This window comes from Gorilla gorilla, chromosome 5, assembly GCF_029281585.2.
Source record: "Gorilla gorilla gorilla isolate KB3781 chromosome 5, NHGRI_mGorGor1-v2.1_pri, whole genome shotgun sequence".
Taxonomy (NCBI): Eukaryota; Metazoa; Chordata; class Mammalia; order Primates; family Hominidae; genus Gorilla; species Gorilla gorilla.
In genome coordinates, this window is record NC_073229.2 from 23694401 (window position 1) to 23938193 (window position 243793).

The 243793-nt window shown below is 41.1% G+C and overlaps 1 protein-coding gene across 2 annotated transcripts; it reads right to left on the reverse strand.

Annotated features, from left to right (window-relative positions):
• Nucleotides 1-66570: 66570 nt before the first annotated feature.
• On the reverse strand, nt 66571-243034 carry F13A1 (coagulation factor XIII A chain). 2 transcript variants are annotated; one of them, XM_004043234.5, is made up of 15 exons: nt 242924-243034; nt 240871-241018; nt 227745-227933; nt 189218-189469; nt 174131-174249; nt 171628-171735; nt 147333-147507; nt 144692-144830; nt 119645-119748; nt 118219-118307; nt 104469-104622; nt 97052-97339; nt 89912-90072; nt 74306-74442; nt 66571-68276 (listed from the first exon to the last, which is right to left on the reverse strand). In XM_004043234.5, the coding sequence occupies exons 2-15, from the start codon at nt 240998-241000 to the stop codon at nt 68123-68125; spliced, it is 2199 nt and encodes a 732-aa protein (XP_004043282.4). In that variant the 5' UTR covers nt 241001-241018; nt 242924-243034; the 3' UTR covers nt 66571-68122. The 2 variants fall into 2 exon arrangements, with proteins under 2 accessions (XP_004043282.4, XP_063563376.1); XM_063707306.1 differs by lacking the exons at nt 227745-227933; nt 240871-241018; nt 242924-243034 and adding an exon at nt 208237-208299.
• Between the last annotated feature and the right edge of the window lie 759 nt (nt 243035-243793).

Genomic DNA, 243793 nt, shown 5'->3' on the forward strand with positions numbered 1-243793 from the left:
CACCTCCCAGCCACCTGCCTTGGCCCCACAAAGTGCAGAGATTGCAGCCTCTGCCCGGCTGCCACCCTGTCTGGGAAGTGAGGAGCATCTCTGCCTGGCCGCCCATCATCTGGGATGTGAGGAGCCCCTCTGCCTGGCTGCCCAGTCTGGAAAGTGAGGAGCATCTCTGCTCGGCCGCCATCCCATCTAGGAAGTGAGGAGCGTCTCTGCCCGGCCACCCATCGTCTGAGATGTGGGGAGCGCCTCGGCCCCGCCGCCCCGTCTGGGATGTGAGGGGCAAAGATTTCTTGAGTAATACCCCAGAGGCACAGGCAGTGGAAGCAAAAACAGACAAATGAGATCACATCAAGTTAAAAATCTTCTGCACAGCAAAGGATGCAATCAACAAAGTCAGGAGACAACCCACAGAATGGGAGAAAATATTTTCAAACTACTCATTTGTCAAGGGATTAATAATCAGAATAAATAAGAAACTCAAACAACTCTATGGGAAAAGTTCAATAATCCAATTAAAAAGTGGGCAAAAGAGTTGAATAGATATTTCCCAAAAAAAGACATACAAATGGCTAAAAGACCTATGAAAAGGTGCTCAACATCATTGATCGATCAGCTAAATGGAAATCCAAACTACAATGAATCGTCATCTCACCCCAGTTAACATGGCTTATACACAAAAGACAGGCAATAACAAATGCTGGTGACGATGTAGAGAAAAGGAAATCCTCACACACTGTTAGTGGAAAGGTAAATTAGCACAATCACTATGGAGAACAGTTTAGAGTTTCCTCAAGAAACTAAAAATAGAGTTATCATACAGTCCAGCAATTTCACTCCTAGGTATATACTCAAAAGAAAGAAAATCAGTGTACTGAAGAGATATACTGCACACCCATGTTTGTTGTAGCACTGTTCACAATAGCCAAGATATTGAAGTAACCTAAGTGTCCATCAACAGACGAATGGATAGAGAAAATGTGGTACTTATACACAATGAAGTACTATTCAGCCATAAAAAGAATGAGATTCAGTCACTTGGAACAGCATGGATGGAACTGGAGATCATTATGTTAAATGAAATAAGCCAGGCACAAAAAGACAAACATGGCATGTTCTCTCTTATCTGTGGGATCTAAAAATCAAAACAATCGAACCCATGGCTATAGAGAGTAGAAGAATGATTTCCAGAAGCTAGGAAGGGTAATTGGGGGTTGGGGGAGGTGGGGATGGTTAATGAGTACATAATAGAATGAATGAATAAGCCCTAGTGTTTGATAGTGTAACAGGGTGACCGTAGTCAATAATAATTTAATTGTACATTTAAAAATAACTAAAATAATATAATTCAATTGTTTGTAACAGAAAGGATAAATGCTTAATGGGATGAATATCCCATTTTCCATGATGTGATTATTATGCATTGCATACCTGTATCAAAACATCTCATGTACTCCATAAATATATACACCTAATATGTACTCACAAAAATTAAAAATGAAAAAAAATTAAAAAAATAAAAATAAAATTAATAGAAAACAGTAAAGGGCCAAAACCAGTAGAAAATAAATTTGAAAAGCAGTAGCTGCAGTGATCAAAGTGAAAGCAGAAATAGTGTCAACTGAAGAAGAAGGGAGGTATAAGAGAAAAATACAGCTGTAATAATTAACATGTACAGTTATGGGAGGGCATAGCAGAGGAATAGACAAATAACGAGGCAGAATAAAGAATCTAGAAACTGGCTCACAAATATCTGGGAACTTCATAAATGATAAAGATGGTATTTCAAATCATTAGGGGAATGATAGATTATTTAATACAGCTATAATTGGTTACTTATGTGGAAAAAGATGCAATTAGATTCCTACCTCTTCCTACACACCAAAACAAATTCTTGGTGGGTTAAAGACTTATCCTGAGAAACAAACTGTAAGCCTTTTAGAAATAAACCCAAGATGTCTGTTATTTTTAGTTCTTTTCTATATGTTTAAAATATTTTATAGTTAAACTGTTATTTAAGAAAAAAGTAAATGAACCAGAAATTTGAGGGAACTATACTATTTATGGGGCAGTTCAGAAAACCTATGGGGCAAAATATTTATGATGATCATAAAATAAGTATTTTCCAATTCCCCATGGTTAAAATGGCACTGGAGGCCAAAACCTAAATATACTAGACTCTAAAGAGTATTAGCTAGCTTCACCAACTCACTATAAAAATGAAGAAAATAAAACCTACTTTGTATGGTTGTGTCTTTTATGGCTTTTATAATCTTAATTTATTTTTTATGGTAGGGTCTTTTATGGCAAGGGGAAAGGAGCCCAATTCAGATTTGCTTAAGCAAAGATAGGACGTGTGGCTCCTGTAACTAGGAAGTTCAGGGGCATTGACAATAAACGTGTATAGGGCCAGGCTGTAGTCTAAGCAATTTACATCCATCCACCCACTTAATCCTCACAATGACCCTAACAAGGTGGGTTCGGTTATTATTCTCATCTTGCTGATGAGCAAACTGACACAGAAAGGCAGACAGAGAGCCAGGAGGTAAGCAACGTGCCTGAGGTCACCTGGTTAGTAAGCGGCTGAAGTCAGGTTTAAACCCTTCCCAGGTGGCTCATGAAACCTAGCAGGAGGCAGAGAATCACTGAGGGGATACAGGCCTGGTAGACTGGGTACTGGGTGGAGAAAAGGTCGGATAGGGAAACACACACACACACACACACACACACACACACACACACACACACCTGATGGCTCCATGGCCAAGAAAAGACTTAGGAAGTAGAGTCATTGGGTATAAATTTCCCCTTTGCATAGGGATGTGTGATGTGAACTACTATTCCATATCTCCTGAGAAATCTTCAAGGTCTGAGTTGGTTACTAACACTTTGCAATGTTTGGGGAAACCCAAAAACGAGCTAAGTTCATGTAGTTTGATGTGGGATAAAAATAAAGACAGTGAGCGTAGAAGGAAGAACCCAAGGATAAAGGGCCGGTTGGCCTCTGGGTGATGCCAAAATGGAATTTACTCTGTGGGTTTAGGGAGCCCTACATAAGATTTTGAGCAGGAACTAATACAATGAAAAATGGTGGTATGAATATTTCAAGTGACATGCACTTAAAATGAAAGGTGAAAAACTCAAAGGGAGGGAGACCAGTTAGAATGCTGCTTGCTACATTAGTATAATGCTAAAGTTAGATTAAATTAGAAGAATAGGGTTGTGGCCAGGCAAACAAAAAAAGAAGACATGAATGAGGAAGGCATTATCACGGCAAAGCCAGCAGCATCTGCTACTTGAACGGATGTTTGGGGGAAAAAGAGTGGGGAAAGTTAAAGATAACTCTGAAGTTACAGTCTTGGTGACTGGGAAGATGATGTCATTGGAAAGAAAAGGAAAGTTACAATAAATAACAGGTTTTAGGGGAAAAACAGAATTCAATTTTAAGCAAGTTGAATTTGAGATGATGGATAAGAAATTGTATCAGTTAGGATTCTTAGTTGGAAGCAACCAACACCAACTCTGATTTAAGAGGCAAAGGAACATTTTAAAGAAGATTGAGTCATTTTCAGAGTCTTCAGGAAATGTACAAACCAGGCTTAGAACTTCTCACCTTGAAACAATGCTCCAAATTAGGAGTTATCCCCTGGGAGCTGCCTCTGAGCCTCTGAGCCCTGGACACTGTGGCCACTGTGGCCTGTGGCACCCATGGCCACTGCTGCAGTCACCTTTACTGCCAGGCTTCTAGGTCCCTGCTTCCTTGGATTACAAGCTTCTGATACAAGAAACAGGTGCACCAGAGAGGCACAGGCCATATGAGCATGCCTAGCTGCAGGGATGGCTGGGAAAGTGAGTATTTGGCTTTTTCAGCTTATTTATAGTGTGGCATAGCCTCTGTATCCCACCAAAGCTTCTTCAATCTTTTAAGTCTCCCAAAATAGTAAAAGGGGTCATATGCCAGGTAGCTAAAAGATCATTCAAGTACAAGTACCTATCAGGGGCTTAGAACATTTGGACTGGAGCTCAGGTGAGAGGCTGGCATTGGCGATACAGCTCTAGAAGAGGTTGTTCTCTAAGTAGAAGGTCTAGGGCATGATGGGGAGAGAAGACAGCAGAGAACGAAAATTTATACGAAATGGTATTTAGATGCCTGGGGGAGCAAAGAAGGGTATCAGACAAGTTAGTCAAGAGAAGAGAGAACTTCCATGGAGTGGAGTAGGGTGAATGAGTATGGGAGAGAGGGCCATAAACCCCGGGAAAATGTCAAACTTTTGGAATTAAGAAGTTAGTATTGGCCATTCCAGGCATTCAAAACAGTTACAGGGAGGTAGTGAGTGAGTGGTAAAGAAGCAGATGCAGGAGGTACAGTCAACCTATTTATGAGTATCATGGAGAATATACACTATACAGTTCGAGACAATTTTATTTGTGCTGTAAAATTATTCACATGTTCCATTTACTGGCCCCTTAAGGAGAGTTCAATGCTGGAGTGCTGTTTAGCAATTAGCTTTATGCATTTTCCTGAACACTTAATGTTTTTTTGGCCAGGGCGTGGACCATGAGGGGCAAGCTTTATCAATATTTGAAATCTCTGGTTAAGTATAGAAGGGCTGCATTAGTTTCTGTGGCTGTCTGCTAGATCACAGAATCACGGCACAATAGAGATGAATTCACAGGCAATACACCTGAAGTGAAGATGGGCAGATGAGCTTCCTTAGGGTCCACAGAACCAGGTTCTTCTAAATTCTGGTCAAGTCAGAAACTTTATTTGAACTCAATCAATATAAGACCATTAGCTGTGCTCTCTGGGATGGTACAGGAAAGAGGTGAGATCTTGGGAACAGATGAAATCCCCAGGTGTCTTAGTCTCATTGTACTGTTATAACAAATAACAGACTGGATAATTTACCAAGGACAGAAATTTCTTGCTCGTAGTTTTGGAGGCTGGGAAGTCCAAGATCAAGGGGCCAACAGGTTTCTTGTCTGGTGAGAGTCCAGTCTCTGCTTTCAAGATGGCACCACGAAGCCTGCAACTACCAGAGGTGAGAACCGCTATGTCCTCACATGGCAGAAAGTGGAAAGGCAGAAGGGACAAACTTCCTCTGTCAGGGCCTTTTGGTTGACATCTAGGCCTGTGGGATCTCAAAACTTGAGCCTGTTTGGTTTTAACGTCCTTATATACTACACACATAAATAACTAATGCTTATATGATGCTTCCCTGTTAATAAAGAGCTCCCTGATGTGATAAGATACATAATGGCTTTAATGGAAATGGATAAGATCCATATGAAACAAAGAGATGTTTAGAGTTTAGAATTGTTTAGAGCCTTTCATGAGGTCTCTACTCTCATGACCTAATCACCTCCTGAAGACCCCACCTCTTAATTCTTTTAGATTAGCCATTAAGTTTCAACACAAATTTTGGAAGGAACACAAACATTTAAACCTTAGCACCATGGTTTTTCTGTTCCACAGGAGTTTAGACCTGGTTGGGTCTGAGGTGTGGTCAGGACATGAAAGTCGGAATGTTATAGAGTGCCCATGGGCCCTGTGTGGCCAGCTCCCAGCTGGGAAGCATGATGTGGTTTCCTTACTTACATATTCCTTCATTCCTTGCACTAAAAACTCAGCCTGTAGCAGCATTAAGACATAGTTCAAAGAGGCTATGGCTCACCTCTCAGTACAGATTCTCTGAAGTGATGGTTTGGCAGCTGGTGTCTGTTTTAAGAGGGTCTCAAACAGGATCTTGGTAAATTCTAAATTTTGAGAAGCATTACAGGAGAGGTGAAGTGGTGGGATCAGGAATCTCAGAGAGATTGCGAGAGGCAGGGAGTGAGCGGGGAGTTCATGGAAAACCAATGACCTGTTTGAGTGGCTGTCATCCTGAAGGCTTAGTTACTGAGGTGTCATGAAGAAAGCCTTTTCTGATGAATTTGAACAGATTCTGAATTGCTATGAATATCTATTAATGGTGACCCAATGCCCCCAGATGAAAGTGATCTTTCTCTCTTTTAAAAATTCTAAACTCTAAACATCTCTTTGCTTCATATGGATCTTATCCATTTCCATTAAAGCCATTATGTATCTTATCACATCAGGGAGCACTTTATTAACAGGGAAGCACCATATAAGCATTAGTTATTTATGTGTGTAGTATATAAGGATGTTAAAACCGAACAGTCTCAAGTTTTGAGATCCCACAGGCCTAGATGTCAACCAAACACAAATTTAAAAGTGAGGCATGAGAACATCTGTTATAGACTGAACACTTGTGTCCCCCAAATTCACATGTGGAAACTCTACCTCCTAATGTGATGGTATTAGCAGGTGGGGTCTTTGGGAGGTAGTTAGGATTAGATGAGGCCCTGAGGGTAGAGTTTTCATGAATGGGATGAGTGTCTTTATACGAGTCCTAAGACAGCTTGCTTCCTTTCTCCTCAATTTGAGGACACAGCAAGAAGACAGCAGTGTATGAACCAGAAAGTAGGCTGTTACCAGACACTGAATCTGCTGCTACCATAAGCTTGGACTTTACAGCCTCTAGAACTATGAGCAATAAATATTTGTTGTTTAAGCCTCCCAGTCTGTGGTATTTTGTTATGGCAGCCTGAGCTAACTAATATAACACTTGTGCGGGTTTGGCCAAGGTGATTTCTGAAAACAAGTTTTGTCAGCATTCACCCATCATCTACTTTGCAGGCCATATAACTGAAAGCTAAGAAGTCAGGGAAGGAGGTTAAAATTCAACAAGAAGTTTCTTTCAAAGACAGAAGTTTGAGGGCTGTGGCAGGAATCAGGGGGAATTGACTTTAGTCTTCTAGGGTACGTAGGACCCAGAAGCTGATGTCTATTTCTATCTCTGGAAGGTTAAAGACTGTGCTGGATGCCACTTGCCAGGCTTTGGGATGAACAGAGGTGATTAGTGTGGATGTGAACATCATTCCAAAGAAGGTGGGCCCCAAAATGGTGCCAGTTTGGGGATAGTTCTGTGATTCCACACAAGAAAATGGCCTGTAGGAGTGAGATAGCCTCAAAAGGGGAGTATCCTAGCAGGTACTAGGGACTGGGTGAAAAACCACAAGTTGCCAGGCATAGTCCATATGAAGGGGTTGGAGACTGAGGATTCAGTGGGGGTACCCCTCACATCTATCCTGCTTCATTAGCTCTTTCATACTTTTACCTTCCCATCCCCTACCCACTGCTCTACCCTGGAGGAACCAGAGACAGCTTGGTGACTGGAGAAAGAGGGATAGAAGAACTTGGCTGGCAAAGAAGGTGACCATTTTCATCTTTCCTTTCTGACTTCCTGTTTGAAGGAAGACAGAGCTGGTGGGAAGGAGAGATTACGAGTATGGTCTTGGGTGATTTTGACACTCAACTAGATAAACTAAAATAGACCCAAACCTTCTTATTATCTTTGGGGTGGGGGTCTGGAAAAATAATCAGTTCTGCAGGAGCTGTCATTCAGAGAACAGGAACACCTTAGTCTGCAGTTGGGTTCGAGCTGTCTTTGAAGGGACAGTAGGAGGGAAGAATAGAGTTTTCTGATTGAACCTTGTAAGTGCCATTAGTACAAAGAAATGGTTACAAATTAATTCACAATTGCAAAGATATGGAGCCAATCTAAGTGCCCACTGACTAATGAATGGATAAAGAAAATGTGGTATATCTACACCTTGGAATACTACTCAGCCATAAAAAAGAACAAAATAAAGTCTTTCACAGCAACTGGGATGGAGCTGGAGGCCATTATTCTAAGTGAAGCAACTCGGGGATGGAAAACCAAATACCATATGTTCTTGCTTAAAAATAGGAGCTAAGCTATGAGTACACAAAGGAATACAGAGTGGTAAAATGGACACTGGAGACTCAGAAGGGAGAGAGTGAGAGGGGAATGTGGGATAAAAAATTGCATATTGGGTATGATGTACACTACTTGGGGGACAGGTGCATTAAAATCTCAGACTTCACCAATTCATTTATGTAACCAAAAAATACTTACACACCAAAAGCTATTGAAATAAAAAATATATTAAAAAATACAGTTGGTTGCAAAAGACTCCTTGAGGTCAGGGAATGTGTCAGATTCACCCTGCAGTGCTAAAAATGTGTTGTTCTTGAGTGGTAGATTTCCTATTGAAACCTGGGCTTTGCCTGAAGCAGAGGTTCTTGAACTTTAAGCCTGCATCAGAGTTACCAGCAGGGCTTAGTAAAATACAGATTGTTGAGCCTCACCCCTAATGTTTTGGTGAGGGGGACTTTTCCCTATGAAAAACTTTGCTGGTGATGCAGATGCTGCTGTTTGGGGGACCACACTTTGATAGTACTGGCCTAAAAGAAATAAAGGAGGGCAGGGCTATCATCAAGTAATCTATTTATTCATTTGTTCATTAACTAATTCAACAATTATTTACAAAGGACCTATCATGTGTTCTGTGCTGGGTGGGCCTGGGATTACTCAGCTGATCTAATTTGCCCAGTGAAGCTGCAGCATTTTCAACAGGAAGGAGGAATGAACGAGCTCCGAACCAACTTCTTTCTCTCCTACTCACTTCAACCTCACACAGTGGTTTCAGTTTCCTTGTTTGGCCTTGTCCTGGTTGGAATTGAAGCCCTGCTTCATATTTAATGGAGTCTTTTGTTCTCCCTTCACATAATATATTGATTCTTATAATAGGCCTTTTTGCTTTTTCCCAAACTACATTACCAACATTAACAGCTAGCTTAAAATGCCATTATGAAACCGTATGAGTCTTAGTGGAAGAGAAAAAAAGGAAATGAGCCTTTCTGAGCTCCGTCTCTTCCCGTAAGACGCTCCTCAGCTAGGGCAGTCTGGCAGTGTCTGCCTTTCCTCCCCTCCTCAGCTGCAATCCCCCAGGGCTTTCTGGCCAGTAGGCCAACTGCTTATTCAGCAATTCCCTGCAGATCGGAAGTATCAGGATGTGGTGGGCTGGGGATCCCCTACTTCCTTATTTTTTCACTGAGACCTCTGTCTTTTGAGCCTTTGCATATGCATTTGTGTACTGTCCTGGGCCTTGGCGTGCTCCATGGGGAAGTCAAGAGGGGATACTCAATCCTGCAGAAGTTCCCAGGTTAACAAACTAGACTTAGTTTTAGTGACTTTCTCTTTTGTATCCTTAAGTTTGCTTAGCCAAAGGCATATTTGGACATTCTGAGGCACCCAAGTTGTGATTTGAGATTTTCATTATGAAGAAGGAGATTTTGAAGGCAAGTAGTTACTTTGATTTGAGATTAAAAAATATTTATTTTCTACTACTTATAGGCAAATGCAGTCTGGAGAGAGGAGAAAGCCTCAAAGGCACGAAAAGTCCTGCAGAAGGACAGTACCTTGCAAATCTAGTGTGGGTGACAGAATGCTGGCTTTCCTTCACAGTCAGGGCCTCTGCATATGTTTTGATTGGACTCAATTCAGCCCATGTTTACTAAGGCCCTGCCATGAGTAAGCTATCATGGCACACTGTGAGCGGGGCAATGAGATGGGGGTACAGTGAGGAAAAAGTAATAGTCTTTGCCCTCTGGTGCTCAGAGGTTGTGATGGTTAATTTATGTGTCAACTTGGCTGGCTATGGTACCCAGATATTTATTTAAACTTTATGAATGTTTCTGTGAAAATATGTTTTTGGATGAGATTAACATTTAAATTAGTAGACTCAGTAAAGCACATTGCCTTCTATATTGCGGGTGGGCCTCATCCCATCAGTTGAAGTCCTGAATAGGACAAAAGATTGCCCTCCCAGGAAGAAGAGGGGATTCTGTCAGTAGATAGCTTTCATACTGGAATGGCAACCTTGGCTCTTCCCTGGGTCTTCAGCCCACCTGCCCACTCTGCAGATTTTAAACTTCCCAGCTTCCATAATCATGGGAACCAATTCCTTAAAATAAATCTCTTTCTCTATATATACACACATATACATCCCATTGGTTCTGTTTCTCTGGAGAATACTGACTAATACAGAGGTCAAGACGCAGACTTAAATACACCAATCAGATTGCATCCTCAGATGGATTAGTGTAGGAAGGTCCTGTGAGACTAGTCAAGAAGAGCCAGGAAATGTGGGTAAAATGCCTACTCATGATGTGAAGGAAGTGAACTCAACCTGGGCAAAATGCAGAATCTCTTCTCTTCAGGGAATAAGAGAGTCTAGTTGGGGTAGGAAGTGGGAGAGGAAAGTGCAAATGGAATTGGGTCATATCAGTATGCAAACAGACCAATGAATACTTTGAAAAATGGGGAGAAGTTGACTCATCAAGTGAAAGCACCTAAAATATATATCAGTTTTTCTTCTTTTCCATGAAACAATGCTTTTTTCTAGAGAAACAAACCTAACATCGTGGAGGATGTTAAAGACCTTAGATTTTATTCTGTGCGTAATAAGTGTGGAGAAAAGAAAGAGAGGGAGAAGGGTTTTCTGTTTATGAGGAACACTCTGGTAGTGAGCCTTTGGTGGAATTTGTACTAAATTTCAGAAGGGGACAGTTGAAGTGGAACTGAGACTGTGGGTAACAGACATAATCTAGTGACCTAAGAAAGCAGGAGAGTAGAAGGTAGGCAGACCGGGTCAAGGAGGACCGTCTTCATAAGGAAGAGGAGAGACCCAGGAATATTCAAAGCAGAGAGAAAAGTGTGACAGAAAGGGAGGCAAATAGGTGACAGGAAAGGTTTGCAAGAGGTGCAAGGGAGTTTGGTGTTTCAGGGTTCAGGGACCATTGCATCATTTGCACTTGTCAGCAAAGTCACTGTTAAGATGTCACAGTTTCTCTTGGAAAAGGAGTTCATCCTGGGTTGTTTTTCTGGAATAGAATGGATTTGCTCAGATCTAACTGCAGCAATGTCTATCCAGTGTTATAAAAAATATGCATTTATGTGTCTGTGTGTGTGTGCGTCTGTGTCCCCAGAAGAGTCATCAGGCAGCATGGGATAAAAATTTTGACCCTAAAATTCTTCCATAGCAGCTTCTCTCACAAACCATGGACAGAAAGAGCCAGAACGTTCTGGTGTATTTCCTGGCACACAACAGGTATTTACTAAATATCTAGTGAATAAGAGGATGTGAGTGAATGGATCTCAGAGTGAGTCAGAAGACTCAGAAGTTACACTGAGTATGTTTTCGAATGCTGAGAGCTAAATGCACACACCTTTGTATACACACACACACACACACACACACACAGAGCACCTACCATTTAAAATGCCTAGCATGGCACAACCACTAAGCCTTTGACACCAGGGAAATGGCTCTGATTCGAGAGAGAGAGAGAGGGGAAAAAAAAGAGAGCGAGAGAGAGACTGGGGAAGTGTTTCAACTGCATAGAAAGAATGAGGTTTATTCTTGCCCTACACTGAAGGGTCTCAGTCTTGGCTACAGATTGCAATCATCTGAGGAGCTTTAAAAAATTACTTATGCCTAAGTTCTGACTTCTTTGGAATGGTGTATGGGTTGAGAGTCAGGATTTTAAAAAGCTCCTCCCAAGAGGATTCCAATGTGCAGCCCAAGTTGAGAACCCTTGCTTTAAACCTCTGCTATCCATTTTGGTAGCTACTGGCCACATGTGGCTATTGAGTCCTTCAAATGTGACTGTCCTTGAAATTGGGATGTGCTGTAAGTGCAAAATACACACAGAATTTTGAAGAATTTGAAGTGAGAAGAACCAAAAATAATAAATAATATTTTATTAATAATTTTTATATTGACTGTAGAAGGCAGAATAAGACCCCTCTCCCTGTGATGTGCATGTCCTAATCCCCAGAACGTGTGACTATGTTTTATTATGTGGCAAAAGAGAATGCAGGTTGCAGATGGAATTAAGGTTGCTAATCAGTTGACCTCAAATAAGATCATCTTGGATTATCTGGGTGGGCCCGATGTCATCAAAAGTTCTTAAATGTGGAAGAGGGAGGCAGAGGAGTCAGCATCAAAGTGATGTGATCTAAGAAAGACTCCACCAGCTATTACTGGCTTTGAATACAAGCAAAGGAAAGTGGGCAGCCTCTGTAGGCTGGAAAAGGCAAGAAAACAGGTTCTCCTCTAGAGTCTCCAGAAAAGAACATGGCCCCATCAATGCCTTGATTTTAGCTCAATGAGACCCATTTTGGACTCCAGATAATACATTTATCTGGTTTTAATTCACTAAGTGTGTGGTCATTTAAGATATATTAAGAGCATGATTTTTATCAGTTTCTTTTTACTTGTTTTTAATGTGGCTACTAGAGTATTCCAAATCACATGTGGCTTGCATTACGTTTCTATTAGATAAGGCTGTTTTAGACCCTGCCGTCCTCTGGACAATTACTTTAGGGACATCCAGTGCATGCTTGTGACACTAGTCAAAGTGGGAAGAACAGCAACCTCTATAGGAATGTCTGGCCTAACTGAAAATAGTTTACATTCTCATCTCCTGCTAGCTTGCTGGTAATAAGGATAGAAATTGTATCTTATTCCTGATTGTCAAATGAATAAATGGCCAGGGATTTTTTTGAATGAAAGCTTTACAGATTTGTAGAAACTATAAAACTGGCCCAACCAAATAAATTGTTAGACTTTTTGAAAGAAGTGGACATGAATTAGTACGTCCATTCAACATTGAAACGTAAGTCTTGGAGTTCTCTCAACAACAGTTCAACCACAACAGTAAGGTAGTGTGGACCAAGACCACCATGTGCCTTTGGTGATAAGTTTCCTTTTTCTAACGAGTGCCTTTTTGGTTACAAGTAGTACATTTCATGTTTGAAGGGATAAGGTAGTTCCTTTTGCTTTTAGCGAATCTATAAGAGGAAAAATCAACCTAGAGTTGACGCTCTGGATGGGAGAGAATAGGAGTAAAATTGCGACCTAATTCCTTAGCACCCTTTCTTAGCAAGAGACAAGTATGGGGGTCTCTAGGGGATTTGATCATGGGTGTTTACAGTGTGCCTTTCATGGGGTACTTCTTTATCCTGGTCCAAGTGTTTGACCTGTGATCAGGTGTCCCTCTCACAAGAAACTTGGTTAGATTGGCAGATGTCCTTGTGCTCTTGTCTGAGCTGTGTTCAGTTTATTTCTACCAACATAGCCACACTCCAGGAGAGCCCTAACTGGGAAAGAAGTTAGATTGGGGTGTATTAGTCAGTTGAGACACAGAGGAGGCAGCTCAATAAAATACACGAAATACCAGGAGCAGTGTATTACTTACAGGTCCCAGAGAGAATAGAGCAGCATGCCTCACAGGGCCAAGGGAAAGGGGGAAGCCATCCTGGACGTACACACTCAGGTGGGGATCAAGAGATAGTAAGGGACTTGTGTGGCCAAAGTCTTTGATGGGCTCCAGGTTGCTACCCGGGCAGATTCCCTATGGGGAGTTCTAATTGGTGGGTTTACAACCAGCAGGCATGTGTTCTATGGAGTCACGCTGTGACTAAGAGGTGGTCACCACAGCATTTCTGCACAGTCTATGCGGGGTGTACGGGTGAGTGGGGGTGAGTCAAGTGAGCTGTATAGTGAGCTGACCCATAGGCAGGTGGTCACCAGGAGGTGGTTGTTTAGGGCAGATATTTGGATTGACCATCCTGAGGAACTGGAGGAGGTGGAGAACTGGAAACTGTTTCAATGGTAACTGAAGTCTTCTGGTATAAGAAAGTTAAACCTATATTCAAAATAGATACCAAGGCAAGAAAAAATCATAGGAACTCACCCCCACTAAAGGGGGGTGAATAGTCACTTTTCGAGGGGCCATGGCTGGATAGAAACTGCCGGTCCTTGCTGCATTAGGGTATTTAGGTCATTTCTTACCCTCAAACAGACCAATGAATACTTTGAAAAACGGAGAGAAGGTGACTCATCAAGTGAAAGCACCTAAAATATGTATCAGTTTTTCTTCTTTTGCCATGAAACAATGCTTTTTCCAAAGAAACAAACATAGAGTTCTGAAGAAATTGTAATCAATGCCTTTCAAAATCAATAGTAATGATTGTGGATTTGAAGTACTGGAAATATTTGGAGAGTCTGATGGCAACATTTGGAGCCATTTTGTGAGCCAAGGGGCTTTTGTTCTACACCTGGAAAATGCCCCAAACAATTACCAACAGTGTGTAATGTTCACAGTGCAAAATGACTGTCCCAGTGTGAGTGAGGAGCTCAGATGGTAGAAATCCACTTTGCCCAATTTAGCTCTTGGGACCACTGAAAATGACCCCTACATTGAATGGAATCCAGGAAAAGAGAAACCTCACTACTTTCAGTTTGAGTGTTCTCCCTCAACCCTGATTGTGCTGAGTGAAACAATGAATGTAGAGGAGAGTGTTTTCTGCATCTTCTTCACAGCCTCATGCCAGTATCTAACACACTTAATGCTACTTTATATTTCTGGCCAACCCCTATAATCCACTTACGATAGATTTTTGAACTGCTCTCGGTGCCCATGCCCTACCTCATGCACCAGCAGTGATGGACATGTCCTCCATAGCTAATAAAAGAGAGACAGTTATCGGAACTATTTTCTAGTTGCAGGAAATTCTCCTGTGTGAGTAAAGCTCTCTGTTTGAAAAATGAACTGCTTATGCTGTTCAGTAAGTTCACAAGCTGTTCAGTAAGTTCACAGTGGTGGAATTATGATGGTACCCTCTGTGCTTTGATTCCCCAAAATTCAAGATCCAACTATGAGGGATCCCTCCCAGTGGTAATGTTGAGGTTGAAAACCTTTCCAGCATTTTTATATGTTCCCTTCCTTGTAATTCTTGATCAAGGCTTCTTACAAAGCCTAGTCTTTCTAGGTCAGCTTCCTAACAAGATCAAGTCATAGGATTTTCTTTCGCCCTTGTACATCCGTCTAGGATTCTCTCTCCCACTTTATAAATCACCTTTCCTAACTCCCTTTGGTCCTTCTTGGGAAGTTTTTCTTTCCTTTTTAATTCACAGATCGATAGAAGGCCAGCAGGAGTACCACCAAGTCATAGATTCTTTCCTTCACCTCAAAATCAGTCACATCAAAGACAAAAATGCCATCAGTTTCGGTGAGCATGGAAAGCTTGGCTAAAAAGAGAGAGAAAAAAAGGTGAAGGAGAACACTTCTTAATATTTTCTCTCTTTACCCCTCAAAAATTTTTATGACTTGTTGCCAAAAAATGAGATAGATTTGTTGCAAGTTGCTTGGCTCCTTCTTTTCCGCTAACAGTATCTTAGCTTAGATGTATAAACTTAAGGACCAGAGGCTGGGGCAAATAAATATCTAGTCAAACTTCATTGCATTTAATGCGACCTTCACTGGCCTTCCTATGTCTGCCCTTGTCCTCCTTTGGTCATTGTCAACAGAGCAGCTGGAGTGATTCTGTTAAAATCAAAGTCAGGTCACATGACTCCTATACTCAAAAGCCTCTGGTAGTTTCCCACTTCAGAGTAAAAGCAAGGCACCTGGAATGGCTCTAAAGCCCTATGTGATAAAATCTGCACTTACCATTTTGACCTCAGCTTCCAGAACTTTGCACTTATTCACCTCTGCTCCAGCCACCTGGTTTCCTTGCTGTTCTTTGAATGTGACAGATACTTTTCTGCCTCCAAACGTTGCTCTTGCTATTCCTCAGTTTGGAAAACGTTTACCCAAGAGATGTACGTGGCTCACATCCTCTTTTTCTTCAGGTATTTTCTAAGTTGTCAACTCTTTTCTGAGGCTTTCCTTGCCTAGTTCATCTAAAATTACAATACCTACCACACTGTTACTTAACTAAATTGTTTATTACCTGTCTCCCTCAACCAGAATCGATGCACCATGAGGGCAGATATTTTGTCTGCTTTGATCACTGCCCTGTGGCTCGTGCTCTGGCACAGAGGAGGTAATGATGCAATGTGTTGAATGAGCAGATGCGTCCCATCACCCCACTGGGGGCCAGTCAAGCCATGAGATGGGAATAAATTAATTGCTCCCTCAACTGTGCTCTGTCTTAACAGATGTTTTGTGGCTGTGACTACAGTGTTTGTGAAAGTTGACCTTGATAGTTTGTGAAGAAAATTGATTTGTCACTAATAGAATTGCAAGTCACTGATGGAAAGTAAAATGATCCAGAGTGAGAAAGAGAATCAAAGCATCTTGATAACTGTCATTAACCAGGAGTAATGTCAAAGTAGCTCATCGAATCACAGAAAATGAAAGTATAGGAACGTCAGCATCAGCCTTCCTGTGCTAAAATTCACTGTCGTTGAGAGGTTGCTTTTCTGGGAATATTTTAAATATTCCCGTCTGGTACATGATCAGGGCCTGTTAAGAGATGAAGCTTGATTTTGATCCTGGATTCTTTCAGTCCATCACATTTGGATAAGGGGGAAATACTGGATTAGTACCAGACTTTGTCTATCCTTATGGAACATCTTGTTCATTTATTATTTTCATTCTCACCTTCTACCTTGAATAGAATATATGCAATACAAATTAGGGGGCCTATTTGTTTGTTTTTGGCATGTTAGTTCACAAAATGGCCAAACCAGCCATGCAACCTTGTCCTATTATTGATTATTCATCCAAGAATTGACTCGTGCTTGCCTGTGAGTAAACTACCTCATACTGGAGAAACTTCTGTCTGTGTAGCTCACACATCCATCAAGATATGGAATGTTACCCCAAGAACTATTGAAATAAATTTTTTAAATAGAGTATTTCCTTATCCAAGAAAATCCTTTTTCCCCTTCAAAGTCAATCCTTGCCTTTGCCCATACTCACAAGGAGGCAACAATTTTTCTGATTTATACCAACATAGACTAGTTTTGCCTATTCTTTAATTTCATTTAAATAGAATTGTATTGTGTCTGACTTTTTTTTGCTCAGCAAAATGATTTTGTGATTCATTCATGTTGTCGCATATACATGTATTAATAGTTTGCTCCTTTTTATTGCTGAGGGTTATTCCTTGTATGAATGTAACCACAATTTGCTTATTTATTCTTATCTTGAGAATATTTTCCCCAACCCACCCAGTTTTATTGCTCTTATGAAGAAAGCTGCTATTGAAATTCATGTACAATACTTTTTATGTACATTTATTTTTCATTTCTCTTGGATAAATACCTAGAAGTAGAATTGCTGGTTCATAGGAGATATATATATATATATATATACATATATATATGATATATATATACACGATATATATATATATACACGATATATATATATACATGATATATATATATACACGATACACGGATGCCTGTAGTCCCAGCTGCTCGGGAGGCTGAGGCAGGAGAACGGCGTGAACCCTGGAGGCAGAGCTTGCAGTGAGCCGACATCGTGCCACTGCACTCCAGTCTGGTCGACAGAGCGAGACTCTGTCTCAAAAACAAAAACAAAAACGAAAAACAAAACTCATATGGAGCAGAATAACTTATAGTGAAAGATTAAACTCTCCCCTATTATAATTGGAAACAAAGCAAGTATATCCTCTCTTGCTTGTATATATCCACATATATATATATCCACACAATATATATACTGAATGCTAAGAGAAATGTCCAAATATTCTCCTATATTTTTTTCTAAAAGCTTTATAGTTTTAAGTTTTATGTTTAGGTCTACGATTCATCCCAAATTAATTTTTGTAAATGTTATGAGTTATGAGTTAAGTTTCATTTTGTTCCATGCAAGGATATCTAGTGGTTCCAGCATCATTTATTAAAAAGAACTTCTTTCTCCATTAAATTGCTGTGGTCAAAATTTAATTTACCATATATATGTGGGTCTCTTTCTGGACTCTCTTATTTTATTCTGTTGATTTATAGGCCTATCTTTACACCAACATCTTGATTACTGTAGCTATATAGTAAGCCTTAAAATCAGATTATATAAATATATATTCTAACTTTGTTCTTTCTTTCAAGATTGTTTTGTGGATTTTAGGTCCTTTACATTGCCATATAAATTTTAGCATCAGCTTGTGAATTTCTATGTGATCCCATGAGGAATTTTTATTGAAATTGAATTCAATATATAGGTCAACTTGAGGAGAATTGATTTAAGAATATTAAGACTTCCAAACCATGAACATTGTATATCTTTCCATCATTTAGATCTTTAATTTTTCCTCAATACTGTCTTATAGTTTTTAGTGTAGAGATCTTTCTATATTTTGTGAAATTTATCTTTATCTTATGTCTTAAAAGTGACTGTAAATAGATTTTAGAAACATTTTATTTTAGAAATTTTCTTGCTAGTGTATAGAAATACATTTCATTTTTGTATAATGACCTTGTATCTTATGACTTTATTAAATTCACTTAACAGATTTAGTAGGTTTTTTATTTGCAAATTCTTTGGGATTTTGTAAGCGGAAGTCATGTCATCTATGAATAAAGGCATTTTTACTTTTTCTGTTTTAATTTATATGCCTTTTATTATTTTTTATTGTCCAAGTTAGGACCCCCATTTACAATGTTAAATAGATGCAGCAAGAGAGGATATACTTGCTTCGTTTCCAATTATAATAGGGGAGAGTTTAATCTTTCACTGTAAGTTATCCTGTTCCATATGAGTTTTGTTTTTTGTTTTTGCGATGGAGTCTCGCTCTGTCGACCAGACTGGAGTGCAGTGGCGCGATCTCGGCTCACTGCAAGCTTTGCCTCCAGGGTTCACGTCGTTCTCCTGCCTCAGCATCCCGAGTAGCTGGGACTACAGGTGTCCGCCACTACGCCGGGCTAATTTTTTGTATTTTTAGCAGAGACGGGTTTCACCGTGTTAGCCAGGATGGTCTTGATCTCCTGACCTAGTGATCCACCTGCCTCGGCCTCCCAAAGTGCTGGGATTACAGGTGTGAGCCACCGTACCCGGCCCCATGTGAGTTTTTATAAGGTTGAGGAAGTTTGTCCCATTCCCACTTTGCAAATTAAAAAAATATATACATATTACCAGGGGTTTAGTTTGGCCAAGTGCCTTTTCTGTCTTTAGCGAGATGATCATATGTTTCTGGTTTTGTTTTTTTTTTTTGTGACGTAGTTTTGCTCTTGTTGCCCAGGCTGGAGTGCAATGGCACGATCACAGTTCACTGCAAACTCCGCCTCCTAGGTTCAAGCGATTCTCCTGCGTCAGCCTCCCAAGTAGCTGGGATTACAGGCATCTGCCACCATGCCCGGCTAATTTTGTAGTTTTAGTAGAGACAGGGTTTCTCCATTTTGGTCGGGCTGGTCTCGAACTCCCGACCTCAGGTGATCTGCCCACTTTGGCCTCCCAACGTGCTGGGATTACAGGCGTGAGCCACTGCAACCGGCCATCATTTGTTTTTTCTCCTTAATTATATTAATGTGTAGATTTGCACATTGATTGATTCCCAAATGTTAAAGCAAATTTGCATTCCTTAAAAAAACTCTACTTAGTTGTGATATATTACCTTCTTTGTATATTTCTGGATTTGATTTACTAATATTTTGTTAAGGATTTTTGTGTTTATATTTATGAGGGATATTGGTCTACAATTTTATTTTTAAAAATTTCTTTGGTTTTCATATCACGCTATTGCTGGCCTCATAAAATATGTTGAGAAGTGTTCCATTTTACTATGTTTTCTAAAAAAGTTTGTGTAGAATTTGTGAATGTTTGATGAAATTTATTGGTAAAGTCAATGGTCTGGATTTATTTGTGTGTGTTTGAAAAGGCTTACTTACGAATTAAAGTTTTTGAGAAAATATAGGGTTATTTAGATTTTGTTTCTTCTCAAGTCAGTTTGGTAATTTGTGTTTTTCAGTGTATTTGTTCATTTCATATAAGTTGTTAAATTTTTTGTCATGAAGTTGTTTTCCCTGCTTCTTTATTTTCCTTTCAGTATCTGTAAGATCTATAGTTATGTCTCCATTTTCTTTTCTGTTATTAATAATTTGTGACTTCTCTCCCTTTTCTTTGACCAATCTAGTAAGGATTTATCAATTTTATTAGTATTCTCTGAGAATCATCATATGATATCATTGATTTTAAAACATTGTCTATTTGCTATTTAATTTTTTTTTTCTTTTCTTTAACTTTTATTTTAGATTCAGGGTTAGACATGCAGGTTTGTTATACAAGTAAACTCGTGTCATGGGCGTTTGTTGTACAGATTATTTCATCACCCATGTACTAAATCTAGTACCCAGTAGTTGTTTTTTTCTGTTCTTCTCCCTCCTCTCACCTTCCACCCTCAAGCAGGCCCCAGTAACTATTGTTTCTGTCTTTGTGTTCATGTGTTCTCATCATTTAGCTCCCACTTATAAGTGAGAACATGTGGTATTTGGGGTTTTTTTTTTTCATGCATTAGTTTGCTAAGAATGATGGCCTCGAGCTTCATCCATACTCCTGCAAAGGACATAAATTTATTCTTTTTTATGGCTGTGTAGTATTCCACAGTTTATATGTACCATATTTTCTTTATCTAGTCTACCATTGATTGGCATTTAGATTGAGTCCACATCTTTGCTATCGTGAATAGTGATGCAATGAACATATGCACGCATGTGTCTTTGTGGCAGAATGATTCATATTTCTTTGGGTACATACCCAGTTATAGGATTGCTGAGTTGAATGCTATTTCTGTTTTTAGCTCTTTGAGGAATTGCCACACTGCTTTCCACAATGGTTGAACTAATTTACACTCCCATCAACAGTCTATAAGCATTCCTTTTTTTTTTCCATAGCCTTTCCACCACTTTTTTTTTTTTTTTTTAATAATAGTCACTCTGACTGGTGTGAGATGACATTTCATTTTTTTTTTTTTTTTTTTACTTTTTAATAATAGTCATTCTGACTGGTGTGAGATGACATTTCATTTTTTTTTTTTTACTTTTTAATAATAGTCATTCTGACTGGTGTGAGATGACATTTCATTGTGGTTTTGATGTACATTTCTCTAATTATCAGTGATATTGAGCCTTTTTTCATATGCTTGTTGGCCATGTATATGTTTACTTTTGAAAAGTGCCCGTTCAAGTCCTTTGCCCACTTTTTAGTGAGGTTGCTTTTTTTCTTGTAAAAACATTTAAGTTCCTTATAGATGCTGGATATTAGACTTTTGTCAGATGCATAGTCTGCAAATATTTTCTCCCATTCTGTAGGTTGTCTGTTTACTCTGTTTATAGTTTCTTTTGCTATGCAGAAGCTCCTAATTTGAATTAGATCCCATTTATCAATTTTTGCTTTTGTTGCGATTGCTTTTGGTGTTTTTGTCCTGAAATCTTTCCTAGTTCCTATGTCCAAAATGGTATTGCCTAGGTTGTCTTCCAGGGATTTCATAATTTTTAATATTATCCTTAATCCGTCTTTAGTTGATGTTTGTATATGGTATAAGGAAGGGTTCTAGTTTCCATTGTCTGCGTATAGCTAGCCAGTTTTCCCAGCACCACTTACGAAATAGGAAGTCCTTTACTCACTGCTTGTTTTTGTCATCTTTGTGGAAGACCAGATGGTCGTAGGAGTGCAGCCTTATTTCTGGGCTCTCTATTCTGTTCCATTGGTCTATGTGTCTGTTTTTGTACCAGTACCACACTGATTTGGTTACTGTACCCTGTAATATAGTTTGAAGTCAGGTAATGTGATGCCGCCAGGTTTATTCCTCTTGTTTAGGATTGCCTTATTTATTAGAGCCCTTTTTTTGTTTCACATGAATATGAAAATAGTTTTTCTAGATCTGTGAAGAATGTCACTGGGGCCGGGCGCAGTGGCTCACGCTTGTAATCACAGCATTTTGGGAGGCCAAACTGGGCAGATCACCCAAGGTCAGGAGTTTGGACCAAGCTGGCCAGCATGGTGAAACCCCTTCTCTACTAAAAATACAAAAATTAGCCAGGCATGATGGCAGGTGCCTGTAATCCCAGCTACTTGGGAGGCTGAGGCAGGAGAATCGCTTGAACCAGGCTGGCAGAAGTAGCAGTGAACTGAGATCATGCCACTGCACTCCAGCATGGGTGACAGAACGAGACTCCACCTCAAAAAAAAAAGTATGTCATCAGTAGTTTGATAGGAATAGCAATTAATCTGTAAATTGCTTTAGGAAGTATGGCCATTTAAACAATTTTAACAATATTGATTCTTTCTATCCACGAGCATGGAATGCTTTTCCATTTGTGTCATCTCTGATTACTTTGAGCAAAGTTTTTTTTAATTATTATTATACTTTAAGTTTTAGGGTACATGTGCGCAACGTGCAGGTTTGTTACATATGTATACATATGCCATGTTGGTGTGCTGCACCCATTAACTCGTCATTTAGCATTAGGTATATCTCCTAATGCTATCCCTCCCCCCTCCCCCCACCCCACAACAGTCCCCGGTGTGTGATGTTCCCCTTCCTGTGTCCATGTGTTCTCATTGTTCAATTCCCACCTATGAGTGAGAACATGCGGTGTTTGGTTTTTCCTCCTTGCGATAGTTTGCTGAGAATGATGGTTTCCAGTTTCATCCATGTCCCTACAAAGGAAATGAACTCTTCATTTTTTATGGCTGCATAGTATTCCATGGTGTATATGTGCCACATTTTCTTAATCCAGTCTCTCATTGTTGGACATTTGGGTTGGTTCCAAGTCTTTGCTATTGTGAATAGTGCCGCAATAAACATACGTGTGCATGTGTCTTTATAGCAGCATTATTTATAATCCTTTGGGTATATACCCAGTAATGGGATGGCTGGGTCAAATGGTATTTCTAGTTCTAGATCCCTGAGGAATCACCACACTGAATTCCACAATGGTTGAACTAGTTTACAGTCCCACCAACAGTGTAAAAGTGTTCCTATTTCTCCACATCCTCTCCAGCACCTGTTGTTTCCTGACTTTTTAATGATTGCCATTCTAACTGGTGTGAGATGGTATCTCATTGTGGTTTTGATTTGCATTTCTCTGATGGCCAGTGATGATGAGCATTTTTTCACGTTTTTTGGCTGCATAAATGTCTTCTTTTGAGAAGTGTCTGTTCATATCCTTTGCCCACTTTTTGATGGGGTTGTTTGTTTTTTTCTTGTAAATTTGTTTGAGTTCGTTGTAGATTCTGGATATTAGCCCTTTGTCAGATGAGTAGATTGCAAAAATTTTCTCCCATTTTGTAGGTTGCCTGTTCACTCTGATGGTAGTTTCTTTTGCTGTGCAGAAGCTCTTGAGTTTAATTAGATCACATTTGTCAATTTTGGCTTTTGTTGCCATTGCTTTTGGTGTTTTAGACATGAAGTCCTTGCCCATGCCTATGCCCTGAATGGTATTGCCTAGGTTTTCTTCTAGGGTTTTTATGGTTTTAGGTCTAACATGTAAGTCTTTAATCCACCTTGAATTAATTTTTGTATAAGGTGTAAGGAAGGGATCCAGTTTCAGCTTTCTACATATGGCTAGCCAGTTTTCCCACTACCATTTATTAAATAGGGAATCCTTTCCCCATTGCTTGTTTTTGTCAGGTTTGTCAAAGATCAGATGGTTGTAGATATGTGGCGTTATTTCTGAGGGCTCTGTTCTGTTCCATTGGTCTATATCTCTGTTTTGGTACCAGTACCATGCTGTTTTGGTTACTGTAGCCTTGTAGTATAGTTTGAAGTCAGGTAGTGTGATGTCTCCGGCTTTGTTCTTTTGGCTTAGGATTGACTTGGTGATGCGGGCTCTTTTTTGGTTCCATATGAACTTTAAAGTAGTTTTTTCCAATTCTGTGAAGAAAGGAATTGGTAGCTTGATGGGGATGGCATTGAATCTATAAATTACCTTGGGCAGTATGACCATTTTCACGATATTGCTTCTTCCTACCCATGAGCATGGAATGTTCTTCCATTTGTTTGTATCCTCTTTTATTTCCTTGAGCAGTGGTTTGTAGTTCTCCTTGAAGTGGTCCTTCACATCCCTTGTATGTTGGATTCCTAGGTATTTTATTGTCTTTGAAGCAATTGTGAATGGGAGTTCACTCATGATTTGGCTCTCTGTTTGTCTGTTGCTGGTGTATAAGAATGCTTGTGATTTCTGTACATTGATTTTGTATCCTGAGACTTTGCTGAAGTTGCTTATCAGCTTAAGGAGCTTTTGGGCTGAGACAATGGGGTTTTCTAGATATACAATCATGTCATCTGCAAACAGGGACAATTTGACTTCCTCTTTTCCTAATTGAATACCCTTTATTTCCTTCTCCTGCCTAATTGCCCTGGCCAGAACTTCCAACACTGTGTTGAATAGGGGTGGTGAGAGAGGGCATCCCTGTCTTGTGCCAGTTTTCAAAGGGAATGCTTCTGGTTTTTGCCCATTCAGTATGATATTGGCTGTGGGTTTGTCATAGATAGCCCTTATTATTTTGAGATACGTCCCATCAATACTTAATATATTGAGAGCTTTTAGCATGAAGGGTTGTTGAAGTTTGTCAAAGGCCTTTTCTGCATCTGTTGAGATAATCATGTGGTTTTTGTCTTTGGTTCTGTTTATATGCTGGATTACATTTATTGATTTGTGTATGTTGAACCACCCTTGCATCCCAGGGATGAAGCCCACTTGATCATGGTGGATGTTTTATCATTCTCATTGTCAAGATCTTTCACCTCCTTGATTAGCTGTATTCCTAGGTACTTTATTCTTTTCATGGCAGTTGTGAATGGGACTGCATTCCTAATTTGGCTCTTGGGCTTGGCTGTTTTTGGTGTGTAGAAATGCTAGCAATTTGGGTATGTTGATTTTGTATCCTGAAACTTTGCTGAGGTTGTTCATTAGCTCAAGGAGCTTTTCAGCTGAGACTATGGGTTTTCTAGATATAAAATCATGTCATCTGCAAACAGAGATAGTTTGATTTCCTCTCTTCCTATTTGGGTGCCTTTATTTCTTTCTCTTGCCTGATTGCTCTGGCCAGGACTTCCAATACTATGTTGAATAGGAGAGGTGAGAGAAGGTATCCTTGTCTTGTGCCAGTTTTCAATGGAAATTATTCTAGCTTTTGCCCATTTAGTATAATGTTGGCTCTGCAATAGATAACTCTTATTATTTTGAGGTATGTTCCATCAATATCTAGTTTATTGAGAGTTTTTAACATGAAAGGATGTTGAATTTTATCAAAAGCATTTCTGCATCTATTGAGATCATTATGTGATTTTTGTCTTTAGTTCTGTTTATGTGATGAATCACACTTATTGATTTGCTCATGTTGAACCAACCATGCATCTAAGGGATAAAGCCTACTTGATCATGGCGGATTAGCTTGTTGAGGTGCTGCTGGATTTGGTTTGCAAATATTTTGGTGAAGATTTATGCATAAATGTTCATCAACGATATTGAACCAAAGTTTTATTTTTTTGTTGTGTTTCTGCCAAGTTTTGATATCAGAATGATGCTGGCCTCATAGAATAAGTTGGGGAGGAGTCCTTCCACCTCAATTTTTGGTAATAGTTTCAGCAGGAATGGTACCAACTCTTCTTTGTACGTCTGGAAGAATTCAGCTGTGAATCCATCTGGTCCTGGACTTTTTTTTTTTTTTTTGATTGGGAGGATATTTATTACTGATTCAATTTCAGGGTTCATTACTGGTATGTTCAGGAAATCAATTCTGCCTCGTTCAGTCTTGGAAGGGTGTATGTGCCCAGGAATTTATCCATCTCTCCCAGGTTTTCTAGTTTGTGTGCGTAGAGCTGTTCATAGAAGTCTCTGATGGTTATTTGTATTTCTGTGGGGTCAGTGAGAAAATCTCCTTAGTCATTTCTTCTTGCAGTTATTTGGATCTTCTCTCTTTTCTTCTTTGTTAATGTAGCTAGTGGCCTATCTATCTTATTAATGTTTTCAAAAAACAAACTGCTAAATTTGTTGATCTTTTCAGTGGTTTCTTCATGTCCCAATCTCCCTCAGTTCTGATTTTGGTTATTTCTTGTCTTCTGCAAGCTTTGGAGCTGGATTGCTCTTGCTTCTTTAATTTTTCTAGTTGTGATGTTAGGTTGTTAATTTGAAATCTTTCTAACTTTTTGATGTGGGCATTTAGTGCTACAAATTTTCCTCCTTACCACTGCTTTAGCTGTATCCCAGAGATTCTGGTATACTGTATCTTTGTTCTTATTAGTTGCAAAAAACTTTTTGATTTCTACCTTAATTTCATTATTTAACCAAAAGTCATTCAGAAGGAGGTTCTTTAATTTTCATGTAATTGCATGGTTTTGAGCAACTTTTTTTAGTCTTAATTTCTATTTTTATTGTGCTGTGGTCTGAGAGTGTGTTTTATATGATTTCAGTTATTTTGCGTTTGCTAAGGATTGTTCTATGTCCGATTATGTGGTTGATTTTAGAGTATGTGCCATGCAGCAATAAGAAGAATGTATACATTCTTTTGTATTTGAGTGGAGAATTCTGTGGAGGCCTATCAGATCCATTTGGTTCAATGTTGAGTTCAGGTGCTGAACAACTTTGTTAATTTTCCACCTCAGTGGTCTATCTAATACTGTCAATGGAATGTTGAAGTCTTCCACTATTATTGTGTGGGAGTCTAAGTCTTTTTGTAAGTATCTAAGAACTTGTTTTATGAATCTGGATGCTTCTGTGTTGGGTGTGTATATATTTAGGATAGTTAGCTCTTCTTGTTGCATTGAACCTTTTATCATTATGTAATGCCCTTTTTTGTCTTTTTTGATCTTTATTGATTTAAAGTTTGTTTTGTCTGAAATTAGGCAGCAACCCCTGCTTTTGTTTCTGATTTCCACTTGCTTGGTACCTCCATTCCCTTATCTTGAACCTATCAGTGTCATTGTGTGTGAGATTTGTCTCTTAAAGACAGCATACCATTGGGTCTTGCTTATTTATACAGCTGGCTACTCTGTGCCTTTTATTTATTTATTTTTTGAGACAGAGTCTTGGTCTGTCATGCAGGCTGGAGTGTAGTGGTGCGATCTCGGCTCACTGCAACCTCTGCTTCCCAGGATTAAGTGATTCTCCTGACTCAGCCTCCCGAGTAGCTGCGATTACAGGCGTGTACCAACACATCCAGCTAATTTTTATATTTTTAGTATAGAAGGGGTTTCATCATGTTGGCCAGGCTGGTCTCAAACTCCTGACCTCAAGTGATCCAGCCACCTCAGCCTCCCAAAGTGCTGGGATTACGGGCGTGAGCCACCGTGACTGGCCTACTCTGTGCCTTTTAAATGGGGCATTTAGCCCACTTACATTCAAGGTTAGTATTGATATGTGTGGATTTGTTCCTGTCATTGTGTTGTTAGCTGGTTACTATGCTGGCTTGTTTGTGTGGTTGCTTTACACTGATCTGTGTACTTAAGTGTGTTTTTGCATTGGCTTGTAAGTCTTTCTGCATTTAGTGCCCCTTTCGAGATCTCTTGTATGGCAGGTGTTGTTGTAATTAACTCTCTCAGCATTTGCTTATCTGAAAAATTTCTTATTTCTACTTCCCTGAAGAAGTTTAGTTTGGCTAGATATGAAATTCTTGGTTGAAGATTTTTTCTTTAAGATTGTTGAATATAGGCCCCCAATCTCTTCTGGCTTGTAGGGTTTCTGCTGAGAGGTCCAACATTAACCTGATGGGGTTTCCTTTTTTGGGAACCTGACCTTGCTCTCTAGCTGGCTTTAACATTCTTTCTTCCATTTCAGCTTTGGAAAATCTGAGTATTATGTGTCTTGACGGTGGCCTTCTTGTGTAGAATCTTGCAGGGGTTTCCTGAATTTGACTATTGGCCTCTCTACTGATGCTGGAGAAGTTTTCATGGATGATATCCTGAAATATGTTTTCCAAGTTGTTTACTTTCTCCCTGTCCCTTTCAGGGAAGGCAATGATTCATAGATTTGGCTTCTTCATATAATTTCATACTTCTTGGAAGTTTTGTTCATTCCTTTTAAATCTTCTTTTCTGTTTTTCTGACTATTTCAGAAAGCCAGTCTTCAAGTTCTGAGAATTTTTCCTAAGTTTAATCTACTCTCCTGTTCATACTTGCAATTGCATTGTAAAATCCTTGTAGTTTGTTTTTCAGCTCTATTAGATCAATTAGGTTATTTTGTATACTGGCCATTTTGTCTGTTAGCTCCCATATAATTTTATTGTGATTCTTGGTTTCCTTAGATTGGGTTTTCCCATTCTCCTAAATCTTGATAATCTTTGTCCCTGTCCATATTCTAAATTCTATTTCTATCATTTCAGCCAACTCAGCCTGGTTAAGAAATCTTGTTGTAGAACTAGTGCAATCATTTAGATACATAAGACACTGTGGCCATTTGAGTTGCTAGAGTTATGTTGATTCTTTCTCATCTCTGTTTACAAACAGAGATGTTCGTTTTGTTTACAAACAAAAGGAACAGTTAAATGTTCCTTTAACTGTTGGGCTGCCTCTGATTGAAGTGGTCAGTAGGGGGCAGGGTGGTTGTGCTGGAGTCCCAGGTTGGAGAAGTGAGGACTGGGACTGTTGCTCTGGGGTAGGGAGTCTCCCCTAGCTCTGTGTTACTCCCAGTTGGGCAATTGTTCTGCCTTGCTTTACTCCTTTCTCCATGGGTTAAGTTGTTTTCTTGATGAAGCCCAAATGCAATGCATGTACCTGAGTGTTTAATTTAAAGTTGCTGTATTTACTTGCCCCTTCTATTTCTCTCTGTGAAAGTGGCACACACTAGCTGCTTCTAGTCAGCCATCTTGGCCACTGCCTCTTAATTTAGTTTCTGATCTTTATTGTTTCCTTCTTCTTCTTACTTTAGATGTAGTCTTTTTTACAGCTTAGTAAGGTTGAAGTTTAGATAATTTAAGACTTTAAAATTTTTTTGTTTTAATTTTTGTGGGTACATACTAGGTGTATATAATTTTGTGGTACATGAGATGTTTTGTACAGGCAAGCAATGCATAATACTCACATCATGTAAAATGAGGTATCCATTTCCTCAGCATTTTTTGTTACAAAAAGTCCATTCATACTCTTTTAGTTATTTTACAACGTAAGATTAAATTATTATAGACTATAGTCACCCTGTTGCACTATTAAATACTAGGTCTTATTCATTCTTTCTATTTTTTTGGTATCCATTAACCATCCCCACTTTCTCCCCACTCTCCTACTATCCTTTCCACCTTCTGGTAACCATTATTCTACTCTCTATGTCCCTGAGTTCAATTGTTTTGATTTTTAGGACCCAGAAATAAGAGAAAACATGCAATGTTTGTCTTTCTGCGCCTGGCTTATTTCACTTAACATAATGACCTCCAGTTTCTTCCATGTTGTTGCATTTGACAGAATCTTATCCTTTTTTATGGCTGACTAGGACTCCATTGTGTATAAGTACCACATTTTCTTTAACCATTCATGTGTTGTGTACACTTAGAATGTTTCCAAACCTTATGTATTGTAAATAGTGCTGCAACAAACATAGAAGTGCAGATATATCTTTGATATACTGATTTCCTTTCTTTTGGATATGTACCCAGCAGTAGGATTGCTGGATCAGTAGCTCAGTTTTCAGTTTTTTGAGGAAACTCCAAACCGTGCTCCACGAGGGTTGTAGTAATTTATATTCCCACCAGTGTACAAGAGTTTTCTCTTCTCCACATCCTCACCAGCATTTGTTGTTTCCTATCTTTTGGATATAAGCTCTTTTAACTCAGGTGAGATGATATCTCATTGTAGTTTGGTTTGAATTTCCCTGATGATCAATGATAAGAGCACCTTTCCATATGCCTGTTTGTCATTTGTCTGTCTCCTTTTGAGCAATGTCTATTCAAATTTTTAGTTCATCTTTTGATTGGATTATTCAATTTGTCCTATAGAGTCATTTGAGCTCCTTATATATTCTGGTTATTATTCCATTGTCGTATGGGTAGTTTGCAAATATTTTCTCCCATTCTGTGAGTTGTCTCTTCACTTTGTTAATTGTATCTTTTGCTGTGCTGAAGCTTTTTAACTTGACGTAATCCCACTTGTCCATTTTTGCTTTGGTTGCTTTTTGCCTAGACCTATGTCCTGGAGAGCTTCCCGAAGGTTTTCTTGTAGTAGCTTCATTGTTTGAGGTCTGAGATTTAAGTCTTTAATCCATTTTGATTTGATTTTTGTATATGGCAAGATATAGGGGTCTAGTTTCATTCTTCTGCATATGGATATTCAGTTTTCCCAGCATCACTTATTGAAGAGTATTTTCCCCAGTGTATGTTCATGGCACCTTTGTAAAAAAGGCTTTGGATTTTTTTGTGGTTGAATCTTGGTAGGTTGCATATGTCCAGGAATTTATCCATTCTTCTAAATATTTCAACTTATTTGCATTATAGTTGCTCCTAGTAGCCACTAATGATCTACTGAATTTCTGTAGTGTCAGTTGTAATGTGTCCTTTTTCTTCTTTGATATTCTCTCTTTTTCTTTTAGTCTGGCTAAAGGTTTTTTGATTTTATTTAACTTTTCAAAAAACCAACTTTTTGTTTCATTGATGTTTTATATTTCTTTCTTCATTTCAATTTCATTTATTTTTGCTCTGATCTATATTATTTCTTCTCTTCTACTAATTTTGGGGTTGGTTTGCTCTTACTTTTCTAGTTCTTAAAGATGCATTGTTTGGTTGTATATTTGAAATTTTTATTCTCTTCTGATGTAGATGCTTATAGCTGCAAACTTTCTTATTACTGCTTTTGCTGTATCTCATAGGTTTTGATATTTTGTGACATCATTATCATTTGTTTTAAGAAAAATTTTAATTTTCTTAATTTCTTTGTTAACTCACTGGTCATTCAGGAGTATATTGTTTAATTTCCATGTATTTGTATAGCTTCCAAAATTGGTCTTATTATTGATTTCTAGTTTTACTACATTATCATCAGGGCAGATGCTTGATTTAATTTCAATTATTTTTAATGTTTTAAGACTTTTTGTGACCTAACATATGGTCTATCCTTGAGAATAATACAAGTGCTGAGAAAACAAACGTGTATTGTGCAGCCTTTGGATGAAATGTTCTGTAAATATCTATTAGTTCCCTTTGGTCTATAGTGCAGATTAAGTCCAATATTATGTGGTTTTCTGTCTGGAAGATCTGTCCAATTCTGAAAGTGTGGTGCTGAAGTCTTCAGCTATTATTGTACTGGGGTTTATCTCTCCCTTTAGCTCTAATAATATTTGCTTTATATATCTGGATGCCCCAGTGTTGGGTGAATGTATATTTAAAATCATTAAATGTACAATTTTATATTTGTATCAATATAAAATTTATATATTATATATATTTATATATTTTATATATATTTATATAGTTTATTATATATCTTATATATAGAATATATACATAATGTATAAATTTTTATATCCCCCTGCTGAATTGGCCCCTTTATTTTTATATAATGATGCTCTGTCTTCTTACAGTTTTTGTCTTGAAATATATTTTGTCTGATGTAAGTAGAGCTACTCACGCTCTTTTTTGGTTTCCATTGTCATGGAATATCTTTTTCTACCTTTTTATTTTCAGTCTGTGTGTGTATTTAAAAGTGAAGTGTGTTTCTTGTAGGCAACAGATCATTGGGTCTTGTTTTTCTATCCTTCCACTGCTCTCTGTCTTTTGATTGGAGTTTAGTTCATTTGCATTCAATATTATTATTGATAAGCAACAACTTATTCCCTCCATTTTGTTACTTGTTTTCTGGTTGTTTTGTGGTCTTCTATTCCTTCTTTCTTTCCTTCCTGTCTTCCTTTTAGTGTGGGTAATTTTCTCCAGTGATATGATTTAGTTTCTTGCTTTTTTAATTTTTGTGTATGTGTTGTGTGTTTTTTGGTTTGAGGTTACCATGAAACTTGCAAATACTATCATATAACCCATTATTTTAAGCTGATACAAACTTAACAATGTTGGCATAAACAAAGAAACAAACAAGCAAAAATCAAAAAGAAAATTAATATTCTACACCTGAATTTCATCTGCCTGCTTTTAAACTTTTTGTTGTTTCTATTTATATCTTATTGTACTGTCTGTGTCTTGAAGAGTTGTTGTAGTTATTTATCATTTAGTATTATTTAGTCTTTCTTCTTAAAAGCAGTTTATACACCACAGTTATGACATTACAATATTCTGTGCTTTTTTGTACTTACTATTACCAGTGAGTTTTGTGCCTTCATGTAATTTCTTATTGCTCATTAACATCCCTTCTTTTCTGATTGATGTACTTCTTTTAGCATTTCTTGTAGGACAGGTCTAGTGTTAATGAAATCCCTCAGCTTTTTTTTTGTCCGTTTTTTGATGTTTGAAGAATATTTTCATCAGATATACTATTCTAGGGTAAAAATCTTTTTCCTTCAGCACTTTAAATATGTCATGCCACTCTCTCCTTGTCGCTAAGGTTTTCATGGAAAAGTCTGCTTCCTAATGTATTGGGACTGCGTTGTATGTTATTTGTTTCTTTTCTCTTGCTGCTTTTAGGATCCTTTCTTTATGCTTGCTCTTTGGGAGTTTGATTATTGAATGCCTTGAGGTGGTTTTCTTGGGACTAATTCTGCTTGGTGTTCTATAGCCTCCTTGTACTTGGATATTGGTATTTTTCTCTGGGATTGGGAAGTTCTTTGTTATAACCCCTTTGAATAAACTTTCTATTCAATCTCTTTTTCTACATCCTTTTTTAAGGGCCATAATTTTAGATTTGCCCTTTAGAGACTATTTTCTAGATCTCTAGAAATGCTTCATTATTTTTTATTCTTTTTTCTTTTGTCTCCGCTAAGTGTTATTTTCAAATAGCTTGTCTTGAAGCTCACTAATTCCTTCTTCTGCTTGATCAGTTCTGATATCAAAAGACTCCGATGCATTCTTCAGTCTGCTAAATGCATTTTTCAGCTCTAGAATTTCTGGTTGATTCTTTATAGTTATTTCAATCTCTTTTCAAAAATTGTATGGCAGAGTTCTGAATTGCTTTTCTGTGTTGTCTTGAATTTCTTTGCGTTTCCTCAAAGCAGCTCTTTTAAATTCTTTATCTGAAAGGTCATATATCTTCATATCTCCAGGATTGGTTTCTGGTGACTTATTTAGTTCACTTGGTGAGGTCATGTTTTCCTGGATGTTTTTGATGCTTGTAGATGTTCTTCTGTGTCAGAGCATTGAAAAGTTAGGTGTTTATTGTAGTCTTTTTCACTCTGGGCTTGTTTGTACCCATCATTCTTGAGAAGGCTTTCCGGATATTCAAAAGGACTTGGATGTTGTGCAGTAAAGCACTGAGCTGTGTCTGCTTTAGGGGACACCACAAGCCCAGTAATGCTGTGGTTCCCGCAGATTTGTAGAGGTACTGCCTTGATGGCCTTGGACAAGATCTGGAAGAATTCTCTGGATTACAAGGCAGAGACTCTTGTTTTCTTTATTTACTTTCTCCCAAAGAAACAAATTCTCTCTCTCTGTGTTCTGAGCCACCTGGAGCTGAAAGTAGAGTGACACAAGCATGCCTGTGGCTACAACTACTAGGATCGTGCTGGGCCAGAACTGAAGCCGACACACCACTGTGTCTAACCCAAGGCCTGCTTTAACCACTCCCTGGCTACTGCCTATGTTCACTCAAGGCTCTGGGGGGTCTACAAGAAGCAGGTGGAAAAGCCAGCCAGGCCTGTGTCCTTCCTTTCAGGTGGTGAGTTACTCAGGCCCTAGGCAGGTCCAATAGTGCTGCCCAGGAGCCAGGGACTACAGTAAAAAACCTTGGCAGTTAGTCTGGTGTTCCAAATGCAGAAGAACCTCACCCCAAGGTTACCACCACCACAGACTCACAGGGAGTACTGCCAGGCTACCGCCAATGTTCTCTTAAGGTCCAAAGGCTCTTTAGTTAGCTTGTGGTGAATGCTGACTTGTCTGGGACTCACCCTTTAGAGCAGTGGCCCCCACTCTGGCCTAAGAAAGGCCCAGAAATGCCATCCAAGAGCCAAGTCCCGGAATCAGGGACCCCAATATCTCACTTTGTACTCTATCCCACTGTGGCTGAGCTGGTACCAAAGGTGCAAGACACAGCCCCCTTTACTTTTCCCTCTTTTCTCAAGCAGAAGGAGTCTCACTCCACAGCCATCAAGCCATCACAACTGGGAATGTGCTGCATCTCACTTGAAACCAGCAAGTCTCAGAGCCTCACCCAAGGTCTTCAATGTAATACCTAGGTATTACTGCTGGTTATTCAGGGCCCAAGGGCTCTTCAGTTAGCAAGTGATGAATCCTTGCCAGGACTGGGTTCTTCCTTCATAGCAGCAGGTTCCCTTCTGGTCCAGGGTGTGTCTAGATATGTCCAGGAGCTAGGGCCTGGAAAAGAGGTCTTGCACCTCTAACAAGTGCCCTAACATGCTGTGGCTGAGCTGGTATCCAAGATGCAAGAGAAAGTCCTCCACACTCTTCCTTCGCCTCTCCTCAAGCAGAGGAAACAGATCTCTTCTAGAGCCACAGGCTGTGCAACCTGGGGTTGGGGGAGGGGAGATGCCAGCATTTCCTGAGCTACTCCAGCTGATGTCTCAGTAGGTCCTGTGGCCCCCTAGTCCACAGTCTTTGGGCCTACTTCAGCACTATGACTTGCCTAGGAGTTGCAGTCCTTGTGGTCAAGACTCCCTTTCAAGTTTATCTATGGCTCCAGAGCACTTTAGCCCACGATAGTGAGGCATGCAGGAACTCAAGTTCAGACTGCTGGGATCCTCAACTCCCCTCTGGCTAGAGCTGGCTTAAATACTCCCTCCATGGGCAACTGTCAGCTGAGTTTGGTCTGGTTTTGTTTTCTGCTATAATAGGGCACCACTGAGCTGAGTTCAGTGCCTCACAATTGCTGCAGTCTCTCTCCCTCCCTGATGCACAGGAACACTCTCTACACCATGCCACTGCTGCCAGGGCATGGGGAAGGAGTGGTGTTGGCAATTCAAGACTGTTTTTTCTCCCTCTTCAATGCCTCTTTCAGTAATATGAAACTAAAACCAGTATTGTGAGTCCTCATCTGGTTTTTGACTTTCATGAAGGGGTGTGTGTGTGTGTGTGTGTGTGTGTGTGTGTGTGTGTGTGTGTAGATATTAAATTGATGTCCTTGCAGGGTAGGGGGAACCATTGGTGAAGCCTTCTATTCCGCTATCTTGTTCTACCCCTCCAACTTTTTATTTTATAATAAAGTGTTTAAAACTGTAAATACTAGGTTGATGCCATTAAAAGTAATGGCAGAATCCCCAACTGCTTTTGCACTAACCTAATATTTCTCTAAACACTTTTTTGGCTGCATCTCAGATGCTGTGATATGTGACCTTTTCATTAACATGCAGTTCAAAATGTTTTCCTTTTTGTTTGCTTCTTCTTTTACCTTGGGGTTATTTAGAAAAGCATTGTTTGATTTCCAAGTATTTGAGGCAACCACTGATAAGTTATATTATTGATTTCTAGTTTAATTCCCTTGGGGACAGAAAATATACTCTGTATCATGTCTATTATTTTAAACATATTGAGACTTTTTTTATGGCTTAGAATATAGTATATCTTAATTAATGATCCATGAATACTTGAAAATAATGTATATTCTACTTTTGTTGGTTGTAATAGTCTCTAAATGTCAATGAAGTCAAGTTGGTTAATAGTATTGTTCAAGTTTTCTTTATCTTCACTGATTATTTATCTACTTTTTCTATCAATTAATAAAAGAAGTGTGTTGAAATGTCCAAATATAATTGTGAATTTGTCTACTTCTTCCTTCAGTTCTATCCATTTCTGCATCATGCGTTTTGAGTGAATGTATTAAATGCATACGTATTTAATTAAGCATATTGTTTCCTTGATAAACTTACTCTTTCATCATTATGAATTATTCATCTCTTAATATCTGATAACAGATAACATTTTTCTTTCTATTTATCTTATATTAACATAGCCACTACAGCCTTCTTTTTTTATTTTTATTTTTATTTTTATTAAGATGGAGTTTCACTCTTGTTGCCCAGGCTGGAGCGCAGTGATGCGATCTAGGCTCACTGCAACCTCTGCTTCCTGGCTTCAAGCGATTCTCCTGCCTCAGCCTCCTGAGTAGCTGGGAATACAGGCATGCGCCACCAGGCCCAACTAATTTTTGTATTTTTAGTAGAGACAGGGTTTCACCACATTGCCCAGACTGGTCTCGAACTCCTAACCTCAGGTGATCTGCCCGCCTTGGCCTCCCAAAGTGCTGGGATTATAGGCATGAGCCACCACACCTGGCCTACAGCCTTCTTATGTTTAGCATTTGTTCTTTAAAATTTTTACTATTTCCTTGTCTTTATATAAATATGCAAGTTCTGTGAATAGCACATAATTGAGCCTTTCTTTTTATACATTCTGAAAACCTCTGTCTTTTAATTGGAGAGTTTAGTCCATTTATATTTTTGTATCACTGGATATAAGACTACTACCTTGCTCTTCGTTCTTTTTCTTCCCCGTCTCAAATTAGGGTTTTAACAAACTTGGGCTATTAATTTTAGCATTCAGGCTTAATTTATCAGTCTACTTTCAAATAATATTATACCACTTCACATATGATATGAGATTATTATAACATTGTACTTTTGTGTTCTTTCTTTTCAACCTTTACACTAGTGTTGCTATACATTTTTATTTTACATATGTTATAAACTCTATAATTCTGCACAGTTATTATTTTTTGCTTTAATCAATTATGTTTAAATAAATTAGGAAATGAGAAAATAGTCTATAATTGCTCACTTGTGATACTCTTAATTCTTTCATGTACATTCAAGTTTCTATTGGTATCATTTCTCTTCAGCTTAAAAAAACTTTTAATTTTTATTTATTTATTTCTCATAGTTTTTTTTTTTTTAATACTTTAAGTTCTGGGATACATGTGCAGAACGTGCAGGTTTGTTACATAGGTGTACACGGGCCATGGTGGTTTGCTGCATCCATCAACCCGTCACCTACATTAGGTATTTCTCCTAATGCTGTCCCTTCCCTAGCTCCCCAGTCCCTGACAAGCTCCAGTGTGTGAGGTTCCCCTCCCTGTGTCCATGTGTTCTCATTGTTCAACTCCCACTTATGAGTGAGAACATGTGGTGTTTGGTTTTCTCTTTCTGTGTTATTCTCTTGCTGAGAATTATGGTTTCCAGCTTCATCCATGTTCCTGCAAAGGACATGAGCTTATCCTTTTTTATGGCTGCATAGTATTCCATGGTGTATCTGTGCCAAATTTTCTTTATTTAGTCTATCATTGATGGCATTTGGTCTGGTTCCACGTCTTTGCTATTGTGAACAGTGCTGCAATAAGCATACGTTTGTGTGTGTCTTTATAGTAGAATAATTTATAATCCTTTGGGTATATACCCAATGGTGGGATTTCTGGGTCAAATGATATTTCTGGCTCTAGATCCTTGAGGAATTGCCACACTGTCTTACACAATGGTTGAACTAATTAACACTCCCACCAACAGTGTAAAAACGTTCCTATTTCTTCACATCCCCTCCAGCATCTGTTGTTTCCTGACTTTTTAATGATTGCCATTTTAACTGGCATGAGATGGTATCTCATTGTGGTTTTGATTTGCATTTCTCTAATGACTAGTGATGATTAGCTTTTCTTCATATATTTGTTGGCTGCATAAATGCCTTTTTATGAGAAGTGTCTGTTCATAATCTTCACCTATTTTTTCATGGGGTTGTTTTATTCTTATAACTTTGTTTAAGTTCCATGTAGATTCTTGATATTAGCCCTTTGTCAGATGGATAGATTGCAAAAATTATCGCCCATTTTGTAGGTTGCCTGTTCATTCTGATGCTAGTTTCTTTTGCTGTGCAGAAGCTCTTTAGTTTAAGTAGATCCCATTTGTCAATTGTGGCTTTTGGTGTTTTCATCATGAAGTCTTTGTGCATGCCTATGTCCTGAATGGTATTGCCTAGGTTTTCTTCTAGAGTTTTTATGGTTTTAGATCTTACATTTAAGTCTTTAATCCATCTTGAGTTAATTTTTGTATAAGGTGTAAGGAAGGGGTCCAGTTTCAGTTTTCTGCATATGGCTAGCCAGTTTTCCCAGCACCATTTATTAGTTAGGGCATCTTTTCTCCATTGCTTGTTTTTGTCAGGTTTGTCAAAGATCAGATGGTTGTAGATATGTGGTGTTATCTCTGAGGTCTCTGTTCTGTTCCATTTGTCTATATGTCTATTTTGATACCAATACCATGCTGTTTTGGTTATTGTAGCCTTGTAGCATAGTTTGAAGTCAGGTAGCATGATACCTCCAGCTTTATTCTTTTGGCTTGGGATTGTCTTGGCTCTACGGGCTCTTTTTTGGTTGCTTATTAAATTTAAAGTAGTTTTTTCTAATTCTGTGAAGAAAGTCAATGGTAGTTTGATGGGAATAGCATTGAATCTATAAATTACTTTGGGCAGTATTGCCGTTTTCACAATATTGATTCTTCCTATCTGTGAGCATGGAATGTTTTTCCATTTGTTTGTGTCCTCTCTTATTTCTTTGAGTAGTAGTTTGTAGTTCTCTTTGAAGAAGTCTTTCACATCCCTAGTAAGCTGTATTCCTAGGTATTTTATTCTTTTTGTAGCAATTGTGAATGGGAGTTCACTCATGATTTGGCTCTCTGCTTGTTTATTGTTGGTGTATAGAAAAGCTTGTGATTTTTGCACATTGATTTTGTATTCTGAGACTTTGCTGAAGTTTCTTATTGGCTTAAGCAGTTTTGGGGCTAAGACAATGGGGTTTTCTAAATACAGAATCATGTCATCTGCAAACAGAAACAATTTGACTTTCTCTCTTCCTATTTGAATATGCTTTATTTCTTTCTTTTGCCTGATTGCTCTGGCCAGAACTTCCAATACTATGGTGAATAGGAGTGGTGTGAGAGGGCATCTTTGTCTCTTGCCAGTTTTCAAAGGGAATGCTTCCAGCTTTTGCCCATTCAGTATGATATTGGCAATGGGTTTCTGCTAAATAGCTGTTATTCTTTTGAGATAAGTTCCATTAATGCCTAGTTTATTTATAGTTTTTACAATGAAGGTATGTTGAATTTTATCAAAGGCATTTTCTGCATCTGTTGAGATAATCATGTGGTTTTTGTCATTGTTTCTGTTTATGTGATGGATTACACTTATTGATTTGTGTATGCTAAACCAGCCTTGCAACCCAGGGATGAAGCCGAATTGTTCATGGTGGGTAAACTTTTTGATGTGCTGCTGGATTTGATTTGCCAGTATTTCATTGAGGATTTCCATATCAATGTTCATCAGGGATATTGGCCTGAAGTTTTCTTTTTTTGTTGTGTCTCTGCCAGGTTTTGGTATCAGGATGATGTTGGCTTCATAGAATGAGTTAGGGAAGAGTCCCTCCTTTTCAATTGTTTGGAATAGTTTCCGAAGGAATGGTACCAGCTCCTCTTTGTACCTCTGGTAGAATTCATCTGGTCCTGGGCTTTTTTTGGTTGGTAGGCTATTAATTACTGCCTCAATTTTGGAACTTGTTATTGGTCTATTGAGAGATTCAGCTTCTTCCTGCTTAATCTTGGGAGAGTGTTCTTAGGGACTTATACAGTGGTCTAGTGTCTAGTGTGTCGTAATTTATCAATTTCTTGTAGATTTTCTAGTTTATTTGCATAGAGGTATTTATAGTATTTTCTGATGGTAGTTTGTATTTCTGTGGGATCAGTGGTGATACCCCCGTTATCATTTTTAATTGTGTCTATTTGATTCTTCTCTTTTTCCTTCTTTATTAGTCTGGCTAGCAGTCTATTTTGCTAATTTTTTCACAAAATCAGCTCCTGGATTCATTAATTTTTTGAAGGGTTTTTTTTGTGTGTGTGTGTCTGTCTGTCTGTCTTCTTCAGTTCTGCTCTGATCTTAGTTATTTCTTGTCTTCTGCTAGCTTTTGAATTTGTTTGCTCTTGCTTCTCTAGTTTTTTAAATTATGATGTTAGGGTGTCAGTTTGAGATCTTTCCTGCTTTTTCTTGTGGGCATTTAGTACTATAAATTTCCCTCTTAACACTGCTTTACCTGTGTCCCAGAAATTCTGTTATGTTGTCTCTTTGTTCTCATTGGTTTCAAAGAACTTCTTGATTTCTGCCTCAATTTTCTTATTTACCTAGGAGTCATTCATAAGCAGGTTGTTCACTTTCCATGTAGTTGTGTGGTTTTGAGTGAGTTTCTTAATCCTGAGTTCTAATTTGATTGCACTGTGGTCTGAGAGACTGTTTGTTATGATTTTAGTTCTTTTGCATTTGCTGAGGAATGTTTTACTTCCAGTTATGTGGCCAATTTTAGAATAAGTGCCATGTGGCCCTGAAAAAAATGTATATTCTGTTGAACTGGGACGAAAAGTTTTGTAGATGTCTATTATGTCCATTTGATCCATAGCCGAGTTCAAGTTGTAAATATCTTTGTTAATTTTCTGTCTTGTTGATCTGTCTAATATTGACAATGGGGTGTTAAAGTCTCCCACTATTATTGTGTGGAAGTCTAAGTCTCTGTATAGGTCCCTAAGAACTTGTCTTAGGCATCTGCATGCTCCTGTATTGAGTGCATATATATATAGGATAGCTAACTCTTCTTGTTGCATTGATCCTTTTACCATTATTTAATGCCCTTCTTTGTCTTTTTTTGATTTTTGTTGGTTTAAAGTCTGTTTTATCAGATGCTAGGATTGCAACCCCTGCTCTTTTTTTGTCTTCCATTTGCTTGGTAAATATTTCTCCATCCATTTATTTTGAGTCTATGTGTGTCTTTGCACGTAAGATGGGTCTCCTGAACACAGCACACTGATAGGTCTTGACTGTATTCAGTTTGCCAATATGTGTTTTTTAATTTAAGGCATTTAGCCCATTTACATTTAAGGTTAATATTTTTATGTGTGAATTTGACCCTGTCATCATGATGCTAGCTGGTTATTTTGCACACTAGTTGAAGCTGTTTCTTCATAGTGCCATTGGTCTTTATATTTTGGTGTGTTTTTGCAGTGGCTGGTACTGGTTTGTCCTTTCCATATTTCATGCTTTCTTCAGGAGCTCTTGCTAAGCAGGCCTGGTGGTGATAAAATCCCTTAGCATTTGCTTGTCTGGGAAGGATTTTATATCTCCTTCACTTATGAAGCTTAATTTGGCTGAATATGAAATTCTGGGTTGCAAATTATTTTCTTTAAGAATGTTGAATGTTGGCTCCCACTGTCTTCTGGCTTATAGGGTTTCTGCTGAGAGTTCTGCTGTTAGTGTGGTGGGCTTCCCTTTGTAGGTGATCTGACCTTTCTGTCTGGCTGCCCTTAACATTTTTACCTTCATTTGACCTTGGAGAATCTGATGATTATGTGTCTTGGGGTTTTGTAGTAGGCTAATCAAGATTTCATAATAGTTTGAAAATTTAACTTTTATCATTAAAATATGTATCTGAGAGAGAACTTTTAATAATTCATTGACTGTGCTAATTGATTCTTTGTAAATATTTTTGGGGTCATAATTTTAAAAACCAAACTGTATTTTACTAAAGAAAGTTGAATAAAATTATTTCTTATATATGTCATAAGGAAAGATCACAGTACAAATAGAAATCAACAAATTCATCAAACAAAGCTACTCCTGACTTTTGTGCATGTTCTGTTGACTATAAAATTGTGTAAATTATTAATGATAACTTTCATATTTTTTCCTGATTTTTATTTATCTTAATTTTTAAAATTGTTGCTTCCTGGCTGGGAGTGTACCAGTTCTCATAATCTTCTTTATTTTTTTCTGTTGTCATTTCCATCATCCATTTTTTTTACTATCCTGTTTTGTTTGTTTTGTTTTGTTTTGAGATGGAGTCTCTTTCTGTGGCCAGGCTGGAGTGCAGTGGTGCCATCTTGGCTCACTGCAACCTCCGCCTCCTGGGTTTTAAGTGATTCTCCTGCCTCAGCCTCCGATTAGCTGGGACCCAGGCATATGCCACCATGCCCAGCTAATTTTTTGTATTTTTAGTAGAGATGGGGTTTCACCATGTTGGCCAGGATGGTCTCGATCTCTTGACCTCGTGATCTGCCCACCTCAGCCTCCCAAAGTGCTGGGATTACATGCATGAACCACTGTGCCTGGCCTTTAAAAAAAAAATTTCTGATATTGACTATTACAGGGTGTACTTTCCCTTGCAATAACATTAACGAGCTTTGACATTTGCCTTTTTATTTTGACATCATTTCAAACTTAAAGAAAAGTTGAAAGTACGCATACAAAAACCTTTCATGCTTAACCATTTCAATGTAAGTTGCTCACAGGATACCCCATCACTTTCTGAAAACTTTAGAGTATATTTTCATTGAACAGTGGCATTCATCTACATACCTATTACAGAATCATCAACATCAGAAAACTAATCCTCCATATTAATTTATTTATTAATGTCATTAACATCGAATCCTAAGGCCCTGTTCACATTTCAACAATGGTCCCAACAATGCTCTTTATGGCAAAATAATCATGTCTTCAGAGTCCTTCAACCTCAATTACTCAGTCTCTCCTTGGCTTTCATGACCTTGACAATTTTGAAGATTACAAAACAGCTATTTTGTAAAGTGTTTCTTTCCCTCCCCCCTTTTTTTTGTTTGTACAAATTTATAGCATACATGTGAAATTTTGTTACATGTATATAATGTGTAGTGATCAAGTCAGGGTATTTAAGGTGTTTATTATCTAAGTACAATACATTTTTTTTAACTATTGTCACCTTACTCAGCTATCAAACATTGAATGTATTCCTGCTGTTTAACTATATGTTTGTACCCTTTAACCAACTTCTTTTTAGCCTCCTTCCAGCTCCCCTCACCTTTACCAGTTTCTGTTATCTATCTTTTCACTCTCTATTTCCATGTGATCAAGTATTTTTAGCTCCCACATGTAAATGAGAACATGCAATATTTGTCTTTTTATGCCTAGCTTATTTTATATAAGGTAAATACCATCAGTTCCATCCATATTGCTGAAAATGACATAATTTTGTTTGCTTTTATTGTCAAATAGTATTTCATTCTGTATTTATGCCACATTTTCTTTATCCAAGCATCCACTGATGGACATCCATTGGTGGACTGGACTGGGTGATTCCCAGGATCCCGGATCGGGTCGTCAAATATTGGAGGAAGGGGACTGGGGCAGCAGACTTGTCCTCAGATTCCCTCATAGTGCATTCAGGTGCTAGCTGTGATAGTCAATGTCAGCTATCACCCATGCTGCCGGAATGCTCAACTGTGGGAAGAGATGGCTGTGCTGTGGGCCTGCCACTACAGAGTGCAGAGTCCGTCTTAACTGGAGCAACATAGGCAGGTAGCTGTGGGGAGTGCAGTTTGCTCACTCCTCACGTTGCCATGCCCCCAGACCCCACAAGCAGCCCATAACAGTGGCAATGGGATTTGTCTTCAAAGAATGTGAAAGAGCCTGGCTTCTCTCTCTCTCTTTAGACCAGCAGCAGCAGGAACAATATTGTCACTGGCTGCAGGGCAGGATGCAGACTTTTGGAAGCTAGGCCTTCAGAATCATGACAGATGAAGACTTACCACCAGGGAGAATAGAGTCCCTCTCAGCTGGAGCAGTGTAGGCAGATAGCTGTGACAAGTGCAGTTTGCTCATACCTTGGTCCCTGATATAGTTTTGATATTTGTTCCCTCCAAATTTTATGTTGAAATGTGATCCTCAAAGTTGGAAGTGCGGCCTAGTGGGAGGTATTTGGATCATGGGGTCAGATCCCCCATTAATGGTTTGGTGCTGTCCCAGTAGTAATGAATGAGTTCTTGCTCTATTAGTACTGTGAGATCTGGTTGTTAAAGTGTATGGTGACCCCCTCCACTCTCTCTGTCTCTCACCATGTGATTCATCTGCTCCCACTTCACTTTCTGCCATGAGTGAAAGTTTCCTTAGGCCTCATCAAAAGCTGAGCAGATGCTGGTGGCATGTTTGTACAGCCTGCAGAACTGTGAGCCAGATAAAAGATATTTTATTTCTTTTTTATTACTTCTTCAAGATAAAAAGATATTTATTTTCTTCAATAAATTAACCAGTCTGAAATATTTCTTTATAGCAATGTAAAATGAACTAATAGAGAAAATTGGAACTAAGAAGGAGGGGAGCATTGCTATAAAGATACCCAAATATGTAGAAGTAATGGCAGTGGCTGCCTGTCTGGGGTGGCTGCTGTGAAGATGCCAGCTGCAGTGGGGGAGGCACAGCTGGGGTTGTGCGCTCCATGGAGCTGGTGTGGGCCCCGCCCCCTACCAAGTTGGCAGAGTAGAAGCCCCATGCTCCTGGGTGCAGCTGCAGCCACCCAGCTGTGGCTCCGTACCTGGGCTTCCCTGTGGTCTTGGGGCCCAGGAAGACCCCCTGCCCTTGCAGGTTTGGTAGTGCTTGCTCCCACTTCCTTGCTTTTCCCTACTCCTGGCACTAGCTCTGGTGCAGAGCAAAGTTGCAGCCAAGCCCAGCTCTGGTGCAGACCAAAGTTGCAGCACTGTTGTGACCTGGCCAGATGTGTGTGTACTCAGGGTGGTGCTGATACACCAGCCCCTTGCTGCCTCAGCTCCCTCCAGACTTTGGGCACTGAGGAGCACAGAAGGGAGGCTGGGGGGGCACTGAGGTGACTTGGCACAGGACTGCAGGTGCCTCTCAGCACAAACAGCCTGGGTGTAGGGAATGGCATATTGATGGCAGCAGGAAGCAAACAGTTTCCTGGGCAGAAAGGGCGAGTCCCCAGTGAAGCCCCACCTTCAAGCCATGGATGGCCTATAGCCTGGGGGCCAGACTGCCGGTTCTGGGTGGAGTCTGCTGCCTGGAGTGAGAACTTATGGTGCTTTATCCTGGTCCTCCCATGGCCACACATGGACCAATTGGCATGTACTTTCTCCCTTCTGAGCCCATAAAAACCTGAGATTCAGCCAGACTCACACAAACATGAAGACTACCAGCTGTGGGAAGGAGCTACCCATTTCAGGTATCCTCCACTTGTGGGGACGACCTGCCTGTGCAAAGGAGCTACCCACTATGGGTCTCCTCTCTGCTGAGAGCTGGACACTCAGCCTGTGGAAATTAGCTACCCGCTATGGGTCTCCTCTTCACTGAGGGCTGTACTCATCAGGATGACCTGCCTACAGAAAGGAGCTATCCACTTTGGGTCCTGAGAGCTATTCTGTTGCTCAGTGAAGCTCCTCTTTGCCTTGCTCACCCTCCAGTTTTCTGCATACCTCATTCTTCCTGGACACAGGACAAGAACTCGGGACTCACCCAATGGCAGGTCTGAAAGAGCTATAACACAAACAGGGCTGAAACATGGCCCCCCACCCCTGCACTTGCCATGTTGAGGACAACAAAGAGAGGACAGCTGTGGCCCTTCAGGGAACCCAGACATAGGGTTTCCCCTAGCCATTGCTATGATACTCTCTTTGGGGCTTTGCAGTTCCTGAGGTCTCCAAGCTTTTGGGCACCACCACGTTCCCCTTGTCCAGACACTGGTGCCTGCAGCAGAAGCCACTTTTGGTATGTCTGGTATAGCCACAGCCTTGCATGAAGCCTGTGCTTGTGCTGGCACTTGGAGCTGCCCGCCCCACTGCAGCAGCCAGCATACCTGGCTGTGTGCAGTGGCTGGACACCATGCTTGCTTCCTCCCCCTCACCACTCTGCACCTGACTCTCCCTTGGCAGGTGGGGGATCTGGGCTGGTAGTGCAGTTCGAGTTCAGCCTGCTGGGCTGAGTGGACAGAACGAGCCCAGTGGGTGTGAGCAATTCTCAGGCAGAAGGCACCACCATCCACAGAAGTTTCTGGCTGGCACTGTGACACCCCAAGGATCATGTGACAAAAGCAGCTTTGGAACTGGGTAACAGGCAGAGATTGGAAGAGTTTGGAGGGCTCAGAAGAAGTCAGAAAGATGAGGAAAATTCTGGAACTTCTTAGAGACTGGTTAAAGGTTTGTGACTGAAAGACTGATAGAAACATAGACAGTGAAGGCCAGGCTTATGAGGTCTCCGATGGAAATGAGGTTCCTCATTTCATTATTGGGAAACAGAGTGAAGGTCACTTGCGTTATGCCTTAGCAAAAAGCTAGGATACATTATGTCAATTCCATAGGGATCTGTGGAAGGTTGAACCTAGAATGACTTAGGGTATCTGGCAGAAGAAATTTCAAAACAGCAAAGTATTCAAGAAGTGGCATGGCTGCTTCTAACCTACAATTAGATGTGGGAACAAAGGAATGATTTAAAGTTGGAACTTACGGTTAAAAGAAAGCAAAGTGTAAAAATTTGGAAAATCCTCAGTCTGGCCATGTGGTAGAGAAAGAGCATTTTCAGGAAAAGAATCCAAGAGGGCTCCAACCACTTGCTAGTGAGATTAGCATGACTAAAGAGGAGCCAAGTGCTAATAGCCAAGAAAATGGAAAAAAAAAAAAACCTCAAAAGAATTTCATAAATCTCTGGGGAAGTCCCCTCCCATCACAGGTGCAGAGGCCTAGGAGGAAAGAATGGCTTCAGGGGCCATGCCTGAGTCCTCAGTGTCCTGTGCAGCCTTGGGACACTAGCCATAAGCTTTGGTGACGTCCACATGGTGTTAAGTCTGCATGTATGCAGAATGCAAGAGTGAAGAAGACTTGGTGGCTTCCACCCAGATTTCAGAGGGTTTCCAGGCAGCAGACTGCTGTAGGGGTGGAGCCCCACAGACAGCCTCTACTTGGACAATGCCGATGGGGAATTGTAGGGCTGGAGCCCCAACACAGAGTTTCCACCAGGGCACTGCCTAGTGGAGCTGTGGGAATGGGGTCACTGTGCTTCAGACACCAGAGTGGTGTAGGCACTGGCAGCTTGCACTTTGAGACTGGAAAAGCCAAAGACATTGGACTCCAACCTGTGAGAGCAGCCATGGGGGCTGCACCCAACAAAGCTACAGGGGCAGATCTTCCCAAGGTTTTGGGAGCCCACCCAACATACCAGTGTGCCCATGATGCAGAACATGGAGTCAAGGGTGATTATTTTGGAGCTTTACAGTTTAATGTCTGTTCTGCTGGGTTTCAAACTTGCATGGAGCCTGTAACCCCTTTCTTTTGGCCAATTTCTCATCTTTGTAATGAGAATGTTTACCCAATGCCTGTACCACCATTGTATCTTGGAAGAAAATAACTTCTATTTGATTTCATGGCTCACAGCTATAAGAAACTTGCCTTGAGTCTCAGATGTCACTTTGGACTTTGAATTTTTGTTAATGATGGAACAAGTTATGACTTTTGGGGACTATTGGGAAGGGATAATTTCATATTGTTATGTGTGGAGGACATGAGATTTGGAGGGGGAACAGAGGCAGAATAATATGGATCGGATATTTGTCTCCTCCAAATATCATGTTGAAATGTCATCCCCAATGTTGGAGGTGGGGCCTAGTGAGAGATGTTTGGTTCATGGGGATGGATCCCTCATGAATGACTTGGTGCTGTCCCAGCACTAATGAGTGAGTTGTCACTCTATTAGTTACCATGAGATCTGGTTGTGAAAAATGTCTGAAACCTCATCCTCTATCTCTTGCATGCTCTCTCACCATGTGACTCACCTGCTCACCCTTCACCTTCTGTCATCAGTAAAAGCTCCTTGAGGCCTCACCAGAAGCCAAGCAGTAATGAGTGAGTTTTCACTCCGTCAGTTATCACAAGATCTGGTTGTGAAAAATAGTCTGAAACCCCTTCCTCTCTATCTCTTGCATCCTCTCTCACCATGTGACACACCTGCTTCCCTTTCACCTTCTGTCATGAGTAAAAGCTCTTTGAGGCCTCACCAGAAGCCAAGCAGATGTTGGTGCCATGCTTATATAGCCTGCAGAACTGTGAGCCAAATAAACCTCTTTTCTTTATGAATTATCCAGTGTCAAGTGTTCCTTTATAGCGATTCAAAATGGACAAATACAATCCCATAGTGGCCCATAGCAGCAGCGGTGGGATTTGTCATAGGGGTGCATGGTAGTGCCTGGCTTCCTCCCTCCCTTCTTGGCCTGGTGGAAGCAGCAGCAATGATGGCATTGGTCCCAGGGCAGGGCATATTCCTTTGGGAGCTTGGCTTCTAGAATGGCACCAAGCTGTAGCTACTTAGGTTTTGGATGCCTGTGGGACTCTGTGAGTCTCCTCTCTGGAGCAATGCCTCTGTGCAATCTCTAGAAAACTCCCTATTTTAGTCTTGAGCCCACATGGATTGAAGGATTCTCCTGTAGCTAAGATTTTAAAAGACCATGGCAGCATTGGGGAGCCCTGGAAGTCTCCCTCTTATCCTATACCATGTCTGGGAGCTTCCTTGGCTCCCTGCCAACCCTAGCCAAGCAGGAGGTCTTGCTTCCCTCTCCTTACTAGCTGTCGGTGCTTCCTTTCACTTCTGTGTTGAATCCCAGTGTCTCTCCTAGACAATCTATTTTAAGTGTGAATATCTACTTGCTATTTTGGTTCCTCTCTGTGGAGGAGTGTACTAGCTGCATCTAGTCAGCCATCTTGAATCTTCCCCCGCTTTTGTAAAGTGTTTCTTAATTTAGGTTTCCCTGATGTTTCTTTATGATTCTGTTCAGGTTATGCTTCTGTGGCAGGAATATCACAGGAGCATTGTTGTTCTCTTCTCATTGCATTAGATTAGATGACACATGATTTGGATTTGTCCTATTATCGGTGATGTTAACTTTGATCATTTGATCAAGGTGATATCTGCCAGGTTTCTGCACTGCTAAGTTACTGTTTTCTCTTTTGCAATTAATATATGTTTTGTGGGGAAATTTTTCAAGACTGTTTAAAATATCCCCGTTGTCATAAAACTTTCACACACTAGTTTTAGCATCCATTGGTGTTTCTTGACTAAGTTAATTATTACTGTGATGAATGCTAAATTGTTATTTTCTAATTCAATTTTTCTTCTATATTTATTACTTGATATAAGGCAAACACTTCTGTCTATCTGTGTATGTATGTATGTAGATATATATTTATAGTACCAAGGACTCCTAGCTTACTCAATGAGTTCCAATCTATTACTATCATTATTAGATGCCGAAACTGTGTCAGGTCTTTCATCATGTTCCTATTATTCTTTGAGCACTTCATCACTTTCTGCCTTAAAATAATCCAGGCTCATCTTGTATTTTCCCTACCCTGCCTTGGAATTAGTCTTTTCTCCAAGGAGTCTTGGTATTTTTCTCTGGGAAATGCATTTAGAATCCACAGTGCATTTAAGGTGTGCTCTTAGCTATTGGGTGTCAGTAACAGCCGACTTAGTGCAGGAATTAGGTACAGAGGTGCGTACGTAAATACATACATTTAGATTTATTTTCATATCTATCTATCTATATATAGAAAGTTGTGAGTTCACATCAATATTTCCAATTTCATTTCAATACTACAGAGATCATTCTTGTTTTTTCTCTTTTCCTATTTGTAACTATCTTCAATATATTTACTTATCAGTCACCAGTACTGGCTCCCACTTCCCTCACTGCAAAGACACTTTCCTCTCCTAGCTTGGGCTCTAATACCCAGTCCTGGGCCACCACCAGCATGTGATGGGGATGCCTTTCTTTCTTGTCTTGCTACTTTCACACCCACATCATGCCCCCCTCCCCACCTAGCATGGCTCCATTGGCCTGTGCCCAGGGTGCAGATTTCACCACCCTCCCATTATATGGACACCCTCTTCACTTTGCTCTGTCTCCAACAATCTGTGTTGGGCTGATGCTAGTCCCTTGTAAAAGCCCCTCCTCATATGGCTTGTGTGCTGATACTATTTTCCAGGGCTGCTTCCATCATACCATCCCATAGGAACCTCTTCCTCTGCTGTTGAGGTTCTGACAGCCCATGTTGTACCGTGACCATCCCTCATATGGGGTACCTGGTTCATCTTGCCTGGGCTTCAATGCCCATGCTAGGTTTCTGTTCAACCCAGTCCTCCACCCCACTTAGCACCACTTAATGATATTTTCCTTGAATCATTCCAGAAGAAAATACAATTTGAAGTAGAAGGTAAACAGCAAGGCAGAAAGAAATGCTTGAAGAACGCTTTCACATTTTGAAACTTCTGCATTTCCTTTCTTTTAGTTTACATTTTGGTTCCTACTAGGATTCTTACTTTCAGTCACATTTGAATTGTAGTAAAATGTAGAATTTTTGAATAAAACTCAAAATTTATCTGACATTAAGGCATAAGAAAGAGCAATTCAAATGCATTTTAAAATTACTGCTATGTTATACTTAGTTGTATAATTGCATAATAAAATTACTATTATATCATACATTTGACTTATTGATGAATATGTATAGGAGTTTGTCACTGGAACATTTGTTTTTTCAGCCTGTTTCACTGCATCAGTAGGAAGTTTCATAATATTTCACCTGGAACTACCAGACTTTATTTGGATTCGGTGCATCAAGCTGCTAAGATGTGATCTGATAACGTTGGGATGCATATGCAAGCTCACATGCTAATGTAATTGCTTGTGTGCTTAAATGCAAGATTTTTCATAATTGTATTTTATGTTATTCCCATAAAACAGTCACATGATGTGTTTAAAACTATATATGCCGTATTATTCAGTAGAGTTCTTTCATTTTGACTTGGTATTGACAAGAACTGAATCCTTAGTTTGCAAGCTTACACAGACTAGCTTCAAGCTCTCTACATTTTATACCTTGTTTCTTCTATATACATCCAGTGCTGGGCACCGTAGGTCACATTCACCTGTACCATAGTAGATCTTTGGCCCTACACGTTTGTAAATAAGAGATGGCAGTATTCCTGGAAGTCATCCTTAGGGTGAGGTAGCTAGCAGTAACCTCACTATACACCACAGAGGTGATGAACCACATAAGTATATTCAACTAAATATAAAGTGAATCTATCCCCAGTATATCCTTCCCTTATCTGGATCCCCAAAATGCCTGTGTATAGTCTAATGCCATCTAATACAAAGAGAAGTAGGCTGGGGGAAAACTGATAATTTAACTGATTATGGTGAAACTGTTTTCCTTTTGCAGAATTAAAAAATAGCTATGACCATGTCAAAGCAATGCCAGGGCTCCTTCAGAGCTTCAGAAGGGCACAGTGCAAGTGAGTGGCCCTGGAGCATGAGCTTGTTAGCATCATGGCTCATCTTCCTGAGCAACAGCTGAAGTGGGGTCTCTGTTACTGCACACATCTTTGGAGCCTTGGAGTGCGTTTGACCCTCGTCTTATATGTCTTGGGCCCTGTGATTTTGTGATACCCTGAAACTCAGACCTTAAACAGTTTTCATTCTCAATAAGTCCGTAGATTTTGGGGAGAAATGCAAAGAAATAGTAAAAACTAAAAAGGTATGCTTTTAGTTTGGTGTAAAGGAGCATTTAAGCAGTCTTTCCAACGTGGATTATGAATCTCTCCAATAAGTGAAAATGAAATTAAATTCAACTTACATGTACTTGAGAACTTACTACAAGTAAAGCATTATATAGATGATATGGAAAAACATAGAAGTTAGACAAATCATATGGATTAGCTAATCTTATCTAAATGGCCTTATAAAATGGTTCATTAAACCTGGCTTAGGTGATTAAATAAGAAAAACAATTTATTTTGTAAATCAGGAAGTATAACTTTGAATTTGTAACCCTTGGTATCTAATGGCAGTCTATCTTCTTGAGATGAATATTAACCAAAGAGCAGATAATAAATTGGCATTTTAAGACTAGAGTGATTCTGTGTTTCAACAACCAACATGCAGCGGAATAATCAGTGTGAGTTTATAAAGTAAACTGCTTACACAATCAAAAGATCATGAATCAGCAAAAAGCAGAGTTTTGTTATTCAACTTTACATAGCTTTTTACTCACCTTTTCTGTGTCTTTCCTTTCCCTCTAAATATAAGAAATAGATGTGAAAGTGATAGAATTAAAGCGAAATTATCATAAAAGTCAATGAAAATAGGTCTTGATAAAAATGACTGCATGTTGAGGGAGACAGAGAGAGAGAGGGAGGGGCTATTGTCTTTATCTTAAGGTCTCTGAAAATTTTTTATTTTTAATTTTTGTGGGTACATAGTAGGTGTATATATTTGCGGGTTACATGAGATATCTGATACAGGCATGCAAATCATAATAATCTTATTGGGATAAATAGAGTATCCATCACCTCAAGCATTTATTCTTTGTGTTTCAAACAATCCAACTATATTCTTTTAGCTATTTTAAAATGTACAATTAAATTCTGTTTTACTATAGTTGCCCTATTATACTATCAAATACTAGGTCTTATTCATTCTTTCTGTTTTTTTTTTTTTTTTTTTTTTGTACTCATTAGCCATCCTTTCTCCTGCCCCTTCTCCCTGACTACCCTTCCCAACCTCTGGTAACCATCCTTCTATTCTCTATCTCCATCAGTTCTAATGGTTTTAACTTTTAGCACCCACAGATAAGTAAGAACATGTGATGTTTGTCTTTCTGTGCCTGGTTTATTTCACTTAACATAATGACCTCCAGTTCCGTATATGTTGTTACAAGTGACTGAATCTCATTCCTTTTTACTCCATTGTGTATATGTTCTATATTTTCTTTATCTGTCAGTTGATGGACGCTTAGGTAGCTTCTGAATCTTGGTTATTGTAAGCAGTGCTGCAATGAACATGAGAGTGAGAGTGCAGATATCTCTTTGATATACTGATTTCCTTTCTTTGGGGTATATACCTAGGAGTGGAATTGCTGGATCATATGGTAGCTCTATTTTTAGTTTTTCTGAGGAACCTCTAAACTGTACTCCACAGTGGTTGTACTAATTTACATTCCCGCCTGTGTACAAGGGTTCCCTTTCCTCCACATCCTTGTTAGCTTTTGTTATTGCCTGTTTTGTGGAAATAAGCTATTTTAACTGGGGTGAGATAATAACTCATTGTAGCTTTGGTTTGCATTTCTTTGATGATCACGGATGTTGAGCATCTTTTCATGTATCTGCCATTTGTATATCATCTTTTGAGAAATGCCTATTCAGATCTTTTTGCCCATTTTTAAATCAGATTATTATATTTTTTTCTTACAGAGTCAACTGAGCTCCTTATATATTCTGGTTATTAGTCCCTTGTTAGATGGGTAGTTTGCAAATATTTTCTCCCATTCTGTGTGTTGTCTCTTCACTTTGTTGATTGTTTCTTTTGCTGTGCAGAAGCTTTTTAACTCGATGTGATCCCATTTGTCCATTTTTGCTTTGGTTGCCTGTGCCTGTGGAACTATTGCTTAAGAAGTCTTTGCCCATTCCAATGTCCTGGAGAGTATCTTAAGCCTCTTAACATCCAAATCTAGAACGCTTTTGGTGAGCTCTATATTTGATATTGCTTTTGTTCTCAGCACTGCCCAGAATTTTTTTTTTTTTTTTTTTTTTTTTTTTTTTTTTTGAGGTGGAATCTCTTTATGTTGCCTAGGCTTGTCTTGAACTCCTGGCTCAAGTGATCTTCCTGCCTCAGCCTCCCAAGTATCTGGGATGACATGTGCATGCCACCACATTTGGCTACCCAGATTTAATTTGGGTCCATTTATAGATCAGCCAGAGCCAGACTGCATCTGCTTTTATTGTCCTTTCCTGGAATTATAAAATCTAACATTCTTCACATGCACATGCAAATGAGCCAAAGTAAAGAGGAGATGTGCAGGGGAGGCAAAAATGCTGAGAACCCTCTCTGAGGGACAGTAGAAGGTGGGGAGGGAGCTACTGCAAATCTGAGAAGTCTGTGAAAAGAGACAGCATTGAGTAATGGTGTGCCAGGCCAGCTAGTCTGCAGAGAGCCACCTTACCAGTTCCCAGTCCCTTCAGCCCCTCACACTCCTTCTTAGGACTTAGTGCCAATGCATTTAATATAAGGAGATATGGGTGTTGGTACTAGTCTTCTGAAACATAAGAAATTAATTTTTTTAGTTGCATCATTTCTTTTAATTCAGATTTTGCAGAGACCGGAGTCTTATGCATGTAAAGTACTAAGTATTTGGAAATAATAAACATCCATCTTTCATTCTAATTAAGACATGTGTATATCTGGTTTCATTACAGTCTTTCTCTTTCCCAGAAAACTACTTCAGGGGAGGCAGAGACAGATACAAGAAGAAATCTGAACATGTACTCTTTCTGAGCAGTGCTGATATTTCCTGGGCTCTGCGAAGATGGAGGGCACAGAAAGTGGTAATTAGATCAGCAGCCTTTAATGCCTTATTCTTTGTGCCTAATGCATAATGTCAGAACAGACAATCCTAATTTTCTATGACCTTAAGTAGGATTATAGACTATGTGGGCTGAACCTTCCGCCCAAGAACCCAACTCAGCTCTGCACTAGAGAAGACTCTTTACCGCCTCCTGGTGGATAAAGTAAGAGAAACATGTTTCCCTAGGGCCAAGGCCAGAGAATCAGTTCATTGGTTAAGTGCTTTTTTTTTTTTTTTTTTCCCAGAGGGGAGAAAAAAGGTGTAGCAATATTAATTGGATGTGGAGCTGTAAAGCAGGCAACATTTTGGTACCTCCTTTAATCAAATGCACTGTCTCTCTACTACATAGTGTCATCCCCTGTTGGGCCTAGATACTTCATTGTGGTATTCATTCTGGCCCACTCTTCCTACTTAGGAGGTCTTAACACTTCCCATGATTCAAGAGGAGCTCCTGTCTCAGCTAACTTTGATGGAGGGGGAGCCTCCAACTGGTTGCACATTCTTTAGCTGTTTTGCTCCTGACAGCATTTCCTCCCAGCCTTGACTTCTCATTTCCAGCTATCTGAAATCTTGCTAAATTCTAGATAGTGGTTAGCTAGGAATGGGTCTATGCAATATTGAGCCATGTTTTTCCATACATTTATGCTTCCAATACATATGCAATGTTTCTTGAAAATTCAACCTCCTCCAGCCAGCTGATATAATTAACAGTCATTTCTGGAGCCTGGATTATTATTAATTGCTCAGTCCTCAACATCACTTTGCTTCTAGGCCTTTATTTGTCCTGCTTTTACTGACTTCCCATGGTTGTTAATTGAAAGGCAATTATTATTTAAAATTACGCATCAGGTGTTGTGGGAAAAAGTCTGGGAATCCAGCTAATAAGTTGAGAAGTCTTTCTTTTTGTTACATCTGCCGTATTTCATTATTGGTACTCCAAGAGCATATTGTCTTTATCTGATAAAAACAGTTGGCTACAAGGGCATACTGACGAGCCTCAAGTTGCAGGTTAAATTCTCACCTGGGTAAGGTAACAAAATGCTTGTTTGTGGACACACTGTGAACAAGACCCGCAATAGCCATCGTGATCACAGGAAAGACTGAATGACATAGTGCATGTTTCAGCTCAGATTGTTGATGGGAAAATGTTAGGTGTTATATCAAATAAAGACCCGTTTAATAATAGCTTCTTAGAGTTGGAAGTGACTTGAGTAACTCTCTTTTCCATTCTCTTGTCCAGTTTAGCAACCCTCATGAAACCATTTCCATCAGAGAAGGTGAGTCTTAGCTTCTGCTTGGGCACTGCCAGAGTTGGGGATTACCTCCTTGAGTTGCTGGAAACTGCATTTGTGGGAAGGTCAGCTCATGGTGCTTGGTTTTGAGATAGAAAATGAAAGTTCAACTTCTCTCTTTTTCTGTATATTTATCTCTAAATTTTTAAAACCTGGCCTCATCCCTGAACTCCAATCCCAGTAACAAAAAGAGCTCTGAGTGACAGAATCTTTCCTGCAGAGTTGTTTAAAGCTACTTTGGTGGTAGTATGGGAAAGAGAAAAGTACTGTTTCTGATATTCTGATTATTGTCTTCTGCACGGAAAAATGGGAGGTAGGCTGCTGGGAAACTTGGTTAGGATAATTCAGGTTAGGATGATTTATTTCCAGAGGGGAGCAGATAGACAATGGGATATGTTCAAATGAGTTATGCTCAATAGTGAAGTTCTGATTCTCATTTTATCTTGACAACTGTTGTCTTTGATATTATTTGGGCTTGTATGCTGAGGACCCAGTATAGTGAAAAAGGAAACAAAATGCCTGAAGAAAAAGGGCTTTGGCATTGGGAGCATAAAAATATTATTGAATGGGGGTAACCAAGGAAGAGCCTGAACTATGGAGTACCAGGGAGAGTAACAGTTTTTCTCTACTCCATTAAGTGACCATTAGGATAATTCATTCATTCAATACATGCTTATTCTGTACCAGGTAGCCATGTATACACCAGAACTGCAGAGCTCCTAAAAAAATTGGATGATTGCCTAGATAGGCTCTGTTTTAGTCATTTGGGACTGTTAGTCATTATTGGCAAAGGAAATCATCATAATGGGTCAGCCACATACTACAATTCCTTTCAACCTTTGGTAGAAATTGTCAGGGAAGCCATGCTAGGCCACAACAGAGGTAAAAGAGATAATCAACTTTAGGCATAGAGGGTATGATTTTCCATGTGTTAACATGTGGTCTGCCATACAATCTCTGTTTTATTTACTTATTTTTATGCACACTGAAGCAAATTCCAATTGATATGGGCAAATATTACTAATGAAGAGTGTTGGTTTTCCAAGTCCTTTTCCAAACTCTGTCTATAATGTGCTACTAAAGTGAGAACAGCAGTGCCTCCCTCTCTGGCATCCAGACATTGTTTTTTGAGCTAGGGAACTTAAGCCTTTGACTAGGAGGTCAAAGTAGCTCAGTTGAGTCTGGTCAGATGGTGTCCTGTCAGGAAGTAAATCTGGAAGCTTGATGTTAAAGAGGGAAAAGCCCCAAGAAAATGAAATAGGACTCAATACATATTCATGGACAGCTTCTTAAGCCAAGGAAGAAGAACAATATGAAACAAATTAAAAAAAAATTGTATAGCCAGACCCTGTGGCTTTATCTTGGCAATTCTAAGAATAATTTTCTTCTGTTACTGTTATTGAAGCATAACTAAGATGGTCCCCAATGATCCCTGCCTCCTAATATCCATGTCCTTGTATAGTTCCCAACCTTTAACTGTGGGCTGGACTCACTGACTCACTTTTAGTACATGGAATACAACAAAAATGATGGGCTGTCACTTCTGAGATTAGGCTACAAAAAGATTTTGGCTTCTCTCTTGCCTGCCCTATCTTGCTCTCTTGATTTCTTACCATGATGAAGCCAAATGTCAAGTTGTGAGTTGCCCTGGAGAGATACTCGCATGACAAAAAACTAAGAGTGACCTCCCACCAGCAGCTAGCAAAGAACCAAGGCCCTCAGTCTACCAGTCTGTGTGGAACCTGTGAACAAGCTTGAAAGCAGATCATGTCCCACTCAATCCTTCAGATAAGACTACATCTCTGGCTAGCTGATGGCAGCCTGGTAAGCAAACATGAGCCAGAGGACCCAGCTAAGTCATGCCTGGATTCCTGACCTACAAAATTGTGAGCTATAAATATTGTTTCAAGCAGCTAAGTTTTGGGGTAATATGTCACAAGAGCAATAAATAATGAATATAATAATAAATGTGTATTTCTTTTCCTTTTTTTTTTGAGATGGAGTCTCACTCTGTTGCCCAGGCTGGAGTGCAGTGGCACGATATCAGCTCACTGCAACCTCTGCCTTGTGGGTTCAGGCAATTCTCCTGCCTCAGTTTCTTGAGCAGCTGGGATTACAGGCACGTACTACCACGCCTGGCCAATTTTTGTATTTTTAGTAGCCTGTTGGCCAGGCTGGTCTAGAACTCCTGACCTCAAGTAATCCCCCCGACTTGGCCTCCCAACATGCTGAGATTATGGGCGTGAGCCACCGCACCCAGCCTAAATGTGTATTTCAATGAAGTTTTACAACACCCAGATCAAGAAATGGAATACTTCTGGTTTCCCAGAAGCTCTCTTGTGTCCCTTGAGTCCCTCTTCCAAGGGTAACCACCATCCTGACTTCTAACCTATAGATGAGTTTTGCCTATTTTTGAACTCTAAATAAATAGAATCATGTTATGACATGTACTTTTTAGTGTCTGGTTTCTTTATTTCAATGTTAGGCTACAGTTCTTTCATCTTGTAATATTTTATATAGTATTGTATTTTATGGAGCTATTTATCTTATTATATATTTTTAGTATTCTCATTGCTGTGTTACAATTAATTGTAAATATGCCACGGTGTATTTGTCCATTCTATTTTAGCATATTTCTGTTGGAAATATGCCTGGGAGTAAGATTACTGGGTCATAGCATTTGTTCAGATTTAGCAGATAATGCTAAATAGATTGCCAAAGGGGTTGCACCAATTTACACTTTACCAGCAGTGTCTGAGACCAACTTTTATTTCACTATGTCAGCAGGCTTCTTTGCTGCCTCTCAGTTTAGCACAAGACAAAGTATCCCATGGTATTTTAATAGTATACTTTATTGGTACTACTACTACTAATAATAAGAAGAATAACAGTGATCATAATCTTTTGGATATCTAATTGCCTGATATGTTAATTTTCAAAAAGCAAGATACAGTCAGTACTTCATTATATTTTATATTTTATCTGTATTTAGAATGCATGGATACCATGGTTATCTTTAAATTAGACTTTTAGGAGATACCCAGGATTAAAGTAAAGAAATGGTAGAAGTAGAATGCTTTTATATTTAGATGATTTAAACGAGCTTGGGCTTTTCTCTTTTTTTAAGCTTAACTTTCCCAGTTAATAGCCTTCATTTTCTGGTTAGTATTGCTAGTGAAGATATCACTGAAGCTTATTGTTTTTCATCAGAGAGACAGGTTTTATTGTATTATATCTATTTTTCAATTTTGCATCAGTAATAATATTTTGTTGATCTATATGAGTTTTTAGCATTGTGTACTCAATAAAGCTAATTGGAATATTACTGAAGATACCCAGCATTTCATTTTAATGATAAGCATAAAAGGCAGATTCCTTTATTCGAGCCATAATTTTTGAATTCGTGGTTATAGCCAAGACGACAGAATCATATGAGCTTAGCCTGTGTCTATAATAAAAGTAATGTACATAAAAGCAAATTTGGAAGTAGCAGGCCAATACATGGGTGCTTCAGCCTCGATAGGCTTGGTTTGGATAGGGAGATGCTTAGTGGTTGTGTTTACTTGTCACCTGAAAGTCCCTGGAAAATAGAGATGTTCAAATTTGAGGTGTGGGTAACATTAGCCATATGGGTCTACCACCTGAAACTGTAAAGAAACAGTGAATAATAAAATGTCATCAAAAGTAGGAGAATAAGAATGTCATTGTGGCAGGAAAACATTCAAAAACCACATTAAATGCTATGGTTCACAATAGAAGGTCATCCTCTATGAAGTTTAGGAATCTTTCTTCTGAGGAAAAAGAAATGGAATGGCAAATCAGATGCCCTTCCCCTTTCTGAGGGCTGCGTCATACCGATTGATGGGAAAGAACAACGAAGATTTGCCAGAGAGAAGCACTCCCAGTGTATTCTGTCAGGGACCTCAGGAGACCACCTAGATGTGGGCCTTCCGTGGGTCTTGGGCAGTGCTCTGATGAAAGGGTTTACACAAAAACATGGGGTCCCAGCTGTGGCATAAATTGTCCTTGTAGAAAGAGTCTGGGCAGGAGAATGGCTGGTCATTGTGACCTCCGGTGAGGGCTGAGGACAAATTGCTAGAAGGCAAGATGGATCTCGGGTCACTGCTGTCAGTCATGCCAAAGTGCAACTGACTTCCTACACCCATGGCTGGTTTCTGACTCGCCTTTATCAGAAACACTTGGTTCTAGGCCATTGTTATGTTTACTAATTCCAGGGGCTGCAGATTTTGGGTTTAGGTATAACCAATATAAAAGTAAATTACTTTATTCTATTTTGTTTCACATAGTTCGAGCTATATCAGTATAAATCTATGTGCACATCAAGACATTTTTAAATATCCAAGAAGAAAAAAATAGAATGGGAGCTTATGACCAGACTGGCCATTCCTGAGTACTTCAGTTCGCAGGTAGACTGGGTTCATGGGGCTGCTAGTGAATCTGGTATCTCTTAGAGGTTCTCCACAGGAAGGCCTCATTTCCTAGGTTTTTGTGAAAAAGAAATGTCATCTTTCATCACTGTGCTCTTTCTCTCATCTTCAAGTTATTCCTAATGGCATCTAACCAAATCTTGGTGGAGATAAGGATGGTGAAGGGCCCATAAAACCACAATTTAGCAGGAAGAGTTAAAGGAAATGGCAATGTTTAAACTATTATGCTTGGGAGTACACATTAGGTCTCCTGACATATGTGGAGGCTTCTGAGAGACAGCATGCTGCATATCTGTACATAGTCTTCAGAAAGAACAGATAAAGTTCAAAAACACTAAGCATTTCCTTGAAGCAAAACATAGCATTAACCAGTAAATTTCTCTCTCTCTCCTGAGATTGTTAAGCTTAGCGTTCTGGTAATGTTTTACTGCATTACCAATGACCTCAAACTTAGTGGCTTCAAATAACAGTTAACAACAACGGATTGCACATTTTAAAATAGCTTGAAGTGGGGACTTGAAATATTCCCATCACATGAAAATGATGAATGCTCATGGTGATGGATACCCTAAACTTCCTGACTTGATCATTATACATTCTATGCATGTAACCCCATAAATATGTATGTATATTATGTTTCAATAAAAAATTAAAAACCAACTATTTAATCCTATCTCATCATTTGGTGGAACAGGAATTTGGGCAAGGCTGGGCAGGGTGATTCTTAAGTGACATTGACTGAGGTCACTTGGTGGTGTTCAGCTGGTGGATGGGCTGATCTGGAGAGCCCAGGATGGCCTCATTATCAGGTCTGGTGCCTTGGCGGAGGTCGCTGGAAGGCTGAGCTCAGAGCAGGGTTGAAGTGTGTATACACGTGGGTTCTCCAGCATGGGAGTCTCAGAGTAGTTGAGGCTTTACGCAGAAGCTCAGGGCTTCTACGAAGAGGATTTCAAGAGAAAATAAGTGGAACCTGCCAGTTTTCCAAGGCTTGGAGCTGCGAACTGGCAGCATTGCTTTTATCACATTCTTTCAAAGCAGTCACGGCCCACCTAAAATCAAGGGCAGGAGAGGGAATGTGGTTCCCATTTCTCAATGGAAAGAGTGACAATCATTTTTTGGTCATTTAAAATCTGCCACCTTTATAACAAATCCTAAATCTGGTGGTAACATATTTTTCATACTGTACCTTCCCACTGTCTAAACTTGCTCAGATCAGAAAAGAGAGGAAAGAATCCTCTTCGTTTATAGGTACCTGCTGTTTACTAATAGGAAATCCTCATTAGGACCCCTTATGTTAGTTTTGGGACTGTTGAAACGTTACTTAGGTAATTATGTAAGTCCTAGAACAATGATTAGTGTGAAAATGAATGGGAGTTCATGAGTAGTATCAACAGCTAGTTTACCAAGTATCTTTTAAAAATGTTCATTGTCTTTAGAGCTAGAAAATGCTGTGTATAATTCCTGGCAATTGAGGTGAACACAGTTTCCCTGTCCCTTTTCCCGATGCAACTGAGGCGCTTTGTTTCTCATTTATTTGTTTGTTTCGACAAAGTAATTTCTTACAGACACACTAAAAGGCTTTTTGTTTGTTTCATTCTTATGTAGAAAGGAAGGTGCTTGGGAAGGCAAAATTGAGTCTGAATGAGTTGGGGTGGTGAGAACAGAAGGAAGAACTTGCCTTAAGGTGTGAAGGAATGTCTCTAGAAGCAGTTCATTTCCTTTAGATACTGGGTTGGAGAGAATTTTGCCTCAAAGACAGACATAAGCATGACCTGAGGGGCAAGATTCTGGGTCTTCAGCGCTACCTGCTCATGGTGATTTTACTTGGCTGCCCTAGAAGGAGCTTGTCTGTCTACACTTCTATAGTTTCTGACATAGACAGCTATCTGTCTCTACATGCTATCTCTCCCACTTTATCCACTTGAGCCTGGTATGTCTCATTTCCCTTCCTTGAATCCAACTGTGGCCACACCCCCATTCTGACACCTTCTTCACTGGCCTGAGTTAGGGCATTCCGCCCCATACTTTTTTGGCCCTGTCACTCCTTGACTCACGCATAACTTTTAGTTTTGTATCTAGTTTGTTCCTAGCAGCCTCTCTTAGTTCTACTCTACAATACAGACCAGAAGAAACAAATTCTCATTTCGGGAAGTGCTCCAACTCTGACCCATTCCTGAGTTTTCGGCTCCGCCTCTTCTCACTGGACACTTAACCGTCTCTCCATCTCAAGCCAGTTGGGGGCCATGTTCATGGTCTTCTCTCTACGTTGTTACACGAGCTCCTGTTTGTTAAATGGTCTCCAACTTACCTATTATTTTTTCAAGATTCAATCTGAACCTTTCCTCCTTGATTCCTGGGCACATTGAGGAAGGCTTCTTTAGACATCTTTTTGTCTTCATTCCTATGGCACCCTGGGCATAGCTCTATTATTTGGTTGTGGATTATCTGTTTAAATATCTTGCTACTCCTCTGCTTTATGAACTCTTTCTGGGCAGGAACCATGGAATTTTTATCTTTGCATCCCTGTTCACTAAAGTGATACCTGATGTATGCACGGGTGGATAGTTGGAAAAAAAGGATGGATAGATGGCTTGGAAGGCTAGATGTTTGTCTGGATGTCAGGGGATGGCTGGATTGTAGAAAAGGTGAATTAATTGATGGTTGGGTTCGCTGACTATTAACTTTGTAATAACATTGGACGAATGTTCATAAGCAGTGACTTTCCCCCTGGGATTTTGTGACTTTTGATTGCCAATGAGTCTAGCACAAACTCCATTTCCCATGACATTTCTAATACAAATTTATACATATTTTTATTTGTTGTTCTACTGCAGCTCTTCAAAGAATCCTGAAGTTGGTCTTAAGCCAGCATTCTTAAAACTCTAAGGAGGCAACAAAAGATTTAAACAGTGTACAGCAAATGGTGATTCTGAAACCAGAGTTGTTTCACTGCTCACTCCCACCCCCAGATTGATTTGCCATGATACATGGCTTCCCAGGCTCAATTAGGTTCTTAATTATGGAGATAGTTATATTTACTTCTGTCACAAGGCTGATGAGGTGAAATATTTGCAAAACTATCTATCTATCTATCTATCTATCTATCTATCTATCTATCTATCCATCTATATCTATCTATATCATCTATCTATCTATTATCTATCTATCTATCTATCTATCTATCTATCTATCTATCTATCTATCATCTATCTATCATCTTATATGTGTTGTTATTGAGGTTGTTTGAGATATCCCCCAGAAGAAACAAAAATATTTATGTTTCTTGTGTTTCCCCTCTTTTGTCTTTGAAGTCCCAAACACCAATAAGGATTTGTTTAAAAACACTGAGGACTAGCACAGGTAGAGACTCAGGGAGAGTTAGAACTCACAGTCCTGCTGCTACCTGAGACACATTGCTTGTTACCATTGCTAAATCATAACTCTTAGAGCCATAGCATTAATATGTATGAAATCCTAGCTATCAGAGGGAATGGGCTGGCTCTAAGGGTAAGCATGACAAACAGGTTCCATCTTGCGTGCCAGTTTCTTTTTTTTTCTTTCTTTTATTTTGCAAATTTTTATTTTTTAAAATTTTAGTTCTACAGATTTGCAAGAGCAGTGCAATAAGTACTCACATATCCTTCACTTACATTCACCAGTTGTTAATTTTTTTTTTCACTTTTTATTATTATTATTTATACTATAAGTTTTGGGGTACATGTGCACAATGTGCAGGTGAGTTACGTATGTACACATGTGCCATGCTGGTGCGCTGCACCCACTAACTCGTCATCTAGCATTAGATATATCTCCCAATGCTATCCCTCCCCCCTCCCCCCACCCCACAACAGTCCCCAGAGTGTGATGTTCCCCTTCCTGTGTCCATGTGTTCTTATTGTTCAATTCCCACCTATGAGTGAGAATATGTGGTGTTTGGTTTTTTGTTCTTGCGATAGTTTACTGAGAATGATGATTTCCAGTTTCATCCATGTCCCTACAAAGGACATGAACTCATCCTTTTTTATGGCTGCATAGTATTCCATGGTGTATATGTGCCACATTTTCTTAATCCAGTCTCTCATTGTTGGACATTTGGGTTGGTTCCAAGTCTTTCCTATTGTGAATAATGCCGCAATAAACATACGTGTGCATGTGTCTTTATAGCAGAATGATTTATAGTCCTTTGGGTATATACCCAGTAATGGAATGGCTGGGTCAAATGGTATTTCTAGATCTAGATCCTTGAGGAATCGCCACACTGACTTCCACAATGGTTGAACTAGTTTACAGTCCCACCAACAGTGTAAAAGTGTTCCTATTTCTCCACATCCTCTCTAGCACCTGTTGTTTCCTGACTTTTTAATGATTGCCATTCTAACTGGTGTGAAATGGTATCTCATTGTGGTTTTGATTTGCATTTCTCTGATGGCCAGTGATGATGAGCATTTTTTCATGTGTCTGTTGGCTGCATAGCTGTCTTCTTTTGAGAAGTGTCTGTTCATATCCTTTGCCCACTTCTTGATGGGATTGTTTTTTTCTTGTAAATTTGTTTGAGTTGTTTGTAGATTCTGGATATTAGCCCTTTATCAGATGAGTAGATTGCAAAAATTGTCTCCCATTCTGTAGGTTGCCTGTTCACTCTGATGGTAGTTTCTTTTGCTGTGCAGAAGCTCTTGAGTTTAATTAGATCCCATTTGTCAATTTTGGCTTTTGTTGCCATTGCTTTTGGTGTTTTAGACATGAAGTCCTTGCCCATGCCTATGTCCTGAATGGTATTGCCTAGGTTTTCTTCTAGGGTTTTTATGATTTTAGGTCTAACATTTAAGTCTTTAATCCATCTTGAATTAATTTTTGTATAAGGTGTAAGGAAGGGATCCAGTTTCAGCTTTCTACATATGGCTAGCCAGTTTTCCCAGCACCATTTATTAAATAGGGAATCCTTTCCCCATTGCTTGTTTTTCTCAGGTTTGTCAAAGATCAGATGGTTGTAGATATGCGGCATTATTTCTGAGGGCTCTGTTCTGTTCCATTGATCTATATCTCTGTTTTGGTACCAGTACCATGCTGTTTTGGTTACTGTAGCCTTGTAGTATAGTTTGAAGTCAGGTAGCGTGATGCCTCCAGCTTTGTTCTTTTGGCTTAGGATTGACTTGGTGATGCGGGCTCTTTTTTGGTTCCATATGAACTTTAAAGTAGTTTTTTCCAATTCTGTGAAGAAAGGAATTGGTAGCTTGATGGGGATGGCATTGAATCTATAAATTACCTTGGGCAGTATGGCCATTTTTCACGATATTGATTCTTCCTTCCCATGAGCATGGAATGTTCTTCCATTTGTTTGTATCCTCTTTTATTTCCTTGAGCAGTGGTTTGTAGTTCTCCTTGAAGAGGTCCTTCACATCCCTTGTAAGTTGGATTCCTAGGTATTTTATTGTCTTTGAAGCAATTGTGAATGGGAGTTCACTCATGATTTGTCTCTCTGTTTGTCTGTTGCTGGTGTATAAGAATGCTTGTGATTTTTGTACATTGATTTTGTATCCTGAGACTTTGCTGAAGTTGCTTATCAGCTTAAGGAGCTTTTGGGCTGAGACAGTGGGGTTTTCTAGATATACAATCATGTCATCTGCAAACAGGGACAATTTGACTTCCTCTTTTCCTAATTGAATACCCTTTATTTCCTTCTCCTGCCTAATTGCCCTGGCCAGAACTTCCAACACTATGTTGAATAGGAGTGGTGAGAGAGGGCATCCCTGTCTTGTGCCAGTTTTCAAAGGGAATGCTTCCAGTTTTTGCCCATTCAGTATGATATTGGCTGTGGGTTTGTCATAGATAGCTCTTATTATATTGAAATACATCCCATCAATATCTAATTTATTGACAGTTTTTAGCACGAAGGTTGTTGAATTTTGTCAAAGGCCTTTTCTGCATCTATTGAGATAATCATGTGGTTTTTGTCTTTGGTTCTGTTTATATGCTGGATTACATTTATTGATTTGCGTATGTTGAACCAGCCTTGCATCCCAGGGATGAAGCCCACTTGATCATGGTGGATAAGCTTTTTGATGTGCTGCTGGATTCAGTTTGCCAGTATTTTATTGAGGATTTTTGCATCAATGTTCATCAAGGATATTGGTCTAAAATTCTCTTTTTTGGTTGTGTCTCTGCCCAGCTTTGGTATCAGGATGATGCTGGCCTCATAAAAAGAGTTAGGGAGGATTCCCTCTTTTTCTATTGATTGGAATAGTTTCAGAAGGAATGGTACCAGTTCCTCCTTGTACCTCTGGTAGAATTCGGCTGTGAATCCATCTGGTCCTGGACTCTTTTTCATTGGTAAGCTATTGACTGCGTGCCAGTTTAAAATCAATTGCTAGTTGCTACCTGGAATTGAGAAAGATTCTGAGGTCTTATCTGAGCTATAATTGTTCAGTGATGTCTGCCATGAATATAGGATCTCCTATATATGATTGTCATAAGACCATAACAGGTGTTCATTATGCTAGGTCTCCATGCTGGCTATCCACTGATTCACCATAATGGTTCATAAGATTATTTATGAGAAAATATCTACAGAGATTTTATAGTTTCTGGAAGCTGGTTTTTGAACTAATATGCAACTTGATCCTTCAGTGAATATAGTTAATAAAATGTGGAAAGAGAGAGGTGAAGAAAACTGTGACATTAACACCTGTTAGAGTCATTTTCTTTAGAGGATAAATGTTTGTTGTTTTCCTATCCAGGGTGGGTTGTCTACTGCGGAGGAAGGATGGTTTCTCAAGAAGTTGTGATTAGTACTGTGTTATATTGAAAATTAAAAGCATTCACTTCTGCACAGATGCAAATATAATCAGTTTAACTTTATTTTAAGCTTCTATTACATTGTAATTAATAATAATATACTAAGTTAAGCCAGTTTAACTGTCTAGCAAAATGCATTTCATTTTAAAATTGGATATTGGGAGACTTGGCAAATGCTGTGAGATTACTTAGTAAAGTTAAGTATGATGTATGTATAGAGGGGACCAGCTCACCCTCATAGGTTAGTGCTGAAGGCTCAGGAACAGTCTCAAAGGCTTAGAAATGTGGTTATATAGACCAGAGCATTCCATTCTGATTTTGCCCCCAGTATACTTATCACTGTTCATTTTTTGCTAAGAATCACAGTCTACTGACCTAAATCACACCCTAGACATATCAGAGGGAAATTCTGACCATAAATCAGCCTTGCAAATACATAGCAGGCAGCCTTGTCTGTAGTAGCCTTGGAACATAATACAAATGATGTCAGCATCCTCTGTGGTTGGGTCAGAACTAGCACTGGCTATTTGCAAGGCTGAGTCCATATTACCCTTCAGCACCTGAGTGCCAAGCTGAGGTCTCAACGTGGGTGATATGAAGGACAAGAGAGAATCAGTGGCTGCAGTCCTTCTATATATCTGGTCACTAGATCCGCCAGCTTCTTCAACTTGTTGGGCTTATTATATCTCTGAAAGGGGACCTGAACGTGCATCATTCTGCAAAGGAGATGATTCCTGAGAGATGGGTGAAATATAATCACTAACTAAAGAGATAAATTCCTCACTTTACTTCCTAGTATTGCATCCCAGAAAGGGCTAAAGTAAGGGATATTGGCTCCTGCTGATCAGGCCACAGTGTGACACATTCTATAAAATGCATCACAAAACTACATTATTCAGTAGACTTGAGTGTTGCACCTGCTTTCTTATCTCCTTGTAGGTGATTAAGTTTCCTACAAATGCAATTTGTTAATATGGGGCCACCTCTTCTAACAAGGTAAATCTAAAATTTGGCAGGCATTTGCTTGGCCGCAGGTGCAAAATGAAAGATCTTTTTCTGGCTTTGCCAAAAATAAAAATTATGTTGTGCTCCAGTCCTGGGAAAAATATTCTGACATGGAGGGTAGAACCTGACCCCGAGAAAGGGGACTGGAATTCTAGAGCCCAAATCATGTGCTATTATTCCCAAAAGGCTGAGTGGGGAATCTGAAGTCTTGTTTTAAATGAGGCCAGGTATTGAGCAAATCTCCCTGGTAAGAGAGCCCACTGATATTTGGAGATGTGGCCATTTGTGATGATAAATGATGACTGTTACTCTTATGAGCTATGAGAGCTTAATTAGAGCTTAATTAAAGCTGATGCTTAGCACTCTTTGGAAGGTGGAGAGATTAAAAACTAACTTTCTTGCCGAATAGCCTGGGTTTTGAAAAGTATGTTTTTGAAATATGTGGGATCTCCACTCTGGGGCCCTCTGCAGTCCTGTCTGGGTCTTCACACCTAAGCCAAAGCAAGAGCTATTTTTGCGTTAGAATTTCCTTAGCCAAGACTACAAGAGGCCAAATGCCAGGGTTCATCTCAGCCTCCTGTGCATTCACATGGAAGGTCGTCTTTGAATCTGCACGTCCAGCTCGCCATACACATGTCTCAGGGAGTCACTGCTCATGCTGGCTATCAGCTTCCGATGCCCAGAGACCCAGGGCCGGCACACTTCTTCCCATTGCACGGTGGAGTTGGGCCGGATTTCACTGAAAGGATGGAAAAGAGAGGAGAGGTTGGAAGATCCAGCTTTCCACTTTGATCAGGAAGCAATGAAAACTCTTGCCTAAGTCACTTGCCTTCTTTCTCTTGGTGCTTAGGACACTGAAGACTCTCACTGGCTAGTTCAGCAAGTTACACCCCAAATGAGGCCCCCACATAAAGCTCTGCAGAACCTGTCATTGAGTCTTATCGGGTCATGGTTCCTTCCACTGGGATGCATCCGCCGGCCTCCCAGTGGCCATCAGGAGCTGGGCTGAGTCCCATCCAACCATTAATCAACTGAACTCTAGCTTGTCCCCAAGCTCTCCATAGTAGCCTTATCTATGTGACTGATCTTCTGAGCCTCAGCTCAGTTTTTGCCACTAGTTTCCTCCTGGAATTAGAGTCCTATGTGAATCCCCCAGCTGCCTTTGCTGAGGCCCTGACACTCGAATTAGCTTTTGCCAACTCCCTTGGGATAGACCTTGTTCCCAGGCTCAGCATCTGGAATATAGCCCTGCCTGCTGCCATTTGACTTTGAGAATCTTCATGTTCTATAATTCAAATTCCTATTTCAACCACGAAATTGGGCCCCTCCATCTATGCAACTTTCTGCTACCATTTGTTGCCAATGCCCTAATGTATGCGGCTAATGACATAGCCTTTCCTGGTTCTAGTGTTCTCCTCTTCCTCCCAGCCTTTGCCCTGAAGTCTTCCTGAGTGTCATGAACAAGCCCACGTCAGTGCAGACTGAGACTAATCAGGGTTGGTGAGATTTAGTGTTCTCTGGGGTGCTTCACATGTAGCCTCCCCTATAAACCTTGGGAGATTATATTCAGGTTTTATATGTATGACAGTTCTTTGAGGCAGATACTATTCAGTAGATTTTATGATCAAGAAAAATGGAAGGTAACCAGTGAAGTCCCTTTTTCAAGATCATATAATTGGTAAATGGGCAGAGATGAAATTTGAACCTGGGTTTTTCTGAGTCCCATATTCATACTCTTTCTGCTCCTCTTCATTGCACTTCATAAAAGTGTACACCATATGTTCTATAAGAAAAGGCTTTTTCTAAGGTATTTGCACACACATATTTATAGCAGCACAATGTGCAATTGCAAAAATATGGAACCAGCCCAAATGCCCATCAATCAGTGAATAAAGAAATTGTGGTATGCATATACCATGGAATACTACTCAGCCATAAAAAGGAATGAAACAATGGAATTCACAGTGACCTGGATGAAACTGGAGACCAGTATTCTAAGTGAAGTAACTCAGGAATGGAAAACCAAACATCCTATGTTCTCACTCATAAGCTGGAGCTAAGCTATGAGGATGCAAAGGCATAACAATGAACAATGATGCAATGGTCTTTGGGGACTCGGGAAAGGTGGGAGGGATAAAAGACTACAAATTGGGTACAGTATATACTGCTTAGGTGATGGGTGACCAAATGTCTCAGAAACCACCACCAAAGAACTTATTCATGTAACCAAACACCATCTGTTCCCCAAAAACCTATAGAAATAAAAAAAGAAAAGAAGAAAAGGCTTTTTCTGACCATTGTGCTTACTTTTTCATAGGTTTTATTTCTCAAGCAGGAAAGATACTTTTTGACTTAGTAATAAGAGTGTCCTGCAAGTGTTCATGGAGGATTCATTGAACTCTTTGCAAAATAATTTAGGAAAGTTTCTCCTGCCTGTATGCAGAGAGAAAATTCTCAGTCCTCAATTCACAGTGCTCAATTCAATACCAGTATAAGTTTGGGATATTTATTTCTCAACAGCTGTGCTATTGTTACCTGCATCCATTCATTCTCTCTCCTCTGGTTCCCCCAAGTGATCAATCAGAAGCACTTTGTGAAACAGTGGCCCTGGTTAAGGACCTGACCTGAGACCATGGACTGTAGATAACCTCCTCAAATAGAAGCTAAGTATTTAGCCCCCTCTTATCATTTTCTCTTACTCATAAAACCATCCGGCATAATGATGTATACATATGAAAAAACTCATACATGAAAATACTCATACATGAAGATACGTATGCGTGCTATTTTACATACAGATAAATTCGTAACAGAGAAAAAAGTATTTTGGTAAGTGGAGCAATGTTGGAGTAATCCTATTTTCTGGGGACGGATGTTGTGACAAATGATTCTCAGTAACGTGCTGAGCCATCAGGAGATACCGGCCATTTATCATCTTGAATGCATGCAGGCAAATGAGATTATTATTACAATAAACTGCAACTGCCCATGGTTTGTCCTCTGTGCGTCTAGCCCTTAGCTTCTGTCCTATCTGAGAAACTTAAAGTTTAAGCCCAAATCACAAAGTGGGGGAGTTTTTCTCTTGAAATAACATATTGAACTGGATCATTTTCTAAAGAGCAAAATAAATCTGGAAGATAAATTATTTGATGCTCTGGAAGCATCAAGTGCAGAAAGTTAAGAGTCTGTGGCGGTGGAACCTCTGCACATCTGAGACAGGCCGGAGGCAGTGGGGGAAGAGCAGGAAGATAAACCATTTCAGAGTAGAGTTGGCTCACAGCAAGTGAGGGGTGAGACACAGCACCGCCTTCTTTGTTCCTGGCTCCAATTCCCTGTTTACCAGCTCCTCACCTTCCAGGCCCTCTGCTTTGGGTTCAGTAACCCCTGCCTTCTAGACACCACATCTGGCAGGGTGTGGGTGAATGAGTGGGGGTGGTGATTCCCCAACTGTTTAAGAGCTGTATTCTAGAAAGAAATATGGTCTTCCAAAGGATTTTGGTTTTGTGGAATTGCACTTTCTAGGCATCCAAGTTGTTACATGGATCTGGTGCTCCTAGATCAGATCTTGGCAACATAGGGCACAGTGGAGTGTTTCTAATTATCTGACCATATGGAAGTGGGCATGGACTGGCTCAGGTCTTGGTTGTGAAGGTGTGTGCTGGAGTGAGGAGTAAACAGAGAAAGTGGCGCTTGCTCCAAGTTATAAGCCCATCTTAGATAACAAATGTTTTCTATGTCATGATTTTTAGCCCAAGTTTTGACTGTCTCTGAGAAATAAAGCTTCTCTTGTTTGGGAGATATTCCACCCTGAAGCTGGGTTTCTGTAACTATGCAGCCATAAAAAAGAATAAAATCCTGCCATTTGTAACAACATGAATTAGACTTGGAGGAAGGGCATCATGGTAAGTGAAATAAACCAGACATGGAAAGACAAATACTACATGATTTCACTCACATGTAGACACTAAAAAAAAAAATTATTATACCATAGAAGCAAAGAGTAGAACAGTGGTTACCAGAGACTGAGGAGGAGAACATGAAGGGGAAGATGGGAAGAGGTTGGCCAATGAGAACAAAGTGACAATTAAATAGGAGGAATAAGTTCTGGTGTTCTATTGCATGATAAGGTAACTACGATTAACAGTAGGTATTGTATATTACAAAAGAGCTAGAAGACAGGCTTTTGAATGTTCTCACCACAAAGAAATGATAAATGCATGGGGTGATGGATACACTAACTACTCCGATTTGATCATTATACAACATATATATGTATCGAAACGTCAAATTGCCCCACATAAATATGTACAATTACAATGTGTCAGTAAAAAAAACTTAAAAAGAGAGATTGAGGACTGTTATGGACTAAATGTTTGTGGTCCTCACACATTCATTTGTTGAAACCTAAACTCCAGTGTGATACCATTTAGCGATGGAGCTTTGGGGGGGTAACTAAATTAGAATAGGTCATGTGGGTGGGGCTCATGATGGGATTAGTGCCCTTCGAAGAAGAGGTGCCAGAGAACTTGCCCTCCCTCTCTCTGCCCCATGTGAGGACACAGTGAAAAGACAGCCATCTGCAAGCTGGGAAGAGAGCCCTCATCAGGAACCGAATTGGTCGGCACCTTGTCCTCAGACTTCCCAGACTCCAGAAGTGTGAGATATAAATGTTTGTGTATAAGCCACCCAGTCTATGGCATTTCTGTTACAGCAGCTCAAACTGACTAAGAGCAGCTAGCTCTCTGTCTATCTACTTGTCTGCCTAGACTTACGTGTTGCAGTAACTACTAATAGTACCTTAAGCCAGTGTGTGGGCAGGACATCTGTGTCCAAGAAGGGACTGGCCTTATCCATCCTTTCTCCCGATTCACTCCACTTTGCTCTACTCCAATGTCAGACATTAACAATAAACAAACCATCTGGAGATTTAACCTATTTTGAGCCTGAGGCCTCCCAAATAGTGGGTCATTGCACTGTGTAATAATTCACTGTGTAATAATTCATCTTTTGTCTAAGACACACAGTGTCTTTTTTCATGTGTTGGCCTTGACCAAGGTGGAATTCTAGGGGGATAGCCAAGGTGTAAAGATAGAGAAGGTTCCAGTACACTCAGATGAAGCTTGTGGGTTTACTGTCTGGGAAGGAAAAAATTGGATACAGCAGGGGGCTGTATGGAAGAGGAAACGTGTTTCACTTTGCCTGAACGATTCCTGCATCTGATTTGAGTGGGAAGGTGCGAGAATGGGTGAGTGAGACTGTCGTTTCTGATGAAAGCAGGGGTATGGCTGCTGACCTCTCTGTGTAGCTGGGGTTGATTACTAATTTACTTATTTTTTTTTTTCCTGTAACTTTCCTATTAGCACAGGAAGGTTGCTATGTTTTGTGCTTGCGTTGTTTCAAAAGCACTAAGATTATTTTCTCTGTTGTTTATTGCATCTGCAATAAGGCATCTCTTAAATGATGAGATGCAGAAGCTATGAGCATTGTAATTTGAAAGAAATGCGGAGAGCCCTTTATGGGCAATAAAGTTGCCCCAGAGGGTATAAGTGAGGCCTTGCATTTATCTCACAGATTCCAGAGTGGGGTCGCTTCCATAAAGGGTGTCGGGAAAATTCTTAACATATCTGGTCATGAGGCAGTTTCCAAAGTCCTCTACCTCCCTTTCTATGCCTTAGAAGGTCACTCCACAGGAAATGTGCTAGATTGATTGATGCTGACAAGGACTTATTTGTGGTAGAAATGAAAGTAATAAACCTCAAAGATTGGGATCCATTCTGGGTGTCACACTTTAAGAGGAGTAGTGACAAATTGGAATGTGTGGGAGAGAGAGACAGAGAGCTGAAACCACGTTAGAGGAGAGAGAAATAAAGTCAGGACAGATATTTGTCCCCAGGTAGAAAAGATTCAAGGAAGATGAGACAGCTGTTTGCAAACATTTGCAAACCGTCAGATGGAAGAGAGATGGGCCTTACTTTCTGTCAGTCTAGATGGCAGAATTAGGATCATTGGCAGGATCAAATGTTAGAAAAACATGTTTCCTTACTGTTAGAGCTACCTGACCATGGAATGGGTTATCTTGTTGGGTCACACTCTTTGTTAGTAGAAGTCACAGAAACTGAGACCTGTCAAGCACAATTTGAAGGGGGCTGTGTGTGGAAGAGGCTGAGTTTCATTCATATCAGTACAGAACCTGGGGTTGTCTTTGGTCCCCTGAATGGGGAACCATCTAGAGCTCTTTAGGCTCAACTAAAAAAAAACCTGAATCCAACAGTTGTAGACACTGATTGGGATGGTAAAATCTGTGAGGTGAGGCTGGAGACAAAGCACCCATGAAAAGGAGGCATCTCTCAGCATATCTGACACGTGGTAGGAGCTCAATAAAGATGAGAAGAGTCCATACATGAGTAGGTAGTACAGCAAAGTGGTTAAAACTCGGGTTCTGGAATTCACCAGCCTGAGTCTGAATCTTGGCTCTGTTTTCATAAACTGTGTAACTAGTCAACCTCTCAAAGCCTCAAATTCCTCAGCTACAGAAGGGAGATAATAGCAGTATCTACATCGTAGGGTGTCTTGAAGGATTAAATGATGAAAGTGCTGGTCAAACCAACCCTAGTTTTACTCCACACCCTACAGAAATGGTCAGCAAGGAGGAGGCAGCTTCCAAGACATTTTCATTGGGGAGCAGATCTATGTTTGGAAAAGACACACACAGAGAAAGCTTCCCACAGCCCTGCACTGCCTGCCCAGTCTCCCCAACCCAAGGTTTACCGGAACATCTTCTTCATTGGTCTTGTTATTCCAGGACCATCCAGGTGTATCCAGACATTTCGCAGGGTTTCTTTTAAAGGATTGGTAAACTCAACTGTCACAGTCATGTCAGAACCAACTACCTGAGTGCCACGGACCTAAGAGAGAGAATGCAGGTCATTAGCAGCAAATAAAACCTCGTTCTGCCCTCTTGTTGCCTTAACCATCATCACTGTTACTAGAGTTTTATGACACAGTTATTTTTTTGGCAATGGAACCAGTGTGATGAGGATAGCTGATTGCTTTGACTGGAGGATACCTATTGAGAAAGAGATGGAAATTTACTAATTAGAATCACACTCTTTTCCTCATTATAAAACCAGCCTAATTAGAGCTCAGGTCAATAGCGGTGGCCACTGACTGCTCTTTGACAGCTGGAGGGGGAAGTTCATTTGGTGTGGCAACACGTTTCCACGGTGAGGGCGGCCAAGTGAACTTTGCTTCTGGATAGGCATCAAGTTTCCTGCTGGGACAAAGGGGATTCCTGAGTTTAAGAGGTAGAAAATGCTTCAGGGCACATGTACCTTCTTAGTTTTAGACACATTGGCAAGAAATATGCCAAGGATGGAGTCCTTACTGCTGAACATGAAGAAGAGGAACCTGGATACTAAAATAAGGAAAGGAGATTTTTCTTCTACAGCCACAGTACTAGAGTCCAGGAAAATAAAAGGTTATTTGTTGGTGAGTGTATCTATTATGACTCTCAGAAGTATCAGGTATTTGGAAGAACACCACAGGAGACAGCCAGAGCTCAGTGCCAGGTTCAACGCTTATTAACAGTGGGGACTCAGGTGATTTAGGCTTTCTGAGACTCAGTTTTCTTGTCTTTAAAATGGGCTGACACTTTTATGGGGTGATCTATGTAGAATGCTCTTATTATTACTATACCTTAAGCTGTGTTTACTGTATGCCACACAGTTTAGAACCATATGCTTTTCCAACATAAACGCAATGTGCTGCAAAATGCCAGGTGGCTATAAGACTTGTTTGTTTGTTTAGGAGCTATGTATACCAAATGAATGGATCTGTATAAGCTCTAAGTAACTTGGGAATAAGATAAGAATAATAGTTCTTCCCTTGCAAGAAAGGTTTGGAATGAAAAATGCTCATAAAACGGCAAACATATTGCAAGGCACATGGCAAAGGCCCAATGCATTACAGTTGATGTTTTTTAGGGTAGCAATGCTCTGGGTAGTTTGTGTTATTCGCCTTATATTTCAGCCCACTTTTAACTCCAATACTTAGTACTTCAATACCAATGTCCAGTAAATATTTATTAAATTAAGTCAATGGCTCAAAAATGGAATTTACTGGATGTCTGGATCTTCCATATGACAACACAGCCATTACTATACCATGTTTCTTTAGCCACTATATAATATGGGAGAAAATATATGGAAATGAGCCTTTTTTAAGAATGGACATAAAGAGGAAGGACACTGCCCAGAGAAGAGGACCCTTGCTTACTTATGCTACAGTCAAGAATAAAATCTTCCTGATCTGATCATTACACACTGTATGCATGAATTGAAAAATCACATGTACCCCATAAATATGTACAATTATTATATATCGATTAAAAGAAGAATACACTCTTATGGCTTTACTCATCAAGCCATGCTTTGTGACTAAATTTATGGCTATGGGATTTCTTAAGTCTATAAGAAAAATGAAAATTTCAGCCAACTCCCTAACTTTGTTACCTTTAAATCCTCATCTCCTGGAGGGCAATGGTGGAGAGCTGGGTTCAGGGGAACTAGGAGAGGGGCAGACAATGGTCATGGTAGCAACAACAGCAGGTGCACCTAGACAGCATGGATCGTGTGCCAGGCAGGGAGTCCAGCACTTTAACCAGCAATCCTCAGTCTGGTAATGGGTGGATCCTGTAATTCATTTATTTGAGGCACCCCTGTTGATTACAAAGAACCAGCCCCAGCTGACAACCATAATTCACATATATTCTCACATAAGCCTCAAACACAAAGGCTATATTTGTATCAGCTCGATCAGACTATAATAATAGTTATTCCCTTAAGAAGAAGGAGGTTTTCTAGGGCAGGATCATTGGTGCCAGGCATTTCATTTTATAAAAGAGAAAACTGTGGTTCAGGAAAATAGGTAACTTGAATGAGGATTTGAAGCTGCTAAATGACCAAGGTGGGATTGAAGTTAAAGTCTGTCTAACTGGAGATCTTGAACTCTAAGATAGAGTGCTACTTTGAGGTCAGAGGAGCTGGAAAAGCCAACAACTCAGCAATAACAAGAAAACCAAAACTGTTTCGTACTGAGGTCCAAAAAAAAAAAAAGGCAGTCAGAAAGTAAGGGAGATTTTCAAACCGGTGGGAGCAACATTGGATTTGAAGCCACACTGACAAGACTGAGAATGAATAAGGCCTAATGGGGAGGAGACTGGTTAAATAACAGGCAAACTAGAACATGAACCAGAAGTTACTTTTATGGCTGGCTGGCACATGGGGTGTGGAGAGAGAAGGCTTGTTTGAAGGCTGTGGCAAAAACAGTAATCATGATCTAGATCAGGGCTTCTCAGCATCAACACTACTGACATATCGGGCTGGATGCATCTTTGTTGCAGAGCTGTCCCGTGCAATGTACGATGTTAAGCAACATCCCTGATGTCTACCCAATGCATGCCAGGAGCAGCCCTGCACCCCAGCCATCACAACCAAAAGTGTCTCCAGCAATTGTCAAATATTCCTTAGGAAGCAAAATTGCCCTCCAGTTGGAAACCACGGGTATAGACAAAACATGTGGAAGACAGACTGAATTTTTCACTCTCTTCCCAGAGGCCCTGCCTCAATCAATTTAGATATTGAAGGTGTAGCAATACATCAGAATACTTTACATGGTGTCCCTGATTTCATTCTCAAGTGTGTCCAATATATTTTTTCCTGCATTAAGAAACATTTAAAAAACATCTTTGGATTTAAAAAAATACAAAATAAAGATAGCATTTACAAAAGCTCTCTAAACTGAAGAAGATGGAGCTGCCACAGAGACATTATTGGCAAAAGTGTTTGCTATGATCACTTTATTCTTTCTGGAAAAAATATTTTGGAGCCATCTGTCTTCTCCATGGTATGCTATATAAGGATGGGCATAAGCCCCTTCAAAAGTAAATCTGATAGTGGCTACTGACCTTTCCTCTACACAGACATACACAGTGACAAATACAAGATATATACAATATAGGCATGTATTTTTAGGGGATGCACTATAGACCTATGAAGTCCATACATGGTTTTCTAGGGGCGCATGAACCCTAGATTAAGAACCCTTTCCATACCAGTAGACTGGCTCTACATGAAGCCTCCTACGCTGTAGAAAGTGAAATATACCCTTCCAGGTCACTGATGACAGTGAGAAGGAATGCTTAGTATTTGAGAAACTGGCCCATGCAATTGGGCCATCATAGATAGGCTTCAGATATGAATATGATCAGGAGATTAAATCTTCTCAGGTAATTTCATATGTCATGCCTAATCAGTTTGCTTCCAGTATTGTCTCTGTAATTAGATGCTGGCATGGGTGTATCAATTCTGCCCAGATTTCCCTGATGCTGGAGTGGGGAGCAGGGAGAAGGATGGGGAGGGGTGAGAGGAGAAGCCCTTCTCTGGTTGTAGTGTGTTTCTTTTGCAATTAACAAAGACCAGTGTCCCTTTTCTGACACTTGTCTCCTGCACCGAGAATGTAAACTTCCTGTCCCTGACTACTGATGATAATGAACCTTAGACACTCAAACCAAACGAAATGTAAAAACCTACCCAATGCTCGACATCACTGTGTTCTGCTTGGGAAATGTAACTGGAGGTGTCTCCCTCTCCTTCTTTTGAGGAAAATGCTGCCGACACATAGTGTTTTCATGTTATGTGTTGATTTCAGTGATGCACCATGCTATGGTACCTACAAAATGCTGAGAACAATGACTATTTGGGGAGAAAATATCTGTTTGCATCACATTATTTTAGGAATCTGCAAAGCTCCCTTTTCCTTATTGCTGAAAGCATAATTCCATATCTGCATAGTCATATTTTCATTTCATTTTCGCAGTCATATTTCTCATTTTCTTGCTCTCATAAAACCTTAAATAAAGGGAGCCTTCAGGCAATTTAGAGAAGGTTAGTTCAAGAAGAAACTTTTATGTGTATTTGCTTTAGAGAAGAGTATTCATTACTTGGGCCAGAGAAAAGAATAAAGCATATGTCTTACTTGGTGACGTCAAATGCTTTTGCATATAGTTGATGGCCTTAAGTTTTTCTCAATATTCTATTTAAAATATCTCTGTTTTAAAAAAATCAACCTGTAATATGATGCTTTTTCAAGTTACATATCACTTACTGATATTGACATTCCTGTCCTTTATACTAATTCATGATAATGAGCTGCTACTCTGATTCTTTGGTAAACAGGAAAGTTACTAACACACACATACTCTCTTTCTCTTATATAAACTTTTTGGAAAGAAATTACTTTTTTAGAAATCACAAGATATCTTCCACTAAGCATATGCTTTAAAAATACATAACCGTATTCAAAATTGAAACTGAAATGAAGGAAAAAGTTTGAGAAAGAGTAACAATAGATGAGGTTGGCAATTTGAAATACATGATTTATTAGCACACCTAACAGCTCTTATTTCAAGTACTTTCAATCACGTATTGCACATATTTCTGGAAACTGTATTTTTCCCTCCCCCTTGGCCTGTGATCACTTTTGATAATGGGCAATTTCTTGTTTGTAAACTCTGCTCATCACCACAGGCACTGCCCCTGCTTTTAGCTGACACTTAGATGAGCACTTACTGACCAATGCTAATGGTTCTAGGGTGGTTAGGAAATGTTCTCAGTCTATATTTTTCCTATATAGTAGCCACTAGCCACCTGGGGCTATTTATAATTAAATTAATTAAAATTAAGTGAAATGTAAAAAATTCAGTTCCTCAGTTGCACTAGCCACCTTTCAAGGACTCAAAAGCCTCATATGGCTGGTGGCTACTGCATTGGATGGAGCAGATTTAAAATGTTCCCATTACCCTAGAAAGTTCTATCAACTCACTTAATCCTCCCAACACTAAGAGGTAAATATTAGGAGTCTTCATTTTATAGATGAGGAAACTGAGGCACAGAGGAGTTAAGTAACTTGCTCAAGTTCACACCATTAGTAAGTAGGGTAGGAGAGATTCAAATGTAGACAGTCTGGGGCCATAGCCGTTGCTCAGCAACACATGATCCTGACTCTGATTAATGACAACAATAATAACAAGTAACTTACATTTATTTAGTTAGTGTTTACTTAGTAATGCAGGCATTCTGTTCATCATTTTACTTACACTACCTTATTTAATCTTCTCTACAGCCCTATGGTCTTGGGGGTAGACATGATTATTAATCCCATTCTGTTTATGTGAAATTGAAATTTAGAAGATAAATAAAAAGCCTACAGAGTTAGGAATCTGGCAGAAGTTGGATATAAATCCAGGTCTTTCTGACTCTAAAACATTCATCTTCAAAACTACATATACTGTGATCCCTGACAGAATAGAGGTAAAAATAGAAACTTTTTTTTTTTGCTGGAATAGCTTCTTTATTTTCTGAAATCCAGCAAAGAATCATTTGCAGCATCACCTTTTAAGTTATCGCTAAACCATCAGTTGAGGACGAGGATTATAAGTTGACCCTGAACTAAATTAGAAAACATCTATAACTCACCTCTCTCTTTTTGACTTTATAGAGAAGGAATTAGATTTCTATGCCAGAGTAAAATGTGACAAGGTAGCCTTGGGGCCTTGATATATATTACTTGATGATAATAGGAGTCACTATCTAGGATTTTCTATTTTAAAAATGACAGAGATGCCACTTTTAAAAAGAGAATCAGTAGCCCAAACATACTGGGATTACAGGACTGGAATGTGAGATTGGTTATTCTCATGTGTGTCTCTTTTTAAGATTCAAAAAAATAGCAAACATGAAATGCACAGAGCAAATTATGTTTTAGGTACCGCAGTTACCAGTGACTCCTCATTTTCATTCTAAAATGTGCACTGTTCTGTAGCTGTCCTGAAGACAGATGGAAATGAACACCTTCGATGAGGAGGGCTCACTCATAGACATAGTCTAGGATCATCTATCCTGGCTAAGGGCACCCACGGTTTGGTCCCACGGCCACAATCCTCTGTGAAAGCAGCCACGAGGGGATGGAGAGTCAGCTATGGGAGCACGGCTGAAGGTGTCCCCTCCTAGGGTCCCCTGGGGTAAGCAGGCTTTCCTTGCTCAGAGTCCCTCACGACTCATAGGTAGATACCTCTGATTTACTCCACAAATAACCTGAAACAGTGTCACGGACATAACTGAGGTGACTGGGATGCACACAGTGGTGCTATTCCAGGCCAAGCTGAAGGGAGAGCAAGCTGGATGCAGGGGCTGAAGACCGGGGCTGCCACTTTGAGTTTTTAGACAAGTCGCTTGACTTCTCTGGGCCTCAGCTTCTTATGCAGTTAGTGGGGTGACTCAATGTAATATCATACAACAGAGCATCTGACACATACTAGCATTAATGAAATATGAGGTTTAAAGGGAGAACATGTTGCCAGGGTGACCCTGAGAACCTCCTCACCTATAGGGTCTTCTATGGAGAATGACGTGGATTCGGTTTCTCAGGGGTTAGAGAAGAGAGCCACAAAGGGGAGAGGTGAAGAAGCCCACCTCCTGGTTCCCATCCCCAGCCTCCCCACGAAGGGTGTGGGTGTGGGCAGGGGTGAATCTTGGTGACGAGAGTGCGATGGAGCCACAGAGAGCACAGGAGGCTGGAGAGAGAACGTGCTCTGTTGTGGACATGGAGGGGAAAATGGTCAGGGTTCAGCAATAATTAGAACACATAGTCTTTGTTCCTGTTTTCCACCTTAATGAAAAGTTTGTGATATTTACAGAACTAAATGAAACTATAGTTAAGTCTCACAGTGTAGCCAGTCACTGTCATGTACTTTGTTTGGGGCACTCATTATATCTCAAGTGGTTTCCCCTTTTTTTCTTTCTTTTTTTTTTTTTGAGATGGAGTCTCACTCTGTCGCCCAGGCTGGAGTGCAGTGGTGTGATCTCAGCTCACTGCAAGCTCTGCCTCCCAGGTTCACGCCATTCTCCTGCCTCAGCCTCCCGAGTAGCAGGGACTACAGGTGCCCCCCACTATGCCTGGCTAATTTTTTGTACTTTTAGTAGAGACGGGGTTTCACTGTGTTGGCCAGGATGGTCTCGATCTCCTGACCTCGTGATCCACCCACCTCGGCCTCCCAAAGTGCTGGGATTACAGGCTTGAGCCACCGCGCCCGGTGGTTTCCCCAATTTTAATGTGTCCTCTGGGATAAAGTTGTATGAATGGGACGTGGGAGGAGTGAGATCAGCAGCCACCACAGCCACCCACCCTTCTTTGATCCATCCCGGTGGGTTTCCGGGGTGTGAGCCGTAGGAGACTGAAGAGGATTCTACTGTTAACCTCGGTAAAAATTGTGGGCATCTCATGAAAAGCTCCAGTTAGAACACAACATTAGGATGGTTGTTAAGAAAAAACAAGCTAGTGTCCCAAGTTGGAAGAGATCTGGACATGGGGCTGGAGCCAGGATGCAACTGTGCAGAGTGGAAAAGGGAACCCCCTTTTTTGGGGGGATGTGGCTCCATGCCAGGCTGCAGGGCTTGATGGTTGGCGAGTGGGCTGGACTGGGTCCCCTCACTGTCTCCTTCCCACCCGCAGATGGGCACAATCTGCACAGGGGTAAGTGCTGGCCTGGAGGGAAGCCGCCCAGAGGAAGGTCCCTGCCTCCTCTCTGGGGTCAACAGTGATACTTCCCATGGGTCTTGTGTTATCTATACAATTCCCCACCAATCAGTGCTGGTCATGCAGATATTCTGCTTGTTGAAGTCGATTTCTGTGGGTTAAGCCTCTTTCACAGGCCCCGTGTACACTGTCCTTGCAAGAGGAGCACCCCAGGCTCTGGGTAAGTGCTGGTTAGCTCAGGTTAAAACAGAGCAACTGCACTCCTGGAGCTGTTCCAGGTGGGCCAGTGCTGAAAGAAAGTGGCGCAACCTTTCCCCATTTCAGAAAAATGCAACAAAAATGTTCTCACTGGTGGCCAGGCGCGGTGGCTCACGCCTGTAATCCCAGCACTTTGGGAGGCCAAGGTGGGTGGATCACCTGAGGTCAGGAGTTCGAGACCAGCCTGGCCAACGTGGTGAAACCCTGTCTCTACTAAAAATGCAAAAATTATCTGGGCATGGTGGTGGGCGCCTGTAATCCCAGCTACTCGGGAGACTGAGGTACGAGAATTGCTTGAACCCAGGAGACGAAGGTTGCAGTGAGCCGAGATCACACCACTGCACTCTAGCCTGGGCGACAGAGTGAGACTCCATCTAAAACAAAAAAGGAAAGAAAGAAAGAAAATGTTCTCATTGTTGAATTTTTCTCTGATAATGTTTTGTTTTTGTTTTGTTTTGTTTTGTTTTTTGAGTCTTGCTCTGTCACCCAGGCTGGAGTGCAGTGGCGGGATCTCGGCTCACTGCAGCTTCTGCTTCCTGGATTCAAGTGATTCTCCTGCCTCAACTTCCTGAGTAGCTGGGGTTACAGGCACGCACCACCACAGCCTGGCTAATTTTTTATTTTTAGTAGAAACAGGGTTTCACCATGTTGGTCAGGTTTGTCCCAAACTCCTGACCTCAAGTGATCCACCCACCTTGGCCTTCCAAAGTGCTGGGATTACAGGTGTGAGCCACTGCACCTGGCCTCTCTGATAATGGTTTTGAAAGCTCTAGGCATTTGCTACAGTTTATTTACAGAGTGGGCACCAAATAACTATATGAAGAATGGATGAATGCAAGAGTGACTAAATAAAGAGATAAATAAAAACTAGAAAGTCTTTCAGCTAATGGACAAAATAAATACAGAGCAAATGCTTACTTTTAAAAACTCTCGGAAACAGTCAATTGTCCTCATTTTAAAAGCTTTTTTTTTTGAAAAATTTGGAGACATCTGTTTGCTTATGCTTGTAACTTTAAAAATCACACACATAAAAAATGGTTGTTTTCTCCTAGCAAAATTGTTCCTAGTTCACATGAGAAAATTAGTTCTATCGGTGCTTCCTGACATCCTGCAAAGGCTGCAGGACTTTTCCCACATGATAATACCACACAAGTGCTGGCTCCTGAGCTGCTTTAGAATGGCAGGTACTGAGTAGAGATCATTGGAGGAACATGTGAGTGTCTCCTCTCTCCCCCAGGCCTTACCCCAGGATCTCCAAGGTGGGCCTCCCTGCATGAGGAAGGCCCCATTCCACAGGGAATGCTGCATACACTCAACACCTGGTGACCAGAGATTCAAGAGATTCCATGCCACTAGGTAAGGGCCACACTCAGGCCACTGGCCCACTTCAGGCCAGTGGCCCACATGCTGCCCTAAGCAACCCCCATGCATTGATGGACTACGGAGGAGAAAGAACATTTACCAACAGCTACTAGGTCCGGACGTGGGCCATGCATTCTCACAAACATTGCTACAGATGTGAATCCCCCCAATGCAGTGTTTTATATGTGACTGTACTTAATAGAAGGAGCAGTATAATCATAATGTGTTCACTTTGCAAAGGGGATACTGAAGTTCAGATAGAGAGGATGTGTGTATGTGTGTGTGTGTGAGAGACAGAGAACAAGCAACACATGGGAAGGCAGAGAAAAATTCTATGTCTGATTGTAATGAAATTTTCTTTTCTCATCAAAATATTTTGATAGCATGGGGAAAGAGACGTGTGCTCATTAAAGTTTAATGACTGTCTCTCTCTGCCTGTTTCCATGTGAGGATCACACACTCTGACTCACATATGGTGGGTGCTGGGAATGGTTGACTGGGAGCACTATTGAGCCCAGGCCCCATCTTTATCACCACAGGGACCAGTGAAATCCACGACTGGGTCCACTGGGATGCACAAACAGGAAGCCACTGGCCTGCTTTGGTTGACAGTGACTTGGATTCAGACATGTGAGCCCAGTATTGTTCCAGATTGGCCTAGATTTGATCTAAAGGGGAATCGGGTAAGAACAGCTGGAAACTAGCTTTTAGGAAACTCCAGTTCCAAGGCTGAGTTGGGTACTTCCTGGAGAAGACAATGCTTTGGGCAAAGGCTTTGAAGAGAAGGGAGGAAGAAAAAGGGGCTCTGACTTGTGGGAGAGCGGAGTTGACAATCATGTTACATTCCCACTCTAGAAACTCCCTTGAAGCCTCTTTGTTCAGAGAGTCGATGATAAAGCTCTCATCCAAAATTGTGGACTCCCCTCCACATAGCCTCAAGCTATCTTTTTCAGGTTACCCTTACTCATCCCTGCTCCCAGCCTCCACCCCAGCTAAGGCACGCTTCTCACTGCTCTACATACTGCCGTCCACCTCCCCTCTAGCCCTTGCTAACATTTTCTTCCTAGTATCTGAAGGGGTCTCTCCATCCATCTCTACTGGTTGAACGTTATCTGTTCATTGGGGACCATTCATCTTTCTACAGTCTTAATTCTTGATGTCCCACACCACTCAAGTGTGTGTGATCTCTCCTCCCTTGAATACAAAACTCTCTGCGAAGTCAATGACCACCTCTGCTTTTTGTGATAGTTCCATTGTAGCCCAGCAGCTGCCAGCACAGTCTTCCAGGTCAGGAAGACCTGGGCCAGAAGTGTCTCTCCTTCCCTCAACAGGCACGTGATCATGGGCCAGTTACTAATAAACAGCAATAATGGCAATAATAGCAGCAACCAACATATGTAGGTGTGCACTGTGACTCAGGCATCCATTGACTCATAAAAAACCACAAGGACCCCAGGAGGAGAGTTACCATTGCTTTTGACTTACAGATGAGAATGCAGAAGCCAACAGAGGTGAAATGATCTGTCCAGGTTTATACAGTTATGATGTTCAGAAAACAAGCTTTAAACTCAGATAATTTGGTTCCAGAGCCCATGTTCTGCCCACTGTGCTACAAGGCAGTGCCTTCTCTGGTCCTCTCAGTTTTCTAATCAGTAAAATAGGGGTTATAGTAACGTCCTCCTTGTAGGATGGTATAGAGGGTTAAATAAGATCATAGAAGAGAGGCATTTAATAATGTAGTGCTTAATAAATCATAGCTGCTGTCATCATAATCACCAGGGGCTGGTCCCAACCCTTATTTTGACTGAGCTGAGCAGGAAGGGCTGTGGTCTCCTCTCTGTCTCTCACATAATTTCACCCTGTGCCTGGCACATTTGCCCACAGCAACCTTGAGGCTCTGTCAGTTGTGTGTCCATCCAGGCTCAAAGAGTTTGAAAAAGGGTGTGAGCGTTTTCTTAGAATTTAGACAAACATATCCTATATAATTCTGGACCTCTGAGCCATTGTGGTTTCGTACTTTTACTGCATTTAGCTCCCTTTCCAAGTCCTCATTTTTAAAAAACCTTTTATTTTAAGTTCAGGGGTACATGTGCAGGTTTGTTATATAGGTAAACTCATGTCATGAGGGTTGTACAGATTATTTTGTCACAAAGATATTAAACCTAGTAGCCATTAGTTATTTTTCCTGATCCTCTCCCTCCTCCCACGCCCCACCCTGCACCCTCCAATAGGACCCTGTGTGTGTTGTTTCCCTCTATATATCCACATGTTCCCATCTTTTAGCTCCCACTTATAAGTGAGAACGTGCGGTATTCGGTTTTCTCTTCCTGTGTTAGTTTGCTAAGATAATGGTCTCTGGCTCCATTTGTGTTCCTGCGAAGGACATGACCTCATCCTTTTTCACAGCTATGGCTGCACTGTGTCCAGTCTACCATTGATGGGCATTTAGGTTGATTCCATGTGTGTGCTATTGTGAATAGTGCTGCAATAAACATATATGCGCATGTATCTTTATGATAGAATGATTTATATTCCTTTGGGTATCTACGCAGTAATGGGATTGCTGGGTCAAATGGTAGTTCTGTATTTAGCTCTTTCAGGAATGGCCACACTGTTTTCCACAATGATTGAACTAGTTTACACTCCCACCAACCGTATATAAGTGTTCCTTTTTCTCCACAACCCCACGAGTACCTGTTATTTTTTGACTTTTTAATTATAGCTATTCTGACTGGTATGAGATGGTATCTCATGGTGGCTTTGATTTGCATTTCTCTGATGATTGGTGATGTTGCCAATATCCAGCATCTGTAAGGAACTTGAACATGTTTACAGGAAAAAAAACAAACAACCCCATTAAAAAGTGGGCAAGGGACATGAACATAGATATGGCCAACAAGCATATGAAAAAAAAACCCGTGGAGGCTATAATTCTTAAGAAACTAATGCAGGAACAGAAAACATAATACCACATGTTCTCACTTATAAGTGGGAGCTAAATGAGGAGAACTTATGAACACACAGAAGGAAACGACAGACACTAGGGTCTACTGGAGTGGGGAGGATGGGAGGATGGAGAGGAGCAGAAAAGATAACTACTGGGTACCGGGCTTAGTACCTGGGTGATGTAACAATATGTACAACAAACCCCTGTGACACGTGTTTATCTACATAACAAACCTTCATATGTACCCTCAAACCTAAAATAAAAATAGAAAGAAAGGAAAGGAAGGAAGGAAGGAGAAAAAAACCTCTTAATTGAGTTTTGTTTTATACAATTTATCTGACCCCTCTCCCTAGGCCTCCTTTGGAATATTTCAACTTGAAGTTTTCTTATTACTCTCCTCTCCCCGTTTTTCTCTTCTCCTCCCCATTCTCGCTCCTTTTTCCCTCTTGTCCCTTCCTCTTCTCTTCTGTTCTCTCCTCTCCCCTCCTGTGCCTTCCTCTTTTCTTTCCTCTTTTTCTCCTGTCCATCTTCCCCTCCCCTCCCCTCCCTCCATCCTTTTCTCCTCTGTTCTCTCCTCTCCCCTCTGTTCTTCTCTCCTCTCCCTCTCTTCCCCTCCCTCCTTCCCTCCCCTGCTGTGACTCTGCATTTCACCTCTCCAGGAGGCTAGGCAGGTCCCCAGTCCACAGGCCGGAGCTTCTGCACTCAGGGCCTCTCACAGCTCCGTGACTCCTGGGTGGTCCTTAGGGTGTGAGTGCTTTACCCAGGAGCACTTCTACTCCATTTGGATTTAGGTTATCCTTGGAGTTAGTTGGGCTAATGGTTAAAGGACAGTTTATGGGATGATGCCCCATTCCACCTTTTTGAACAAACTTGGCATGGACAGAAGCCAGAATCTCCATCTCTCTCGTGCTCTCTTCCCTATCAAATGTCCCTACCTCTAAATAAGTTTCCTCCAGGAACAGCATCTCTGGTTCCTTTGTGGAAGGAAACACAAAACAAAATAACTCTCCATTTAAAGCACTCTCTACATGCCCAGGTCTGCTAACTTGTGGGATAAGGTATTCTGATTGTGCCCTGGGGAATTAAACTGCTCTTTAAGTAAACCCAGAAGATAACTAACAAATAATCCTGCAAATTAATAGTGCCTAAAAGATGAAAGTTATCAGTTTCCTTCATACATCCGGTTTATTATCAGTGGTGCAATTAAATTCTATTTTCTGCTGTGGTTTGAGCACTTCACAGCTTGGGAAGGCTCTCTCCTGAGACCTTCACAGGGACAGGCCGTCACTTCATAATTAGGTACGCACACAGGCCTTGCTGCTGGTAGGGAAGGTTCAGGGTTGAGCTCATAAATGAAACCTGCTCAATAGCCCAGAAGGGTAGCAAAAGCTGCTTCCACCAAGCAGCTGGGACAGGCCTGCAGCAGGGGGTCCCACATGTCTATAGGAAGAGCCAGCTGTGAAGAACAGCTTCGGGGTTAGGGCATCCTGCACCTTACGCTATTAACTTCACGTTCTCATGGATGATGGTACCTCTGCAGCAACCCTAATCCCCACCTCTCCATTTTGCATTTGTTTCTCCCTTTGCCTGCCAACCCTGCACAGCCTCGTTTTCATTCTTTCTTTTCAGGCGTCCTGTGCAGACAACGCCATGGTGGGCCTGTGGGCCATGACAGAGGCGAAGGAAACAAAGAGACATGACAATGTAGGCCTTTGTAGAAAAGAAGGGCCTGGTGTTCTGCTCCCTGATGGGCATTACATGCCTGTGAGTTTGGGTGGGCCTTGCCTTGGGGTGGCTCACTGTGTCAATCACACAGGACCAGACCACAAGAACAGTTGAAGGAGCTGGTTCCCAGCCCTGCTTTTGCAGCCAGCCTGCTGGGGTTGGAAGCCCAGCTCCGCCATTTGCTGGCTGTATGGCCTTGGAGGAGTTATAGAACCTCTCTGTGCTTCAGTTTTCTCATCTGTAAAGCGATGCCAGTACTCTTTACCTTGTGGGGTTGTTGGTGGTTGAAAATGCAACCATGTAAAGTGCTTTAAGAACAGCGTCTGGAGCCCAGTAGTTACCCAAGGAACACTGCCATTCTGAATGCTGCACAGCAGTCATTGGCTTTCCAAATGACTCACAGCAAAGGATTCATGAGAAGCAAGGACTACCCTCACCCTGCCCACCTCTAGGACCATTAAAATGTGATCAACTTTATAAAGCTTTGATTTATCTACCACTTTAGAGCAATGTAGTTTAGCAGGGTCTGTGCTAATTGCTCTTAATCACTTTGAGAAGATTGTTCTCCAGAGACTAGGGAAGGGCTCTAATACCTGGATAAGGGCTGCATGAGATGTCACTCCTCAGGGTCGGTGCCAGAGGCCTGGGTTCCTGCTTCCAGGGCAGGAAGGTGTCTCATGGATGCAACCACAGATGCCCCCAGAAGCTACAGCTGTGGGCCTGAGAAGTAGGAGCACACAGGCTCCCACATTTATCTCCCACTCTCATCCACCCTCGGCCTTCCTCTGCCAAGTCTCTTGAGCCATTTGGGTAGAGATTTCTGGTGATCACTGGAGAGGCATCATGAAAACTACTGGTCAAACGGGCAAAACAAACCTATGGTGATAAAAGTCAGAAAAGTTACTATCTTGGTGATAGTCCAGGGGGTTATTGGCTGTAAAAGGCACGAGAGAACCTTCTAGGGGTGTTGGAAATCCTCCATTTCTTCATCTGGCTTGTGGTTGCAAGGCACACACACATACAAAATCATCAAGCTGTATATTTTGATCTGTGCAATCTACTATCCACAATTATACCTCCATAAACAATATTACTGTCCAAAATGTTGCAGGCAGTTTATCTACTTCTTATAGCATGCCTGACCCACTTAATTCTGGAGACACTGAAAGTTCTAAGTATCTGTGGCCATTACACATCTTTATCTTCCTCCACAAGTGTGTTTATACCCACAGGTTATATTTATATCTGCAGCCACATCTATATATTTAAATCTGGAGAGGAGAGGAAAGTGTTATATGTATGTGTCTATATATAGGGCAGTTTACTTCTTTCAAAGAACAAGAGGATCCTAGCACTGGTATTTTTTTTTTCTTTTGAGCAGGACATTCATTCACACACACACACACACACATACAAGCACACATATGCACACATGAACACTAAGTCTGCGTGCCTTTGTCTCTGTTCCAGGATGAGATGCTAAGACTGACCTTGATGATGATCTCAGGGATGGTTAGCACGGTGGACTTTTGCTTGGCCAGAACATCCCTGGTCTCATTGATGCGAGCTGTGACAAAGAAGTGCAGGGACGCTTGTTCCAGCAACTGACCCATGTACTCGCTGGCTTGGATCAGCACCGCCTCTTTCTTGACTGGTAGGAGAAAACACACACAGGCCTGGCATCAAGACTTGAGACAGGGTCTGCTTTACTTTTCTTCAAGTTTCCCTACCCCTCCCACATGAGCCTGGAAGCCACCAGGAACACAGCAAAGGTAAGGGACAAGTGGAACAAAGAGTCAATTGGGGATAAGCTGTCCTGCTTCTTAGGTAAAGAATGTGCTGGAAATTTAATATTCATTGAAGTCTCACTGGAGAAAATGTGTCAAACCTTCCAAACAGTTCTTTTGCTGTTGTAAAAGAAATGCCATGGAAAAGATGTGATTTTCATGGCAAAGAAGGACCAATGGGTTTTAATGGTGGCTTTGATTTGGGCCGGGATCATCCCAAAATGGAACATGTGGGGTGCTGAAGTCCAAGGCCCCCATTCCACATAGGATCCCCTTGTCAAATAAGAAGTGTCTCACCTAGGCCATGGGCCATGCTCAGACTAAATTGTCAACTACCTACACATTTTCTCTGTAGCATTCCACATTTTCTCTCCAATCTGATATGATTTTTCTATTTAAGAGAAGGAAGCTGTTGAAACCAGTTTCTACCAAAGGCATTCAACTATCTCCAAACCTCTGTTTGTGACTTAGAAGACCTCTGTGCCAAACAATTGTTTTCTCAATGGAAACCAGTCACTGATGTCAGATTTCTAGGTCCTGGGGACAAGCCAATGAGAATGGCATTTGGAAGATGGAGAGTGGTCCTGGCTCCCCTCCAATTACCATCTGGGCTGAGGATGGTGAGTTCTACCTTGTGGCTCTGGCTCACTTTCTCTCTAACTCCCATTTCCCACTGTCCAGGATTCTAGAGAGCAATGGGCAGTTTTTCTGTAGGCTGAGCCCAGGTGTGCACCCACGGCTACCTGGTCGGAGCCAGATGCCTGTATGTGCCGACAGCTGGCAGACTCCGCAGGTGAATGGGTGACTCATTCCTCCATCCCCAGCCACAGAGAACAGACTCCATGAACCTTCACAGAACTGAATGTCTTTACTGCTTTCCTTCTCAGTTTCTGGCTTTTGCCAAAGACTTCCCCTTCCTGTGGAAGTTATTGAAGGAAACAGCTTCATGGCCAACAGTTTGAGCACAGAGGGTAATTCATTTTAGCCTGCTGTACTGAACAGCAGTTTTGCAGCAGGGTGGAGTGCCAGTGGATGGGCATGCACCAGAGCAGAGGGCAGGGCCCCTGACTCCCCACTGGCTCGAAGGTGTGGGTGCATTGAGCCATGCTCATCATCTGTGGAGGAGCTCTCACACCTGTGATGGATCTGCAGCAGCTTGCTCTGGACCTTGAAGAACAAGAGGCTGGGAAGGCCTCTGTCTTGGGCAGCACTTCTATTTGGAAGTCTCTTTACAGATGCGTAAGTGCTGTGCCTTGCTTCCAGGACTTCTGATTGAAGAGTTCTCAGTCATGGCTCTATATCACAATTACCTGGGGACCCTTAAAGACCTACCAAGCTGGCTCTCATTCCAGGCCAATTAAATCAGAGCCTTGGAGGACCTAGACATCTGTATTTTTAACAGCTCTGCAGCTGACTCTGATGTGCAGCCAGGGTTGAGAAGGGCCACTCCAACAACCAGGGGCATCCCTGTAGAATCAGCCCTGCAGACAGCCTGGGTTCCAGTGGAAGGGATGGCTTTCCTGTCTAGGTCTTTGCTGTTCCTCCTGTGGTCTGCACACCAGCAGCACCATCATCACCTGGGAGCTTGTTACAGATGCAGATTCTCTGACTTCTTCCTGCACCAGTGAAGTCAGGATCTGCATTTGAATAAGACCCCAGACAATGCCTGTTGAAGTGTGAGATACTCTGAGAGACAGGAGGTTCTAACAGCAGAAGGGGTAAGTTAGGGCAGAGTTAGGGTGGACTGAGAACTACCTGGGTTTTAAATTGAAAGGCCTGCATCCTGAGAACCCCATCAATCCCTGGAAAACTAGAAAGGTTGGTCATCCTAGACTAGTAGTTGTCAATAGGAGGCAATGTTATCCCCAGGGGACATTTGGCAATGTCTGGAGAACTTTTTGATTGTCACAACTGGGGTGGAGGGTGGGTTACTACTGGAATCTGGTGGATAGGGGCCAAAAATGCAGCTAAACATCCTACAATGCACAGGATAGTCCCACAACAAAGTATCCAGCCCATAATGTCAATGGTGCTGAAACCAAGAAACCCCACATAGGGCAGGTGGATTATTAGAATGTATTGGCCTATTTTGGGCAAGCGCTAAAGAGCTAGCTTTGCTGGCTTGATTCCTGGGGCAGAGCTATTCCATTTAGAGCTGACTCTTTAAAGCTATGACCTTGCCTTGACCTTGGCCCCCAGGTCCTGCCTTTTGGAATGACCCGCTCGTATTGCTGTCTTTGGACATAAGCCTGGACCCTGCTTCTTCCATGGCTCCCCTTGCAATTAATTGTTTAGATGAGTGAGGTTCTGGCCCTCTATTGGTTACAGCCTCAGATGAGCACAAATGGTCAGTTTATCGTGTCTCTAGATAGAATGGATGAAGTGGCAATGTGGAAGGCCTCGAAGAAGATGCCTTTTGCCTCTAGCTGTTTCCAGTAATAACAATAATAAAATGACTTCCTCTGACTATTTCTAGAGGACTATGTTTGACCACTGGATTTCTTTTGGCTAATGGGATATGATTTCTTTACAGAGGCTCTTGCTACCTTTATAATCTCAGTATCAGGATCCCTTTCTTCTCTGAGGTAGAACACTCCCTAAATCATAGCACTAAAGAAACCAGGCTGTGCTTCAGAGCCCAAGAGAACAGTGCTTCTGAAATAGTATGTTATGTAAGTGCTGTGTTTTGCCACTGCACAAGAAATTGTTCTAGATAAAGTTTATTAAACGTGGCAAGAGAAGGAGGAATAGGTTTTCGCTCTATGAGCTGTAGGGCTGGGATGCTGCCAATATCATTTACGGTGTCTGGGGAAAGCCAAGGGAGACACAGACTGGAGCTGCCTCATCTCTTTTCCAAAAAGCAAAGAAAACTAAATATAGCCAAGTGGAAATGATAGCACCTTTGAAGGTACGGAGAGGTTTAAGTTATTCAGATCTCCCAAGCTGATTCCAGCACACACATTCCCTTTAATCATCGATCTGGAAAGTATGCCTCCCATTCTACTTGGAAAGCTTTCTTTGCAGCAGAGGCATCTAAGAATGCTTGATCAAGGCCTAAAGTTATGTGGCTTTTTGCAATACACTGCAATTTAATTTATATTTCAATATACAATTTATTGCTCACAGTTAATACCACCTGCCTGCAGGGCAAAGGAACAAAGAGTCTCCAGTTCCCTTCAAGTTATTCAGGACAACCTGGGGCTGGCCAAGTGAATGGGAGATGTGTTCCTATGGACTCAGGCATAGGTTTGGTCAGCTGTCCCTAGGTTGATGACTGAGAGAATGATATCATTCTGCTCACCCATACAAGCTCATTCTTTAATTGGATTAGAGAGGGAAGGGGAAGGAGATTATGAGACAGGACACTTGTGAGGTGGGAAAAGGGCTGGCATTTGGTTCTTTGTCTAAGGATCTGTGCTAGACTCCAGGTAATGGGGGCACAAGGAAGGGACCTGGCCCACTTGGGGCCAAGTTTACGCTGAATTGGCTCACTGTCACTGCTATTATCTGTCTACTCTATTATCTGCTTTGCCTCTCATTGCTGTGTGGGGGCTTGAACACATCGACTCATCTCTCGAGCTTCAGTTTCCCCAAATGTAAACATGTTGGAAGTTACCATTTACTGAGAGTCTACCATGTGGCAAACATTTCACATTCATCACTCATTTGGTTTCCTCCATACCCTCCTTCTCTCACATCACATATCCAGTCTCTCAGCCAATCAGGCGGGCTCCACGTTCAGCACATGCCCAGATCAGACTGGTTCTCGCTGCTTCCATCACTGCTATCAACCCCTTTCAGTGGAGTGATTGCAGAAGCATCCTACCAGTCTCTAACCTTCCGCCCTACTTCCTCTTTAGTCTCTTCTCAACACAGCAGCCAGTGGTCTTTTCAAAACCTAAGTTAGATTATGCCACATTTCTGCTCAAAACTCTCTAAAGGCTCCTCAGCTCACTCAAAAACCAAAGGCCTTATAAAGGCCTACAATTCTTTATATGGTCTGCACCCAGCACTGCCCCCTTGCCACCTTTGTCCCTGATTCTGGCTCCTTCCTGCTCATTGAACACATCAGACATGCTCTGGCCCCAGGGCCTTTGCACATACAGTTTCTTCTGGCTGGAATGCTCACTTCTGACCTTCACTCAGGTCTCTGTTAAATGTCACCCCATTAGAGAGGGTTTTTTTTCTGACCATCTCCACAAGTACTCCCCATTTTCCTTAACCTGCTTTGTATTTTTGTATTACCCATATAACTATACTATAGATTCACTTGTTTGTTTGGTTCCCCCATGAGATGAGAAATTCAGTCAGAATAGGCATTGCTGTGTCTCCAGCATAAAACAGAACCTGGACTTGCAAGCACTAAATAAAGGTTAGGGGAATGAATCAAGAACCCTTTGGTGTGTGTGCTATTTTTCCCCTTTGCAGATGAGGAGAGAGAGCTCAGAGTGCTTAAGTACCTTGCTCAGGAAACACAGCTGGTAGGTGACACAGTCATCGCTTACATCCAGAATTCTCTATTTGCAAAACTCTCTGAAATCAAATGTGGCTGCCTGTTTTAAACAATCCCCATGACTGTTGTCCTCTTCAGTCCTTTACACTGACTATTCTTTTCCATGAAAATTACCTTTACTACCCTAGGAACAGGAAAAGTGCCAAATCTTTTAGTTTCCAAAGAAAACACTATAGTGATTTTTTTTTTTTTTTTTTTTTTTTTTTTTTTTTTTGAGATGAAGTCTTGCTCTGTCCCCCAGGCTGGAGTGCAGTGGCACGATCTTGGCTCACTGCAACCTCCACCTCCTGAGTTCAGGTGATTCTCCTGTCTTAGCCTCCCAAGTAGCTGGGATTACAGGCACCCGCCACAATGCCTGGCTAATGTTTTGTATTTTTAGTAGAGATGAGCTTTCACCATGTTGGCCAGGCTGGTCTCAAGTTCCTGACCTCAGTTGATCCACCCGCCTCAGCCTCCCAAACTGCTGGGATTACAGGCATGAGCCACCATGCCTGGCCCCACTATAGTGATTCCTTAATTGTTAGCTCCATTACTGAAGCTGGGGGGATTTGCTTCCTTCAAATTTGAGTAAGTTCCTTGGAATTAGGATTTTAAAAAATAGTTTCTCATTTTTTCTGGGAATATTTTCCAAAACCTCAGCAAGGGGACCATGATCTGTGACAGCCACAAAATCCAGAGAGCTTGAGAGCAATTCAGACTTGTGGCTTGACCATCCCAGGGGAGCGTATTAGTTTTGCTTGCCTTTGCTTTGTCAAAATTATTATTTGTACACCTTTCTTTTCAGTGCCCCATGTCAGGCCAACAGAAATTGGTGCCCCAAAGTGTCGAGGTCCTTTGCAACCTGCAACTCATGCTCTGCCTAGAGACCAGTTTCCTCCAATGGACTCGTGTTGCCCATCGTGTGGTCAACTGTTGTGCCCACCAAATATGAACATCCTAGGAAATGTGATTTTTTGAGATTGTTATTCCCAAGGCAAGCTGTAGCATGTGGACCCTGATCTGCTTAAAATATTCTGAGTTTTTATAGTGATGAAAATGCTTGGAAGGATGTGCATGCAAGGACGAGAAAGAGGCCCCACAAGAGATGGCAGAGGGAGAAAACCTCTTCATAGGCCCCTCCTAGATGACATAGCTTTGTTTCCAGCCTCCATTCTTTTTTTTTTTTTTTTTTTTGTTGAGACGGAGTCTCGCTCTGTCACCCAGGTTGGAGGGCAGTGGCACAATCTCAGCTCACTGCAACCTCCGCCTCCCGGGTTCGAGCAATTCTCCTGCCTCAGCCTCCTGAGTAGCTGAGACTACAGGTGCCTGCCACCACACTGGGCTAATTTTTGTATTTTTAGTAGAGATGGGGTTTCACCATGTTAGTCAGGCTGGTCTCGAACTCCTAACCTCAGGTGATCCGCTAACCTCGGCCACCCAAAGTGCTGAGATTACAGGAGACAGCGTTTTAAGAAGCGGCTTATGTCAGCGCATGTATCTTTTTGAATGGGAAAGCAAAGCACACCATTCATTCTGGACAGCCCCCAAAAGACTTTCCTAACTTGGGAGAGAGGCACCAGCAGAGGGCCTGTTTCTGAGATGGATCATTTAGATCCATGCTCCACAAACTCTCCTGTACACTCCAGTCTGCTTGGGATCTTGTCAAAACATGGATTTTGATTCAAAGGGTGTGGGGTGGGACATGAGATTCTACATTTTTTACAAACTCCTGGGGAATGCTGATGCAGCTGGCTCATGGACCACACTTTGAGTAGCAAGAAGTTACATTTAATTCTCACAACTCATGGGGCTCTAGGCTTTGAAAATTTCAATGTTCACTTCTGTGCATGAGACGTGAGGATGAAAGTGGAGGCTTTTGGGCCGAGTGCGGTGGCTGACGCCTATAATTCCAGCACTTTGGCAGGCCGAGGTGGGTGGATCACCTGAGGTCAGGAGTTTGAGATTAGCCTGGCCAACATAGTGAAACCCCGTCTCTACCAAAAATACAAAAATTTGCCTGGCGTGGTGGCATGTGCCTGTAATCCCAGCTACTCGGGAGGCTGAGGCAGGAGAATTGCTTGAACCCAGGAGGCAAAGGTTGCAGTGAACCAAGTTCATCGCATTGCATTCCAGCCTGGGTGTCAGAGCGAGATTCCATCTCAAATAAAAATAAAAAAAAAGAAGAAAGTGGAGGCTTTTGTAGAATGAGTGGGTTCTCCCTGTGAGGCTCACACTTCTGAGATCTTGGGGGGAACTTTAACTTTGATATAAAGCTATAACGGGCATTAACACCTAGCAAGACAGGGGCCAGACAGCGAGTCTCACAAAGAACCACACCATTGTTAGCTTACAGGACAAGGGCTCCAGCGTCACGTCGAACGTCTCCTTCTTGAATTCTGCCTTCGGGACCCCGGTGTAGAAGGTGATGTTGGCTGAGAGATAAGCTGTGATGGTGTAACGGTTGTGGCTGTTGTTCCGGAAGGTGATGGAGAGCTTGAAGTCTTTTCCCAGCACGGCATTTTCCACTTCAAAGTCCATGTCAACGTTGGACCTTGATTTCATGACACCTTCTGTGTTGAGGGGCTTTTTAGCTCCGTACATCAGGGCAGTTTCTAGGGCCAATCTCTCTTCTTCTTGACCTGGGGGAGATCCAGAGATAATGACAGGCAAAAATACAATCCACCAGAGAAAAAGTCACATGAATGGATGCACCGTGTACTGCACTTTTTGGGGTGTTTCTATAATACAAGCTTCAGACCTCCCCAGGAGGAGGGTGCCATCATTATTCCTATGTTATAAATTCTGCAAAGTCAGATCGCCAGACAGTCAGTGACCAGCCTAGGCTGCAAGTTAGGAGGTGACAGTATTGGGATCTATCCAGAAAGGGGTTTCTCCGGGGCCACTATTTCAGGGGGTGGGAGGTAAAATTGGCAATGTCTATCTTTTCTTAAACTGTGGTGTCGGTTTGCTTGCTTTTCTTAGTCCCAGCCATGTGGCTAGAATTTGAGGACCTCTAATAATTGGAAATAATTGCCTCTTGCCATTCCACCTCCTGCAATGTAACTTTTCTCTCTGATTTGTGAATACCTGTCCCCCAATAAGACCTGTCTTCCTCATCTCTCCTTCCACTTGGGCCTGTCCCACTTGCTGTTTGCTGAGCTGACCCTTGAGGGCTCCTGCCCCGTTCTTCCCTATCTTACTCAATTGCCATTGCCCCCAACACCCATGCCGTGGCAGAAGGTTTTACCAAATCTTGCATCCCCCAGTCCCCAAGGATGCTGGGCTCTGGCAAGACATTAAAAAGGCGACCCTGCCCAAGGTGCTCCGGTCAGATCCCTTGGAGGTGCCCTAGTTGTCCAGCGCCTCCTGGAGATGTTCTCCACCTTAATTAGCAGATTAGAGGTTCTAAGTGAAGCCCAGCAGCAAGGACACCTCTTTGCCTTTCTTTACACAAGGTTTCCCAAACTCATCTGACACTGAGGGCAGTTTTTTGAGGGACATCTGTTGACATGCGGTGGTGCACCTAAGTTCTAATGCAGTTCAAGGTGTGTGTGCTGCTTTTAGGAAAATGTTTTGTGCAGGGTTTGCAAAGTGGTTGTGGTGGAGATGAAGGGAGGAAAAAGAGGAGGGTAACCTCCAGAAGAAGAAAAACATAGCTTTGTCTAAGTGACGAGGCAGAAAATACAGATACAAGTCAGGCCTCAGAAGGAGCTGGTGCCTCAGACACTGGGAAGCTGGGAGAACGGTCCTTACAGAGCCTTGGACAAAAGGCTTTGCCTTGGAAACAGGGCTCGTGCAGATGTGAGGGATGGTCATCATCCTCTTTTCCATCCTAAATACCTTTCGGTTTATCTTTGTGTATCCCTAAGGATAGAGATGAGAAGATGAAGGCAAATTCCTTGGCTTGTAAAAACTAGGCTTGAGAATGGCTAGTGAAAAAAAATCACTTTAAAATAAGAATCCTAGCTTTTATAATCATGCTAGTTTAAAGGTATTGTCTTCTACTTTATCTAGTTAATAATAAAATGCAATGGTGACTGAGAGGTCAATGAATCATCAGAACCCTCACTGAGGGCTAGCTATGTGCCAAGCACTGGCGTAAGTGCTTATGATGCATTGTGGCATTTAATCCTCATAACAAATCTATAAGACAGACACTATTATTACCATCACTTTCCTTGTTTGTAAAATAAGGGTGTCTACATCCTAGGTTTATTAGGTGAATTAGAGGTAGTAGATATATAATAAATGGAAGCTACTCTGCAAAGACAGAAAAAATGCCAGAAGGCATTGCATACGAATGTGAATGTGTAGTGTGTGTGTGTGTGTGTGTGTGTGTATTAACGATTTCCCTGATTGTCAAGACTGCAAGAATGTGCCAGGAACAGTTGGTCTAGGACAAGCATCGGCTAGAGCACTCGGAGGGAGGTAAGAAAAAGGGAAGGAGGAGTGAGGACAAGGGAAGTGCAGTGAAATCTTTTAGCAGAAATCATCTGGCCAATAGATCCATGAGAAGAGAACATTAATGATGATCACTTTGGATGCGGGCCAGATATGCATTGAGGCAAAATGCAGGAGGCAAATTCGAGCATCAGGAACACATCAGAGAGGAGCTGAGCTGGCCAAGGTGAGGTGAATGGGAGAAGAAGCCTTGAAGCCAGCCATGAGCAACTTCACAGCCTGCCATGGGTGGAGGAACCTGGATCTTCCTTCTGGGGAAGCACTGTCCTCTGTGAACTGAGACCGCCAAGCAGAAGCAGGCTGGGGCTGTTCCAGGAAGCGCAGGCCCAGAGAGGAGAAAACAACTGCACGGCTTTCCCAGAGCCTGGCAGAGTAATTCCTGTTTCTCTACAGTTATGCTGCGTGCTCTGGCATCTTACATAATTCAGGGCCACAGGCAACATTTTAGTGCTGTGAGAGACATATCCAAAGCCAGATTATATTTTCTGAGATTCTTCTGCAGCCTCTGGGTGCAAAGTCAAAAATATCTTTCCATTAACTAGGATGTAATAAGAGAGCCCTTTTATGTTGGACGAAGCCTCTCATTCTTCTGGCTTTAGCTCCACTGTCACCTCCCCTGTCCTCCCCCTCTTACCTTGTGTAATGTGTCCTCAAACCCTAGTGTTCTCGGCTCTCCCTAACACATACCTGGTTTTATTTCCTCTTCCCTGTCACAGTACTAGTTACTGTGTGACATTATCTTCCTTGCTGGAATGCAAGCTCCATGAGAACAGAGACATGTTGTCCACCTCTGCATCCCCAGGCCCTGAAACCCAGCCTGGCACAGAGGATCTGAAGGATTGAGGTTTGGAGAAGCATTTTGCTTTCAGCCAGAGACAAAACTTTCCTCTTCATAATAGTCCAGTTTAGGACATTTTATGTTCAACTAAGCCTAGCTGTGAAAGTGCCTCCCCAGTAACCATTCATTCAAATCATCTCATGCTGTTGGAAACCCCATAATGTTCCAAACACCGTGCTAGGCACTAGGCACAGAGGAGAAACAGTCTCCCTCACTGGTGCAGAAGGAACACGTGAAGAGCAATGGCAGCACACAGGTGCTCACCACAGATGCTGGGACAGAGGTTGGCCTGCAGTGCATGGGGAAAGGAAGGGGCATGGGAGGCCTCTCGGAGTTTTTGGAGTGAGGGCAAGACCAGGGATGCAGGTGGCGGGCTTGGCTTGTTGGAGGAACTGCTGGCAGGTCCCTGGCCTCTGCATACAATACCTGTGGGGGCATGCTCAGGAGGTGCAGTGACCAGGTGCCAAAAAGCCACTTAGCAAGAGGCTTTGTGAGTTAGGACTGGATGCCCTGGAGGCCACAGGGAGAGAGGGGGGTGGGGCTTTTAAGCAGTGCTGGAAGAGGCTCAGGTTTATATTTCAGATATTACTTTGGCAGCAAGGCAGGGGCTAGACTGAGGGAAGGAGGGCCTGAGGAGGTGAGGTGGAATTGGGAAGCTAGAGCAAGTATTTTTCCAGGAGAAAACTAATCATAGCCCAAACTAATAGTAGTAGTATGGCAGGAATAACAGAATTACTAGTAATAGGGGAAACTTTTATTGGACACTTATTATGTGTCAGGCACTACATTAAGAGTCGTACACACCAGATAATATTTAATTTTTAGGCTACAGAGCTGGAGGGGAGGGGATGCATTCGAGAACAATTTCAGAGGGGACATTTAGAGGATTTGTTGCTTGACTCATTCTTAAGTAGCTAAATTTGAGTGGATGGTGGTTCTCTTCACCAGAGTAAGGGGAGTGGGAGAAACAGACCTGAGGTGAGGGAGAGAGTGAGAGGTGTCATTTGGGAAGTTCCGTGTCAGGTTTCTGTAGGACATTTAGGTAAAGTCCCGGTGGAGACACAGACATGGGGTGATCAGTATATATGTGAACATTAACACCAGCTATGTGGGAAGAACATCAGGTGGGTGGGAATGGAGCCCAAGGATGGATGCCTAGAATGAAATGGAATTTGAAAAGGGTGAAGAAAGGGGAAAAGCTTATAGTCAAAAAGAGATAGGAAAAGAGGGTCAGGTAGGAGGGGGTGGAACCAGGAGAAAGTAACATTGTAGAAACAAAGAAAAGACAGAATTGCAAGCAAAGGGAGTGAACAACAGCACCAGGAAGTATAGGAAGGTCAAGTAAGCTGAAGTCTGCAAAATGTTTCTTCCCTGTGACAATTGGGTGGTCTTGGCAACCTTGAGAACAACTTCAAGGAAGTGCTGGTAGCAGAAATCAGAACAGAGTGTGCGCGGAAGGAGTGGAGAAGGAACACAGCAGGACGCAAGTCCAGGCAGCGCTCCAGGACGGCAAGGAGGCGAGGAGGAAGAGACAGTGGTGAAAAAGATTTTTGTAATTTTTTTTTTTAACACAGCAGACATTTGAGCCTGCTTAAATGCTGATTGGAAGGAGGAAACAGAGAGGGAGAGGTGGAAATACCAGTGACCCTCGGAGTAACTGATGGAGCAAAGAGGGAATGGAATCAAGACACTGTTATCAAAGAAGATATATTGCCACAGGAGAAGTCTTCAGAAATTCTGATTTTCAAAGTCTTATTGTTTCTTAATTGTATATCTTGAAAAAAGTTATAAAATTAATAATAAGCTTTAGTAAGTTGAAGTGAACATGATCTTTCCATGATTTAATTCATTAAAATAGTTAAGCCCTAAATCTAGTAATAATTTGTTTCCTGTGATTCTACTCATTTCCATATTTTGGTATCTACACTCAGCATTTGTGGATCAGAGAAATTATAAGAGATTCAACGGTGAGAATCAGGGTGGTAAGTACCGAGCCACGGATATGATGAGTCCTCACTGCATGCCAGTGGCCAATGGCGGCCATCAATCCTTCTACCTGCCACATTCAGATGCAGTCTTGGTATTCTTCTCAAAACAACATTCTACTTGGTCATTTCCAAAGTCCCAGTTTGAAATGTGTATGCCACCCTTGATTAAGAAACTATCCACTTGGGGTCAAACTCCAGCCCCGAAGCAGGATGAGTTGTCGCTTACAACCATCTGTGTGGATTAGGGATTCTTCTAGTTGGACCAGACCTCCACACTGTCCCTCTCCCTCAGCCTTGCCTCCTTGCTAAACTCTAGAGGCCTGGACCTCAGATGTCTTCCTCATGCAGTGCGGACACATTTTGTTTTAATTTGTTATCCACCCCCAGCCAAGCGCCTGACTCCTGTTTCATGGACTGGGTTTTAGTCTTTCCTCTCGTGGCATCTGATTCTGTCCCATTCGTGAGTTGGCCTTCACTGTCACCTCCATGCTGACAGCTAATGGCAGCTGTGCTCGGCTCCATGGTTTCCACGAGACATCTTGTAATGTGGACAGCTCGCTTCCTGCTGCCCCTAGCTGCCTGTAGGTGCAACTTTTGTTCACTACTCTGTCTGGTCAGGACTTCTTCCAAATACGAGAGTTCTCACCACAGTCCTTGCCTTACTGCCTTTTCTTGGGGACCTCTTTCCCCAGCTTCCTCTGCCAATTCTTGTATGTCCTTTGGGCTTAGTGAGCCCATCACTAACTTCCTCCACGAGGTCATCCCCAACTGCCGATTCTTGGCTGAGAGCCTTTCTCTGTGCCCGGCAGCACCCGTCCAACCTGTGCCAGAGCAATTCTCACCCAGCACAGTGAGGGCTGCCTTCTGCTTTTCTCCCCAGCTGCATGGGAAGGCAGGGCTGTACATGTATCCAGCTCTACACAGCACTGGAAGATGGCAGATGGTAAGAGCCAGCTGTCGTGTGGATGTATGTATGAATGAGTGGATGTTGCGGCTAACTTTTCTATGAACTTGCTTTTTTGTTTTTCCAAACCTTTTTTTGCTTATAACTCTACAGTAAGAGGGCATTGCTTGTTTGTTTTGTTTTATTTGCACTTATACTGTTTTAAATTTTCCTTTAAGGAAAAATCCAAATGACAAAAAAATACCACCTTTGTATCTGTGTTGTGCAATGGATGATAATCAACAGAAGAGGAAAATGAAGCATTTCAAAAATACAGTGAAAATTCACTAGTTCAGATAACAAAAATTCTGACTTTCTGAGACTATGCACAAGTGTTCTCAATTCAGCAAGCTTCTTCTTTATAGTGCAAATTACTTTTGTAAATAAGAGCAGGGAGACTGTCTAAACTATTTAAAATAAATTCTGCACTCCTTAGCACTTCATGGATTCCAGTGAATATTTAGGTATATGCTAATTACTTGTCATTTTTATCCATTTACTAAAAATAAATACTCCTAAGAACCTCTGGCAGTGAATCATTTGCAAAACATGTTGCATGTTCCCCATCAGGACACTCACGGTCCTCCAGTTCTGGCCACTGCTGGCCTCGGGCAGCTTTGTCTCCAGTCACTGGGCATTCTGAGCCTGCAAGACCCCCCTAAACATACCGGGCTGCTGCACGCCCTGTAACTTTGGTCATGTTCACACTGTCTGGAAACCCCTGTCCAGCTTCTTTAACCGAGGTCCACGACTTCTCTTCTCAAGTCTTTCTTTTTCTGAATCAGTTGGATTAAATGCCCCTACTTATTGTTTCCAAAGACCCCTCTGCACAATAATCCTGTCACTCGGACCAGGACAGGAACTGAGTCCTGCTCACTGCTGGAATCGCCAGCACCAAACCAATTGCAGGCATAGAGCGGACACTAAGCATTGATTGAGATAGAATTAACTCAGTAGTGCCATTTGAAACATTCTATGCAATAAAAGTTAACAAAAACCCACCATGACATTATTTTGTAATTGAAACTGGCCTTTGACCTAATTGTCCTGAGTTAGAGATTGCATTGTCCTATTAATATTGTATTATCTACTTTGTAGTCTTCCATGATAATGTAATGGAACAATGTATGTGAAAATAATTGGTAAAGTACTAAACAAATGTGAAGTAGTTATTTTAATTTCTATTATTGGACTAAAATTATATTAGTTATACAGTGTTTTCTAATAGGATTATTTAAAATTAAGGTTCTTGTGAGCAAGAACATATTCTATATTCTGTTAAATTAGGTATGACTTTGAACCAAATCATTTTACAAGCCACGTGAATGAGAATTCTGCCCAAAGCAAGCTAGCAAAGAAAACTACAATGAAAAATTGCATATGTGACATGTCTTTCACACGTGAAAGTTTATACTCCTGCTGTTGCTACCAAATGCTGCAAATGCCAGTGCATTCTCTGGAACTCATCTCTGAGTGACAATGAATAAGTACTAAATGGACTTGGGCAAATAAATATTCATTCAGTGGTAGTAAATTACCTTCTTGGAATTTGTAAGTATCAGTAATATCCATCATGCCATCTCCTCCAATTTGTTTGGTCACAATTAATTTCCCAATGTGGGTGGCATCCACATTTTCCACCACATGAGTGCCATCTTTCTTAGCTGTAATGTAAATGAGGTCGCTGTTGACCTGGAAACAGGAGAGGAGAGCATTAGCCATCATCACATGTCTGCTGTTGCCAAAGTCTTTAACTGTCCATAGAGCAGTCGTCTAGAGATCTCTGGAGCTGACATGCCCCTTTCTTCAACAACATTGGATTTGTATCATAGGGCCAAACAGGTTTTGAAAATATTCTAAAGGCGAATCTAGTTTATTTAGTAGTACTTTAAATAAAGATTATTTGAGGCTGAGACAATAAATTGTCTAAGAAGCAACCATTTTTCTCCCTCCTCTGTCCTTGTGATAAGTCCTACCTCTCACGGGAGAGAAGACAACGCCATGCCACCATGCCCATCGCTTGCTTCCCTGGACATCTTTTGGGCTAACTGTGGCTATGTGACCTACTGCCAGGAGGAAGAGGAAGTCTGCTAGGTGGCTTCTGGGAAACATTTTTCCCCTTTGAAAAAGGAGAGAGGTACATGGATGAGTTTGTCCTTCCCTTTCTGCTTTCAGGTGTTTGTTTTCAGGTGAAGGGATGCTTGAAGCTGCTGTGGCCATCGTGAGACAGTGAACAGAAACACTGCTGACAATGAGAAGGTGGCAGAGTAGAAAGCTGAGAGGCGTTTGGGGATTTGGGGGCCTTAATGATGCTGTTAAATGGCTAAGCCCGCATCAGGACCACCTATTTCAGGATTTCTTATATGAGAAAATCAGTCCCCATCTGTTTCAGCCACATTAGTTCTGCTACTTGAAGCCAAAAGTATTTAAATTGAACAATAATATTAGATGATCGAGGAGGAATTCAGGCTATTTTCTATTGGTTCAGCAACTAAAATGTGCTATTTGTGGGACTCAGAAATAGTGTCTTGGGGCCATGCTGGCTGCCCCCAAGCTCTCCCAAGGCTCTGCTTTACTATTCTACTTTCTAGAGACAATGACTAATGTGTGCCTGAAAGCTGACTGTACCAGAGTCCTTTATTACATAATTTATAATCACTTTCTTGAAGGTTCCAGTTATTATCATGGAAGCAGGTAGGAAGCATGAATTGTACTGCTAATAGTCATTGATGTATTTACTAAATGTTTCCCAAGCTCCTCTCCAAGCCTCAGTTACCCACTCTTTAAATAGGGTGATAATAACTCCTTCTTCATAGGACGATTGGCAGAATTAACAGAAACAAATGCACACACATTACTTATCATAGTGTCTGGCATAGAGTAAATGCTCAGTAAATGTTATTGATAATAATATTGAATAGTATTGCCAGATATTGTTTAAGGATTCAGAATCCTAATGATGAACAAAATAGATGTGGTTGCTGCCATTGGAGAGTTTATGCTTTAGTAACCATGATTCTGTGCATCAGAGTCACCTGGAGAACTTTAAACAAAAATAGACGCCTGATTAAGGAGGTGGGACCTAAATCACGTGAGGCCCTAAATCCATTAGATTTTACAAAAAGTCTCACATAATTCTGTTAGATAGTCAGTCTTGAGAAGCCCTGCAATACAGTGCGATGAGTACCATGAAAGAATAAGTACAAGATACTTCGGGAGCACATGGGGCAGTGGAGTCAAGGGTTGGCTAGAAAGTAACAGCCAAGGTGAAACCTAGATGGCATTTGAGAGGAATACTAGATTTGCTGCAAGAAATCTGGGTTCCGATAGTGGGTGTGTCCTTGCAGAAAGTGCATGTTAATCTCTATGAACTTCAGTTCCTGATTCTATAAAATAAAAATGATTAAATTTGTTCCGCCAATTTTATGGGAGCATTTTAGGCCAGAGTGAGATAAGATCTATGTGAACATGACTTGTAAATTTCAAAATTGAGTAAAAATATAATAGTCATCATTAGATAATGGGGAAACTTGAAGATATATCCCTAGGTTTTAAAGTTGAAGTTAAAGAGAGCAATTTTACTTTCTCACAGAATGTTCTGAGTGCACATGAAGTAGGATTTCTACTAAGGGGGAGATAGCCAACATTTGTTGCATACCTACAATGTTTCAGGGACATTTTATAAAGGATTTAGTTTGAACCTCACAACAACAAGCCTGTGAGGTATATATTGTAACCGTGTTATGGATGAGGGCAACAAGACTCAGAAGGGGGAGGCAAAGTGTTTGTGGTTTCATGGCTAGGAGCTGCTGGAGAAGCAGCTCAAGCCCTGGGCCAGCCCATAACCTGGCCCTTGGTCTTCACGGCACACTGCCTTTCCCACACCACTCTGCGGGACCATGAGCCCCAGCTTGAGTGGTGAGATGGTTCCACGCTTGCGGCTCAGATATCTAAGGGTGATAAACGGTGGCCCTGCCCCTCAGCAGAGCAGCCAGAACTCAGTGGTGCTAGCCACATGTTGTGAAAGGCTGAAATGTGAAGTCAGGAATCAGGACAGGAGAGGACGCAACAGATACCTGTGGAATATTTGTCATTTTGGAAGCTTTAAATGAGCTGCCTGAGAATTCGGGCATTCCCTCTGGAGGAAGCCATGTAAGTACAAACAGCGACCCCCTCTACTTTCAAATCGTAACAACAATAATGATAAATATCTTCTTAATAACAATCCTTAAAACAGCTTGTGGTTTTCCAGGGAGACAAGCAAAATATGAAAGTGGCTAATTCCTGCCCCCCCACCTTGAATATGGCTTCAGAAATTTATGTAGGCTAAAATCTCAGGACAGACCAACAGCACTGTCCTTTGTGGAGAGAGGAGATGAGAAACACCTGTATGGGGTGGCTTTTGTGTATGTGTGTTGGGGTGGGATGTGCAGGGAAATTATTCTTTCCAAGTGACATTAGCAAGCTTTCTTTTTCGTTTCAGCCTGTAGTGGAATGGTTCTCTATTCTGGCTGTACTAGGGAATCATCTAGGAGCTTAAAAAAGCATTGAATGATTGGCCCCAACCAAAATCAATTGACTCTCTATGGTAGAACAGTAGATAAGTTCAGAGTGTATGGCAAGGAATATTGGACTTAGGCTGTGTGGCTCTGGATGAGTTACTGAATCTCTCTCTCTCTTTTTTTTTTTTTTTTTTTACTATAAGTTCTAGGGTACATGTGCACATTGTGCAGGTTAGTTACATATGTATACATGTGCCATGCTGGTGCGCTGCACCCACTAACTCGTCATCTAGCATTAGGTATATCTCCCAATGCTATCCCTCCCCCCTCCCCCCACCCCAAAACAGTCCCCAGAGTGTGATGATATTCTCCTTCCTGTGTCCATGTGATCTCATTTTTCATTTCCCACCTATGAGTGAGAATATGTGGTGTTTGGTTTTTTGTTCTTGTGATAGTTTACTGACAATGATGATTTCCAATTTCATCCATGTCCCTACAAAGGACACGAACTCATCATTTTTTATGGCTGTGTAGTATTCCATGGTGTATATGTGCCACATTTTCTTAATCCAGTCTATCATTGTTGGACATTTGGGTTGGTTCCAAGTCTTTGCTATTGTGAATAATGCTGCAATAAACATACGTGTGCATGTGTCTTTATAGCAGCATGATTTATAGTCCTTTGGGTATATACCCAGTAATGGGATGGCTGGGTCAAATGGTATTTCCAGTTCTAGATCCCTGAGGAATCGCCACACTGACTTCCACAATGGTTGAACTAGTTTACAGTCCCACCAACAGTGTAAAAGTGTTCCTATTTCTCCACATCCTCTCCAGCACCTGTTGTTTCCTGACTTTTTAATGATTGCCATTCTAACTGGTGTGAGATGGTATCTCATTGTGGTTTTGATTTGCATTTCTCTGATGGCCAGTGATGATGAGCATTTTTTCACGTTTTTTGGCTGCATAAATGTCTTCTTTTGAGAAGTGTCTATTCATGTCCTTCACCCACTTTTTGATGGGGTTGTTTTTTTCTTGTAAATTTGTTTGAATTCATTGTAGATTCTGGATATTAGCCCTTTGTCAGATGAGTAGGTTGCAAAAATTTTCTCCCATTTTGTAGGTTGCCTGTTCACTCTGATGGTAGTTTCTTTTGCTGTGCAGAAGCTCTTTAGTTTAATTAGATCCCATTTGTCAATTTTGTCTTTTGTTGCCATTGCTTTTGGTGTTTTAGACATGAAGTCCTTGCCCATGCCTATGTCCTGAATGGTATTGCCTAGGTTTTCTTCTAGGGTTTTTATGGTTTTAGGTCTAATGTTTAAGTCTTTAATCCATCTTGAATTGATTTTTGTATAAGGTGTAAGGAAGGGATCCAGTTTCAGCTTTCTACATATGGCTAGCCAGTTTTCCCAGCACCATTTATTAAATAGGGAATCCTCTCCCCATTGCTTGTTTTTCTCAGGTTTGTCAAAGATCAGATAGTTGTAGATATGTGGCGTTATTTCTGAGGGCTCTGTTCTGTTCCATTGATCTATATCTCTGTTTTGGTACCAGTACCATGCTGTTTTGGTTACTGTAGCCTTGTAGTATAGTTTGAAGTCAGGTAGCGTGATGCCTCCAGCTTTGTTCTTTTGGCTTAGGATTGACTTGGCGATGCAGGCTCTCTTTTGGTTCCATATGAACTTTAAAGTAGTTTTTTCCAATTCTGTGAAGAAAGGCATTGGTAGCTTGATGGGGATGGCATTGAATCTGTAAATTACCTTGGGCAGTATGGACATTTTTCACGATATTGATTCTTCCTACCCATGAGCATGGAATGTTCTTCCATTTGTTTGTATCCTCTTTTATTTCCTTGAGCAGTGGTTTGTAGTTCTCCTTGAAGAGGTCCTTCACGTCCCTAGTAAGTTGGATTCCTAGGTATTTTATGCTCTTTGAAGCAATTGTGAATGGGAGTTCACTCATGATTTGGCTCTCTGTTTGTCTGTTGCTGGTGTATAAGAATGCTTGTGATTTTTGTACATTGATTTTGTATCCTGAGACTTTGCTGAAGTTGCTTATCAGCTTAAGGAGCTTTTGGGCTGAGACAGTGGGGTTTTCTAGATATACAATCATGTCATCTGCAAACAGGGACAATTTGACTTCCTCTTTCCCTAATTGAATACCCTTTATTTCCTTCTCCTGCCTAATTGCCCTGGCCAGAACTTCCAACACTATGTTGAATAGGAGTGGTGAGAGAGGGCATCCCTGTCTTGTGCCAGTTTTCAAAGGGAATGCTTCCAGTTTTTGCCCATTCAGTATGATATTTGCTGTGGGTTTGTCATAGATAGCTATTATTTTGAAATACGTCCCATCAATACCTAATTTATTGAGAGATTTTAGCATGAAGGGTTGTTGAATTTTGTCAAAGGCTTTTTCTGCATCTATTGAGATAATCATGTGGTTTTTGTCTTTGGTTCTGTTTATATGCTGGATTACATTTATTGATTTGCGTATATTGAACCAGCCTTGCATCCCAGGGATGAAGCCCACTTGATCATGGTGAATAAGCTTTTTGATGTGCTGCTGGATTCGGTTTGCCAGTATTTTATTGAGGATTTTTGTGTCAATGTTCATCAAGGATATTGGTCTAAAATTCTCTTTTTTTGTTGTGTCTCTGCCTGGCTTTGGTATCAGAAAAAGAGTTAGGGAGGATTCCCTCTTTCTGTATTGATTGGAATAGTTTCAGAAGGAATGGTACCAGTTCCTCCCTGTACCTCTGGTAGAATTCGGCTGTGAATCCATCTGGTCCTGGACTCTTTTTGGTTGGTAAGCTATTGATTATTGCCACAATTTCAGATCCTGTTATTGGTCTATTCAGAGATTCAACTTCTTCCTGGTTTAGTCTTGGGAGAGTGTATGTGTCGAGGAATTTATCCATTTCTTCTAGATTTTCTAGTTTATTTGCTTAGAGGTGTTTGTAGTATTCTCTGATGGTAGTTTGTATTTCTGTGGGATCAGTGGTGATATCCCCTTTATCATTTTTTATTGTGTCTATTTGATTCTTCTCTTTTTCTTTATTAGTCTTGCTAGTGGTCTATCAATTTTGTTGATCCTTTCAAAAAACCAGCTCCTGGATTCATTAATGCTTTGAAGGGTTTTTTGTGTCTCTATTTCCTTCAGTTCTGCTCTGATTTTAGTTATTTCTTGCCTTCTGCTAGCTTTTGAATGTGTTTGCTCCTGCTTTTCTAGTTCCTTTAATTGTGATGTTAGGGTGTCAATTTTGGATCTTTCCTGCTTTCTCTTGTGGGCATTTAGTGCTATAAATTTCCCTCTACACAGTGCTTTGAATGCGTCCCAGAGATTCTGGTATGTTGTGTCTTTGTTCTCGTTGGTTTCAAAGAACATCTTTATTTCTGCGTTCATTTCGTTATGTACCCAGTAGTCATTCAGGAGCAGGTTGTTCAGTTTCCATGTAGTTGAGCAGTTTTGAGTGAAATTCTTAATCCTGAGTTCTAGTTTGATTGCACTGTGGTCTGAGAGATAATTTGTTATAATTTCTGTTCTTTTACATTTGCTGAGGAGAGCTTTACTTCCAAGTATGTGGTCAATTTTGGAATAGGTGTCGTGTGGTCCTGAAAAAAATTTATATTCTGTTGATTTGGGGTGGAGAGTTCTGTAGATGTCTATTAGGTCCGCTTGGTGCAGAGCTGAGTTCAATTCCTGGGTATCCTTGTTGACTTTCTGTCTCATTGATGTGTCTAATGTTGACAACGGGGTGTTAAAGCCTCCCATTATTAATGTGTGGGAGTCTAAGTCTCTTTGTAGGTCACTCAGGACTTGCTTTATGAATCTGGGTGCTCCTGTATTGGGTGCATATATATTTAGGATAGTTAGCCCTTCTTGTTGAATTGATCCCTTTACCATTATGTAATGGCCTTCTTTGTCTCTTTTGACCTTTGTTGGTTTGAAGTCTGTTTTATCAGACTAGGATTGCAACCCCTGCCATTTTTGTTTTCCATTTGCTTGGTAGATCTTCCTGCATCCTTTTATTTTGAGCCTATGTGTGTCTCTGCATGTGAGATGGGTTTCCTGAATACAGCACACTGATGGGTCTTGACTCTTTATCCAATTTGCCAGTCTGTGTCTTTTAATTGGAGCATTTAGTCCATTTACATTTAAAGTTAATATTGTCATGTGTGAATTTGATCCTGTCATTATGATGTTAGCTGGTTATTTTGCTCGTTAGTTGATGCGGTTTCTTCCTAGTCTCGATGGTCTTTATATTTTGGCATGATTTTGCAGCGGCTGGTACTGGTTGTTCCTTTCCATGTTTAGCGCTTCCTTCAGGAGCTCTTTTAGGGCAGGCCTGGTGGTGACAAAATCTCTCAGCATTTGCTTGTCTGTAAGGTATTTTATTTCTCCTTCACTTATGAAGCTTAGTTTGGCTGGATATGAAAATCGGGGTTGAAAATTCTTTTCTTTAAGAATGTTGAATATTGGCCCCCACTCTCTTCTGGCTTGTAGAGTTTCTGCCGAGAGATCCACCGTTAGTCTGATGGGCTTCCCTTTGAGGGTAACCTGACCTTTCTCTCTGGCTGCCCTTAACATTTTTTCCTTCATTTCAACTTTGGTGAATCCGACAATTATGTGTCTTGGAGTTGCTCTTCTCAAGGAGTATCTTTGTGGCGTTCTCTGTATTTCCTGAATCTGAACGTTGGCCTGCCTTGCTAGATTGGGGAAGTTCTCCTGGATAATATCCTGCAGAGTGTTTTCCAACTTGGTTCCATTCTCCCCATCACTTTCAGGTACACCAATGAGATGTAGATTTGGTCTTTTCACATAGTCCCATATTTCTTGGAGGCTTTGCTTGTTTCTTTTTATTCTTTTTTCTCTAAACTTCCCTTCTCACTTCACTTCATTCATTTCATCTTCCATCGCTGATACCCTTTCTTCTGGTTGATCGCATCAGCTCCTGAGGCTTCTGCATTCTTCACGTAGTTCTCGAGCCTTGGTTTTCAGCTCCATCAGCTCCTTTAAGCACTTCTCTGTATTGGTTATTCTAGTTATACATTCTTCTAAATTTTTTTCAAAGTTTTCAACTTCTTTGCCTTTGGTTTGAATGTCCTCCCGTAGCTCGGAGCAATTTGATCGTCTGAAGCCTTCTTCTCTCAGCTCGTCAAAGTCATTCTCCATCCAGCTTTGTTCCTTTGCTGGTGAGGAACTGCGTTCCTTTGGAGGAGGAGAGGTGCTCTGCTTTTCAGAGTTTCCAGTTTTTCTGCTCTGTTTTTTCCCCATCTTTGTGGTTTTATCTACCTTTGGTCTTTGATGTTGGTGATGTACAGATGGGTTTTTGGTGTGGATGTCCTTTCTGTTTGTTAGTTTTCCTTCTAACAGGCAGGACCCTCAGCTGCAGGTCTGTTGGAATACCCTGCCGTGTGAGGTGTCAGTGTGCCCCTGCTGGGGGGTGCCTCCCAGTTAGGCTGCTCAGGGGTCAGGGACCCACTTGAGGAGGCAGTCTGCCCATTCTCAGATCTCCAGCTGCGTGCTGGGAGAACCACTGCTCTCTTCATAGCTGTCAGACAGGGACATTTAAGTCTGCAGAGGTTACTGCTGTCTTTTTGTTTGTCTGTGCCCTGCCCCCAGAGGTGGAGCCTACAGAGGCAGGCAGGCCTCCTTGAGCTGTGGTGGGCTCCACCCAGTTCGAGCTTCCCTGCTGCTTTGTTTACCTAAGCAAGCCTGGGCAATGGCGGGCGCCCCTCCCACAGCCTTGCTGCCGCCTTGCAGTTTGATCTCAGACTGCTGTGCTAGCAATCAGCGAGACTCTGTGGGCGTAGGACCCTCTGAGCCATGTGCGGGATATAATCTCCTGGTGCGCCATTTTTTAAGCCCGTCAGAAAAGCGCAGTATTTGGGTGGGAGTGACCTGATTTTCCAGGTGCCGTCTGTCACCCCTTTCTTTGACTCGGAAAGGGAACTCCCTGACCCCTTGTGCTTCCCAAGTGAGGCAATGCCTCACCCTGCTTCCGCTCGTGCACGGTGCGCGCACACACTGGCCTGCGCCCACTGTCTGGCACTCCCTAGTGAGATGAACCCGGTACCTCAGATGGAAATGCAGAAATCACCCGTCTTCTGCGTCGCTCATGCTGGGAGCTGTAGACTGGAGCTGTTCCTATACGGCCATCTTGGCTCCTCCCTCCGAGTTACTGAATTTTTCTGAGCCTACCTTCCTTGTAGGGCTGGTGCATAGATTGGTACTACTTGTGAAAGCCCTACATTTAAGGCTAATTTTTCTTCCTTCTTTTGAATGTAATGTAATGTTAGTGATCACCTTTTTCTATCCGTACACTTGAAGGGTTATTGTCACACAGAATCTGGGCATTGGTGCATGAAATTGGATATTTTTTTCACAACACCACACCCTTGCCTCTTAAGTACAGGCACTTCCTACTTAGTAGCCTCTACCATTGGTCAGGGCCCTAGCTTCTCAGCAAAGGTGGAGTGGAAAGCAGGCTTGGGGGCTGCTCTCTGTAAATATCCACCTGGGCCCATAGAATGTGAACATTTGTCCACAGGTGGCAGAAGATATGCTCTTCACCACTGAGGCTAGAGACGTGCTCTTGCTTTCAGGACCCTGGACAGAGTTTGCTTTGGTTTGTTCATTTGTTTCCAAGTGGAGATAACCTTATCTGCACGCTCTGCAGAGAAAATGCTGTTTCTCAGAGGGCATATGGAGGTAGTGAATGCCTTCCTGGGCCAGGAGGCCTTCCTGGCACTGGGCCCTAGATCCTGCTCTCAGCAATGCGGTTACAAGAGCTTCTACCTTCATGGAGCTCATATTCTAGAAGGGAGAAATGGAGTACACACTAAGGTTGGAGGATGAAAACAACAGGGCAGATGGTGATATTTTAGGTGGAGTTGGGTGAGCGAAGGCCTCTTTGAAGAGGTGACCAGAGCAGAGACTTGAGTGCAGAGAGGGAACAAAGCATGCAAAGCATTCTTCCTACATAGAGTGAAAGATAGTGAGGGGAGCTTTCCTAGCAAAAGGAGCAGTATGTCTAAAAGTGCTGACAGAAGAGGATGTGTGGATGCTTTCCAAAGAGAAAAATCTCAGTATGGCTGCAGGGAAATAAACAAGGGATGAAGTGGAAGGGAAGCCATGGAATCTTGTAGGAATTTATGTTCAGTTTTATTGTAATGGTGGTGGAACTCCACCAGAAGGGTTGGGGCAGGAGTGTGATGTTTGTATTCACATTTAAAGAATAATTCTCTTGATCTGTGGAGAATAGACAGAAAAGGAGAAAGAGGGGGATCAGGGAGATGAGTTAGGAGGTAACTTTATGGAGCTCAGTGTTGTACAGAGCTCAGAGGGTAATGATAGAGATTGTAGAAGTGGCTGGATTTATGATAATTTTGGGAAAGTATTTTTGGCAAGATGCATAAGGGAGGTTAAGAAGGAAATCTAAAATAATTCCAAAGTTTTATATGCTATTTGAATAAATGACTGGATTATTTTATAGCCAAGTAGGAGATGCCAAAAAAATAGGCTGCATCTGATAAGATAGTAGCAAAATAAATAAGTTTGAATTGAGAATGAATAATCTACAGGAAAACATCTCCACATGTTGTATAAGAGAACTGCTGGCCCACAGCAGAGGAGGGCTTAGCTTCTTGAGTGATGAGATGGTTGCTGTGGTCCCAGGGAGCCAGTTATTGCTCCTGTCAAAATCATCTCAGTGCCAGTGAGGGCAGGCAGGAGTATGTGCATGTGTGGGTGCACATGGGTGTGTGCATGCATGTGTGTGTGTGTGTGTGTATGTGTGTGAGTTTGGGGTGGAGCGGTGTGAAAGAGGGCAGCAGAGTTAATGAGAAGTTAGGACAGAAGAGAGTTATCTTCGGCAAGAAGGAGAGAGTTCTTCACTAAGAACCCCTGAGGGCTTCATGAACATGGAATCTTGGAATACGACTCCAGACACTTAGAACAGCTCTCATCTCCTCTCACCTATTTGGAAGCCCTAGGCCACCATGAGCTGGGGAGATAGGCAGATGGGGCTTCAGATCCACAGGAACCCACTGCAGCAGGGAGGACATGGGAAGGGAGGGGTAAGAGAAATAAGCTTCAAGCCCTGGCAGAAACCCAGAAATGTGGAGGGTGAACTTCCAAAGTGGAGGAGGAGAGAAAAAAGGAACAGAAGGTAAGACATTTTCCAGGCATACCCCTCTTCTTTTTAGGCTCTGCTTTCACTCATGGAGACTAAGGCCCTGGGAACACTAAAAAATAGTCAATGAACATGATGCTTGATCAAGCCCGGAAATGAGTAAGGAATGACCAAGTAAGTCAGCATGCTGGGAGGGAAGAGAAGGCGAGCTGATGCAGCAAGGACGAGGGCAGAGCAGAGAGAGCCACAGACTCGAACCTGAGTCATATCGACTCATATGACACTCCCCATGGGGTCCCACTGCAGGCACCCTTGAGAAAAGATTCCTCATACACTTTTCATCAACTCAAACATCTCTTAAAAATGGCTCAGCCCTGGAGTGCAGCCCATGCCAAAGCAACAAATTGTACCCTCTGTCAGACACGCCTCTGCAGTGGGTGAGAAAGGAGTAATTATAATCTGCAAATCCTGATGACATTCATAACACCCCGATCTATATTTAATAATAGCAAAAAGTGTTTGCATTTACAGCTATTAGGCAGCTCGCTTGTGGAGGGAGGTCCTTCTTCTCCTTCTTTGCAGCAATAAAGTGTAATAAAAAGCTGAAAACAAGGCGTTGTGGATTTCAGAGTGATCTCCTCGTTAGGGGCTCTCGTAGCATCATAAACTATCAAATGACAGCTGGGAGGTTTGTGGAAATCTTCAAATCCCAAAGTGAAATCGAGGGGATAAAATTCCAAGTCCAGTAAGCTTGGTCTCCAAAGGCTTCTGTAAACTGCCACGGCAGGTACGATGAGATGAACACTGGTCTTTTGTGTGTTTCAAATTCCTGATCTTGCTGTCTGAATTTTGACGTTCGTTTTGCCTTCTAAATATTAACATCTCTCAGTCCTGCCTCCTCTTTTCCTCATTATTGCCATTTGTCTAGCTCATGCCCTTTCCATCTCTGGCTTGGAGGGATGACCAGCCCTCTAGCTGTTCCCCACAACTTCGTAACAACCTCTCCAATCCGTGTTCCACAAGGCTGTCAGCACGTTGCCCAAGTTCCCACCCAGTGAAAACTCTCCCTCACTTACAGGAGGGACAAGGAGCAAGTTTCTCAGGGAGGTCCCCTGCACTGCATTCCTTCAGCCTCCACCTTCCAACACCCCTGATGCATCCTTGGCGTTCTAGTGAGTCTGCACAGCTTTCAGCTGCCCCCACAAAGCTTTCAGATGCTCAACTCATCCCCCTGCTTTGCACTCCTCCCTTCCTCTGGCTTCTTTCTAATCACTTTGCCTAATCATCCCTCCTTCCCATGTGGTCCCACAGTTCTCTGCTCCTACTACCTGGGGACACTTCCACAGGCATCCTCACTGTCTGTTCCCAGGTCGCCCTTCCTTCCTAGATGGTGTCTTATGGTCTTTGCCATCCTGCTTCAGTTCTTGGCCTCTACTTCCCAACTCATGCATCATATGAATGCAGATCTGTGCTCTCTACATGGCCCACCTGACAATTAATTCCATAGCATCACTAGTATTGTTGTTATTTCATGTTCAGTGTGTTTGTGCCCTGTCACCTGGCATCTAGAAATACGTTTCTTAAAGACTTGAACCTTAGAATTCCCCCCAGTACAATGCCTGGTGTACATTAATAATAACTATTTATTCCTCCTAGAGTACTAGAGTGCGATGGTTACCAGTATGCATTCAGGTATGTGCCTGGCTTCAAATCTTAGCACTGCTATTTATTAGCTAGATGGTTGTGAGAAAGTCACTTAGTCACTCTTTGCGTCGATTTTATTTTCAGTAAAATGGGAAGAATTATCAATTTTAGAGGGTTGCTAAGAGCATCCAATGGTACGCAAAGTGAAAGACATTATTTCAGTGTATTTACTGGTGCAAATATACCCTGGGGAAGTCCTGCCTCTCAGTCTTTCAAGTCTTCCAAGGCCGGCAGCCCAGCCTTCTCCTTTACCCAACATCTCTTACATTTAATTTGATTTTCAGAGCTCTCCTTGAGTATCCTTTAACAGCCTGTTCTGCTTCCAGTCCCTGCCTAGTTCTTCTGAAATGGCAGAGCCTTTGCCCAGGCATTCCCATCAACCCTGTAGGTGGGCTGTATTCCTCTCTTAGAGTAGCCTCCAGGCTCCCCTTCCTCCTTTGGCAACTCAACCCTCCCTCCCTGGCCACGGGTGATGGTGTGGGATGGCAGGACATAGATTGCAAAGGCCAGGGTAAGACCATGGTTGGGTGTGTGTATGTGGATTTTGTCTTACATGGATTGCTGGACTAGTCCCAGAGGGAAGTAGCATGTCCTGAAATTTCAATTCATGACCCATCTCTTCCAATGAGGTTAGTTGAGAGATCCATTAGTCATATAATTTCTCTGGAGCAGTTGATACTTAATGGGTGCAGAGAACTAAGCTAATGTTAGTAAAGCATTTACTTTTGGGAGTAGGGAATCCCAAAACATCAAGGAAAGAAAAATGTTAAACAAGAACTGCATTTAGCATTAATAGCCTGGAAGTTGGAATAATGCCTAGTTACCTTTGTCAACACGAAGCATACACTATGTACCTGGAAAACTTAGAAACAACAACTTTTAGCTTACTCTTTCATGTGTTAAGAGGTTGGGGAGAAAAACAGCACTTTCCTCCAGCTTCCTGCTTACCTCTGCAAAAACAAAAGGTGCATCAAATTGGAAGCAGACGTGGCCGTGCTTGATGGCTTGAACTGAGGCGGGGCCGCACCGATACATGCCTGCATTGCACAGAGGAAGGGCGGTGTGAGTTTGTCATCTCCAATTCTGTCCAGATACTGCAAGATTCATGGCACTGAGGGTGACTCTGTAAAGACCAGTGTTCCCAACTTCATTGCTGATTTAGCCCAAATGCTTTCCAAGGCTGAAGAGAATTCCATTGGCTATGACCCCTCAAGCCAAAAATTGAAGCCATAGAAATAAATACAAGGCAACACTATTCCTGCATCTACTCTGCCACCTACAGACACATACCCAGATGTGTTGATGCCAAGCAGGTGGCTTACACAGCATTTATCTCTTGTTCAGGTGGTATCTGAAATGTTGGAAATGTTGATGTGTGCTCTGTGGTTGTGTTGCTGTTTGTTGTGCTTTTTGTCTTTTGTTTTTGGACATTATGAACATATGTCAAGTTTAACTGGAGAATTTGGACATTGCCTGTGCATTTTGGCCACGCCCACCATGCATTTAGGAAGTCAGAAGGCCTATGTTACTCTTCTAAAATGCTTTAAATTTTAACCACCTATCTGTAGTTAATAAGAGATTAGCTGCTATTAGTCACCTGTAAAATGTCCCCATGATATATATAATATACCAGAACACCAGAAAGTGCTAAACTTTCTTCCTTAAAGCCTAGGATTATAATATGGTTTCAGTATGAATATCCATTGAATGTTTATGCATGTTCCTGTGTGTGCCCATCAATATATCAACACCTGAGGAAATAAACATAATATCCACAGTCTACTGATTCTTTATATTATCATATTAAAGAGAGATGGAGGCTTATGATGTGATTTTATAAAAATCTGGGGGAGGTCAGAGCTGCAGCTGCTTAGCATAGTTGGCAAGTTAGAAGACAAATACCCACATACTCAAGCTTTGGAGGAAATCACATGACATAACAGGAGGCCAGGTTCTGGAAAAACAACAATTTAAAGGATGATCTATAATTATTTTTCGAGTTCTCTATTTTCTCTACTGCCTTATATCTTACCAGTGCATACCACAAAGGGCTGAAGTATATTTTATAGCCTAGTAAAAATGCTTACAGATATTTTCTCTCCTGTCTTCAAAACTGCTTAGCAAAGCAAGAATGGATGAATTACATGTTGTTTTATATTCTTTCTCTAAAATCTGTAAAATAATCAGGGTAAAGCTGACAATTGAAATGAAATTAAACCTGATTGGAAGGTAGCTAATACTGTACATGTGCCCAGCAAGCACACTTCAGATGTTGGCTCCGAATGGGCGTGGTTCCCACACATCAAATGCAAGCATAAAAGCAAAACAAAGATCAGCAATGAAGCAAGTTCCCAGAGGGAGGACACAGTTTTACCATCGCTATTTTCCTGGGGGGTGCTGTCCACAGCTTGCCAGCCTCCAAATCCAACAGGAAGGTCAGGCCTTGTCATCCATGCTTCATTCCAGCAGTGGTAGTTCCTTAGAAAACACAAGCCCAGAAAGGTTAAACTTCCCATCACACCCAATGCTCCAAGAGATCAAGAAGTGATGGCCAGGCACAGTGGCTCATGCCTGTAATCCCAGCAATTTGGGAGGCCAAGGCAGGTGGGTCACAAGGTCAAGACATCAAGACCAGCCTTGCCAACATGATGAAACCCCGTCTCTACTAAAAATACAAAAATTAGCTGGGTGTGGTGGCGGGCGCCTGTAGTCCCAGCTACTTGGGAGGCTGAGGCAGGAGAATCGCTTGAATCTGGGATATGGAGGTTACAGTGAGCTGAGATTGTGCCACTGCACTTCAGCCTGGTGACAGAGGGAGACTCCATCTCAAAAAAAAAAAAAGTGACCCCAAATCCTGTGCATATGCTACCTACAGATTATTAGAATGGATTAAGCCAAATCCGAGGGCTCCTGGAGATATCCTGGGGCTCTAGACTTGGGTTTTCTGGGCAGATTCATTCTCATTGGCATCCTTCAGGACACTAACATGGCTGGATGTCTCTTTCCCTCTGCTAAGAGCAGCTTCAAGGCCACCCAAAGATATTTGAATCAGTGCATTAAACAGTTTTAATCTTAACCATTCTCTGCTGACTAACGAAACAGAACTTACTATGTACCGACAGGGTGGGGAAGAAAAGTTAACCAAAACTGAAATATTTATTTTGAACTTTTTAATATATTCCTATTTAGAAAAAGCATATTCCTTTGTAGCAATTAAGCAAAAAATACTTGTGTTTGTGGTCTTAGACCATTACCGTAGAAACTACAACAATTATCCCTGACTATAATTCTCTACAATTTCCATCTCGTGTCCAACAAGAAGAATACATTGTCAGGGTGAATCTCTCTTTACCCTTTATTAAAAGTGCTAAGGGTCATGGAAAACTTCTCAGAACTTTGAATATGACCCTGGAAGCAAGAGCATGGAATAAAATGCCATCATGAATTGTATCATGTCCTTGAAAAGACCTGAAATTATATGACAGTACAGAATCAAATGAGAGCACATTAACCCCTCAGCACTATAGAAAATGTTCATATAGTAATAAAGATTTAATAATGTGGTGAGGTAGTTACTGCAGTCTTTGTTTATGACACTGATGAATTTCAGGTTCAACTACCATGGGTTCCTTGCCTAGACGCCCTTCAATGTCAGCTGTTTGCCCATGCTCCCATCTTTCTCTGACTGCAGCCCATTTTTGATTGGTTCAAGAGATATTAATTTCACTATGTACCCACTACACACCAGGCACCTTGGTAGGTGCTGGAGACTCAGAGATGATCAAAACATAGACTCTTACCCATAAAGGGTAATCTTCTAGCAGAAATGACAAACCTGTAAACCAATTATCAAAACTGTCATAGGTTTGCTGTGAGACTAAAATAAGCTAATACATGTATTTCGAACACAGACTGGCATGTGTTAAGTGCTCAAAAATGGTAACTCTCAGACTTTGAAAAATAATTAATTTAAATGATCCCTGGTAAAATGGGCGTTCATTTGGGGTGCCATGGAGTCTCAGTGGAGCAAAGTCTCCAGGTATTTGGGAAGTGATATTTGAGCTGAGGCTCGAAAGATAAATGGGAATTTAGGAGGTCAAGAAAAGGAGGAAGAACAAAGTTACAGCGGCATGAAATAGCCATCATGGTGTGTTTGTGGAACTGTCTGCTGTGTGTTGTGGCTGGAGCGTAGCATGCTTGAATATTCAGGTGCATAGGAGAACAGTGATGGCAGGCAATGCACGAAACTAACAAATACACAGAACACTTCCTTAGTGCGAAGTGCTGTTCTAAAACCCTCATGGATGTTAACATATCTGATGTCCCTAGCACCCTATAAGAACAGTACTATTGGTCGGGTGCAGTGGCTCACGCCTGTAATCCCAGCACTTTGGGAGGCCGAGGCGGGCAGATCACGAGGTCAGGAGATCGAGACCATCCTGGCTAACACGGTGAAACCCCGTCTCTACTAAAAATACAAAAAAATTAGCTGGGCGTGGTGGCGGGTGCCTGTAGTCCCAGCTACTCGGGAGGCTGAGGCAGGAGAATGGCGTGAACCCGGGAGGCGGAGCTTGCAGTAGTGAGCCGAGATCACCCCACCGCACTCCAGCCTGGTCGACAGAGCGAGACTCCATCTCAGAAAAAAGAAAAAAGAACAGTACTATTATAATTACCCCCAGTTTATAGGGGAGGAAGCTGAAACCCAGGAAGGTTAAGAACCTTGCTGAGGTCACAGCTAGTTAGTGATAGAGCTCTGAAATCCACGCTCTTCAACACTGACCTATGATATAGGTGAGGATAAGATTGTGAAATCCTTTGATATCAAATTAAACATTCATGCTTTATTCTTAGGCTATAAAAAGCCATTGGAATAATTTAAGAAGAAGATCTAAATTTGCAAATCTCTGTTCGTGGAAGATGGATGGAGAGGCAAGGCTGGAGATTGAGCTGAGTCCTCCCCGGCTGTCCCCCACCCCTGAAGAACTGCAATAGTGGACCAGAAAGGCATTCAGGTGGCCAGCACCATGGAGAGGGAGAGAAGCCATTGGGGATACAACCCACAGGTTTAGGGAGATGTGAGGGACTCGGATGAGTTGGGGAAGACTTTTGCCTGTCCAAGGAGTATGATGGTTTTGTTTACCAAGACAGTGAATAAAAAAGGAAGAGAAGAAAGTTTGTGTTGGGACTGGTGGTGATGGGTGGATGACCAGCCCAATTCTGGGCAGGATGAGCTTGAGTGCCTGTGGGAAACCCAGGAGGTGAGGCCTAAGAGGCATTTTTGTCTACACTTGTGATGGTCTGGATTGGATGAAGCGGAGGAGGAGGTTGCGGGAGTATTGGTGGGTGGTGGAGGAGGGCTGGGCAAAACCAGCTGACGAATGAGGAGGGAAGAAAGAGGTAGCTTCTTCCTTAAGAGTGACTTAGAGGCTGGCTACAGTGGCTCACACCAGTAATCCCAGCATTTTAGGAGGCCGAGGCAGGAGAATTGCTTGAGCCCAGGAGTTTGAGGCCATCCTGGGCAACATGGCAAAACCCTGTCTCTATTAAAGTTAAAGAAGTTAGCTGACCTGTAGTCTCAGCTAGTTGAGGGGCTGAGTGGGAGGATCACTTGAGCCCGGGAGATCAAGGCTGCAGTGAGCCATGATTGCACCACTGCACTCCATCCTGGAAGACAGAGTGAGACCCTGTCTAAAAAAAAAAAAAAAGTGATCTAGGTTGTAAGACAGAAGAAAAGATAGGGCAGGGGCTAGCATGTAATGCAATGCAGGGAAGTCTGTTTTGGTTATTTTCAAACTAAAAGAGACTGAGGCATATTCATGGAGGAATGGAGGAAGGTAGAGACAGTGGGAATATAAAAGGGAGCTGAAATACCAAGGTTGCAAGAGGATGAGGCTGAGAGCAACACCCTGGACAGATGTGGGAAGCAAGGCAGGGTCTGCAGGGAGAGAAGGGTACAGATGTAGATTAGGGTGAAGGTGTGGAGGTCTCTGAGCAGGAACATGAGGTCAGTTCCCACCTGAGAGCCTCCATCTTCGCTTGGAAGCTGGAAGGGAGGTCACTGTGTATGTTAGACAATGACTCTGCTAGCCTCTCTCCAGAGCAGTGAAGGTTGCCCCATCAGGCAGAAGGACCCAGGGAAAAACAGCAATAAAACATTTGCAACCCTGAATGGACCCCGTCCTGCTTCCTATACGACCCGAAGTGTTTAGTGACCCCCCGGCTTTCACTGCTACACCATCATCCTAGATTAATAGGCTCCAGAATAGCCTTATTTAAATTCAAATATCCTTGGCAAGGTTAGCCTGGAACAAGATAAATATGCTTTGCACTTCTGATCTCAAGTAAAGACTTTTCTTTGAGGATAATATTTCTTTTCAAATGACCAGGACCCGGGGAAAAGTTTCTTTTCTCTCACTCTGACATCTAATTAGTTACACATGATCTCTTCTAGTTTCACTCATGGCTGAGACGTTATCTGTGTATTTAGGGTGGGAGTTTCATAACAGGGTCAGGAACTTGCAGGCAGTGGGTGAGGTGGGGAGGAAGCAAATGCTCCCAGTAGGGCTGGGCCTCCATCAATGGGTGGAAAGCTAATGGCTCAGCTCCCAGACAGCCCATGAAGAGAACGAGAGGGTGCTACCTCCACAGCCATGGGGATCTCTTTCACCATGCAATCCTCTCTACTCAGGAATGACTAGGGGAATTGTGTCCTAAGCCACCCATGCCTCAAGAGTTTCCATTTGGCTGACATTACACAATTCTATTTAAGCATGCTCAGTTTTTTATATCCCAAGTTCCTCCATGAAAGAGGCTAATGTTTACAGACATTTATTTTCCTGTTTTTTGTTTTGTTTTGTTTTCTTGAGACAGGGTCTCATGTTGCCCAGGCTGGTATTGAACTCCTGGCCTCAAGCCATCCTCCTGCCCCAGTCTTTTAAAGTGGTGGGATTACAGGCATGAGCATTTTACTCAGATATTTAGCATTTTTGCTGCAATTCATACATGTCAGAGGATCTAATTTTCAATATACAGTAGTGTCATTTCCCTTTGTGTTGGAAAACTTCCTTTAGCATATCTTTAATTTTTTAAGTAGACATATAATAATTGTATAATTGTATATATTATAGGGTACAAAGTGATGATTTTACATATATATATAAAATCAAATCACATTGCGGGATAATTAAGTTAATAACATATCGATTACCTCCCATATTTATTTTTGTGGTGCAAACATTTGAAATTTACTCTCCTGGCAATTTTGAAATATATAGTATAGTATAATTAACTATAGCCAACATGTTGTATATTTGATCTCAAACACTTATTCCTCCCGTACAGACTTTTCCTATTTTATCTACTGATTCTCCAGGTTGGAAAATACCAACTGATTCCTGAAATGCTACTTTTTATTCTAAAGCTTCTTTATCTAGATCCATAAGAGTTTTTCTGTTTTCATCTTGCAATTCCATCATGCATTTGTAGAGTGCATAAATCTACTTTGGGAGCTCTGTTGGTCTTATTCTTCTACACATCTCCAGCACTAGAGCAGGGCCCAGTCATTAGGAGGTGTTCAGTAAGTGTTGGCTAAATAAATCATGAGGACATCTAGCAAGGAAGTTCTTATTAAACCTTTGCTTGTTTGTTTCTCTTTAAGATTCATGGTTTTTTATGTTCTCGGAGCCTGCATTTGAAACTTAAGTTCTCACTATAAAGTCAAAAGTTACCGTGTCCCTTTAAAGTAAAAAAATTCTAAATCTCCTTATTGCCTCTTTCTATAGAAGCGGTATAGAAATCAAAATAAAGGCCTCATTTCATTGAGACTTGTTTAATCAAGATGAGAACAACCTTTGGGAGGATAACGATGGAGATGACAAGTGAAGAACACATCTCTGCTTTATGTTTCTTCCTGTGTGTTCCGTGCAGTGACAGCTAGTAATTTTTAGAACTCCTTTCAAGGATGGTAATAATTCAGCAGTATTGGTACAAAGGACTCAGAGAACCTTCACCAAAGGCAGTACTTCACTAGAACAGCAGCACCATCCCCTGCTGGGGGACCCTACATGGGACGTCATAGTTTATGTTGTGATTCAGTAAATCCATGTGCTTTGAATTTGTACACGGGAAATAATCATACAAATGCAAAGACAAGTGTGTTATGTAAGAATGTTCATCATGGTGTAAGAAAGGGAAAGTGGAAGCAGCCTAACTGTCCAACATGTGATCAAGTATTTTGAAACAGAATAGAATGCTATTCAGCCATAAAAATGCAGATCTATATTGACTAGGCAGGAAAGACGTCCATGGCATATTAGTGTTTCAAAATCACATGCAGAGCAGAATTTTAAATGACTCCCACTACCTTTTGCATAATTTTGTATAATTTTCTCCCCTGAGTGTAGGTGAAATCTATAAACAGAACAGGCTAGTACTCCTGTGACTATGTTGCTTTATGTGTCAAGGAGGATTTTGCAGAAGTAATTAAGTTTACTAATCTGTTGACTTTGAGTTAATTAAAAGGTAGATTATCAGGTGGGTCTGGCCTCATCAGATGAGCCTTTTAAGTCTGGGTCTAGAGATCAGAGACAGAGCAAGTCAGGGATTCAAAGCAGCAGAGACATTCTCCTGCTGGCTTCAAAGAAGATAGAAGCATCTATGAGTTCTACAGCTGCAAGGAACTGAATTCTTTCAAGAACCTCAATGAATTTGGAAGAGGACTCTGAGCATTAGATGGGACAACAGTCCCAGCCAACACTGATTGCAGTTATCTGAGACCCTGAGCAGAGAGACCCAGTCAACCAGTGACCAAACTCCTGACCCACAGGAATTGTCTGATGATAAGTTGTGTTTTTTTAAGCTGTTACGTTTGTGGTACTTTGGTACTTTGGTATGCAGCATTAAAAACATGCATACGACACACAAAGAGACATATTACAGAAGGGTTAAGGAAATGTTACAGATGTTCTGAGTAGTTAGAAAATAGATAGTTCTTACTTTGGTATGTTTTCTGCAACATTTAAAATACTGCATAATAAACATGTATTAGGTTCCCTCCGAAACACTGAGGACTATTTATTTATTTATGTATTTATTTTACCAAGACCCAGTAGAGCACAGTAGTTCAAAATCTGTCTTGGTTCTGGCTAAGGTCATATCCAGAGGTATAGGAGCCCATGGGGTGGTGAAGAGCTGGACAGAGAACACAGCTGAGACCAACATGGGCTTCAGGGTGCTATGTGTTTGAAGAAAATAAAGTGGTTAATTTAAACAAGGAGTCCTTTACTGACCTTAACTTGGCTAACTGCTTAAACAAACAGTCCATAGGGTCATCTCATTTACAATCTGTCCAGAAAGGTTTCAGAGAAAAGGAGTTCTTAAAAGGGAAGAAAGAGATATGGGCTTGTAATTTTGTTTGTGCAGCTTTATTAGGGCTCAGGGGAGAGCACAAATAAGATCAAGAGAAAGCCCTGGAGGAGATGTCTTGGACCAACTTCAACTGTAAACCAAGGGTTTGAATTCTTTCATAGCAAAACTGGCAGGGGGTGAAAGAAAGGCACTGTCTATCTTGCAAATCATTTGTGTATTTGTAGCAGATGGGTGTAGCCCTACCTCTCTGGTTCTGCTAATACACTCCGAATACAGACAACAATATTGTTGACAATAATGACAGGACATCCTGGATTATTAAGCTCTGGCCATTTCAGGGGCAGTGGGGATAGGATGGGGTGGGAGTTGTTGGAAAGAAGTGGGAACAATTTGCTGGACTCTGAGGCTTGTCTAACAAGACATTTCAAAGTGGAAATGAAAGCCTGGACTTAGAAAAAAACTTGTCAGTTAGGAAATATAATGAAGGAAGATGACAGAAAGGAATTATTCAGAGGAAAGAGGCATGCTGCAGGAATCTTTGATGGAGCTGCGAGCATGACACTATTTCAGAATACAGCTATTCATTGTTTGAGCCTGTTGGAGTGCTGAAACCAGCAAGGGGCATTTGGATGTTAACTGGCGTCATGTCAAAGGCCAGCAGTCCAGTCAGGTGGAGACCAGGCCAGGGCCCCTGTCCTCTCTGAGGCTCAGCTGCTTCAGATCCCTCTGGCTGGGAGCCACCTGGGGAAGCCCTGGGTAGCCAGTCATGAATGGCCTCATTTGCATAGCAATGCTATATGGGAGATAAATGGAGGGCGCCATGGGCATCCCAGCTCAGTAAAGGATGCTGTTGTAGGAATCAATAGACCACCAAGAAAAAAGAAGAAATGAATGTGTTTATTCTTCCTTGTCCTGTGAAGGCAAGGGGTTTTACAAGTCTCACTGAGAAGTCACGTGTAAATACAGTCTGATATAGCACAAGAGACCTCAATGGAGGGGGTTGCAGATGGCGGGGTGCACTTGGACAGGTGCTGTAGCTTCCACCATTAAACTATGAGGTGTATGTGTAGTAGGAGTGATAGTCAAAACCATTAATAAGTGCTCAGACACAGGCATGAACCAAATGGATGTTGCAACCCATCGGAAAGGACATCAACGCTAAATGCAGTTCTACCAGGGCATCCTGGCTAGATACCAGTCCAGATGTCCTCACTCACATACACACTACAGGAGTACTGAACAAATTTCCATCCACAAAGTCTTTAGGGAGTGAGTCCTTCCTTAGTCCTGAGAGTACAGCCTTTCCACTCTCTTCTTAAGCTTCCAAGAACAGATTTCTTGGATATTTATCAAGAGAATTGTACAGCAGCTTTGTTAATAGCAATTTTTAGAAAATTAGGGGCTGATTATCCAGCTTTCTTTTTTTCTTCTCCTTTCATTTTTCCCCATGGTGTGATTACGTGTTTATTATTATTATTATTTTAGTGTAGTACCTCCAAATGGAACAGGAAGGGAATGAAACCAAATTTGGCAAAAATAAAACGCAAGTTATAAAACAAAACAAAACGAAAACAACAAAAATTAAAATTAAAAATTTTCAGAAAGTAGATGCCACCCCATCACATAGACCACATCTGCCATCATTAGTTAGCAGAAAGCCCTTTCTGAGCACTTCTGGGTTCCCTCTGCTGGGTTCATTTTGAAAATGAAGCCCTACCCCCTTTTACCATTCTGGCATAGCAAGCTAGGAATTAATATCCTGATTGAACATGAAGAAAATATTGAATTTTGAGAGCATTTGTTTGTAAAAGTCTAATGTATAAAAAAGTTTATATAATAAATTCTGGACAAGTGTCTCCATAATTATTGAAAAGGGTTAAAAGAATTCCAACCAATAGACCCAGTAGGTACCAAAGTTACTGTTTTGCATTATAAACTATTTATGAATATGATATTCTACAGCTGATGGCTCTTATTTTTGTAACGTGTTCCTAGAGGTATTATTAATTACCAAAAGGAATTACATTACATTCAGTATAGCCTAGGCGGTGCATACTTTATTAGTTTCTAATTACTTTAAAACTAGTAACCTTCTAATGGTATATATGATGACTCTTGTAGGCAAAAATTATGATTAACCAGAACATGATTCCATTGCCATTTGGAGTGTTTTCTATGTGGTTTATTAAATGATTCCCACTTTTTTTCCCTTTCTGCCTAATTTCCCGAGAAGTTATTACAAATGACCTCTGACATTTTACCCCCAAACTCCCCTTGGTTTACTCTCAAGTGAGACTTGAGTGGAATGAGGGCTTCAGGTGCTCTTTGGAGACATTCCAGCAGCAGGAATGGATGGGTGCCTGAGAGGAACGGGAGGAGAGTGTAGGGCAGTGATTTCCAACCTTCAAAGAGCAATGCCCCCTTCTTGTTTTTAAGCAAATATTTTTTACATTCCTTCATTAGGCTGAAACTAAATCCATAGATGGCTTTCTACATACATAATTTCTAAAAGATCAATATCATGCCCCGTAATGTATGGGAGAAATGGAGAAATAAAAGGATATACATACAATAATATGTGTTTCAGCAGATATATGTCAGGAAGACTCTACTAGATGCCAAAAATATTCTTACAAAATGTAAAGCACCTTAGCGGTGTGGTAGGTCCCTATTTGGAAGCACTTGTGTAGTGGTTAAGAGTGGGCTCTGGGGAACACCTCCAGAGTGGCAGAGTAAGGACCACTGGAAATCTGCTCCTCCATAGAGCAATGAGAACACTTGCAAATATGATCACAACCGACCTTTCCAGAACTCTGGAAGTGAAGCAAACAACAATCTGAGGGGCACTTATTCAAGGAAACAAACAAACAAACAAACATAAATCTCAGTAAGAAGAGTGACTTTGTGGAGTTTTAATTTGCCTTATTCTCACCCCACCTCCACAGTAGTCTTAAAAACCAGTAGCCTCAGTAGCTTTGCAAACTTGCAGCCTAGAAACCAATGAAGGAGAGAAAATGAGTTTTGAACACTCTGAAAGCTCTTTCTCTCCAAATTGCCACTGCTTAACTTGCCTGGCAGCTCTCTGAAAAGCTCCATTCTCAGGGCTTCTTTTTATTTGATCTGATTCACAGCTCATTCTGAATCAGCCCTATTCATATAATGTATAAAAATAAAATAGAAGCAAATGTTTAACATCATAATGCCTGAAGGGGCAATACCACTTGAGACTAAAAAAGGGCTATCCAAAAGACTTTGAAAGAAAAAACAGGGAATAAGATGTCCATAGGAGGCTTTGAAAAACTCTGACATAGATAGCCACAAACATGTGCAGGGCTGTGAGCATGCCCAAAAGAAAAGCCCCAGGAAGGTCCTCATCTCTCATCTCTGGTTGATCTTGAGGCTCTGTCCACACAGGAAGTGAAGGCTAATGAAGAATTTTAAACTGCCTGCAGGTTAATTAAAGACTTTCCCCAACACACACACAAAGCTACTTGGCTAAAGCTGGGGAGCTTTTGGCTCAAGGTATTTAAGGAAATCTCTGTCCAATTGTTATATGACCACTAAGCTAACTCAGCTCACTTCAGTGGCCATACATGACAAGAAAAACAGACTTCATAGAATTAGTCCAAGAAGGTCACTAAATAAATGAGCAGCAGCAGCAAAAACAACAACAACAGCAAATATCAACAATAGGTGCTAGAGAACAGGAAATCTGATTTTAAAAATTGCCACATTATATTATTTTAAATGTTCACTTTTCAACAAAAATTATAAGACACAGAAAGGATCAGAAAAGTATAGCCCATACACAGGAAGCAGCCAAGAGAAACTGGTACTAAGAAAGCTAAGACATTGGACTTACAAGACAAAGATCTTAAATTAGCCATTATAAATATGTTCAAAGAACTGAAGGGAAACCATGAGAATTATATCTCATCAAATAGAGAATATGAATGAAAAGATAGAAATTATGAAAAGGAACCAAATAGAAATTCTGGAACTGAAAAGTACAACAACCAAAATGAAAAATTCACTAGTTTCAACAGTAGAGTTAAGCAGGCAGAAAGAAGAATCAATGAACTTGAAGGTAGGCCAATTGAAATCATCCAGTTTGAACAACAGAAGCAAAAAACAAAAACAAAATCAAAGCCCCAGAAACAGGTGAGATGTTACTTATGCAGTTGATGAAGTATATTAACATTTTCCTAATGGGAGTCCCAGAAGAAGAGGAAAGAGAGCAAGTAGCAGAAAGAATATTTGAAGAAACCATAGCCAAAAATTTCCCAAATTCAATGAAAGATATTATTATGTACATTGAAAAAGTTCAAAAACTCCAAGTAGGATAAACTTAAGATATCTACACTTAGACACATCATATTCAAACTGTCAAAAGCTGAAGACAAATAGAGAATCTCTTTTTTGCTTTTTTTCTTTTTCAAATCTCAGACCTGAGTGAAACAAAGAATCTTTAAGACAGCATTAAAAAAATGATTTACCATGTACAAGAGATAATCAATAAGATGATTTTAGTTTTCTCTCTTATTCGCTCTCTTATTTTTCTCTCTTCTCCATTTCTATTTATACTTCATACATACATAAAAAGTTAACTCAAAATGAATCCCAGACCTAGATGTAAGATCTATGATTGTAAAACACTTAGAACAAAACAGAGGAGCAAATCTTTGTGACCTTGGATCAAGTTATGGTTTCTTAGATATGACACCAAATGTATAAGCATCCAAAGAAATAATTAAAAAGTTGGATTTTATAAAAATTTCTTTAGTGCTTCAAAGAATACCATTAAGAAAGTGAAAAGAGAGCCCATGGATGGTAGAAAATATTTACAAATCACATATATGATAGAGAGCTTATATGCAGAACATATAAAGAATAGTTACAATTCAACAATACAAAAGTAGGTCAATTTTAAAATGGGACAAAAATATGAATAACCATTTTGCCAAAGAAGATATACACACGGCCAAGAAAAACACAAAAAGATGTTCAACGTCATTGGTCATTAGAGAAATGAAAATTAAACCCACCATGAAATACCACTTCACACCCATTAGGATGGCTACAATAATAATTTTAAAAAACCAGAAAATAAAAGTTATTTGCAAGAATATGAAGTTGGAACTTTTGTGTATTGCTAGTGGGAATATAGAATGGAGTAGATGCTTTGGAAAACAGTTTGGCACTTCGTCAAAAGAAATTAAACATAGAGTTACCATACAACCCAGAAATTCCACTCTAAATATATGCCCATGAGAAATAAAAAACATGTTCACATAAAAACTTTTACCTGAATGTTCATAACAACATTATTCATGAAAGCCAAAAATGGAAACAACCCAAATGTACAACTGATGAATGGATAAATAAAACCTGGTTTATCCACACAATGAAATATTATTCATCAATGAAAGGGAATGAGGTACTGATACATGCTACAACACGGACGAACCTTGAACACGTTACGCTAAGTGAAGGAAGCCAGACACAAAAGGTCACATATTACATGACTCCATTTATAGGAAATGATCAGAACTGGCAAATCCGTAGAGAAAGAAAGTAGATTCGAGGTTGCCAGAGTTGGAGAAATGGGGAGTGACTGCTAATACGTATGGCAGAGGGGAGAGAAAATGTTCTGGAATCTGATGATAATGATGGTTATACAAGACCACAAATATACTAAAAATGGCCTAGTGCCATGGCTCATGCCTGTAATCCCAGCACTCTGGGAGGCTGAGGCAGGAGAATCTCTTGAGGCCAGGAGTTCAAGAGCAGCCTGGGCAACATAGTGAGATCTTGTCTCTACAAAAAAAAAAAAAAATTAAAAATTAGCCAGGTGTGGTGGGTGTGCCTGTAGTCCCAGCTACTAGGGAAGCTGAGATAGGAAGATTGCTTGAGCCTGGGAGGTCAAGGCTGCAGTGAGTCATGATCTTGCCATTGCAATCCAGCTTGGGTGAGAGACACCCTGTCTCAAAATAATAATAATAATACATAAATAAAAATTTACTAAAAATTATTGAATTGTGTACTTTAAAGGAGTGAATTTTGTAAATTTTGTAGCATGTGATATATATATATATATTTCTTTTTTTTTTTAGAGGCAGCCTTGCTCTGTCGCCCAGGCTGAAGTGCAGTGGCACGATCTCGGCTCACTGAAAGCTCCACCTCCCAGGTTCATGCCATTCTCCTGCCTCAGCCTCCAGAGTAGCTGGGACTACAGGCGCCTGCCACAGTTAGCCTGCAATGCCTGGCTAATTTTTCTGTATTTTTAGTAGAGACGGGATTTTTACTGTGTTAGCCAGGATGGTCTTGATCTCCTGACCTTGTGATCCACCTGCCTCAGCCTCCTAAATTGCTGGGATTACAGGTGTGAGCCACCTCGCCAGGCTGTGAAGCATATTTTTTTTTTCTTTTTTTTTGAGATGGAGTCTGGCTCTGTCGCCCAGGCTGGAGTGCAGTGGCGTGATCTCGGCTCACTGCAAGCTCCGCCTCCCGGGTTCACGCCATTCTCCTGCTTCAGCCTCCCGAGTAGCTGGGACTACAGGCGCCCGCCACCACGCCCGGCTAATTTTTTGTATTTTTAGTAGACACGGGGTTTCACCATGTTAGCCAGGATGGTCTCGATCTCCTGACCTCGTGATCCGCCCACCTCGGCCTCCCAAAGTGCTGGGATTACAGGCGTGAGCCACCGCGCCCGGCCGAAGCATATTTTAATAAGGATGTTAATTATTTTTATTTATTTATTTTTGAGACCAAGTCTCACTCTGTCACCCAGGCTAGAGGAATACAGTGGCATGATCTTGGCTTACTGCAACCTCTGTCTCCCAGGTTCAAGTGATTCTCCTGCCTCAGCCTCCCAAGTAGCAGGGATTACAGGCATGCACCACCACGCCCAGCTAATTTTTCTGTATTTTTAGTAGAGACAGGGTATCACCATGTTGGTCAGGCTGTTCTCAAACTCCTGATCTCAAGTGATCCTCCTGCATCGGCCTCCCAAAGTGCTGGGATTATAGGTGTGAGCCACCACGCCCAGTCAATATGGATGTCATTTTAAAAAGAGTGGGCTCTGGGGTCAGCCCCCTTGGGTTTGTAATTCAGGTTCTGCCACTTATTGGCTGGGACCTTGGTTAAGTTACCATGCCAATAACAGTAATTACCTTAACATGCTGTTAAGAGGTAGAAGTAAATTAATACATGTCAGCACTTAAATCAGGGCATTGCAAAAAAAAGTATTTTTGTGAACATGAGCTACTCTTATTCTTTGAAGGTGGAAAATAATGTTTTTTCCAACACTATTGTGTGCCTTCAGTGTATATTCTCAGTCCTCTAATGCTAAGGCTCATGGTCTAACTCCAGGTGATTTTCCTAAAACCAACTTGGCCAGAAATATGGTTAACAAGAAAATGTTTGAAAATAAGCATCTTTGATAACTGTCCAGAATTGGCAACTGCAATGCATCATGGGATATTTTTACAAACCCTTAAGCATCTTTAAGCAATTTGGTCTACATTCTGAATTTTTCTTCTCTACTATTTTACTTGGAATTCGTTTTTAGATCATTCTGCTTTGCAGACAGTGATTAAAATTGAAGATAATTTTACAATATAAAAGTCCAACTAGATGAGTCATACACAGCATCTAAAATAATGTATAGAAGTGACAATAATTAGAGGGAGGAGCCAAGATGGCCGAATAGGAACAGCTCCGGTCTACAGCTCACAGCGTGAGCGACACAGAAGACCGGTGATTTCTGCATTTCCATCTGAGGTACTGGGTTCATCTCACTAGGGAGTGCCAGACAGTGGGCGCAGGTTAGTGGGTGCGCTCACCATGCGCGAGCCAAAGCAGGGTGAGGCATTGCCTCACTCGGGAAGCGCAAGGGGTCAGGGAGTTCCCTTCCCAAGTCAAAGAAAGGGGTGACAGACGGCACCTGGAAAATCGGGTCACTCCCACCCAAATACTGCGCTTTTCTGATGGGCTTAAAAAACGGCACACCAGGAGATTATATCCCGCACCTGGCTCAGAGGGTCCTACGCCCACAGAGTCTCGCTGATTGCTAGCACAGCAGTCTGAGATCAAACAGCAAAGCAGCAGCAAGGCTGGCGGAGGGGCGCCCGCCATTGCCCAGGCTTGCTTAGGTAAACAAAGCAGCCAGGAAGCTTGAACTGGGTGGAGCCCACCACAGCTCAAGGAGGCCTGCCTGCCTCTGAAGACTCCACCTCCGGGAGCAGGGCACAGACAAACAAAAAGACAGCAGTAACCTCTGCAGACTTAAATGTCCCTGTCTGACAGCTTTGAAGAGAGCAGTGGTTCTCCCAGCACACAGCTGGAGATCTGAGAACGGGCAGACTGCCTCCTCAAGTGGGTCCCTGACCCCTGACCCCCGAGCAGCCTAACTGGGAGGCACCCCCCAGCAGGGGCACACTGACACCTCACACGGCCGGGTACTCCAACAGACCTGCAGCTGAGGGTCCTGTCTGTTAGAAGAAAAATTAACAAACAGAAAGGACATCCACACCAAAAACCCATCTGTACATCACCATCATCAAAGACCAAAAGTAGATAAAACCACAAAGATGGGGAAAAAACAGAGCAGAAAAACTGGAAACTCTAAAAAGCAGAGCGCCTCTCCTCCTCCAAAGGAACACAGTTCCTCACCAGCAAAGGAACAAAGCTGGATGGAGAATGACTTTGACGAGCTGAGAGAAGAAGGCTTCAGACGATCAAATTGCTCCGAGCTATGGGAGGACATTCAAACCAAAGGCAAAGAAGTTGAAAACTTTGAAAAAAATTTAGAAGAATGTATAACTAGAATAACCAATACAGAGAAGTGCTTAAAGGAGCTGATGGAGCTGAAAACCAAGGCTCGAGAACTACGTGAAGAATGCAGAAGCCTCAGGAGCTGATGCGATCAACCAGAAGAAAGGGTATCAGCGATGGAAGATGAAATGAATGAAGTGAAGTGAGAAGGGAAGTTTAGAGAAAAAAGAATAAAAAGAAACAAGCAAAGCCTCCAAGAAATATGGGACTATGTGAAAAGACCAAATCTACATCTCACTGGTGTACCTGAAAGTGATGGGGAGAATGGAACCAAGTTGGAAAACACTCTGCAGGATATTATCCAGGAGAACTTCCCCAATCTAGCAAGGCAGGCCAACGTTCAGATTCAGGAAATACAGAGAATGCCACAAAGATACTCCTTGAGAAGAGCAACTCCAAGACACATAATTGTCGGATTCACCAAAGTTGAAATGAAGGAAAAAATGTTAAGGGCAGCCAGAGAGAAAGGTCGGGTTACCCTCAAAGGGAAGCCCATCAGACTAACGGTGGATCTCTCGGCAGAAACTCTACAAGCCAGAAGAGAGTGGGGGCCAATATTCAACATTCTTAAAGAAAAGAATTTTCAACCCCGATTTTCATATCCAGCCAAACTAAGCTTCATAAGTGAAGGAGAAATAAAATACTTTACAGACAAGCAAATGCTGAGAGATTTTGTCACCACCAGGCCTGCCCTAAAAGAGCTCCTGAAGGAAGCGCTAAACATGGAAAGGAACAACCAGTACCAGCCGCTGCAAAATCATGCCAAAATATAAAGACCATCGAGACTAGGAAGAAACCGCATCAACTAACGAGCAAAATAACCAGCTAACATCATAATGACAGGATCAAATTCACACATGACAATATTAACTTTAAATGTAAATGGACTAAATGCTCCAATTAAAAGACACAGACTGGCAAATTGGATAAAGAGTCAAGACCCATCAGTGTGCTGTATTCAGGAAACCCATCTCACATGCAGAGACACACATAGGCTCAAAATAAAAGGATGGAGGAAGATCTACCAAGCAAATGGAAAACAAAAAAAGGCAGGGGTTGCAATCCTAGTCTCTGATAAAACAGACTTCAAACCAACAAAGATCAAAAGAGACAAAGAAGGCCATTACATAATGGTAAAGGGATCAATTCCACAAGAAGAGCTAACTATCCTAAATATATATGCACCCAATACAGGAGCACCCAGATTCATAAAGCAAGTCCTGAGTGACCTACAAAGAGACTTAGACTCCCACACATTAATAACGGGAGACTTTAACACCCCACTGTCAACATTAGACAGATCAACGAGACAGAAAGTCAACAAGGATACCCAGGAATTGAACTCAGCTCTGCACCAAGTGGACCTAATAGACATCTACAGAACTCTCCACCCCAAATCAACAGAATATAAATTTTTTTCAGCACCACACCACACCTATTCCAAAATTGACCACATACTTGGAAGTAAAGCTCTCCTCAGCAAATGTAAAAGAACAGAAATTATAACAAACTATCTCTCAGACCACAGTGCAATCAAACTAGAACTCAGGATTAAGAATCTCACTCAAAACCACTCAACTACATGGAAACTGAACAACCTGCTCCTGAATGACTACTGGGTACATAACGAAATGAAGGCAGAAATAAAGATGTTCTTTGAAACCAATGAGAACAAAGACACAACATACCAGAATCTCTGGGACGCATTCAAAGCACTGTGTAGAGGGAAATTTATAGCACTAAATGCCCACAGGAGAAAGCAGGAAACATCCAAAATTGACACCCTAACATCACAATTAAAAGAACTAGAAAAGCAAGAGCAAACACATTCAAAAGCTAGCAGAAGGCAAGAAATAACTAAAATCAGAGCAGAACTGAAGGAAATAGAGACACAAAAAACCCTTCAAAAAATTAATGAATCCAGGAGCTGGTTTTTTGAAAGGATCAACAAAATTGATAGACCGCTAGCAAGACTAATAAAGAAAAAAAGAGAGAAGAATCAAATAGATGCAATAAAAAATGATAAAGGGGATATCAGCACTGATCCCACAGAAATACAAACTACCATCAGAGAATACTACAAACACCTCTATGCAAATAAACTAGAAAATCTAGAAGAAATGGATAAATTCCTCGACACATACACTCTCCCAAGACTAAACCAGGAAGAAGTTGAATCTCTGAATAGACCAATAACAGGATCTGAAATTGTGGCAATAATCAATAGCTTACCAACCAAAAAGAGTCCAGGACCAGATGGATTCACAGCCGAATTCTACCAGAGGTACAAGGAGGAACTGGTACCATTCCTTCTGAAACTATTCCAATCAATAGAAAAAGAGGGAATCCTCCCTAACTCATTTTATGAGGCCAGCATCATCCTGATACCAAAGCCTGGTAGAGACACAACAAAAAAAGAGAATTTTAGACCAATATCCTTGATGAACATTGATGCAAAAATCCTCAATAAAATACTGGCAAACCGAATCCAGCAGCACATCAAAAAGCTTATTCACCATGATCAAGTGGGCTTCATCCCTGGGATGCAAGGCTGGTTCAATATATGCAAATCAATAAATGTAATCCAGCATATAAACAGAACCAAAGACAAAAACCACATGATTATCTCAATAGATGCAGAAAAGGCCTTTGACAAAATTCAACAACCCTTCATGCTAAAAACTCTCAATAAATTAGGTATTGATGGGACGTATCTCAAAATAATACGAGCTATTTATGACAAACCCCCAGCCAATATCATACTGAATGGGCAAAAACTGGAAGCATTCCCTTTGAAAACTGGCACAAGATAGGGATGCCCTCTCTCACCACTCCTATTCAACATAGTGTTGGAAGTTCTGGCCAGGGCAATTAGGCAGGAGAAGGAAATAAAGGGTATTCAATTAGGAAAAGAGGAAGTCAAATTGTCCCTGTTTGCAGACGACATGATTGTATATCTAGAAAACCCCATTGTCTCAGCCCAAAATCTCCTTAAGCTGATAAGCAACTTCAGCAAAGTCTCAGGATACAAAATCAATGTACAAAAATCACAAGCATTCTTATACACCAACAACAGACAAACAGAGAGCCAAATCATGAGTGAACTCCCATTCACAATTGCTTCAAAGAGAATAAAATACCTAGGAATCCAACTTACTAGGGATGTGAAGGACCTCTTCAAGGAGAACTACAAACCACTGCTCAAGGAAATAAAAGAGGATACAAACAAATGGAAGAACATTCCATGCTCATGGGTAGGAAGAATCAATATCGTGAAAATGGCCATACTGCCCAAGGTAATTTACAGATTCAATGCCATCCCCATCAAGCTACCAATGACTTTCTTCACAGAACTGGAAAAAACTACTTTAAAGTTCATATGGAACCAAAAGAGAGCCTGCATCGCCAAGTCAATCCTAAGCCAAAAGAACAAAGCTGGAGGCATCACACTACCTGACTTCAAACTATACTACAAGGCAACAGTAACCAAAACAGCATGGTACTGGTACCAAAACAGAGATATAGATCAATGGAACAAAACAGAGCTCTCAGAAATAACGCCACATATCTACAACTATCTGATCTTTGACAAACCTGAGAAAAACAAGCAATGGGGAGAGGATTCCCTATTTAATAAATGGTGCTGGGAAAACTGGCTAGCCATATGTAGAAAGCTGAAACTGGATCCCTTCCTTACAGCTTATACAAAAATCAATTCAAGATGGATTAAAGACTTAAACGTTAGACCTAAAACCATAAAAACCCTAGAAGAAAACCTAGGCAATACCATTCAGGACATAGGCATGGGCAAGGACTTCATGTCCAAAACACCAAAAGCAATGGCAACAAAAGCCAAAATTGACAAATGGGATCTAATTAAACTCAAGAGCTTCTGCACAGCAAAAGAAACTACCATCAGAGTGAACAGGCAACCTACAAAATGGGAGAAAATTTTCGCAACCTATTCATCTGACAAAGGGCTAATATCCAGAATCTACAATGAACTCAAACAAATTTACAAGAAAAAAACAAACAACCCCATCGAAAAGTGGGCAAAGGACATGAACAGACACTTCTCAAAAGAAGACATTTATGCAGCCAAAAAACACATGAAAAAATGCTCACCATCACTGGCCATCAGAGAAATGCAAATCAAAACCACAATGACATACCATCTCACACCAGTTAGAATGGCAATCATTAAAAAGTCAGGAAACAACAGGTGCTGGAGAGGATGTGGATAAATAGGAACACTTTTACATTGTTGGTGGGACTGTAAACTAGTTCAACCATTGTGGAAGTCAGTGTGGCGATTCCTCAGAGATCTAGAACTAGAAACACCATTTGACCCAGCCATCCCATTACTGGGTATATACCCAAAGGACTATAAATCATGCTGCTATAAAGACACATGCACATGTATGTTTATTGTGGCATTATTCACAACAGCAAAGACTTGGAACCAACCCAAATGTCCAACAATGAGAGACTGGATTAAGAAAATGTGGCACATATACACCATGGAATACTATGCAGCCATAAAAAATGATGAGTTCATGTCCTTTGTAGGGACATGGATGAAATTGGAAATCATCATTGTCAGTAAACTATCGCAAGAACAAAAAACCAAACACCACATATTCTCACTCATAGGTGGGAATTGAACAATGAGAACACATGGACACAGGAAGGGGAACATCACACTCTGGGGCCTGTTGTGGGGTGGGGGGAGGGGGGAGGGATAGCACTGGGAGATATACCTAATGCTAGATGACGAGTTAGTGGGTGCAGCGCACCAGCATGGCACATGTATACATATGTAACTAACCTGCACATTGTGCACATGTACCCTAAAACTTAAAGTATAATAATAAAAATAAATAAATAAAAATAAAAATAAAATAATGTATAGAAGAACAATCTCAATTTCAAAAATGCACCTACAATGTGTAAAACACCATATGAGTACTGAGGACATAATGAGAATTAGGATTATACACTGATTAGGGCAGTGTCCCAGGTGTGAAAGGTGGTTAATTTCTGCTCTAAAATGTGCTTTGAAAAAGCTTTGTTTATAGATTAAGACCACCCATTGCAGCATGGAGTTTTTATGCATTAAAAATTTTTTCCAACCAATTCTGTTTATTCAGTGCTTGCTCTATGCCCTGCACACTGTTACGCGCTGACAAAACAACAAAAATACAATAGATCAGACACTGCTCCCCCTGTGGGTGGGTGCATTCCGGTGGGGAAATGCTGAGAGGAGGACACCAACCCTCACCCAGAATCATCCTATCAGACCACACTCTCGCCAGCAAAAGAACACAGGGAGGCTTCTTCATTTAGAAGGAGCGAAGCCTTTCATTGAAAAATCTTTCTTGATCCTAGTAAGTGCCAACGTCTCTGTCTTTTAAAATTGTTTCCATTTTGACTGTGACCGTCGTATAATGAGGTGATCAAGCTGAGCTCTTCCAAGGTGAGGCCAAACCGTTGCTGTCCCCCTGCCCCTCTGAGTAGCCCTGACTCCCTCTTCACTGAGCCCTCATATTCTATTTGCTGTTTGGACTGCAGCTAAACATTGAGCAAGCGTCTTCATTAAACTGTCCAGTGATTCATAGCTGACTTCCCCCCAGAGGTTACACATAATTCAGAACTCATCAGCACGCTGGGGACAGGCGGCCAAAATTGCTCCTTCTGGGATCTGCTACTTTGCATTTGCCCACTTGGGGGTTTCATTTGCTACCCTGGGATCTAATTACTCTGCCCTGCTCTGCCCTTCTGAGGTTCCTGAGTCCCCAGCCCTCTCCTGAACAGCTAAGGAGCCCAGACCATGGCCTCTGTTGGCATCAACAGTGGGGCCGCTCTGTGCAAAACTGTAGCCCCCCTGAGGTGAGGCTCCCTCTTGGAAGGAAACATCCTTCATGCAGGGGACCTATGGTGGCAAACCAGGAAGCAGTCCGTCCTTGATGGTCTGCAGTAGTAAGGCGAGAAGGGTCACAGCAAGAGACAGAGCCAAACTTGTCACTCTTGGCCCTGGAGTGTGGCGAGCAGAATACACCCCTCACACCCTCTTGTACTCTTCCTCTGAGCCTCCCTACTGGCTGATTTCTGGTTTTGGCAGGCTGGGATTTGGCTGAGTCATGGAGAAGAGGACACCCTGAGTCACTGAGACCTAACTGGACAAACTGATTCATCACAAACTGTGGACCATTGGGGCCTGAGTGTTGAAGAAGAAGTAGATGGTGGAGGATGAGAGATTGTTCTCAGGTCTCCTTTACTTGGAGAAGAGAGGGGCCCCAGCCACATACCAACCAGGAGCGGGGAAGACAGGTTGAGGTGGGTGTGTTTGACCAGAGCCTGTGGAGGGAGGTAAGTATGAGGCCAATGGCTCCTGAGATCCTTGCTAGGAAATCCATCAGGCCATGTGTTGCCAGTCTACACTGCACTGACCTCACAGAGGTAAGCTGATGCCTAGCAAATCATTCCCACCCCCACCTCAGCCCCTGTTTAGCCTCCACCCTCACCCTCACCCTTCCTCACCAGCCCTACGCTCAGGCAGCCCCTGCTTCTTACCAGTGACCAATAATAATTAAATCAGCATCAGGCCTACCTCTATGGTAAGCACTCTACCTGGATGACCTGATTTAATCATTATAGCCACTCCATCAGGAAATGGTAACTACTAAGATTACTTTCATTCTACTAATGAAGAAAATGAAGCTCAGAGAGGTGAAGTCATTTTCTCAAAGCCACACAGCAAGTAGCTGCCCAAGCCAGAGCTTGACATAGGAGTGTGGCTGTGGTGATCATGCACTGGCTGATCTGTCTGGGGACAGCCCGCACTAACCTCCTCAATCCAGGAGAGTCTTAGCCACACTCTTGTTTTCCTGGACCACCTATAACTTCTAAGGTGCATGGGTGTTTGCACTGGTGAGGCCAAGTGTCTGCTTTTTCTTTAAAAATACCCCAAAGTAACAGAAATAGCACAGTCATCTTAGGACACTGGGCATCCCTCTTTTTCTGACCGCTTTGATGTACTTGCGTTGATGGAAACATATTGCCTCTAAGAAATTCCAGCTGTGTGACTAATAATGAAGGCAATAATAGAAGCTAACGTTCATTAGGCACCTGTTATGCTCGGCTCTGTGCTGAGTGAAGCAGGGAATATTGTTCTCTCCACTTTTGAGGAGAAAAGAGGCACAGAGAGGTTGTGCCTTGCCCAAGGTCACACAGCTTGGGCAGTAGCAGAGCCAAGTCTTGGCCTCAGATCCCACTGAGCCCTTTAATCCCTGTGCTTCATGGTCTGGGCACGTCCTGAGTTGTGCTGGTCTCAGCCCCGCAGTCAGTCAGAGCATCTGATCAGGCATCATGCGTTGAAAACCTACTACAAGCCAGGCAAAGGAAGGGAAGAGGAGTCTCGGGCAGTGGTCTGCAGTGGAGGGTGGGTGAGGGTCCCAGGCCAGGAAGAACAGTCCCAGGGTGATGGGATATTTGAGTAAGGCACCAAAGGAACAAATGGTGCCAGGAAAAGGGGAAGTAAATTGGAGCAGGGACCTGAAAGAGGACAGGGTTACCAAGAGCAAGATCTACCTTCGCAATTTTGTATTAATTCTGTTTAGGGCCTGTGGGGTTATTTGTAGGAGTGCCTCATAGGGACTTATTTGATGATGGGAGGTATCTGAATCAAGGAGCTGGGAAAGATAACTTTGAACTGCACTTAGCTACAAAGGCTGTGTGTGTGTGTGTGTGTGTGTCTGTGTGTGTGTGTGTGTCTGTGTGTTTGTAAGGAAGAGATATGGAGAATGCCAAATAACTATCTTTTTGTCATTTTTAACAATTGCAATGAGTTTTTGGGGTGACTATTTTGGTCTGTTTTGTCATCTCATATACATGCAGGGCTGCTATATTATAATTCTGCAGGCTTAAAGTGTTCTTTAAATTTCTGTTCAATTTACAGAGACAAGGTTTTGTCTTACATGTGCCCTCCAGCTTACTATGGCTCAGCTCATTCCCTTCCAATGAACCAAACTATTTTTAATTCATGGTAGCACTTTGCTACTCATTCAGCAATTTCATTTCAACATTCTCCAATGAATGTGTGCCCCTACTGGTGAGTTAATACTGCTGCTACAACTGTGATCCATTCCTGTAACATGAAGAAGTTCAGGCACTTCTAACTTTTAGTTTTGCTTAAAATGAACTTGTAACTTCCTACCATTCCCATTTGGATGCTTGTGTAACGGAAAGTGTTTTAGCTTTATTATTTGTGCATGAGACTCATTTTTGACTTAGAAGTTCTACCTAGCTCAATGCCTGACCACAGAGGAACTTATGCCCCAATTTCCTTCCACACAGACCTTGATAAAAATTCTTCCTACTTAAACTCTTAGGATTTTTTTCGTTTCTTCTTAGTGTATTGATTTGGACTTAGGGGGTCTCAAGGAAAAATGGAATTTCCCTGGGATCTTAAGCTCCCTCTAGCCAGCTTGTAACAAAGCTGTTCAGGGCAGTGAGAGAACCCCACAGCTGGTTTTGGGGAACAATTTCAGCTTTACTCCCATTTCTATATCTCAATGAAAGGTGACAATATAGTCAAGGAGAATATCATCTTTACATTCGAAAAGAAAACCTATACTGCTGAAGTCATTTAAAAGGTTGTGGTTAATGGTCAGAAGCATTTGGGTTTATTCCCAGCTCACCAGATGTATGACCATGAGCAAGCCTTTTTGGGCCTCAGTTTCCTCATTTGTAAATGGCGATATTAATAACATCCACCTGATACAACTAAAAAGAACTGGATAAGATCATGCATACACCAAGACCGATGCATAGTAAATACTAAATAAATGTTAGCTCTATTAGTCCCAGGGCACTGACCCAGAGAACGCTTGGCTCCAATACTTCTGCTATTAACTGTAATATTAATATATCAAGGTAGAGAGGAACTAGTATAGGCATATGCAGCAGCTAAAACTATGACTTTTTTTGGTGGTTGCTGTTATAAGGAATGATTGATTTTTATCACTAGGAACCCAAACTGTCTCTTCAGTAACATTTCTAATCATTTGCTAAAACATTCTTTGACAATCAGACTTTTCTGCCTGTGCTGTTTAATGGTCCTCAAAATAGAACAGAAACATCAGATTGAGTCTATCTTGTGGTAGATGTGTAACATTACTATAATGTGACATCAGCCAATGCCATTGTCAATCAAACTCACCACACTGAATCCTTGGTAAGTTTGGAATTCACGTTCCCATCTTCTTCCAGGAAGATGTCCATTTGCAAATTGGCATCATTATCATGGGCAGAGAAATAATTGGTAACAATTCTTGCTGGTATTCCAAGGCATCGTAAAACTACAGGAAAGGACAGACCACAGCTAAACACATCACCAGCATTTAATAAACACAGAGTGAAAAAACCCTTCTTGTAGGGGACTTTCTTCCTGACCCAACATGAAAAACCCTTTGGACATGTTATTCTCAAATGTTCCATGCTGGAAAAGGGTGGTCATTCAACCCCATGGGGGCGGTAGAGAGAAATCGTGCTGTGTGATCCTTCAGAATTGCAGCTGGTGTCAAGTGAAGCCAACTAGAATAGAATCCCAACAGGGTTCTAATTGTTTCGTTTCTAAGCGTTTGATCATCAACGTAGTATTATTTCAGTCCCATGAATGGGACTATGTTCCTGAAAATACAATTTTAAAAACCCACTAATAGGAAGTTAGGAATTTACAGAGTAGGTCCTTGGTGGAATTTGCTGTCTTGGCCAGAATTTGCTCCTGTGACATGCATTGGTGGGTGACACCACAGATTCATTTTAATAGATAACAAATTACCTGAATACCTTTCTTGCCATATGTACCTATTGATTAAACTTAATCCAAATGCCCTCCCTGCCTCCCAGGACACCAGACATCAGGGCTCATTGAAAATAATTCAGCTGACAATTTTAAGATTAATGACTTGGCTTGCCTTTTTATTTTCTCCTTCAGAATAGTTTAGCATTTTTAACCAAAGACTACCCACCTCCTTCAACAGAACAACCTTGGAAGTCCAAACTGGAGTCTGGTAGAGATTCAAGGGTCCCCCTCCTTAAAGGACTTGATCTTAATGCCCCAAACAACAGTGGCAGCTGCCACGGGCCTCCCGTTCCCATCTTCCTTTCTTGATTTTCAGCCCTGTTCACCCAGGGTCTTACCAATAAAACGATTGCCACTCTCATTCTGTTTCTGGCTGAACACTAATTCACATTATCCCAGACACGACTTGGTCAAGACTCTGCCTTACTCATAATTTCAAGAAAGTGAGGCTTGACTTTAGGGCACCTGTTCCTCCTTCCCCCAATTTCCATCTTCAGGTTTACTCTCATTGTGACTTCCCCACTGTGTGTTTCTGCCTTTTCTTGATTTACCGCCAAAGCCTGTTTTCAGGCATAGATTGGATAACCTTTTTATGCCAATGACACGAACGGATGTAAGGTGTTCACTATTTTATCTTGTTGTGAGCCGGAAGGAATTACACTGGGATAGTGAAATTGTAGGCATGGGGAGAACTTGGGTCCTTTCTGTCTTCCTAAAATCATTTCACAAGAGTGGTTGCCTCTGTTGGGCATCTTTTACCTTGTCTTGGTTTGGGAGCCTCGAGGGAGGGGATGACCTCCAACTTTTAACCTACCATGAAGTTCCGGCTTCTATCTGGAACTTCAGAGACCAGTGCTTCCAGGGGACTATACTTTTGATTTTCATTGCTCCCAAGAAATATGTATTCCTTCTTCCCTGGGTTATATTTAAATGGCTAAGAGAATAATCTTATCCTGTTTGATACTATGGGAAAACAAAACAAAACAAAACTCATGACTTTTTTTTTTTAATTTAGGTCACCAAGTCTTAGACTGTTGAGACTTTGAGCTAAAACAAATAGGTTTTGTAATCAGTTTTTTAAATGACCTCCCTCCAGCCTCCAATCCCTCCCTTTGTTTTTGATTTAAAAAATGTTAACTAGGTAAAAATTCTTTATTAATGAGCAGGCAGAAAGGACACCCCAACTTGAGCTTAATGTTTCTCCAAGGCTGTAGAAATGGCTTGTGAATGAAAATCATTACCAATGATGAAGACATACTGAAATAAATGTATTTTTAAAAATATTCACTGAATTAATTGTAATATCGTCTGGGTCTAGAGAGGCAAATGCCACTTTGAAAAATGATGCATGACACTGAAGAGAATAATTCTGTTCTCATATGCTTTCCTCTACAGATTGGGTGTTGGGTGGATTAAAAACCAGAGGGGAAACTGGAGAGGGAAAGATTGTTCATTATGTTCTGATCTCTAATTGCTCAGGGGCATTGAGACATGTGGAAAAATGAATATGAGACCACCTGCGATAATACTTTCCATAACTGGGATAAAAATTAAGTGGATATATTTATAAAATTCTCAATAATAAATAAATACGCATATTTATACAGCTTCTCAATGATAAGCAATATATATCTTTTGTTATTTATTATTTTAGTTTTAACTGTTTTAGTTTTTTTAAAATGTGGTGGCTGAAAAGAAAATGGCTTTTTTCTCTATATTTTTACTGTAACCCTCTATTTCTTCGGGTGTTAAGTGATGGATTACACAGGAAATAGTCTATCATTCTTTCTATAAATATTCTGCAGTCAAAGAGAAACTATGAGCATATTTGGCCCACTACAATTTAATTATGCATTGACTACATCCCAGAATGGCTCACCCATAAATTCTACAGTGTCAACAGGGGCTGCTATGTCTCTTTGTTAGGTTATAGATAAAATGTCTTAAAGTGAAGTTTCCTTTATATTAAAAAGAAATTACTCAGTTGGATACTTACATGTGTTAAAGACACCAGCAAAAACCCAGCATTGGCCATACCGGACTGGATTCTCAGAGCTCCGGTATTCCAATAGAATGTCAACGCTTCCAGTCCAGGCCGATGGGGGGACGCCATAGGCATAGATATTGTCCCAGGATCCAACGAGGACACCTTCGTCATCTTTGGCGTTCACCTAAATGAGTCCGTGAGAAGTGAGAAGGAAGAAAGTTCATTTAGGTTTGTCTACTCCAGGCTATGCATGGCGCAAGCTATGGCTGCCATTGCCTTCTATATGTTGTGCCCAGTGAAAAGAGTTCCACTTCTGTTCAGTTTACCATTACATTGTTAGAAAAAAAAGATGCAAAAACTAAATATGCAAGAGGAGACCAAATAACCAAGATTGCCTGTTAAAAAGCATATTATAGCAAGGCAAAGTTGAACGGCAGATAGGAGGAGTGTGACACCTACCGGATTGGAAGAAGACACACATAGGACACTTGGTTTGGGCTAGGCTAGTGCTCAAGAATGATATGGGGAAGAGAGGAAAAAGACCTACAAAAGATAAAATCTCAAGTAGGGATCTTGTCTTGGTGGAAAGATAACTCAAAACTCACAAATAAGAAATTAGTGGTCTAATGGATTTTGACTTTCATTTTGAGTGGTAGACTCTACCGACTTGAAAAAGTTAACAGATGTTGTCATTTTGAGTGGTAGACTCTAATGAATTGAAAAAGTTAACAGATGTTGTCTTGGAATCATTAAGAGTTAAGAAAATAGATTCCCATGGGATGCTTACAGAGGTTTTTTGGTTTTGTTTCTTTTTTCTTTTCTTTTCTTTCTCTCTCTCTCTCTCTTTCTTTCTTTCTAAGATAAGGTCTCGATCTGTCACACAGGCTGGAATGCAGTGGCACGATCATGGTTCACTGTAGCCTCGAACTCTTAGGCTCAAGTGATCCTCCCACTTCAGCCTCCCGAGTAGCTAGGACTACAGGTGTATGCTTGGCTAATTAATTTTTTTTTTTTTTTTTTTTGTAGAGCCAGGGTCTCCGTGTGTTGCCCAGGCTAGTCTTGAACTCCTGGGCTCAAGTGATTCTCCTGCCTCAGCCTTCCAAAGAGTTAGAATTACAGGCATAAGTCACCATGCCTGGCCCAGAGCTTCTTTTTTCCTTTGTAAAATTCACTTAAGTATTCTTTCTTATGATTGTTTAAACAGATTAAAGTTTTAGAGTTTTCTTAGAAGGTATTTCTATTTCCATAAAGAACCTGGGATGTTATGGTTTAAATATGGAAGAGACTTTAGCAGAGAAAGGCAATCTTGAATATCTGGATAAAACTTGCCACACCTTCAGACTACATTCATCTTGTAGCAGCAGACCTAAAGTGCAGGAGCAAAGACCTTTTGTGTTCAGATAGTAAAACAAAGGCCAAGAGGTAACAGTTTCAAGGCATCTTGCCAGTTTTTTTCTGGGCACTGCTGAATCTACCTCTCTTGGTGTAACGTTGATCATGGTTTTTTTTTTTTGTTTTTTTTTGAGTCGGAGTCTTGCTTTGTCGCCCAGGCTGGAGTGCAGTGGCACTAGCGTGGCTCACTGCAAGCTCCACCTCCCGGGTTCACGCCATTCTCCTGCCTCAGCCTCCCGAGTAGCTGGGACTACAGGCGCCCACTACCACGCCCGGCTAATTTTTTGTATTTTTAGTAGAGACGGGGTTTCACCGTGTTAGCCGGGATGGTCTCGATCTCCTGACCTCGTGATCCGCCCGCCTCGGCCTCCCAAAGTGCTGGGATTACAGGCGTGAGCCACCGCGCCTGGCCGATCATGTTTAATTACAGTCAGAAGAGTTTAGGTAGGGAGTCCAGGAGCTTTTCCAAAAACTGGTGCCATTTCAACAATGTTTACATTGACATTACAATGGTGTGGAGGCTTGCTACTTGAGGCATTCATGGATCAGCCATATTGGCATTCCCCGGGAGCTTGTTAGGAATTCAGAATCTCAGGCCCCTCCCAGAACTCTTGAATAAGAATGTGCATTTTAACAAGATCACTGGGTGATTTGTGTGCACATTCGTTTAGAAGCACAGGTCTGAGTTATAATGCAAAGACATTAGTAAGCAATGTGAAACATATGATTGAAGCATGTGTGTTTTGATTATGAAAATCACAGAAGAGACATTAAAACATGGTGAGCTTTTAGGTGTTTGCTGCCTCACCAACCAACAACTCAGCCTCATCACCTGCCTAGACCCCTCTTTTTGACTTGCTGTGTCTAGTTGTAGAGAAGTCTGTCTTCCCCACTGGTTTATCAATTCATTGGGAACAAAGAGAAAAAATCCCCGTCTTTTTGAGTTTTACCAAGTGTTAGCAAAGACTGGGTGCTCTGTAGTTGTTCAATAATCACTTATATAGTCAACAAGCATTTAGGAAATGTACATTTGAGTAAGAATAAGACCTTATGCCTGGAGAGAGATGGTCAAGAAACCAATCAAGTGGATGTAAAGATTACTGGTATTAAGACAGAAAAATGTAGAGGTAGAGTGGGAACCTGAGGAAGGGAGTTATCAGTTAGATTGGAGGCTGGTGGTGGTGATGCTGGGGGGCCTAATAGAGGGAGATGACATGCAAACTGGCCAGAAAAGGCCATCTACATAGTGGAAACAGTTTTAATAAATGTGTAGTGTCATGAAACAATATGGCAGGCTCTGGGACCTGCTAGGAGCTCTGCATGGGTATTATGTAAGTAGGCAATACCGAACGAAATAAAAAAAATACTAGAAGAAAACATGCAAGATATGCAAGCATCTTTTACTGTGAATGACAAAGCCTTCACTGAAATTTGAGATTTACTCTAGCACTGAGTGGCATTTCCCAAGGAGGGTCCCTTCTGGGGAGTGTTGTCTAGAAAATCACTATTCAATTTGGTTTAGACATGCTATTTTCCCCCTTTAACTCTGTGTCCAGTCAGGTTAAAGTGAAGAAGAACTTTATGAACCACACAGTTAATTTGTTCAATGTAGGAAAAAATGAACTCTTTGGGGGTCTCTAAAAGACCTTGCTCAGCTAATTGCAAACTCATGCCTTTGATATAAATTTTGACTTTAGCTTATAGAGTCACGAAATGACTGGAGTGCAGCAGGCTTTAGCCAAACATTCTGGCTATATTAAAGATGAGTACTTCTCCTTGCAGTTGGATTGATTATTTAAAAATCTGTATCCATTATCGTGAAGACTGAAGAATGCCTTGGTAGGCTATGATGTGGTTTGGTCTTTGTGGGTAGGTAGGTTTAGCTTTGAACTCACATTATCATTCCCTTATCACTGAGACATAAAATAGGCTCTATGAATTTCAGAGGTAAAGGCTCCTAAACTGTGGTCCTGATAACTGATTTTCAAACAGATAGCCATTAATTACAAGGGCTATTTATAGCATAGGGCTGAACTCAATCAGCTAAGGGGAAGAGTAAGGAAAAAAAGCTCTGTCCTCTACAGACCTTTTAATTGTTAATGCTGAGCTGTTCCCCTGTTGCTAGATAAATCACAACTCTCATTTATTAGCATTTGGGCAGATTAGCTACTGTTTTCTAATTAGAACATTGATTTCTAGGGAGCTCAGGCCATGAAAGAGGTAAGTTTTTAGTGACAGATGTAAAGGGTTAACATAATATCTCCCCTCATAAGCAACAAGATATGTTTGGAGGACATGTTTGTCATTTTTCATGCCACAGTTGGCTGTTTTAACACCTTCTCATGATCTCAGGGTTTGACCAGTGGCAGAATAAAGTGTCCTGGTCTTGGGTCACTGGTGGTCAAGTAGACAATACAAGTCCAGGACTACATATAGGAGGCATTATTCAACTTCATTAAGGCTACACTAAATTGCCCTCCCATAATACCTACAAAATTGGAAAAAAATTTCAAAAACCCCTAAAAGTCATTATCAGCATAATGCAATAAACTTCAAAACATGGTCCCAACAAAACATGAGGACTATGGAGTAAAGCAGAGAGGCAACATGGCTCAGCTCCTAACCTTAACCATCTTACCAGCTAGTCAACAAAAACCTGAGATTTCTAATTTATATTTTAAAATCTAGAAAGTAATAAATATAATCAAAATGCTGATCTTTTTGGCCAGGCATGTAATCCCAGCACTTTGAGAGGATGAGGCAGGTGGATTACTTGAGGTCAGGAGTTCAAGACCAGCCTGGCCAACATGGTGAAACCCCATCTCTACTAAAAATACAAAAACTAGCTGGGCATAGTGGCACATGCCTGTAGTCCCTGCTACTCTGGAGGCTGAGGCAGGAGAATCGCTTGAACCGGGGAGGCAGAGGTTGCAGTGAGCTGATTGTACCACTGCACTCCAGCCTGGGCAACAGAGTGAGATCCTGTCTCAAAAAAAAAAAAAAAAAAAAAAAAGCTGATCTTTTTATTGTTCTGAACAGAACGGTGGAAACACCTGCTGTGGAGAAACGAGTGAAAAAGTATCTGCACCTTAAAAGAGGTAGAGATTCTGGAACACAATTGGGAAATAATACAAGCTGAGCGTATCCCCCAATGGAACTGAGATATGCCTCCAGTTGTGGGGGTGGGTTCTGGGGTGACAGATGTAGGAGAATCTTAAGGGAAAGAGCAGACCCTAAGCATGCTACCAAAGATTGTTCATCTTCTAATACTGTATTCCTCACTCCAATCTCTTGCAGAGTACTGAAGAGTAGATAGAATGTGGTACATTGGCCTCAAATTGTAGTTCAGAAGTGAGATCAAACTAACCTTAGATTGAGAAGAATTTCATTACAGCAAATAGAACGTCTAGAGACAAGAATGATGCAAGTTTGAGCATAAATATAGGGAAAAGAAACTGCATGCAGAGGAAGAGACAGAAAGAGAGAGAGGGAGATATCATGAAAAAATACACATAGAAGAAAACAAAATTAAGGAGCATAAGTCATTTATTTTCTCACAACCTTTTAGGAGATCACAGACCAAAGGCAACAAATTGAGGACCAAATCATACCATTACAGAGCTAATAATAAATTATAAACTGCAAGAAACAGAATACATATTATTAAAAATAAAAATTAATGACATAGAAGAAAACTTAAGATATCAAAGAAAATACTAATAAAAAACCAAAGTGATGAATTATTTAGAGAGATTCTAATAGTTCCATAGTTATGGAGAACAAAGATGATACAACATAAGGATGATTAGTGTCCTTAAAATAGAGAACCCAAGGATTTGGATCATCATAGTGGATGGGAGGCAGGACTAGATTGCAGCTCTGGACAGAGCAGCATGTGGAGGCTCGTGCTGTAAATTTTAGATCCAGGTCGACTGCAAGAACAAACCGTCAATCCTGAGAGGACCACAGACTCTCTGAAGGAAGCAGACTGCTTCTGCAGGACCCGAGAGACCCCCCCAAATACTGTGAGTGTCCCAACTATGGAAGTGGGAAAGGGAGACCCTCCTCTCGTGAACACAAACCTCCACTGGAGAAGCTGAAGGTCTGTTTGTGGGAGAAGTTTCGGACTTCACCTGGTGCTGGGTCAACTTGGAGAGCTGAGGGAAATACAGGGGTAGAGGAAGCAGCAGAAAGGCCCTGGGAGCTTGCTAGGTCCCCTAGCAGGCCATCCCTGCCTGGCACCACAGAGATCCATCAGAAAGGTGGACAGAGGAGCAGAGGATAAAACTCCACATGGAGAAGGAAATCTCTGGCTGAACTTTGTAGCAATTTGAATGGGGTGAGAAGCCTCCTGGCCAGAACTTGGGCAAGGGTGCAAATCCGGTGTGCAGACTCCATAGGTGTGGAAGAACCAAGCCCTTTTCTTTTGCAGCTGGGAGGTGGGTAGACCAGGTCAGGTTTTCAAGGCCATCTTGCCCTCTGCCTGGAAATGGACTTAGGGCTTAGGAAATGGAGGGGGGCACGGTGGGAGTGAGACTGGCCCTTTGGTTTGCATGGCAGCTGTTTGCATGACTCCTGTGACTGCCAGCTTCCCCCCACTTCCCTGACAACCTGCATGACTCAGCAGAGGCAGCCATAATCCTCTTAGGTACACAGCTCTAGTGACCTAGAAATCTCACCCCCGTCCCCCACAGCAGCTGCAGCAAGACCTGCCCAAGGAGAGTCTGACCTCAGACACGCCTAGCCCAGCCCCCAGTTGATGGTCCTTTCCTACCTACCCTGCTAGTGGAAGACAAAGGGCATATAATCTTGGGAGTTCTGGGGCCCTGTCCACCACTGGTTCCTCCCCATACTACCACAGCTAATGCTCTCTGGAAAGCACCACCTCCTGGCGGGGGGCCAACCAGCACAAAAATAGAGCATTAAACACCAAAGCTAAGAACCCTAACAGTGTCCATTGTACCCCCTGCCACCTCCACCGGAACAGGCGCTGGTATCCATGGCTGAGAGACCCAGAGATGGCTCACATCACAGGATTCTGTGCAGACAATGCCCAGTGTCACTCCAGAGCTGGGTAGACTTGCTGGGTGGGTAGACCCAGAAAAGAGACAATCACTGCAATTTGGCTCACAGGAAGCCACATCCATAGGAAAAGGGGGACAGTACTACATCAAGGGAACATCCCATGGGACAAAATAATCTGAACAACAGCCTTCAGCCCTAGACCTTCCCTCTGACAGAGCCTACCCAAATGAGAAGGAACCACAAAACAAACCCTGGTAATATGACAAAACAAGGCTCATCAACACCCCCCCCAAAATCACACTAGTTCACCAGCAATGGATCCAAACAAAGAAGAAATCCCTGATTTACCTGAAAAAGAATTCAGGAGGTTAGTTATTAAGCCAAACAGGGAGGGACCAGAGAAAAGTGAACCCCAATGCAAGGAAATCCAAAAAATGATACAAGAAGTGAAGGGAGAAATATTCAAGGAAATAGACAGCTTAAAGAAAAAACAAGCAAAAATTCAGGAAACTTTGCACACACTTTTACGAATGCAAAATGCTCTGGAAAGTCTCAGCAATAGAATTGAACATGTAGAAGAAAAAAATTCAGAGCTCAGAGACAAGTTCTTTGAATTAACCCAGTCCAAAAAGACAAAGGAAAAGGAATAAGAAAATATGAACAAAGCCACCAAGAAGTCTGGGATTATGTTAAATGACCAAACCTAAGAATAATCGGTGTTCCTGAGGAAGAAGAGAATTCTGAAAGCTTGGAAAATCTATTTGGGGTAATAATTGAGGAATACTTCCCCGGCCTTGCTGGAGACCTAGACATCCAAATACAAGAAGCACAAACAACACCCAGGAAATTCATTGCAAAAAGATCTTTGCCTAGGCACATTGTCATTAGGTTATCCAAAGTTAAGACAAAGGAAAGAATCTTAAGAGCTGTGAGACAGAAGCATCAGGTAACCTATAAAAGAAAACCTATCAGTTGAACAGCAAATTTCTCAGCAGAAACCCTACAATCTAGAAGGGATTGGAACCCTATCTTCAGCCTCTTCAAACAAAACAGTTATCAGCCAGGAATTTTGTATCCAGCGAAACTAAGCATCATATATGAAAGAAAGATACAGCCTTTTTCAGACAAACAAATGCTGAGATAATTCACCATTACCAAGCCACCACTACAAGAACTGCTAAAAGGAGCTCTAAATCTTGAAGCAAATCCTGGAAACACATCAAAACAGAACTTCTTTAAAGCATAAATCACACAGGACCTATAAAACAAAAATACAAGTTAAAAAGCAAAAACAAAAAAACAAAAAAACCAAAGTACACAGGCAACAAAGAGCATGATGAAGGCCGGGCGCGGTGGCTCACGCCTGTAATCCCAGCACTTTGGGAGGCCGAGGCAGGCGGATCACGAGGTCAGGAGATCGAGACCATTCTGGCTAACACGGTGAAACCCCGTCTCTACTAAAAATACAAAAAAAAAAAATTAGCCGGGCGTGGTGGCGGGTGCCTGTAATCCCAGCTACTCGGGAGGCTGAGGCAGGAGAATGGCGTGAACCCGGGAGGCGGAGCTTGCAGTGAGCCGAGATCGTGCCACTGCACTCCAGCCTGGGCGACTGAGCGAGACTCCGTCTCAAAAAAAAAATAAAAGAGCATGATGAATGTAATGGTACTCACATTTCAACACTAACATTGAATGTAAATGGCCTAAAGGCTATATTTAAAAGATACAGAACTGAAGAATGGATAAGAACTCACCAACCGTCTGCTGCCTTCAGGAAACTCACCTAACACATAAGGACTCACATAAACTTAAAGTAAAGGGGTGGAGAAAGGTATTTCATGCAAATGGACACCAAAAGCGAGCAGGGGTAGCTATTCTTATATCAGACAAAACAAACTTTAAAGCAACAGCAGTTAAAAGAGACAAAGAGGGACATTATATAATGGTAAAAGGCCTTGTCCAACAGGAAAATATCACAATCCTAAACAAATGTGCACTGAACACTCAAGTTCCCAAATTTATAAAACAATAACAAATGGACCTAAGAAATGAGATAGACAGTAAGACAATAGTAGTGGGGGACTTCAGTACTCCACTGACAGCACTAGACAGGTCATCAAGACAGAAGGTCAACAAAGAAACAATAGATTTAAACTATACCTTGGAACAAATGGACTTAACAGATATATACAGAACATTTTATCCAACAACCACAGAACACACATTCTAATCAACAGTGCATAAAACTTTCTCCAAGATAGACCATAAGATAAGCCATAAAATGTGCTTCAATAAATGTAAGAAAATTGGAATTATATCAAGCCATCTCTCAGACCACAGAGAAATAAAACTGGAAAGCAACTCTAAAAGAAACCTTCAAAACCATGCAAATACATGGAAATTAAGTAACCTGCTCCTGAATGAGCATTGGGTCAAAAACAAAATCAAGATGAAAATTAAAAAATTCTTTGAACTGAATGACAATAATGACACAACTTATCAAAGCCTCTGGGATACAGCAAAGGCAGTGCTAGGAAGGAAAGTTCATAGACCTAAAGGCCTACATAAAAAAGACCAAAGGAGCACAAACTGACATTCTAAGGTTACACCTCAAGGAACTGGAGAAACAAGAACAAACAAAACCCTAACCCAGCAGAAGAAAAGAAATAACCAAGATCAGAGCAGAACTAAACAAAATTGAAACAAACAAAAATACAAAAGATAAATGAAACAAAAAGCTGGTTATTTAAAAAGATAAATAAAATTGATAGATCATCAGCAAAATTAACCAAAAAGAGAGAAAATCCAAATAACCTCACTAAGAAATGAAACAGGAGATATTACAACTGACACCACTGAAATACAAAAGATCATTCAAGGCTACTATGAACACCTTAATGCACATAAACTATAAAATCTAGAAAAGACAGATAAATTCCTGGAAAAATACAACCCTCCTAGCTTAAGTCAGGAAGAAGTAGATATCCTGAACAGACCAATAACAAGCAGTGAGATTGAAATGGTAATTAAAAACTTATCAACAAAAAAATGTCCAGGAACAGACAGATTCACAGGAGAATTCTACCAGACATTCAAGGAAGAATTGGTACCAATCCTTTTGACACTATTCCACAAGATAGAGAAAGAAGGAACCCTCCCAAATTCATTCTATGAAGCCAGCATCACCCTAATACAAAAACCAGGAAAGCATATAACCAAAAAAGAAAACTACAGACCAATATCCTTGATGAACACAGATGCTAAAATCTTTCACAAAATACTAGCTAACTGAATCCAACAACATATCAAAAAGATAATCCACCATGATCAAGTGGGTTTCATAACAGGAATGTGGACATGGTTTAACATACACAAGTCAATAAATGTGATACACCACATAAACAGAATTAAAAACAAAAATCACATGATCATCTCAATAGATTCAGAAAAAGCATTCAACAAAATCCAACATTGCTTTATCGTTAAAACTCTCAGCAAAATCAGCATACAAGGGACATACCTTAATGTAATAAAAGCCATCTATGACAAACCCACAGCCAACGTAATACTGAATGAGGAAATGTTGACAGCCATTTCCTCTGAGAACTGGAATAAGACAAGGAGTCCCACTGTCACCACTCCTCTTCAACATAGTACTGGAAGTCCTAGCCAGAGCAATAAGATAAGAGAAAGAAATAAAGGACATCCAAATAGGTAAAGAGGAAGTCAAACTGTCACTGTTTGCTGACGATATGATTGTTTACCTTGAAACCCCCAAGGACTCCTCCAGAAAGCTCCTAGGACTGATAAAAGAATTCAGCAAAGTTTCTGGATACAAGATTAATGTACACAAATCATTAGCTCTTCTCTACATCAACAGTGACCAAGTGGAGCATCAAATCAAGCATTCAGCCCCCTTTTACACACATTGTCAAACATGAAGTACTTCAGGGAATATGGTACCTATCATAACCAAACTATTAATACTTGAAAGTGATATAAAAATAATTAGGGGCTGAGTCAAACAAAGAACCCAGGAACAGAGACTCTGTGATAACAGATTCAGGGGTGAGAAAACTCCATATAAGTTAAGCATCTTTGGGATTTACAGTTACAGATGAATTTTAAAACTTGATAATATAAAAACAATAATCATCCTAAGAAAAAAGATAGGAGAAAGAGGAGAGGAACAGTGAAAATGGTAATGTTTTAGTGTGTTGGTCTCTCAGTTAATTGATACCATCTAACATTAAAGTATAATTTAAAAGTACATAATTACTTTATTCTTTTAATGGTTTTTATAATTTTTAATAACCTTAGGGAGACCTGTTAAGAAATGATATCTCTTGTAGTGAAGAAATATTTATTTGAAGTTTAATAATTTCTTCTGTTGCAATTTAATTTCTTTCCTATTAAAGTAAAATTTAATAAAACTTAAAATTAAATAGAATTTGGGTACAATTATATGTAATACTTTTAAATTAAGTAGCATGGCACCATTTGGTATAAATACAAACAGATCAATGTAACACAATAGAGAACACAGAAATAGACTCACACAAATACAGTTAACTAATTTGTGATAAAGTTGCAAAGGAAATTTTATGGATAAAGGACAATCATTTCAAAAAATGGGGTGGCATCAATTGGATATTCATATGCAAAAATATGAGCTTTGATTCATACCTTGCACGATATGTAAAAATTAACTCAAAATGAACCTTAGACCTAAATATAAAACCTAGAGTTATAAAACTTCTAAAAGGAAGCAAAGGAGAAAATTGTGTGATCTTAGGTTAGGCAGTTTCCTTAGATAAAATATGAAAAGCATGATCCATAAAAAAATTTGTAAATCAGACTTCATAAAAATTAAGAACTTTTGCTCTTTGAAAGGCCCTGTGAAGAGAATGAAAAAATAAAACTAGAGTGGAAGAAGATATTTGTAAATCCTTTATCTGATTAAAAAAAAAAACTTGTATCCAGAATATGTAAAGAACCCTTGAAACTCAATAGTAAGAAAACAAACACAACCTTAAAACAAGAGAAAAATATTGGAACAGATATTCCATCAAAGAAAATACGTGGGTGGCCAATCACAACAAAAGATGCTCAGTATCATCAGCCATTAAGGAAATGCAAATCAAAACCACAGCAAGGTAACATTGGACATCTATTTAAAAGTCTAAGATTAGAAAGACTGATCATATGAAGTGTCCGGGAGGATATGGAACACTTGAGACTCTCATATGCTGCTGGTGGGAATGTAAAATGCCCATCCAATTTAGGAAACAGTTTGGTAGTTTCTTAAAAATTAAACCTATGTTTAGCTTATGACCCAGCCACCTCACTCCTAGGTATTTACCTAAGAGAAATAAAAGCTTACGTCTATACAAAGACTTTTACTAAAGTCTTCCAAGCTAAAGTTTCTGGCTTTATTTGTAAGAGGCAAAAACGGAAAATGGCCTAAATATCCATGCACAAGTAAATACATGGGCAAATAGTGATTCATCCATACACTGAAACACTACTACTCAGCAATAGAGAGGAATGAACTACTGAAACAAAAAACAGCATGGATGAAGCTCAGAATACAGTAAGGAAGCATAAAAGAAGCCTCACAAGGAGTACATACTGCATGATTATACTTGTGTAAAAGTCTAGAAAACACAAATCAATGTATAATGACAGAAGGCTGAGCAGTGATGGGGGATGGTACACAAATCAGGGAGTGGTTTAAGGAAGAAATTACAATAAGAAAACTTCTGGGGGCAATGGATATATTCATTATTTTCGTTCATTTCATGGGTACATATACATGTCAACATTATCCAATTGTACATTAAGTATGCACATTTTATTGTCATCTATATCTCAATAAAGCTGTGAAAATCAATGAAAACTTTTAAATTAAACCAGCATCTATAGTATAATATTATCTATGATTTTAAAATTATTTCTCCTGTATAATTCAAAGAATAGAAATAGCCTTAAAACATGACCCGTACTGGACTTCTGTTTAATTTTGGTCATTGGAATATAAGCAGATTCTAACTTGATACTGAAAAATAAAGAAATGTGACATATCTTGATTCTTCAATTTCCTGTAGCGCAGACCTTTACATTTTGTATAGTTACTATTTCTTTCTGCTTTTTAAAAAAATATGCAAGGGTACTTTTCTCCTCTGTGTGCATTTTATATGGCTATGATGAAATGACTTTTCTCTGTTATAAACCTATCATATTCCATTAAATTTCATTGTTAAAAGTTATGTCCTCATAAAGGCTAGGATTTCCATAACTCTTTTAGAAAATAGTCTTATACCTAATTTTGTCCATGATAGTTTCTCAAAGACCATTGGAAATGAATTTTGATGTTGGGTAACACGAACTAACATCAAAGGCCTAGCGTTAAGTTTGGCAAGGAGAAGAATTATTTCCTGTAGAAAATCATTTCCAGGTTTTGTGAACCACAAATCCCCAGCTACAGTGTGGTGGTGACCAGACTTAATCACAGGTGGAAGTGGTGTGGTGGATGTCAAATTGTGCTTCATGACACGCTAGGGTTTTGCAAAAGAAACTCAGTAGTTATGGTGTTGTGGGGTGGGGCAGGTGAGAACTGAATGTTGATAGTCAAGGCTGCAGTCACCACCTTTCTTTAATAATAGCTGCTCTGCTTTTTCTCTTTTATGTATTTGGATTCAATTGCTATTTGAAAAAATTGTTCTAAAAAATAAAATTTAAAAGGTCACAGTTCTGGGAATGTAGAGATCTGTTTTTGTGCCTGCTCCGCCATTTGCCAAGTTATGTTGTAAGGATAGGAAAGGAGATGAGCTGAAGATCAACTACTCAGGTTATTCCATGGGCAGGCATCCCAGAAAATGCACAAGAAAAAAGAAATAGGGTAGCAGCAATTCTATTTCTTCCCTTGCCTGGCTCCTCATCCTTGATTTTCTTCTGGGCTTTTATGGCACTTACAACAGCCAGGGTCACATACTTGGTCGAAAGGAAAGGAAAATCATCTACCATGTCTTTGGTTTTTCATAGTGGTTTGCTTAATAACAAGCTGTTTTCTGCCTTGTTGTTGCTGGAAATGTTATTCTCGCTCCCTGGAATGTCCATCCACACTCAAACCTCTTCTTTACCTGGTGCCCTATTGATCCTTTAAAACTCAGCTGGTTTCACTCTGGGAATCTTTACTTATCACCTTGATTTGGATGTCCTTACTCTTTGATCACATAGTACCCTTTGCATAGTACTATCCATTTATCACATTGTATTGTGTCATTGGTTAGACTGTCCTTGTTCTTTTACCAGACTTTATGTTCACAGAAGGAAGGAAGGCACTATGCTGTTTTGTCTTTATATTCCCAGGGCTAGCACAGAGTGGGAACTCAATAAGTTCTGTTGAATGAATGGATGTGCTATCACTGGAAGATGGCTATAGGCTACATTTTAATACTTCTTTAATAGATCAAGACAATGGGACAGTTAGAATACCAATAGGCACTTCATTAAAGCTGGAAAGTTGTTTCCAAAATTTACATAGCAATACAAAGGATCTAGAATAATTAAACATAATATTGAAAAAGAAGAACAAAAATGAATGACTACCTGATTTGAAGGTTTACTAGAGGAAAGCAGTAAAAAAGGCAGTGTGGTATTGTCATAAGGACATACATATAAACTAATGAAACAGAAAAGGGAGTCTAGAAATAGATCCATACTCATGTAGACATTTGATTTCTGACAAAGTCACCAAAGCAATTCAGTGAAGAAAATGACAGTCTTTTCAACAAAGAAACTCTTTGCAATGAATGAAAGCCTTTCCAACAGTCTTTTCAACAAATGCTGGTGGAACAAATGGATAAATTTGGAAAAAATAAGATTTGATCCCTACCTCACACAACACCAAAAGGTAACTCAAGATGGATCATAGACCACAATGTAAAAGTTCAGATTATAAAGCTTCAAAAATAAAACACAGGAGAAGTAGTGGCAAACATGGGCAAATAGTGATTCATGTGAAAGTCTTCATGTGGAAAGAACATTTACTGGGGATGACTATTAAAGAACAATGAAAAAATTTGATTTTATAAAATTTAAAAACTTTTGTTACTTAAAATATGCCATTTATAAAATATAACTACAAGCTATAGTTTGGGGAAAATATGTTCTATACATATCTGACAAATGAGAAGTATATACACAGAGCAACTATAACTTAATAATAAAAGTACAAATGACCCAATAAGAAAATCAGTAGACTTGAAAACATGCTGCATATACATATATATATATATATATATATAGCCAATAAATGTATTAAAAGATGCTCAACATCATTAGCCATCAGGGAAATGAAAATTAAAACTACAATGAAATGCCACTATATACCCATTTGATTGGTGAAAATTAAAAAGGTTCAAGACATCAAGAATAGGTGAAGCTGTGGAGAAACTGGAACTCTCATACATTGCTGACAGGAATGTAAAACAGTAGAGCTGCTTTGGAAAACTAGCCAATTCTTATAAAGTTAAATATATACATACTTTCTGATCTAGGCATGCTCTCTTTAGCTATTTACTCCAGATATATGAAAACACATACACAAAAACACTTGTACAAGAATGTTTATAGTAACTGTATTCATAATAGCTTCAAATTGGAAACATCTTAAACATGCATCAATAGGTGAATGGATAGACAAATTGTGATATACAATGCAATAAAATACTTCTTAGTAATGGTAAGGAAAGCATTGAAAACACATGCAACAGTTGATGGAGTAAGAGAAGCCAGCCCTATTTCTACTGTCTGAATCAATTTATGTAAAGTTTAAGAATAGACAAATGTAACCCATTGCAAGAAATCAGAATAGTAGCTACCTAATGAGGTGGGGATTGACTGGAAGAAGCACGAGGGAAACTTCTGAGCTTGTGGAAATGTCTATATTTTGATTGGGGTGGTGATTACCCCAATCAAAAGTCATTGAATTGTGCATTTAATATCCATGATTTTTTACTGTATGTAAATTTTACTTCAATTAAAAAAAACCCTGTAACTAACTGTAATGAATAGTATGAAGCATATAACTACCGATATATGAATGTCCTTTGGTATATATATGACCCAAGCTCTGATAGGGGTGGGTAATTAGACTCATTTTTCATGATAACTATGACCACAGGAAATTATTAACCTTGTCTCTCTTAGTAACTGAGGATGCTCATTTGGCCAAAACATATTTTACTAATTGACAATAATGAGAGAAATAAGCAAATGTGGACTGAGAGAGAGTAACTGAGATTTCAAGGTCTCCAAGTGTGGCCTGCTGTTTTCATTGCCATACCACTGCTGCATGGTGTAGAGCTGGTACAGAACAGGCCTCCAAAAATACCTGAATTAAAGGAATGGACGTATGAGAGAGGGAAAAATGCAGAGCAGGAGGAGGAAAAAGGGAAGGATGTAACAGGAGGAGAGAGGGGAAAGAAAAAGGGTATGAAGGGAACCCAAGGTGCATGAAGCTGTGCATATCCTAAAGGGCTGAGCTGGCTTTGCTTTGCTCCTTTGCTGTCCATCTATCCTGGGGATGCTGGCCCCAGGAGACCAGAGCAGCACCAACCACTCAGCTTGGAGGGAGTGCTGTAAAGCATCCCTGTGCTTCAGAAATAGCCTGTGTGATTACAGAATAGCTGCAGCATTGAAATCTCATTCCAGGAAGCAATTCAGGTAAAGCAGACATTTAGATTGCCCATGATTATCACATTCGAGAGATGCCTTGTAATAAATGTCTGTTTTTCTCCAAAAATATGGGGTGAAGAGGCATAAGAAATGTAAGCTTAATAATTGAGAAACCAAGCTGTTTGACCACAAATGGAAACTTCATTACACTGCTGGCTTTTACCATAAGAGAAAAAAGATAATGTCTGAGCAGTTCATCGTCCCCCCACTGCCCCCACCTGAAAGAGAAGGATTGAATCAGACAGGGCATGTAAAAGGCATTATATCTGTATCCAAGGAGCTCATGTGACCTGGAGAGAGGACAGACAGAGGACAAATCCAGGGGAAATAGAACATTGTGTGTGAATTAGTGGGGCCAGGCAACTCATGACCCACCCCCAGTGCTACCAGCAACCTTGGATAAAGTTACTTAACTTCCTGATGCCTCAGTCTCTCCACCTGCACTTTGGTTATTTATGGAATGGATTTATGCAATTTCTCAAAATTGGCTATGAAGATACTTTCTGTTAGATAAATTCTATTTTCCCACTGGCTTCCAATATATTTGTCAATTTTTAAAAAATCTTCAACGAACAGAAATGAAAATCCCTGGTGAATAAGGTGACCTTATGGTATTGTTTACTTTGAATACATTAGAGAATTGCTTTGAGTCTGTACCTGTCATTCATCATTGAATTCCCTGGGTCATTTCAGAATCATAGAAATGACTTTCATTCTTAGAAATACCTTGACTTTAACTTTAATGGTTTTCTAAAAAATCTTTTTAGAGTTGGTAATTTAGTACTTTACTCTGTTGGACTACAGTAACACTCTTCACTAATATATATCAGTGGATTCTCCCAAAGTTGTCACCCTGAGAGCTCCTACTAATTGATATGCATTACAATTGGAAAGGTTGCAAGGAACACCAGAGGCTTCTGCCTTTTTCTGCTGTTCCAAACTGAGAAATTTCATTCCTGATATGAATCATAGAAAGAGACAATAACACTTTTAAATAAAAGCTGATAGGGTTGGAGACCCAGAAGCTCTGGATGGAGACTCAAGTCCATGATGGAACCTACATCTGGCAGTGGTCACCACCTGGGGAATTTTGACCTCTAGGCATCTGCGGGTTAGTAATGCAGGTATGCTGTTGTCGCTTTTATAAAAGACCAGATGGAAGTTGTATCTTTACCCCCACAAAGTGACACCGCATCATATTCAGTGTGGTCATACTCATTATCTGGTAGAGATGATTACCACCACCACCACCATCATTAGAAGTTCCCATTGGCAGTTATATAAATCTGACACAAGAATGGGGTAACAAGGTATTATTACATAATCATGATTTGTTTTGATAGAGGAACTTTTTCAAAAATTAAAATCCATATGGGTAAATGTGAAAAAGTTCCTTGGTGATTTAGAAAGGCCAAGGACAGTGCCCATTGAGCACCTGGGTCCTTAGATGTATCTACGACCGTTCACTCCAAAAAGAGGTTTAAGCTGCTTTATAAACCAAAGGATGGGTTAGATATTGCTTTGTAATTAAAATTTTTCTTAATAAAACTGTTACGAAAGTACATTGTGACTGGTCTGTATGATCAAGGAATAAACTTTAGAAATAAATACAAACTTTATATATTTATTTCTGTCTTTACAGTTCATTTGGGATGACTCAGGTGTGAAATTTCTAATCAAAGTGAACTTTTAAATGTAATCTGAATATTTATAATTAAGGTTTGTTGCATGAAGAGGTTTGCTCAACGTGAAGCTTCCTATAAGATGACCAAGTAAACAATTGAAAGAAAATGAACAAAACATGGTTTTATAGTAAACCCCTTGAGGAGTTGCTTGGCAAGATATAAAAGTAGTTATGTCATTATTGTCTTTTTCATGCATGGAAAGAAAAAAATCTTTCTAAATACTGGGACAAAAAGAAGGGGAGGAAAAGATGGACAAAGGGAAAATAACTTTATTTTCTGTTTATCTGTAGGATCACAGATGCATGAGGATCAGAAGCACTAAAGTCCATTTCATCTCAAACATCTACAGTCATTCATCTTGTACTGCGTCCTAGAAAAATCCAGGACCTACTCTGAATTGTGGTCAGTTTGATTTACTAGCTGAAGTTCAAGATTTTTTTACAATGCTAAAGAGTACATCGAACATCGATTGGTTAAAACAGTTTAGTCATGAGTTAGTTCCCAAAAGGCATAGTCAGAGCAAAGTATTAATGGGGATTAATGATGGCATTGTGGTTCGATATTAGCAAAAGGCCAGGGTTAAAAATAAATGCGTACATCTCAAGGGAAGCTGGAAAGTCCAGGATGGCAGCAGTACAAACACTGAAATTTAAAAATATGTAACTATATTGACGTTGTTTTCTCTCCTCCTACCTTCCTAATTTTCTCATTAATATTACCTTTTTTCTTACTACAACTGAATCAGAATACCATGGATCAAGTAACTGTAAATGTTGAGATCCTATGGAATAAATTTCAGTTGTGTCAACCTTAGTTTTCTGAATTGCAAAACAAACAAGCCCCCAGAAGAGCAAATAACCCCCTACTACATTTTTCTTCAGTGCTTATGGTGACTAGCTGTTTGTATATAATTTCCACCATGGAGAAAGGGTCTCTTCAAATAATAGCATGGTTAGTTATTACTGTGGGACCTCAGACATTCTTCTATCTTTTGATCCAATGTTTAGTCCTGGGAAACCTTTGAGCTACATTTGAGAGATCTGCTTTCCCATACAACCCTATGCTTATTTCCATCAGAGAATTTGCCATGCTGAGCTAAAATTTTCTATTTACTAGTCTGTGTTCTCTGTTAGACTGTAAGCTCTGTGAAGGCAGAAACTTAATTTTGTTCACAATTGTACTCCAGTGTTCAGACTGGTAGATTGCCATAAACATTTGTTGAACAAATGAGTAAATACTGAGTGTTTTACCACCATCACCACCACTATCACTACCACCATAAATCACCACCACCACCACATTACCACCATCACCACCACTACCACCATCACTACCACCACCATCACTCCTACCATCACCACCACCATCACCGTCACCATCTCCACCACCACTACCATCACCATCATCATCACTATCACCACCATAATCACCCTACCGTCACCACCATTATTATCACAATCACTGTCAACACCACCGTCACCACCACCATCATCACTACCTCTATCACCACCACCACCAAACACCACCACCATTATCATATCATATTTGGTACCTGATCGTCTTTGGAAGCTCATTCTCCAGGGCCCCAGTGCCTGTGGCTATTTAGAATCCTCCGATTGATACCTTTCTTCACTTATTCCCCATTTTCAATAATTTGCCTCATCTGGGCTCCATTCCCTTGGGGCTCTGTTCTTTTCTAGGAGATGGCAACTCAATCTGACATAATTATTGTGTTATTGGCAATAATGTGTTGATAGTGGCCCTCTAAGGTAATATGATCTGAGAGTAAGGACCATATCTGGTTTCAGCTCAGCCACTTATTTGCTGTGTGACTTTGAGTGAAGGACACCACTTCCAAGGGCTTCTGCTTCCTCAACCAGAAGACTCTTGGAGAGTCCTCCCCATTGCGCATGCTGGTTCTGCATGTGTTTCAACACAGATCCTCCACTGGTAATGCCTTGACCCACTGGAGCAAATATGGATGGAGGTGGTACATGTAGGTGTGTCACAGTGAATAACGAGCCGTCATCTGCAGTAGCGGCAGCCTTTGCAGAAGCAGCTGCATCTCCTTGGGGGAAATTCTCTGCCCATAGTTGCTGCCAGATCCTATCAGTCGGGAGGCAGGAACAGGCATAGACAGGTAACCACGCTGCAGTAATGCCAGGTGGTTGCACAGCCTTCCCTTATCCCCAGAACCATGCTGCCCTTGTCACAATATGTCATGGGCCACCTTCTTTGATAGTCTGACTCAGGGCTCAGAGTCCATGTCTGGCTTATTCACAGGAACTTGGGGCTAGCAATAGAATGCTTTATTAATGCCATGTGAGGGAAGTAAGCGTTCGGATGGCACAAAGTTAAGCATTCTCCTTAGCTTTCTCTGGCAATTTTCCTGGTGGGAACCGTCACATCAGAAACGCATTGGAAAGAAAGCAGCAATCAAGCAATGCAATTTAAAGGGAGAAGTATGACTGTGGGCAAGTTTCTTCATTTTTTCTAATTCCTTCTCTTTTTTTTCTTTTCTCTCTTAAATCAATCTGCAGTATAGCTTGGTAAAATGCACCACTCAGTATTTAAAGGAGCCTAAGCAAAAGTTAGCTTATATGAGGTTATAACATCTCAGGCCTAATCTCTAGATGATGAGAATACAGGATTTTGGACTTGCTTTCTCCTGGGAAACTCCAATAGCCCCAGGCTGTCCAGATTGTCATAACTTTTCCTACTTTTACATCAAAGCGAAATAACAGCAACTCAATATAAGAACAAGGGAAGTTACTGAATGTATAAAGAAAAAAATAGAAGAAGGGAGAGCACTATTTTGAAGAATAAAAGAATATTCTTGCTGCCAATGTGGTTTGAGTACAGAGACAAAATTTCATTTTAAAGACAAAGATGCGAGGCCAGCAGAGGTGAGTTATTTACCCTGGGTCACATAGTAAGTTAATAGCACAACCAGAATCAAGGTCCAATCCCTCGACACGAGCTGAATCGCTTCCCATATGATGCTGCCTTCACTTTCTTTTCAGTCAAGGATGAAAACCAGCCGGTTTTGAGTGAGTTAGGAAGACAGATTCGCTATGCAGGTGAGAAGAGAGTGTTACTTACATTCCATAGGCGGAGAAACTGAGTCACAGAAGGGTTTAGTGCTGTCATCCTCACTAAGGGTGATTTTTACCCCCAGTGGACATTTGGTAATATGTGGAATCAGTTTGAGTTGTCACAACTGGTAAGGGAACAGTTATGACAACTTGCATCCCCCAGGTAGAAGATAGGGATGTCGTTAAACATTCTACACAGGACAGCCCTCTACAACAAACAATTACCCAAGGTCACATACAATAAATATAAATATACTGAACAATAAATATTTTAATCTGGGGATTGTGCACTTAAAGTCCTTTTGAGATGAAGTTTTACTCTTGAGTGCAATGGTGTGATCTCAGCTCACCACAACCTCTGCCTCCCGGGTTCGAGCAATTCTCATGCCTCAGCCTCCTGAGTAACTGGAATTACAGGCATGCACCACCACGCCTGGCTAATTTTTTGTATTTTCAGTAGAGATAGGGTTTCTCCATGTTGGTCAGGCTGGTCTTGAACTCCTGACCTCAGGTGATCTGCCCGCCTCAGCCTCCCAAAGTGCTGGGATTACAGGCGTGAGCCACCGTTCCTGGCCCAAATTCAGATTCTTATTATCATTGAAAGTTTGCACAATTTGGGTTATCAGTGCTTTTTTCAACATGCACCCACCTGTTTCCTGAAAACTTGCCAACCCTCAGTGCTAGACTTGTCCTTGACCACAGTAAGCAAATTTGTCTTTGGGGCCCCAGTTGTGTGCTCTGCATCTTGTCCCCACCCAGCTCCACTCTCTCCAGATACCCAGCAAAGACTGGTCTGCTCATCCTCACTGTTTCCCAGCAGCAAGTGCCCTCAGGAAAGTTCTGCCTTCCTTCACTCTCACCTGGGGGTGAACTGAGGTCTATGTGCTATTTCTTCTGGAGAGTCCACATGCCACCTATACCGCTGCTCTGGCATTTGCAACCTGCGAATGGGATTTCTAGCCTCTATGACCAAGCTGGGAGGTGTTTGAGAGGAATTCAGAACAACTCTGCACCAGCCTCTGTTTTACCTGAGGCCTGGAAGCAGCCCCTGAGAAAACACACACAGCTCTGTCGCCCTGCAACAGGGTTCTGGCTAAGAGTCCACAACTTCAGAACATTTTCTTGTGGGCTCTCTAGGCACATCTTTTCATACTAATAAAGTCAAATCATTCATTGAGAAATTTAAAGGTTTTTTTGTCTTTGTTCTTTGTTTAACTGCATTCAGAAATTTCATGATAGATTTCCAGGATTTGTGAACAGGAGAGTATCTGCCTGAGTATCTGCCTGAATGACCAAAGAACACTTGATTTTTCCTCTGTGTCATTTTTTAAATTGATTTTTGGAGGCTCAGTATTTTAGCTTTTAAAATTATTAAAACGGAACAAATTTTGGAAAGGTTCACAGAGGTATTCTAAGGTTTAAAGGAGCTAATAGAGGTGAAAGTGTTTTTGAAAACCATTGAACATTTTGTATATGTAAACAAGGGTGTGATGGAAATGGAAATATTGCTCAAAATGTCTCAGGTCAGGACCTCTACCCCTTAACACCCAAATTCTCCCCCTCCAAAAATAAAACCAAACCATTTTCCAAATGGATTTTCTCTGTCTAGTTTTAAATCTTTTAATTGGGATATAAACTTTCAAACTTAGAACTTCATAGGCTTTATATGATTAATAAAATCTCAGGGCAATTTGCATTAGGAGTATGTGTGCTTATTCAATAATTAACAGCTTCCAGTTAGCCAGCTGCCACCACAGACACATTAGGTTAACTGCTTCCTGTCTGCTTCTTTTGCACTGGCTTCTGTTAGGCAGTGATTTCTGACTTCTGGGTGCGTAAAAGTACACACAGTGTGTGAGTAAGCTTATGCTGATGAGTGTGCCATTTTAGAATGCTTAAGAAGGAATTAATTTAAATGTAACCACTGCTAGCTGTTGCTTCCTTTCTTACTGCAAAATTGTTATGGTAACTTCAAAGAAGAAAAAGAGAAATCTTGTGGGCGAAACAGTAAAAATAGTGATCAGATGCAGGTCTAATATATGTTTGTTATAAATGGTCATGACACTTTGCTAAACATTTCCCAAATTCAACATTCCTCCAAATCTTTGGAATTCATTGGCTTCCCATTATGGAATGTAAATGCATAGGAAACAAAACCGCCTTTACATGTTGGTTTCTCCTTTTACTTTTTATGCTCCGCTGTCTCTTAAATTCACATGTAGCTTAGTTATTAATAAAATAAAAGCCACCATTCTTAAAAGCTAACCAGAAATTATATTTCATATCATTCACAGTCTAATATTTTTATATTAACAATATTGATTTCATTTAGCTCAAAAGAATATACAAACCAAACTCAAACATAACATTCTTTCAAAAAGAGGATTTCTCAGAAAACTTAAGGAAATTAGTAATATAAGTATTTCTTTTTCTCAGTCTTTGATTGTTTCAAATACCACCCAGTTTAACATTTCTTCAGAAATAATCTACTCTTCAGCCAGATTGGATCTACTTCTCTGTACCAACATCTGGCTCTCCATGTTGGGTACATTGATATAATCCAGGCCTGCATGGGTCCTGGACATCCCATTTAATCCACGTCCTATGCCTGGCCCACCCTTCCCACTCATGGGAGTTCCATCTCCTTTCTCAGAAAATTGTTCCACTGCAAGATCTCTGCATTCTCGAAGTTGTTTTAGGATATCCTGCAGAGAGCGGCAAGAAAGGTAGAAAATGTCTAGATTTGAAGTCAGCAGACCGGAGTTCTAGCTGCGGCTTTGTCACTGAAAGCTGTCCTTACCCTGTGTCCTAACTTGTAAAAGTGCATGAGTAATGGCTGCCCTACTTACCACACAGGATCCTGCAAAGAATCAATACCCACTTCGTAAGTGAGAAAGCCCTACAGTGACACATCCTTGTGACAGGAGTTAGGATGAGATGTAGCCATTCATTTCTTCACTCTTACTATCAGTGTGAAAACTGAGAAAAGCTGTGCCTTGCACATCTTCTGTGCACCTTGATGTTTGGTTGATCAACTGTTTGATTATAGTCATTGACATTTTTGTCATGATCACTCCTCAGTCTCTAGGCAAGGGGTTCTTAAGAATAACTGGTCTATAGTATCATTGTATCTATCATTGTTTTCTGAAGCCAAAGAAACATACAGTATTGAGACGATAATTTTGTTTTATAGCACATGATAAGCTCAGAAAATTCCAGGAGCTATAACTGGGTGTCAGAAGCTAGACTCTTACAAATGAAAGTTTATTAAGTGTAAGTCATCATTTCAGCAGCTCTTAATGAACTGGCATATATACTGAGGCAAATGACGGGTGTAATAGATTTTAGGTATCAGTAATTGCTGCTTACCATTGCAGACCCCACACGGCTGACTTTGATGGGATTCCCTCTTCCAGAGAGGTCCATTTGTGCTCTGTCCATCACATACAGGCAAGTGTCCAGGATGCCATCTTCAAACTATTTGGAGAAAGAAAAACAAAGAGAAACTAGTGTTCACTCTGCAAGCAAAATATTCTCTGATGAAAAATAACATGAAACCACAACCGAATGTTTAGAAATGTGTGTTTCCTGTATAGTGATCTCCCATAATCTTTAGTATGAAATATTAAAGTAGAAGGAATGAGACATCTTCTTTTGTTTTTCATTAAAGTGAATAAGAATATAAAAGCAAGCCAGAAACATAAACAGAAATACTAGAGAGTTGATATACTCAGGGATCATAAGCTGACTTGAAGTTCTTCAGAAAATGATTCAAGTTAATTTAGAAGGTCTTTTCAACATATTGGCTCCTGTACCCAAGAAGAAGGAATGAATGATTTACCAAAGTCAGGCCAGAGTCTTAGGACCTCGAAAGTAATGTGAATCCTCGTGCATTTCAAAAATAAAGAGCTCTCAGGTGTATCACAGGAAGGCGCTTCACACTACTTAGTTTGCACCCAAAATAGTAGGAGATCTCATATAGTGACTGTCCCTCTAAGGTTTCCCCTCTTCTGAGACAAGGTGGACCCCAGGATCAAGGAGAGGGCAGAAGGCTGCAGAAAGTAGATTACACTATCAAGGGAGGAGTCTGGTACCAGTTCAGTCTCCTTAGAAAGAACTGCTAGCCACAGGCAATACCAGAATTTTCTTAAAAAGGAATAAAGATCAAATAGCAAGACAGGAAGATTTTACCTATACTGTACCTCACTGTAGTAAGAGATTTTCCTGAATAGAGAAACCTTGTGTGCTGTCCACCCAAGTGCTTGTGACAGAAACCACAATCATAATGGCTAATTACCACACAATTCTTTATTCAGTCCAGTTAGAATACCCACTCTGGGTGTATCCCAAACTGACAGGATGGATGCAGTAATGGGTAATGGCACTAGTTCTTCAGGTATGCAAATAGCTCAGTATTTTGGTTCTTATTAAGCAGCTTCTCTCAGCTGTATTTGCTGGGCAGGATAGCAACTAACTGGAGAGTTAAGGAAATAGTCATAGAATGGATTGATTCCCTGCATCACTGTAAACACGCTTGGCTGGTTATTCTGGCCAAAGGATACACACCAATAGCCTCTTTGAGTGGCAGAAGATACAATCAAGTGACTGTGCTCCAGGGTGCATACCCAAAGGCAAGCTGGCGAAGAGTGCCCTGACTGGGCTTGGGACACTTTTCCAGACCTCCTTGCTGCCCACCTTGATGACTTTTCCCCTTGTTAGCTATCTATAGATTGTCATATCTGGGCCATAAATAGAATCACCAGGCTAAAGGCTAGAAATTGGGGACCCAAGACAAGGGCATCAGGCAGTAGGCAGTATAGTCAAAGGTTGCATGTCACTGAGGAGGGGATGGCTTGAAACCAGGGAGTCAGGCAGGAATCCAAGAACAGGGGGTGCCAATGTAGCTTGTAGCTTGGCAGGACATTAGAAATGCAGGCAGGGAAGCCTGAGCACTGGGCATGTAATTCTCCGGAGTCAGGGAAGCTGTTCACAAAGCCAGGTAGGCAGGATGACACGGGTACCGGAGCAGTGGGTGAGGAACACAGGGAGATCCCATATGGAAGTCAAAGCAAGGCATCTAGAGCCAAGAAAGTACCCTGTGACCACCAGATTCAGTGAAAACTCCCTGCTGGATGCCCAGCGCAATGATGCACAGTTCCAGCCATCCCAGCCAAAACTCCTGAGAAATGACATTCGCCCCCTCTTGTGTCGCTAATTAAAAATCATTTTGAAATCACAGGACATGCATTCATTTATGGAAAATTGGTAAAATATCATTCATTTGCTCCATTGTTAAAGATACCAAACTGAAATAGTTTGAATGACTGAACATCTTAAAGAAATGCCATTTGCTACTTTGTGTCTAGACAATCAACTTGCAGCTGATAAAATCTTTCTATGTAAAAGCTCAGTGGCCCTTCCTTTGATGAAATGACAACACTCTTTTCTAATTAGCAGTACCCTAGGCTAACACTTAAAAAAAAAAAAAGAAGCTATTTCTTTGAATTGGGCACACCCCTTGCAGTATTCTTTGCATCACTTTCAAAATACCTTTCTTTATAAGCCAGGTTGAACTAATGAGATTTCACTGTTCTAAGTGGCCAAAGCATTTCTCAATAGAATGCCACATTATTCATGGAATCTCTCATTTCTGTAACACTGTAATACCCAGAGATATGTGGTTTCAGCTGATAAATTATGCAGTTGTCTTTATGAGTCCCTACTCCTATGCTCTCTGCCTTGGAGTCTCAGATCCTAAAAAGCAGGAAATTGTGCTTGTCTAATATCGATATATGGGATCCTGCAGGGATACATGTGACAAAAAATATGAAGTAAAAATGTCCTTGACAATAACAAATTTTAAGTGGCTCACCTGACCATAGCTCCAGCTTCTGGTCTTGATGTCATTGACCTCTCCATAAAAAATTACCCCGATGTCATTCAGGACATACTCTTCTCTTTCTTTCTCATTGTCCAGATACACAGCATCATCTGCATCAGGGTTTAAACATAGTGACTATTACCAAACCAGACTGTTTCCAAACACTTGCAAGTTTATGCAAGTTTATTTTGTTTCTAAACTACATTTAATCAGCCAAATTTTAAAAAAATGCCCTTTGTTTCACCAAGCATAGCTCATTTCCCAATATTTTTAGTAATGGTGAACATAATCAGCACCAAATTCAGTCTGTAAATGATGACATTTGTTAGCAAAATGCTGACGAACTCTGGCTCTTTAAGTTCCAAGCAGCAGAATTAAATTGATATGTCTCATTAAACATTTTACGATTCTGTTGCATCAGTAGTTTCAGAATTCTATGATGCTGATGTACGTCTCTAACACTAATTAAAATATACTTTCCAACCTTTTAACATTAATAGAAAACTAGATGAATTGAAAATGATTTTTAAAACAAATCTGGGACACGTGAGTAGGCAACAGCCTAATTTGTCATGTCATGTCTGTTTTGTGGCCCATCACTGGTAGGAGGGAAGCAGTAGGTCATCTCCTTTTAATGAAAGATACTTGTGGATGTGCAAGTATGTGTGTGTGTCCAACCAGCTTCCCTGGCCAGTGTCTTTCATTGCAAGGACTTTTCTTCCCTGTGACTAGAATTTCAGGAGGGTCATCCTCCCCGTCTATCATCAGTCTGGTACTTATTCCCAGGCCTGGTGGGAGAGCAGCAAAGCATCTTTAACACAGACAGGACCCTACAAGTGTAAATCGCACTCAGGAAAATGTGTGTGTTTGGGACAGGCATCTAAGCGTTTTTACATGAATTCTACCTCAAGGTAATGAAATAATTGATTATAATAAATGCAAAAGGAATGGTAGAATTAGAATGTCAAGATCTTGCAATCCCTAATGAAATAACGAATTGAGGCAGAAATAATTCGTTAAGAAGAGAACTTCGTAACGGGTGGATGAGACTGATAAAACGTGAACCAGATACTATTGACAAACCTAAATATATGTATCTTCTGCCAGGATGAATGTCCTAGGAAGCAATGGCGTGACTTATGAAATATTTTTGCCCCTTCCTCCAAAAAAAAATGCCACTTGAAGCTGAATCTGATAGAGTCTCCAGATCTAACCAGCTGCTTAACAGAAAATGCCACAGTGGTTAAAAAAAATCCCACAGTGGTTAGAGAAAAATATTTCATGACACCAGGGGATGGAATCAGCAAAATTCAGAATATGGAAAGTTCTACATAAAAAATGACTCAGTTTCAGCCATAAGTTTGTGGCATGAAGAAACAGATGAAGAGGATTACTCTAGAGGAAAAGATTTAAGTGACATACCAACCAAATTTAATCTACAGACCTTAATCCAAATAAAGTAACTAAAAAGATAATTTTTAGACATTGGGAAAATTAGATTAAAGATGGTTCATTAGATAATACCAAGGAGCTCTTGTTGATTTGTATTAGCTGCAATAATTATACACAAACACACATAAACACATACACACACACATATGTACATATGTATCTATGTATACTGCATATATGTCTATTTTTAAAAAGCTACATGCTAAAATATGTACAGGTAAAATAATATGATTACTAGCATTTACTTGAAAATGCTAAGGCAAAAAATAAGGAAAAAAGGGATAGATAAAGCAAATGTGGCAAAATCTTGAAAACTATTAACTCTGAGAGATATATAAGTAGATACTCATTGTGCTACTCTTTCTGCTTTTGAGTTTATCTGAAAATATTTATAAGAAAAAATTAACTTTGTCAAAAGATATAAAACTCAAATACAAAATGAACACATACAAAATGTTTCCAATTGGATGTGAACATTCAGTAATGTAAAGATATAAATTCTACCCAAATTAGTCTATATGACCAATGTGAACCCAACCAAACTTCCACTCAGAAGTTTTGGAACTTTGCATGCTCATTCAAAAGCTTATCTGGAAAAAACAATGTGAAAGAAAACAGCCAGGCAGGGCGTGGTGGCTCATGCCTGTAATCCCAGCACTTTGGGAGGCTGAGGCAGGTGGACCACCTGAGGTCAGAAGTTTGAGACCAGCCTGGCCAATACAGTGAAACCCCATCTCTACTAAAAATAAAAATATAAGCCAGGGATGGTGGTGTGTGCCTGTAATCCTAGCTACTCGGGAGGCTGAGGCAGGAGAATCGCTTGAGCCCAGGAGGCCGAGATAGCACTACTGCACTCCAGGCTGGGCAACAGAGCTAGAGTCTGTCCGAAAAAAAAAAAAAAGAGAGAGAGAGAGAAAATAGCCAAAAACTAATATGTTGAAAAATAAGAAAAATTGAAGGACTTGCCCAAAGGTAAATTAAACTTTGGACCCCAATTTATAGTTTCCTGCATCTATGCCCTTTGCCATGTAACTGGCATTTCTTCCCTCTAAATGTGGAATATCCTCTCTTAACTTTAGGCTTATTTTGGCTAATGGGGTGTTAGCAGAAGCAATGTTAGCAGAAGCAAGTAGGGGTCTAAAATACGACTGCGCAGCTGAGCATGTGATCATACAAATCTGCTGTTACCCTGAGGAAAATATGACCCAGCAAGCCCACTGGTCAAAGAAGGATGAGAGGCACCAGAGCAGAGGGTCTCCGGAGCTGTCAGGGAGAGACGGATCCTCTCCAGCTGTTCCCACCTGAAGCAGAGCTGGCTAGTCAAGCCCAGTCTGGATGAGCCCAATCCCAGCCAAGCCCCAGATCCATGAGTAAGTGCTTATTGTTGTATGCCACTAAGATTTTCTGGTTCTTTTTTATGTAGCATTAGTGTGCTTACAGCTAACTGAAACAAAGCTACACTTAAAACTGACATTAGCACAGTAATGGACAAATATATGGAAGGAGCTAGATGTGTATTAAATCTTAGTAAATAATAAAGATGGCCCTTAAAATCAATAGGTAAAAATAGATCCGATCAATACGTGGTGTTTTGACAGCTGGTTATCCATGTAAGAAAAAAAGTGTCAGTAAGATCTCTTTATCCTACTATATACAAACTGTATCCATAGATTTAAGAGGCACATGTGTGTCTCTCCCTGACGATCTTTATTTCACCTGACATGTTCCAGATATAAGCAGGTAGAGAAACATAACATTCAATAAATATATGAAAAAATGCTCAACTCCACTAACAATCAGAGACATAAAAACCAAATTAACCATGAAATACCAATGAAATACCATAATTCTCCTACCATATCGGCAAATATTAAAACAAATGATTAACCACCAGTGCCAATGAGGGTATGAAGAGATGGATACTCTCATCTACCGTGGCTGTAGTGTAAAATACTGCAGCCTTTTGAAAGGGTAATTAGGCAATATCTATGCAAATTTAAAATGCGAATTCACTTTGCCCAATGCTATTTCTAGATGTCTATTCTACAGTAACATTTGTACAAAATGTATGTGCAACCTTCAAAATGGAATAACGTGCTATAGTAAAAATGGGAAACAATCCAAATAGTTGTAAACAAAACACCAAAACAATATGATATGACCATACCAAGCAGCCATTAAAAAGAAGATGCAGGTACTGATATAGAAAATGCTCCAAGATATACTGAGTGAGAAAATCAGGTACAGAGCAACAGGTTGACACAATCTCTTTTGTGGTTTAAAAAAACCTAAATTCTCTAGGTATATACATGCAATCAATATATAAAATGATAGCAAAGTATCTGTAATGATATACACAGTTAAAGTTGGTTTTCTCTGGGGATTCTCTAGGATTGGAAGATTGGTGAAAAGGAAAGTTTACTTTTAGGCATGTATATGTACACGTGTGTTTATTTGAAAAGAACAATATATTCAATTAATTGCCAATTAAAAATGAAAAGCACTGAAAATACTTTAAATGGATGACATTACAACAAAATGTTAATTGTTAGTGTCTCTAATTTGTAGATCTTTGAGCTCTTTTTATGCTTTTATTATTTTTTATTTCTATAATGAGACTTTTCCATCAGATAATTTTCTAAAATGTGTTTCCATTTAAGTGAAGCTACCCATTTAAAAAGAGATGAACAAGTCCAACTTTTATGCATTAGTTTTTCTTTAAGAGCAATATAGGGTTGTGCTCTTTTTTATTATCAAAGTCCTTAAACACAACTTTTTTTCTCCTTCTTTAAGTCTCCCTGAACCCTTTCCTTTCCAGCACAGATTGAATTAAACCTTGTTCCCTTAGTGCCCTATGGAGGCTGGGGTAACATTTATCCCACTGTATGGACATTGCTGTTTAATGATTACATTTATTGAATAAGTATGTGTTTAAGTATTTACTTCTTAATTGTTTTTAAGTAGTAGCATGTAAATAAGCATTGTTACACTGCTTATTTATGGCCAGGAACTTTCTAAGTGCTTTATAACAAGACACATGAACTCATCAACACTCATAACATCCTTGTGAGGAAAGTAGCCCCATTTCACTGATGAGGAAACTGAGGCAGAGAGAAACATAACTTTTCCAAGGTCATGCAGCTAGTGAGTTGTGAAGCTAGGATTTGAATAAGCTGCCTTCTAAGTAGTCCATGGCTCTTGGGTCCAAAGGATCAGATGACTGTGTCCCCAGCCCCCAACACTGTGCCTTGGAACACGGTAGGAAATCAATCAATGTCTACCGAAAGAATGAGAGATGGGGAAGATGTCTGGAGCTTAGAGAGTAAGGAAGAAGTCCAAGAAAATGAAGGATTTACCTCTGGGCTTTGCATTAGTATTGATGGGAAATGATAAATTTAAGTGGCAAAGCATGATAGAGAGGAGTTCTGGAGCTCCAGACTAGGCCACCCTTTCCCTTCCAACACTTGAATTAAATCTCACCTCAAACAGGCAGACATTATCATGAATCCACAATATGGCAAGGAAGTCAAATGGGAAGGCTCGATTTTAATTTTAAATTTATTTATGATTTTAAAAAGAAGATTGAGGGTGGAAAGCAGTGCTTTATTCCCCGTTTTTATTCAGATCTGTCACTTTAAAATATAGTTGTCCAAAGCAAGGTTAAAAAAAAATTGTATCACGATGGAAACTCCAAAAAAACTCCCTATGTTTGGAAGGCTAACAAAAATAGAAAAATGTAATCATTTGCCCTTGGAGATTTTTGCTGTTGGCTTTTTGATAGTGTTTTTGTTTGTTTTTAAATTTTTGGTTAGCTTCAGAGGGGTGGGGTTTCACTAAGTTTCAGGGGAAGCTAGTTCTTCACTTAGTAAAATGGAAGGCTCGACTAATAGGAAAAACAAACTAACAAACAACTCACTATTCTAGAAACCCAACAATTTGGACTGGTAGAAGGTAGACGTGTATGAGGCTTGTGTGGAATGTGGGAGCTGGAAACTATACTTAACTGAGGACGGAGGGAAGAAATAAGGCCTAGACAGCTCCCAGAGTAGGAGCGGCTGCACCTTGGACCAACTGACAACTCTTTGATCGTCGGTGACCTCTAGCAGACAACCACCATTACGATAAAACTCTGAGAAAAACAGATACACATGATACCATTGGTGAGTGTGACACAGCACCTCCATCCACTGCCCAGAGCAACTCTGTCACCAGAACAGACCTTCAAAATGCCTCGTAAATAACCACGCTTGCAGGCTGACTAACAATTTACAAGAGGCATGTAGTGAAGAATAATGACCTCATTTATTTTACTGTTCCTCTGGTGGGAATAGAAGGGTAGTTAAAAAAGAAAGGAGTGGGCCAAGAAAATTTCGGGTGGATTTCAGTCACCCTCTGACATTCCCACTGTCCTCCTGACCCAGAGAAGGTAAGGATTTATAACAAACATGTAAAAACAAATGCTGAGCCTACTGATTTTAGTATCTGTATAACCTCTTTGTGAGAAGGAAGATCATTCATCATTGCACGGGCTGATACACTCCTTCTGCTTATTTACAGGCTATTTCAAAGTCAGAGCAAGTTCCATTTCCTTGGTCATTAGGCTCAAGTCTGGCAAAGGGAGCCCAGGAATTAAACAAAACTATGGTGCTAGAACAGCTATCCTACATGGTCTCTTTCAACAGTTTAAACCAGAGTTTGGTGTTGTTTCTAATCCTTTAGAAAGAATAATGGTTTGGCCCTTCCAAAAGGCAAAATGAGTCACCATTTAGGGAAGGAAGGAATTTAGAGCAAGGGGATTAGGAATCACTTACACTTGCTTCCCGCTTTATATAAAAGCTGAGCACCACTAAAAAGAGGAAAGATTCATGCTGGGAGTGTGTAATCACTCTTAGAGGGAGTGGCTTGATCTGCAGAGCAAATGTGACTCCGGACTGGTGTCACCATGATATGTTTTTCCATCACAAAGCACATCAAAAGGGGTGGCAGATTCTAACAGGCTGTGTGTGCTGTGGCATACCAGGAGTAACTTCCTGTTGGTGGCAATTGTGAGCATATTAACGAATGGCATTTTTAGAGTCTGAGCTTTTTATTCTGGAAGGATCCAAACGCACTGCCTTCCTAAAATGGTTCCATATAGCCACTCCAGAGACGTTGCTTGCCCATCTAGTAACACTGGAATAGAATCAATCTATGAAGCACAAGCAAATGGTTTCTCAACAGTCAGTTGAGTTTGCTTCTTTCCTTTTAGCCCCTTCAGTATAAAGTAGAGTAGTTCGCCAGGACTGGTATCCTCGAAATAACAATGACTAACACCCCTTCTCTTGGAGACCCTTGAGCCTAGACCAGAATTTGCACCCTCAGGCTACTGCCATTCATCCATCAATTCACAGATATTGATAGTATATCTCCCACAGTGCTCACGACAGCACAATCATCCGTGCGTGCATAGTACAACATAGTTTACATTCCTTACAAACATGTTGCATTACAGCTCACACCAGCTTGAGAAGGTTACTGGATTTGTGCTAATTTGCCTGTTTTGCTGGTTAAGGGCTTTTTAGTGTACTGAGATATCTTCAGAAGATAGACTATTATTCATGAAGCAATTCTACAAAGAAAATGTCAGAGCTTCTTTACTTAGCACATATCCTCTAAGGGAGCCTGTGCCCTTGTTGGTATGCTTTAATTTTTTTTCCCAGAGAAAGCTTTCATTTGATCTTGTAAATATCAACCTGAATTTATTTATTTATTTATGTATTTATTTATTATGGCAGAAATTTCCACGTTGATTAGGTCATTACAGAATCTTCTCGGCTGGCCATCTACTGTTTTTTTTTCTTTTGCTACACAATGCCAGATACTGATGGCTTTTGTTTTAAAAATATAAGTGCTTACCTTGGCAGAGTCAGGATGCTCCAGGGTTAGCCTCAGTTTGTTTCTTAATTTTCTATAGGACTTTGAGAAATGCACGTAACATCACAGAACCTGCTTTCTCTCTTGAAATCTGAGTCTAATAATCGTCTCCTTGCCTCTCAGAATGGTGATTATCAGTACAGTTCAGCAAACATTTACTGAACATTGACTCAATTCCGGGCACCACGAAAGGCTGAATGAGATAAGGATTATGCCTTCCAAACACACAATCTAGGGAGATACTGACTATGAGCACACTTTGAAGCATATAAGAGACTCTACAAGGAAGGAATTGTAAACCACATGAATTGGTGGGTGAATGTGTCTCTGCATTAGACACTTCCAACCATGCTCTTTCTAGAAACACCTTGTAAAGACCTTTGCACCTCAATCCTGGGGTCACCTACATGCCATTGAAAAGAAAGTTTACTGTGAGCTCTCTGGGATCCTTTCTGATTACAGGGCCACACTAAATGATCCTCGCTTGGCATAAAAAGCATAATAAGTCTCTAATGACTCAGACACTAGGAAGAATGATGCATACTATTTTATTTAAGAGGAATATTGAGTAAATAAAGGTTAAAATTTTTCCATAAGCTTTATTAAAACTTCATAAAAATTCAATTAACCAACTATTTGATTACTATCCTATGCAAATACTGTTCTGGGTGCTAGGCAAGGTGCAAAGCTAAGCCACTGGCCAGTCTCTCCTCGTTCCCCAAATAGGTCGGAGTCCCCAGTTTTGTGTTCTTCTTGTGCACTGACTTATTTTAGTACTTTTTACAATTGTAATCAGTTTTTTATTAGGAGCTCATTTGTAAAATCCTTGCTAGAAGCTATACGAAGATTGTGTCTGCCTTTTTCACTGCCATAGTCCCAGTACCTAATTCAGTATTGACTTTGAATTTTTCTGAATGAATACATAATACTGTCGTACTGTGCACAGGTCATTGTGTTGTCATGGGCATGGGATGCGACATACTATCAATATTTGTGGATTGATGGATGAATGGCTCTAGCCTGAGGGCATAAATGCTGGTCTGGGCTCAAGAGTCTCCAAGAGAAGGAATGTGGGTCATTGTTACTCTGAGGACACCAGTCTTGGTTACTTACTCCATTCTGTATGAAAGAGGCTAAAAAGACCGTATATAAATACAAAGCAAATAGGCTAAGGATGAATTTAATAATAAAATACAAGCAGGTCATATTTATTTATTTGCTGTTAAAAGCATCCAAGATATTGGGAACATATTGATTTCTTCATATTAAATTAAATTGATTTATTTGTTTAAAGAAAAGTGAAAAAACACATTGAATAAAAAGGAAATATTAGATGCTAATTTGGTGTCAGATGCTAAGAGATAGAGAAATCCACACACACATCACCCACAGACACACTCCTCCCAGCACACCAGATATGTTTTTGACTTTTCTCAAGATGGTAAGGTCTGAGATTACATTTACAAGTTATCTGTAATGACAGGGTGCGGCGAACCTAAAGAGTATTTACTTGGGATTATTAAATCAACACAGCAAACATTTATTAAACCTCAAGTGTGCCAGAGGCTATGGATATGAGGTTGAATGAGGTGAGGGAAAAGCAGTGATGGAGAATGGAATGGGGGAACAACTTATCAAGAGGAGAAAGATCCCTTAAAGGTAACTGATGCCCAATCAAAAATACTGCTCACTGCTTCTCCAGAGTACTAGGCACAGATATCAGAAATCTAAATCTTTCAGGACCCACTATCTGGCACTAGTGCCAGACTACCAAACTGGAACATTCTATATTTAAATAGTGAAATACATTCAATAATTCAGAGTTCCTGAGTAGTTAGAAAAACATGATGAATTCATAATAACTGCCCGTCTCACTCCTGCTGCCTTTGTGGGTACGGTTCTCTCTAACACCCAGGAGAAGGGTTTCTTCCCAGAATGGACCCGAAGCCCGGTTAGCACCACTAAACTAAAAACTAAGCAAGCAATTATTCTCCCCGCATGCACCCCTGCCTTCACTGGTGTGGCATTGCTATTGATCCCCATTAATGATTTAGTGATTAAGGAGGATAAATTGCCTATGAATGCAAAGCAGGCTGAAGGGCCCTCAGGAGCACAGCTGAGCATTCTCCTATCAATAAGTGCTGTGCATGCTGCTGTAATTTTCAGCCCAGCGTCCTGTGCCACCTCGGACCACAATCTTGTTCACCTGGCTGTCTTTTGACAATTTCTGGAAACAGTTTTCCTTCTTATCTTCTGCTATCTTTTTCACTTGGGCGACAGTCTCACCCCTCTCTTTTGACCTACTTTCCAGTTACCAGGCCACAGCGCTGAATCCTTTGTTATGCATTAACACACACAAGCATAAAACTGCAGGGGACTGCTGGGCTACAGTGTATGTGCTTGTGTGTGTGTTGCGGGAAGCGGTTCATCATATCATCCCCTTTTTGGGTTATGCTTTGCGTGCTAGGCCGGGAAAACCACACAATAAGTGGGGAGATGACCTCTTTCTCTCACTTCATTTAAAAAAATGGTGTTCAGGGCCCAAAAGCATGGTTGTTGGAAGAGATCAAGCAACAAAAATAATAAAGCTCACTGGATCCCTCTGCATTAAGGAAGGAGAATTTGCTCCTGGGACAGAATGGGAGAGAAAAGTTCAGAGAATAAAGGAGAACAGTAGGAGAGAGAGAAGGGGTGGTAAGGGGGAGAGAGACTGGAATTAGGTTCAGGGTAGAGCCAGTGAAATTTTAAGAAGAGTAAATTATAATCTCCTGAGGTTTTTTGTTTGTTTGTTTTGTTTTTGTTTTTTGAGACGGAGTCTCACTCTGTGGCCCAGGCTGGAGTGCAGTGGTACGATATCGGCTCACTGCAACCTCCGCCTCCCAGGTTCAAGCAGTTCTCCTGCCTCAGCCTCCTGAGTAGCTGAGATTACAGGCACACACCACCATGCCCAGCTAATTTTTGTATTTTTAGTAGAGACGGGGTTTCACCATGTTGATCAGGCTGATCTCGAACTCCTGACCTCATGATCTGCCTGCCTTGGTCTCCCAAAGTGCTGGGATTACAGGCGTGAGCCACTGGGCCCGGCCCTGCCTCCTGAGTTTTAAAGTTGTTGCTTATTGTTTTTCTTTCTTCTTAGAGACAGGCTGGCGGGGCTGCCTCGAACTCCTGGGCCCAAGCAATCCTCCTGCCTCAGCTTCCCAAGTAGCTGGGACCACAGGCTGCTCTGGGGGCCATGCCCAGCTTTATTGTTTCGTGATTATTATGAAACCAGTGGTCCTCTAAGTGTTGACCCCGACCAGCAGCAACGGCATCTCCCAGGAACTGGTTAGAAATGCAAATTCTCAGGCCAGACCTCAGACCTACTCAACCTGAGGGTGCTGCACAGAAGTGGCTGAACAAGCCCTTCAGGTGATTCTGATGTGCTCCAAGCGTGGTGACCACAGAGTGCATCCTTCCTGCTCTCACCCTCCATCCCAAACTGCAGTTAAGGTCTGGGCATTCACAGATGTTGTGTGTGGCTGCTTTTGTTGTTGTTGCCAACATTGAAATTGAAGGTGAAGGTCAAGTTTCCTCACTTGCAGCAGCACAAGTGTGAGTAGGACTCCTAGAGGCAGAGGCAGCCATGAAGTCAGAAATCCCTAAAGAATTTGCAGAGATGTTTGGGCCTCCACAGGCCAAGTAATGAAGAAGATTGTGCTAGTTTGCCCTGTGTTCTGGAAGCAGGGAGCACCCTCCCGGCATGTGCCTGTAATAAGTTCACCTTCTACCCTCCAGATGACTAGCTCACATCTTCCCAATATCAAGCGTTTCATGCCCTTCCTTGCTGCTGCTTCTCAACACATGACTTTGCTTTACACTTCACTGACAAAAAAAAAAAAAAAAAAAAAAAGGAGTCGCAAAATGGCAATCACCTCATTCTTCTTCCATTAAACTGGAAAATCTGCACCCCTCTTCTTCTACTCTACTCCTGTCTCTGGAGAGAGTAGATAGCCCCACCCATCACAGGCCCTTCTTCACCTGTTCCCTGGATTCCAACCACTCAAGGATTTCACTCCTGAAACTTCTCAACCTTAGCTCCAAGAATCACCTGCAGAACTTTAAAAAACCCCAAAGCCCAGGCTGCAGTCCAGAGCAATTACATCAGAATGCCTGCATGGGGGACTGAAGCATCCATAGTTTCAAAGCTTCCCAGATGATTGCAACGTGCAGCCAAGGCTGTGAACCACCGTCCTCTCTCTGGACTGCAAACTCTCTTTCCTGGTTCCTCTCCGTCACCATAAAATAACACCCACTCTCTCTTGTCTTTAAAAAATTCTCCTTTGACCTTCGCTTCAACATCTAGGTGCTACAGAAAGTCTTGAGAAAGGTGCCATCTCCCACCGTCTCTACTTTCTCGCCTCCTGTTTACAACACAGCCCATGACCATCTCCCTGGCTTCTGTCTCTATCACTTTAGTGAAACCGTCTTTTTCAAGATCATCGAAGACATTTCCACACTATATGGCCACTTTCCTCCCCTATCCTATTCAACTAATCATAGCATTAAACAGAGTTGACTGCTGTCTTGAATCTATCAGTGTGTCTGGCTCTGGGCTCTTTTGATCTCCTTGCGCTCCACTGACTGCTCCTGCTCAGCCTCCTTTGTTGACTTCTCCTTTGTCTCAACTCTTAATTGTTAATGACCCTGAATCACTTGTGTCCGTTATTGCTCCTAACCGTGCCCATGTTTACATGTCTAGCTCAGCCTTCTCCTTTGAGTTCTAGATTCACTTTATTCAAGTGCTTACTTGACGTTTTCATTTGGATGTCTCATAGACATCACCAAATTAACATTTCTGAATGTAACTCTTAGCTTCACCCCTAGTGCTTCCCCTCCACTTCCCACAGTTTTCCCAGCTCTGAAAATGGCACCGCCATCAACCCAATTGGTCTAACAAGAAATCTAGAGTTATTCTTGAGTCCTCCCATTTCTTTACGTCTCATCTTCAATCCCTGTGCAATTTTTGTTCTAAATACAAAACAGATCTCCAATCTAACCCCTTCTCGTCTCCACTGGTACCACCATGTTTAGTTTATCATCATCTTTGTCCTAGACCACAGCTTCCAAATTGGTCTCTGGTTTTTGTCCCACCTTCCTCCAATCCTTTCCATGCACTGAAAACCTAGGGGAGGTCCCTGTACAGCCTCTAGGACAAGAACGCCTCCAGACCTAAGTGACTCTTTCAGAACAGAGGTATCTGGAAGCTGCTCATCATGGATACAACTGAAGATCAAGGCAGCAATTAGAAGGTTATTAGATTGTCCACCTCCTGAGTAGTTATCCTGAAAGTTAATATGTCAAACAACATAACTACTAACCCTTTTCCCGTCAAGAAGAGTGGTTACATAAGTTGAAATGAATGCAGACACATATCCCATTTACACACATGATATAATCCAGAAAAGTTGCAAACAAACCAAAGTCTGGGTAAATTATAGCATTCCTGAAATTTTCTAGAGTTCTGAACAGTTATATGTAGCCTATGATTTTCTTTTTGTAATAAAAAGAAAGTCAATAACAAACTCTTGATTGATAAGTATGAATTTTTAAATACAATTTTCTTAGAATAGGTTGCTTCCTACATACTCTTCCATCTCATTCTCTTTTGCTGACTCCTTCTCTACTGGACTCCTAAATGATGGTGTTCCTGAAGGCTAGATACTATATCCGATTTCCTTCTTTATCTGTATTTTCTCCCTAGGTACAGATAACTCCCAAATATATATCTCTGATTTTCTTCTCCAGATTCACATACCTATTTGTCATTTCTGCTGTCTATCTATGGTTATCTCCAACTTAACATATTCAAAATCTTAATTTATATATCTGTAACTCTGATCCTTTCAGTATTTTTCACCTCTGTAAATATCACCCCATCAACCAGTTGCAAAATGCCTCACATCTGGTTTTAAGATTACTATCAAGAGTTCATTTTTTGAACTGCACATGGCCCAGTTAACATTTCCTGTTACCATTTACCTTGAATATCTGTCTCATAGATAGGAGTGCTGGGTACAATATGATGAGGATGGATGTATAGGGAGTGTAGGAATAGCTTGGCGCCTTTTGCCAACACTAGTGGAACAGGTAATTCCCAAGCCATGCTGGGCATGGTGGTTCATGACTGTAATCCCAACACTTTGGGAGGCTCAGGCAGGAGCACTGCTTGAGCCCAAGAGTTCGAGACCAGCCTGGACAACATAGTGACACCACGTCTCTACAAAAAGTAAATAAATATAAATATAAAACAAAGAAAAGATCAGTAGGACCAAGGTGTATGTTCTAGATGAGTAGCAAATATTGTTGTGCACTTATCTATATCTAGGACAGATTAACCCTGATTCAAATGTGACTTTCACATACAAGGATCATTCAAAATCAGCAATAATATGGGCTCATTTTGGATGATGTTAGAGAGCAGTGCATATGGGGTAGGGTGCCATGGGAAGTCTCCTGCCCCATGTGAGCTTTCATATCTTTCACTGCCTTATTTCCTAGGACCTAGAAGTGGTCTCTCCCACATCGATGCTGCTGCAACATCTGCATCTGCCTCTGGAACTTAAAACAGCTTCGTACAAAGTATGGGAGCAGGGGAGAGGTACGAAAGGGCAGAGATGAAGATGAGGAGAAAATGCTACGTGTGACTGAGGCACAAAACAGAATTGATAGAGAAATCATTGAACTTGACTGAGTTTTATTTGAATATAACTAGATTAAGCTTCTGCCGCAGACAGAAAGGAAGACCGAAAATAGCACTAGAGATCAAGTTATATTATATTAAAGTACAGCTACATCTTTGCACATCCAGAGTTATGGTTTGCAAAATTTGCACCCACTATGCACATAAACAACTTTGTGGAATCCTTTAGATATACAGACTTTCTGTTCTTAAAGTAGGGGGATAGAGAGGTTAGTTCTACTATGAACAGCGTCGACTTTATTTTATTTTTCTGAAGTCAGAGTTATAGACTCGAATAGTTTTGATAATCAAGCTTAATAAGCCCAATTTGTTTACAGAGTAATAGTGTACAGAGGTTATACTGTCAACATATATTAGGTTGGTGCAAAAGTAATTGTGATTTTTGCAATTACTTTTAATTACAAAACTGCAATTAAATAGCTCCACAAATAACTAACTGCAACTTTAGACAATCTCCAATTAATCCCGAAATAAATGTATAGCAGCATTGACTTCACATATAGAGGTTTTATCCTCATATACATGGAGGATGAATTTTCTATCTTTCTCTTTCAATCATTAAAAATGGTATATGTAGGAGAGGCATATGTATTTAGAATAATCTTACTACCCCTTCAAAAAGAGATGTATTGGAAATACATGAGCTTGTTTTTTTTTCTTTTTTCAAAGATGGAGTCTTGCTCTGTTGCCCAGGCTGGAGTACAGTGGCACAGTCATTGCTCACTGTAACCTCCAACTCCCGAACTCAAGCAATTCTCCCACTTCAGCCTCCCAAGTAGCTGGGAGTACAGGTGTGCACCACCACGCCCATCTAATTTTTAATTTTTATTTTTTAGAGACTAGGTCTCAAACTCCTGGCCTCAAGTGATCCTCCCATCTTGGCCTCCCAAAGAGCTGGGAGTATAGGCATGTGCCATGGCACCCTGCCAAATAGGTGAATTTTTAAATGAGAAAACTAAATGTCTGCCTCTTACCTTCACACCAAGGATTGAAGAGAATGTATGTGTCTGTTTCTGGGTTTCGACTGGTTCGAAGTACGCCATAGGGAGTCCAGACGGCAACATACATGCGGAATTTCCCCACAATACATTTGGGGGAAGACTGGATGGACAGCCGCACAGACCTGTCCTCTCTCATGACAATCTTGGCCCCCCACTTTCCACTTTGTAACTCTGAGACTATAGGCACTGGGATGTAGGTTCCCTTGTTCTCCTGTGGGTAGCGACCTATGAGAAGAGAGAAGAAATACTCTATTAAGTTGATTTCACAAGCCATTTTTGTTCTCACTCTGTTATCTTATAGCTGAAGGGACAGGAGTAATCCATTAGAATTATTCTTGACTTGAAGAAACATACAAATCAGGCAAGTCTGCAAATTACTTTGATTGTAAGCAGGAGAACCTTCAAGAGCAAAACTTATTCACTTCATTTGTTTTCTATAAAGCATGTAGAGGATTCCACATTAAGACAAGCAAACAGTGCTCCGTTTTAACCTCCCTAATTACTAATTTCAAAGATCTTTAAAAGAGTCTTTGGTAGGCATATTGTCAGAGAGAGAACATTCTAAGGAGGTGGTTACATAAGTTACTGCTGTGCAATTCTGTGAGGATGCTTAATCTTAATGAAAATAATAATTTACACAGTGCAAACCACTGAGAAAGATTAGAACTTCAACACTTTGCTATTAGGGATATAGGTTATACCACTCAGGATGAATATCACATATACTTGTAAATCCAGCACAGATTTAAACATTGTTTTCTGCCTAGGTGCCATGGCATCTAAGTAATGCTCTTGAAGACTCATGGGACTCAGCCTCTCAGGAGCCCCTCCATAAACCCACCTGCATAAGCATGTTTGTTCCAGAGGCACCCATCTCCTGTTTCTGCTCCCTCTTCGTGCATACTCAGTCTTGGGATGAGCTTGCCCTTTTTCCCAGAGGCTTTGTTTTTCTCTGGAACCCCTTTCACTGTTGATGTGTAGACATCAAAGGCAATCTTGCCAGGTAAATGGGACCCATAATTCATTTATTACAGTGGTTCCCAGCAGCTGTTGTCACTAAATACTGATTTAGATTCAGAATACGTCGTATTTAAAAAGACGCAAGTTTAGTAAAAATAAACTTAGAGATAAAAATCTACGTGTTAATGATAGATTTTTTTTAAAAAATAAGGGATGAAAGGAATTTTAAAGCTAATTATGTAAGGATGCACTTTGGGGAATAGCAAAGAACTAGAGAAGTACATCTGAAAGCACTCTTTGTACCTGCTATGTGCTCAACCTCAGCTTCACCTTTGTGCTAACTTCCACTTTTGTTTTAAAAGCTTCACCTTTGTACTAACTTCTACTTTTGTTGGGAACATGGAAAGAATGAAGACAATCACTAGTTTCCACTGTTACACTTTAAATTAAGACTTCAAAGACTCATATTAAATTTCACCTATCAAATCCAAGTTATACAAAAATAGTAAAGCAAAAGGAAAGCTATGCTTTTTCATGCTGACTTTGAACCCAGTCATAACCTAATTTAAAGACTACTTCTGACATTTTTCATTCATATATTGATATTGCCTACTATGTGCTAGACATTATCCTAAGTGCTAAGGATACAACAGTGAAGAAAACAGACAATAACTTCTGTGCTCATAGAGCTGATATTCCACAGAAAAGGCCAAAGCATGTGGCTTACCATGTTCATATTAACCCTTTATTCCCTACAACAAAAGATGAGAAGGAAACCATTATCATCATCCTAATTTGACAAATCAGGAAACTAAGACAGAGTCATTAAGCAACTTACCTAGGGTGATACAACTAGCAAATAGTGGAGTTCAGATTTGAACCCAGACCATCTGGCTTGAGAGTCAGAGTGTTCTAAGCTCTATGGCAGCTGTGTGAGTTGAAAATGTTTTGGAGTTGATGAGAACCATGTCAAATTCTGACTCCACTATTAACTACTGGTGCAACTTCAGGCAAATCACTTACTTGTCTTAGCTTCCATTTTCTTGATTCTTTGCAGTTTAGTTTGGGAAATAAAAAGACAATAGATTTTATAATATAATGAAAGCTTTATGCTTAGCACACAGTAGGGGCTGGCTGAGGGGGCACTGATTTTTTTTTTTTTTGAGAAGGACTTTCACTCTTGCCACCCAGGCTGGAGTGCAGTGGCATAGTCTCAGCTCACTGCAACCTCTGCCTCCTGGGTTCAAGCAATTTTCCTGCCTCAGCCTCCCAAGTAGCTGGGATTACAGGCACCCACCACCATGCCTGGCTAACTTTTTGTATTTTTAGTAGAGACGAGGTTTTGCCATGTAGGGCAGGCTGGTCTCAAACTCCTGACCTCAGGTGTTGCCCCCCGCCTCAGCCTCCCAAAGTACTGGGATTACAGGTGTGAGCCACCATGCCTGGCAAATTGTTTTTTTTTTTTTAAGTATAACTTCTACTAGCAAGTAAAGGCAGAAGGAAGAAGGGGTGATTTCTTTTTTCCTCTCTGGTTCTGAATCTGAAGAAAGGTGAATGTCCCAAGGAAAGTATGTTACTTGTGTTGATTGACATATTGTGGCTAAGGGGAAAGCAATTCAGCTGGCTCTAACACTTCTGTGTGATCTCGGGCAAAGCACTCATCCCCTGTCAACTAAAACTTTGCTTCTTCTACAAAATGGAGATCATGGTGGTCATAGTTTGTGATGGGGAGGGCAGCTTAATAATTGGCAGTCATCATTACTTCCCTGTTGTCCTGGGCTTTCTGATTCCTCTAAGTGATCCTTCTCTGCTCCATCTGTGGGAAATTAGGATGGGTTTACCAATTGCCAACAAACCTATCAAAGCCCAAATCTATTTCAAAGGCCAGTTCATCCTAAATTAAAAAACCTTGAGCTGACTGATTTTTCCATCAGGAGAACTTATAGAAGTAAAAAAAAAAAAAAAAAAAAAAAAAAAAAAAAAAAAGTGTTGCCATGTATTAGTAACCAAAAGCCTTAAGAATTCCAGAATCACCATGGAGTCACCTGAAACCTCCCATTCAATCATAATTTCTGATTTTCTGAGTCGTTAATGATCAATGTAATCTCCATTCATCCTTTAGAGCAATGGTTAGAAAACTATAGTCTGTGGGCCAAATGTAGCTTACCTACTGTTTTTTTTTTTTGTTTATTTTGTTTTGTTTTGAGATGGAGTCTTGCACTGTTGCCCAGGCTGGAGTGCAGTGGTGCAATCTTGGCTCACTGCAAGCTCTGCCTCCTGGGTTCATGCCATTCTCCTGCCTTAGCCTCCCTAGTAGCTGGGATTACAGGCGCCCACCACCACGCCCGGCTAATGTTTGTATTTTTAGTAGAGACGGGGTTTCACCTTGTTAGCCAGGATGGTCTTGATCTCCTGACCTCGTGATCTGCCCGCCTAGGCCTCCCAAAGTGCTGCGATTACAGGCATGAGCCACTGCACCCGGCCTACCTACTGTTTATATAAAGTTTAATTGGAACACAGTTATGTTGATTTGCTTGTGTATTATTGTGCTACAATACAACTCTACTCTTGTAAGAGCAGAGTTGAGTAGTTGTGACAGAGTCCCTATGGTCTGCAACGCCTAACACAGTAGCTGCCCCTTACAGTAAACAATTGCCAACATCTGCCTTAGAGGATTTCACATTTTATTTATTTAAGGAGTGATTTATTACAGACTCTTGGAGTCTAACACTTGAGCCTAAGAAGAAAATACCATCACCTAGCTTCTCCTTCCAAGGAGAAATATGTTTCTAAAACTATTCGCAAACATCTATACTACTAGTAGGTCAACCTTTAGTTTCCTTAAAGTCTCCTAAATTCCCCACAGTCTCAGGGGGTGTTGAAAACATAGGAAGTTTGTAGCTTTTTATTGATTTTACGATTCATGGCTAAAATATTCAATTTTAAGATTGCAAAAGTTGTTTAGAGTTGCCAAGGCAGTTCACGTAGTGATGCAAATAAAGTGACAGGAAATAAGTTTTATTTCTTGGGGTCCTTACAAAACCTCTGTGAGGAAATTTTTACAGATGGGAAACTGAGGCTTGGTGAGGGCGTCATGTGTGCACATCACATAGCTAGGCAGAAATGGAGACAGAACTGGGGACAGGGAAGCCTGTTCTCTTTGCTCCATGTCATGCTTCCTCTGTGGAGGAAGGTGGAGAATGGCAAAAGGGATCTAGGGAGATGAAAGTAGACAAGAGAAGAATAAAACTGGAAAGTCCAAAGGAATATGAGGAAAAGGGACATTGAGAAAATATGCTGCCATGGATAAGAGTTGTGTGAGCCAGAAATGTGGATCAAAGGAGGTAACAACTGAGTGAGTGAAGAGAAGGAAGACCAGGTGGAGAGAACCTGCACGAGGGTCTCTCTGGGCCAACTCATTTTTTTGTGATTTGCATTGGGAAGGCTTCCAAAGTAATGTCAGACACCAAAGGGTGAAGGCTGAGCAATCCTGCTGATATGCTGATGCCACGTGGCCCGGGAACAGGGTATGGAAGCTCATCAGGGACAGGGAGTGGTGAGATTAATTCCAAAGGAAGGAAAAAGAATCCTGATTGGCAGGCTTTTCATATTCCTGTAGGGGAAAGCTGGTTAGGAATGTGGAACCTGATGTGCCAATAGAACCTCAGGGACTGCTCTATTACACCCATGTTTAATTCTGAATGTAATGATTTCAGTGACAGCACTGGGGAAGTACTCTCCATGATTGAATTGTGAGTGAGGAAGTTGTGACAGAGTAGTATTTCATTTCACTAAATAGCCCTTCTCAGCCCCAGGAGTCGGCATGGTTACGAGACCACAATCCAGCTACCCTTGGAAAACCCATCCATCAACATCCATGACTGCCCATCAGCTATCCTTGGCCCAATCTGGATGGAAAACATGGCTCCATACAGGGAACCTCCATGCATGTGTTTGCCTAGAGTATATAATGCCTGGATAGATGTGTTTTTCTCCCCCAAATCATGCAACTTTGTGTTAAAAACATTAGGGCAAGAAAAATAGACTTGGGAAAGACAGCATCCAAGAAAGGAATCCCGTTTTGTTTTTAATAATTGCAGCCTTTGAAATTGGACTACTAAACATGAGGAAATATTATAATTACCAATTGCATTTTTTCACACTTATCAAAAACTAGTGCCATCTTCCCAAGTGATCTAGAAATTAACATATGCTCTTAGTTTCAGTGCTTGCTTCCATTTGTGAATTATTATTGAGGCCACAAAACTAATGTTTTTAAGGCAAAAGCCGCTTGGAACATATGCCTATATTCGAACGTCTCATTGTCCCTTTACTGAGGGCCTCACTCTCCTTACATGGACCTACCTTAATCCCCCCAGCTGGGATGTAGGAGGAAGAAGATGAAAATCTTTAATTCCATTTGTGATGTTACTCTTTTCCAACCTTAGCTACCTAGGCTTGATTGAACTTTGTGCACAGTTTCTTGATATTAGTATTCTTCACAAGACAGGAAAGGGAAATCTAGCCACAGCTCAAATTCAGTGCTATGTGACCCTGGGGAAAATGTCCTCTCAACCTTTCAATGCATTCCACAGACCAGACAGCCCACTGCACGCAAAGCCCTGCATTGGTAGTGCCCACTAGAAGAATTCATTGCCTTTTAAAAAATTAATCTTTTGGGTTAGTTGATGGCTTTGAAATATTTTTACATTAAAAATACAATGTCCTAGGTGGTGATTAGGTTCCCAGGTAGTCTAGAAAGGACATCAAATAGCACATGGTATGGTCAGTATGGTTGAATATTGTTCCTAATAGAACTGTTCTGACTCCACCTCTCTCATGCCTAGGACCTGGAAGAACATACTTGCCATCAAGGAGGGTTGGTATCAGTGACTGAGTAGACACATCTATCAATCACTGCTCCCTCTTGTGCTCCAAAATAAAGAAGCTGATAACTCAGGACACTCCCACTTCTCTCCTCTTTTGGGCATGTCATCTGTAAGTCCAGTGGCTGCAGTCTATGCCCCTCATATGCTATACTTAGTAATAAGAAGACTTCCGGCCATATTGTTAGGGAAATGAACGTAGGAGAGCCAGGGTCACAACCTTTTTAAATCAACTGCATCTGAAAACTAGCAAGGCACTTTCCTTGCCAGTCAAAACCCATGGTCCTAAGATGTTGACAGCTAAGGAAACAACTTAGTAATGCCTGCAAGGACAAACTCCTACAACAACAGAAAGTCCAGATGTCCCAATACCCATAATGATATATACTTTCAAGAGAATTACAGTTATGCTTTGATATACTCACACACTAAAATGTCAAGGATAGTTTTCTTTAAATCAATAGAATGATAAATTTTGTCATGCTGTCAGCCTACCCACACAAAAGCACAGCTTTGTTTAGTCTTTACATAGACAAGACTCCTATGTAAGAAAAGCTTAAAACAATGACAGCGCATTCCTCCACTTGCTTTCTGAGGATACCCTACTTTGTAATGGAGCAGCTTTTAATAAACTATCTCTTCTCACTGCTCTCTGTGACTCACCTTGAATTCCTTCCTGCATGAGATCCAAGAACACTCTCTTGGGGTCTGCATCGAGACCCCTTTTCCTATAACAATTATTTGCCAGAAAAGCCCAAACAAACCTTTTTCTCCTTATTCACTTAGATATCTATTCCGCTTGTTAAACTGAACTGAAGACATTTTCTAATATGTCTGTATAGCTCCCATAGAATGTCACAGTGTTTTGTACCCAGTCGGTACCTAATAAATGTCAATGAGGCTGAATTGAGCTCTCTGCAAATGGCAAGCCCCACTAAGATCATCATAGAGATGTATGTTAGAAGCTCTGGAATGAGATGCCCACAGCAATCTGGGTGTTCAATCCAAGCACCCCTCACAAGAAAGAAACGTTTTTATTTCTAAGCTTCTTCCTCAGAGGGTGTTTTCCATTCTTATATAAACACATTTTAAGCTGAGCTCTGATTCCATCTACCTGCAGACTTCCCTTAAGAGTTCATTCTTATAAGAGGACTGTCTCTAAGGAACACAGGAATCTATCATGTCTTCAGCTGAGAAGGTAAATTTCATGATGTTAATTCATTTTTCCATTTGATTCATTTGTTTTTCCCAAGGCGCACCTTTCATGTTCAAAATAATCAATCTATTTCCAAATGGGCCCTTGAAGTATGAAGGTAACAGCATGATGTATGTGGCAGTGCTGGAAGTGTGAATACAGTTGCTTTGGAAAAGGAAGCAAAACTTGTGCTAACAGTCTTAGGATGGAAAGGGAGTGTGCTGAGACCAAGGGGGAATAAGTCACCGAATAACTCTTAGAAATACCAGGTTACCAACTACAAAAACAAAATGCCACCACCAAAAAAGAAACAATCAAAAAGGCACAGAAATCATGGATGATAGCAACTAAGAGGAGAGAAACACAAGTATTCAAAAGCAAATCATCTCTTTGAGGACTGTAGAAATCTGCCCTTTCCATTGCTAAGTTGCTGTTGGCAGATTACATACATATTTCCAGATGTTTCCTAAAGAAAAGAGACCTTCCTGGCCATGTTTATTCTAGCTCAGGCAAACTTAGGAAGGGTTGGGGGGAAGCTTTGTGAAGACAGAGATGGAGTTTTGTTTAACTTTGTATACCCAGCAGCTTGCATGATGTTTGGAACGTAGTAGGTGCTCAATAAATATTTGGCAAATGGAAGCTAGGTACTTGTTAAGGTGTCTTTTCTACCTTGATTTTATTTCACTTTTCTTTCAGTGCTTCCTACATCACTTAAAACCTCTTTTGGAGTAAATGTAAGGTGTAATTTTGTGAGATATACATGAAACCAGCATCGTGCTAGGTTTTTTGAGTGAATCAGAAAGAAATCATAAGGCTGTCACCTGATGCTGACTACCTGGTCCCTGGCTTTAAGAAGTGCACCACTTAGATGGCTAACCAAGGCGGGAATGTGAACGTGAGGACACCCTGTCTCAGGATGATGCCAGTGGCATTCACAGGAAGTAAGAACATAACATGAACTTCAGAGAAAATACGAACAGCATTGAGATAGGAGAATTTCTCCCTAAGAATGGCTTATTTCTGAGAAAGAGGACTGTGAATCCCCTTCAACGAAATGTGCATGCGTTTTAAACATTCCTACAGCATGCCAGCCTCTTCCTGGGACTACTGGTCACGAGGAACACAGTGTGGAAACCCAGAGGAGGAAGTGGCTAACAGTGTCTGTGGAAGTTGAAGAAGATTCCTCAGAGAATGTGGTTTTGGGATACAATCTTAAAGGTGGAAAAGGTAGAGAAGAGTCTTCCCAGCTGGGGGAGTAACCAACTGAGGGAATAAGGAAAGGATGGTGCATAAAGGGAATGGCAGGAAACTCAGGATACCTGTGGCAGAAGAAGCATTTGACCCAGGGAGGGTAAAAAGCAAAGGGACCTCCAACGCTGTGCAAAGGTATGTAGAGTGTGTCCTAGGGAGGGGATGGAGATGGGGCAGGAGCCATTGAAAAGCTTAAGTGATCTGGTGAGATTACATTTTAGAAAGATCAGTCTGTCTGCAAGATGGAAAATGGTTTGAGAGGGACAAGAGTGGAGCAAGGAAACCAGTCAGAGGGTGCTGAAGTGCTCAAGGGAGGCATGATGGTGTCTTTGACTGACCCTCAGGGGAAGGTAAGTGGAGGGGTGCCAGCGGAAGCAGGAAGTAGACGCAACAGGTATTTGATGTTGGCATTAAGTAGGGGGGCAGAGCCACAGGCGACCCCAGGTTTTGTTCATTCTTCAAAGAGTTTTTCAGTGCCTACAAGGTGCCAGGCACCATTTTTTTAATTTTTTTGTTTGTTTTTGTTTCGTTTTGTTTGGAGACGGAGTCTTGCTCTGTTGCCCAGGCTGGAGTGCAGGGGTGCCATCTCAGCTCATTGTAACCTCCACCTTCCAGGTTCAAGCGATTCTCCTGCCTCAGCCTCCCAAGTAGCTGGGACTACTGGTGTGGGCCACCACACCCACTAATTTTTGTACTTTTAGTAGATAGGGAATTTTGCCATGTTAGCCAGGCTGGTCTTGAACTCCTGACCTCAAGAGATCCACCCGCCTTGGCCTCCCAGTGTGCTGGGATTACAGGCTTGAGCCACTGTGCCTGGCCCTAGGCACTGTTTTAAGTGAGATACAGCCATGAACCAAACAGTCATTCCCTCTAACCCAAAGATTCCAGACTAAGCTTCAAGCATGGGAGAACATGCTGCTTTATGAGGAGTTTGCTCCAAAAGTTAGGACCTGGTGTTGTTAACTGCGATACAAATTTACTCCAGGAAGCTAGTTTTCTAGAAATTCCCTAACCCACATGTGTGTTGCCTCATTTAAGAGAAGACAGGATATTTTTAGTCTTTAAGAAAAAATAACCAGCAGAAAATGTTCTACAATGTAGACAAAGTTGGTTACAGAGCATAACATTACACTGCAGATTTGTTCACGTTGCCCATTCAATTCCGAAGGACCAGGAGGAACAGGAGTCAGAGAGTCTGGACTTGTGTTTCCTGTTGTCCATTCGGGAATAACAACCACTTATAGTCTGTCTCAGCAACTCCACCTATTGACAGACTGGCTGTTCTCAGACCTATTGCCTGCACCCCTAGAATCTTCTGTCAGGTTCCACAGGAAGCCATGTTCCCACGCTCCTCTGCTCTCTGACTTCCAGGTAGGTTCGGCCAAAGAGAGGATTGGAAGCAGGAGGAGGGGAGATGTCAGGGTGTGTCTCCTGTGCTCTCTCTGTCTTGAGGTGAGAGTCTGAGTCTCCTCCATGGCTCCAGCACCTGCTGATGCCTTCTGGGTTCTGATGGGACCTCCTCCTCCGTGTGCCTCCAGCTCCTGGTGTGGTGGCAGTTTTCTACTGTTCCTAATTCCTGGGTTGCCTCACCATGTCGCTTGTTTGGCTTCTTAGTCATTCACTCGCTTGTGTACCCAATTGCCTCCAGTAAGCTCCCACTGCTTACAAATCTAGAGCAGTTTCTATTTGCTCTATCACCTTTAAGGGTTATGTCCATTTTATATATAGGAAAACTGAGGCTCAGGTAACTTAAGTAACTAGCTCTAGGCTACATAGCTATCAGGATGCAGAACAATCATTTGAACCCAGGTTGGCTTGGTCCAGAGCTGTGACTGGGGAGGCTAATGAACCCTCTCAGTGCATTTTCCATCTGTAAAATTGGCATTCCAGAAGATGAGGATTAAACAATAGTGTGTGTGAAGGGCATTTCATAAACTGAACAAATTATTATTCTCCGTATTACATGGTGTCTGATGGCTATAACAGCAAAGAAATCTTACTAAACTTATTTTATTTTTATTTCTGAGCATAACCACACAGGTAGTGAATAAGGTGTGAGAACTAAAAGTAAAATCTTATCCCCACCCCACTCCCAACCAACTGTACAGACTCTTTCTTGGCTAAGGGGACCCCAGAGAAACCTTAAAAACTGAGCCGCAGCCATGATGGGATGGGAGGTGGTACACACCTCACTATATTCCCTTTCCTTTTGCTGTTTAGACAAAATTGAACAGAATCAATGTTAAAATAGAGATCATAAGACTGACACTGTGGCAATAAAATATCTAATTATAAACAAGACCCAAGGCCACACCAGGCAAGGATTAAGTCATGAACCCCTGCATTTAAAGAATAAACTATGTTCTAACTGCCACAAAGTTTTTCTTTTTGTCTAGCAGCTAAACAAGCCCTGGTCTCAAGATGAGCAATGTTGGAACAACTACAGTTCATCCATCACCAGATGCGGACTAACTAACTCACATTCCACCAGCCACAACTACAGCTTTGATTGCGTAAGAGACTGATTTCAGCATCTTTCTCCTGGTAAGAGACTATCAACCATGGACTGGTTCTGGACGATTTACCGAAGCTGCACACTTCAATGCATTCCTGTCCCTGCTTCACCTTTTGATGTATAGGGCCTAACTGAAGCACATATAAATGTTAAGTCTCACCCCAAAGCGAACATGGGTCACACATAACATGCATGTTTATTCAGTATGCATACATTAAGACCCTCTTCATAAATGTTCATCGCTCCTCCTGTAACCTGTGGAATATGTGTATTTGGCCAACCAGCTCAGCATAAATTCCTGTTCCATCTTCCTTTCCCTTGAAGTGCCCACCACCTTTCAGCCTCTGCCAGAGGCTGTGCTTCTCAGCCTGTCCGGATAGTCACTCTGCAGGCTGGAACCTTTTATAAGAAATAAAGACTCCTTTCCAAATGTATAGATTTGTGATTTTTCAATTAACAAGTAATTGTTGCTGTGGCATGATTCAGGATTTTTTTCGTCAACAGTTTATTAAGCACCATTTAAGTGCCAGGCACTGTTCTAGGTACTGAGAATACAGCAGTGTCAACACATAAAGATTCATGGAGTGTATAGTCTAGTGGGAGTATACGGACAATAAACAAATAAATACATGATATGTCAAACGGAGACAAGTGCTATGAAAAAATGACTAGAGCAGCTTAAGAGGACAGAGAGGGGCAGAGCTGGGGGTGCTATTTTAGAGACAGTGGCAAGAGGAGACATTTGAGAGGAGACTTGAGAAAAGTGAGGGAATGAGCAGTGCAAATATCAGGGGACAGGTGTCATCAGTGCAAAGACCCTGTGGGAGGTGGTACTTGGCATGCTTGAGGAGGCCAATGTGCCTGAAGCAGAGGAACTGTGGGAGGTGAGGTATCTGAGCAGGGGAATTGGGGGAGGTATGATGCCCGGGGCAGAGGGAATTGTGGGAGATGAGGTGCCTGAGCAGAGGGAACTGTGGGAGATAAGATGCCTGGGACAGAGGGAATTGTGGGAGATGAGGTGCCTGAACAGAGGGAATTGGGGGAGATAAGACGCCTGGAGCAGAGGGAATTGTGGGAGGTGACAGTGCCTGAGCAGGGGAATTGTGGGAGACGAGAAAGTTCCTGGAGCAGGGGAAACCATGGAAGATGATGTCAGAGAGAGCCAGATCAAGCAGGGCTTTGTAGGACTTTGGATCTTATTCTGATTGAGAAAAGCAGTCACTAGAAAAGAGGCATGGTCTGCTTTAAGTTCTTTTAAAAAATCACTTTGGTTGTTCTGTGAAGACTGCAGGACAGCAATCAGGATTGCTATGAAGATCTCTTGACCTCTCAATATTCCCCCTTTGCTTGTTGGTAACGAAAATCCTACCAACAGAAGAGAAATTAGAGATGATGCTGAAATGTTTATATCCCTGGGAAAGGCAATGTGTTTGCTTAAATTTACTGCACTATGTACCTTTCCTAAAAGCTGGAACTGGGTGTTGGAAATAGGGAGGAAAGTGGAGGTTGGAAATAGGGAAACTTGCTCAGGGGGCATGGTATAAAAAATGTGGCCACCAGAAGCACAAAGTTCATCTACATGACCATTGTTTCTAGGGCAGTTTCCAGCCCTTCCTTGGCATGAGTTTAAACAAGACTGTGTTATTCTATCAATCCATGAAGGTTAAACTCTTTAAGATCTAGAGATGTGAGACAGAGAAATAGGATGTTGGTGTCACAATGTCTAATTTATTGTAGTTTGCCGGATTTCACAGTTATAAACCAAACTGCATACCCAGCTTTTTGCCCCATCTGACCCCAACTGTTATGCAATTCTTTCAACTGACAAAGAATGTTTCCATATTTCTTGGGTTTCTGACCCCTCGTGCTGGGGTCTGGAAGCCCAAGGGGTGGAGAGGGACTTGGTGGGGAGGCACACTTTGCACTGAACATGAAGGTCACTGACCAGAGGCACTGCAGTTAGCATCTTCGAGACCCATCTCTTTCATGTTCTCAGTCAGCTCAGAACACATGCTGTAAAGAATCTCCTACAACAACTGAATTTCCCCCAGCAAATGGCAGGTCTATGGAGCCAAAGCACCATTTGCTCATTTGCTTGTGTTCCATCCATTATATGAGCAGAATGAGGCTTCTAGGTTTTACAAGAAAGGCTCATTTCGTTAAAATCATGGCAACTGACTTAAAAAATAAAGTGTCATTAGCCAACAAAAATAAAAAGTTTAGCTGAATATCTTCCAAACAAAACAGGCCAACTGATGACATTTTTGCTAAAACAGTCAATTCCTGTTAATAATTGAATGGCAACAATAATGAGAATAAATCACTGGTAATTCTGATAAAGCATTTGTTTGTCTTTGGAGTATATATGAATGCAATATATAAAAGCAAGTGTTAAATGAGTTTGCATTGCCAGAGATTAAAGCAATTATTGGAGAAACAAAAATCAACATAGAAAACATTCTAAGGAGTATGGTACAGTCCATCTAATATTAACCTACAAGTGGATATTTACAATACATACTCAATAAACATTTATTTAAACAGATGTTTACTAGTGCTTATGATGAGCAGAGTGATACCACTTAATCTGGAGGAGACAGGGTGGTGAATGTGCTGAGATATGATACATTTCCTGTGCTCAATGGGTTTATAATTAAATATGCAAGTTTAGACTGTAATTTAATTCATAATACTAATGCCACATGAGAATAACAGAGCAAGAGTAGTAGACTGTGGGGGAAGTCAACGACTTTATTAACTACATGACAACAAATATGGAACTCAAAGGACTGGCAGAAAGAATGACACACATTTGCATTTTGTTTATTCATATGTATATTTATGTGTGGATGTTTATTTGCTTACTATAGATGTTCATTGTTCCTTCATAAGTTGATTACTGCTTATATTTAAAAGCATCACTTTTAAAAAACTGTATTCAAGCCTAGTTTTTTGCAAGTGACATAGATAAACAATACAAGAGACCATGGATGTAGCTGAAACACAGGGATGTAAAGAAACCGTATTGAGGTTGGACCATCCTTGCCTAAGGATGCCTTGTGGGGGAACACAATTGTTCTTGACATCTTTTTAAGGCCTTAGAATATATTCCAATCTTCTCTCATTTCCTCTGGTCATGTGTTCCCCACTGATTTGCCTTTAATAAAGGTCACTGCTGAGTACCTCTTTATTTGTGGGCTTGAAGGGGTACAATATTGCCTTCCATAAATAACACCTAATTCCAGTGCTTTGGAAAGTGGCGCAGTGGAATTTCTTCTAAAACATCTGCCACTACTTAAATTCCAGAGTGCTTTAAGCATGTACCCTGGAGTTTCATACTGTTTGCGGAGTGGCTGGAGAATCCTCACTTTGGGACTCAGCTGGGCCAGCCTTCCCTGGCAGCACCTAGTCATTGAACATCGCATGGCTCCCCATGAAAACGGTCATTTGGCAACTCGTTCTAAGGGAACTGGTCTCAGCTAACAGTTAATGGCAAGAGTCTAATAAATTCATTTTGCTAAAATGTTAATGTCTAAGAAGAGTGCTAATACTTCTTCTTACCTCCATATTTACACTTTGTAGAAAATAATTCCTTCACATCTTAAATGAATAAATTGCCATAATAGAATTTCACTCATTGCATAAAATTCGGAGAGGGCATGCTCTTTACTTCACATTCTGAAGACCTTGTCTTCTTCCTCAGGGGATTTTACAGTCTCAATGTAATTTCCTCTAAGACCTTTCCAGATCCCAGGCCCAGTGTCAGACCAGGTATACCAGGACCAGCCATCAGATCCTGATTATTCTGGACCATTTAGAGCCAGAATAATCAGGATCTGAATTCCACTGATTCCTCCCTAAGGGACGACACTAGGTAGGAGGAGCTCAGTTAAGATGTCATTACACCTTTTATATATCATTATACCTTATATCAAAATAATAAATGTTTGTTGTTTTAAGCCACTAAGATTATGATATTTTGTTACAACAGCAACATGAAACTAATGCAAACACAAAGCACACTGTTGGCACGTTGTGAAGACTCAGTAAATGACAAGCTCAAAGATAAAAAATGTATGGAGGACGGCCGGGCTCGGTGGCTCATGCCTGTAATCCTAGCACCTTGGGAGGCCAAGGCGGGCGGATCACGAGGTCAGGAGATCGAGACCATCCTGGCGAACTTGGTGAAACCCCGCCTCTACTAAAAATACAATAAATTAGCCAGGCCTGGTGGCGGGCACCTGTAGTCCCCAGCTACCTGGGAGGCTGAGGCAGGAAAATGGCGTGAACCCGGGAGGCAGGGCTTGCAGTGAGCCGAGATCATGCCAGTGCACTCCAGCCTGGGCGACAGAGTGAGACTCCATCTCAAAAAAAAAAAAAAAAAGAAAGTATGGAGGACAAGAGTCATGAATCAGGGGTCACCATAGGTATGACAGAGAGGTGAAAAGAATGGTAAGTGAGATATACCTAGGTTGAATTGGGAAATACTGAAAGGAGGTAAAATACTAATGAGCACACCTAGGACCTAGATCTTGGTTTCTAAATACTACTTTCTATTAAAATGAAGCAGAGTTCTTTGGAGAAATGGTTCTCCTTAGATAAATGGTTATTTTGAGGGTAGGTGCAGGGAAAACTCAAAATGGGCCTGAAACATCTTACTGTAACAGATAATGAGGAAGTAAGGATACTGAAACAAGTTGGAACAGTCCAACTGGCAAAATCGAGGCTGTTTGAACATTAAGTTATTTAATGATAATAAAAGATTTAAGTAACCTATTTAATTAAAAGAGAAAATCAGGATTCATCCTGGTATTAATCAATCATTCTATCAATAATAATTTTGGTAATAAATGGGATTTTATAGTCTCAAGATAATTTCCTATAAAGTACTTATTAACTATAAAAGGAACAAAGAGTAACTTTGCAGGGGTAACCCCACAGTCCCCTCTGTGTTGGGCTCTGAGATATTCTGCCCAAGACACCTTCGGAAATGACAGACAGGCTTATCCTCAGCTGCTGGGAGTGATGACAGAAAATAGTCCTTGGTGTTTCAGCCCTCCTTGGGAGTTGCCTTAGCAGAAGAAAACTGCCTCACCCAGGGTTACACCTCATTCCAGGGGTGGCTCACATCCAGTGACTTATCACTATGGAGGAACAAAGCCCCATCCCTTTGTCCTCATCTCAGGAGCACTATGAAGAGCTATCTCAGCTCCAGAGTTTCACAGAGGGTCAGCTGAGGCCTTTGGTGTGAGTGCATTGCAGCCTGACTCCCCCACTACCTAATACTGCTTCCTTCCACAGGAGTTGATCCCAATAGCACTCCCTAATCAAGAGCTTGCATGCTAATTTCACAGTCTACTTCCTGGGCACTCAACCTTTGCCACCACCTTAATCGAGTGGTTAAGTTTACATCATCGGTAATGGGATCTGTAAAAGTTATGTGCAACCAGGTAGGAGGCACCAAGAAGAACACAGCATCATTTCTGCAATCTTCCTGTGAAAGATACGTGACTTGATTTTAACATCAAGTGAGGAAACATCAGTCAAATCCAAATGGAGGGGCATTCTAAAAATTACTGCCTTGTAATGTTCAAAAGTGTCAAATCATGAAAGTCAAAGCAAGATTATGAATCTGTTCCAAATTAAAGAAAACTAAAGACATGAGACATGACATCTAAATATAACATGTGATCCTGGACTAGCTTCCGTTGCTATAAGGTACATTACTGAACAAGTAGAAAAACTCAAATGTGTTCTAAAGATTAGACTACTATCAAATATCAGTGTTAATTTCCTTATTTTGATGGTTGCACAGAAGAATGTCTTTGCTCATAGGTAGTACACACTAAAGTATTCAGGGATGACGAGACATCAGATTGACAACTCTAATAATGGTTCTGGGAAAAAACAGTTCTTTGTATGGTTTGTCTCGTAAATTTTCTGTAAAGTGGAGTTTGTTTCAAAATTTTAAAAAAACTTTTAAACAACAACAATACATGTACCCAATTTTTGTACAATTATCCTGTATATTCATGTCCTTCCTTTTTTTTTCCATCAGCGATGTAGGTTTTTAAGTTTCTTAAGAGAAACATTTTTGAACGAACTTTGTTTGGAGCACCAATCTTGATTCTTCAAAGTTACATGCTAATGGATACCCTCCTGGTTGCCCTACCCTTGGCAACATCCTATCTCTAACAAAAGACACAAGGTGGCCTTTCCCCTCAAGAAGCATCAGCTGTAAGAGAAGATAGAACTAACTGTTGAGGAGCAGAACAGCAGTGAGGTGTTCCACCCATTGCGTAACAATGCAAATAAATCCAGAGGCTGGAGAAATCAACTCGCAAGGGGTTACTTAGTGAATCACTGAAGCAAGGATGATTGAGCTCCACAAGGCCAGGTTTACCAACCCATATAAATCTAAGGGAAAAGAGGCAGAGAGCAAAAAGAGATTTGTTTCTAACTTCCAAATATGATTACCTTATGCATGCGCCTTCAGTAATTAGGACTGTGATTTTTTTCCCTGAAATTTTGTCTTGATGGCTATAAACACAAGCGCTGTCTTTATGAATCATCTTTATTTTTAAAATTTGGCTAACACTCCACTCAAATGTCTTTGACATGTTTAAAGCAATTTGTTTCACAAATATGAAAGTTAGAAAAGGTTGAAATGATGGAAATGATGGAAGTGAAGTAATGGAGAGAGTGTGTCATTTTCTATCACTTAGAAATATGTTGCACAAATAGAAAAGCTGTTTGATGGAAAATGCCACTGCAGCTGTCTCCACTACTTCATTTCCGTCATTTTAGTCACAGAAACATAAGGGTTTCTTCCGCTTTTTGTAAAATTAATTGCTTTAATACAAAAGGCCCCTGTCCACCCTGGGCACTAACCAAGCAATAACAGCAGACTGATTCCATGAGGGGAGCACATTCCTCATGGGCCTGCCTCATGGGCCTTTCCTGCCGCTGCAAGCTTCTTACAACTCCAGAGCCTTGAAACTGAGTGGTGTCCAAACTCCAAATGCAGCCAGACACTTGATGCAGGGAAATATTTCCTTCTCACTAGAAGCTTGTGTGCATCAGCAGAACAATAAGCTCCTGGACTACCAAGAATGCCGTCCTCCTTGCATGGAGGGTACATACTTCGTAGCCCTCTTGGAATGCTCCCAATTCCTCAAGAGTCATCTCAAGACCTCCCTGCCCTTTTCTGAGATTTACCCTTAGACTCTAGCTGATCCTCTTGCTCTTGACTGCCCAGAGTCACTTCTGCCAGTCGTGTCACACATTTCTGGAAGGCAACTGTATCAGTATAGCTCTTGATTATATACTCTCTGACTGTGTTCATTGTTTGTGGAATTCCTCTCACTCCAACTACAGTAAGCTCTTTAAAGACAGAGATGGTCAAGAGTTTGAAACCAGCCTGGCCAACATGGTGAAATCCCTTTTCTACTAAAAATACAAAAAATAAATTAGCTAGGCGTGGTGGCGGGCACCTGTAATCCCAGCTACTCAGGAGGCTGAGGCAAGAGAATCACTTGAACCTGGGAGGCAGAGGTTGCAGTGAGCTGAGATCACGCCACTGCACTCCAGCATGGGCACCAGAGCGAGACTCCAACTCAAAAAGAAAAAAGACAGAGATGGGGTCTTTCATTCCTCTTAAACCCCCTATGGGGTGTCACAAAGTGCTGGACACAGCAGAGGTTTCTGCATCAGAAATTCATTGAACCAGACATGGGACAAGATGTTATAGAGGTTTGTAAACAGAATTGGAAAGGAAATAGACAAGGAAGTTGAAGAAGCCAAAGCAAAACCTCCAACAGTGCAGAGAAGGAGCATCCCAATGGCTAAGCTAGGCTTTAGCCAGAGATGGGCAGCACATTTAGAACATCCAGCCCCAGCTTCCTGAAGGCTAAAGAAATGCTCATGAACAGACACAAAAACGGTCAGACCCACCTCCCAAGGGTAACTCCCATTACTTCTCTAACAAATGAGTAAATACCTATGCTACAGTAGGTACCTAGTCAGGCATGAGTAGGGGAGGAGAGGGCTTCCCCCACTACACACACACCAGGAATGGCAGGCGACCATCAGGTGACGGTCAGATAATTGTTAAACTGTCTTTCTAAAATAATAACTGGTCCCAGCCAGTGCTAGAGAAGGGCAGTCTCCCAATAAACAGAAATACCTGAAACTGGTGATCAGCAGCTTCCCAATAAAACCTCAGCAGTTGGGTGAGTGGGCTCAGGCATGCGCACTAAGAGTCAAAATGGCGGAATTTAACCAGTATGTGGCCTTCCTCTAGGGACACTCAACTGGTAAGGAAAAAATGCCTCAAGTGGCCACGAGTACAACACTCGTAAACGCACTGTGCATGCTCCCCTTCTAAGCACTAGCAGGCCACTGCACACGCAGACAGACCACTTAAGGGAAGAATCACAGGAGTAGGGACGCAAGACCCCAGAAGTATGCCAACAGGTAAAACCTGAAGTCAGTCAGGTGCGGTGGCTCATGCCTGTCATCTCAGCACTTTCAGGTGGATTATTTGAGGTAAGGAGTTTGAGACCAGCCTGGTCAACATGGTGAAACCTCATCTCCATTAAAAATACAAAAATTAGCCGGGTGTTGTGGCAAGTGCCTGTAATCCCAGCTACTCGAGAGGCTGAGGCAGGAGAATCACTTGAACCTGGGAAGTGGAGGTTGCAGTGAGCTGAGATCGCGCTACTTCTCTCCAGCCTGGGTGACAAAGCAAGACTCTGTCCCCAAAAAACAAACAAAAACCCTAAGTCAAAGTCAAACTGTACACTTGTCTTTCAAGTTACCCACTTGGCCCTTTTCCAAGTGTACTTTCTTTCCTTTCATTCCTGTTCTAAAGCTTTTGAATAAACTTTCACTCCTGCTCCAAAACTTGCCCCAGTCTCTCCTGCCTTATGAGGAGGCAAGAATTGAGGTTGCTGTAGATCCATATGGATTCACTGCTGCTAACATACTTTGGTGCCGTGGGACTCCAGTACATTTGCTGCCACTAACACCTAGACGTGCATCCACAGGACAGTGTGTATGTATGCATGAGAGACAGAAAGAGAGCAAGAGCAAGACAGAAACAGACAGGCCGGGATGGAAAGTAATAGAAATCTTAAGAAAGAAGAGAAAAGATCAGAAAAGAGGCCAAGATACTGAGAAGAAAGAGGGTGAAGAGGGTAGCAAGAGAGAGGTATAGCTATTTATAGCCTGTCTTATGGTTGTGTAATACCTGTCTGGCTCTGGCTGCTGTTATAGTAGCATTTTATGAAGATTATCCTTCCTTAAGGAATACCATAAGAATTTAGCTTTCCTACATAGTTGCAATATTGAAAATAAGGCTGGTAATTGGGTCATCTTATTAGGAAGGAACTATCACGAAGCAGTTCAAAGAGCTTCCAGTTATTCCCTCATTAATCCTTACAACATGCTTCTGGAGTAACTGGAGGCCAAAGATGAAGAATATTTAGTTCATTTGGATCCTTTCTTTACTGGGCTTTAATTCCACTTGCATGCTGTCTTTTCAGACTAGAGACTCAAGAGCAAGGTATCGCAGTGGGCACATTTGTTTTCATTAAATATTTTCCCCCACCTTTTTCACCTCTTGCTTCATATGCTGCAAGAATGTCTTAGAATTTATGTGGAAAAGCCAGGGAATGCCCACAGTCCATCCTCCCTGAGTTCAGACCAGCGCTTTCTGGTGGAGTACAGTTTCAATTATGTGGGTGCAAATGAGCCACATTTATGAATTCTTATAAGTGAAAGAGGTCATCATAAGATACAAGTGTGAAGACAGAGAGAAACAGAAATAGGAGCAAGGGTGAAGGCAAATTAGGGGAATAGGAAAGAGAGGGGAGAAAGCACAGGAGGCAGTCAGGGAGGAAGCGTTTGTGGATGTTCTGAGTGTTCTCATTCCAATACCCACGGCCCTTCATAAGTGTTCTGTGTGGCACCCTTGATGTGACAAAGACATCAGCGACTCTATTACCCTAAGGACCATAAGCTTCACTGGGAAACTCCAGCTCTGCAGACATGATGTGGGTGACAGGGCAGGGCTGAGGAAGCACATGGTAAGGTCTCTGGCACCAAAATATGGATGGCAATCCCACCTACTGTTTCTGTCACTTCAGCTAGAACTATGGGCAAGTAATTCCAGGCAGAACTTGGCCTGTGGGTTGTCAGAGCCCCTACGTGACTAATGAAGCTGTCAGAATGGATGTAACAAGGAGACTGGGTATTTCTGTTGGGAGGTTCAGTGATGGTTGTCTTTGCCACCAGGAGACAAAAGACATGAGAGCAATGCCCTCCTATTTGCTTTTGGAAGCATTTTCTTTGTGCGTGTGTAGATGTTTTTTAAAAAATAGACAATCACTTATGGGGAATCTATTGGGATACAATGTGAAGTTTTGATCTATGTATACATTGTAGAAAGATTCAATCAGCTAATTCACATGTTTATTACCTTACATAGTTACCTTTCTTTTCTATGTACATGGAAAAAAGAAAGGTAACTGTGGTGAAGACATTAAAAATCTATTCTTTCAGCAATTTTGAAATACACAATACATTATTTTAAACTGTGGTCACCAAGCCGTGCAGTAGATCACTAAAACTTATTCTTTCAGTCTAACTGAGACTTTGTACCCATTGATCAACATCTTCTCTTTCCTCATTCCTTGCCCCCAAGCCCCAGCCTCTGGTAAACACCTTTCTACTGTGTTTCTATGAGATTGACTTTTTCAGATTCCACATATAAGTGAGATCATACAGTATTCATCTTTCTGTGCCTGGCTTATTTCAGTTAGCATAGTGCTCTCCAGTTCTACCCTTGTTGAGAATGGCAGAATTTTCCTTCTTCTAAGGGCTGTTATAGCACTCCATTGTGTCTATATACCACATTTTCTTTATCCATTGGTTAGGTTGCTTTCATATCTTGGTTATTGTGAGTGATGCTAAAATGAACATGAGACTACATACATCTTTTCAACATCCTGATTTCAATTTTCTTTAGATACATACCCAGAAGTGGGATTGCTGAATCACGTTAGTTCTATTGTTAGTTTTGTGAGGAACCACCACACGACTTTCCAAAACAGCTGCCTTAATTTACATTACCACTAATAGTGTATAGGGTTCTCTATTCCCTGCATTCTTGCCAAGGCTTGTTATCATTCTCTTTGGTAGTAACCATTCTAACAGGTATGAGGTGGCACCTCATTGTGGTTTTAATTTGCATTTCCCTGATGATTAGAGGTGTTGAGCATTCTTCCGTAAGCCAATTGGCCATTTTGGTGTCTTCTTTTGAGAAATGTTTGCTCAGATCCTTTGCCCACAACCTGGGGTAAACCACTTAATCCCTGTGAACATTGGTTTCCATGTTTTTAATAAGTTTTATTTCTACCTTCCCTGCCTCCCAGTTTATTGTGAGAATAAAAAAGTGGCTTCCTATACATTATCTCCTTTAACCCATAAATGGCTGTTTAAACTAAATAGTATAGTCCCTATTTTCAGGTGAGGAAACAGTAATGTGATGGGGGGTGGGGTACAGTGATTCTGTCACTGCTATCCATGGTGGAGCTCGGGTTCTGACTGGGCACTGCCTGAGTCCAAGCCCTCTCTTTCCCCACCAAAAAGGGCTTCATTTAGCCCTTTTATCACATGAGCTGTCATCCCTGAGATGACCTACAAATGGCAGAGGGCCAGCCACTGGGGCATATTGTTAGTCCTCAGACCACAGTGTGTTACTTCACTACAGGTGAGTCCCATTTTACTATGCAAATACACACACACACACACACACACACACACATTTTACTACTTCTAGTTATAGAAGTAAACATAAGTTCCTTTGGAGGAAAAAAAGGAGGGGAAAAATCATACAAACTCATGCAGCATCCATTTATCCTATCATTTGTTAGTGAGATTTTTTTCCCCCTTGAGTCTCTTACTAATGTCCCTAACAAAATCTCGGTCCTCCAGTTTATCCTCCACACTTCTGCTATAGTAATCTAAAAAGTAGAAAAAAATCAGATCTTAATACTCTACCTAAAATACTACTACAGAGGCTTCTGGCTGTTTATAGAATTACATCTAAACTTCTTATCAAGTCATACAAAGACATCAGTGTGCTTCCAAAATGTCATGCTCCACTGAACTTTTCTATTTTTTTTTCTAGAATGTATACAATTTCCATTCCCCTGGGTCAATTTCTATTCATTTTTTGAGACCCACCTCAAATAGCACTTTCTGGAGGATTCTTTCAACTATTCTTGCCATCAGTCGCTCCCTCCAAAGTAGCTTCTAAGCATTTTGTTCAAAAGGCTGGCATTGAACACAGCCCTTCCTACTCAGACTGTCCCCTCTGGACAACAAATCCTCTGGAGGCAAGGGATGAACATATCTTACTACTCTAATCCCAATATGGTGCTTTGCACATACAAAGTATTAAATAAGAGTTCAATAAGCACATTCAAAAAGAAAATAAATAGGCTTTATGGTTAAAAGAAGCCAAATAAATATCTGAAAAATAAATATAAAAACATACTCAACAATTATTTTTGAAAAGTTACTAAATATGAATGCCAAATTAATAGTTATTTCAATGTTTGCACAAAATCTTAAGTGTCAAAAAGAAAAAATGGATATAAAGTTATCACAACGCATAGACTACAAATCTGTTCAAGTTCTGTCAGCCACCTGCCTCAGTGCTGTATGGAATAGAGGTAATATGCCCCTATAGTTCAGCATTTCCTGGAATGAGTTCTGCACTTTATTCAGTGGTATTATAAAATAAAAATGTGGTAGGGTAGTGTTTATAGTAGAACAATTTTGGGAATTATTGGGCTAAACAAGATTCATTTTTTGACTGCGTGTCTACTCACAGCCTTTTATATATTAATGTGCCTTGGGCCTCTATGAGAAGAGACACAAAACACAGCATGATCCAACTGTGTTTGACGATGGAACTTTTTTCCCCCAAGGAGAATCTCACATGACAGGTGTTCATAGAGAACACACTCTGGGAAACACTGTCCTACTTTCTTAGATGCCATTATTAGTCACTTCACAGAGACGCTTAAAAATAAACACGTTGATCATCAATGCAGAAACCCATAGGAGCAAAAATCTGAAATGACATTCTATATAAATGTTGCTTCAAAATGATGAAATAGGCTGTCTATTTTCACCAAAATGCAGCACAAAATAGTTGAAAGAGTATAGGCTAAGAAATAGCTCTCTACACGTTACAAGCTGCACAATTTGGGGCAAGACATTTCTCAATAGAGAAACTATGTTACGTATGTGAAAATCACACATCAGCATGATGATTTTACCTGGACTTTCTGAAACAAAATCCATAGGAAGACATAGTCTTAAAGGATATGGATGATGTTTTCAGATATAAGGGTACTCATCTGCCCCCCTAAGACCCTATAGCACCTGCTCACCACCTACATCTTTAAATAACTTGAGATTGTCAGGCATGAGGCTTAGTTCATACTTCTCCACCTACGGCAGTCATACGCTCCTTCACCTCTTTCTCGACAACCTTGGAAGATGAGGAATTTTCCTTCCTACTCAGCCCCTCACCCGTGCCCCTGTCCTCTATGCTTCTACCTCCTCTAGGATTCTCCTCCAGTCCCTCCTGAATCTTCAGAATTCTTCCTTGACTGATTCTTCCCTCTCTGCCTGCTACATGTTGCAGTCCCTCCAACCCTGAAACAAATACTGAAATCGAAACACCCCTCCTCTCACCCACATTCCTCTCTAGTTACCACCGAAATTTTCTTTTCCTCTCCTTCAAATTTCTTTAAAGATTCATCCAAATTGACTACACCCATTTCCTCACATCTCCTTGACTTTTGGACCATTAAAATTTGGAATCTCCCCGAGTTCAACCAGTATCCCCCAACTGTTGACTCCAGTGGGAAGTTCCTATCTCACTGCATCTCCTAGTTATATTTAATAACATTGGTCATGCTTTCCTCTTGAAACACACAACTCTCCTGGATTGAGTGACACTGCACTCCCCTTATTTTCCTTCTGTTTATCTGCTCATTTGGTCTTTATCTCCTCCAGGGGCTCTAGTTTCTGGACTGATGCCTTAGAAGTTGTTTTCCCCAGGGCTTAAACCTCAGTCCACTGCTGACTTGATTTACCTTTTTCTGAGTGAGCTTGCCCACCTGTGTATGATATCCAAATTATCTCCTGTCCAACCCAAACCTCCTCCCGAAGCTTCAGACTCATATTATCTATTGGACAGGTTTACCTGAAAGTCCCTCAGGTAATTCACACTCATCAGTTCAAACAGAAGCACATTCATACCTCCACCATCTCTTTGGTGGAGGCTCCCTTGGTGGAGGTAGTAAGCATTATAAGTAGAAGAGGCTGCTTGGGTCCAAATTGAGGTCCTAGCACTTTCCAGGTGTGACCTGGGTAAATTACTTAATCCTTTCAACCATTATTTCATGGGAAAAATGGAGATGGCCATAGTCCAATGCCCAGAGGGCTGCTTGAACAATTAAATGGGAGGCACACAGCACCTCTGCACAGCACCAGTGCCAATGAGTTATCAATGAAGCTACTACCACCATTAGCATTTTCCACACTTGATTTTTTTCCCTCTGGAATTCCAGGCATTCTTTATCTCATTTGGAAGTGCTAGCATCTGTCATCATAGTCACATAAGCCAGCCACCTGGAAGTCGACCTTGACCTTCCTCCCTTCCACCCCTCACAGACTCCCCAACACAAGTCCTGCAGATTTTGCCTCCTAAATATTTCTCAAACCCTGTCACTCCTGTCCATGTCTATAACTGCAGCCATAACCCCGGTTCTCATCCTCTCTCTTCTGATCATCTCCTCTCCTATCCTGAATTACCCGGATTCCCTGAAGTGGGCCAGAGCAAGCTATCTCAAATGAGAATCATCCATGTCACTCCCACCCTGAAAACACATCAGCATCCAACACCGCCGCTGGCTTTCCATAAATGCTACTCAAGAAATAAGTGAAAGAAAGATATTAAAGTGTTGCTGCTGACATTTCCATGTTTTATGGGGTTTGTGATGCAGAACATGTGCAGTTGACCCGGTCCTAGAAATGCTTGAGCGGGTGATGAACAACCTGCCTCAAGGCTGCCAGCATTATTAGGACAGCACTTTTATACTCACAGGATGGCCCAGCTAGGGGGGATGCCCAGCACACATGACTGCGGGTCCACCAGCACCCACTTTCAGCTCTGCCCCATCCCTCTGCTCTGAAAAGACTGGAAAAAGGGAATACTTTCACAGCTTGCCTTACAGCTAAGGGTAGCAAATGAAACATAAACGATTGCCAGAAGTGCCTGGGAAAGCTTTTGTTTTCCTGATAAGTGGGGTAGGGCTTGCTAATGCCATCCTTCTCCTCATCTTTCTGCTGTAACCAGAAATGTGAAGCTTGAATCTGTGAGGGCCATCATAGAATTGAGGAAAAGGTCAGGAGAATCTCCAAAGCGCTGACCTGGACACGCCAGGTTCCTGTGGTTGAACTCCAGGGAGAAAGAAACTTGCTCACGGACCCTACTGTCACTTCGGAGGGCTCCTCAGGGAGTGAAACCTCTGCTGTTTTGAGGGGGAGAGCTGGTAAGAAATACAGCTTGGGATTTCTCCCTCAACTGGGTATCAAAAAAGCAGGGGCCCATGTCAAAGTAACAGCAAATTAACACCAGAAGCTGCTCCCAAGCTTTCACAGCCTCAGCCACAGGTTAGTAAAACCTGTGATTAGCACTCCCCTCCTTACCTTGCATGATTTGTCGAGGCTGCAGGCTCAGAGGTGAGAGAGAGAGAAGGCCCTGCAGACTCCCAGGGCATTTTTCAGCCACACCCACCTCCTCAGATTCATTAACACCTCCCACCTAACAGAGAGATAGCTGTGCTCCGCCAGCAACTAATGAACGCAGTTATCAAAGCACAAAGAACCCCTGCAGCACAGCTCATCAAGCCCTGGCCAGGTAAGGCAGTAGCTCTCCTGCTCACCTTCTCTGCTCAGAGCCCAGCACACCATCCAAGAGCCCTATTTATTTAAATATTTAGAAAGAAAGAAGGAAGAAGGAAACAAGGGAGGAAGGGAGGAAGGAAGGAATGGAGGGAGTGAGAGAGGGAGGGAGGGAGGGAGGGAAGGAAATTGGTTAGAAGGCAGAATCACATAAATAAATCCCATGACCTAGGTTCTGAGAACAGCAACATAGGGAAACTCCAGTGTACTAACATATCTCAGCTCATCTATACAGGCACAGGGAATGAGAGAGCAACCTCAACAAAAAACTGAATGCAAATTGGAAGCAATTAAGTATAAAGTTATTTTTTCTGTATTTTAAATATAATAATAGCTTGCTTTATGAAACAGCTATGTTTTTACCTATATAACAAACCTGCACATTTACCCCTGAACCTAAAAAAAAAATTTTTTTTATAGTAAGTGTGATGGTTAATACTGTCAACTTGATTGGATTGAAGGATACAAAGTATTAATCCTAGGTGTTGCCAAAAGAGATTAACATTTGAGTCAGTGGGCTGGGGAAGGCAGATCCACCCTTAATCTGGTGGGCACAAGCTAATCAGCTTCCAGTGAATATAAAGCAGGCAGAAAAACTTGAAAAGGAGAGACGGGCCTAGCCTCCCAGCCTACATCTTTCTCCCATGCTGGATGTTTCCTGCCTTTGAACATCAGGCTCCAAGTTCTTCAGTTTTGGGACTTGGACTGGCTCTCATTGCTCCTCAGCTTGCAGACAGCCTATTGTGGGACCTTGTGACCATATAAGTTAATACTTAAATAAACTCCCCTTTATATGTATATACACACAACACTCACACACACATATATATATACACACACGTATATGTACAAACACACACACACACACACACACACATATATATATATCCTATTAGGTCTGTCCCTCAAGAGAACACTGACTAATATAGTGAGTGAGAGTAAGTCAATCTTTGTTGGTAAGTCTCTTGTTATAAACACTCTTAAAGATGTACTGGTAGAGATTCCTTTTTTTTTTAGTCTTTTTTTTAAAATTTATTTATTATTATTATACTTTAAGTTTTAGGGTACATGTGCACAATGTGCAGGTTAGTTACATGTGTATACATGTGCCATGCTGGTGCGCTGCACCCACTAACTCAACATCCAGCATTAGGTATATCTCCCAATGCTATCCTTCCCCCCTCCCCCCACCCCACAACAGTCCCCAGAGTGTGATGTTCCCCTTCCTGTGTCCATGTGTTCTCATTGTTCAATTCCCACCTATGAGTGAGAATATGCGGTGTTTGGTTTTTTGTTCTTGCGATAGTTTACTGAGAATGATGATTTCCAATTTCATCCATGTCCCTACAAAGGACATGAACTCATCATTTTTTATGGCTGCATAGTATTCCATGGTGTATATGTGCCACATTTTCTTAATCCAGTCTATCATTGTTGGATATTTGGGTTGGTTCCAAGTCTTTGCTATTGTGAATAATGCCGCAATAAACATACGTGTCCATGTGTCTTTATAGCAGCATGATTTATAGTCCTTTGGGTCATTATACCCAGTAATGGGATGGCTGGGTCAAATGGTATTTCTAGTTCTAGATCTCTGAGGAATCGCCACACTGACTTCCACAATGGTTGAACTAGTTTACAGTCCCACCAACAGTGTAAAAGTGTTCCTATTTCTCCACATCCTCTCCAGCACCTGTTGTTTCCTGACTTTTTAATGATTGCCATTCTAACTGGTGTGAGATGGTATGTCATTGTGGTTTTGATTTGCATTTCTCTGATGGCCAGTGATGGTGAGCATTTTTTCATGTGTTTTTTGGCTGCATAAATGTCTTCTTTTGAGAAGTGTCTGTTCATGTCCTTCACCCACTTTTTGATGGGGTTGTTTGTTTTTTTCTTGTAAATTTGTTTGAGTTCATTGTAGATTCTGGATATTAGCCCTTTGTCAGATGAGTAGGTTGCAAAAATTTTCTCCCATTTTGTAGGTTGCCTGTTCACTCTGATGGTAGTTTCTTTTGCTGTGCAGAAGCTCTTGAGTTTAATTAGATCCCATTTGTCAATTTTGGCTTTTGTTGCCATTGCTTTCGGTGTTTTAGACATGACGTCCTTGCCCATGCCTATGTCCTGAATGGTAATGCCTAGGTTTTCTCCTAGGGTTTTTGTGGTTTTAGGTCTAACGTTTAAGTCTTTAATCCATCTTGAATTGATTTTTGTATAAGGTGTAAGGAAGGGATCCAGTTTCAGCTTTCTACATATTGCTAGCCAGTTTTCCCAGCACCATTTATTCAATAGGGAATCCTTTCCCCATTGCTTGTTTTTCTCAGGTTTGTCAAAGATCAGATAGTTGTAGATATGCGGTGTTATTTCTGAGGGCTCTGTTCGGTTCCATTGATCTATATCTCTCTTTTGGTACCAGTACCATGCTATTTTGGTTACTGTAGCCATGTAGTATAGTTTGAAGTCAGGTAGTGTGATGCCTCCAGCTTTGTTCTTTTGGCTTAGGGTTGACTTGGCGATGCGGGCTCTTTTTTGGTTCCATATGAACTTTAAAGTAGTTTTTTCCAATTCTGTGAAGAAAGGCATTGGTAGCTTGATGGGGATGGCATTGAATCTGTAAATTACCTTGGGCAGTATGGCCATTTTCACGATATTGATTCTTCCTACCCATGAGCATGGAATGTTCTTCCATTTGTGTGTATCCTCTTTTATTTCCTTGAGCAGTGGTTTGTAGTTCTCCTTGAAGAGGTCCTTCACATCCCTTGTAAGTTGGATTACTAGGTATTTTATTCTCTTTGAAGCAATTGTGAATGGGAATTCACTCATGATTTGGCTCTCTGTTTGTCTGTTGCTGGTGTATAAGAATGCTTGTGATTTTTGTACATTGATTTTGTATCCTGAGACTTTGCTGAAGTTGCTTATCAGCTTAAGGAGCTTTTGGGCTGAGACAATGGGGTTTTCTAGATATACAATCATGTCGTCTGCAAACAGGGATAATTTGACTTCCTCTTTTCCTAATTGAATACCCTTTATTTCCTTCTCCTGCCTAATTGCCCTGGCCAGAACTTCCAACACTATGTTGAATAGGAGTGGTGAGAGAGGGCATCCCTATCTTGTGCCAGTTTTCAAAGGGAATGCTTCCAGTTTTGGCCCGTTCAGTATGATATTGGCTGTGGGTTTGTCATAGATAGCTCTTATTATTTTGAGATACGTCCCATCAATACCTAATTTATTGAGAGTTTTTAGCATGAAGGGTTGTTGAATTTTGTCAAAGGCCTTTTCTGCATCTATTGAGATAATCATGTGGTTTTTGTCTTTGGCTCTGTTTATATGCTGGATTACATTTATTGATTTGCGTATATTGAACCAGCCTTGCATCCCAGGGATGAAGCCCACTTGATCATGGTGGATAAGCTTTTTCATGTGCTGCTGGATTCAGTTTGCCAGTATTTTATTGAGGATTTTTGCATCAATGTTCATCAAAGATATTGATCTAAAATTCTCTTTTTTTGTTGTGTCTCTGCCCAGCTTTGGTATCAGGATGATGCTGGCCTCATAAAAGGAGTTAGAGAGGATTCCCTCTTTTTCTATTGATTGGAATAGTTTCAGAAGGAATGGTACCAGTTCCTCCTTGTACCTCTGGTAGAATTTGGCTGTGAATCCATCTGGTCCTGGACTCTTTTTGGTTGGTAAGTTATTGATTATTGCCACAAATTCAGATCCTGTTATTGGTCTATTCAGAGATTTAACTTCTTCCTGGTTTAGTCTTGGGAGAGTGTATGTGTCCAGAAATGTATCCATTTCCTCTAGATTTTCTAGTTTATTTGCGTAGAGGTGTTTGTAGTATTCCCTGATGGTAGTTTGTATTTCTGTGGGATCGGTGGTGATATCCCCTTTATCATTTTTTATTGCATCTATTTGATTCTTCTCTCTTTTTTTCTTTATTAGTCTTGCTAGCGGTCTATCAATTTTGTTGATCATTTCAAAAAACCAGCTCCTGGATTCATTAATTTTTTTGAAGGGTTTTTTGTGTCTCTATTTCCTTCAGTTCTGCTCTGATTTTAGTTATTTCTTGCCTTCTGCTAGCTTTTGAATGTGTTTGCTCCTGCTTTTCTAGTTCCTTTAATTGTGATGTTAGGGTGTCAATTTTGGATCTTTCCTGCTTTCTCTTGTGGGCATTTAGTGCTATAAATTTCCCTCTACACACTGCTTTGAATGCGTCCCAGAGATTCTGGTGTGTTGTGTCTTTGTTCTTGTTGGTTTCAAAGAACATCTTTATTTCTGCGTTCGTTTCGTTATGTACCCAGTAGTCATTCAGGAGCAGGTTGTTCAGTTTCCATGTAGTTGAGCCGTTTTGAGTGAGATTCTTAATCCTGAGTTCTAGTTTGATTGCACTGTGGTCTGAGACATAGTTTGTTATAATTTCTGTTCTTTTACATTTGCTGAGGAGAGCTTTACTTCCAAGTATGTGGTCAATTTTGGAATAGGTGTGGTGTGGTGCTGAAAAAAATGTATATTCTGTTGATTTGGGGTGGAGAGTTCTGTAGATGTCTATTAGGTCCGCTTGGTGCAGAGCTGAGTTCAATTCCTGGGTATCCTTGTTGACTTTCTGTCTCATTGATGTGTCTAATGTTGACAGTGGGGTGTTAAAGTCTCCCGTTATTAATGTGTGGGAGTCTAAGTCTCTTTGTAGGTCACTCAGGACTTGCTTTATGAATCTGGGTGCTCCTGTATTGGGTGCATATATATTTAGGATAGTTAGCTCTTCTTGTTGAATTGATCCCTTTACCATTATGTAATGGCCTTCTTTGTCTCTTTTGATCTTTGTTGGTTTGAAGTCTGTTTTATCAGAGACTAGGATTGCAACCCCTGCCTTTTTTTGTTTTCCATTTGCTTGGTAGATCTTGCTCCATCCTTTTATTTTGAGCCTATGTGTGTCTCTTCATGTGAGATGGGTTTCCTGAATACAGCACACTGATGGGTCTTGACTCTTTATCCAATTTGCCAGTCTGTGTCTTTTAATTGGAGCATTTAGTCCATTTATATTTAAAGTTAATATTGTTATGTGTGAATTTGATCCTGTCATTATGATGTTAGCTGGTTATTTTGCTCGTTAGTTGATGCAGTTTCTTCCTAGTCTCGATGGTCTTTACATTTTGGCATGATTTTGCAGCGGCTGGTACTGGTTGTTCCTTTCCATGTTTAGCGCTTCCTTCAGGAGCTGTTTTAGGGCAGGCCTGGTGGTGACAAAATCTCTCAGCATTTGCTTGTCAGTAAAGTATTTTATTTCCCCTTCACTTATGAAGCTTAGTTTGGCTGGATATGAAATTCGGGGTTGAAAATTCTTTTCTTTAAGAATGTTGAATATTGGCCCCCACTGTCTTCTGGCTTGCAGAGTTTCTGCCGAGAGATCCACTGTTAGTCTGATGGGCTTCCCTTTGTGGGTAACCCGACCTTTCTCTCTGGCTGCCCTTAACATTTTTTCCTTCATTTCAACTTTGGTGAATCCGACAATTATGTGTCTTGGAGTTGCTCTTCTCAAGGAGTATCTTTGTGGCGTTCTCTGTATTTCCTGAATCTGAATGTTGGCCTGCCTTGCTAGATTGGAGAAGTTCTCCTGGATAATATCCTGCAGAGTGTTTTCCAACTTGCTTCCATTCTCCCCATCACTTTCAGGTACACCAATGAGATGTAGATTTGGTCTTTTCACATAGTACCATATTTCTTGGAGGCTTTGCTTGTTTCTTTTTATTCTTTTTTCCCTAAACTTCCCTTCTCACTTCATTTCATTCATTTCATCTTCCATCGCTGATACCCTTTCTTCCAGTTGATCGCATCGGCTCCTGAGGCTTCTGCATTCTTCACGTAGTTCTCGAGCCTTGGTTTTCAGCTCCATCAGCTCCTTTAAGCACTTCTCTGTATGGGTTATTCTAGTTACACATTCTTCTAAATTTTTTTCAAAGTTTTCAACTTCTTTGCCTTTGGTTTGAATGTCCTCCCGTAGCTCGGAGTAATTTGATCGTCTGAAGCCTTCTTCTCTCAGCTCGTCAAAGTCATTCTCCGTCCAGCTTTGTTCGTTTGTTGGTGAGGAACTGCGTTCCTTTGGAGGAGGAGAGGCACTCTGCTTTTTAGAGTTTCCAGTTTTTCTGCTCTGTTTTTTCCCCATCTTTGTGGTTTTATCTACTTTTGGTCTTTGATAATGTGATGTACAGATGGGTTTTTGGTGTGGATGTCCTTTCTGTTTGTTAGTTTTCCTTCGAACAGACAGGACCCTCAGCTGCAGGTCTGTTGGAGTACCCGGCCGTGTGAGGTGTCAGTGTGCCCCTGTTGGGGGGTGCCTCCCAGTTAGGCTGCTCGGGGGTCAGGGGTCAGGGACCCACTTGAGGAGACAGTCTGCCCGTTCTCAGATCTCCAGCTGCGTGCTGGGAGAACCACTGCTCTCTTCAAAGCTGTCAGACAGGGACATTTAAGTCTGCAGAGGTTACTGCTGTCTTTTTGTTTGTCTGTGCCCTGCCCCCAGAGGTGGAGCCTACAGAGGCAGGCAGGCCTCCTTGAGCTGTGGTGGGCTCCACGCAGTTCGAGCGTCCCGGCTGCTTTGTTTACCTAAGCAAGCCTGGGCAATGGCGGGCGCCCGTCCCCCAGCCTCGCTGCCGCCTTGCAGTTTGATCTCAGACTGCTGTGCTAGCAATCAGCGAGACTCCGTCGGCGTAGGACCCTCTGAGCCAGGTGCGGGATATAATCTCCTGGTGCGCCGTTTTTTAAGCCCGTCGGAAAAGTGCAGTATTTGGGTGGGAGTGACCCGATTTTCCAGGTGCCATCTGTCACCCCTTTCTTTGACTAGGAAAGGGAACTCCCTGACCCCTTGCCCTTCCCGAGTGAGGCAATGCCTCACCCTGCTTTGGCTCGCGCACAGTGCGGGCACCCACTGACCTGCGCCCACTGTCTGGCACTCCCTAGTGAGATGAATCCTGTACCTCAGATGGAAATGCAGAAATCACCGTCTTCTGCATCGCTCACACTGGGAGCTGTAGACCGGAGCTGTTCCTATTCGGCCGTATTGGCTCCTCCCCCTGAGATTCTTTTAAGTGCCCTTTATTTTTAACAAAGTATTTATTCTCTTGTCTGTTTTTCTTTTAAATTTATGTTACATTTTGGTTCACTTTTAATAGTAAATGATATCTCAAATGTTTAGACATTTAGCTGATTGTAAAACGTTAGCTAAAATGGATCTTCTCTTGAAATGGTGTTGCCAGATTTTTAAAAATGAATAGAAATTATATTCTTTTTCGTTTTTAAACCATCATTTTTACCTTCTGAGTTTCTGGAAATTGAGGTACACCTGTATATAGAAACCTTTGCACTTAATTTCATTTCTAGTTCATGTTCTATACTTGTCTCTTCTCATTATAGCAATTAGCCTTAAAATCTAATTTCCTTGGCTTTATTCAGTCCTATTGGAACAGGCACTGAATTTTAAGAGAATTATTTCCCCAGCAATGTTCTTTTTTCTTCCAGTCGTAGAACTATGGCAGCCATGAAGTTGAGGCTCTCATGTAACTTCCTGAATGACGTGAGATGCAGAAAGGACTCTGATCAAGATAAATCCTCTACCATGGGTCCTTCAATGCCCCTCAAAGTGTGCTTAATTTCTACACTAAATAGTAGAGTGTGGAATTTTGTCACTTGCCTTTCTTGTATCTACAACAGGTTGGGCAATGAAAAATCTTCAAATGTGTGTGACCTATAATAGAAAATCTTCAAACACATGTGGCCCTGTAATGGCCCACACATACTAGAATACAGCTTAACTCTGAACGCACACATCATGGGTTCTGAAAGGTTTAGAATACATGTTGGTTTAAAATATACAGAATTTATCTCAAAAACAAATTAGCTATGCTTTTCCCCCTCTTTTATTGAGGGAACAAAAGTAATAGTATTTCTTGTGTAAAAAAGAAAAGAGGACTTAAAATATTCACTGTAGTGGATGCTGTGGTGGGCTGCCTGGACCTTTCCCATTGTTGGGAGTGTTGGTGGCTGACAATTCTCATTCATTTAGTTGCTTTCAGGGGTTGCCCTCAGCCACAGAGAACCAATTACACCAAGGCTACAACCCCAGTCAAGGTATAAAAGGTGTAACAGGCCCATGCCCTTGGCTCAAGGCGAGACAACTCTGAAGATCCAACCCATAGCTAGAGTTCACCTTGAGATCCACGTGGGCCCTGTCTGCACTGCATTTCAACTCCTCCCTCTGTCCAACACTGATTTCCTCCACTCCCTTGCAGATGTTGATCCTGAGAGATCTCCCCAGTAAACTTTCTGCACACAAGTCTTCTTCTCAGAGTTTATTTCCTAGTAACCCGATCTAAGACATTCATCTTACCAGTTTTTCTAAGACTTCCATTATCATAATTATTTTCTGAATGGCCTATGAGAGTGTTTCAAACCTCAGACAAGTCCAATTCAGAGTTGAAGCTTCCCTCTCCTCTTCTCCCCACCCTAAATATTTGGCTTTAAAGATGGAGATAAAACTTCCCTCATAATTGCAGCAGACTGTGGTCCAGAGCTTCAAATGCGAATTTGTTGTCATGCACGGGATGTAATATGTTGTTAGGCAGGTGATTTTGTCATTGTGTGAACATCATAGAAACAAAGATGGTACAGCCCACTACACACCTAGGCTATATGGCAGAGCCTACTGCTGTTAGGTTACAGACTCATAGTGTGTTTTACTGTACTGAATACAGCACTGCAGGCAATTGTAACACAATGGTAAGTATTCATATATAAACATAGAAACATTTATATATAAACATAGAAAAAGTACAGTAAAAATACAATATAAAAAGTAAAAAATGGTACACCTGCATAGGACACTTACCATGAACGGAGCCTGCAGGACCGGAAATAGCCCTGGGTGAGTGGTGAGTGAATGCGAAGGCCTAGGTCATTACTGCATGCTACTGTAGACTTTATAAACACTATAAACTTAGGCTACACTACATTTAAAAAAATAAGTAATCTCACTATTCTATTATAGCTATGACATCACTATGTGAGAGGAATTTTTCAGCTCCATCAGAATCTCATAAGATCACCTATGCATGATCTGTCATTGACTGAAACGTTACTATGTGGCACATAACTGTACATGGTTCTTGTTTTCTTCTACAGTGTCAGAGTTTCCAGTTTTTAGTTAAGTCTGTTCAATTTCCTCAAAAAATTGTCTTTTTTACATTAATACTCATTCCATCTGAAATTTACTACTGTATATGGGATAAGATGAGGGTCAATTTTTAAACTTTCTTCCAGTTGGAGAGTCAGTTATTTCTGCATCATTTATATAAAAACAAACAAGCAAACAGATAAAATCTCATACGGTTTTCTTACTTCATGAAACCAACAATCATATTAACTCATATACTGAAATCCATTTCTGGATTCTCTATTATGTCCTACGAAATATTTTTCATAGTATGTTCTGATAGCCACTTCGGAAAGAAAATACTCTTCCTTATTATTTCTTTGTATGATTTCCTTGGTTATCACCAGGTAATTATTATTTCAAATGAACTTTAAGATTATTTTATACAAGTCCAAAAAACCAAAACCAAAGCCAAAGACAACTCAAAACTCCACTGGGATTCTAATTGGAAATGCATTAAATTTACATATTAATTTTGGGAGGCTTTTAAAAATTGACAATCATAATTGTATATGTTTGTGGGGTTTTGGGATGTGATGTTTTGATCAATATGTCATGTTTTGATCAAAATATACATTGTGGATTGATTAATTCAAGCTAATTAACATATTCATTCCTTCACATACCATTTCTTTGTGGTGAGAATATTTAAAATCTACTCTTTTAGTAATTTGGAAATATACATTATTATTAACTATAGTCACCATGCTGTGGAACAGGTCACTAAAACTCATTCCTTCCATCTAACTGAAATTTTGTATTCTTTGACCAACCCCTTGGGAGACTAAAAATGTATACAGAAAGACTTCCCACTCAAGAACATGTTTGACTTTTCATTGGTTTCTCATGTTTTTTATTAAGATTTAATAGCTGGTTTATACAGGTTGCGTGTTCAGGTTTTAGTCCTACATTTTATAGTTTTGGTCATGTGAAATTTTTTTATGTCTGTTTCTGGGTGCTTAGTGCTGGAGAAGATAAAAGTTATTGATTTTTATATATTTATCTTCTATCTAGCCAACTTACAAAGTTTTATTAATACAGTGCTTTTTTCCCTTGAATCTGTTGGGTTTTCTACATACACAATCATAGTATTAGCAAATATATAGTTTTACTTCTTAGTTTCCAACATTTATAGCAGATGTATCTCTTACATTGTTCATTTACTAAAACCTTTAAAGTAGTTCTTTTTAAAAAGGGAATGATGATAGCAGGCATTTCTTTCTAATTTCTGATTATAATGAAATTTGTTAACTTTTTTCCACTTAGATATCAAAACCTGTTGTTTTGATGTAAGCAATCTTTATTATCATTGAGGTGTTTTTTTTCTAAATTTTTCCCCTTAAACTCTTCCTAAAACTGGATGCTGAATTTTACCATGTACCTTTCTGTGACTACTGATTTGATTGCCTAATTTTTTCCTTTAATTTGTGCATAGGATTATATGGGCAGATTTCCTATGTTGTGCCACCCTTGCTTCTCTGTGCATGTATTTCCTTGATAATCCTATAAATTCCTATAGAAATGTTTACCAAAATGTGTCAAAAGTTAATAGCTATAACTTAATAAAAGGGTTCCGTGATCAAATTAATTTAAGAAACACCAGACCAAAGTTAAATGGTCCTTCCCCAAACCGTTGAAGATAATGTGCATCGTTAATCTTCAAGAGGAGATTAAAGGCTGGGCATGGTGTCTCATGCCTGCAATCCCAGCACTTTGGGAAGCTGAGGTGGGTGGATAACTTGAGGTCAGGAGTGTGAGACCAGCCTGGACAACATGGTGAAACTCTGCCTCTACCAAAAATACATAAAATTAGCTGGGCGTAGTGGTGTGCAACTGTGGTCCCAGCTACTCTGGAGGCTGAGGCACCAGAATCGCTTGAACCTAGGAGAAGGAGGTTGCAGTGAGCTGAGATCGCACCACTGTTCCAGCCTGGGCAACAGAGCAAGACTCTGTCTCAAAAAAAAAAAAAAAAAAGGGTGATTAAAGTGCAAAGTGTTTAGTGAAGTTTATTGGACTATATTTTTCACGGGCCATCCCATGGGACTAGATCAGAGCAGAATCAACTTTGGGAATGCATACTTGGATTGCATGCTAAGATTTACAAACATTTTCAGCACGAGACCAATTAAATCATGGAGATAAAAGTTAGAACCATAGGGTGCCAAAACCATTTGTTTGAGGAAGAATAATTTAGTTAAGCAACACGTTATACCAGTTTTACTTTTATTTATATGAGATTTTCTCTTTGGGTGGGCCCAAGTTATCAATATTTGGCACTATACAGACCAGTCTTAGAGCACAGGGTAATTCAGGGGCTGGATGTCATTCCAGCTCCTGCCACTGTTGACATATGACACTAGGAAATCACACAACTGTGCCTGTACCCACCTCTCTCTACAATGCAACCCATGGTGTCAAGACTGGGGCTTGCACATGGCACTCACCAATGACGTATTCCACCCTGAAGAGATCCCTTCTGGGGTCATATGGACGACTGAAGTCAATCTGCACATAGAAAGACTGCCCTCTGCGGACAATCAGCTTGTTGTTTTCATACTTGTCGGTGTGGTGGTCCACCTTGTTAGTGTCCCATCTCTCCTTGAACAGGTGAACGCTCGTGACATTAAGAAATTCTATGAACAAGAAAAACAATTGAAGAAAATAATCAACTAACTTTAGTTTAAACACAAACTCAAAAACAAGATTATTTTCCCTGAAGAAGGCAGGTAGCAAGGTCTGCTGAATGAAACTCTGTAGGAGGCAGGGGTAGGGGAACACAGTCTCGAGAGTCAGCCTCTTGTGACATTCTTGTTTTTGAAGAGAGCTTTTTAAAGCTTTTTCCACCTTTGATCTCATTTCAGACCACAAGGCACTCACTGTGGGATAGATGGATGCCCGTCTGGGAGATCCAAATACAGAGAAGCTAGGGCCAGAGTTGAAGTCTTCAGGTTCTCAGTCTCACGCTAGTTTTTGTTACGTTAGAAGCTTCCCATCATGTCACTGCCTCACTCTGTGACTAACCAGGCAGAAGCAGGGAATAGCCACTTCAATTTTCTTATCTTTCCAAAGGAAGGAATCAAATCTGACAAAGCCTCAAGGGGACATTCGAAGGACAAAGTTAGCCATTAATCCAAAATTCTCTTTTTACCTCAAAAAGGGTCAAATGCCCCCTCCCTCTGTAATTCTAAAAGTAGATCTCATCCCTCAAATGCAGGAAAGAGAGGGAGCAGGTCTGGAGAAAGGACACTAACATTTCCGTGAGATAAGTGTGATTGTTTTCAGTGACACAGAAACTATCCTCAGCTTTCCTTAGCTACTAACGGGCCAGTTCAAAAGTCAAAACCTGGACTGTCTGATGCCAACATTCACAGGTTTTTCTTTTGATTTGTGGCATCAGGAGTGTAAATGTAAATCACATGTTTCTTAGTTATCTAACTTTGTATGTGTGACTTAAATTCATTTCTTCATCATAGAATGGAGACACTGATATTCATTTCATAGCCTAACATGTTCCACATCTTACAGGAATGTGACAGGAGACGGCATGAGATGACATGTATGCAGGCATTTAGCAAAGGGTCTGACACATGAAAGTCAGCTCTCCTCCTGCCCTTTTCCCCTTCCCCTCTATGAATGATGACTGAAAGTGGGGGTCATCCTAACTCCCTGTCCTCACTGTACTTTAGAAGATCTAGTCTAGAGACTGGTTTCTGCATGTGCATTTGGCATTGTAAAGAGTTATTGGGGAGAAGGTGGGGTGGGAAGGTAGAAGGGTCGGCAGGGGTGCCCTGGCCTCTTGCCCTCCCCCTCCCTGCCCCTGCCTGATGCATGATTTGCCCTCATGGCTATAAGCACCATGTGCGCAGAAAGCACAGCTGCTGAGCTTGTACCCATGCCGGGGCATCTCCTGCCATAGTCGAATGGCTCCCTTTACCTTCACACATAAATCCTGTGCAGGATGCCTGGTCCCTTTGGACCCCACTGTGTTCCATAGTCAAAACCAAGAAGTTGGGCTCTTTAAGATCCTCTTCCTAAAGTCCTAAAGTCCAGGAGTCCCTGAAACACTGCTGAGCAATTCAAAATTCAGGCAATCCTGAGTTTGAATCTCAGGTCTCAAAATTACTGCGTTAAGGTACTTTACCTTTCAGAATCTGAATTTTCTTATTTTAAAATGAGGATACTAATACCCTGAGAAGGTCTATGAAGGCTCAATGAGATAACGGTGCAGTGGGTCTGGCACTATGCCTGGCACATAGTGGGTCCTAGGCTTACTGTGGCTCACTGCCCCTAAACTGTGACAGCCATTTCACAGGGCGTGGTGCTCCCCGGGTTACCCTGACTGCAGCATTACGGCAAGCAGAAAGTGCAGGATGCAGTTTTATTTTTACCTCTTCTCAGAACCCTGTTGTATACATGTTTCCCCTGAAGGGCACTTTCTTTCCATTATGCTGTGAGCTAAAGATGTTTAATTCTCTAGACCTCTCTATTCCAAGCTGCCTTTCTCCTAAGTCCTCTGGTCTTATTAAGGCCACAATCCCCAATGATAAACCAGCCCAAGAATGAGCTGGAGAAGCACAAATGTTCCTGTTGAAAAGGAGCTTAGCAATCAACTCCTCTGGTCCTCTTTCTTAGCACAGGGCCTTTAAAATTTTTTTTTTTAAATAGCTAAAAACCAAAGTCCTTAGAAATGGGTTTCGTCAGTTCTCCATTTACCAGCACCAATGGAAGGAATATACTGATATTACATCCTTACAGAATCTCACAGAACAGCAATAGCATTTTCTCAGCCATCTGGTAGAACTACTATACCCTGCATGAAACATTTTCATGAGAGCCCTACTACTTGGGCTTCTAGCTTCCATTTGAACAGGGAACTCATTTTTTCATAGGGCAAACAGTCCATTTTTAAACAACTCTAATTATTTGAAAACTTCTCTTAAGATAAACTGACATCTGCTTCCTTGTAATTTTTCTAACCATGGGTCCTCGTTCTGACTTCTAGATAAATATAGAATAAGTCTTCTTATTCATTTTAGCTGGCACTCTCTAGGTATTTAAAGACTGCTCATAGGGTTTTTTTTTTTTTTCTGAGTAAAACATTCTTCATTTATTTAACTGTTTGTTTGTTTGAGACAGAGTCTTGCTCCGTTACCCAGACTGGAGTGCAGTGGCGCGATCTCGGCTCACTGCAACCTCTGCCTCCTGGGTTCAAGCAATCCTCCCCGCCTCATCCTCCTGAGTAGCTGGGATTGCAGGCACTCACCACCATGCCCCGCTAATTTTTGTATTTTTAAAAAATTTAATAGAGACGGGGTTTCACCATGTTGGCCAGGCTGGTCTTGAACTCCTGACCTCAGGTGATCTGCCGGCTTGGCTTTCCAAAGTGCTAGGATTACAGGCGTGAGCCATCGCATCCAGCCTATTTAACTGTTTTTAAAAAGGTATTTCTAGAACTTTTATCCAACGCTCTGTTTTGGAATATTTTCCATTTTGTCAATTTCTCTTTTGAAGTGTTATTTTCTGGAATTAAGTACATTACTCTAGTTGTGGTTTTTCTGTAAAAAAAAAAAAAATGAGACCATTACATCTTTTAAAATAAATAGTCTATTATTTCAGCTCAAGATATTGTCAGTGTCTTGGATACTCTTAACTCACTGTTGATTTATATTACGCATCTGATAAAGCAAAACCCTTAAAACACATTCTTTTTTTTTTTTTTTTTTTTTTTTTTGAGACGGAGTCCTGCTCTGTTGCTTAGGCTGGAGTTCAGTAGTGCAATTTCGGCTCACTGCAACTTCTGCCTCCCGGGTTCAAGCAATTCTCATGTCTCAGCTTCTCAAGTTGCTGAGACTACAGGCTCACACCACCATGCCTGGCTAATTTTTTTGTTTTTGTTTTTGTTTTAGTAGAGATGGGGTTTCACTATATTGGTCAGGCTGGTCTTGAACTCCTGACCTCAGGTAATCCCCCTGCCTCAGCCTCCCTTAAAACACATTCTAATGTTATTTCTAGCAACAATGGATCAAAATTCAGTTGAGGCCCCTACAAGTCACCCACTCATGTTGCTATTTGGCTATATTTATTTGTGCAATTGTTTTCTTCTGTTTAGTTCGATGTTAAGACTTTGCATGGGTTAAATTTCTTATTGAATTTGGCTCACTGTCCCATGCTCTTAAGATCACTTTAACCCCTAAGTATGCATTTAATATATTTAATATTCTCCCTAGCTTCTTGTCCTCTGGGAATGTTATAAGTGTGCTATTTTATGTTGCCACTCAAGACATGGGTATAAATGTTGATTAGGCAACTGTCTAATAACTACTAAGTAAACGCACAGCAGCAGATGCTAAAATGTGGACAGATAATTATGACACAGTGTCAGACATCTCTGACAAAGGAAGTAAAGAGAACTGAGGGGAGTATCAGGGAGGAGCCCCTAACCCACATGTAGGGGGTGGAAAATAAGGAATTTCTCTGAAGGAAGTGAGACATAAGCAGTGAGCAAAAGAGGAGTCATTTGTCCATGTGGAAAGGGAGGTGGAGAGGAATGCTTCAGGCGGAGAAAGAAGGATAGGTGAAGACTGAGGCAAGAGAGTGCGTAGTTGCTTAAGAAATTGAAAGATGATGGTTGGCTGAAATGTACTAGTGGGAGCCACGGTGGAAGAGTAAGGAGGAGCCTGCTCATCACACGAGCCTTGGAGACCATGCGAAGGAGTTTGGGTTTTAATTGCATGGTGGATCCAGTGAAGAATCTGAAACAGCAAACTGACATGATTAGATTTATATATATATTGAAACTGCTTCTGGTGGCAGAGTAGAAAAGGGGTTGGAAGGGGCAATGCTGGAAGCTGAACCCAGTTAAGAGGCTGTTGCAGTGTTCTGGGTGAGGGGCCACGTGAGTTTAGCCTGCATGTAGGGGTTCAAGGCACTGCTCCTCTGGTACTCCTGGATTTGCCTTCTCTATTCCTACCCTCCCTCCCTGCATGATAATGTGTCCCTGAAATGAGTCCTGCCTTGGCTTCCCAAGCAGCTCTACCTACAAGGCAAAGTAAGGCTGGAGAGGGAGAAATATTCAAGTATTTCTTTGGTATCATTGGTATGTCTCATCCATCCTAGTTCTCATTGCAAATGAAAACCTGGCTTTCCAGCTTTACATCCTAGCCTAGTGTACCTGGTTAATGTCTAGTGAGACTGGTTAGAGTCAGTCCATCATGGCATAGTGCTAGTTTTATGGGATATTGACAGGTGTTGGAAGAATTAGAGCTCCATGGTTAAACCAGTGTGGAAAATGCTGGCCTAACCAAAGCTGATCAGGATTCTTTACTGAAGCATTCATGTGAGACTTTAATATGCTGATGTACACCACAGATATCCCAGAGGGGCAATGGTTTCCAAATGTAAATGACTATGGAAACTTTTTTCTTTGGAGATCTGCATTTTTCAGAATATGTTTTTGGAAATGCTTCACTACTTACTAATTGTGCAGCCTCAGAAAAGTTATTTAATCTCTCTGAGCCTCAGTTTTCTTATCTTTAATATGGGAATGAAGTACCTATCTTATAGAGTGGCTGACACCAGTACATTCTTAATAAATGTTTATTATTATTGTTGTTGTTATTATCATTAAGAGAAGTAGAAGAGCATAGTAAGAGCATAGACTGTGGAGCTAGGCTGCCTGAACCCAAATCCCAACTCTCACTTACTGTCTTTGTGACCTTCGCAAGTTACATAAATGTCCTGTGCCTCAGTTTTCTCATCTGCAAAATGAAGTTGGTGTGAGGATTAAATGAGAAAATGCACCGAGTGCTCTATCCCAGGGCCTGGTACATAGTAAATGCTCAGAAATTGATGGCAATAATAATCATAATAGCACTGAGGATTTGGACGGGCCCTTAGGACCAATCATTAAGTAGTCAGGTATCTGAGAAGGCATGGTGCGAGGCTGGAATCTGAGCAATGGAAGTCACAAGGTAAAGAAGGTCCCTGGGAAGCTTTTTAGCAGTGGCCTTCCAGCCTTCCCAGGGAAGCATGCCATTTTATACTCCTTGTCTTCTGAGCAGACAGGCTTGCTTTGAATTTCCACAGGTAAATAGAAAGCATTTCTCCTCTTGATTCGCAGGAAACATCTGTCTTTTTTTTTTTTTAAAAAGTATCATCTCTTTGTATTATCTTTATATAGGCGATTTTTTAGCCATGGGATTGTAATCCCCTTGAAGACTGGACCATGTCTTAATTATCTTGCTATAGTGCCTGGGGCAGTGTGCAGAAATGCCACAGCAAATATGCCTCCTTTCACCTGAACACCTTTTACGTGAAAATTCGGAGTGTAGAGTTGATCATTCATTTCAAAATAAATTATCTCATTTACTGTAGGATTAACCATAGGTGTCCTTTAAATGTCATTTACCATTTTATTCTCAAAATATGCTAGTTTCAGGACATATATATAGTTGAAGGTATGATGTGGGAATTTATAACATAAGACCTCCAGATCAGCAGTTTTGTTTCACATTGGAATAAAATACTGTCTTTCTAGCCTGCTTATATGTTGATAACAAAGGGTGAGAAAAAGGGTGCTGATTAATGCCTTTGAGAATAGAAAACCTAAGTCAAAAAAAAAAAAAAAGACAAAGCCCCAGCTCATGGGTTTATAGTTTTTCCATAGTGTAAACAAACATATATATATATATCATGAATATATATGTTTATATATAATATATAAAAACATATATTGTTTATATATTATATATTATTCATATAAATTATATATATTACATGTTTATATTATATAATGGATATAAACAATATATTACAAATATATATTATTTATATATTATATATTATTTATATCTTTATATATTATATATTGTTTATATATAATAGATATAAGCAAACTATATATTTGTTTATATATTTGTTTTCACTATGAAAAAACTATAAACTCATGAGTTTGGTTTTTAAAAATATATTGTTTACATATATAATATATACTTTTTATATATTATTTACGTATATATTTACATATTATAAACAATATATTTATATATGATATGTGTATATATATTATATATAAGCAAACTTTTTATATATATATAAAGTTACATATATATAAAGTTGTACGTATAAAACAAAATTTATTTCATTGCCCATGAGTCAGCCACCCACAGGTCAACCAAGTATTTGGTTCTTATGACAGCTGATAATATCAATTGTTTTAAATTATATCATCTATATTGGTATACTTTTGACATTTAATTCTAAGCATGATGTTTTTTAACATGTTACTTTTTCTAAGTGATCTTTTGATTCTCTGTTGCAATATCACTTTAACAAGCCAATGCCTCAGGAAAAACATAAAATCACAGTGGTACTATAAGTGGGGAAAAACTAAGGCAGTGATAAGTAAAACTTTCCTGTATAATCTCTTAAAAGTCCGTCTTGGGGGCCAGGCGCGGTGGCTCATGCCTGTAATTCCAGTACTTTGGAAGGCTGAGGGGGGCGGATCACGAGGTCAAGAGATGGAGACCATCTTGGCCAATATGGTGAAGCCCAGTCTCTACTAAAAAAAAAATAGAAAAGTTAGCTGGGTGTGGCGGCGCGCGCCTGTAGTCCCAGCTACTCAGGAGGCTGAGGCAGGAGAACCGCTTGAACCCGGGAGGTGGAGCTTGCAGTGAGCCGAGATCGCGCCACTGCACTCCAGCCTGGCGACAGAGCCGGACTCCGTCTCAAAACAAAAACAAAAACAAAAAAAGTCTGTCTTAAAATGATTTAAACAAAGACATTTCATAAAAAATAAAATAAAACTTGGCTAAGAAGGGGAAGATTAAAAGCTACACAGACAGGTTGAGAGTTTAAAGAAATAATGTTCCAGACTGTAGTCAAATGGAAAAGACATGAGGAAGCTTAATGGGTTGTCCAAAGTATTGGGGATAGAGGTGAGGTCCCCAGTACCACTGATTAAACAAAATTTATTTCATTGCCCATGAGTCAGCCACACACAGGTCAACCAAGTATTTGGTTCTTGTAACAGCTGATAGTGTCAAAGACTCTGAAGATGACTGTATAAAATATGAACATAGACATAAAAATATCATTGTTCATTCCATTGTCCATTTTGCCTAGGAAATGTCCCTTGCCATGGAGTGTGTTCCAGCAAGCATTGATGAATCTAGCATATTGATGTGTGCTTTGTTTACTGGGTTAACAAGGCAGTTTAGATGGAAAAAGTCTTATCATCATCCAGGCTCCATTTGCCGCAAACAGGAAATGAATTTGCTTCCCCTGTCCAAGCCTAGTTCCTGGCAAAATGGAACAGCTCATTGCTAAGACGCCTTTTTTTTTTTTTTTTTTTTTAAATACTGTAGCTAGAAACTTGGCAGCTCGCTCTTTCAAAGTGACAGCTTTCAAACTGTCTATCTAACGCAATTTAGCCTAATTCCAAACATATCGGAAAATGGACTGTTAAAGAAAAGAAAAAAATCTCTGGAGGAGCAACTGCCTCCCTGTCCTCCTACTTTTTCTCTAGTACGAACAAAATGTAAATTATTGTCTCCCTAGGTTGTAAAATATTCTTCAGAGAATGATTATACCTGTCACAGATGGGATCTTGAAATAAGTTAAATGTTTAGGTTTATATACTAGGAATTCCCTAGTGAACTGAATTCTCCATGCAATTTTTGGTAATATTATTATTGAACTATAAGCATAAATGCTATCCATGAGAAACTGGTTTATTTATTTAAAAAAAAAACAGGAAAAATAACTCTTTCTCACATTTCTTTTTGGTACCCAGAATTTTAACATGTCCTTAATTAGAATGATTAAAAGCATTTTCTTAAGTGGCTTAATTTATAAACTGTTGTTATTAATACATCCTGGAACCTATAATGTTGAAGGATTGCTCAGGTGCTCAGAGGAAGCTGGAACAAGAGAAATGATCCCCATACCTCCAGGGGCTAAAATCCCTCTGGTCTATTCCTCTTCTAGCCTGGAGTATCTCCACAGCTTCCAAACATATCTCCTGTTCTCCATTTTCTCCTTACACTTTTTTTTTTTTTTTTTTTTTTTTGAAACAGAGTCTTGGTCTTGTCGCCCAGGCTGGAGTGCAATGGCACGATCTCGGCTCACTGCAACCTCCACCTCCCAGGTTCAAGCGATTCTCCTGCCTCAGCCTCCCGAGTAGCTGGGATTACAGGTGCCCACCACCACACCAGGCTAATTTTTGTATTTTTAGTAGAGACAGGGTTTCACCATGTTGGCCAGGCTGGTCTCGAACTCCTGATCTGGTGATCTGCCCACCTCAGCCTCCCAAAGTGCTGGGATTACAAGCATGAGCCACCGTGCCCAGCCCTCCCTACCACTTTGTAAAGCATAATTCTGATTATGTATTTCTGCTAATTAGAATCCTTCTCAAGTCCCCCATTATCTGCAGGAGGAAAGCAAGATCCCCAAGGCCTGGTACGGTGTGATGCCTGCCATCTTTTCCCACGCTTATATCTTCTCTTTCATCTTTTAGTCACTCCTCACTTGCAATATACTGTTCCCTCTACTGCAAACACTTTTCCATATGCTTGCCTGTCAGGAACACTCATACTCATCCTCTAAGTCTCGGCTCCAATATCCTTGCATCAGGAAGCCCTCCTCATCCTCTTCCCCACTCCACCACACCGCTAGACATTGATTTCTGTTGTTTCACTGCAATTTGCGTAAATCACAGTCACAGTCTTTATTACACTGAATTGCAATGATCTTTTATTTATTTTGTCTTCTACACTGAGAGTTTCTTGAGGCGAGGGACTAACTTACTCAACTTCATGTCCCAAGGGACAGCCTGGAGCAGCTCCTGACACATATGTGAAAACCAGTGTATATTTTTCCAGGAACTGAATGAAAGGAGGAACTGCTGCTGGACAATAGCATTTCTCAGTCATACACTGAATGCCTCTTAGTCTCTCAGTAACCTTCAATCCAGAGAGGTTTACTCTGCACAAAGAGGAGGTTTATCATTAATTGGTTGATTTAATTCTGACAAGGAGTGGTGGGATGGAGGAGATTCTTAGAAAGGTATAAGACCCCATTAGCCTGAAAAACTACTAGAACCCAGTTTTTAAATAGGGCCAGGCTTGCTTTCCAGTTTTAATTCAATACAATAGAACTGTCAAATGATTCCAATTACTGCTACAAATGGTCGCCTATTGTTAACAATATAGAGCCAAAGCAGACCAACAACATAAGGTTTCTTCTGGAATATTACATTTCCAGCTACACATAACCTTTCAGACCAGGAAGGCAGTGGAGAGATTTTTCAGAAACACCAACTAAGCCTGCAGAACAGTCTATTAGAAATTGATACAAATCCAAATCTGAGGAGATCATCTCAGTACCTTTCCTGGCTACAACTGAATTCAAAGGGTGACATGAAAGATGCCTAAAATCATGCAAAGATGTCAAACGCTACCACTGAATGGCTGGTCCCACCTCTGGGATTTCCGTGCCTACCTCAAATATTTCATTTTTTTTCTTGAATATCATGGTGTGTATGAGAGGAAACCTATATGAGTTTATACATTTTAAAATATAGATTTTACCAAAATAATTCTTAACCAAATGTTACCAAAGCCATGACTTAAGGGCATTATATACACTCAGTATACCTTAGAACACTGTATATATCACACACAGTGATGGGCAGGACTCACTGCTACAGAACTATTAGAAATGAAAAACCCGCCATTTCCCCCCTTTTCCTCTTCTTGCCTCTCTGCATTTCTCAGTCAGTATTACAAGAGCAGCTTGCTAACTGGAAGAGTGGCCACTGAAAAAAATGGAGACAAGAGTTTAACCTGGGGCTGGTGTTCCTGGAGCCAAAGTCATCATCCGCAGATTGGTAACCGCGGATACAAGGCCTCTTAGAGGCCACTAGTGGCCACTGGGTGAACTGCATGAAGATGGCATTTTAAAAATGAGTGTGCTTTCCAAGGTTTAGTCGCTTAGCAAATTTCGTCCCTTAGTGACTTGGAGAAAAGTTGATATATAGTGCCAGAAAACCTGCTTTTAGAACAATTAAATATAAATCTGAAATGCAAAAGGTAACCAGGAGATAGACCTCCTTGTTCAGATGGTTTGTGTGCTGCTATGTGTGTGTGCATATATATATATATATGTGTATATATATATATATATATATATATATAGTTTTTTTCCTGTCCTTCTCATCTGGGACTTGCTGTCATGATTCTGGGCTTCAGAAACCGTATCCCCAGAGCATGTAACACTTATCTTGTCTGTGAAAAATATTAAATGAATGCATATGTATGAAATCTGGAGCTTGTTATTAATAGTAAATTATAATGCCACTAGAGCTATGAGTCATTCAATTCACAAATGATTGACTGTTTGTTCATTCATTCTGCAGCCACTGGACATTCATATTCCTATGCCAGTGCCTCTAATGGATGTCCCAGAATGTCACTTGGGTTGTGGACACAGATGTCTGCAAAGTAAATAATGACTGATTTTTTCAGAGTAATTCGGTTATGCTGCTCCCCACCTCTGCCTCCAGAAATCAACAAAAGCAGTAATCCCAGATTTTATTTTTCTTAATTGGCCTACCTGCACATGTTCTCTGACAGTTTTAATGTCTTACTAGCAGCATTTTGTTCAGATGTCAGATTTATGGGGGCTACAGGTCGTACATATTCCTCATAGGAACAAGTATTCCCTGGAGTGCTTTCCTGACCTTGCTGGGATAAGTTGCACATTCCCAGTCAATGAACACTTACTGGTCATGTGCTGTGGGTCAGACTTGATCACAGACACTGCTCACTAGATGCTCAGGACAATCTGTGAAGTAGGCATTGCTTCCATTTTGCTGATGGAGAAACTGAGGCTTGGGCACCAATATGACTTTCCCAGAGTGAGCAAGAAGTGGCAGATGTGGAACAGGAAGCCAGGTCTTCTGCCTCTGCTCTCTGCTTCCCTGCACTGCCTTTGTAGAGGTTCCCGTTTTTCCCAATCCTGGCAAGGGTGGCTGTGTCCTGACTCCTCATGTGGCAAGGGTGGTTGTGTCATTACTCCTCCTGTTCTTACTGCCCACTTCTTCCAGTGCCTACACCCCCTTTCCAGGGGCCCAGAGTCTTTTGGGCCACAGGGGAATTTTGCTAGAAGATGGAATACACAAAGGCAACCTGCTTAATAATTTGATATCTGTAGGCTTTTCAATTTTATTTGCATTCTTAAAGAAAAAGACTCGTAGACTGGTTAAGCAGTGAATATCAACTGCTTACCTTCAGCCTCTATTTCCTAACCTATAACATGGGGATGAGGATTCATTGATTAGCAAGTCCTCTTAAACTCAGTTCTGTGGCTGTCAAGGTGGGGCTTTAGAGAGTGGCACCCAGCTGGGAGACAGACTTCAGAACTACAAGTTCGTCTTAGCCCCTCAAACTCTACCACCTGACTGAAGATGCCCTTCTGTTCTGTGAACTTCTTTTCCCAAACTTGGATGGTACTGGATACCTCCCTGATTTCACTATTTGATATCAAATCATCTAGTGTGACAGTAACACAATGACACCAGTCCACAACACCCGGTCAGGTGTCTGGCTTGCTGGATAAACTGCACTTCCCCTTTCCCTTTGCTATATGGAGAGCTGCATCAATCTGGGCTTTCAGGCATTGGTCTCCTTCTAATGAGGGGAATCGACCGCATAGCTCCAGCATGACCATGCTCACCTATCCCAGCAAATGGGTGTTTATCCCCAGTGAAACCCAGCACAGAACACCCTTAGGAGTAAAATTGGATTTTGGTGCATGAATGTTATTGACAAAAAAGACTCCCTGCTCAATGCCACTCGGGGACATGAGTCTGAATGTCCCTGCCATGGCCCAGGGGAATGATGTCTGTATCACCAAACCAGTGCTGGCACCTGGGCCTTGTCACCACTGACAGGGCTGAGAGGTCAGCTGCCAGCTGCTGTACCCGGAACAGGTTTCTAGGGATCAGGCAGAGGCAAGAGGCTGGAGAAGCAGCTTGCCTTGCCAGCTCACCAGGCTGCTCTGGAGAGAAATAGAGGGCTTCTATCTCTATTACTGTCAGAGTCTGGCACTTCTCCCCAGCTCTGAAATTCACAGCAATGGATGGAGGAGGGAGGAGGGAGAAGGAAGGAGGTGCAAGCCAGACAATCAAAACAGCCACAATATTTTGGAAGTGGAATATTCCAGCTAGAGAAAATTCTCTAAAGCATTGAGCAGTAGGGCTGGAAGAGGCCCTAGCTAATCCAGCACTCTGGTTTTGTAGAGGAAATAGTTGAGAGGCAGAAAGACAAAGCAACTTCTCTGAGGTTACAAGGTCAGTAAGTGGCAGAACTGGGACAAGGCTCTGGGTCTCTGGTGCTTTCACCACTTAAAAGAAAGCTTTTGCTTTCTTCCTTTATAAAACCAGAGATTGGCAGGGGGCTTCCTTTTGTGGGAACCCCAGTGGAGACAGAGGATGTTTACCTGCAGGGAAGAGGGGCCAGGGCCCAGCTGTGCCTGGACCCAGAGTGGTGGGGAAGGGGGGTATGCTCATACCTTGCAGGTTGACGCCCCGGGGCACCATGCCCTGAAGCTCCACTGTGGGCAGGTCATCTTCCGCTGCATTAGAGTTATTGGGTGGAACTGCTCTTCTGCCTCCAAAGGCGGTCCTGGAAGTTTCTGACATTTTTGACTTTACAAGGTCCTTCAGAAAAAAAAAAAAAAAAAGAAGACAACAGAAAAGGCATGTAAAGTGAGTAACATTTGAGACAAGGATTCCAAAATAGAGAAACAGACATATCTGTGTGTGATAGCACTTGAGCAACACATTTTGCCGTTTGCATAAATAAAAACTGAGAAGTGGCAGCAAGGATTAGTCTAATGATGGAATACAGTTCCCCAAGGATCTTGGGGAGATTTTTGTATGTGTCAAAACATATGGAAAGCAGAAGAAAAGGGGCTTATTCAAAGAAATTTAAAAGTTAAAAGATTTTTGGAGACCCGGATTCCCCCACCCTCCATAATCCTACAGCAGCATCTTTGCAAGAAATGTTTCCTGTTATATGCATGTGCTGTATCTATGTTCATTTCATACAGATTTATGAGATTATAAGTCACTTTTAAGAATAAATGCACACAACCATGTCCAGATAAATGTTGTCTTCTAAAGCGTTTACATTTGCAATTTAATTCAACCAATATTTATTGAGGGCCTATGACATGCCAGGCTGTGATCTAGGTACATGGGATACATCAGAGAACAAAACAGAATGTTTGCTCTGATAGATTATAGTCTGATAGGGTTAGGGTGGAGCCCAAGAAGAGCCATAAGTAAATCCATTTAGGGGTGAGGAGGTAGGAACTGCTTTGGAAACTGAGCCACATGGAGGAGGATAAGGAGGTGGAGAGGTTGGGCATGCAATTTTCAATAGGGCTATCAATAGGCTTAAGAAGTCAGGGTTGCCAACATTTCCCATTCCCCAAGCTTGTTTCCCCTTCCCTTGGAGCTTGTGCAGGCACTGAGCCAGTTTAAACAACACACACCTGACGGTCAGTGCCCAGTAAGTACTTGTTGACCAAATAACCAAATGAAGGGGGACTTTGTTTCTGGGCCCAGTGAAGGTTCCCCCTTGATCCCCTGGATTACCCAGTCATGACTCCTGGCGACTTGGCTATTTTCAAAAACCAGGCACACCCCCAAGAGGTGAAGAGTCCCCATTATAGAGGCCACCAGAGTAGAGAGATGGTTCCAGAGACATGTGGAGCACTAACAACATGCTGGAGAAAAGACAACCACGCCTAAGGTGTTTGGTCTGAGAAGGAGACAGGAGTGTTTGGATGCATAAGGTGTGAATAGGTATCCATAAGTACAGATAAATATATTTACAGTCATTGGTGAGCTGAGGGGGGAAGGGAGGGAGAAGAGAGAAAAAGGGTTAATGATAGGGAGAAGGCTGAGAGAGCCATCCTCTAGCGGGAAATACCGAAGGTAGGCTGTGGCATTGCTAGGGGTGCAGAACAGTGTGGCACGCTGTCGGGAGACACAGTGCTAAGGGGGAGAAGGGGGGAGCCCCAGGTGCACGCCTGGCTGGGTGAGTGCGGCGGGCAGGAGCCCTCGCTTCTGGGCGGGTCTAAGGAGGAGAAGTGGCGAGTTTAGCTCCAAATTGGGATGGAGGCAGGCGATGCGCAGGAGTGGGGAGGCGCGCAGGAGTGGGGAGCCAAGCCGGCGGGGTTCCAGCCTAGCAGGCCGTTCTCACTTGGCCCCACTCCCTCCACCTTTTGTGTTCCAGCTCCATAATCTGCTCCCTGAGGAAAGGGGGCTTGTCCCTCTGGGAAGCACCTCCAACTCCCCCATCCCCATTTGGGGGCATTCTAAGCAAGCAACGGCTTCAGGAGAGCTGCCTCGAGAGCCTGAGAGAAGTCCCGCTTAGAAGCTGGGCTGGGCAGGTGCGGAGTTGGGGGCGGGAAGCCAGGATTGGGCAAGTGGAGCTGCCTGTGACCGGCGCCACAGGGCCCAGAGCAAGCCGCTTGCTGGTTCAACCAGGAAACCGAGGTGCAGAAGGTGGACGCAGCGGGCCCTGGCTCATAGGGTGCAGGGGCGGTGGCTTACCTGCAGGCGCTCCCCTCCAGAGGTGCCCTCGCGTGGGCTTGCTCTGTGCGCCTCGGGGACTTCCTCAAACGGACTCAGGAAAGACAAGACAGTTGGCTCTTAAATAACTTCCTAAGAGGAGCCCTCACCCTCCTCCCCTGTCCCACAGGGTTTTCTCCTCCCCTTCTCCACAGCTGGAGCCAGTAGGGGAGCTCAGAGGACTTTCTATTTACTTCATCTGGCCTGTTATCCCGGCAGGTGCGCCCTTCTCTCCCACTTACCCCTCTGACTCCCAATTTCCCATTCCCACTTCTCCTCCCCATCCCCACCCCTAGATCTGCCCTCCCCACCGCAACCAGTTGCTGGGAGTACCAGGCAAGGGGCCCTGCAGTGCCAGGAAGTCCCCACCCGTCCCCTTTGGTCAGAGGGTCTGGGAGGGTTTCCTTTACAAAGGAATGCTTTTGCCTGGCAGGTCAGCTGCTACTGTGGCTTGGCAGGAGGGGGGTCTGCCCTCCCACAGACAGGTCACACAGACAGTTGTGACCATGCATGCAGTGAGAGCAACGTGTCCCTCCTGTGCAAATAAGGCATGGTCTGCATTCCTGAATCATCCCAGAGCCACAGCCACCGCCTAACCACAAGACTTCCTGCAGGAATGGGATGCCTAGCCCCAAGGAAGATGAGTAAACATCTTTAATAATGCCATGCAGATTAGAAAATAACACTTGGTTTTCTCTGAAAATCATTTTAGTGCATGTTCAAAAATCAGAAAATTTTCCCCCTAAAATTTTAATTTTTTTCTGTTACTCTTTCTTTCTTTCTTTCATCTTTCTATCTTTCAGATGAAGTCTTGCTCTGTTGCAAAGGCTGGAGTGCAACCTCCACCTCCCG

Coding starts and splice junctions, on each gene's coding strand:
- F13A1 (XM_004043234.5), bottom strand. CDS start 241,000: ATGTCAGAAACTTCCAGGACCGCCTTTGGAGGCAGAAGAGCAGTTCCA. Junction 174,250..189,217: donor CTTCAATCCTTGGTGTGAAG/GTAAGAGGCAGA, acceptor ACCCTGATGCAG/ATGATGCTGTGTATCTGGAC. Junction 97,340..104,468: donor TACTTACAAATTCCAAGAAG/GTAATTTACTAC, acceptor GATCTCCCCCAG/GTCAAGAAGAAGAGAGATTG.